This window comes from Oryzias latipes, chromosome 15 (genome assembly GCF_002234675.1).
Source record: "Oryzias latipes chromosome 15, ASM223467v1".
NCBI classification, from domain to species: Eukaryota; Metazoa; Chordata; class Actinopteri; order Beloniformes; family Adrianichthyidae; genus Oryzias; species Oryzias latipes.
The window spans coordinates 27,947,658-28,231,656 of NC_019873.2; the positions used below are offsets into that span (position 1 = coordinate 27,947,658).

General features: G+C 44.1%; 10 protein-coding genes, 3 long non-coding RNA genes and 1 other non-coding gene across 30 annotated transcripts in view; 6 read left to right on the forward strand and 8 right to left on the reverse strand.

The window, feature by feature from the left end:
• Positions 1–9,725: 9,725 nt before the first annotated feature.
• LOC101167896 (opsin-5-like) lies at positions 9,726–17,998 on the forward strand. The gene is made up of 6 exons (XM_023963689.1): positions 9,726–9,997; positions 10,993–11,198; positions 12,481–12,580; positions 14,411–14,515; positions 14,591–14,814; positions 17,436–17,998. The coding sequence occupies exons 1-6, from the start codon at positions 9,859–9,861 to the stop codon at positions 17,883–17,885; spliced, it is 1,224 nt and encodes a 407-aa protein (XP_023819457.1). The 5' UTR covers positions 9,726–9,858; the 3' UTR covers positions 17,886–17,998.
• LOC111948822 lies at positions 10,332–11,080 on the reverse strand. The gene is made up of 2 exons (XR_002874808.1): positions 10,970–11,080; positions 10,332–10,491 (listed from the first exon to the last, which is right to left on the reverse strand). It is a non-coding gene; the product is annotated as an uncharacterized LOC111948822 (long non-coding RNA).
• Positions 17,999–19,582: 1,584 nt separating the features above from the next.
• On the forward strand, positions 19,583–44,034 carry vit (vitrin). 4 transcript variants are annotated; one of them, XM_011484705.3, is made up of 22 exons: positions 19,583–19,953; positions 24,472–24,554; positions 24,695–24,760; positions 28,044–28,200; positions 28,280–28,413; positions 28,497–28,574; positions 30,298–30,480; positions 30,869–30,913; positions 32,762–32,800; positions 32,889–32,939; positions 34,429–34,491; positions 36,134–36,208; positions 37,819–37,884; positions 38,260–38,328; positions 38,639–38,695; positions 38,801–38,848; positions 39,464–39,529; positions 40,304–40,451; positions 40,530–40,633; positions 41,177–41,403; positions 41,956–42,469; positions 43,151–44,034. In XM_011484705.3, the coding sequence occupies exons 2-22, from the start codon at positions 24,521–24,523 to the stop codon at positions 43,327–43,329; spliced, it is 2,403 nt and encodes an 800-aa protein (XP_011483007.1). In that variant the 5' UTR covers positions 19,583–19,953; positions 24,472–24,520; the 3' UTR covers positions 43,330–44,034. The 4 variants fall into 4 exon arrangements, with proteins under 4 accessions (XP_011483007.1, XP_011483009.1, XP_020565409.1 ...); XM_011484707.3 differs by lacking the exon at positions 38,260–38,328; XM_020709750.2 differs by lacking the exon at positions 34,429–34,491.
• A 16,880-nt stretch (positions 44,035–60,914) lies between these two features.
• On the reverse strand, positions 60,915–92,257 carry strn (striatin). Of its 2 annotated transcripts, XM_023963687.1 has the most exons (17): positions 91,900–92,257; positions 79,820–79,923; positions 76,200–76,273; positions 74,587–74,665; positions 73,563–73,721; positions 72,446–72,578; positions 72,220–72,373; positions 71,489–71,599; positions 69,419–69,562; positions 69,217–69,350; positions 67,486–67,661; positions 67,281–67,328; positions 64,800–64,921; positions 64,558–64,725; positions 64,341–64,481; positions 62,396–62,584; positions 60,915–62,318 (listed from the first exon to the last, which is right to left on the reverse strand). In XM_023963687.1, exons 1-17 carry the CDS (start codon positions 92,110–92,112, stop codon positions 62,149–62,151), a joined length of 2,319 nt encoding a protein of 772 aa, XP_023819455.1. In that variant the 5' UTR covers positions 92,113–92,257; the 3' UTR covers positions 60,915–62,148. The 2 variants fall into 2 exon arrangements, with proteins under 2 accessions (XP_023819455.1, XP_023819456.1); XM_023963688.1 differs by lacking the exon at positions 71,489–71,599.
• Positions 92,258–92,962: 705 nt separating this feature from the next.
• On the reverse strand, positions 92,963–114,517 carry heatr5b (HEAT repeat containing 5B). Of its 4 annotated transcripts, none has more exons than XM_023963042.1 (36): positions 114,414–114,517; positions 113,817–113,970; positions 113,181–113,392; positions 112,563–112,671; positions 112,291–112,440; positions 111,893–112,064; positions 110,862–111,019; positions 110,516–110,765; positions 105,992–106,147; positions 105,260–105,510; positions 105,075–105,186; positions 104,848–105,000; positions 104,662–104,761; positions 104,472–104,581; positions 104,231–104,394; positions 103,990–104,165; positions 102,896–103,001; positions 102,626–102,816; positions 102,390–102,549; positions 102,113–102,302; positions 100,882–101,051; positions 100,657–100,804; positions 100,400–100,579; positions 100,073–100,324; positions 99,596–99,777; positions 99,448–99,516; positions 98,507–98,686; positions 98,194–98,437; positions 97,597–97,827; positions 96,795–96,922; positions 96,011–96,155; positions 95,650–95,925; positions 95,326–95,550; positions 95,090–95,241; positions 94,746–94,959; positions 92,963–94,088 (listed from the first exon to the last, which is right to left on the reverse strand). In XM_023963042.1, the coding sequence occupies exons 1-36, from the start codon at positions 114,500–114,502 to the stop codon at positions 93,781–93,783; spliced, it is 6,267 nt and encodes a 2,088-aa protein (XP_023818810.1). In that variant the 5' UTR covers positions 114,503–114,517; the 3' UTR covers positions 92,963–93,780. The 4 variants fall into 4 exon arrangements, with proteins under 4 accessions (XP_023818810.1, XP_023818809.1, XP_023818811.1 ...); XM_023963041.1 differs by having other exon boundaries at positions 110,471–110,765; XM_023963043.1 differs by having other exon boundaries at positions 110,471–110,765; positions 113,817–114,338; positions 114,414–114,516.
• A 122-nt stretch (positions 114,518–114,639) lies between these two features.
• Positions 114,640–120,012, forward strand: gpatch11 (G-patch domain containing 11). Its single transcript, XM_023963047.1, has 8 exons — positions 114,640–114,813; positions 117,589–117,815; positions 117,901–117,942; positions 118,029–118,149; positions 118,219–118,309; positions 118,456–118,563; positions 118,935–119,016; positions 119,188–120,012. The coding sequence occupies exons 1-8, from the start codon at positions 114,764–114,766 to the stop codon at positions 119,241–119,243; spliced, it is 777 nt and encodes a 258-aa protein (XP_023818815.1). The 5' UTR covers positions 114,640–114,763; the 3' UTR covers positions 119,244–120,012.
• Positions 120,013–120,262: 250 nt separating this feature from the next.
• LOC110016550 (interferon-induced, double-stranded RNA-activated protein kinase-like) lies at positions 120,263–134,212 on the forward strand. 2 transcript variants are annotated; one of them, XM_023963120.1, is made up of 19 exons: positions 120,267–120,592; positions 122,255–122,387; positions 122,457–122,596; positions 122,695–122,818; positions 124,029–124,102; positions 124,180–124,329; positions 124,415–124,532; positions 124,621–124,676; positions 125,345–125,423; positions 127,010–127,041; positions 127,121–127,163; positions 127,252–127,328; positions 128,910–129,029; positions 129,110–129,238; positions 129,312–129,519; positions 129,629–129,772; positions 129,853–129,954; positions 133,193–133,255; positions 133,856–134,212. In XM_023963120.1, the coding sequence occupies exons 1-19, from the start codon at positions 120,486–120,488 to the stop codon at positions 133,991–133,993; spliced, it is 2,037 nt and encodes a 678-aa protein (XP_023818888.1). In that variant the 5' UTR covers positions 120,267–120,485; the 3' UTR covers positions 133,994–134,212. The 2 variants fall into 2 exon arrangements, with proteins under 2 accessions (XP_023818887.1, XP_023818888.1); XM_023963119.1 differs by having other exon boundaries at positions 120,263–120,592; positions 122,255–122,596.
• A 1,918-nt stretch (positions 134,213–136,130) lies between these two features.
• LOC100144382 (interferon-induced, double-stranded RNA-activated protein kinase) lies at positions 136,131–143,519 on the forward strand. 3 transcript variants are annotated; one of them, XM_020709755.2, is made up of 18 exons: positions 136,131–136,391; positions 137,203–137,332; positions 137,953–138,071; positions 138,144–138,267; positions 138,345–138,397; positions 138,474–138,596; positions 138,684–138,816; positions 138,914–138,954; positions 139,043–139,133; positions 139,832–139,881; positions 139,966–140,085; positions 140,169–140,288; positions 140,366–140,570; positions 141,036–141,173; positions 141,360–141,458; positions 142,361–142,425; positions 143,012–143,074; positions 143,171–143,287. In XM_020709755.2, exons 1-17 carry the CDS (start codon positions 136,285–136,287, stop codon positions 143,055–143,057), a joined length of 1,764 nt encoding a protein of 587 aa, XP_020565414.1. In that variant the 5' UTR covers positions 136,131–136,284; the 3' UTR covers positions 143,058–143,074; positions 143,171–143,287. The 3 variants fall into 3 exon arrangements, with proteins under 3 accessions (XP_020565414.1, XP_020565415.1, XP_020565413.1); XM_020709756.2 differs by lacking the exons at positions 143,012–143,074; positions 143,171–143,287 and adding an exon at positions 142,566–142,818; XM_020709754.2 differs by lacking the exon at positions 142,361–142,425 and having other exon boundaries at positions 136,134–136,391; positions 143,171–143,519.
• A 62,988-nt stretch (positions 143,520–206,507) lies between these two features.
• LOC110016551 lies at positions 206,508–228,295 on the reverse strand. Of its 2 annotated transcripts, XR_002291881.2 has the most exons (4): positions 227,916–228,295; positions 211,074–211,256; positions 209,233–209,436; positions 206,508–208,621 (listed from the first exon to the last, which is right to left on the reverse strand). It is a non-coding gene; the product is annotated as an uncharacterized LOC110016551 (long non-coding RNA). The 2 variants fall into 2 exon arrangements; XR_002291880.2 differs by having other exon boundaries at positions 206,508–209,436; positions 227,916–228,294.
• On the forward strand, positions 226,832–228,540 carry LOC105355834. The gene is made up of 3 exons (XR_910163.2): positions 226,832–227,602; positions 227,722–227,790; positions 227,869–228,540. It is a non-coding gene; the product is annotated as an uncharacterized LOC105355834 (long non-coding RNA).
• Positions 228,541–232,613: 4,073 nt separating this feature from the next.
• Positions 232,614–235,757, reverse strand: irf2bp2 (interferon regulatory factor 2 binding protein 2). The gene is made up of 2 exons (XM_023963052.1): positions 233,917–235,757; positions 232,614–233,730 (listed from the first exon to the last, which is right to left on the reverse strand). Exons 1-2 carry the CDS (start codon positions 234,710–234,712, stop codon positions 233,015–233,017), a joined length of 1,512 nt encoding a protein of 503 aa, XP_023818820.1. The 5' UTR covers positions 234,713–235,757; the 3' UTR covers positions 232,614–233,014.
• Positions 235,758–258,404: 22,647 nt separating this feature from the next.
• Positions 258,405–260,238, reverse strand: LOC101169311 (mitochondrial import receptor subunit TOM20 homolog). Its single transcript, XM_004077480.4, has 5 exons — positions 260,025–260,238; positions 259,706–259,752; positions 259,162–259,243; positions 258,890–259,032; positions 258,405–258,632 (listed from the first exon to the last, which is right to left on the reverse strand). The coding sequence occupies exons 1-5, from the start codon at positions 260,146–260,148 to the stop codon at positions 258,588–258,590; spliced, it is 441 nt and encodes a 146-aa protein (XP_004077528.1). The 5' UTR covers positions 260,149–260,238; the 3' UTR covers positions 258,405–258,587.
• On the reverse strand, positions 258,710–258,843 carry LOC111948858. Its single transcript, XR_002874856.1, has one exon. It is a non-coding gene; the product is annotated as a small nucleolar RNA SNORA14 (small nucleolar RNA).
• A 492-nt stretch (positions 260,239–260,730) lies between the features above and the next one.
• Positions 260,731–283,999, reverse strand: part of arid4b (AT-rich interaction domain 4B) — a 43,135-nt gene continuing 19,866 nt past the window's right edge. For 2 of the 6 annotated variants that reach the window (XM_011484709.3, XM_020709760.2), the window contains exons 5-23: positions 283,844–283,934; positions 282,586–282,665; positions 282,410–282,501; positions 278,770–278,911; positions 277,882–277,961; positions 275,810–275,886; positions 275,257–275,405; positions 275,112–275,184; positions 274,950–275,044; positions 274,773–274,870; positions 274,095–274,290; positions 273,814–274,016; positions 270,352–270,534; positions 269,495–269,579; positions 269,211–269,412; positions 267,679–269,094; positions 263,437–263,649; positions 262,673–262,819; positions 260,734–262,584 (exon numbers count right to left, since the gene is read on the reverse strand). In XM_011484709.3, the coding sequence (XP_011483011.1) occupies positions 262,430–262,584; positions 262,673–262,819; positions 263,437–263,649; positions 267,679–269,094; positions 269,211–269,412; positions 269,495–269,579; positions 270,352–270,534; positions 273,814–274,016; positions 274,095–274,290; positions 274,773–274,870; positions 274,950–275,044; positions 275,112–275,184; positions 275,257–275,405; positions 275,810–275,886; positions 277,882–277,961; positions 278,770–278,911; positions 282,410–282,501; positions 282,586–282,665; positions 283,844–283,934 (3,777 nt within the window). In that variant the 3' untranslated portion in view covers positions 260,734–262,429. Of the gene's footprint in view, positions 262,585–262,672; positions 262,820–263,436; positions 263,650–267,678; positions 269,095–269,210; positions 269,413–269,494; positions 269,580–270,351; positions 270,535–273,813; positions 274,017–274,094; positions 274,291–274,772; positions 274,871–274,949; positions 275,045–275,111; positions 275,185–275,256; positions 275,406–275,809; positions 275,887–277,881; positions 277,962–278,769; positions 278,912–282,409; positions 282,502–282,585; positions 282,666–283,843; positions 283,935–283,999 lie in introns of all 6 variants that reach the window. The other 4 variants (XM_011484711.3, XM_020709759.1, XM_011484710.3 and 1 more) reach the window with 4 other exon arrangements.

The following is a 283,999-nucleotide window of genomic DNA, read 5'->3' on the forward strand; positions in this document are numbered from 1 at the left end:
CTCCCTTGGGGGGTCCTGGCTCGTACCTGGGGTTGGGGCGGGGGGATGCCCGGAACTCCTGGGTGGTGATGGGGTGCTCGTCTGGGGCTGTGGGTGCCCTTCTCGGGTGGGGCCCTCCGTTGGGCTCTTCCGGCGCGGCTGCTCTCCTGGTTGGGCTGGGGCGCCGCTCTCTTTCCCCGTTGCTTCCCTGCTCTCTGGCTCTGGGGGCCTCGCGGCGGGCCTGCTGGCCCTGGCCTGGGTGGCGGATTTGGTCGCCCGGGGGGCGGTTGTCCCCTGCCTGCTGCTGTGTGGCGTTGGGGGGTTCCGGCTGCCGCTGCTGCTGCGGGGGGGGGTCTGGGTGTCGGGGTGGCTGGGCGCTCCTCCTCCTTCTTTTCACATTCCACCATCCATTTCAGAAGAACATAAACACTCACCTGAGCACAGGTGTTAGCTCACCTTTGCACTAATAGTTTGCATGATTGAATGAATGAAAGATTTCACACTAGTTGGTTTAAAGGCATAGGTATGCGTGTGTGAACACTATCTGTTTTGTGTGTATGTTGACATGTGGACATTTTTGCAGCTAGCAGGTGTGTTGATAACATTTGAGTGTGGGTGGACAGGCCCCGCCCTTTTTGTACTACATTTGAACAGTACCGTAATGATAAACAACCAGTAAACCTGTCTGCTCTATGCTGCTTCATGGTCTTATCCCCCCCCCCCCCCCCCACACTATCACCCCCCCCCCCGCCCTCTAACATCCCTCTCTCTTCTTCCCTTCTTTCCTTTTCCGTCCGGTCCAACACCAAAGATTTTCAAACATGATTGAAATTAATAAAGTTTGGCCTCAATTACAAAAGGGGTTTATTCAGACATACCTTTGGTTTGTCTGAAGATTAATAACCCCTCTTGTTAAAGTAAAATATGTCCAACACAAGAGGCCCTCAGCTCTCATCTGTATGCCCAGCTGTTGGACAGGACAAGTTAAAAAAAAAAAAAAAAAAAGAGTGGCGCCCAGTCATGAAACCCGTTTGGTCTAGAGAAATTATTTTGGGCAACACCTATTGAAGATGAGAGGCAAGAACTTCAGAAAGCTCAGAATAGAAGCTTACAAATGCTTCATTTATTTCCCTGGGATCTGAAACGATTTCACCCGAATCACACTTGATATTGGAAATTAATTTGGAAGTTGCTACAGCCTGAGCTTGATGGGCCAAAAGTTTCCCCGCTTTATCACCAGATTAAAAAAAATTATGTCTGGTCTTCACTAGCTGAGTCATTGCCGCTGTGGTGGTGATCAAATTAAGATTGGTCTGAAGTTTCACTCGTTTTGTATAGAGATTGGGATTTGGGTTAGATGAAGGTTTACTGTCAAAATCTTTATTATTATTTAGTAAGTTGGTAAGTAAGTAAGTTTTGATATGACTCCTCCTTTTTCAGTTTGGAGACAAAGCTTATAAGCTGACCCCTCCTGTAGGCCTTGTGTGTCTCCCAGAGAATGCCTCTAGATATTTCCACAGCGTCATTCAGTTCGAAGAAAAGTGTAATATGAGTTCTTAGGAATTGCTTATAATCCTTTCTTATCAATAAGTTAAAATTGAACCTCTCTATTTCGATCTTTGATCCGATCAAGATATTTTGCACATGTAACCGTGGCTAGTGTTGAATGAAACCATCACTGTGGGCATTATGTAAAGTATATATTCTATTTTATTTTATTATCTACAACATGTGCAATTCACTTAGTGCAATACGAGAGTCTTAAAACCCTTTCAAATACTCTGTCCTTCACTATTCTCAAGATTGTTCTTAAATTTTTTTTCCTTCTTCAACGGGACCGAGGCAGCCCGACCTGTCACAGCCCCCACAGATTGCCTAAGTGGAGACTTGTCAAACCCCCTAGGCCCCATACCTATAGGACACCCCCTCCCATTGACAGCCCCTCCATGAAGGGGCCAGCCCCACCCCCCGACCCTGCAGCCATGGAGGGTTGCCCCCCGTCCCAAGGTCAGAGAAGGGGTGATCCCAGCCCCAGATGCAAATGAGGAACCCATCCGGTTGGCTTTACACAAACCACATAGGAGCTCTCCTGCAGGTCAGGGTACACATCATCTAGGGTGGGACCCAGTGACGCCAATCCGGGTGACACAACTGATCTTTGATGAAGCCAACTATGAATAAAGTTCAGAACCGCTCTTAGTCCGGCTCTTCTCCTAGGATCTGTCTACCATAGGAGACCCCACCAGGGGTATTAGCCCATGACAGCTTAGCTCCTAGGAGAACCTGAGCCCTCAAACCCCTCCACCACGGTAAGGTGGCGGTTCATGGAGGGGGAATGTTTTTAAATTATTTTATTTATTTATTTTTAAAGACTGAAAACTGATTTCTTTACATTTTAAAATTAAACTTCAAAGTTCTTTATTTACAAAAAGTGAATGAACAATTTCTTTCTTTCAGATTCCTGGTTACTGAATTGGGGCTTCCAGATTTGTGAACGTGTGTTTTCTTAATTCTGAGTAATTGGCTGAATTCAGCATTGTTTTGAGAGCTGAGTTTTTTAGCTTTTGCTGCATTGACCTTGACCTTTGAATTACTATTTCTAATTACAATTTTAACCAAATCCTATAATTATAACAAAATCCTACAAATAAAACTAAATCCTACAAATTTAACTAAATCCTATAATTATAACTAAATCCTAAAATTTTAACTAAATTTACATTTGTTCTAACAAATGTAACTAAATCCTACAATTTTTTTTGTTTAACTAACAAGACTAAGAATCGCTCTCAACCACACCTCTGCATGGACAAAATAGATTGCGCATGCAGGTTGCAAAGCGAGACAGTCCTCTTCTGAAGCGACTCTTCTTGCAGGGTTCTTTCCTTATTCCCAGGTGCTCCTTTACACAGACCATAACTACTTCAACAACCGAGTCAGGTGATGTCAAAGCAGCTTTAAGGAACTTTTCTGAGTTGCCAAACTTTTCCTGGAGGTCTGTGATTAGAACTGTCTTTATGTTGTTCAGAGTCTCAGGTACTACAAGGCTTTTGTAGATTTCAGATGCTTTTTTGGGTAGCACCTGGACTGACAGACTTTTAATTAAGGTCTTGATTTCAGCCGCCTCCTTAGAGTTCTTCTTTTTCTCTTTAAGGTGGTTTGATAAAATCATGACCAGGAAGCCTATCAAAACTGCGTCGTTCCAAGTTTCATCTGTAGGTGATGACGCTTTGGCTGATTTAGAAGAGACAGGTTCTCCACTTGATGTATTCATTGTTGTCTTATCTTCATCAGACAAGAGGGATGGTTCATCACCTTCATCATCATCATCACCATCAGATGAGAAGGATGATTCATCACTGTCATCATCATCATCTTCTCCATCAGATGATTCTTCTGAAGACTCTTCCTTGTTAGAGTCCTCTGCTGTCCGTGGCAGCTCATTAAAGAGGTCCTCAATGTCTGTCAGAACTTTTTTGACTTTATCACTTGAAGACAAGTCACTTGTTAGCTCTTCTGTTGTCCACAGCAACACCTCATGCATAAATTCTTTTACGGCGTCTCTGGTGTTGGACTGGAGAACCTTCACTGCCTCTGACTTGGACTCCTCAGTTTGGTCAAGATGATGTTCGTATTTTTTCATCATGTACTCAAACAGAGCCTTGTTCAAATTTTGTGACACCTGTGAGATTCCCTCTTTGCTTGAGACGGTTTCCATGTTCAGAAGATGTGGTTCTGTTTCTTGGATCACGTCAAGCAAGCTGAGCAGGTCATTTAGGATCAATTCCCAGTCCAGCAGTGCACAAGCTTCTCTTTGTTGGGCTTCCACTGTGTGCTCGGATTGTCCAGGTAATGTCCCAGGGGATTTGGATGCCTCAATCAAAAGGAACTTCTGGCATTTGAATTTGAACTCTTCGTTCAGGTATCTCAACATTTGGTCGAAGAGTTTCCTTGCAAATGCAGCAAAGCGTTCCTTTGGATCATCTGATGGTGAGTGTGAGGCAAGAAAGTCTTTGACAAGGCCCATCACTACACTGACACAGGGATGAGCCCTGGTGGAAGTCCTGGACTCTTCCTCCATGTCATTCATTATGGTAGTGGTGATCTCAATTGCCTGATCCACACACGCATCTTCTGAACAGTTGGTCCACTTTCTGAGGATCTTGATCACACCCTCCACAGCCTCACGAAAATCAATTTTATTCTCCTGAGAGCTGTCTGGAAATGAGTAAACTGATTCCTCAGTGAAATCTGAGTCAGTTGAACTCCTGTGTGTCCAGTCCTTTGTGATCCTTACCCTCTGTAAAAAGCTTTGCAGAAGATTGCCAGTGTTTTTCACCATGAGACGAAGACGTTTAAGGTTTGACACACATCCAGAGACATAAAGAGATGCTGTTTGGGACATTTCCAGTGCTTTCTTCAATGCCTTGTTCACCTTTTGTTGAATTTCATGCTCAATCATTTCTGTCAGTTCCTTGGTCTTTCTACAAATTTTCGTTTTTAATCCAAGGACAAGAGCAATGCTTTTGGAGAGGGCATTTCCCAGCACGGTTTTTATGGATGGGAGCTTTTGACGGGGAGAAACTTTCTTCTGGACCATTGGAATCAGAACCTTCAGAACATCAGTTGCTGATGTGTGTATGATTTCTGTAACCAATTCAGCCAGAATGATTAAGGTTTCCCCATCAATGTGTCCCTCCTTCAGCAAAGCCCACTGCACAGAAGAGATCTTGTTTAGGTGTCTCTCCACAACTGGAACAAGGGCATTGACTCCAATAAGCACAGTTTTGCCTTTTATTTGGACCCTTTCTTGAAAGACCCCATCAGCCTCGTCTTGTGAGGGATCAGGAGATTTGGGGGTTTCCAACTCCTGAACCTCGGAGGTTTCAACAGATGCCATTGTTGGGCTCTGTTGTTGGTGTGTTTTCTGTCTTTCCCCAGGTTTACTTGTGGGGCGTTTTTTCTCTGGATTCATTTCCTCTGATCTTCCCCGCTTGCGTTCACTTCAACAGAGTTGAATTTACAGGGGTCTATATGTAAACTTTTGTATCATGTCTTATGATGTCATATGATGTCATACGATGTCTTTTTTAAAGATCACATGAAATGGTTGCATGCACAAACTGCATGATTATGTGACATAATGATGTCATCATGCACAATTGTGTGACATCACCATTTTATGATGTCATAAAAAGTCATCAATATTCACATGTCATGTGACAGTTTCAATTCATCCTTTGTCTGCAAGAGGTTGCATCAGAAGGGGGCGGAGCAGGGAGTTTGTAGCGTTTTTTCTGCGTCACAAATTTGATGTTTGTCTGCAAGAATTTTTTCGTTTGCACCTGATTCACAACCGCTTGAATACAGATATCGTTATAATCTTTTTAATAGCTGTTTTCCATCATCAAAAAAAAAAATCCAAAAACAGGTCAAAAATTGGGTCAGATTATAAGCAGGATCTTTAGAACATCAGTTGCTCTCGTCGATTAAACGCTTCAAGCTGTGTGTCCAGGCCCTCTGCTGCTGCTCTGCCACCGGATTTATAAAAAAGAATCGCACCAACGGAATGTCCTCTCATGATTTCTGCATCAGCTATGGGTCAACCTGACATGCCTCACAGGAAAAGTGTTTAGGTTCTTCTTAAATTGTTCTTGGGGACTTGAGACCTCAGATGGAGTTAAATGCTCCAGTTTTTCTCTGTTTCTCCTCCTTTTGCATCTGTGCGCAGAAAAGCTTGCAGGTCATGCATTCTTCATGCAAACAGGAAATTCTTCCTTTTCCTTGCCTCGTCTTTCCTGCATTCGTGTTATGTTTTGTTTGCATTAACATCTGGAACACACAGCTTCACGTCAGAAATCTCCGATAAAGGTAAAAGGGCTTCACCTGCTGACAAATTTTACTGTGAAAAAAAATGAAAAGAAAACAGATTTTGGAGCAGAAATGGTAAACATTACCGAGTGCCCAAATAAATGTTTGCACCTGGTTCTCCTGAGCCAACGAGTCCAGAGCAGCAACAGATCCCCAGAGCTCCTGGTCTGCGGTTTTTTCAAACGCACACTGAACCTTTCAGCCATTCTTACTTTTGGGGTTATTTTTTTTATTATTATTATTTTTATCACAGGCTTTTTCAGGTAAGTGTTGCCATTTTTCTTTTACTGCAACTTAAAGGCTTTCTATTCCTGTTCTTTGTCATAAATAGCTTCTAATGTCATAAACGCAGCCATCTAGACTGAACTTTGCATCTTTTTAGGCTCTAAAGGAGGCTAAAGATAGCAGATGATCATAAATAACCTGTAGGGTTTTATTTTGAAACCTTTCTAATTGTCTGCATCTTTTTTGCCTAAGGGTTCAAACTCCCTTAAAAATAGGTTTGAGCAAATCAAACCAACACAGATGTTTTTCCTGGACATGTCCCTAAACCTTTAATTTTTATTTTAAGAAAAATAGTTTGCTGAGCATTTCTACTAACGTTTATCTGGTTTTATTTCTTTCATTTGTCTCAGACTGTGAGACCACACTTCTTCTTAGTAAAAAAGGGAAATTGCAGTGGAAATCCTGCAAAGTTCAGCTCATAAAGTGACAGGCTGATCCTGTGTGGAGCGTCCACACAAGCGCTCCCTGTGTGTCTCCATTAGTGACAGGGAGCGGGAACGTGTTTTGGTCTGTTGGCCTGATGTTTGTCCTCTGTGAAGAGAGACTTTGTGACTCCCAGAAACACTCGCAGCCTTGAACACACACTTTTACAATAGTACATGTGTCTGTGAGTTTCCATTTGGAAAGTTCTGAGCTTTTGCACTCACGTCTCTGGTTTGGCGAGAAACACACGAGGAAGCCCGGCGACACAGAAGCTTACTGTGGCCTCGATGCGATGGCTTATCTGAACGCCGACCTGCCAAAGAACACAGGAAGGAGCCGCATGCTAAGCTGGATGACTTCCTTTAGCTTGTTCCACGCGCCAAGACTTTTACCAAACTCGTGCAAAACAGAGATTTCAAAAAGAAGAACACAAATGTCAATAAAGTTTTTTTAAAGTCTCACTCTGATCATCTTTTGATCTATGACAGTGTTTTTCAAGCAGTGTGTGTGGCGTGGGAACTTGTCCTCATTAACTGATCTAAAAACATTTTCCATCTCCAGGGTATCAGCTCTGTGTTCATCCAAACAGGCCCTGATAAAACACGAAGAAGTTAGGAATATGAAAGATCGTAAAGACTTTTTCTTTGTGTTTATTTGATTCTATTTAAATACATTTTAAGAAGAATGAATCAGAAGTGGTTAAAGTTTTCACTTCCTTGTTCTGATTCTGCTCATAAAGTCGCTCAGTTCCAACAAAAATAGCAGCTAAAGCTCGTCTTTAGCGGTGTATCTTTCCACAGAATCCGGTGTCAGACCGTGGAACAAGTGAACAAAACCATGAAGCTCAGAGAAGCTAGTCTGTCTGGCATTTGGCGGCTGAATGCACAACATCTTCCATGATGCATTGGGTTAAAGTGACAGCGTCTCAGTGCACAATGAATCTTCGTTGTTTAACGTCTTAAAACCACAACGAACACACATCAAACAGTTTTTAAGTCTTCTAACTTAACTTTTATTACATCTTTTAGAAAAAACAGCTGCAACTTCCAGCTTTTTCTGTCACGGTTATCACCCAAATGCATGTGAGATTGTGGAGGCCTGTAGATCAATACAGACTATGAGTTTCTCCGTTTTTTTTTTTTTTTTTGGATGCTGGTGTGCCGCAGGATTTTTGTCAATGTTAAAGTGTGCCGTGGCTCAAAAAAGATTGAAAAACACTGATCTATGAAGTGGTCTTTAGTACCTTATTTAAGCAAAATTAGAAAAAAACGTCGTCTTCCAGGACATCGTTTCTGCAGAGCGGCAGGAGTTCTTTAGAAATTCACCCCAGAGTTGTGGGTGGGAACAATGGTGTCCTCCTTGCAAAAACTTTGGACTCCTTTGACCTAATGGGGTTAAATATATTAGTGATAATAGAATGACAATTGTCAGATCAATTCCATAAAAATCTGTCACAAGTCATGAACACTTCAGTCCCACTGCAGCAGCTGCAAACATCAGACACGAATTACGCCGCCATGAAGCATCCGTGAAGCTTGGAGGACAGGCTGCTGGATGTGGACAGTTTGGTCAGAGTTTCTCTTCCTCTTTTTCGAAGAAATAGTTTGATGAGGAGGACTCCGATGTGCTGAGGCATCTGGCTGCAGCCTCCACATCCTGAGTGCCAGCAGAGCGGCCAGACGAGAAAGAACAAGGTGCACACTGTGAGCTAAACGCACAGCATGGCCGATCGGGTTACCGATCCCTCAGCTGCCCAAGCTGCCGTGGAGAACCCGTCTGTGGGGATGAGTGACAGGTCTGATCATTTCAGCAGTAACATCAGGCCGTCATCCGCTGGTTTCCCAGAAGGCGTATGGAAACACACGTCACACCACTTTAACCAAACCTGAGGTGATCTGAAACCCTTACAGAACAGGAATCATGACCTCATCGCGCCCTTTGATGAAAAGACTTGATTAGAGAAAGCGAAACGCGTCAGCGGAGGGTTTACAGCCGCTCATGCAGAGGTTATTGTTGAGGCACAAGGAGGTGGGAGGAAATTGTTGCCAGCCGGTGTGAAGCACAGCACACTCAGAATCACTGTGAGACCCAAAACTGTTGGACAGAGTCAAATAAAACTTCCTTCTAATCTGAGATGTCTTTGATCTGAGCAGGACGACGGCTCAGCTCATCCAAATGATATTAGTTTGGAGACCTAAATCCCCGAAGGGACACCTGCCAAGAATTAAACCAGAAAAGAGGTTTGTTAAGTGAGCCGCTGACATCCAAATTACATCATTTGACAGACTAAAAGGCTGCATTAGAGTTAAAAAGTCTGCTTCAGCTTTGTTTTCCATCATTGATGAGCTCAGACTGTGCTTGAAACCATCAGAGGTTACATTGGTGGTTTTCACCGATATATAAAGAGAGGCAGTTTACTCTGAAAGGCTTAAAGAAAGCATGATAAAGCCCATCTTAAAAAACACTATTTAAGCTTATATCTGTCATTAATTGCTTTTGATCTGTCTTCAAAGTTTTCTCAGTACTCTTTTAATTATCATTATGAGTTTTTTTACTCCTAAAATACAAAGATCTGTGTCGTTTTTTTGTTGTTTCAAGTGTTTCTGCAGAGCGCCAATAGTTCACCTCTAGTTTTGGGCGGGAAAAATGCTGAGAGCTCTCTAGCTTACATCCCGTCACACCCCCAACCTTTAGTGGTGCAACAAAAATGGTGAACAGTATCAGATCTATCCATCCGTCCAGTTCTGATCCAGATTCCAGCTCAGACCAGGAAAACAAAGACGCTCATGGATCTGTTTGCCTGCAGGTGGATGATCAGAATGGGGCGGAGCTGGATGCTTGTGGACCCGCCCAGCATATGTCACATAAATGATCTCTGTCAAAAGGCTTTTTTTTTACTACTCCTGATTCACAATAATTTAAATAAAGAAAAACTCAGAAATATAATTTGTAGCTTAATGTCTTTCCAAATGTCCTCCATCAACAGGAAAAACACCAAAATCAGGATTTTCATCCAAGTGGGTCTTTAAGAAAATCCAAACCGATGACTTGCTGACTGAACATTTTCCTCCCAACTGAGATTTCCACTCGGAATCTCCTTAGATGTTAAGAAATAGACAGGATTACAGCCATTGGAGGAGTGAGCAGTCAAGTCTTAGTGACCGCGTCTAAGCTGGATTTAAATCCAACTGAGCCGTCGTTCCCGCCGGTGGAAGACCTCAGTGTCTCCAGCCGGCAGAAGAGAGCGGAGCTGTGGTGGAGGACGGGGGGAACTCATGCCGACACGTCAGACTTCAGGCCATGGAGATCACGCTGAAGGCTTTTCCTCTGAAGGTGGTGAACATCCCATGGAGGAATAACAACCTCAGCACTCTGCACTCAGAGCCTCCTCTGTCTGAACAAGGAGAGACGGTCATCGGAGTCTACCTGCTGGTGTTAGGTAAGTCCACCCTGTCTGATCAGGACTTCCAGATGAACATTTGAGGCAGTTTTTACTTCTCATCTTCATTTCTGCAGCAGTTTAGAATGAAAAAAGAAATATTTTGAGCCTCATCTCATACTTTAACGCTTTACATTTTAAAAAATTGAAATAAATACTTCTTATGAGGTGTTTTTTTATTTGTATTTGATCAGCTTGAAATTAAAATATTACTGAAGTTGCTTCTAAAACCATAGAAAATGGAGAAATATCTCACATAGAGCTGGTTTTGGCAACTTTAGTGACAGTTCCACAAAACCTGATAATTCACTTGGAGAAGTGCAGACCTCAGAGATGCCAGTGAATATGTATTTATGATGTTAGGATGTGCAGAAACAAACAAATCTTTGGCGGCTCGGCTCTATGCATGGATGAACTCAGACCCCAGTATGGTGTTTGAGGACCGGACCATCCCAAAGCATCGCTCCAGGGTGGAGGAGGGTTGCAGAGCCCGTCTGGAATGCAGAGAAATAAAAATCCGATTTTTCCTCCAAGGCAGAAATAGGATTGCGATTGGCTGAGAGGAAGGTGGACAATCTGACTTGAAGGCGCGGTCGTGAGTGGCGTGCAGAGTGAAGTAAAGCAGCCCTGAGTTCCTGGAAGCGAGGAAGATCTTCCTGATTGAAATTATGCCAAAGCTTTTCTTAATCCACACACTTAAACTGTGACCAGAGAAACCGTTATAAACCCCAACAAAGCTGTTTGACATTAGAGTTCCTGCAAAAAGTTCACAGCTTTTTGTGAAATGGTAGTTTTGCTTCAATTTTCACATCTGCTTAAAAGTTTCCTCCTTTTTTTTGCATCAGATGACTGTCTTTGAAAGTCTTAAAAACTGCGATTCTTTCACTCCGTCCTCCCTGCAGCACATTAAACCGTACATTTCAATGCAAAGTTGAATGGGAGCGTCTGTATTTGTGGCTGAGAAGCTCCAACCTGCTGCGTCTGTGCTTCCGCAGGGTGGCTGTCCTGGTTCGGAAACAGTCTGGTCATCTTCGTCCTCTGCAAGCAGCGGGCTTCCCTTCAGCCAACCGACTTCTTCACCCTAAACCTCGCCGTCTCCGACGCCAGCATCTCCGTGTTTGGTTACTCCAGAGGAATCCTGGAAATATTCAACATCCTGAAGGATGACGGGTATTTGATCACCTGGATCTGGACCTGCCAAGTGAGACGCACACAAAAAGTGTCCTGAAATACACCAGAATTCAAGGAGTTTTTCATGACTGATCTTGTCCAGAAGCAAAACAACAAAAGTATTCATTCATTCCTCTTCTAAACCCGTGTTTATCTCTTTCGGGGTCACGGGGCTGCCGGAACCTATCCCTGCCATTCGTTGGCAAAGGCAGGGCACACCCAGGACAGGTCAATAAGTAATAAATAAGTTTGCACCCATGTGAATGTGAGTGATTATGCTGGTAGCCTTGTGGACTGGAGGTTAAATCTATAATCAGATTACTGTGATGGAGGCATTTAGCTGGGTAAAACTCTTCGAGCGACCCGTCAAGCAGAGACTAAGTCCAAGTTTTCAAAAACGAATAGACTAAATGTGATGCGTTCAGAGACGATCATGTCGTTTTAAGACACAAAAACAGATATTTTTTTTACATCTCTATCTAGTAAATAAAACATTTGTTTTAATGAAATGCCTCAGTGTTTTAGTTTTTTAGGTCTAACCTCTAAGAAAATGGAAATGAGTGCAGATCCTGCAGATCTGAGGGTAAAATTTAAAGGAGCGACTCTGAGAGAAGAGACAACTGCACAGAGCGTGATCAGACATGAACAGTTTCATGCTGGGCCACATCCCTGTATTTTCCATTTCAGAGCATTTTTCATGGTAATCTGACCTGATGTGAGGGGAAACAAAGTGTGGTTTGATGATATAAAGTTCATCAAATTTCAACCTGAACATCAGAAATGCAGCAAATGGAGACTGTCCGATCCTAGAGGAGCTTTCTATACCCGAATATCTCCAAACCACTGCATCCCACTGAATGAAATCTTTTTAGAATCTACAGAGGACATTTGGGGCTTTCCAATGATACCAAATGTGAAGGGGTGGAAGTCTGGGAATTGTAGTTCTTTTGGTGGATTTAAATAAATCTTGACATTTCTCTGGCAGTCAGGAGGGACCTAAAATCTCGCTCTTCCCAGCTGTCAGGCTAGCAATCTGCCAAATGTGTGTGAAGGGTGATGAGTGGCTGTAATAGGATTAGGACTAAATAAGATCAAGAAATAATCAGCAAAGACCTTAAATGAGCCACATCACCTGGAAGTGACCCAGCAGGGCGCCGGGTGTCACGCAGTCGGGGTCAAACTGGAAAAGAGGAGCGTAATTCCCTTCAGGAAGAGACGATGTGAAGCACAGTCATCTCCCTACGTCTGTCCATGTCCGGGTGCAGAGGGAGCCTGAAAACGGGAGCAAATGAGATGAATCTGTCTCTTTCCAGGTGGACGGCTTCCTCACGCTGCTCTTCGGCCTGGTGAGCATCAACACGCTAACAGTTATCAGCGTCACAAGATACATCAAGGGATGCCACCCTCACAAAGGTCAGAGCTCACCCCGGTTCAAGTGAGGACAAACCCCATTCCAGCCGCTTTTATCTAACGGAAAAGCCGTTTTTTTTCAGCCGGTAAAACCTGGTTAGCGAGTGCAGCTGTGAAAATAACCACCACCTGTCTGCAGTGGCTGCATTTATATTTGTCTAACGTGGCATTAAGTTAATTTGAGGTGGGATTTTCCTTTTCCGGATCCAAAGTGTTGCTAAAAAGAGTCTGGTAATGACACGGAAATGAGGTTTAGCAGTTGCTCTGGTTGGACCGCGTTTGTGGTCGTTGGTAAACGCCGGTTTTACGATCCGGTGTTTGGAGGTTTGGCTGCGGTGGATGGAGGACATAGAAAAACATGACTGACAGCTCCGGCGTGGAGGTGTGCAGGTGCAGAGGCAGCGAATGTAAAAAGCTCACCTCATCCAATGTATGCGACTCTTTGACCACATTAAACATTTCTTTCCATTTGTGCTGCGTTTCTGTCACATTTTGTTCAAATCCATCACAAACTCCTGAAGTAACGGCTTTTTGATGTAAGAGGCGACCATTTGGGCGTAAAACCACACCAGAATATTTCCCAAACAATTAGAATCAAGATTATAACTAAAGTTTAAAGTAAACGTTTCGATTTATTTCCTACATTCACATTTGTATTTATTGTGTTCAAAATTTAGGTTTACATTTGCTTTTCTATTTCACATTAACCTTAAAAGTAATATTGGACATTTAGATACAACATTTGCCTTTATTTTTGTCATTTTAATTTAATTTGATGCTTACATTTAGATTTAACTTTAGTATTTAGATGTGGATCCACTCCACTGAAAAGGATCTTTTTGGTGTTTTTAACACGCTCGTGTTGCATTTTTCTGATGATGGAGGACGGATAAAAACAATTTTAAACTCAGAACCGCATTTCAGAGTATTTTTATTCAAATCGTTGTGAATCAGGGACACTTTTAAAATCAATCAGAAGATGATCGGAGTGGAGCTTACTAATAAATTTACATTTGAGATTTAGATTTTGGTGCAGAGGCAGAGATGACCTCTGATCAGAGGGTGGTAGGTTCAATTCCTGCCTTGCCCTGCCTTTCATGTGTCCAAGTGTTGGTTATAGCTTGGCGCCGGTCTCTTAAGGTGTGCGGGGGGAGTGGGGCTGCTAGGGAAAAGCACCACGCACAGTAGGTATTTTCATTTAATTTGCATGTGTGTATGTGTTCATACATTTGTCTGATTTTGGATTGTTTTATCGCCAATTTACTGTTAGGTTAACTGCTAATTTTACTGAATGTTTGGTTTCATATATAATGTTATTTAAATATGTCATTTTATTTTGATCTTTTAGGGTGATCTTAACATCTACTCAGGGACTGCAGATGAAAAATAGCCTTTTGGCGAACTCTGGCATGGTGGCAGGAATGTTTCTTGATATGCACTGTCCCTGTACCAAATACATAAATACATCTAAAAACTGTTTACCATTCCAGTCATGGATGAATACTTTTATTTGAGAGAAAATGTGACGTTTATTTGAGGCGGTAACTTCTCCCATTTGCCGCCTCACATGGAAAGAGCTGCATCTTCCACTTTCTGCAGATCTCAGCACTTATAAAACAACGTGCATTTTGTCCACAAAAGGTCCTTAGAGCTGTAGGTGTTTGGATACCACTAAAGACTTGATTGTTCAACAAATTCTGACCTTTACAGCAAGTGGAGAATTCTGCATTTCTGGAGTCTACTGAGGGTCTTTTTCACAACAGTCAATCCCATCATTTGTGTTTGTCTGAGAACATCGTGTCACGTTTGTCTCCTTGTCGTGTGTTTCTGCAGCCCACTGCATCAGTAGCAGCACCATTGCAGTCTCTCTGATCATCGTTTGGGCCGCGGCGCTGTTCTGGTCTGTTGCCCCGCTGCTGGGATGGGGCAGCTACACAGGTCTGCTCTCTGAAGGTTTTTAGTTTTCGCCCGTCTGAGGCTCAGAGCGACGTCTGCTTCTGCTGTGCCCCATAGATCGAGGTTACGGAACCTGCGAGGTGGACTGGTCCAAAGCCAATTACTCCACATTCTATAAATCCTACATCATCTCCATCCTCATCTTCTGCTTCTTCATCCCCGTTGTCATCATGCTCTTCTCCTATGTTTCCATCATCAACACGGTGAAAAGCACAAACGCCATGTCAGCCGTCGGCTTCCTCTCGGCCCGTCAAAGAAAGATGGAGAGAGATGTGACGAGGGTAGGCCGGCGGAAGAAAGTTTCCTCCTGAGAGAAAAGCTTTTGTTCTTAAGAGTCAAACTCTCAGCCCGCACCACCCGGTGCCTGGGGCGGTCTGGGGCGCTGCGTGGTCCCCTGGGCTTGGGTGTGGGGGTGCGTGGTGGGGGGGTGGGGTGGTGGTCTGGCTTGGCTTGGGGGGGTGGTCCCTTTGCCTGTGCTGGGGGGGGTTGGCGGGGGGCGCTGCTCGGGGGGGGCCCAGCGGCGCTGGATGGGCTTCCCATCTACAGCTGGGGCTGGGATCGGCCCTTCCCTGGCTCTGGGGCGGGACGGGACAACCCTCTTGGGGCCCCCGGTCGCTTCTGGGTGTCATCCGCTTCGGCTGCGGGGTTGGGGGGTCTTGTCGGCCCTGTCCTGTAGGGGGGCATTCTGGGGGAGGGGGGGGGCACTATTGGTACGGGGCAGGGGGGGTTGACGGGTCGGGGTCTCCGCTGAGGCCATCGGCGGTTTCCCCGGCCGGTTGGCTGCCTCGGTCCCGTCAAGGCCTGACCAGAGCTCTTCTAGGGCCGGCGTTTGGGGGTGGGGGCCTGGGCTTGCTCCGGGGGGGGGCGGCGCTTTCTGGCTCCTCTCTCTCTGTGTGTGGGGGGTGGTGCTGGGCCTGGGGTGTCGGCGCCTCCGGGGGTGGGGCCTCTGGGCTGGGTGGGCCTGGCCCCCTTGCTGGGGGGGGGGGGGGGGACAGCCGTTTGACCACCGGGGGACAGTCTATCAGCTGTCCCCAACTTACCCCCTTCCTCATATAACCTCATAATAGGGTGAGGGGGTGGGGGGCTTAGCCTGCGATGAGCCTTGGGGGGGGTTTACTAGGCAGTGGCCCCCCTCCTATGGTTGCCGTATGGAGTGGGCCCCCCCTCTTTCGGTTTTATTTGCACCTTAGACATGTAGGGCCCTTGGTAGGGGGGGGTGCTTGGACATCACTGCCAGCAAGCAGCGGATGTCCTCCTAGCACCCTACCCGCCAATTTTAACCGCACCTTAGACATTTAGGGCCCCTTGGTGGGGAGGATGAGGGGACGTCACTGTGAGTAATCAGGAGATGTCCCCTTAGTGCCCTACCCGCCAATTTTAACTGCACCCCCCTTAGTACACACACCCCTCCCCCCTCAATATATACATCCCAACATAAACACACACACATGCACACACACACCCTCTCAAACACACATACACGCACACACATTTTGCAAGGAAGGTGGGACCTGGGTCCATCTGTCCCCTGCCTCTTCCCTGGTGGGGGGTACGGGCCCCTTTGCAACGGCGGCCGTGTCCCCGGGGTGCCGGCTTCCTGGGCCCGGCGGTGCTCTCTCCGCGCGGTGGGGGGGTTCACATTATATCTGAGCTGGGGGTGTCTGGTCCCTGGGGGGTGGGTTCTGGTCCTTGCTCCTGAGTGCTGGGCCCCGCCAAATTTCCAGCTGTGGCCGAGCCAGGTCGGGCCATATTTACAACACCCCTTGTGGGCCCTCTTTTTTTCCCCGGGGTTCCCCCCTCCTGGGCGGGGGCGGCGGGCCCCCTGCCTCGCTCCTCCCTGGACCAACCGTGGGCCGGGCGGATGGCTTCCTGGAGTGCGGAGCGGGTCTCCCTTGGGGGGTCCTGGCTCGTACCTGGGGTTGGGGCGGGGGGATGCCTGGAACTCCTGGGTGGTGGTGGGGTGCTCGTTTGGGGCTGTGGGCGTCCTTCTCCGGTGGGGCCCTGCGTTGGGTTCTCCCGGCGCGGCGGGGGGGCTGCCCTCCTGGTTGGGCTAGGGCGGCGCTCTCTTTCCCTCCGTGCCTCCCTGGCCTCTGGCTCTGGGGGCCTTGCGGCGGCCCTGCTGGCCCTGGCCTGGGTGGCGGGCTTGGTCGCCCGGGCGGCGGTGGTTCCCTGCCGGTTCCCGTGTGGCGTTGGGGGGATTCCGGGTGCCGCTGCTGCTGCGGTGGGGGTCTGGGTGTGGGGGTGGCTGGGCACTCTCCCTCCTTCTTTTCACGTTCCACCATCCATTTTAGAAGAACATAAACACTCACCTGAGCACTGGTGTTAGCTCACCTTTGCACTAACAGTTTGCATGACTGAATGACTGAAATATTTCACACTAGTTGGTTTTAAGGCATAAGTATGCGTGTGTGAACACTATCTGTTTTGTGTACATGTCGACAGGTGGACATTTTTGCAGCTAGCAGGTGTGTTTATAACATTTGAGTGTGTGTGTGGACGGGCCCCGCCCTTTTTGTACTGCATTTGAACCTTACCATAATGATTAACAACCAGTAAACTTGTTGCTCTATGCTGCTTCATGGTCTTATCCCCCTTCCCCTCCTATTATCACCCCCCTACCCCCCCTCTCTCTAGCGTCCCTCTCTCTTCTTCCCCTCTTTCCTTTTCCGTCCGGTCCAACACCAAAGATTTTCAAACATGATTGAAATTAATAAAGTTTGGCCTCAATTACAAAGGGGTTTATTCAGACATACCTTTGGTTTGTCTGAAGATTAATAACCCCTCTTGTTAAAGCAAAATATGTCCAACACAAGAGGCCCTCAGCTCTCATCTGTCTGCCCAGCTGTTGGACAGGACAAGTTAAAAAAAAAAAAAAAAACTCTTTTTTTTTTTTTCTCTCTAGATCTCCATTGTGATCTGCACTGCTTTCATCATGGCCTGGTCACCATATGCGGTGGTGTCCATGTGGTCAGCCTGGGGCTTCCACGTGCCAAGCATAACCAGCATCATGACCCGGCTCTTTGCCAAGTCTGCCAGCTTTTACAATCCTCTCATATACTTTGGCATGAGCTCCAAGTTCCGTAAGGACATCTCTGTGCTGCTGCCCTGCGCCGCTGAGGGCAGGGAGGTGGTGCATCTGCAACGCTTCCAGAACATCAAACCCAAGGCCGACACGCCTCTCACGGCCGCACCGCATCCGCCGCCGGCCAAGCCCCTCGCCGCAGAGATGAACCAGACCAACGCCGACGGCGACCCGGGGGTCAACAACCCTCCGCATACCCCTCCACAGATCTTTCACATCGACGTGCCGTCTCACATTGAAACGTCAGAGTTCTGGTGTGACAGACTCTGAGGACTGTTTCCAATCCACACGTGAACCTTAAAAGTGAGGTTGAGAGGATTTTTGAATGTTTTGGTCCTGCTGTGTTAAATGTCATAAATAAAGGATTTTCTGTAAAATCTGGACTGTCAGTCACTTTCTTTGTCAATAAACTGAACCAAAACATAAACCATTTACACCAGGAGGACCCAAAGCGTCGATAGGTTGATCATGAAGACAGTGTGGGCAGATTATAGGCCGTCAGAAATGAACCCAAAAATAATATCGTTGAAAAGTATTCATTACTATAATTCCATTCAAAAGGATTAGACTTTCATGGAATATAGTTTCAGAGCCCAATGTTTGATTGATTTCAAGTATCTATTTTATATAAATTGAGGTTCCAGCTCATTAAACCCACAAAAACAGGATTTCAGAAAGTTAGAAAACTCGAGAAATCAGCTTTGCTCCTCAGTCATTTCAAAAATATAAATATATTTACCTGACAGTTGTAGCCCGTCTCCCGAATGCGTCTGAATGTGGTTTTGAAGCTGTTCCTCCACCTCATTCCCGTCTTTCTGGAGGTCTGCAGGTTCTTGAATCTTGTCCTTTTGATGATCTGCTGAAGCCCACGCTCTTCTCTTGTGCTGCTGCATCTTCTCCTTCCATGAGACCTTCTGTTTGGACACAGCCAGCCTCCTTCGCTAGGAACCTTTTCTGCTTCTTCTGGTGGAGTTTTATGGCGGATGGCACACAGCGTTGAGGTTCATTCCCGCTAGGAATGTCTGTGGCTTACCCAGATTACGGAGTGGATCAATGACGGTCTTCTGGACAATTATCAAGTCGGACGTCTTCCCCATATTGAACCAAATTGAACCAATTCAATGACATCTGGAGAACCAGTGCAGGCGATTTGAGTTTAAATGTTTTGTTGGTGAAACTCAGAGAAAAACATTTTTGTCCTGCAAATTTTGGGCAGATTTCTCCACAGTTTTCTGGGATTTTATGAGCTAGAACCCCAATTTCTGTAAAAATAAACAAATAAATACTTGAAATCAATTAAACTGTTGGCCCTGAATCTGTATTATATGAAAGTTTAATTTTTGGAATGGAAATATTGAAATAAATTCACTTTTCCACAATATTCTAAATTTTTGGAAAAGGTCTCTCTCTCTCTCTACAGTATATATATATATATATGGTTATTTGAGAAGCTTGCATGCTGAAAAGTGTGTGCACAGCTGATCCCCCATAGTTGTTTTGTGTATTAAAGCAATTTGATAAACACAAATAAGCAAATAAAAGAATCAGTCTTGTGTTTGGATTTTAGCTGCATCATTCTTCTTCTCCTGAAGCCTTGGCTGGCGTGCATCCACTACATTTGTGAGGTTTTCATTTAAAACACAAAAGCGTCAGAGTCCTGGAGGTTGTTTTTTTTATAGCTCCAAAACACTAATCTCAAGCACAATGGGCTCTTTTCAAGCAGCACTTAAAACCTCCCGGCCCAAACGCAGAGCAGACCCCTTACAGTGGCATTGTGTGCTAATGTTCATAAAGCTGCTCAGCTCAGAGTAATGGAGTCTGACACAGAGCTGTGTGTGCTCTGGGGGCTGCTGGGGCGCAGCAGCTTCCAGAAAACCCCGAGTTTAGTTTGTCTCCAGGATGCGCTGGATTGGTTGATGTGTTGGAGGAGGAGGAGGAGGAGGAGTGGTTGCTCTGGAAAAGGGCTGAGGAGTCACTTCTGTAAGTCCATGAACAGAAGTGCAGCTTTCTTTGATGCGTTACAGAAAATAAATCATTTAACTTAAAAGTGCGAGGAAAATCTGGAAAACAGAGTGTGCGTCCCCTCCGGATGACCCCGCTGATCCCTCTCTGTCTGAGCTAAAACCTTGGAACCTGAAGTGGGACGGGCAAGCTGGGGGAACTGTGGCCCCGTCCCGTCCTCCAGCTTTAATGAGCACTGCGATCAACCAAGACTAAACCTCCAGGTGGAACAGGAGGCTGCGCACGCGCTCCAGACCGCTCCAGAGAAGAGGCGCTGCATGCGCGCGGACGGGGCTACCTTTTAACCAAAGCGCGCGGGATTACTGGACCCTCTCAGGTGAGGGAGCTTTCCTGGTTTTTGGGGGAAGTTTAGGGAAGGAGCCCGGAGGGAGCTCCTAAAGTGAGGAGGGACGTTTTTGCATCTGCGTGGCGCGTGCAAATTAGGAATTTATTTAGTCAAAACAAAAGTTTAATGCTTCAGATTTCTCCTGATTTCATCTTTGACATTCTGGATGACGACGATGCAACACTCCTGCTGCACACCTGAAGTAACTCTAAGACTAAAATCAAAATGTCAGGATTATTTGGATCAAATGATCAATTTACGTTCCAAAGCCTTTATTTTGAAAGGGCCTCACAGTGACAGGGCACGAGAGAGGAGATTTTCCAGCCTTTTAAGTTCTGCCTGACATATCTTTGTGTTCCCTCTCTGGTTTCCTGAATGTTTGGAAGAAAACTGATTAGGCGCAGGTGGTCTCCATTCAAGATTTCCAGCAGCAAGCTGCAGGCTGTGGCTTGCACTGAAGCCAGCGCCAAGAAGTAAAGTATTTCAGGCTGTGCTGCATAAACAAAGTGTCCTGCAGCAGCAGCAGCAGCCCAAAAGGCAGGAGGATTGACCAGTAGTATGGGGCAAGATAACTGTCAAGATGAAAGGTGTGCATACAAAGTTGTGCACAAATTTGACCGTCATCTTACCTCACACAGTAGAGACTTGTTGGATTGTCTCTGTGCTTCACAGTTACCTGCAGCAGCACTCTGACACCTGTGAACGGTGGGTTCAAACACTTCCTGGCAGCGTAAATACAGTCCCACTGCAGACAGCCACCGGGGTTTACCAGCAGGTCACGATTCGGGACAGACTGCAGAACTTGTGGAAGCTGATGCATTTGCAGAGAGACACAATTATTGTGCCGTGGATCAGTAGATGATTGATGTTCACGCTGCAAAAACACGTAGAAATAATCCACAAATTCTTCACATTTAGAAAAGAAAAATCAGAAAAACTGTCTCAGCAAGAATTCTTTAAGACATCTTTTCTCAAACTTTGCTATTTACTATCTTGCAAGAGAGAAAATAAATTTTTTTTTTAAATAGGGGTATTTTTAGGATCCATTTTTGTCCATCCTGCTCACCTTTTTCACCTCCATCCCCTCCGGGTGCTCATTGTGGCTAAAATGGTATAGTTGTCATTTTTTATCACCTTACTTTCTAAACTCTGCAGCTGTGGGATGCTAAACGTCTGATGCCGAACTGTTTAGTAGGGTGAACATTTATGTAACCAATTCAAAAAGGCTAGTAAAAACGGAGAACACCGAAGATATAAATCCGCACTGTGGAGCTGAATTATGCTTTAAACCCTTAAACTGTGTGAGCTGATGTGATTGGCTCCCTGCACACAGTGACCGAGGCTCGGCTACGGGAACTCTTGGGTTTTTCTCTCCACTTTGTTGTAGCTGTTTGCATGTTTTAAGCTTTGTTTGTTTTGAGTCTCCACCCAGTTAAAATTAGACGTTGGATGTGTTCAGTGGGCCTGAGAATACAGGTGATGTGACCTCATCCGGGGCCACGTCGCTCGCTGAACCGCCCCCTGCATCTTCTGAGCTGCTTTTCCTTCTGTGTTTGTCATTTATTACGGTCAAAAGCACATCTGAAAGCATTCTTAGAGTTCTGGCAGACCCGTTTATATCTTGTCCTTTAATCATGTGTTTTTGAAACCTTTCAACTAGTAAAACTTTTCAAACATTTATTTTTTTTTGGATGCAACATGTAACAGATTTGTCAAAATAAGACTTTGGTTGGTATGATTCTGTGTTTCCATTCCAAAATTTGGACTACCACAGGTGTGAGTCAGGTTATCCTTCATACTGTAGATACAAATATCTGTCCTAGCTTGTCCCGCTGTCTATTTTCTTCCCCCCAGGACACATTTATGAGTCTTCTGCCTGTTAACGCACAGCTCTGTGGAAAAAACCATGTCAGATTCTCACTAATGGTGCAGCGGGGGAAAGTCCTCCCACCGCCAAGCCCTCATGATGATTCCTCACATGAGATGCCATGTTTGCGGTCAGTGTAATTCATGCGCGTCGAGGTTATGGGAAATGTTTGCTATGGCCTCAGAGTTCCAGGTAACGTGCTGGAAGTTTTTGTTTACAGAGCCAAAAACCCCACAAATTAGTATTAATTAAGTAAAGAAATAAATCTATAGTACTCAGAGCTCCATATTTTCTTTGGTAAAATGTTACCAGATAATAGGAAATGTAAAGATTTTTTTAATCTTACCATTACTCTTTCTACAGCAGAGTTTTACCAAAGAGTCCCACCAGTTAGGCCTGGTAGGACTCTTTCTTGAGCTTGACAGCATCCCTTACTTCCAGTGTCCACCACCGGGTTCGGGGGTTACCGCCGCGACAGGCACCAGAGACCTTACGACTACATCTCCGAGCTGCAGCTGAGACAATGGAAGTGGAGAACATGGTCCACTCGGACTCAATGTTCCCAACCTCTCTCAGTTCCTGTTTGAAGTTCTCCCGGAATGTGGGAATTAAAGACTTCCCTAACGGAGGGCTCAGCCAGACGTTCCCAGCAGACCCTCACAGTGCGTTTGGGTCTCCCTAGTCTTTCCGGCCTCCTTCCCCACCAGCGAATCCGACTAACCACCAGGTAGTGCCTGGTGGACAGCTCTGCCCTTCTCTTTTTCAGAGTGTCCAAGAAACAAGGCCGAAGGTCGGCTGAAACAAGTACGGTACAAAGTTGATCATTGACCTCCTGGCAAGGGTGACCTGATGCCACGTGTATAGATGGACACCCTTGAGCTCAAACATGGTGTTCGTTATGGACAAACTATGACGATCATAGAAGTCCAACAACAAAACACAATTCAGGTTTAGATCAGAGAGGCCATTCCTACCGATCATGCCTCTCCAGGTGCCACTGCCATTGCCCACGTGAAAATGAAGTCCCCCAGGAGGACAATGGAGTTCCCCCCGTTGGGGCACTTTCAAGTACCCCATCGAGAGACACCAAGAAGGCCGGGTACTCTTAACTGTCCCCCACCCGAGACCTGTCCCCCACACATCCATGAACGTCTTTGTTTTCCTCGTCTGAGCTAGAATCTGGATCAGAACTGTACGGCTGGACAGCTACGATATAGCTGCCATTTTTGTTGCACCGCGAATGTTAAGATGAAGATGTGAGTTTTTCCTTTAAGTTGTCCTGTCCAACAGCTGAGCAGACAGATGAGAGCTGAAAGCCTATTGTGTTGGACAAATTTTACTCTTACAATAGGGGATATGAAACGTTCTTAACGCGAATAAAACCTAGAACACATGTGCATGAAGCACAGTGGTGGTGTGTAATGGTCTGGGATCTTTTTTGCACCTGGAAACCTGGCAGTCATTCAGTCACCATAAACAAAAACTAAAGAAAATGTTCTATTTGTCACCAAACATCTCCAGATCAGATCCCAAGCAAAAACCAGCAAACCTCTGACCAGAAGAAGGATGTTATCAGAAACCATGAGCTAAAACGGCTTCATGGACTGAAAACAGACATAATATCTGAACAAGTTAGTGCTGCTGAAGGCAGTAACTTCTTATTACTTCTACAAGCTATTAAATCAAGTGTACTTAACCTTTTCACACTATATTTTGTCTTTGATAGAGAAAAAATTGGCATTGGGTAATATATCAGGTGTTGTTGAGCTGAAGGGTTTATTACATAGTTTTAAGGCACACCAAAGGCAAAAAGGACTTTTATGTCTGAATACATAAAAGGAGATTTTTCTTTTGGGGTCACCTTAGTTTCTATTTGAAAGAAAAAACAACTGAAATGATCATTCAAGGCCTTTCAAACGCTTTTAAAGACGAACTCTAGCTTTTTTGCAATAAAAAAGCATTTGAAAAAATCTATAAAATCTAAGAGTTATTGCTGAAGTTCTTTTGAAATCTCCTGCATGGAAGTTCGGCTGCTGGCAATTTCATTTTATTCAGGAATGCCTCGTAAAAATGTCAGTTCTGCAGCAGGAGCCGGGGTAGCTTGAGCTTTAGGGCCTTATAGCTGCCCTCAAAGATGGGGGGGGTGTTCTTCGGTCACTGCCATGTGATCGCTTTATAAACGCGTAAACTACAACCGCCAATCTTCACCTACAGTCTGTTTTAAATCTGAATCTGAGGGACAGATGCACGAGGTTTTCCCTTCCCTGAAATAACGGACCCTGCAGCTTGATGTGGCCGCTTCCCTCAAACAAAGAAACCATTCGACTGAAAACAATTCCCCATCCCTTACGCTTTAAATTATCTTTGTCTGTGCTCTCTAATAAGTCGAGCTGGATGGATATTAGTGGGAGGGCTCCTGCATACAGTTTAGTGTGGATGTTTGAGGTGGAGTCTCTGATGGCCTAAAATACAGTCTTTATGTGATCTGCCCATCTTTGATGTGTAACAATAAAAAGGGAAATGTTTAGCTGCTCTTGTTGGCTTTGTGACGGAGTAACTCGGTTCTTTGTGTGGTTCCCGTCTGAAATCTGCATCTGTGGACACCAGAACTTTGACTTCAAAAGGTCTTCTTGTGTCTCTAGGCTGCACAAGGACATCTGGCTGAGCCGTTGAACCAAGGAACCACCAGTCATGTCCAGACTACCCGTCACCGTCATCGTTTTTGGTGAGAAAGCAGCCCGTCTTTATGTGGACCTGTACATTATCTACACTATGTGCGTGCAGTTTCATTAGACGTTCCACATCAGTTTGCTTTCACAGCATCAGTCTGCAGACTATTAAGTGATGTCAGATGTTTCCCCGCAGCGCTCCTGGCGTTCTGTGCATGCAGGGCGAAGCCCAACGGATCAAAGAGCAAGAAACCAAAGCAAGGTGGGCATCGTCAGGCCTGTCATCTGGGTTTCTGTTATCACTGTTTACGCTTCCTTTTCAGTCACTTCCTCAACATCTTGAAGTCCATGAACAAACATAAACATCTAACATCCAGTCATTTTGCGAGCCAGTGAAACAGCGTTTACTTTCTACACTAGAACCAGAGAGTTTTAGGCCACACAAACAGCAGCGATGGCTGCAACACAAAACCACTGATCCTTCACTCCCACAGTCAGCCTGCACAGAAACCCAAGAAAGGGGAAATGTTGGAAAACTAAACAATTAGTTCATAACAAATGGTATTCTCATAACTTTTAAATTCTGGCAAAATTTTGTTTTATTTCTACAATAAAGAATACATATTTTTGGTCTTAAAAAAGCTGATTTTTTTATGGAAACTAATAAATCAGTCAGTATGATTCCTATGTTAAAAAAGATTTTTCTAAAGGACTTTAATACACTCTAATTAACAACAAGTACTAGAACACCAAAGTAAAAGGGTCTATATCATGCAAAATCAACTTTTTAAAGTTTTAAATGTATTGTAATTGTTAATTTCTCATGAAAAACAACCCAAAGTGGTATTTGGATCCATTCAAGCATTTGAGTATTCCTCTAAAAACCTGCCCTCTGAGCACCAGCCCATCCCAATCCACATAAACGAGTGGGTTCCCACACTGTGACCTCACAAAGTGAGAAACAGCCCCTTCCAGTAAGAGTCTGCGCTTCTGATCCCGCCCCAGGCTAAGACACACCCACTTTCTCTTTGGAGCTAGCGGTGATCGGCTAAACGCTTCCCTTTTATACACACAATGTACACATCCATCTTCCTAAAAGTTTGGATGTTGTTTGTTTTCGTGGGAGAAATGACACGCTGCCGAGGCTGGCTTTAGTTTGACGTTATGAAATAGCTGGCGTCTCTCCACAGGGAGAGAAAGGCGTAGCCTCAGAGATCGAGTTGTCTTACTTCCGGGTTGGAAAATGAGCAGCAAAAATAACTACCGTAATTTCCGGACTATAAGCCGCTACTTTTTTCCTGAGCTTACAGCTTATACAGAGACGTGGCTAATTTATGAATTTAATTGGCGGCCGCCATGTACGTACTTTCTGACTCAGTGAATGGTTTGATTTCTTTATCTAACACCATACACAAGTCATTTGTTTTTCAACACACTAAACAGCCAAACAGTATGGACCTCACTTCAGGTCTTAGACACTTCAGTCATGGTTCAACAAAACGAAACACGCATGCCCGGCCGCATCCCAGAATCCTTTGGTGCCATTAGACCCAACGTGCACGTGATCGCCGCTACAATATGATGCAGCTTTCAAGTTAAAAACAATCGTTAAAAGCAGCGTGAAAAAATCCACCATCACCAACGGGTTTGGAAAAGCTGGTCAGCTGCGTGACGGAGAGAACAGCGCATGCTCAGGAGTGAATTTACCCCAGAGTCAAAGTGACTCGGCTGGCTGCACGTAAATATGTGGGAATAACATCAGCCTTTATTTTGTCGGGACACGACTGGAAACACAAATCCACGTGATCGTTTTTACGGTTTCTAAGGACTGACCGGAATTTTGCATTGAAAAACTAACAGCCGCTGTGTGAGCTGGAGAGATGTTCTCCTGCTGCTCGTTCACATAGAGCTGCGGGGCCGATGACAGTCTGATGGCTCCCACACGTAACAACGCATCCGCCCCTCATCAACAAAACGTACAGTATTAAGTCCGATTGCTCTGCACAGAAACGATTTGCTCCTCCCTGGAGCCGGCCTGGCCAGATGTGTCGGAGAAGATAGGAAGGGGAGCGCGCGGGGCGAGCGTAGAGGCGTCCGCGGATCAACAGTGTTTGTTGTGGAAGGAAACTTCTGACGCACGCGCCGTGCTGGTATCGCGCTGAGGCGCTGGTATCGCGCTGAGGCACGCTCTTTTTAGTCACCGCTGCTTTATTTTACTGGTGTTTTTTTAACCAGCCCTGTTACTCCCATAACGCTGCCGCGACATAAGCGGAAGGAGAGCTGTTCCTTTTCACCCCTCCATGCACTGCTGCTACTTGCTCATTCTTAAACACGTACAACAGTGTGGCGAGCCGGGTGTTGGCCCCACCTTTAGCCCCTAAGACTCATGGGAAATGGGGGATCGCGGATGTAAATTTCTCCTCATAACTGAGGGATGTAATGTTGATTATATGGTTACTGTTTGTAATTTCATGTATGATACCTAGATTGTCAATAAGTAAAAAAAACTAAAAATAAAATAAAATAAATAAAAAAACCATAACTGAGGAACTTGTGAACAGAATAGAGCTCCATGCTGTTTGGCAGATGTGGGTATACTCAAATTCATGAGCCTGAGGCAAGGCTGACTCCTCCCACAGTGTGGTAATGAATCACACTTACTCTGGGAGTCAGGATGTGGTTTGTCAGGCGTTGCTTAATACATGCGGCTTTTACTCCGGCGCGGCTTGTGTATGTTTAAAAGTGGTTACACACGTGAAAATGGGTGGGTGCGGCTTGTAATCGGGTGCGCTTTGTAGTCCAGAATTTACGGTAATTTCGGTATTTCATTCTGTGTGTCAAAGGTAACATATTATCGTATATAAGAATATAGTTTATTCTGAAAGAAAAGTATGATATAAACCTTTTAATACATAGTTCTGATAGGGAAGCACAGAAGTGGGAGTGCTATGATATGGGCTTTCATGAACAATAAGAGAGATCGTATTTGAAGATGGTAGTAGAGGTGGGTGGAGCTGTGTGAAGTTTGCATGTTCTCCCCATGTGGGTTTTCTTCGGCTTCTTCCCACTGTCCAAAAACATGCTTCATTGGTAAAGTGGCAACTCTAAATTGTCCATAGGTGTGAATGTGAATGGGTGTTGGATTGTGACTCTGCGACAGACTGGCGACCTGTCCAGGGTGTCCCCTGCCTTTGTCCATAAGTGGCCGGGATAGGCTCCGGCAGCCCCGTGACCCTGAGAGGGAACAAACGGAAGAAGATGAATGATGAATAGTAGAAGTTTTTTTTGCTGAATTTCTGATTTCACTCTCATTAACATTTTAAAAAGATGTAAATTTAAGAATAAAGCACAATAAAACACAAGTTTGCAAATTAAAAACAATTCCCAAACAAAAACGATGGGAAATCTTCCCATCTGACATTTTTAGTTCATTCTTGCTCGTTTTTAACTTTTTCACAACTCAATTTGCAATTTTCCCTTAAGTATTGAAGTGTTGAAGGTCGCTCTCCTGACAGTCTTAACCCTTTTTCTTCTGCTGTCTACAGTTGTTCCAGATGTTGAGTGTGACGTCAGAGCAGGGAAGATCAATCTCCAAGAGTTCATAGTGAAATGTCCTGCACGCTGTAAGGAAACCCGGCAGAAAGTCTACGGGACGGGAATGTTCGCCTCCATCTCCAGCATCTGCAATGCGGCCATCCACAGGTGAGCACCAGAGTTCCAGGTGAAGATCTTCATCCAAACGGTGTGAGATTCATCAGATCAGTAAACATTGCTTCTACAGCGGCGTGATCACAAACTCTGGAGGAAAGGTGATCGTGAAAAAGATGGCCGGGCAAGACGCCTACAAAGGAAGCAACTCCAACGGGGTTCGATCCCTGTCCCTGCCGAAGTGGAGGGAGTCCTTTGTTGTCTCAGGTACTGAAGACGAAGACAAAAGACAAACAAACCCTTGGTTTGTGTCTAACGCTCGTCCAAAAGATCCATCTGTTTTGTTTTAGTGGGGAAGCCGAAGAAAGGAGTCGTCTACCCGTCCACTCTGGACTACGTTCCTTCAAGACCAACCTACGTGAAAACTGGTGAGCAGAAGGATGGTCCATGTCGGTGACGGTTCTCGTTCATCCATCCATCATTTCTCAGCGAAACGTTTCAAGATGGAAATTTTTAGGTCTAGTTGCCACGACTTAACGTCAAGACACGATGGTCAATAAATGCTCGTCATGGCTATTGTTGAATTCCTTCCCTACTCTCAACTTAGTCCACCATATAGTTTGTTTCCCCAATCCAGTGCCCTAGGAATTTCCCAGAAGTCTCTATGAAAGACGAATGTTCAAAGATGCGTTTGGCGAATACAGTATAGACCACAATGCATTGACCACAATGCATTTTATTGTATTTTTTATAAGTCGCCCAAGTTTTCGTCATCAGAACACAGTGGATTCATAAATGCTGCAGTCTTTCTAAAATGTTCTTTGTATTCGATTAAAAACACGGAACGTTCTTAATCTTTAGGAAATCAGTGACGTCATATTTGTCATTAAAAACGTCCCACACTGTAAGGTTCTGTGGTAGTTTAGGGAGCAGCAAGGGAATTTGGACATAGTCGAGATTTTCAGGTTTCAAGTCTATATTTGAGTAGTTTTTTTGACTACATTTCTAACCAAACATATCAGGTTTAGCTTTTGAACACTAACTATTACAGTTTTTTTTTTTAAATAAAAACGTTTCGAGTGTTGCTTTAATTATGATGAGGATGTTTTTAACCAAAATCCCAAAACCTAAATGTCTTAAAAAGCCATATTTCATGTTTATCTGAAGCTTCCATTTCCAAAACCTCCTCTACATGGGCGTGGCTGTTGGCACTGAGCTGAGTAGCTCCGCCCTTGATTCCCCCTTTTCTGCAAGCTAGGTTTTGCATGAGTGAAGAGCTTGACAAAATTGTGTGTGTGTGGGGGGGGAGGGGTACAAAAAACAGTACTGATAGTAACTGATAGTCTCAGAAACGGGAGAAATTGTTGAATTCACTTCAGCAAATTAAATGAAGTGACATTAAGAAAGAATATGCGCACGTCATTTTCCAAATAGGTGCAGCCAGAGCTGAACTATCTTCTTGGCCACACGGACCCAGAGGAGCGCAGGTGTGTCTTGTGTTTGCCTTAAAGCAGGGGTGCCCAAATCCAGGCCTCGAGTGCCGGTGTCCAACATGTTTTCCAACCATCCTGCCATTGAGGCTCCTTATTGGCTAGACACACCTGATCCAGGAAATCAGCTGCAGATAAGACGGAGCTAATGGAGAACTAGCAGGAGGCCAGCCTTCGAGGCCTGGATTTGGGCACCTCCACCTTTAAACTCGTAAGGCCATCTCAAGGGACATCATGAAATTGGAACGTACCATTGTCGTGCATACGGTAAATGTATCTAAGCGTTCACTAGGATGGTATAAATATATGTGCATGATCATATTTACTTTATGGGTTCATCCATTGTCTATGATTTTAACATTTTGTGTGGGTGACCTGCTTGCTCCGTACAAGTTTTACCATTTTTTGCCCGTATTCGCCTGTAAGAGCAGTTGGGGCTGAGGCAGAAGGCTGTAGTTTATCTACTGCTCAGGGAAAAGAGGTTCCTGTGGGCAAATATCTCAGCGTTTGGCTCCGCTGAACCTCCCTCCGTTTGAACGAGGAGTTGGAGTCGGCCGAAGAATGCCAGGAATGCATGACAACACAGAGGTTACTGTAGGCGCTCTTCCTCCCTCTTCATCCTCCTTCTGAATTACCGCCTTCATCACTTATTTGCTCTCAGGTCAAAAGGAGGTTACCACGGTGATGCCCACGACAACCACAGCTGAAAGCACCACAACAACTCCTGCACCAACCACCACCACCACCACCACACCAGCTCCCACCACCACCACCACCACCACCACCCCTCCATCGCCGCCGACCACCAAAGCCCGAGCAGCTGCCCACAAAATCAGGGACACAGGTGAATGCAGAAGCAGAGGTCTGCCGCCAGCAGGCCGCCTTTTAACCTAAACACAACCAGGTTTGTTTAAAAACTACAAAACAAACTTTCCTCTCCGACAAACGGAGGATTAATGAGAGCGGCGAGTCATTACAAGCAGTTACAACTGCAATTATGGGAAATTACAGTCGCTCCCTGACGGAGTTAACGCGCTACACTCGTAGTTTCCTGAGTGATTAAACGGTAGACGAGCCCGTTTTTCATCCCCGATGAGATGAAAACGCAGCTGCAGATCTGAAGGTATGTCTGTAAATGAGGTGGGCGCTCGTCCAAACGACCACCACTCATCTTCTGTTACATTAGCTGCTTCTTTCTATTCTGGCACTCCATTTGTCATTTTTCTGTCTAGGCAGCAGCCACCCTTACCTCGCCCATGTGGCTTCCACCAGCTCAAGTAAGTCAAAGAAAAGGGACCACTGCTGTGCTTTGCTGAGATGATAGTTGAAAAAAGAAAACTATTTTTAAAACGTTTTAATCAGAACACTTAAACTTTTTCGGCATTGTTGGCATTTATTTGCCTAAAAGATTTTTCTGTCTTTTCGCATCTTCCACAAAATAAAATAGGGAAAGCTTTTTTGTGCCACAAGAATAAAATACAGCAGAGTGAAACTGGTTTCAGAACTGTCCATGTTTAGTTGGAATTCGCCTGAAAGCTCACCCCCCCTCCCCAACCAAAGAAAGGATGACATCACAATGGGAGAAACCATCAAAAAAATGAATCTGTTTTGGGGATCCAAAAGACTGTTTCCAAATCCACTAACACAACCAAACACACACATGTTGTGGCAAAGTGTTAGATTTGGGCTATGTCTGAATTCCTAATACTTAACTACTAAAACATTATATAGTAGTGCCCTTTTTTGTATTTTAAATGGCGAATATGACATCATCAGTTTCACAAAGTTAAAATCGAATCCATATGAGCAGGATAAAAATGTTAATGGTCTAATAAAAAAATAAATTTAAAAAATGTTTTTTGCAAAAATTGTTTAAACGCAATGCATTGTGGTCTGGATTCTCAATCTAGAGAGCATCAATGCACACTGATTTCTTGCAGAGACTTCTGGGAAATTTCTACTGCACTGGATTTTGGAAGAGTAGATTCGGACAGCACTGGAAAATGGCGAACGCACTATATAGTGCACTAAGTAGTAAGTAGGGAAGGAATTTGGACACAACCTTGGTGATTTTCTCACAAACGAAAACATTTGTTCAAGCGATCTCCACAAAATTTCACAAACACGACTAGGTTAGGTCTACAACCGCAACCAAAGTTTTGTTAACCCTTTAAAAAAAAAAACCTTTAGTACCTTAAACAACTTCAAACTACTCCAAGAGTTTTCAGTTCATCTACTCGTAGCTCCCCGGGCATCATTGGGAAACTAATTAGGAAAAAATGTTGGAAATACATTTTATAGATTTTGAATAGCATTAACTCGCAAAATTGACGTTCCCCAGTTGCTCGCGTCAATTTCTACCTGAATATGGTGAACATTTAATACATGAATCCCTGGCTCAAACTGAACGAAATAATATAGCATTTGATATGAACATATTAAGATTGTGGGTCTGTTTAACAAAAAAAACCTTTGTTGCCAAGGAAATCCAAAAATGTACTTTTGCTGATTCTTCCAAGAATGATATAGAACTGTTCGTCATCCCCAGGAGACCAAAAAATAAAATGGTTGCTATGGAGATTAGAAGAACAGAAAAGGCAACATTTTGAGAAAAGGATTTGTCTTCATGAATTTTGTGTATGTGTAGCTCTAATCGGTGGGGCAGCAGTCGCTCAGCCACGGGGGCGGGTCAAAATGGGGTGTCGAGGACAGGCAGCGCCTGCCGGCGGCTTTAACAATTTTTTTTCACCATAAATGTGTTTTGATAGTATTTCTTTTGCTAATTTTGGGTAAAAAGACAGTTGGTTTGAAAATTATTCACATTTGACTTTAATTGTGGTTTTTTTTGCCCAAAACAGAGTAAGTTACAGTAAATGTTTTTTGAATTTTAGCTCAGAGTGTTTTTAAATCTTCTGGTGGCACAACTGGAAAAAAACATTCTCTAACGTAACGTAGTTGAGTTTGTGAGCAAATTATTGGGATTTTTCTTTTCATTTGTCCAAAATAGTCTGCGTATGCTCCAGAAAAATGTTTCAAAATCAATGATTCCCCTTTTTCTTGAACTGTTCCCGTTTCGCCTTTCCCATTTGGCCTGAATTTGCCCCACACTTGTGTTATTGGTGTAGGGCAGTCTCCCAGTGGCCAGGGAAAGAGCCCCAGCCAAGGTATGTGTGTGAACCCTGACCTGATGGAGGAAATTTAATGAGTCAAACAGAAGTTCAAGTGTGACCGAATGTTGGCGTGTCTTCAAAGTGTTCAGAGGAACCTCCTACCCCAACAGATTCCCTCAGCGTGCCAGTGCAGGTAAGGTTTTAAAAAAAATCGGCTTAGTCTGGATTTGACTTATCCTCCTGATTACCAGGGAAAAACTATTTTGGCCAGTCAGAATCTTTACAAATGCTCCAAAAACGGTCATCTCCAGAGCCCCACCCCTTCACATTTGGTATCACTGGAAAGATCACAATGACCTCTGTAGATCCCAAAAGGAGTTCATTCAGTAGTCTTCCATGGTTGGGAGATACTGCGGTTTGTAAGTGTCATCTGCAGAGGAAACCTTTGCATTGTGGGTAATCAGGAGGATAACGTGGATCAATCTGACGTTCATTCCTTCCTTTGCTGCTTTTCTGAAGCCTTCTGCCTCTTTGCTCAGAAACTGCCGCTTGCTTAATTCCAATCATGTGTTGTCCATGTCCAAATCTTCCTTCATCATCATCAATGCTGTATAGATTTTCTCTCTGTAACCTCCTCAATATTTCTAATTAAAGAAAAAACCTTCATCCAAAAACAGGAGGAAGTCCACAGCTAAGAGGGAGAACCAATGGATATTCGTTCCCTTTGAAAACTCTCCATCAGTTGTTCATAGCTGAAGGCAAAGTGATTCAGAGAAACGGAGCGCTGACTAGAAGCGTCCATGTTTGCAGAACAGAAACTTCCGGGTTTGATTTGGAGGCTTCTGGAGGCTTCTGCTCTAGAACATCTAGAAAGTAGAGTTTGCGTTGGTTTTAAAGTTCCACTCCGATCGTCTCTTCATCTTTTTTCAAAGTGTTCCCAGCGGTCTGTTAATTCTGAATATGCTGTTGTTTTTTAGCCAAAATCTAAAAGCCTGTGTCATTTTTCTAGGACATAGTTTCTGCAGAGCGGCAGGAGTTAATTAGAAATTTGCCTCCGTTAGCGCAGAGCAGCCCGCCCCCCTTCCCGTCCCCGTTGGGTGACAGCTTGTAGTGGGTCTTTTAAGGAAAAAGAGAAATCTGCATTTTTCTGCAGTGATCCAAACTTCATTCTGCTTCCATCACAACATTCTGCCCACAAGACAAAATCTGTCATTTATCAACACGTTGGAACGAGTTTGCAGATAGATGAATCTCTGCGGTGCTCCTGTCCTCTATAAAGTTACGTATTTCCAAATGCTTAAACGTTTTACTCCTGCTTAGAAAGTCTTCAAAGAAGAAAACGCAAACAAACAAATCTAAAGAGACTAAATATGATGATTTATTTTGAGTGTTTAGCCGTTTCCTCCCTCTTTTTAACGGCCGTTACCGGAGTATAAAAGATCCTTTTCCACATCAAACACCTTTATTTTTAAAGTAAGAACAATAAAAAAGAGGATTTACTTTGCAGTTTCTTCTCACTAAAGGAAAATGTTTGACGTTAGAGTCAGAATTTGAGTAATTCATTAAATTTCAGAACATTTTTGAGATTGTTCCATGGAGGTGATCCTCACGCATGAAAAAAGGCTGGAAAGAGTGTTTTCCTTTGTGAAAGCAGATGAAGACAGGTCTAATCTTTGCTCCAGGTCTGCGCAGACCAGAGGCAGGATCTGCCATCAGGAGGCCGCCTTCCTCTCCAGTCGGACCAGGTCAGCCTCACCTGCAGCCTCACACACAGGAATGCGGGTCAAGGGCAGGACCTGTGACCCTGATGATGATGATGATGCCATTCAGCCTCTCGGGGTCAGCGCTAATCCGCCCCATCCAGCATCTCACATTCCTCTCAGGATAATTGCTGTTTTCTGTCATGATGAGGACGAAGTCGCATTTTCATTTTAGCGGATGAAATGAGGCGAAAGAGTCCAGCATGACGCCTGTTGCTGATATGATGCTGTGGAGGGAAAAAATGGCTTTCCTCAAAGGAAAACGGCTGCATTTGTGGAAAAACGGGGAGTCTTCTCTGCTCTTTCCTACTGCCTGGTTCTCGGCTTTTACGACGCTGGTAAGGGAAGTTCCCAAGCACACGGGTGGTCAGTCAGGTGCATCCTCTGCTGCAACACAAGCAGGTAATGAGGAGCGCGAGCAGCCAGAACGCTGATAACCACGGGGACGGTTTCTCTGTTACGCCTCCCTCTTAGGTAAGTCCCTGATGAGAAGCGCGCTCTGTCAGTACAGTAATGACAGCTTATCACAGGTACCATGTGGTCTGGTTTCGTTCCGTCCTTTCAAAAGTGGCGCACAGAGATGAAAGCGGGCCAAGCGAGCCCCAACAGAGGCGCGTGACCCAGGCCGCGAAGCTGCAGGAACTGGGTCCGGTCTCCAGAAGGAAAAGCTCCTGAAAAGCGGGCGAGGTGTGGCTCGCCTAGGAATGCGTTTCTGTTTTTTCGTCTGTGGAATGCACCACCATGGATCATCTAAGAGCAGACAAGACGTCCTCTGTCTGAATGGCGGCATATTGGGAGGATTTGATTTCTAAAACATCATTTATTTGACAAACTCTTTGCTGCTGGAATGCTGGTCGATGCAGGAAGCAGGTTTTCAGATTAATGAATAACAGTTTTTTGAAAGAAAATCCATTGATTCCTTTAGGCGGTTTGTTCAGGAGGAGGTCAAAGGTCAGAGGTGAAGGTGAGCAGCACCTCTGCGTGTTGATTTGTGACCCATTTGCATTTAAAAGGGCTACAATTGTTCTTTTTTTTACATGAAAAAGGCACACATAGGTAAATGGAGAAATGTAGATTTCATCGGAAACACAACAATGTGAGCGTCTCCGTCAGGAAGCGGTGAACCTTTGGCCAGCAGGGTCTCCCCTCTTACTTTGACAGCAGGCTTAGAAAAATACCCCCATGCTTCAGTGGAGCCCCCTTAAAGAACAAAGGCCGCTCTCCATCAGCGGATGGGAACCTGGAAGCTCCGGCGCTGTGTTTGAATAAGGTTGCCCGTCTGCAGCAGAGAAGAGTGTTTTGTCGTGTGTCACGCAGCTCATCTGTTCACACCTGTCAGTCAAATCTCTGTCATTCTCTTTTCATTTGATTGAAGCTAAACATTTGCCAAAAAGAGGCGTGTTTCCAGCTCGTTTCTGCTTCCAGGGCAGCAAGAAACAGGGGCTACCTGTCCCTGAATCAGGCCTCAGTGGCCCAGGCTGCAGCCGTCTGAATGACTGCTGTATGCTCAGCGTCTGGCTGAACATCTTGTGCGCCCTCCACTAATAATGTGGTCGTTTTAGTGGAGGTCACAAGTATGCGCCGCCTGCTTGTCTTGAACGCAGCTTTCTAATGTTTCCCCGCACAGCTTTTTCCCGAAGGGACTGGCCCCCCTCTTCTTTTCCTCGTCACGATTGGTTTCCTGGAGTCCGGCGACCAGCAGGTATGAGAGATGGCACCGGCCAATGGCGAGTGCCGATATGATCTGGGTTTTCACGTTATTTGGCTGACTAGTGGTTGCTTGGGAAGTGGGAAACAAAGTGACGACTACTCGGTAGCTCAGGATGTCAATGAATGCTGTTTTAAGCCTTTATAGTTTAAATTTGATATCATTTTATAATATCGCCAATTTGAGTAAATTCGAAAAGCTCATTTATATTGTAAACTGCTCCCTTTAGCCCCTCCCACATTCCTCCCCATCTCAGAAATACATACAGGCCTTCTGCAGGCACACTTCTTGTTGTAGTTTGTAAAGTTAACAAAGCAACCAAACTGGGTTTGTCTTAGGTTTGAGGTGTTTATCCCCACAGGGAGCTCTTTTTACACCCAGACCGTTTTTTGAATGAACAGTTTGTTACCATTTTTTCAGCAGACTCCTGGCCGATTGTGACCCGTTAGGCCAAATCTCTAGCTAAACTATTTGGTTTACAAAAGTCTAAACATTCAAATACAAGTTTGTATATTTTCTAATGATGACTCACTCATTGGGTGGCCGGGATACAGATATAGAGTGGCTGACCTTAGTTTGAAAGATCGCAGGTTTGGTTCCCATCTGTGTGTCGATGACACTGAACCCCACATTGCTTCTGGTTTTTGCCGTTGTGGCATTGTAAGCAAGCCGCACTGCCATCAGTGTGTGCACGGGGGAATGTGCATGTAAAGCGCTTTAGGCCTTAAAGCAAAGTAGATGCACGTCTAAATATACACCATTAATCATTTACCATTTTCCTCAACCTTGAATGACTTTGTCTCTCTGGAACTCTCTGGAATCCTGATGTCAGGAAAGCCAAGCTAAGCGGCCCGTTTGGTTTCCGTTAACCTGAGGACATTCATAAGTGCGTCTGTGGAGTTGGTTTTCCCGGCAGAAATGTAGCCTTTTTTTGTAACATTTTACAGAGAATGACTTTTTGTGAAGCTGAATTTGCCTCAGAGCTGTTTAAATCAGGAAGTGCTGAAAGTGGCCAGGAGTCTGCTGAAAAAACGGAGTGGATGTGTTGCATCTGCATTTGTCAAAGTTGGTTGATTGTTAAGGCATATTTAAAGAAAATCTTTAAGCTTGTTTTTGTTATTCTGAACTTAAATGCAGAGGATGCAACAGTGACTTTTTTTAAATTCATGAACTGATTTTTCTTTAATTTTTGTATTTTAATGACACAAAAGTCCTTTTCCGTCACAGTTATTGTTTGTCACTCAGAGTTCACTTTTGTTTCATTTAAACTGATAATTGTTTGTTGGAACAGAAATCTGTTATAATAATTAATGAAACTTTTATTTATTTGTTTATTAAAGTTTTTTAATGTAGTAGTTTGTTAAAAACTATTTCATTACCAAAAAAACAAATGTAATTAACTAACAGCTTCTTTCTTATTATTTTAAACACAACTTTTGTGGTCATTTTTGTGAATTTTTCCAGACTAATCTGGTGGCCTATAGAGAAAATAAATCATTAAATGTATTAACAAAATCCTGTAAATTAAAATATTTAGTAGATTCATCTGTACTGTAAACTTTAAATGTGATTTCACAGCACAATATTCTCTGCTGCATATTCAGATATTAGCTATTCAGTTCCAGACTCAGGATACGCATGGAGTGAGACAGACACACCTGAGATCACAGGTAAGCAAATGCGCCGATTCCCTTCACTGCAGCCAATGAGAACGTCTGCATTCTGCATGTGGAAACACAGCATGTTGGTATAAATGAGAAACCTGGATATCTGCTGGACATTCTGTTGACTCCATGGGGAGGTAGCTGTCCTCCAGGACCGTCTACCTGCCATATGAGAGTCTTCTAGAACCATAGAGGAGGAGCAGACATATGCTGCATGGTAGATAATGTGATGTATGGTGATAATTCTGCCTAAAAAGCTGTTGTTTTCACTGATCTGGGATCGGTTGCTGAGGATTGGTGACCAATCTCAACCATGGAAATGTCTGCTTTTCCACCTGAAGTTCCCTCCCCACTAACAGGTTTCCCAAAATCCTTCTTTAGCTCGGGATCGCAGGCCTGATTTCTCAGAATATGAGCGCTGGTTTTATAGCTTACCGTATGGACCATACGGTAAGTGTTCCTCTATCTCTATTTACTGGGCACTAACACCTTTTCAGGTCATGTGAGTGGGTTGGGTATGTGGAAATAAATATGTCAGTAGTTCCAGATCAGCTGTGTTTACCTGCTTCAGGCGTAGTCCCCGTTCACTCAGAAGGAAAATATTCTGGGCTACACAGCCCTCTGAAAACGCACTAAAAGAGCCATGTCTCGTACAAAACAGTCAACTCAGCGCCGAGGCACAAAAATATCCGGATGGATTGTGTTTTTGTTGCTCGTATTACAGCTGGTTCTCACTGCTTTTTGCTCGATTTGCTTTTAGCTCCCCGATCTACTGACGTAGATGGAAAAATGCCCCTGGACACAGCCCATACTAAAGGTAAGCAGCCGTTACCTTGGTTACCAAGGCGGTATCATGATAAAGCAATGGTGTATGTACAGGTATAAGTGTGTGACACGGCTCGTATGTTTTTTGTTGATGCAGTGGAGGCGGCGGACGCCTGGAAGCCAGAAGCAAACCTTTACGACGCAGGTAAGGATGGAGCCGCCGCTCGCTCTGCTGCTCCGAAACCAGTCGGTAAATCTCTGAGTGTGGGTGCCGTCCAAAACCAAAGGGAGAGTTGGGTTTCTGCTCAGCCTGTAATTGAAGGGAGTTTGGGGAAAAGTCACAGAGTATGGTTTCCTAAAGCACAAAGCCACGGCCAAACATTTGGGATGACTAAAACGTGGACAAACGCAGCAGAAGAACGCCGTTTCTACAACAGGAGAGTTTCTTCTTTTGATTTTTTTGATGCTGGAAAGTGAGAAAACTGTACAAATTTTCCCAAAATGTATTTTTTATATGACTGCATAAAAACCATGAAAAGTTGGAAATACATTCTGTCGTATTGTTTTATGCTTCAATATGCAGCTCATCAGCATCATTTTGAAAACTTTATTTTTTTCACATAAAGCTAATCAAAGAATGCTTTTCTTTTACAATAAGCAAAGCTTTAATTATTATGATTTATTAAAGGGCTCAGAGAATTTAATGGATGTTATAATCTGGTATTTTCAGGTTTCATGGTCGTATGTCTTTCTCCAGTTTTGTTTTTATTGCCTTAATTTCAGGATGTGATGGGGTTTTTTTTTGTGCTTTTCCTCTCAGGTTTTAGCATCAGAGAAAGAGAACCTGTGCCCAGAGCGCCAGAGGTCGTCTCCCAGGGAGATCCAAGTACGTCCCGCTACGTTTGTGTCAGCACATCGGAAAAGTTCATTAAAGTGTCGAAACCACTGATTTGATGGACTGTGAGTCAAAACCTGTGGAGTTCCTGAGAGACGCAGAACTTTTCATACCTAGAAGTCTGTGTTTAACCCTTGTGCTATCCTAGGCACTTTACCATTGGGAGTTGGGTCATCTAGACCCACTAGACAGTGCTCTGAACCTTTTTCTTCAATGATTTGTGATCTTCACTGGTGTCCATGGATTACATGAAATCTTTCCACCTTTATCCACCTTTGTCATGGTAGGGGGAACACGTCAATGGAAGGGGGGGGGTCATCTAAGATAGCACAAGGGTTATATGAAAACCGAATGGATTTGAGATGGATACCCAGAATGCTCGGCTTAAAATAGCTTTAGTGGTTAAAATTTCTAATAAAAGTTTAGAGAAATTGTTTTTTGGGGTAAATTTTCAGCAGGTTACCTTTTTTTGTTTTCAAAATGGTGACAAAAAAGTTAATTTTTCCCTTTAAACCTGACTCTGGCCTGAAGATGGACGTGACTAAACCCTGGATAGAACCAAGCAGATTCATCATTTGCATATAAAGTTCTTTTTGAACATTTAAAGAACTTAAACATCTAAATCTGTCAACAACTTTGTGGAGAAAAACACTTGTGAATCCTCAGACTGGAAGATTTCTATGCAACAGTCTTCTATGAAAAGAGAGAATGATGTAATCATGGCGTGTGAAAGCATGAGCCCAGCAGAAACGTCACTGTGTGCAGATTGTAAGGTGGACCTGGCCTTTCTGATGGATGGTAGCTGGAGCATCGGAAAGCGGCGCTTTAAGATCCAGAAGGACTTCCTGGCAGAGGTGGCACAGGTCATCAACGTGGGCGTCGCTGGACCCATGATGGGCATCATCCAATACGGGTAACACATCCATCCTGATCCTGCTTTTCACCCGTTTGAGGTGGTAAAACTGCAACAAGCTTTGTCTTTGGTCTGAAGAGACGAGCCGGTAACGGAGATCAGCCTGAGGACTTACTCCAGCTCCAGAGAAGTGAAGGCCGCCGTGGAAAAGATCGTCCAGAAGGGAGGCCTCTCCCATGTGGGTGAGCGACCCCCTGCTGCCAGCTCCAGCAGATGCCCAGAAACACAAGTGTGAAAGCGCAAAAGGGTGCAGTTATCGCATTGCTCGCTACCCAGACGCGTTTTCACGAGCAGGGATGGAATTAAATCTAAAATTGCCGCGAGACTAAATTACAGTCCTGCCTCTTGGGAGCCGTGTTTTTCTGCTCTGTGACCAAAAGGTTGTTGCTTTTACCAGCTTGTGGCGTTGGCTTTCAGACACATAAGGGCCGGTTTGCTGGTGCGTCAGCATGCACACACCGCCACAAGCCTCTTTATGACCTGCTAAATTTTGCATCCTGATCCAAATAGCGTTCGGCCTTAACTGCTCTCTAATCATGCAGCTCTGTAAAAAGCTGTGTAGTCTTCCAGAGCCTCTGCTGTCATTGTTCGGACCACCTGCAGCACAGTCCCAGAACCAGGGTTTTGTTGTTTTTATCTAGACAGTTGTGTCCTTCAGATCCCAGTCCTCGCTGTGGATGGACGTAGTTAAACTGGGTTCCTGTCGCCCCCTGGTGTCCCGACAGGAAGGGCTCTCTCCTACATCAACAAGCAGTACTTCAGTGACGCTAACGGAAACCGGGGAGGAGCGCCCAACGTTGCCGTGGTGCTGGTGGACGGTTGGCCCACAGACAAGGTGGAGGAGGCGTCTCGGCTCGCCCGGGAGTCCGGGATCAACATCTTCTTCGTCACCATCGAAGGCCCCGACGAGAGCGAGAGGCAAAACCTGGTCGAGGACAATTTTGTTGACAAGGTGTGTGTTCATGTCATTCAGGTTTGTCGGTGCTTTAGGACCCCCACCAATAAAAACGGGCTTCTTTTTAACATGTTCTTATGGTATTTTTCTGATAATGGAGGACGTATATAATGAAAATTTAGATTAAAATTGCATTTCCGAGTATTCCTTTAATCCAATCGCTGTGAATCAAGAGCAGACAAAAACTGCGGTTGGAAAAGCTTGTAGGTGTGATGTTGAAGCTACTACGGCAAGCCATAAGCTCCCTGCTCTGCTCCATTATGATGCATCCACTTGCAGACAAATAGATCCACGTTTGTCTTTGTTTTTCTCCTCTGAGCTGGAATCTGCCTTATACCTGTACGTCTAGATAGCTCCAATATTGCTCGCCATTTTTGATGCTCCGGTAACGCTAGGTTGGGGTTGTGTAGACAGAACTCCTGCCCATGACCCAGAGGGGAATTTCCATCAAGACCACTGGAAACGCTTTGAGAATAGATGAAAAGCTGATCGGGGTGGGACTTTAACATGTCAATGCAGTGATGTGATGGCGTGTTTTTGACCCAACAGGCTGTGTGTCGCACAAACAACTTCTTCTCCCTGCCCGTGAACAGCTGGTTTGCCCTGAGGAAGGCGGTGCAGCCCCTGGTGAAGCGAGTGTGCGACACAGACCGGCTGGTGTGCAGCAAGACTTGCCTGAACGCCAACGACATCGCTTTTGTCATCGATGGCTCCAGCAGCGTGGGAACGGGCAACTTCCGAACGGTGCTGGAGTTTGTGGCCAACGTCACACGGGAGTTCGAGATCTCGGACACGGACACCCGCGTGGGAGCCGTGCAGTACACCTACGAGCAGAGGCTGGAGTTCGCCTTCGGCCAGTACAACCACAAGGCCGAGCTGCTGAACGCCATCAAACGCATCAACTACTGGAGTGGTGGGACCAGCACCGGCGCTGCCATCACCTACGCTGCGGAAAAACTCTTCAGCAAATCCAAACCTAACAAACGCAAGATCATGATTGTTATTACGGACGGGCGTTCCTACGACGACGTGAGAGCTCCGGCGCTCGCCGTTCATCGCCAAGGTAGGAAATGAGGAATTCATTGGAAGTGGGGAAAGTTCTTTTCATTTTTAAAGTTTTATTAACAAACCAACAAAATAATGTTTATTATTTAAAACTAGTAGTATTGACTTTTTGAGTTTGATTTGGTATTTTGGTCAGGACCAATGACTGTATATAAGAACTGGACCGAGTTAATGTGACATCATCCAGAGAAAATGGTTTACTTTTGGCTCCAAGTGAAGGAAGTCAATTCAGTCACCATTTTGAACCCATAAAACTGGCTCCACGTTGCAACCAGACGACATCAGTCAGTGGTGATTAGCCCAAATCAGTCTGAGTCGACGTTTCTATGGCAACCTATCAATCCAACATTTGGAGCCAGTAGACTCCACCTACTTTTAATGAGGCGTAAAACTTGAACTACAGAAAAAAAAAAGTGAAGATTTTTAAGAGCGTGCTGGAAAAAAAAGGTAGCAGAGCAAGAATTGATTTCATGTAGCCCGTTTTCAAGTGTTGTTGGAGCATGCTCAGTAAGGTCAAAACCTGCTCTGTGCAATTTCAAGTTTCATTGTAGTGAATGGGGATTCACTTTCTTGCATAACAAGCCCCCTAGTGGTTGCTTGGTGAACTGGTCCAAACCACTGTTTCCCAACACGCTTCAATCCGGAAGTCAAAAACCTCTTCTTTCCTCTCCTGATCCAGGCGTCATAGCGTACTCCATCGGCATTGCGTGGGCGGCCCAGGACGAGCTGGAATACATCGCCACCGACCCCGACAAGGAGCACTCCTTCTTCGTAGATGAGTTTGACAACCTTTACAAGTTTGTTCCTAAAATCATCCACAACATCTGCCAGGAGTTTAACTCTCAGCCCAGAAATTGAGGCTAAACGAGACGCTGAATCCTTTCTTTGAATCTATTCAGATGGTGTATCTGAGTTTGCCACATGTTAAAAGAAAAAAGAAAAAAATGGGGGGGGGGGTCTCATTTAGTGAAAGTTTGTCTAAACTTTAACAGTAAATAATTGATTAATTGGTGGTGATGCAGAAAATACCAATAAGGACACAAATTTAAAAGGTTAAAATTTTACATTTGCATTTTTTTTTTTCATTTCTTAGAGCAAAAGAAAATTATTTACCAATAATTAATCGTTTTTCACGAACAAAAACCCAGTCAATATTGCTGCTTCCGGCTCAACAGATGATGCTTTTGCACACAATGGGGGGAGGGGGGCATTATGCAGTTTACAGCTACATACTATGGAGTTCTTCCTAAATACTATGGTGCTAAAGATGGAACAATCTGAGCATGAAAAGCATAAAGAAACCAAAAATTATAATAAAAATGAGGACTTGGATGGCAGATGAGCTCAAGCATCTCAGAAATGACAGCAGTTACTTCAACCACTCTACTCTTAGTGGTTGTTTACAACATTGCAGTCATTTCTCAGTTATGTTGGAAGAGTATTTATAATTTTTTTTCCTTGTATGCCCTGTCTGTACATATGCTCATTAAAAATTTCTCTCTGTTCAGATAAGTGGAAATTTATATATTTTTTGCAGTTTTTAATAAAACAAAGTTAAAGTACCTTGTGCGTTTTTGGATTTTATTTAATAAAACTCTTATTTTCTGATTCATTGAAAGTTGATCGATCTATCTATCTATCTATCTATCTATCTATCTATCTATCTATCTATCCTTATTAAGCAAAAGAACCGGGGCTTGTTGACCTTCTAAAGACTGTTAGGATCATGTATTGTTGCTTAGTTGATGATAGTCTTTGCTAAAGTTAAGGAAGTTGTAATAAGTTAAAAAAAATATTTGTGATTCATGATCAAGGCTATAAAATTACACACAAGTTCCATTAGAATTTGGTCAAATTTGGTTTGTTTCAAGTGGCTTTGATTAATTTTCTTCTGGAGTAGTTTGCTGAAAAACAATTTTTAATGACACTGGTAATGATCTATTATGGTGGTTTATTATTATTTTGGCTTTTTCTTAAATATTTAGTGTTTGCATGTATGTTTGCTAAAGTAGACATGTCGTTCATTTTCTTTGTACATACAGTCTTAAATCAGATTTTAAATGATAAATGGTGGTGATGCAGAAAATACCAATAAGGACACAAATTTAAAAAGGTTGAAATTTTACATTTACATTTTTTTCCCCATTTCTTAGACCAAAAGAAAATGATTTACCAAAAATAAATGGTTTTTCAAGAAAAAGAAAAAAAGCTAAATCAGATTTTAAATGGTCTTAAAATGTCTTAACTGTGACTTCTGTGAACCTGAGGGGATCACGACCCTGTGGGCCCCCCCACCAGCAGGACAGCTCAAAAGGGGGGGTGCTTTGTGGTTTGGGTGCAGGTCAAGGCGCGTGCATCTCATCGACTGTATCACCTGGAAAACCAAAAAAAAAAAAAAAAAACGGTTTACTCCTGGCTCTGATCAATAATTGAAGTAGTCTTTTTTTCTTGCGATATGGACATCATTTAGTAAAACAGTGAGTCTTTGTTTCTTTGTTTCTATGGCAACCGTCCTCACCAATCAGCAGTGAGCTAGTTGAGAAGCCACACCCCTATCTCTTATAATTTTTATGCAGTGTGTCAGCTAGCTCCGCCTACTTTTATTGAGCTATCTGATTGGTCCGTTTATAACTTGGAATATATCCATAGACCTGCATGTTACCTGACGGAGCATCTCTGACGTCATAGACTGTTGTTTTAAAAATAAATTTATATTTTCAGATCTGACTTTGGCCAATATTTCCTTTCGTTTTGCCTGCATACAAAAACATCCACGCAAAACACGCGGAACAGACTGGTCGTTCAAACGTTTTTTATATTGAATCGCACACTTCAGCAGGAGTCAGCCCCAGATTTCCCAATTAAATGTTTCTCCTCCTTAATAATAAGTCAACTCACCACAGCAGGACAGCAACAACCAGACAAAAAGTGCAATTAAAATCACAAGACAATAAGCAAAAATCATGTAAATAAACATGCACAAGTTTGTTAATTAAAATAAAATGTTCCTGTTGCACGGAAGTGTAACCCTCTCTTCGCTCCTACTGCTCCACAGGCGGTGCGGTCCACTGTGGTAGAGGGGAATTTTTCTTTTGCTCAGGTTGGGTGAAGGCTTGGGTCAAATTTTACCTATCAAGGTTAATACTATCCACCCCAAGAATTTCACACGACACGTACAGAAAATGATAACAAATGTATTAATAACAGAATTATACTCAACAGTTTCAAAATAAAAATTGTTCCAAATAAATAAATAAAAACCACTGAGATCTCAGGGAAAATTGCAGTTTGGAGCTCCAAAAAAAAAAGAGAAAAAAACCCCACAAAAATACCCTCAATTGAGTGCACTCAACAGTCCTACCGCCCTCTAATGTCCAGGAATGCAGTTCACGGAGTCGGTTTGGGTGTAAGGGGATGATGGGATGGGACCAACGGTCTCTTCACTCAAGGAGGGAAATTATCCAAGATGGAGGCGTAGAAGGACCGGGAACAGAAGACGGCAGACGAAAGAAAAACTCCTCTGGAATGTCACATAAAAAAAAACCAGCCTGCACAACGTGCAGAAATATTATTCATTTAACTCTCATTCACTAGAAATTTAATTAAAACAGTTCAAAAAGTTTTTTCCTTTTTCCTATTCACAGCATATCAACAACATACAATGTTTTTCCACATTTATTAACTGCATAACCAGGTTATAATAACCAATGTGACTGAATATAAAACTGAAAAAATTCTTATAAAAAGTAATCAAAGTTATCCCGACTGGTTTTAATGTAATCCTGTGCACGCGGCAACTCGGTTTAGCATGCTAACACAGCGGTTTGAATAGCTGCAATAACTCACCAGGATATCCGTTGTACAAGTAAAAAAAAATCTTCAGTGCAGTTTCAACAAGCACAGCTCCAGCTTAAATCAAAAAGCTTTCTGGGTTTTATTTTCTTTAAACTCCAATATCAATATGGCTATTCGCTCCCACGTTCTGTTTGCGTCTCTGTGACTGCACACGGTGTTCCAAAAAAATCAATCCCACACAGATCTAAGTAAGAGTGAGATGATCACTCTGAGCTAAAAATAAAATCTGTACGCAAAACAATGCACTTTTAACAAAGATGGTAGACAGTTAAGATGACCACTCTTAATTAACATTTGTTAACATTAACTTTGTTAGAAAAAAAAACATTTTTTCTTCTTATAAACAAAAACCAACAACAGCAGGCTACCTCCAAGTGCTATAAGAAGAGTGGGGTCACACCACCTGGGTTACACTCTCCCCCTCTAAACTGCATGAGTCCCTGCATGCCAGCCACCTGTACATGGGCTGCCAGATAGTGGAGCGACCACATTTTCGAGACTTGCAAAAAATGAGCTAATGGCGAGGATCAAGGGCTTCCCTAATTCATCATAGGTGAACTTGTGTGGGGGTCGTTTCATCCTTTCAGAGCGCCTAGGCTTACTTGACTCACTCTCAAGACTGACATTTGCATCCTCTTCAAGGTCTTGGCTAGCAGGGCAGGGGGGTTCACCTGAATGAGAGATTTCATTCTCTTCAGGACTTGAGATGTCCCGGTCAACTTCGAATGACTGATCACACTCTGGAATATTCACAATGACATACTCCCTTGACTCAGCTGAAGGCTGCACCGGAGCATTGCTTATGTCTGGTCCTAACCCATTAGCTTCAGTCGGTTGCTCACAAGTCGTCTGATCAGACTGCAATCCTGTTTGTGCAAGTTCTGTCCTGAGTTCAGGAGTCTCTGGATTTAAAGGAACAGAGTTTCTCATTAGAGGGCATTCTATCTCCTGCACGTAAGGACCACGCATCATGAACTGTGAAGGTCTCTGAAAGAAGAACTTTCCTTCCTCCTTGTCACGCTCCTGTCCGGAGTGAGACCGACAGGTCCAAGGCAAGACCAATAAAAGCCACTCCACAAGGTTTTTGTGAATGCTGAAAATGGCTGTTATTTTTATTTTACAGTAGGTAACCAGCAGCAATGTCCATACATGCTCTGAAACCCAAACTCCTCTCTCTCATGAACCAAAATTCACACTTTTATAAGACATGGCCCCTCCCCTGGGCCAGGTGGTTTCAGTTGAGGTTAATTGCTGATTTTTGGTCAGGCCCTACAAAAGCCTACCAAACCCAGAGATCGGGTCCTTTGACCCAGGAAGTGAAACTGAAAAAGGTAAGACACAAGTCAGCAAGACATACAAAAATACATAAACATAATACACCCAAAATAATAAAGGAATAAAAGGAGTTAACAGTGTGTATATCAGTGTGTGTTGCTATCAGGAACTTTCTAAGATGTTTTAAATGGTTGAATGTGTGCACCCACCCAACCAGCATTAGCTTAGTCCCTGAGTATACGATGTGTCTGTATGTTTGAGTTCCTGTGTGGAGTTTCAGTCAGGGGAAACTGCCACATTACCTCCCCCCTCTCCTGGCGCCGCTGTGGTGGCCCACCGAGACAGGTAGTCTGCCATCAGATTTGTTTTGCCAGATTTGTGCCGTATTTTGAAACAGAAAGGTTGCAGGTCAAGGTACCAACGGGTCACCCTGGCATTTCGGTCCTTCATGGTTCCAATCCAGGACAAGGCTTTGTGGTCCGTTTCCAGGTCAAACTCACGCCCCAGGAGATAGTAACGAAGACTTTCCAGGGCCCACTTGATGGCTAGGGCCTCCTTTTCTATGGTGGAAAACCTCACTTCTCTGGGCTCCAGTTTTCGGCTGAGGTACAACACAGGCCTCTCTCCCCCCTGATCACTCTGAGTCAACACAGCTCCAATGCCAACATCGGAAGCGTCTGCTTGGACCGTGAAACGCTTCTGGAAGTCAGGACTACAGAGAACAGGTGAAGAGCACATTGCATTCTTTAATGCAATAAAAGATTGTTCACAGTCAGCAGTCCATTTGACAGTGTTAGGAGCCCCCTTCTTTGTGAGATTGGTTAAGGGGGTGGCGAGAGTGGAGTAGTGAGGGATGAAGTTGGAATACCACCCCACAAGGCCGATGAAAGACCTTACTTGCTTCTTGGTGCGTGGGCGTTGGGCATTACGAATGGCATCGACCTTGTCCACAAGAGGGCGGATGCGACCCCCTCCAAGCTGGAACCCCAGGTACTGGACTTCTCCCTTGGCCCACTCGCACTTTTGAGCATTTAGAGTCAAACCAGCCCCTTCAATCGCACTCAGAACAGCTCTTAAATGCATGAGATGGTCCTCCCAGGACTGGCTGAAGATGACGACGTCATCCAGATAAGCCGCACTGAAGGCTTCAAACCCCCTCAGGACAGCATCCATCAAACGCTGGAATGTTGCTGGGGCACCATGGAGCCCAAATGGCATCACTGTGAAATGGTAGAGTCCTGTTGGGGCACAAAAGGCGGTGTACTGCTTTGACGTCTCATCTAGTGGAATCTGCCAATACCCCTTGCAGAGGTCCAATGTCGTTATATATTTGGCAGTCCCAACACGCTCCACCAGGTCATCTATGCGGGGCATAGGATAGGCATCAAAACAGGAGACAGCATTCACCTTTCGGAAGTCGATGCAGGGCCTCTGAGAGCCATCCTTCTTGGGCACCATCACCATGGGGCTGGACCACTCACTCCTTGATGGCTCGATAACCCCAAGATCCAGCATCCGCTGGATTTCATCTTTCAGGACCCCCACCAATCGTTCTGGGATGCGGTACGGCCTCTGCCGTATTGGAGGAGTCTCAGGTCTTTGGAGACGGATGGTGTGCTTGATGAGTGTTGTTTGACCTGGACCATCCCGAAATAGCCCAGGCATCTCCTGCAGCAGCCTTTGCAAAGCTTGTTGGTGTGCTAAGGTCAGGTGCTCCAGACGAGGTGTTTTTGGCTGTAAGAGTTGGTGCAGATTAGTCTCTGACTCACCATCGTCTTCGTTAGCCTGACGCACCAACAACACCTGAGCTGAATCACGCTCCTTCCACGCCTTTAGCAAGTTGATGTGGTAGACTTGGGATGCTTTTCCCTTGTCTGGGTGAGCCACTTCATAAGTCACTGGTCCAGTCCTCCTCAATACCTCGTAAGGTCCTTGCCATTTGGCTAACAGTTTGTTGCTGCTTGTGGGAAGCAGAATCAGGACCATCTCACCTGGTTTAAACTCTCTTTGTCGAGCCCGTTTGTCATACCAGTACTTCTGGTCTTGCTGAGCCCGCTCCAGATTGACTTGGGCCTCATCCTGGTACTTCTCAAGGCGTTCACGCATCTGGAGGACATAAGACAAGATACCTTCTGGTACTGGTTTCTTGGTAGCCTCCCACTCTTTCCTCAGAAGATCTAGTGGCCCTTGGACAGGCCACCCGTAAAGCAGCTCGAACGGGGAGAAGCCAGTTGATGCTTGAGGCACCTCCCTGTAAGCAAACAAGACAAAAGGCAACCACTTGTCCCAATCACGGCCTGTATCAGCCACAAACTTGCGCAGCATTTGTTTGAGCGTTTGGTTGAATCTCTCAACCAAGCCATCAGTCTGTGGATGGTAGGGGGTTGTCCTTATGCCTTTGATGCCAAGTTCCTTCTGTAGTTGCTTCATGGTGCCAGAGGTGAAGTTGGTAGCCTGGTCCGTGATGATCTCATCTGGCACCCCAACTCGAGAGAAAAGCTGGACAAGGGCACTGATTATTTTCGGTGTCTTTATGCTTCGAAGGGGAAAAGCTTCTGGAAAACGTGTGGCGTAGTCACAGATTACTAAAATGTATTTATAACCAGAGCTACTCTTCTCTAATGGCCCAACCACATCCATGGCTATGCGCCGAAAGGGGGTACCAATTACCGGTAATGGGTGTAACGGTGCCTGTCTGACTTTGATGTGTGAGGTGACCTGACAGTCTGGGCATGTAGAGCAATACTGTTTGACATCTTTGAACATTGTAGGCCAGAAAAACCGGGATCCCAACCTCATGTATGTTTTCTGCTGTCCCAGATGTCCTGCCCATGGTATTGTGTGTGCTAGATGTAGAACGAGAGGCCTACAACTAACTGGAACGACCAACCGTTTACCTGCCTCCCCTGTAGCATACAAAATGTCATTTTCAACCAAAAACCTCAATCCAGATCCTTGTTTTCCCTCCCCATTCTCCACCTGCTTATACAACCAAGACAGAGAAGGATCAGACATTTGCAAAAAACTTATGTCATTCGGAATATCCCAGTTAACACTTACAGGTTCAGGATAAACTTTTACATCAGAATCTGTACCTGTAATTTTGTCAATGCGACGCTGGCGTCGGGATTTCCTGGGGCCTTTGGAACCACCCTCACACAGATCACTGTGAAGATCTGGCAGGGGCTCCAAGCCAGCTTTTGTTTGAGACCTTGTAACCACTGCACATATTTTAGGTTTCATTTGTGTGATCAAATCATGGAGAACCGGCAAATCTCTTCCCAAAACACACTCTACAGACAGTTGGTCAATAACCCCCACCTGTAACAAAAATGCATGGCCGTCAACGGCTATAGTAACCTCTGCTGTAGGATACGATCTCTGATCCCCATGAACACACTTAATGTTAGTCTTGTTTTTATAATCAATGACACCATTTGACAGACAACACTTCTTAACCAGTGACAAAGAACTTCCGCTGTCTAATAAAGCGGACACATATTTACCATTAACTTGAACAGGATACAATGAGGATGAATGTGGGGTACTTTGTCTGCATAAGTCATTACCTGGAACATAGCAGTAACCTGAAAGTTTAGACTTTTTAAGGGGACAGTCTGAGGCCTTGTGACCAGGTTGTTGACAGTAGTAGCAGATGATTTCCCCATGACTGGAACCAGCCTGATGTCCAAACCTATTATTAGTCCCAACAGCACCCCGACTAACAGTAGCCTGCTGCTCCACCCTTGTAGCCCCCACATTCCCAAATGTCCCATGGTTTCTGGACCTCTGACCTTCTAGCCGACTGTCCTCATGTCCCTTACGCAACGGCCGCTGTGAAGTGCTGGTCACGTGGGGTCTTCGGGCGTTGACGTATTGCGTTGCCAGTTTTGCAGCCTCCAAGCCAGAAGTGGGTTCCCGCTCCTTAACCCATGTTCGAACGTCTGGTGGAAACATCCTCAATAGCTGCTCGAGTATGATGACCTCCCCGATGTCCTCCACACTGCACTGGTCTGGCTTAATCCAACGTCGATATAAACCTTTCAGGCGCTGGTAGGTCTCTGTGGGCGTCTCTCCCTGAGGAACAGCTGTACTCCTGAAACGCTGGCGATAAGTCTCAGCAGAAATGTCAAATTTAGCCAAGAGAGCTTGCTTCAGATCTAAATAAGAATCAGAAAGGTCCTCATCCATGGCAGAATAGGCCTCCAATGCCTTCCCAGTCAGTAGAGGAACCAATCTGTAGGCCCACTCAGTCTCCGGCCAAGCCCAGGTCTTCGCTACACGTTCAAACCGGAGTAAATAATTCTCAATGTCCTCACCAGACTGGAACGGTAGCAACTTGGGGTCCTTCCGTAGGGCTGGAACCGTTGGCTGAGACTGCAGAGCTGGTTGCTGCAGTGGTGAAGGCCCACCCAAGGAAAGTCCTGTAGGAGAGGCAGCAACCTCCACATTGGAAAGAGATGGCAGCCCCCTGCCAGCCTCCATAGCTGTCCGCAAACCTTGGAGCTCCCCAAGCAGCATTTCTTCTCTGCTCCTCTGGGCATAAATGAACTCCCGCAGCAGTGTAACCATCTCCTGCTCTGAGGACGCAGCTCCTGGTGGCTGGAAGGTAGGACCCTCATCCCCATCATCAGTTGCCCAGTCTTTACCTTCCACATCAGGTTCAGCTGGCTCTGGCTCCATCAAATGTTTGGCAGCCTTGCTCCTTGTCTTCTGGGTCATGATCCCACTTCTGACACCAAATGTCACGCTCCTGTCCGGAGTGAGACCGACAGGTCCAAGGCAAGACCAATAAAAGCCACTCCACAAGGTTTTTGTGAATGCTGAAAATGGCTGTTATTTTTATTTTACAGTAGGTAACCAGCAGCAATGTCCATACATGCTCTGAAACCCAAACTCCTCTCTCTCATGAACCAAAATTCACACTTTTATAAGACATGGCCCCTCCCCTGGGCCAGGTGGTTTCAGTTGAGGTTAATTGCTGATTTTTGGTCAGGCCCTACAAAAGCCTACCAAACCCAGAGATCGGGTCCTTTGACCCAGGAAGTGAAACTGAAAAAGGTAAGACACAAGTCAGCAAGACATACAAAAATACATAAACATAATACACCCAAAATAATAAAGGAATAAAAGGAGTTAACAGTGTGTATATCAGTGTGTGTTGCTATCAGGAACTTTCTAAGATGTTTTAAATGGTTGAATGTGTGCACCCACCCAACCAGCATTAGCTTAGTCCCTGAGTATACGATGTGTCTGTATGTTTGAGTTCCTGTGTGGAGTTTCAGTCAGGGGAAACTGCCACACTCCTCATCCTCTGAGTAACCATCTGAATCAGCACATTCCACATGCTGGTTCTTGACTGCAATGTTTCTCAAAGTCATCTTCTCGCGTTTGCGTGGAAGGGATTCTGGCTCTGCAGGTTCTTTAACTGGCAGAAACCCACAGGGCAACAACAGGTCTCTATGCAGAGTGCGTCGGGGGCCACTGCCATTCTCTGGCGTAACAACATAAACTGGCCCACCGTCAATCTGCTTCACAACAACATGAATTTCGGATTCCCACTTGTCTGCCAATTTATGTTTCCCTCGAATGCTGACATTCCTTACCAAGACCCTGTCTCCTTCAACTAATTCAACCGCTCTGACTTTAGCATCAAACCTTAGTTTATTCTTCTCGCCAGTCTTTTTAGAATTTTTAGCAGCTAATGTGAAGCTCTCCTGAAGCCGGCAACGCAACTTCTGAACATACTCTGAATGGGTCTTGTGATTCTCTGTTGAAGATTGTACACCCAAGATGAGGTCAATTGGAAGGGTTGGTTGCCTGCCAAACATCAACTCATATGGGGAAAATCCAGTTGTGTCATTCCTTGTACAATTATATGCATGGACAAGGGGTTTGACAAAGTCTCTCCAGTGTTGTTTGTCCTTTTCCTCCAAGGTTCCTAGCATGTTTAACAGGGTCCTGTTAAACCGCTCAACTGGATTTCCCTGGGGATGGTAGGGTGTGGTTCGCACTTTCTTTGCTCCAATCAGGGAACATAACTCCTTGATTGTGTGAGATTCAAAATCACGCCCCTGATCGCTGTGAAGGCGGCTTGGGAAGCCATAATGAACCAAGAAATTCTCCCAAAGTGCCTTAGCAACTGTCTTAGCCTTTTGATCCTTTGTTGGTACTGCAACTGCAAACTTTGTGAAATGGTCAGTGATGACCAAAATGTTCCGAGTGTCATGGCTGTCAGGTTCAAGGGACAGGTAGTCTATGCAAACCATTTCCAATGGGTAGGTTGTTTTGATGTTCATCATTGGGGCAGCTCTCTGCATCTGAGCTTTCCTCCTGAAGCATCTTTCACAAGTGTGGCATTTGCGTTCAATAGAGTCCTTCATTTTTGGCCAATAAAATCTGGCTCTAGCAAGACTTAACACGCGATCAGATCCCAAATGACCAATGTTGTCATGTAAGCCTTCTAAAGCTTTGTCTCGGTATTGCTCAGGCAACACAAGCTGGTAGATCATCTCTCCTCTATCAGAACATCTCCTGTAAAGAATGCCATCTCTGAGCTCAAGTCTGCTCCACTCTCTGAGCAGGAGCTTTACTTCAGGATGCTCAGCATTTACATGTCTGAGACTCGGCTTTTGTTCTAGTTCTATCAGAGAAATTACTGTTCTAATAGATGGGTCATCTCTCTGTGCTTTATGCCAACTTTCTTTCGTCATACCCGGTAGGGTAGTCTGACCCTGATCAACAAACAGATCAGGCAATGAAGAAGCATCAACGGCGAGCGACTCCACCAGGACAGGGAGGCTAGGTGGATTTACAGCGTGATGCTGACACACTGCAGAGATTACATCGGCAGAAATCTCATGTTTCTCCCCCTCTAAGATGCGCCTTTTTAGCTCATTAATCCTCTCCCTCTCTTGCACATAACCTTCATCTTCCTCTGGTGCAGCTTGTGGCCGTCGAGACAGGCCATCTGCATCCCTGTTGGTGCATCCTGCCCTGTACTTGATGTCAAACCGAAAAGTTGACAGGGCTGCCAACCAGCGGTGTCCAGCAGCATCTAGCTTGGCAGAGGTAAGGACGTAGGTAAGTGGGTTATTATCTGTCAGGACTGTAAATTCGGTTCCATACAGGTAATCTTTGAACTTTTCACACACAGCCCACTTTAACGCTAAATATTCTAGCTTGTGAGCAGGATAATTTCTCTCACTTTTCGACAACCCCCTGCTAGCATAAGCTATAACTCTGAGCTTTTCACCTTGCTCTTGATAAAGAGCGGCTCCCAAGCCTGCACAAGAAGCATCTGTGTGTAGGACATATGGGAGCTTGGGATCTGCGAACGCCAGGATGGGAGCCGATGTTAACTTGTCAATCAATGCCCTGAATGCAGACTCACACTCAACTGTCCACTCTGCATAAAAGGGGGCATGAGGCTGCACGGTGTGCTTAGGCCTCTCACGCTTGTATAATTTACCCCTCTTTCTAGCTGAACTATATCCAGCAGTCAGAGCGTTGAGAGGCTTGGCGATTTTGGAATAACCTTCCACAAACCGGCGATAATATCCAGCGAAACCCAGGAAGCGCTTCAACTCCTCCCTATTTGTAGGTCGTGGCCAATCTCTGAGAGCAGAGATTTTCTCTGGATCAGTATGAACTCCCTCAGCATCTACCACATGACCAAGGTATTTCACAGATGTCTTAAAGAACTGACACTTCTCAGGTGACAATTTCAGACCATAATCCTTGAGGCGCTGTAACACCCTCAAAAGTCTGAGCTCGTGCTCTTCTAGGGTCTCAGAAAAGACAATCAGGTCATCCAAAAACACAAGAACCTCACTCAGATGAAGATCTCCAACACATTTTTCCATTAAACGTTGGAAAGTGCTGGGAGCATTAGTCACACCTTGTGGCATGCGATTGAACTCGTAAAATCCCAAGGGACATGTGAATGCAGTTTTATGTTTATCCTCCTCTGCCATTTCTACCTGATAGTAGCCAGACTTCAGGTCCATTACTGAGAACCACTTGGCTCCGCTCAAAGCCGAAAACGCCTCCTCAATATTGGGAAGGGCGTATGCATCTTTTATAGTGCGGGCGTTTAGCTTCCTATAATCAATGCACAATCTAATTTTTCCATTTTTCTTCCTCACCAACACTACTGGTGATGCATAGGGACTTTCTGACTCCCTTATTATCCCAGCATCCAAAAGTTCTCTGAGGTGTTGCTTTACAGCTTCTCTGTCTGAAGGATGTATTGGTCTTGACCGCTCCTTGAAAGGCGTCTGGTCTTGTAACCGAATGTGGTGCTTCACAGCTGCTGTGTGACCAAGGCACAGGTCATCTGCAGCAAAAACATCAGACACAGAGTTCAACTTGTCTGTTATGCGTTGCTTCCACTCTACAGAAAGAGGGGAATCATCAAAGTCAAACGCAACCGTACCAATCCCAGACTGGGAACCGGTGGACACGGACAAAGGTGTGGTAAGGGGCAAAACACTCTGCACAGCGGATATTTTGCCAATGACAATATTGGTAGGTAGAGTGACATCATGGGCTGTTGTATTCCTAAGAATGACAGGAATTTTGTTTGCGCCTCTACAGTTTATATTCATAACTGCACACTCTAAGAACATCCCACCAGGTAGGGAAAATGTTTCAGGTGGCTCGAGAACAAAGAAGGTATGTGGATTTGCTTTTCCTACCCTGACTTCTCCATAGACACAAATTTTGTGTCCCGCTGGAATGACAACAGGCTTCCGCCCATGCAACTTTACTGGGCGAGTTTTAGTTGTATTTCTATGAACAAGGCCAACATGTTGCAGAAGTGCACCAAACCTATCTGACCTCTTCCAGAGTGTAGGCCCCTCATGTTCTATTCCCCGCTGGTATAGCTGAAACAAGACATTAGTGCCAACTAATAACGGTGTCCTGCTATTAAATTGACAATCGGGTACAATGAGGGCGAGAGCATTTAACTGTTCTTCCCTTCCAGTCACACTTTCAGGAAAGGTTAGGGGAACTTCAACATAACCTAAATAAGGCACAGGCTGCCCTCCAGCCCCCTCAACCTCAAGCAGATGAGAGATGGGCTGAATGGGAAGTGATGTCAGGAATGTGGCATGAAATGTTTCGGAAATAGTTGTGACTTGTGAGCCTGTGTCAAGAATGGACTCACATCTTGTGTCTCCAATGAAGACTTCAGAAATGCACCGAGGACCTACAAGCCCAGAAGGTAATATGAAATCCAGTTCATCACTGTGTTCACCGGTTTGGGTGTGAGCTTGCTGTTGTAATTCATGAGTGGTTAGAATGGGACTTGGTTGATTAGTTGCTTCTTCTGCTCCTGGTCGCCCCTCAACAGGAGCATTCACAAGTTTAAAGATGCTTGGTGGCCTTTCTGTTGAGCCCAGAATCTCTCACGTTTGTCACGGAGTTCTTTGTTCTTTTTCTGGACAAGTTCAGGGTTGTGAGTGTTACCACAGTTTGCTGCGATGTGGCCGTCTTCACCACATTTAAAACAGAACCATGGTCTGGGTGCAGTAGGGGCTCGAGGTGCCGAACAAGGGCCCGCAACATGGATAGCCAAGGTTTCGCAATGTTGAGGTGATTCCTTATTAGCAGAACTGCTTGGGGGTACTACAGTTCTTATTTCATTTCTTTCTTTATGTATCAGCATTGCTACTTGTTTTTGAAGTTCTGCAACTTCTTTTTCAAGTTTGGTACTTTCATCCTGCCTCTTGGGAGTTGGAGCAGCAGGCTGCTCTGGAAACACTGCCATGCCCATCACAGAATGAAGATGTGAAGCAGCTTTAGTGCTTCCTAAATGTTTTCTCATTCGGTCCATTTTAGCTGTTCTCCGGTCCTCTTCTGTTCTCAGAAGCAAAAGCAACTCTGGGAATGATGGTGGACTGGCCTTTCGGTACTCAAGCTGGAGGCCCATAATCAGACTCTGGTCCCAGCACCCCCTACAGAACTGGCGGAGTAAGTATTTGTCAGATTCAGCAGCTGAAACCCCCCCTCTAGAAACAGCTTTAGTTAGAAGTGCTTGTAGTCGGTTTAAATAAACAGAGGGTTTTTCACCTGAATTTTGGTTAGACCCCAGGAAGGTTGCAAATAGCTCTTCTCCATCTTCTACAACTCCAAATGCTGATTCAAGCTGTGTGAGATAAGCTACAGGAGTCGCACTTGTTCCAAGTGGTTTGACTATGTCAGCTGCTGGACTAAGCAGGCTCTCTAAAATTCTTCTCACCTTCTGAGAGTCAGACAACAAGGTGTCAGTGAGAAGAAGATCTACCTGGGTACGCCACGCATCATAATCAACCTCACCATTTGGCTTTGGCAGCCGCCCAGAGAAAGTTCGAATTCGGCTTTGACTGTAGCTTGATGGAGCTGGATCGTTACGAATGAAATGCTCCACGATCACTTTTTGAACCTGAAGTGGGTTTACTGTATCTTCATGCAGAGAAGGGGAAAAATTATTCTGTGCTCGACTGGGTGGGGTCTGTGCAGAAACATTTGACAGACCTTGCCCTGGAGGTATGCTGTCATGAGTAAGTACAGGAGTATGATGCTCAGAGGGCTGAAGCTGAGTATCAGGACTTTGTGGAGGGACAGGTTGCTCGGAATGAACAAGTTGCATCTGCTGCAGAAGCACACTCCAAAATCCAGCTTTACTATTTCCAGCAAGGGTGCTCAGCTCACCCAAGCATCTCTGGGCTAATTCTCGACCAAGCTCTTCCTGACACATTCCCCGAATGGTTTTGATATGCCAACTAACAGCAGGATCTTTTGGACTAGGTAAGTCACCAAGATTTGCAGGGTCAAGTTGGGATATTGCTCGATCAGAGGAGTACTGTATAAGAGTTAGCCCTTTTGGATGATCTGGGTCGTCCGGTACTCTCACTACCTTTTCAATGTCACCATTAACTTTGAAAAAATCAACAATATCCTCATCAGTATATGTTTCATGTACGCCTGTCACATAAATGCAACTAGGCCCATGCAGATCAAACTGGTTACAAAGATCCATTTTCAACTAAATGTGAACTATCAAGATTCAAAAATATTTTCTTTACACACTGTTTGGGGTGGAAGTTGATTTAAATTGCCCAAGCCCCACGTTGGGCGCCACTTTTGTAACCCTCTCTTCGCTCCTACTGCTCCACAGGCGGTGCGGTCCACTGTGGTAGAGGGGAATTTTTCTTTTGCTCAGGTTGGGTGAAGGCTTGGGTCAAATTTTACCTATCAAGGTTAATACTATCCACCCCAAGAATTTCACACGACACGTACAGAAAATGATAACAAATGTATTAATAACAGAATTATACTCAACAGTTTCAAAATAAAAATTGTTCCAAATAAATAAATAAAAACCACTGAGATCTCAGGGAAAATTGCAGTTTGGAGCTCCAAAAAAAAAAGAGAAAAAAACCCCACAAAAATACCCTCAATTGAGTGCACTCAACAGTCCTACCGCCCTCTAATGTCCAGGAATGCAGTTCACGGAGTCGGTTTGGGTGTAAGGGGATGATGGGATGGGACCAACGGTCTCTTCACTCAAGGAGGGAAATTATCCAAGATGGAGGCGTAGAAGGACCGGGAACAGAAGACGGCAGACGAAAGAAAAACTCCTCTGGAATGTCACATAAAAAAAAACCAGCCTGCACAACGTGCAGAAATATTATTCATTTAACTCTCATTCACTAGAAATTTAATTAAAACAGTTCAAAAAGTTTTTTCCTTTTTCCTATTCACAGCATATCAACAACATACAATGTTTTTCCACATTTATTAACTGCATAACCAGGTTATAATAACCAATGTGACTGAATATAAAACTGAAAAAATTCTTATAAAAAGTAATCAAAGTTATCCCGACTGGTTTTAATGTAATCCTGTGCACGCGGCAACTCTGTTTAGCATGCTAACACAGCGGTTTGAATAGCTGCAATAACTCACCAGGATATCCGTTGTACAAGTAAAAAAAAATCTTCAGTGCAGTTTCAACAAGCACAGCTCCAGCTTAAATCAAAAAGCTTTCTGGGTTTTATTTTCTTTAAACTCCAATATCAATATGGCTATTCGCTCCCACGTTCTGTTTGCGTCTCTGTGACTGCACACGGTGTTCCAAAAAAATCAATCCCACACAGATCTAAGTAAGAGTGAGATGATCACTCTGAGCTAAAAATAAAATCTGTACGCAAAACAATGCACTTTTAACAAAGATGGTAGACAGTTAAGATGACCACTCTTAATTAACATTTGTTAACATTAACTTTGTTAGAAAAAAAAACATTTTTTCTTCTTATAAACAAAAACCAACAACAGCAGGCTACCTCCAAGTGCTATAAGAAGAGTGGGGTCACACCACCTGGGTTACAGAAGGTTTTCTGCATTTCCTCATAGTTTATTTCCAAAAATCTGGTGGTAACTGTAGCATTTCTGAATCCTGTCCTTACATATTATAGATTTAATTAAAGGAAATATTAGCAAAAATGAAAAACCTTGAGAAATTTGAAATGTTGTAACATTAATTATAAAGAAAAGAGATATACATATGGTTTATTTATTTTGAATATAAAGTAATTTTTTATTACTTACCGGTTAAAATAAAGGGACAAAGGACTCCCAGTGAGCGTTTTAGGACAATTTACAGCCCAACAGCAGACAAACAAACCTAATAGCATAGATGCTAAAGCTAACACGAAGAAACGGGCTAAAACGCAAGTTCTGTTCCCAGAATCCACCGCGAACATCATCTGTCAATCATGAAACCGCGCCCCCTCATTAAGAGAAATTAAACGCTGTAAAAATTAAAAAATATATAAAGAAACTTTTAAAAAAAAGGACTCCACCCAGAGTTGTCATGAATCAAATAACTACTGATGAAATAAAAAGTTGAAGCATTAAAAGGGTTTATTTAAGGGGGGAAGAGGACGAGTTTAACATGGGAGTCATTGGCTGTGTTTACATGGACAGAAGTAATCTGAATACACGCCTGATCAGAATAAAAGTGCGTCATGTGAACACGCCGTTTGAGACAGTCGGTCTGATCAGACTTATTCAGATCAAAATGTCCTTCCGATCGAGATAGGTGATGCTGATCCGATCGTGGTGCACATACAGTGTCTTGTGGTTCACTAATGCGCTGGTTTGATGCCGCGCGTTGAAGGTGGGAGTGTTACGCTCTCACACTGACACAAACACATCCCTCCGTATTGCTGGTACTTCCTGTTTGGAACGCCAGGGAGGGCGGAGTCACTCGATCTAGTGCAAACCCGGTCTTTTGGTGATAAAAAACAAACCTTTGAGCCAAATGAAGATTTTACAGCAGGTTTTATTTAGAACATACTTCCATGTACAAACCAGTGACTGAGAAAATGGCTCATGTGAAGCTGTAGTCTCCATGTGAAACAGTTTGGACGTCCGTCCTCGGCTCACAGCGAGCTGCAGACGGAGGAGGACGTCCAATGGTCAGCCTGTTCTTCCAAAAACAGTCCCACGGTACTGCACTAAATTCTGGCTAAACACCGGACTAATGTAGATATCAGGACATCACATCGTGGTCAAGCGTGTCCAACACAGCTGGGGAGATCTACATACGGTACACAGCATTCAGTTCAAACAACAGCAAACTGGCCAAAATCGGATAAGTTGCTCCTAAAAGTTGACGTCTATTTAAGTCTGAGCTGTGATCCCAGCAAAAAAACGCTCGACTTCTGCGCTCCACAGGTAATCTAGCAGGCAAATATATTTACTGATCTGTTTCTCTACGGCCTCAGAAATGCATCAAACCTCTTTTTCCCCCAACCGCACTTATCAAAAATGAGCACTCAAACTCACGCCGCACAGGAAAGTTTAAGACTGAATATAGCTTTTGTTTATTATAAGCATTTGTAATTTTACATCCAATGTTAAAATCAACACCATCGTGACAACCAGCCCCCCCCCCCCGCCCAAAAGAAGCTTGTTAAAATCCTATTTTTTCCAGACCTTTTTAAAGCAAAGGCACATTTTTAAAAAGGAACACGAAGGCAGACCAGCGAGCAGTCAGTCTGGGAAGCAGAGGAGAAGAAGCGCCCCGCCCCGCCCCGCCCCGCCCCGCCCGGCAGTCTGAAAACACTCGCAGTGAAGGGAGGGGCTGGTCCAACTTTGTCTTTGGGGGTGGGGGGGGGTTAGAATGAAGCCACAGGGGGGAGAAAGCAGGGGCTTCAGAGCTCGTTTCTCCCCTCCTTGCTCACAGTTGCCCTGAGCCGCTCGTCTGTGGTGGTAAAGTCTGGGGGGGGGGGCACGGTGGCCGCTCACACCCAGGCCTGCCTGGATGATGGGTGGGAGACAGAGGGAGCAGTTTTATTTTCTTCCTTCCGCTTGGCCTCCCTGCCAGCTCACAGCCCGTCAGAGGCGACGCAGCCTGCAGGTCCGACAGCGGGCTGTGCGGGGCGGGGCTGGACCCCTGTCCGAGGGCCCTCCCCCCTGCCGTGTCTCCGTTGGTCCCTGATTATGGGAGTCCGAGTCAGTGGGCAGGGCTGCGGACGGACTCGCGGCTCCGCATCATACAAACACCTTGGCGAGAGCGTCCGCCCCCGCGCTGGCGATGTAGCCTTTGGAGGGGTGGAACGCCACGTCGTGGATGGACTCCTCGAACTTCTTCCTGTGAGCCGTGAACTCCTGGATGCAGGTTTTACTCTCCAGGTTCCACAGCCGGATGGAGCAGTCGTGACCTGTGGAGGGAGAGAAGGTCAGGCGCCGTACCTGCGGCTGAACCAAAGGTGCGGTACTTGGGGGGCGGGAAACCTACTGCCTGACATCAGGTAAAGCCCGTTGGGGTCCACAGCTAAGCTGGTGACGGCGTCCAGGTGAGCCACCATGGAGTGGATCAGCTTCCCGCTGTTGTTGTCAAAGAACTTGATGTGTCGGTCCTCCTGCGCCGTGATGGTGATGGGGAGCGTGGGATGGCTTAGGACCTTGTTGATGTGACAGAAAGTTCCTGGTTCACAAAAGATTGAAAAAAGAGGAGGAGTGAGGGACGACTTTTCCCAACATCGGTTAGTAGATGGACATATTTACATTGATCTGGCTCTAAACATTACATATAGTTTAATAGTTTTCTCATCTTCAAAATAAATTCTTAAAGTACACACTGTAAACCTGAAAGACATACATACGTTTGAAAATAACTAAATAATTGTTAGCCGATGGGCTCAAAGCCCCGCCCCCAAGTAAAATTCAGATCAAAAACAAAAATCCTGAATTGAAATTAAATTTAGGACTGAAGCCAAAAAGAGAGAGAAAGATAAATAAAAAACATTTTTCCCATTTGGTAAGAGTTTTAGATTTATATATTTTTTTTTCATTTTTTCTGTCAAATTAATTAATTATCAATTAACAGACTGCAGTGTATCGTGCGCTCAGCTGAGAAGGTGATTGGCTGCAGCCTCCCATCTGTCCAGGACCTATACGTCTCCAGAACCCGGAGGGCGTGCAGGTCGGATAGCAGCCGACCCGTCTCACCCTGGACATGGGCTACTAGAGCCACTCCCTTCAGGCAGGAGGCTAAGGTCCATCAGGACCAGAACCTCACGGCACCAGAACAGTTTCTTTCCCTCTGCAGTCCGACTCATGAACACTTTTTATCTATGTCCAGTTACCAGTCCACTACCTGCACCTTGATCATTGTCATTTTTTTTTTTTGCTTACTGTTGTTCATTTTTTCTAGTGTTTCTAGTGTTTATGCCACATTAGCACAGCAGCAAATTCCTATTCAGTGAAACTGCTCTGTTCACTGAAAATGGCAATAATTGAATCCTTAAATCAAGTTGAGTTTTTTTACACAATGCAAAAAAATTAGCCAGTAAAAACACAAAGACTTTTTTTTAGAAAGTCGTTGGGATGTATATGTTTTGTAATAAGTTTAGCTGAGTGGCAGACATTGGTGGTGATGTTAAACTGATGGTTTCATATATGAAGAAGCCACCAGTGATATAGAATATTACCTTATGAATGTGTAGGAGGGGTTGGAATAAAAACATATTTTTGTTTTCCTTCTCCCTCCATCTTTGAGTTGTGTGTTTGTGTGTGTGTGTGGGTACATCATTAGATGTGTGTGTACATATATGTACCATTACTTTATTTGCTTGTTTGTTACTTTATGCTTTATATGCTCATAATAAATAAAGGCATAAAAAAAACAACAACTCTTTCAAAATTAAATTAAATTTTTACAATCTGGTTTTTCATTCACTTTAAGGTGATCCTGATTTGTCACCATGTAAATTTTTAGTTATATATAAAAATATAGCAAAGAAAAAGTAAACATGTGGCCCTGTTTAATTCTGCAGGTTAAAAAATTACCACTGTATAAAAATACATTTTAATGTAATATTTAGGAGAATTTATTGCACTTAAGCTCAACTCTGGAACACAAAGGTTGACCTATTATTTATAATTTTTACTATTATAAACATACATTTTTCCCATTATAGTTTACAATTATCATTAAATGATATTTATTTCGATAAAAACTGTAAATATATCTATTAAATTATCTTTTCATGTCACCATAAACTGACAAAAATGTTGAGTGTAATGCCACTAGTCAACACTAGATGGGGGTATAAAGTCTTTTCCAGCTGTGGGATTTTGGTTAATTAAAAATGAATGAATATTTGGATTTTTCCACAAACTGAAGGAATTTTAGCGATAAAACACCACCACCTGTTTTTCTAGAAACTGTCCAAACCTACCCGCCTCCAAGTTGGACTCCAGGCTGAGAACCAGCTGGCGGGTCTCCATGTTGAAGATGCCGATCTCCCCGTTTGTGAAGGATGCGACCAGATGAGCGGATTCGCTGCACACCAGGTCCACGGAGGAGGGAATTCCCATATCTAGAGCAGAAATGTACAGTTTTCAGCACGTTTGAACGGAGGTCAAGCGGCTAAAATCTGTGAATCAAGTCAGCACTTTTGTTCTCGTTGAAGACGGCGAGGGCGGGGGAGGTGGTGCTGGCGTCCCACAGCCTCACGGTGCCGTCTGCGGAGCAGGAGAGGAGGCGCTGGTGCACGCCGCTGTAAACCAAGCCCCAGACCGAGTCGGTGTGTCCGCTCAGCTCGCCACGCAGCACAGACGGGTCTGTGGCGGGAAAAAGCCGTCAGTGAGGCCGAACCCGACCGTACCGGGGTCCGTAACGCACAAATGGAAGATACCATAGGAGTCGTAGGGGTCGACGTTGGGGTTGGGGGTGTTCCAGCACTGGATGGTGCCATCAAGCCCTCCGCTGAAGCACTGCTCCCCCGAGCTGCTCATCACCACAGAGACCACCGCCCCCCTTTCAATGACATATGAGAAGTTACCCAGCAGCCCAAAAAAAAACCAAAATAAATACCTTAAAAAATAGAAAAAATAAAAATTTTAAAATGAAAAAACAGGCTCAGGAAACAGCGGAGGACGCTGGACCACTCAGCTTCACTTCCTTTATTTTCCACCAAGAATAGATAAGAGGGACTTTGGAGAACTCCAACGATTTCAACAATCAAATGAAGGTTACAGCTTTAAATGTCAGGTCCACAATCAGCGGAACTAAACCCCCCCCCAACAGTCTCCATCTTTGGGGGAAGATGTAAAGACGCGTTTGATGTCCGAATGCGCTCAGTTACTCTGCTAAAAGGTCATTTTAGGACACAGAGGGCTCCTCTAAATTTATACGATGGACACATTTGGACATACAGTAAACCCTTGTTTTTCGCGGGGGTTACGTTCCAAAAAGACCCCGTGATAGGCAAAATCCGTGAAGTAGAAACCTATATTTTTTAACAAGTATTATACAATTAAAAACTCTATTATACTTTGAAAAGAAAGAACAAACCATTTTACAGGCTCAAGCATTTGTTTCACAAATAAAAGTACTTTAGAAACGTTTTTTCCAACAAATAACTTCTGTACTGTCAAATAATAATTTTAATCATCAACGTGAACAGAAGGCTTCAAATCGCGGAGATTAGCCCCGCCCACCGCGACCCGAGAGTAATTGCATTAAACGGGAGAAATTTTAAAAGGATTATGAAAAAAATACAAAGTACATTCAGACAAATAGTGACTCAAGTGTATTTCACTGCTCTACAGACTGAGCCGCTGCATCCTGACTCCACTCTGCAGTGTTTTCTTCTTTTGAAGCCCGCGGTGCAGCTGTGTTTGTTCGGGAGAAGAACATAGTGATAGGCAGTTGTTGTCGCTCTTTTTCTATGGGTTTTAGAGAAACTCCAAATTGCAAGAGAATTTGAACGTACGTGTTGTAAATTTGGCAAGCTGTTTTACATACGTGTACATATTAAACTGAAACGTTATTGACGCACAGGTAGAGAAAAAGTGGAGTGACTTTTTAGCCAATCAGAATGCAGAACACAATGCAACGATGCAAATCCGTGAAGTAGCGAAACCGTGAAAAGTAAACCGTGTTATAGCAAGGGATCACTGTATGTGTCGGGAAATACAACAACAATCTAGAAGTGTTTTGAAGAAATCCATATTAATCTGACACAGTTCACATACTGTGGATATTTTTAGTGAACATATAAACCAGAGAGATCGTTAACAGCATACGGTGTTATAAGGAGAAGCTCTAACAAAAATTAATAACAGATTATTGTCTTTCCCAGAGGGCGTCTCAGTTTGGCCACTAGGTGGAGCTCATGCTGCAGAATTCCACTTGATTCTAGAAGATTGAGCCAAAAAATGTTCTTTAGACCAAAAATGGTTACTTTGAAAGAAAAAAAGTGTCCTTAAATTCCTGCCTGTGAGTTTATAAAGCTGTTTAGTCAGCAATGTGTGTTTAGGTCAAACAAGCGTTAGCATTAGCCGTCCTATGGGAATTTCCATTATACGTTAGCATCAAGCTAGCTTACTTTGGCTTTACTCCTGTTATGCTGTTAGGTCACTGGAGAAAGAAAGGCATAAAAGATCGATCTCTTCTTTTATGGATCGATTGTTGATCTGCTTCTAAGCTTGGATCAATTCAGACCGAGTTATTGTTTTTTTGTTGTTTTTTCAAAGCAGCCCAGGCCTTTTGTCTCCATACAAATAAGAAAAATATCATACATTTCAGGAGGAGAACGATCAGATTCTCCTTCCCGTCGGTTTGGACTCCACCCAGTGACCCCATCATCAACACGCCACAGGCCCAAGCTGAGCAACAACCAGCTGCTAGCTCTCTCAATGCGTCTGCACAATGACCATTCACTGTATAAGAGAACCGGACTGAGTGGCTCCGCCCCCCCTGACATTCCAAACAGGAAGTACCCGCTGGATCCAAGTAGCCAACGACGTCTATAGGGAAACAAACACCTGTTCCTCAGTCATTCTGGCTCTGATACCTTTTTTTTTTTTAAACGTGATGATGACAATCCTCATTTTTTGTAACCGCAGCTCCGCCCTGTTTGGCTGCAGTTCCTGCTCATCTTACAGCAGATGTTCTAGTCTTTTTGTTTCTCAAACCGCCGTTTTCCACGTTCACACTTTGTACAGTTAATTGATTCTATAATCTAAATACAGCTTAGATAGTTGACCTTTTGGGGGGGGGGGGGGGGGGGGGGGTCTGGAATGACTTAGATGATCTCAAATGTAGTTAATCTGTTGTTTGCTGTTTTTTCTTTGTTACATTCAGAACTTGGATACTAAAATGAGCTTTTTACCTGTGTGCCCTGAAGGTGTAGACGGGTTCCACGTCCAGAGATGTGCTCCTGCAGACAGAGCATTCATTACTATGACAGAAAACAGCAGCACTCACGTGGGCAGAGCTTTCCACGCACGAAGGTGGAAAACACAGATTTTTAAACCAAAGCTCGGCAAACGAAAGCAGAGATGCTCCTTTCAGTCGTTCAAGCAGGAACACATTACTTCTTGGCGGGAGCCGTCTTCTGCAGGTTCCACATCTTGAGCGTGTGGTCCTCCGAAGCCGTGACGAGGACGGGTTCCACGGGGTGGAACGTCAGCGCCCGGATCCCGTCGAAATGACTCCGCAGGGTGAACTTGGGGTTCCACGTCTTCCTCATCGCGTCCTTATTGTTGCCAATCTGAGAAACAAAGCGGAGACGCTCAGCATCCAGGTCAGACAACAAACAGATTTTTCCTTCCACTCTGTGTTTTCAAATGTTTATAACTAAAAAAACAAAAACGAAAAGCAAGAGGACTCTGACACCGTCACCAACAGAAAATGAGAGTTTAACCGCTGTTAATGTATTTTATATTTGCACTTCATGAAGCTGCAGAACAAAAATAAAATCAATTACACAAACAAAACTACTTGTGCGGGTTCATCTAGACCAGTGTTTCAACCTTTTTTGAGCCACGGCACACTTTATCCTTGACAAAAACCTAGCGGCATCCAAAAAAAAAAAGAAAAAAGAAAAAAAAAAGGAAAAACTCAGTCTGTATTGATTTACAGCCCCTCCATGATCTCACATGCATTTTTGTGACAATTGTGGCAGAAAAAGCTGGAAGCTGCAGCTGTTTTTTCTAAAAGATGTAATAAAAGTTAATTTAGAAGATTTAAAAACAGTTTTATATGTGTTCGTTGTGGTTTCAAGACGTTTAACAAAGAAAGGCTCATTGTGCGCTGAGACACTGTCACTTTAACTCAATGCATCATGGGAGATGTAGTGCAAACAGCCGCCAAACGCCAGACAGACTAGCGTCTCTGAGCTTCATGGTTTTGTTCACTTGTTCCACAGTCTGATACCGTCATTCTTATCAAAATGCCTTTAATAGAATCAAATAAACAGAAATAAACATATTCCTAACTACTCAGTGTTTTATCAGGGCCTCAACTCAAAACCTTCGGATCACTTCATCTATGAAATCAGTTCATTTGGGGGGGGTTTAGAGTTATTTTACACCATTCAAATTTGAGAATTTTAACTTATTTTAACTTTATTTATTCATTCCCTTTTTTATTTTGACACCGGCATATACACCATCCTTTCAAAATAAAACACATCCTGTGTGCCAAATAGGATCCTTTTGCTGCAGCAGTTTTGGTTTAAACAAAGGCAAGAGAGTTTGGCGAATCACTGTCATCCTTTTTCTCCTCTTACTATCAAATATAAATGTGATGAGATCAGTGTAGAATACAGCTTTTTTTAATTTATTTTTTAGAGAATCTTTAAGAACTTCTCTAGACTCTGTTGTGCAGCAGAAGAAAAGAACATGTTGAATCTTAAACCACTCTGACAGCAGACTGAACTTTTTACCATCACTTCTCTCAGTGATGTCATAAATGTGTACATAAATGATAAAACAAAGTTAGCAAAAACAAACAAACTAAAACTATAATTTTTTATATTGCCAGGATAGAGTAATAAAGGAGCTGCTTGTGGCTCCAGAGCCTCAGGTTACAGATCTAGAACATTTTAGATCTGTAACAATTTATCTAATAGTGTCAGGGATGAAATTATTTTGAAAAACAATTTAAAATATTATGTGATGAATAAAGAAGAAAAGGTCCAGGTGGACTGTTACTTTCATAGGGGTAAAATGGCTGAAGAGATGCTATTTTCCGTTGTCTGGTTGACCCGCTAAACGCAGACTTGTGAACGATTCGGGCCGGAAAAACCGGAACAGTTCACTCACATCGTATGCCAGACTCTCGACCTCGTTGGCCACGGTGATGCTGGCCAGCTCCCCGAGTCCCAGGTCGCTCTTCATAGCTTCGTCTGCGCCCATAATAAACGTCCCTGAGGTGGGCGGGAAAGCAAGGGTCTCCACTGCGGAGAGGAAACCTGATTATAACCAAAGTTCAAACAGAAAGGGGGCGGCGGTCTTTCTGAGGCACCTTCATCCGGCCGGTTTCCCTCGTGTTCGTTAAAGCGGGGCACGCTGGGTCGGGGCTGCGGGGCGGACGGAGGCTGCATGTGAGGCATGTCCTCGCCGTCCCTCAGGTTGGCCAGCATGTCCTGCAGCTTGGATCGGTTGGGTCCTGTTCACAGGTGGGGTTACACCGGTTAACAGAACCAACACATACTGATGGAGAACGGAGACGAGAGAAAAAGAGTGCAAACAAGCTGAGAGAAAAAAAGATGAAAAGATGGAAGGACTGGGAAGAAAGAAAAATAGATAAAGTTTGAAGAAAAGCAGTGAAACCTACTCAAAAGGTACATTTGCCTTTAAAGCCGCTGGTGTGGAGAATCACTGTAGTCTAAACCTGAATCTGTACGTTTTAACTGCCATCCTTTCAGAAGTGCGTGAGACAAAAACTACGATCCGCTCAGTCTGTCCTTTTGACACACTTTCCTCCGGCTCAGAGCTGTTGCTAAGCAACCAGCAGAGACCTAGGAAAGTTTCCTTGTGATGCTCAACAAACAAAGGTGCAATTGGCAACACAAAACTGTAAATTCCAGCTTATTTTTTTTTTAAATCTAACAACAGTTTTAGCAATAAATAACAGCAGTTAACGGCTGGTATGAACACGGCGCAGAAATGGATTATGAGGAGCTGCAACAGACAAAAATCGCAGGAACAGAAACTCTACATGGTGTCGTCCGAACACCCACAAAAAAAAAAACCACACACTCTTGGGGGGGGGGGGCTGTGTAAACAGCGTAGAAGGAAGGTGAGAAAGTGAGTGTTGATGTCACGAGCAGTCGCTGCAGAAGGAGAGCGGAGACTGGGTGTCAGAAATGTGAAATCTGTGGGCTGCTGAATGAGTCATCCATGCGGGTCACAGGAAAAGCTCTGATTTTGCTATCGAGCGGCAGAACATCAGCGGCTACACGACTTCTCCACGCGAGCCGAGCCGACCGATGAGGACCACGGCGGCAATCACAGAGCTACTGTGGCACGGCGGTCTGATCTTTCACGGTTAGCACGATGACGTGAAGATGAGAATAAGGCGATGAAAGACTGAAATGAGGCATGCACCAGGGTCAACCAAAGGGCAAAAGAAATCCTGAGCACAGATGCAGGTTTTGAAGGCACCGGAGAGGTCTGAAGAATGAGATGTGAAGAGGACAGAGAAGCAGAACGAGGAGCGGCGACAGAAGAAACTCAGAGAAAACAGTGAAGATGCTCCAATTTGGATTTGAGGCTGGTTTCTCAGGAAAGTAAAGCCTTAGTCACACTGGGGGGCTTGACCTGTACGGGTGCTGTGAGGCTTTCGGCTTTCGGGTTTCAGAGTGTTCCCAGTGCTCTTTTGATCAGGATTTTACCGTTTTTAGCCAAAATGAAAAAAGAAAAGAAACCCGTGTCGATATTTAGGACAGAGTTTCAGAGTTGTGGGCGGGAAAGTTGGCGTGGAGCAACCCAAACGAATGCATCTATAGACCCTTCGCCTGAGAATGGAGCAGAGCAGGGAGCTTGTGGCCCGGCGAGCAAATTTTCCGTCAAAAATCTTTTCCAAACAGCTTTTTTTTTCCACAACGATTTGATTAAAGAAATACTCAGAAATGCAAAGTTTTTGTAGAATTTTCTTTATCTTGCAGCTTCCTTGAGGCTCGTACAAGGACCTCAAGGGGCATCATTAAAACGGGACGTACCATTGTCGTGTGTATGTGTGGCAATAATGTAAGTTACACACACTTACAACCTACAGGTGATGCTGTCCTACAGTGTCGTCACGGCACATTCAAGGTGCCAGTACAGTCTCCTTACTAATTGTGCATAAGTGCTGCACACACTGGGTGATACAGAAGTGTTCATGGGATGTCCACACAAACTACACTCTGTCCATTTTCCTCCTGTCTAACGGCCAGACTGCAGCAGGTATTGACGGGTGCCACCCGTACAGGTTTGACCATTTTTCGCCCGCAGGAAGCCCGTCTCCACCCGCAGGTTCAGTTGTGACTAAGGCTTTAGGCTCTGCAGAATGAGAAGAAGCAGGGAGGCAGCAATACCTAGCAGGACTTACTCTTAACCCCCTTTTTCCCCTTGCGATCCTTTTTGTACTGTTCCTTGAGCTGGGTTATCAGGCCCGGGGCCACGTCCCAGGCCTCAGAAATGGAGCCTTGCTCGTTCTTCTCTACACAAGGGGACAAAACCAGACCGACAGGCTGTTGAGAAACTGCCCTGGTCCTTGCAGACAGAGAGCTGCAAACGCTCTGAGACTTTCAGATTCAAATCAATTTCATAAACGAGGAGGGCGGAGCTACGGGCCTCTCCTGACCCTCCTCTGTGTTTTCTTTCTGCTGGCAGAAAGAAGGAGGTGGATTTGAGAGAGGTTTGTGTCATGGTGGGGAATGTCTGACTTCAGCTTTTGAGATAAAATTGTCTTTTGTGGCTAAAGTCAAAGATTAAACCCAGCATGACATCAAGCTGATTGTTTTGACTCCAGCTAAAGACCAGCGAAGCTCAGAGGGGATCTGGGCGATCTGACGACAGACGAGTGGAAACATGTTGGTGTCACAGGCTGGACTTGTGAACATACAGTGGAAGAGAACACAAACTGCGTGTTAAACAGACACATCATGACTTATGAGCACAGAATGACACATGAATGACGGAACCTCACCAGCAGTCAACAAACTATGAGTCAAAACTTCCCAAATTTAAAAGATCAGCGGCCGGAGTTGGAATGAATCCTTTTCTCGCTGAAGGGGTTTGGATTTATCAGTTTGTGTTCGTGGTCAGTCTGTGACTCACCCCAGTCCGTCCCATCGCCGGTGCCTCTGGACTCAGAAGTGTCAATCTCATCGGGTCTGGACAGGAAGTCGAAGACCTTCAGCACGGCGTTGGTGTCGGGGTCCTCACTGGTGTCCATGTTGGTCGATGAGGGAGGAGGCTTTTTCCTCATGATCTAGAGGCAACACAGCCTGTTCTCTAACAGCACTCCCACTGCGTGATGCAAAGATGAAAGTGGCTTCCTCACCGTCCTGGATTCTACGTTGGTAACTCCCTTTCCCTCGCTGTCCTCTTCCTCATCTTCATCGCTCAAATCCTCTGCATTCTCAATAAAATTGAAGACTTCCAGCACGGCGCTGGGGTCAGACAGCTCAGATTTCCTGCAAAGGAGCCACAGATCGTTTCATTTAAACCACCATCATAGACTCGCCATATCGAGCTTTAGATAGATGCTAGTTTTTATTTTTTCTGACGAGGATTCCCAATTTGAAGAACAAAAATATCACTGGGAGGTTCAGCAAATGGCCATTAGAAACTTTTTAAAAACATTTCAACCAGCAGAAAATACAAAAAAGAAAAGCTGTCTTGATTGAACTACGATAAGTTTGTACATTTTTAACCATCTTTTCACGAAAAATGTTGAATCCTGTTGCATAAAAAACACGTGACTGCAGGTATTGGAAACAACGGAGAGCTTCCTTAAACTGAATTACACCTCTGAAACATTAAAGAACGTCCCCTAAATGCAACACTGTATAATCATTTATTGTTGTCATTGGAAACGATGAAAATCGCAATGATGCGTGATACAATGACCGCCGCATGGCGTGGAGTCTCTCTCTGTTTGATGGTTTTTGTTTGTTATTTGTAGAAGAAAAGACTGCTGCAGCCGCTTTAGCCGTTAATAACGTGTTAATCCAGTGTCAGTAAGTGGCGCTGTAACTCCTGACAAAATAAACAGAAGAAGAAGAAAACATTTGTAGTCCTTTGCAGAATTCGAGCTTTAACATTTCTTTTTCATTAATATAAACATTTTAAGAGGCTATTATTGTTTTTTAAATCTGGAGACCGTAAAAGGCTTTAGCAGAAGTAGACGCATTTTCACAGTTTAGATCCAGATTCCAGCTCAGATGAGTCTGCAGGTGGATGATCAGAAATGGGCGGAGCAGGAAGCTTGTGGCCCCGCCCAGTGTATTTTCTACGATCAGCTTCTGCTGCACGACAATTTGGTTAAAGAAATATTTAGAAACGCAATTTTAAGCTAAATTTTCTTTAACTATGCCCTCCGTCATCAGAAATTTGCAACAAGAACATGTTAAAACGCCATTTACATCAGAGTGGGTCTTCAAATGGACTGTACTCACCCCTTGGTGCCTATGCCCTTTGTTGTCGTGTCCGTCCCGTTCACCAAAGGCTCAGTTTCCATCCTGCCTCCTCCATCTCCGGCAAGTCCCAGCAGAGCCCGAACTCTTTGGGATTTTACATCTAAAATGGTGTCTGTGTATCCCACCTCCTGCAGGTACCTGGAAAGAAAGGTCGCATCTCAGAATCACTGGAAAACCTTGAGAAGTTTCCAGATTGGTTCAAGTTCTGCTCAGCTCTAAAGCTGCACGGGCCAGCAACAATTTGGACTCTTTACTCCACACCTACATTTATGAACCACTGACCCAAACCCCTTGAGCACGCTTTTGCAGAAAAGACAACAGTCTGATTTGGGTGTGTTTCTGCTCCTGTCGAGGACTCATTTCACAGCCTGAACACTTCACTTCCTGACAAACCAGTGTTGTGACGGGCCGTGTGCACATCACACTCCTCTGTGCAAACAGAGTGTGAAGGAACCACATGTGCTGGATTCTCAGGCATCACACGAACAAAAACAAGTGTTTAAATCTGAGGCAAAACGAAATGGGAAAAAAAAGGCTTTCCCTTTTTCTTATTTACAGACAGTCTTGAATTTTAAATAATCTAAAGACAAGAAGAAAACTCTTCAAACCAAGAGCTAGAGCCATGAAAAGTGACCCCCACCCTGAGGGGACGGAGAACGCCACAGCACCGCCAGAGAAGGAATAACCCACAGACAGAAACAGATGACTGATTTGACACAGACTTGCAAATACAATGTTGGATTCATTATTTGGCGCGTTGGAGCAGACGATGTGTGAGGCTGAGCGATGATGGCATGTTCATTTACAGACAAAGTCCATGATGGGAAAACGACAGTGTTGACTGCAGCCGCCATGTGGGGGCGCTCTTTCCTGCACTTTGACTCCCCATGTGGCTGAGACCAATGACGACGCAGTTCCAGAGAGATGCTGGTATCCCGTAGCATCATTACAGCCGTTTCAATTGCATCAGAAGGGATGTGGGGATGCGGGCGTGTGCTCTTACTGTCTGAGGAGCTGCCGGCCTTGTTTCCAGGACAGCTGATTGTTGAGCGATCCGGAAGTCTGGTTCTCATTGGCCTCGTCTTTGGGAGAGAAAGACCCAAATAAAAGCTCCACAAAAACAAGTTTGACATCATTTCAACTGCGCAGATGCAGTCAGAACATTCTGGTATCACAGCTCCACATTCTTTCTTTGCTAAAAACACTTATTAAAACTTTCTAAATAAATGCTTTGTCCCCCAAGAGAAACAAATTAGTTTCTTTATTTTACAGACACAATATAGAAAATGTGGAAGAACATTTTAGTTTTAAGATTTTCTGGTCATGATCAACAAAAAACAGGAATTTCTAAAGGCGTTTAGCCATCTATTACCCCATTTTTTTCATCACGTCTGACAACTTCAAATATTTGACCTGCATACTCTGTGACTTAAAAATGTTTTAATTCTCATATTAAATCCGTATAATCAAGATGAAAGAACAGAAGCGTTGTTATAACTGATTTGTGTCCGTCTGTTGGAGGGATTGATCTGAGAACCACAGAAGCCTCCAAGAGTATGGAGTAATATTTATGCCACCATGTTTCAAATAAAATTATTTGCTTTACAAATACTTTTTTTTGCTTTCAAACTTTGTTTTCCTTTTGACCTTAATTGTTTGCCTTCAAATTTATTTTTTGCTTACAAAAGATTATTTTTGCTTTCAAATTTTGTTTTGGTTAAAAAACCTTTTTGTTTTCAGAAATCTTATAATATTTTTTTTTAATAAATAAATATTTTTGCATTTGCAACACATCTTTTTTCACATCTGTTGTGTCTCATCTCCCTTTTTTTACTATCTGTGATTTTGCTCACACAAGTTTCGGTTTAGCGTGACGTGTTTGAAAGCAAGAATAAACAGTTTGAAAGAAAATAAAAAATTGAAAACAAAAAGAAAAGCAAAGATTGAATATTTTCATTTGCAACGTTGTGCCATAAATATTACTCCATACATGACCTATTTCAGATGTTTAAGGATGCAGACAGGTGAGCTGGCAGACCAGCAACACCGCCCACCTCCGCTTTTCTCCCATCTCCACCCCCCCCTTTCATCCAACATCTCCACCTGCTCCATCAACACTTCAAGGGCTAAGAGCAGCCTTCATGAATTTAGATGAGCAGAATTATCAGAACTGCTTCAAATCCAGAGGCCAGTTAAACTGCAATCAGAAAGGAATCAGGTAAAAAAAAAAGGCAAACTACTGCACATAAGCATGGAACCGTGACAGCAGAAGCTATGCTTCACAATTATGTGGAAAGTATACACTTCTAATAGACAAAAACATGCTGTACTGCTTCATTTTTAGCTAAATAAAACCCTTCAGAGGTGAAACTATTCAAGTTTCTTTTGGGGGGACTCAAAAATATCAACCAAAAGTATGTAAAATAATAAAAACGTCAAACTTTTGTCTATGGTTTATACACAACAACGCCTGCTCTTTCACAACTCTGGTAATTACTGCATGGAAGTAAAACAAGATTCAACATGAACACATCTAAATGAGGTACAATCCTGCTACTTAAGGAATGTGAGCTCAAGCCTTTACTGTGAGGAGGTGAGCGAACACCTTAGACTTACCTGAGTCGTAGCTCGGAGGCTTCATGTCACCCTGATTTAACTCGGTCCCGTATTTTAACTTGTGGTACTTGGCTCTAAAACATAGAAAGAAAAGGCCATTTAACGAACAAAAAGTTCGGCAAAAGAACAAAAATGTTTTGCTTTACAGCTTAAATATGTTGCTCTGTGTTACAGCTAAAGTAAAGCAGAATTAGGATCATATCATTTTCATTTTTAATGATTTTCCTGCTCAAAAATGTGAATAAAGCAGCAAATAATCACGTTCAACTCAAAAGAACAAGCATTAAAACGTTTCCTGGAACAGCTTCCACGGATGTTTTGTCATCACAGAGGTATGTGGACAAAAACAGCCTTCAGTCTACATTTAGGCTCGTTTGGCAGGCTGACGCTCAGGAGCAGAAAAGTCACTGAAGCTGTGAATTGGGATCATGGAGCCGTGGGAAGCCAGTTTTAAAGATTTAGATTTAAAACACAATACTAAATCAAAAAGAATGATTTGCACTGATTGGCGTTACACATTTGAAAAAAAACAGGAATATTCCAAGATACTCATGCTGCTTTTGACATCTTCTGTCTTGGATTGTGAAAGATGCACAAGATACGACATTTTTCACTACTTTATTGATCTCAAATCAAAATCCCCAAATTGATTTATGACAGAAAATGTAAGCCTTTAATTCTTGCGTTTTTGCACAGCAAAGAAGAAAGATTTCACGGTAAAACCAAGTCACAAGATGCACAGGGAACGCAGGAAACGCCCCCGTCAAAATGAAATGCACAAAAACTGAGTCCAGCCAACAATCACCAAGCCATTTCTGATATTGCCTTTACACGCCATAGAGATGTGACCGGTTGCTTAGCAACCAGCACAGTGTCAGTAATACTGGGTTATGGCTCGCTCTCTCAAGGCTGGTTTCATTATGAAAAGCAAAAACGATATATATTAGGAATAGCTTCATGCTAACAAAACATGAGGAATCCATGAACAAGAGTCTCAAAAAACCCACTCCGATCAGCAACAGGAGTTCATTAGAAATTCACCTCTGAATTGTGGGCGGGACGTTAAAGAAGAGCAACCCCACCCACCCATTCCCTCCGGTTGCAGAGAGCTTTCTGTTTACATGCTATCTTACAGTCCCTGACATCCCTAATCTAACATCACAAGTGCAATATCGTAGCTATCCAGCCGTGCAGTTTAGATCCCAGCTCAGACGAGGAAAACAAAGACGTCCGTGGATCTATTTGTTTACAGGTGGATGATCAGAATGGGGCGGAGCAGGGAGCTTGTGGCCCCGCCCAGCGTATTTTCTACATTACATATAAAAAAATTTTTTAACAGCCTGTTTTCTTCTGCTCCTGATTCACAGCAATTTGGTTTAAAAAATCCTCAAATGTAATTTTAAGATTGATTTTCTCTATATTTGTCCTCCATCATCAGAAAAACGCAACGAGAACATGTTAAAAACACCAAAAACACAATTTTCCTCGGTATTTAAAGATGTGTTTATACTGTAAAACATTCAAAAAATTATAAATATGCTTTACTGGGGCTTGCATTCACAGAACTGAACAGACTTTTTCTTTGTAAGTACCGTAATTTCCGGACTACAAGCCGCTACTTTTTTCCTGCGCTTACAGCCCTGCGGCTTTTTCAGTGACGCGGCTAATTTATGGATTTAATTGGCGGCCGCCATGTACGTATTTTCAAACTCAGTGAATAGTTTGAATTCTCTATCTAACACCAAGCACGAGGCATTTTTATTCAACACACCTCTTAGCAGCCAAGCAGCATGGCCTTGACTTCAGGTCTTAGACACTTCAGTCATGGTTCAACAAAACGAAACACGCATGCCCGGCCGCATCCCAGAATCCTTTGGGGCCATTAGACCCAACGTGCACGTGATCGCCGCTACAATATGATGAAGCTTTCAAGTTAAAAGCAATCGTTAAAAGCAGCGTAAAAAAGTCCACCGTCACCAACGTGTTTGGAAAAGCCGGTTTGCTGCGTGACGGAGAGAACAGCGCATGGAGTGAATTTACACTCCATTTACGGTTTCTAAGTAAACCGTAAAAGCGGAATTTTGCTTTGAAAAACTCACAGCCTCCGTGTGAGCTGGAGACATCTTCTCCTGCTGATTGAGCTGCGGGGCCGATGGCAGTCTGAAGGCTCCCACACGTAACAACGCACCCGCCCCGCATACACAAAACGTACAGTTTTAAGTCCGATTGCTCTGCACAGAAACGATTTGCTCCATCCACCGGCGCAACGGGGACGAAGCGCTCCTCCTTGAAGCTGCCCTGGCCAGAGGTGTCGGAGTAGATAGGAAGGGGAGACAAGGAGCGCGCGGGGCGGGAGCGGAGCGCAGAGGCGTCCGCGGAGTGCAGAGGCTTCTGAATTCTGACGCACGCGCCGCACTGAGGCGCGCGTATCGCGCTGAGGCGCGCGCTTTTCAGTCGCCGCTGCTTTATTTTACCGTTGTGTTTTCTAACCAGTCCTGTTACTCCCATAACGCTGCTGCGACACAAGCGGAAGGAGAGCTTTTCCCGCTCACCCCTCCATGCACTGCTGCTAATTCTTAAACACGTACAACAGAATGGCGAGCCGGGCGTTGGCCCCGCCTTTAGCCCCTAAGACTCATGGGAAATGTGGAATCGCGGATGTAAATTTCCTCATTATAACTGAGGGATGTAATGTTGATTATATGGTTACTGTTTGTAATTTTATGTTAGATACCTAGATTGTCAATAAGTAAAAAAAAAAAAATGAAATAAAAACACCATAACTGAGGGACTTGTGAACAGAATAGAGGTCCATGCTGTTTGTCAGATGTCGATACACTTAAATACGTGACCCAGAGGCAAAATTGGCACCACCCACAATGTGTTAATGAATTGCACTCACTCTGGGATGCTGGGCGTGATCTGTCAGGATGACAATATTGGCTATCACTTACGCGGCTTGTACTCTGACGCGGCTTGTGTATGTATAAAATCAGTCAAACACGTGAATATGGGTGGGTGCGGCTTGTAATCGGGTGCGCTTTGTAGTGCGCTTTGTAGTCCGGAATTTACGGTAGTCAAAAATGGCTGACTATGTGCGTTTATTAAAACAGTGAGTCGTTTCTGTGACAACAAAAAACAATGATAAATCCTCCTACCGTTAGAACTATTGCTGAGCTGAGACTTTGACTCAGGCTGACTGATGCACTGGATGACTTCAGAGTCACATGGTTTACCAGCATATCTTTGTCTCAGCAGCGTAAGTGAAGTCCAAAGTGTTCCTGCCCCCCCTCTCTATAGAGATCAATCATAGCAAAAGCTGCCTTCATGCCAACAAATGCTCTTGTCCAGAGATGTCTCACCAGCTGGACTAGAGGGAATCTCTGCTGAAATATAACCAAAGTGGCCATGTGAAAGCCTCCTTATGAATAGAATCTGCATTAAAAATAGCAGAGACGCCCGCATATTTAAGGATTGGTCAATGATTGATAAGGGAGGAGTAGAAAACTCCCCTCTTTATGGCGACATGGTAAATCCAGTACTAACCCACTGGAAAAGAACCCTAGATGGTGAAAAGCTCAGGTGTGTTGAGAGTGAAGAATCTGTGAGGAAGAACTGACCTCTCTTGCTTCAGTGCATACTCCAGCATTTTGATCCTCCTCACCAGGTCTTTCTTCAGGTTCTCCTGACCTTTCCTCTCCCCCTGCAGGAATGCGATTTGGGCCTGAAAGCAGAAGGATGTTGCGTTAAAAGAAAGAAGACGTGATCAGATGTTTTTGTGTAAAAATAGAGCCGATGCGGCTTTGGCATTTTGCATCTTAATAAGCCACCAACAAAAGGCCTGACAGCTCCTTCAGGCTGACAGCTACAAAGCATCGACTTCAGTGAAAACTGAAATAGGACAAATCAGAATGTGTGGCATGACGGATAATAAAAAGCCTATCTCTATTATTCTATTTTAATCTACCCCCCACACACCGACCGGCCCCTCTCCCTTCACCCACCGCTGTCTCTCTTCAGCAGCTGTTGACGCACTCGCTCTGAGTCAGCATTACATTATAGCGGCATCGCACACATGCATGCATGCAAACATATGCACGTCCCATAAGGGCGGGGGGGGGGGGGGCGGTGCAGTGCTCCTCACTCAAGCTACAGCAGAGGAGTCGAGGAGCAAATCCCACCAGCAGAGACGGCATTTTGACGTTTTTTACAAGCAGAACAGGTGAAGATGATTAAGGTGATGAAATGACACGTACGGGTAGATGAAGCTGCGGACGCAATGGGCAGGTGGCAGGCATTTTGCATATTCACACTAGAAAAGTAGGTAGGGGCTTCCTCTGCGTTAGCGCATGTCTGTACCTACAGTTTGAAGAGGTTTAGTGAATGTTGAAGCGGTACGTATCTGGCAGAAATTTGCGCTAGGCTTTTTGTTTCACAGCTCTATTCTGATAAAGACTCCAGCTGGGCACCAACTGTAATTATTCATTTCTCCTTCATGATCAACTTTTACACAGTTGGTACGTCCGTGAATATAAAAGGGAACGCCATCCGCACGCCACTACCAAATCAGAGTCCCCGTTTGGTCAAAGTTTGAAGCCAGAGACACGCGTTCTATGTCTTGAATGTATTGAATTCTATGCATTTATGATCCTTTTTAATTGTATGTTTACCTTACAATTACCAGTACAAAGCCCAATGAGACGACTGTTGTTGTGAATTTGGGCTATATAAATAAAATTGAATTGAACTGAATTTGGATTTCCCATCACAGTCCCAAACAAAAAGGAAAAAAGATGTAGTTTTTGTGTCCTGACACAAATGTCGGACGTTTTACTTCCAGAGCTGAACGGAGAAACTCTTGATACGATTATGAAGAAGATACTGTGAAGTGGGATAAATGTGTGGAGAATTAAGTTTTTCATTCAAGCTTTTTCTTGGAAAGTCTGTACAATGACAAACATACTAAAAAAAGCTCACATCATTGCAAAAAGTAGGCTATTTTAAAAACAAAAGGTTTTCCTTCTTCTTACAATGTGGTCAAATATATGTTTTTCTTTGGAGTGGTAAGATCCTCAATTACGGTTTTTAAATTTAAACAATTTTTTGTGATGATTAAGAATATTAGCACATGGTGATTATTTTATTTTATTTTTTAAATCATTTTGCTCTAAAATAAAATAAAAATAGAACTAAGCTGTAATAAAATCCCAAATGCATTTATTATATTGTCTTTGCAGCCATGACTCCACATGTTCACCACAAACCCACTTTTACCGCTACTACATCCACCAAATTTCCATGCAGTTGCGTGTCTGCTTGCATCACATCAATGTTGACTGTCACCTAGAATTTAAGCGCTGCCAAATCTTTAGTGAAATGAAAACTTTTCATTCCCTAAATATGTATGCAGATGTAGGGGGGTTATGACTCCAGGTGGATCAGAAATGGCACCGCGTCCCGACAGCAATGCAAGGCTGCACTTTTTTTAAGAAAGAGGTTCTCCTTACATCAGCCCAGCTGTCTGCACAGGAACTCGAGCTGCCTCAGACCGCTCCAAAGCAGTTAGCATTTAAAGTGCTGGACTGGAGAGCGTCTAGCTGGCACTAATCACACACTAAGAGTCCGCACAGATGCCAGGAACTGAAGATACAAGAAAGATGCATCAGCACAACACCTCCATCACTCAGCTTATTAGATCTATAGTCTGCAGTTCTTCAGTCAGCCTGAAGTATCCTATACTCGAGTCGGGGAACTCAAGCTGGCTTTAAATGTACAGCCTGGCAACATAAACCCATACGCAGTGAGACAAAAGAATACATTTAAGAAAACCTTGACTCAAATGTCGGTTTCCAGGTATGAAGGAAAACACAAGAATAAACTCGAAAGTACATTTGTTAGAGAACAAAGCTAAAAAGCTGGAAAGCAACTCATGGGATCGATGTTACATCTGAAATATCAAGGGGCGAACCTTTGGAGCTGGACCATCACACCAGCTCAAGTTTGTAGAAATTAAACATGAAATAAAATTGGAAGCCGCTCATTTACTTTGCCAGATGATCTGCTCAGAAGCTGCAGTGAACAAGAATGAACATCTAAATCATCTAAAAGGGAAGCTTTCTTTGTTGCAGTAATGATTGGATTTGGGCTAAACCTGCACAAGGAAATCAAAAATGTATCGTCGTCGTGATATCGGCATGTGCTCTATCCCAAAAGACGGCGTCAAGCGTGATCAATGACACCCAGTGCTCCCCTGAAGAAGGCTAAAAAGTCACTGGGTAGTTATTTTCCAGACAGCCCACTCCAAAGGTCCTCTGTGATGCATCTGTCACCAACTGTAGAAGCTGAGCTTCTACTTGCTGTCAACAGTGACAGACAGTGAGGAAGAGCCCTTGTTATGCTGGAAACTCCACCAAACTGCATTTCTACATATAACCAAGTCTGCAAGGAAGTATCTCTGCATCCCTTCAAGTAGGGCCTTTTCAGTACAACAGGAAACGTAGTAACATGTCGGTGAACATGCATGCCGGTTTTCCTTACCAAGAAAGTCCCAGAGTAAAATATTCACTCAGGTAGGATGCAAAGGCAGAGAAATCATTTGGCTTTTCAAAAAGAGCCAAAGCGCATACTACCTACATTAGTTTTGGACAATACTACCAGAAAGGCAGACCATTGTTCTTTGGTTTGTTGCTCGACATAAAAGTTCCTACCGGTCTTCTACTGAGATAATTTGCAGTATAATTTGTGTTGGCTTCTTTTTTATTTATTTATAAAAACCGTTGCAGTAAAATGGAACTGATGTAATTGTTTGTTTTTTGTCTTGCCATTTGTTCATGTATCACAAGCCAAATCATCATTGCAATATCAATCACTAATTTCACAAGTTTTCCTAGTGTCGTGCAGCCCTAATCTCAGCACAGTTGTGACAAAAAAACACAATCAGCCCTGCATACATTTTCAATGCAGACGCCTTCTAGTTCAAGTGTACACGACGCAAACTAAAATATGGACTAGAAATAAAAATTTTTTAAAAAAGTCTTAATATTTAAACTATTTTAAAAAGTTCATTTACTCTCAACAAGAGCAAATGCCACGAAGCAAAGAAAAGAAGAAAACACACAGGTTTGAACCTCCGTCTTTCACTCAGACCAGTAGTGAACAAAATACGACCAATCGATAGAAAATCACAGAACTCTTGGCCGGGAGTGACCGGTCATTTCCTGTAAACCAGAACAGAAAAATTGGGAGATTTGAAACCAACAGAGCTTAAAAGGTCTCAAGGAGGCTTTGTGTCACCAGAACTTTAGCTTCTGTTTCATCTCAGACAAAAACCTGAGAGCGGGTTAGGTCAAGCAATCATTGGAGAAAAGAAAAAGACATTTGGCCGTCTGACAACCAAAGCTGACATCCATAGGAAATGTCTTGACTTCATTTTAAACTCCCGTCTGTTCACTTGCAACAGGACAAATATTTCACCCTAACGTTGTACATTTAAAATCTTTTACTCACATCGTCTTATTTTGTCATGTGTACAATGAAACAGGAGCGCAGGGGTGTTCAGTTCCCTTGAGGCGTGTGCTGTCAGCTTAATAGACGTCATGACAACTGGAACGTACCATTGTCGTGCATGTGGTAAGTGTATCGTGAAGTATTCGTAAGGCTGGTGTATGCGGCAATCATGGATGATGTACGGGTAGCTTACTGACCCCATGTGAATGCCAAACGCATACGCAAGTGCCCGTAAGATGGCTGCAGGATGCCCACACAAACTATGCTCCGTATAATTTTGTCATTTTTAGCAGTCAGGCTGCACGCAAGGAGCGCACACCGGTCACCTGAACAGCACTAACAGGGTCCTTGGTTTCGAGGGGGTTGAAAAAATGAATTTCAAAATATTTCAAATAAACAGACACACTTACAGTTTTGGCACCTACTAATTAATTAATTAAGTGTTTAATCACGTTAGAGGGGACAATCAGGTTAATCATGTGCACTTGGAATTCACCAAGTGACCATTTATTGCACCATTTGCCTTAACACTGGTGTCAAAATGTTTTTATTCCTTTTGGTTTCATTTCAAACCGGTACTTGATCATATTTCATCAATGAAATTAAACTGAAGCCACTTCATGCTCCACATTTGTGACTTCACACTAAAAATGCACAAAAACAGTAATGACGACAAAATTGTAATTGTTTTTATTAATAAAACAGACCGTGGTGAAAAAAAAAAACATTTTGGCCTGAAAAGTTATTGCATAAAGGTAGAAAATGTAAAAAAAACTATGTCCATAACAGTTCAGCTGGTTACAGAACCTGCTGCACCTGAGACTTAACTGTGGGGTAAACGGTGCATCTGCATTAACCGACTCAGCATTCACTCCCTGGTCCACATCAAGTGCTGGCTTTCTGTGGCAGCAGAGATCAAGAAGAGAGCAGCTCTTTGAATGTGCAGCTCGCCATCCCTCCTCTGTCAAACATTAACCCTGAGAAGAATGCAATGAGTCAACTCAGGCCATAAAGAGACACAGGAAGCATTTCATTCCCGGCCGGCCTCACACTGACTGCATTATAGCGCTCCTGGATAAGGGGTTCCTCAGTCCCGTCTGAGCGAGCGGCGTGGAGAAAGGAGCATCCATCGAGCTCGCCGAGCTCCTCCGACAGGAAAATGAGGCAGCGAAAAAACAACCAGCAGACCCGGGATGCTCCAAAGGATGTTGATTAGAGCTCATGTTTTTACATGCAAACAAACACTAAAATGAGAATAAAACACTGATGTTATTCTCTATTTAGGGAAAAAACTTTACTGGTTATCCTCTTTTAGTTCAATGCTATTATGGGATGACATTTTTAAAGCAATAGTAAAAACTAGACCAAGCTAACGCTTTATTTTTCAGAGAGCATTCTCTATGATCTCAGAAAAGTTGCTAAAAAATGTACTGTAAAATGACGTTTTATAACAAAAACTCTCAATTTACACGGACATCTGAATTTTCTCATCAGAGCTTTACTCTCAGCCATTTTTCTGAATTACAGAAGAATTCAAAGTATGCCAGACATATTTCCTTCCAGGCTTGCGATTCATCATTACCACAGCAACTACAACACAATAAGTCTATTTATGTGGACAGAGGAAATGCAGCAGAAACTCTACTATGTCCCCACGGCAAAGACTGAGCTTCATCTACAACCCGGAGCTTCACGAGGAAGAAATGAAAGTGTGAGTTTAAGGTTTAGAATGCTACCAATCCTCCTCCAGTGAGCACTGGGTTTACATCTGTTACCACAAACCAAGGAGATCCATGATGGCTGACCTGATAACCAGCCAAATACATTCCACACATGCCATTACACTAGCAGCAGCAGAAAAATCAACAGAAGCAAGGAGCAAAGCATTCTGCCTAAAATTCTTTACTACTTGAAGAAAAATGTATGTTACTTATCAACAAATCAGCTAAACTGGAAGTTTTTGGCACCGTTTTTTAATGTACTTATATAAAATAAGCTTCAACTTGGTGTTAGTTCAAAAACAGAACTGTTTGGAGAACATGGAGGTAGAACTACCATAGTTTCATTTGGTGCTCCAATTGTCACACTACAATTGTTATAAACACAGTTGAATTTGACCACAAAAAGACTAGTATTTCCCCATTTGAATGCTAATAACGTTCATCTTCCTTGTTCAGGGACCTTTTTCTGGTTGGGGGGGTGACACAATGAGGTGACACAATTTAGATCTTTTTTTCCCCCCTTGTTACCTGGAAGAAATCCCATCCTTCATCTCTACATGTTACTGAGAAAGCCAAAGAAAGCCCCCACACAGCCAAAGTCATCCATCTCTTCCTAAGCTTTCACAACACACGTTTGCTTTCATGAGTTTTCACTTCAGCTTCTTTTTACACTTTATTGTTACCGAGCTTCAGTCAAGTTGACACAGCAGTGTTATCTCAGAAAGGGTGCGAGCACACAGGCACAATTTCAGAAGAACAAGGGGGCTGCTTTCTTCACACGAGGATGAATTCATATTACAGAAGTCTTTGGACGTGCTGGAAAAGTCTCCAGCATCAGCACTTTCTGTAACACATCGGCACAAGCAGGTAAACTGCAGCCTCCAGAGCTGGAAAACGGCGATGAAGCAATAAAGTCAAGAAACAGTCTGTAAATGGTTAGCATCAGACAGAGGCATTAAAGTGTTCTATTACTGAGAGAGAGTGGAAGCACTGCAGCATCTGAAGGTCTCTGAGTGGGTTCCTGTGTGTGTCAACCACAGGATGAAAATGCTGAGCCATTATCTCAACTTACAATACTGCTCTGGTATTTCTAGCCTGTCTGACCAAATGGCTTTAAAGATCCACTCATAAAAGAAGCAGGAAACGTTGTGAGGTTGGGGACTGACAAATTCAGAATTGCAACAACAAATTAAAGCGGCCAGTGGCGTTGTATGGTAAGCTACCCGCTTCTTACCCCCCCCTCACAGGCTGAGAGGCTGCCATATGCGTCTTACTGTCCCCTTCTGCCCCTACCACCCTGCTCAGAGCTGCATGCGACAAATTGATGAAAAAAATACATATATATTTTTAAATAGGGGATTTCTGTTGGCTTTATCTCCATAGCAACCATTTTATTTATTGGTCTTCGGGGGGTGACGAACAGGTCGATGTAATTTTTAGAGGAATCTGCAAAAGTAAACTTTTTGATTTCCTTGGCAACCGAGGTTTTTTTCTTAACATTCCTAAAATGCTCATATTGCATGACATAAAGTTTTGTTCAGCTTGAGCCAACGATTCATGTATTATATTTTAACAATGTTCCAGTAAAAAAATTCACAAGCAACAGGGGAACGCCACTTTTGCGAGATCGCCACGATATAACTTCAAAAACCAATGTTTTGCCCAGGAAGCTTCCTGTTCATGCTTGAGGACATAGCGGAGCTGCTAGCTGTAGGCCCGGTGGCCATCCCATACTAATCCTAAAACTTCCTTTGGATATCGTGTGTTTATGGTTTCTCTAACGTGATGTCATCTTTTTTTTTTTTTTTGGGAAGGGTCATCTAAATATGTCAAAATTCATTTTCACCGGGGGTTAGCCATGTGCAAATTTTGGTGAGTTTTGGGGTATGTGATGGGGCTAAAATTTCCCCTCCGAGCGCAGGAAGAAAGAAGAATTGCGATAACAATCTGGTCCTAACAAAACAGGACAAAGAAAATGGACATTTATTTTAAAAATCAATGTAAAAGAGCCTGTTTTAAAAAAGTTGGAACCACCAATGCTAAAAAAACAAAACAAGAGACGGATTAGCAGATGACATTGAGATAACTCCATGTACTCATGAGTGCACTAATTTACAGTTCAGATAAAGTGTGGTGGAGCAGCAGGCGACTCTGTGGCGGAACCAAGCAGCTGTCCCGCACACCCACCCAACCAGATAAAGGCTGGAAGTGTGAATGGAGAAATGAGGGGGAATAACAAGCCAAGTGGCTCCTCAGCCAATGAGGACGGAGAAAGAAAGCTTGGAAGACAAGTCTCTGCTGAACAAACACGGACCCCCTCGGGGATCCGTTAGAGGAAAAAAACAAATACTTTTAAACCACTTAAGATAATCTGCAATTTTCTCTAAAAGCCGTGTTTGTGTGCGTTTTTAATGTAATCAAGGACACGGAGAAAGCAGCACTTAACGTGTTTCAGGCAGTGCTTTTTTCGTCCTTTCCCTCGCCGCGGAGCACGAAAAGGGCAAAAATAACTGCAGCATGGGGGTGGATATGAACCGAGGACAGGCGGGGGACTCCTACCTCTGAATTTCTGAATGCGCCTGAATGTTTACATGCTCTTTTTCACCCCCCCCGAGCTAAATATCGCCGTAACTCGGCCACTGGCGGGGAAAAGTCAACGGCAATAAGTAATCCAGCAAAAACAGGCTGGTGTCAACAATCCCAGCCTGGGATAAAGCATTCATTTCTAAATACGTTCAGCCTTCACACACACAGAACCACCGTGGCACAACCCAAGTCACCTTCAACCTTCTTCCTGGTGTCAGATTCTGGCTCCTGACAGATACTTCTGGTAAAGAGATACCCATATGGAGCAGGGGTTTCCCCAGAACTAAAGAGCTGATGAGACACACTTGGCCTCCACTGGCTGAAACGTGATCCAACTCCGTCAAAAGGCCTGCGCAGGATCTGCTCTAATCAGCTTTAATCAATTAAATCTCAATCACAAAACGAACTCTGCTTTGTGCTAAAGCAGCCAAACAACACAAAACACTGGAAGATTATCTGAACAAAACTAAAAACAGCCAATTTATCGGTTTTGTTTTTAAATTATTGGTGGGAAAAAACCATTGGACTGATAGAAGCCATCTCTGAAGTCATGAACAGGTAAACCAGATATGCATTATGAATACAAATGTAAATTTGTTTGAGTATTATGCTAACCAACAGATTTTAATGTCACTTATGTATGAACAACCATTAAATACACAAATATTTAACAATAAAAAGGGAAAATCAATAAGAAAGCCTAAATATGTTAAATAAAAACAATTTACAAATGATTGTTTTTATTTAACATCATCTTCACAGTTAAACCAGTTTCACTTAAATTCTTATCAATTTTTATTATTAATTGTTTACATCCAAGACCAGTTTGATTTACTTCAGAAAATCTGCTCGTGCAAAACCAATAATCTGAATCGATAAAACGATAGAAACAAAAATAAATCAAAAGGACATTTGTAATGGTTTTAAGCGTTTTATTCTCACCTGGTAATCTAATTAAATTCAGCATTTGACCTATTTGTCATTGCTTCAATAGATTACAGTATATTCATGGACAGAATGGCTTCATCACCATGATACTGGGAAGTTACCAAAACAAGAGTAATAGTTTATGAGATTTAAAATATGACAGCTTATTAGTTTATTTCATACTTTTAAAATACAAGCAGTCAACCAAGGTCATTTTATATGGATTTTTTTATTTATACCTCATAACAGAATTTTATTTTATCCACCAAATGCTGTAAAAACTCCAGTTTTTAGAAGACTTTGTTCCTTTTATTACCAAGATAACATAAGGTCGGTTGGATGTAATCTACAACTGGGATTAAACGATCAACTACAGCAGACTAATCAGGAGCCACAGTGGCCTGTGCATTACCTAGAAATGGCTCAGCGACAGGAGTAGTTGGGTTGGGCGCGTACAGTTTCTCCAATAAAGCGAGTGGCCTCAAACATGACCTAACAAGCTGGCTGGGCCGCATTCCTACAGGAACTGTGGTTTACTTTCCGCCCAAACAGCAACAGCTCTACCTGTCTGCTCTTATGTTTAAAAGAAATCCACAGATGTGTGTCGATGAAGAGCCAATCTGTGGCCGATTATGAGGGCGTTCATTTGATCATTTCAATTTAAAACCATTTGCTTGAAGGCATCTTCCTCTGCATACCTGTGCCGCCCAATCTTCTCCGAGTAACCAACATGTTCTTTGCAAAACTACTAAAACTATCCTTGAAGGGGATTACAAGTCCATCTTTACATTTAACCCTTATTCTGATGTTAAACTATAAACCACATAATAGTTATTAGAGTCAAAACTGTACGAGTAAATCATGCTCGAGTGGCTGCACTATCACCATGACACAAAAAGCCAAACCACATAAACCTGTCTAATAGGGCTGCATGACATGAGGGAAAACTCGCGATATACGATATCAGTGATCAATATTGCGATGACGATATAACTTGAAATACATGAATAAATATCAAAACAACCAAAAACATATTTTCCTATTTTATTACTGTATTTTTCCCTCGAAGGTGGGATTTGCATTTGACCCATCCCCTGGGGGAGCGGTGAGCTGCAGCCAAGCCACGTTCGGGAGGCAGTAGCGTGTTGTTGATGTTAATGTTATGGTTATTGCCCCCAGTACCATTGATCATTCCCGTCCGGGAATCAAACCCTGGTATCCTGCGTGGTAGCTTCCCACCTTACCAACCGAGCTACCCAGCCGCCCAATTGTAATACCTTGTATGCGATTTATTGTGCAGGCCTACTGTCCAATTATAAGGATGAAACACATACAGGTACTCGACACTTTCCAAGGAGCGACACACAAAAAACCCCTCCGTTCCCCTCCGTGGTTAAGTCGCGGCTGCTTAAGCATCAGAACCCATCATCTTGTCTCTAAACATCAGAGATGCAACGTAATCTACCCCACAGACTGAAACTGAAGGTGTGCAGAGTCCAGGCAACCCCGATGGAGGTGAAGATCACCACCAGTGCAGCAACAATCCAGTGACACCCCCCCCCCTCATTTTTGATCGCTTTCTTAGCTGAAGTGCTGCCTGCAAACATGCTAGAAATTTGGCTCCGAGTCCATGAAGTTGAATGCTGCTCACTCATATCATTTAAAAAAAAAGTATTTTATTTTTTACATTTATCCATGGCTGGTTAGCGCTCTCACAGCAAGGATAGAACACCAATAGGGGACATGCGTGGGTTTTCTACCGGCTTCCTCCCACCGTCCAAAAACATACTTCATGTGTTAATTTGTTACTGTAACTTGTCCTTAGGTGTGAATGTGTGTAATTGTAGCCCTGCGACAGACTGGCGACCCCTGGCAGCTCCGTGACCCCGAAAGGGAACAAACGGATTAGAAGATGAGGAATTTAAAAAAAAAAGTTTATTCATTATTTAACCAGGAAAGCCCATTGCAGATCTCTTTTTCAGATGAGTCTTGGCCTACAAATTATTACACAACCCAAGATATATATATTTGTTACAATTAAAACTGTTTTTAAAAAACAAAAAAGCATGTTGGTGACGCAAACCGAGACAAAGTTGTGTTAGATATAAAGTCACAGACTTTGATTTCCTTTTTTTAAGCCAAAATGAAAAAGACGAATGGAAGCATAATCATAATAAAACATAGAATAATATTTAAATATATTATACAATCCCACAAAAGACGTCATTTAATCAACATTAACCTAATCAAAACAATAATAAATTTAGCAAAAACATTGTATATTTATGGCATTAAATCTGCTTGGAGTGAAAGGTTTAACCTTTAAACCCAACGGGTTTTTAAAACAATACTTATTTTAACACTTAGAGCAGCTAAAAGTACAAAAACACAGCGGATAATTATTTTAATATCAAACAGGGAGACGTAGCCTCTACTAATCGAAAACTGTGACTCCTCCTGGATATATAAGCAAAAACCGTCTCCCTAACTTTATATTTCCTTAAATCGCATAAAAAACGAAAATATAATTATACATATAAATATATGATTTAAAGAATAACGTAGGTGAGGTGCTATGAATTTAGCCGTGGAATGAAGGTAGCAGTGTGTAGCGTGTAGCTACACAATCTGTTGTGCCCTACATAATAATAACTACTTTGCTAGTACATGTAATAGCATTTAGCTGCTAGTTAGTTCCGTCGTGTGAATGTAAAGACAGCACATAAAGACAGAATATGAGCCCCTAAAGGTAGGACACGAGTTAGGGGGGCATGAGTCAGAGTAAAAAGGTCGCAAACACTCGTCGGATTGGCGCTGTAGCTCCTTTAGCAGCAATGCTAAAGCTAGCAGCTAACCAGAACAATCGAAGCCAGAAACTCATCACGACTTCGTCTAAAAATGACCTAAATCCGACAAATATTTAAGTTTGTGTTGTGTTTGCAACATTATGGTTTATTTACCTGCAATTCGGCTCGTTCCACCTCCCATTGAGCTCTTTCTACTTCGAAACGGGCCCATTCGTGCTGCAGGAAGTGCAAGATCCCCGGGATACTGTACTGCGCTCTCGCCGCCTCCCCTGCGTCGCCATCCGGCAGCGGTCCTTTCCCTCCGCCCGGCAGAACAGAGTTGTTATTGTTGTTGAAGAACACGCCGGGCCCTGCCTGTTCATCCATGGCCGGGCTCGGTGAAGCGGTTGGGCTGCAGTCTCGATGACCTGCTGGGCTCGATACCAACAGAAGGCGAAAACCGTGTCGAAAGCGCTGTGTCTCCGCCGTGTGAGGCGAATGAACTCACTTTCTGACAGCTAGCTGTCACGGGGTGACGTCACCGCGGAGCCACACCCACAACGTGTTGGCTGGCATCGTTTGATTCACTCGCAGGGGCGGCCCCAGGAGGGGCCCGGGTCCCCCCAAAAGACTAATACCCCCACCCCACCCCATTTAATAAATCCTGTTCAATTTAAATAAACGTCATTATCTTTAATAAAACTAATCATAAATAAATGCTAATATACACCTCTGTATTTCCTATTCATGTGACCAAAGGATAGCTTTATATTGAGCAGCAACATTTGTTTAATCTGTTCAAAATAAATTAAAACAGAAACAGCCAAAGAAATGACAAATAAAATATAGTTTTTATTATTCTTTGAGCATTATTTTAGTCCACAGACATATTCACTGCACAAATTTTGACCTACTATTGCTAGAATCTTTTTTTTTTGTTGTCCAGGCTTTTAGAGTCAATCAAAAATCTAAATCTTTAAAGATTTTATGGGCATTAAAAAAAAAGTTGCTCTACAGAAAGCTGTTAAATTTAAATTCTAGAATCTTTCACTTTTGCTAAAAATGAACCTTTTTTTTATTATTTTAAGCTGAAGCAATTCATTTAGTCTTCTTAGACGTTAAAATATAATAAAAATGAAGTTATAATAAAGGAAATTGTGTTGTCTCAAATCATCTGAGTCATTAGCTCTGCCTCCTGAGACAGACGCCACTGCAGAGGCGCTAAAAAGATCTCCAGTTGACACCACCAGCCTCACGTTTATTTACAAATGTCCAAATTTACCTTTTATTTTCCTGGCAAAACAAAAAGAAAACAGTAACTCAACATTTAACATCCATCAAATTATTAACAGTCGTCTAAATCTGCTAAGTTACTATCATACTTGATGCTTACATATGGTTAGCAATACAATTTAATCATTTAAATCAGTTACAAGCAAAAAGGAAAATAAAACAATTTAGCAGCTGCATTAAAAGATAAAAATATTTAGGGATACAATGCATTTGCTTCTCTGTTAGTTCTAATAAAAATCTCATTTCTGGCTCAACATGGAGACTACATTTCAATTCCATTTTACAGTCTTGTTGGAGGAATGTCGATTGGAGTTTAAAAAGTTGAGTACCTGTTCAAGAGAGAATTTAAAACCATTTACAAGACTACAAATGAGTAGACCGGAAGGCCACGCAGTGAGTTAAGCAACTCCATCAAAGAAGCAACAACAGATGCAGTAAACCACAACATTGGGACGAACGATGCAGAGAGATGACGGAGGAAACGCCTCTGCAACCATTAGACTCCAAGAACGAAGGCTGAGGGCCTCTGTGAAATGATGATACATTCACCAACTCAAAAAAAAAAACATGTAAGAGTTTTTAAATGAGACATTCAAAGTTATGAAAGACATTTACACCAATGCTTCTCATTTCCTTAAAAGAATATTTCACTAATAAGACGAGAGCTACGATTCATAAATTAATGTTCTTTAATGGACATAAATGTGGCATAATTACTGCATACAACATCCCTCCCAACAGCATAAAATGTTTCTGCGGCGCTCAGAAGAAGCTGGTCTTCAGCTTGATGGTGGGAGCAGCCTGCACGGCCGGCTGAGCTTGCCTGGCTGCAGCTTTGGCTTTGCTGCTGGCCTGGTTGGCCCGTACGGCAGACTCCAAACGCGTCTTAAGCTCAGGCGCCGCACCGATTACTGTCTTAAAGGCCGCTGGATAGAGGGGACCGATCCGCATTAGATTCTGGAGGGCAAAGTCATGGAGACTCCTGGAGACTTGTGGCGCAGAGGAGATGGCGTTTTCATCCAAAAGGTAAGAGATGAGAGTTGGTACCAGAAGGGCGAGAAGCTGCACCCCTACGGGAAACACAAACACAAGTAACTGTGAGACGGCAAAACACAACACAACACTGAGGTTGTGTCTGAATTCACTCACTACTGTCTGAAAAGGGTCGTATATGTGACGTAGGAAACACGACGGGCACGCCGCACGCTCCCTCCTCCGAGTTCTCAGAAAACAGGGAGGGGAAGTGGCGGCGGGTTTGCTGGTGGTTGTGTCTAGCATCAGGTAGAAAACAAACATCTATGTATCAAGCATAACACAACATGACCCTTGTGTGTATATTGTGCAGATTTTTTGTGTACGCTGATTATTCTGCATGGATTTTTTAGTTGGACAGTGATAGTCTGTTGGTTTATGCACTAATGACCAAATAAAACCCCTTGAGCCTTAAGTCACAATGAGAATAAAATAGACAAATATAATAGAATATAACTTTAAATGTGTTTGTGAGTTTATGCAAGGTTATTTTGGGGAAAAAAGTGATGTAACATAATAAAATCAATACTAAAACTGATAAAACGCCCGCGTAGCAATACTAAATTTGGCTCCTAATGCGTTTATGCTTCAAAGTCCAGAAGCAGCTAGCATAACGCTAAATACTTTAATGGATCCCAAGACTTTCTGGAAGTGAACACAAAGCTTCAGAGGTCCATTAGCAGCAAAGCACTTACGATTCTTCTCTTCGCCCATGCTGACCAGATTCTCCAGGACCCTGATGCCCTCCTGCACAGCCTGCAGCTCCGCGGCGGTGCCTGGCCGACTGCGTTCCACCGCCTTTAACTTCTCCACCATGAGCGGAGCCAGGGCGTGGATGTACGGCGTGGAGAGGGCGCGGTTGGCGTGTTGAAACACCGACAGCAGCAGCTGGTAACACCGCGCCTGAACCTGCGACAACAAGAAACCAAACCCGTCAACACTCGGACCTTCACCTATGCCGCTTGAAGCATTGGGAGATCACCCTACACCCCTTTGGGGTGTATTTCCCGCTCCACCCCCGTTTGCACATTCTGCTTACCCAGGGGTCACTAGAATTGAGGGCATTTCGGAAGCGGTCGATGCAGCCCTTCTGCAGGACCACCACTCCAACCAGCTCACTGCTGGCTGACAGCAGGAAGAGAGGGATGGCCGTCAACATGCTGACCTCGTCCATATCCGGTCTGGTTTCATCTAAACATTCACAAACATGTCATTGAATTGGAACACACCCCCATCTTCAGAAACTCTAAGAACTGGGGTCAAATGTGCGTTTACCCGGCTGCGAGTACTCGAGTACTGATGCCAAGCTGCTCCTCACGAGAGCGGTCCACCGCGTCTGGATGCTTTCCACCCTGGCCATAGGGGAGGTCAGGATGACCTTGATGCCCTGCAGGGCAGCAGCTACAGGGGGAGGCACCGAATTGTCCGGAGTTTTGATCGCAGTGTCCCTCAGAACGCCGGTGATCAGGAAGAGCACAGTGGGTAGGATGGTCATGCCTCCTGTAGAGACACAAAAAACAAAGGTACCAGACAGTTCCGGCTGGCTTTGGGCATCAGGCTGAGTGAAGGTGTGCAGTTGGAGTTAGTGTCAGGCCTCACCAGCAGCAGAGCAGAGCAACGGCAGCTCTGCCAGGATGGAAACTGTGTTGGCCACCAGCCGAGCGCTCTCTTCAGGTAACCTCCGAGGCCGCAGAGGCACGTGGCTGGGCGACTCCTTCACCCGGGAATTGAGCTGCGGTAGGTGGCGGACCAGGATGAAGACGAGCAACTCCATGGTGGCATACACCAAGGACTTTCCAGGAACAAGCTCCCCTGTTTCCCCTCCGTCTCCCAGGTTGGCTTGAGAGTCTTTTTCACTTTCTTCTTCTTCTTTTCCTGAACAAAATAAACAAAACAAAAAAAAGTAAGTCTGTGGAACCTAAACCAGTAAAGAACACCACCTAGACGTAGCATTTCAGACCTGTGTTAGCCCGCTGTTGCTGCAGATGATCCTGTGCGGCCCTGACGGTCTCCTGCACAACAGCAGTGACCAGGAGCTGCACAGCAGGAGGATCTCTGGTCAGCAGAAGCCTGTGGAGGACGTTCAGGAGCTCCACCGCCAGCAGCTGGAAACGCACGCCACAGCCAATCATGAAACAGTCGTGTCCCAGCTACACAGACTTTGAACCGAGCTTCCTGACGGGACCTTCAGGTCATAGATCTAAAGAAACACTTTTAGGCTTCACTGCTGCCGAATAAGTGAAAACAATTCGAGATAATCCACATTGAACCTAGATTATTCTGTTTGTTTATAGCTGTGAATAATCAACAATCTTTTAAATTATCATTAAATCAAATTCTACAAAAACCGTCAGCATCAGCATGTGTCTAGCGTTCCCTTGTTTATTGCAGAAGTTACGTTCTAAAAAAATAGATGAAAATAGGAACATAAGGTTGTACAAACCCTCACTACACATTTTCACCCTTTTCTCTCTTGTTTAAACTCTCAAAGTTCAAACCTTGAGAGAAAAAATATCACAGAATAAAAACAAAGATCTGGTCGCTATTGAAGATTTATGTAAATGTGACAAACTAAATGCATTCTGTACAGGAGACGCGACACAGAGGAGATTGATTGACAAGATCTACAGCCAATCAGAAAGCAGCATGCTTTGAGAAACAAAGTGAGAATGTGCACGGTGATACGTGAAATAGCGAGGAGTCGCTGTACTTTGAATATTTATACCCTCCCCTTCAGTTTTTACCTGGTCTTCTGCGATGTGCTTTTTAACGCAGGGAGTTTCCAGCAGCGTGCAGAGAGCGTGCAGGCAGGAAATGACGTGTTCGATCGGCTCCTCTGGTCGAGGGAAGCACAGAAACTCGATGCTGACACCTGAGGGGCCGAACAGAAGCAGATATTTTCAGGAGAATCCCGCGTGATTGACCCAAGACGAACCAAAACGCTTTATTTTACAAATACAGTGCCTTGCTAAAGTATTCGTCCCCTTTGAACGTTTCAACCTTTTGCCAAATTTCAGGCTGCGTGGGAAATCTTTTCGTATCCAACTCCGGCTTTAAACTTCTCCACAACAGGATCTGGGAGCTGCCTGGTGCTCCTTGTTCTTCCTGATGCTCTCTGCGCTCTAAACGGACCTCTGCGACGATCACAGAGCAGGAGCATTTATACGGAGACCTGATGACGTCCAGGTGGATTCTAATGATCATCATTAGTCATTTAGGTCAACATTGGATCATTCAGAGATCCTCACTGAACATCTGGAGAGTTTGCTGCACTGAAAGGAGAGGGGCTGAATCATTTTGCACGCCCAATATTTCAGTTTTTTGTTTGAAATATCCAATAAATGTGTTCCACTTCTGGATTGTGTCCTGCTTGTTGATGATTCTTCACAAAAAACAATCAGTTTTATATCTTTATGTTTGAAGCCTGAAATGTGGCAAAAGGTCGAAAAGTTCAAGGGGGCCGAATACTTTAGCAAGTACGACAAAACCAGACAAAATGCTAAACTCTTTGGGATTCAGAAAACATCCAGCGTTATTTTTTTTTACCTAACATTAGATGCAGTTTGTCTTTGACCAACTCCTCGAAAGTCTTTGTTGTAGAAACCTGAGGAAGGTTGGGGGGCTTGAAGGACGCTGGCGAGGCCTCGTCTTGGTCCTCAGCGGCCGTGAACCCGGTGCTGTTGAGCCAGAGAGCCACGGCGTGCAGGACAGGCGCCCAGGAGCTGCGGTAGTGGTGTCTCGCCGTGTCTATCGTCTCTGGGGTGTAAAATGCTCCACCTAAACACAAACCAGTTCATCATTGGTGCTTTCTACATTTAGGAATTTCTGAGCTCATTTGAGATTTTTGTTCCTTGTTACGACAAAGTTTTAGGGACACCACAAAAAAAAAAAAAAAAAAAAAAGTAAAATCACGAGAATTTAAGTCGAAAATTTACGGGGGCAGGGTTGCTCTGTGCCAACAGTTATCAGAGGTGAATTTTAAACAAACTCCTGCCGCTCTGCAGAAACTTTGTCCTACAAAAAACACCTTTTTCCCCCCATTTTGACTAAAAACAGCACATTTCTAATGAAAAGCCCACTGAGAACGCTTTGAAAATAGATCAGAAGATGAAGGGAGTGGGACTCTAAAGTGTCCATAGGTACCTTCAGGGGGCAGCTGGCTGGAAAACTCTGCCGGCAGCGTCAGCAGAGCGTAGTCTCTCAGCATGGCCAGCCAGAGGCGGCTCAGCGTGGGCAGCTCCGGCTGCACCAATGTGATGAGACTATCGGGAGGAAGCACGTCTGCACCCAGGTCCTCCTCATCCTCCTCCTCCCCTCTTCCTCTCCTGACCACCTTCGCCGGCTTAGAGTCCGCCTCCTTTTTGACCTTCATAGCCACCACGTACACCTGAGCAGAGGAGTCGGCGTGGGTTCAAGGATGGTGAATAAACGGGTGGGGGCGTGTTCAGGCTCCTACCTCCGCCCACGCCTTCAGCACGGCCAGCTTCTCCATGGTGGTGGCGCTCTCGCTGTACAGCTGGCTGGACGAGCCCTTCCCAGCCTGCACTTTGTCCAGCGAGGACACCAGCAGGTTGTGAACTCGCCGCAGGTCGTTCAGGTCACTGACGACACCGCTGCCGATCCACGTGCTGCACACCTGAGGTTTGAGAAGCAGACAAAAGGCCACGTTTGAGCCACCAATGCCATTTAGTCTTGCTTTAAGCCTGTAAAACACTTTGAGTTACTGTTGTATGAAAAGTGCTTCATTAACAAAGTTTGAATTGATAAAACGCACGTAAATGTTTACATTTCAGAGATCAAATCAAGTATTTTTTATGTTTTTGAACATCATTGTTATAAAATTATTCAATTTAAAATAAATGTTTTTTTCTCTTTGCCTCTAATCTTTCAGACAAATAAATATATAAATATATATATTTTTTTTAATGGTGGACTTTATTTGATTTTATCTACATAGCAACCATTTTATGTTTTGGTCACCTGGGGGTGTAGAACAGCTCTATTCCTTTTGGTTAACCACGCCCACATTCCTTTTATGTTCATATTGCCTCGTTTGGCTTCAACCAACGATTGACGTTTAACACTATCTCAAATATATATATATAAAATCCATAAAATATTCAGAAATTTATATCTAACAATATTTTATTTTGGCTCCATTCATTGTTTTGATGGTCTCTCTTGCTGTGATGTCAACCTTTTTTAGGGGCGGAGCTAGCGTCAGGGCATCCAAAATTCTTTTTTTTTTACCGCATACTAGCAGATTTGGTTGAGTTTGTGGCGCGGTGAAATATTTGCTCAAAGGCGCAACAAGAAGGAAGAATTATGAGGAGTCCAGGACGACGAAGGACAGAATTATGATGATGAATGTGTTTATTAAGGTCATCAGAGCCTCACCTGGCAGGCTTTGGCTGTAATGTCAGACGGTGTATCCGGGGAAAATGCAGGTCTGAGAGCAGCTCCAACCTAAAAAAAAAAGGACCAAATGTGGGGTTTTTTCCAATTCCATTTTTCGTTATGTAAACGGAGGCCTCTTTGGACTTGCATTGGCTTGGTACTGTTCCAGGATAACATGTCCGGGGAACTCGGGCTCTGGTACCGCAGCAAACTTCTTGATGATGTCTTCCAGAGCCTGCAGGCCCGCCATCCTCAGCTGGTTGCTGTGGTCAGTGGCCGCCATGAAGGCCATGCGGATCAGGTCCGACAGGTGGAGCACCAGTAGATCTCCTGAAATGACCCCATCTGGATTCAAAACCTCAACTGTGCATTTCGTTTTACACATTAAAGCACATTTCTTTTGCATTTTATCTTCTGTACGTTCTCTTGAAGATTGGGAGGAGTGGAAAAGTTCGACTCAGTGATTGAAAAGAGAAAATACTTCCACTTTACTTTGCTTTACTTTTTCAGATCCATAAATACAGGCTCCTCTGTTTGTCACAGTGGAAAAACTTTCATAAAGATCAGCTGTTTCCCTCTGGGCCCTAACAGCTGGAGTGAGTGGGAAAACCTCAAAATGGGGTACCTTTGGCGTTCTTGCCTTTCCCCGCGCGTGCCGTCGCGAGGTCAAAGTGCGCTTTGTCCGCGTTCTCGCACAACAAGATGATACGACACAGACAGTCGGCGGCGAACACGCGCGTCACCCAGCGAGGCGCCACGGAGGGCTTGCTTTTCTCATCCTCCCCCAGGCCCGTGAACATGGTGTCGTCGTCCATCTCGTCTTTTTTCTCCGAGTCTTCATCCTTTTCCACCTTGACTGGCACAGCTCCCCCTACGTCTGCAGAGGAGAAATGCGCCGTCGTGACGGCGTTCCGGAGAAGAGGAAGGATTTTAAAATGATTCTTAGGATTACCTGTAGTTGCTGCAAGAACATCCTTGCAAAGTTTCAGCCAGTGACTGAGTTTTTCCACAGCCAGCGAAGACAGCATGTGACCAAAGGTGTCATGGATGTCCGAACACAACTTCCTGTCTGTCTCCCGATCCAACATGCCGAACAGAACCCCCTCCAGACCGGTCTCAGTGATGTTCAGCTCTGAAACAGAGAAGCGGGTCAACGAGGTTCCGCTTTCTCTCTGTTGTTCAACAAACTGCTCTTCGTTGGCGGCTCACTGATGGGGGTGCTGTCCTTGTTGTCTCCTGCCCGTCTCGCCAGGCTCATGGCGTACTCGCAGACCTCCGCCGCTTCCCTCTGAGCGAGCTGCCTCAGGCAGGCCACGGCGGCGCGGCGCAGCAGCAGGTGAGAGCTGCACAGGTGCACCTGCGGGGTTCAAGCACAGCCATCAGGACCGGACTTCAGCTGCTGCTTCCCGCCTGAAGAAATCTGTGGAGTCTTACACAGAGGCAGGGCACCAGGCTGGAGAGGTTGACGTGCCGCGGGGCAAACATGTGCAGCTGCTGCAGACACGAGATGGCGGCCGCCTGGACCAGAGAGTCGGAGTGGTCCTGCATGATGGCGCAGCCCACCAGGCAGGACGAGCGAATGGTGGAGATGGTGGCGCTGTTTCCTACCAAACACAATCTTCACTTTTACATTTTGAGGGGTTGGTAGATCAACCATGGCAGTCATTTGACAAAAGAAGAAGGAAACTAAATAAATCTGTAAAGTTGAGTGTTCCACTGTTACCAAAACATTATAACCTACCATGATGAGTTCTATTTTATGGAAGATTCTTCTTATCTTTGTCCAATTCAGGGCAACCTCCGTTGCTGCCGCCATTTTTTCCTGCTTGTCATTTTTCAATTCAGTTTTCCTTACATAGCCCAATATTACAACACAGTTGAATGGAGCTACAACTAGGTTTAAGCTATTGAAAGCATAAAACAACAAAAAGACATAAAAGCAGGAAAAAGATAAGAAGAGTCCAGAAAAAGGTGAAAAACAAGCTGGAGTCAATTTGGCTGCTATAGTCATTCAATGGTGAAAATACTCAGATCTCTTTGATGTTTTTAAATTTAAAGGAAAACCATGTTTTTGGTGTTTTCTAAAGGGACTATATCATGCCAAATCAACCTTTGGTTTTTCAAGTGTATTATAATGTTCAGTCCTCACAAAAAGAAAAGTGGTTTTTTGATCCAAACGAATATTTCTGAAAACCTGCTCTCTGAGCAGGAGCCCCTCCCGATCCACTAAAGCGAGTGGGTTCTGACATTGTGACATCACAAAGTGATGAACAGCCCCTTCCAGGAAGAGTCTGCACTGTCAGCCCCGCCCTCTGGCTAACACACACACAGACTTTCTCCGTGGAGCTAGCTGTGATCGGCTAAACGCTTTCCTTTTATATGAACAATATGCACATCCATCTTTAGAAAAGGTCGGATGTTGTTTGTTTTTGTGGGAGAAATGCAGACATGCTGCCGAGGACGGCTCTGGGTTTAACAGAACCTAAATGACTTAATTTAAAAGATTACTTTAGCTACACTTACTACTAAGACAGTGAAAGTTTTGTCTTATTTTCTGTCTTAATAAAATCTTTTCCTCATTTTTTGTCGTATTATTGTATTATTTTCAGTAAAAACAAAGAAATAGGTGAAAAAAAGAGCAATATTCCAGTACTGGTTTGGTTACCCTGTAATTCTGGCCCCACGGTGGTGATGAGAGCCCCCAGGCAGCGACCCAAACACTGGTGAACCTCAGTGTGGGACGGCGGCACGGTGAGGAGCAGGGTCAGAACCAGCGACAGCGTGGGCTCCACGTAGCCTCGGTACATGGGTCCGCTGGAATCCACAATGAGGGCCAGAGAGTGGAGAGCCCACGTCTGGCAAAGCAGAACCAGATTAGTGTGGGAAAAATGGAAATTCTGGACGGACCCCAGAGTTCACTGACATTCGGGGAATGACGGTACCTGAACCTCGTGAGAGGAGCCGTCCTGGGCCAGAGCTAGCAGGATGCTGACGCTGGTTTTCAGGTGCTGACCTGAACCGATTCCCCCCACATATCGATGCAGACAGCCAAGAGCCAAAGAATGGCCGGTCCGTGACACCACATCACGGGCCGACTTCAGTCTACAGAAGAGAAGCGGATCTTTAGGCCTAAAAATACTTCCTTTGATTAAAAAAAGAGGAAGACTAAAGATCGTACTTATCAAAGCTGGTTTGAGCCATTCTGGCGATGAAGGTGACCTCTCCCACCACCTGAGCCATCCTGCCGAGAGCCTCCCCAGCAGCACAGCGCAGGATGGGATTGGGATTGTCCAACGCGCCCATAACGAGGGCCAAGGCCGACTTCCGCACCTCCTCTGGACCCAGAGTGCTCTTGTTCTCAGCCAAACCCTGCAGCAAAGAAAAAAAAATGCAATCATTTGCGTCTTACCCTGAAAGTTAGTGCCTCCGGAGCGCCGGATGTCTTTACCTTGAGAGCACTGAGCACTGCGGTGAAGATGTTCAGCTGGACCGCCTGCTGCCGGACTCCTTTGGCCTGCTTGACACACTCTGCAAAGTGGTCCAGCATCTGGAGCCTGAAACATCCACGACATCAACTGTTCAATTCAAGACAGCGGTCCCCAAACCCCGGGCCGCGGACCGGTACCGTGGGACCTTTGGTACCGGGTAAAAACAAAAAAAAACACAACCTCCATTATTTTCTACTTTATTTATGATCTGATACTGAACACCGTGAGCGTGGCGAGCACGCAAAAGTGGCGTTCCTCTAGACTTTTTTAATTCTTACCAGAATACTGTAAAAATGAAATGCATGAATCGTTGGCTCAACAAAACTAAATGACGTATGAAGATATTAGGAATGTGAGCGTGGTTAACCAAAAACCTTAAAATCCAGAAATGTACTTCTGCCGATTCTTCTAAAAACTGCACAGACCCAACAAAATAACATAAAAATACAAATTAAGTAAAATAAATAAAGAAAAAATAAAGAAAAAAATCAATAAAATAAAAACAAAAATAAAGAAAAAACGTAAAAATTAATAAATAAATAAAGGAATAATAATATAATATAAATAAATACATTTTAAAAAGAATAAAGTCATAATAGTAATAATAAAAATAATAACAAATTAACAATTTAATAAATTGCCAGTAAAAATAAATAAATAAATAAATAAAGTGACCTGTCCGTCACCCCCAGGTGACCAAAAAATAAAATGGTTGCTATGGAGATAAAACCAACAAAAGATTTTTTGAAAATAGTGTTTTTACTTATGTAGTTGTCACATGCAGCTTTGATTAGAGTGGCAGAAGGGGAGAGTGAGGGTTTGTTTTTCATCTGTCACACTCTAAAAATTGGATGAGCCTGAAGTTGTTGTCTGATACTTCAGCTTCCACTTTTACTGAGGATGAGGATGAACCCCACCTTCATAAGTAAAGGAAAACTGGAAGCTAAAAGACAAAAAATTATTTCAGCCTTGTACAGGCCGGTCCCTGAAACAACATTGGGGACCATCTGACAAACAACCATGAAGAAAAAACAGAAACAACACAACAACTCACCGGTGTTTGAAGGAGACGTGGGGGAACACCACCCCAAAGAGAGCCACCGAAGCGTCGATGACAGACACGCCCAAAGGCAGAGGCCCCGGGATGGCCTCGCCCACAAGGACACGCAGGTAGATGGAGGAAGGATCGTGTTCAAGAGCGCCACTCCCAGACGCACTGTTGGGCTGCAGCTGCAAAGCAACTAAAAACTTAGAACGCAAACTTCAAAACCAAGTCAAAGTTCGTTTTGACGCACTTGATCCTCGATGGACTTGTGGTCCGTTTCCTGCAGCCAGGAGCCCATGAGCACGCTGTCGTCGTAGTGACACAGCGAGCGCAGCAAAGACGTGGTGGTGTTGGCCGAGTTATCGGTCAGCGTGAACTCTGCCACCAGCTCTCTCAGAAGAGCGTTGAAGTTTCCTAAAAAAGGAATAAGTTTGGTGAATTTTCTGCTTTTCGGGGAAAAAAAGGATTTCCGTGGAAACGGGGGATTTTACCTTCATAAGTCTTAGGAGGCAAGAGAGCCAAGATGTCGTATAACCTGAGCCTCACCATGGCTGCACTGGCTTTGAGGTGAGCACCGTGGACCTTCGTGATGGCAGGAACGCTGAGAGAGGAGGAAAGGTCACACATCAGAAACAACCACAACATGAATCTTCTAGAGGGAATTCCACTGAAGAGCCTCACTGGGACAGCATGGTCATGGCACATTCAACGGGGGACATCAGTCTGCGGATGACGTCTTCAGTGAGGAGCTCGGGACAGTGAGCCACGAAGCTGCGCATCGCTGCAGAAGAAAAGCAGCGGTGATGGTTCAGAGCTGGGCGTTCTCCTGCTGGAGGATCACAACAACAGCAGTAACACTTAAATTACCACAAAGGGCTCCAGCTCGGCCCTCCAGGGTGACCTGCCAGGTGAAGGAGTCTCCTCTGGCCTTTTCTGCCTCCAGCTCTTTCTGGGAGCGGGGAAAGACGTTCCTCCACAGCAGCAGCATCTTGGGAAGGTGGTAGCGCACCAGAGAGGAGCCTGGGAAAGCATGTGGAAGATGAGTTTGGAGCTGAGAAGCCGCTGACAGCTAGAAACGGGTCTGATGGGCTCACCCAGAGTCATGAGGGCCCCCAGCAGCAGCCATCCTGCTTGAGTGCGCTGCAGCGACAGCCGGCTGTTCTGGGCGGCCGTGCGGAGGAGGTCTTCAGCTATGCTGACCACCGACTGCAGCGACACCACACAGATCAGCGAGGTCGAAACGGGTCGCACAAAGAAACGAGACCCCCAGAGCACGCACCTTTCCCTTCGAGTGCGGGATTCCCAGAGGACACTGGTGCACCCCTCCCAGCAGAGCCGCCATCGCAAAGCTGTAGCCACTCACGGCCTCAGGCGAGCTTTTCAGGCTGTTGATCCTCTCAGCACAGCGGTCCAGCAACGGCGACAGCTGATAGGGCAGCGCCACGGCGACGCAGCGCAGGCACCTCGCGGCTGCCAAACGTGCCGCCATGCTCGGGTGCAGCAGCACTGACGTCACGGTTTCAAGGAGTCCTGCGGTGGAAGACGATGATGAATGAATTTTGGGCACGGTGAACGACAGAGAAAAGGAGACGACATCACGGCGGGATAAACCGTCCACAAATAATGAATGGGGCTTAAAAGGGAACGTGAAAATCTATAAACAAAACCAAAAAACACGTCAGGGATCTGTTTTTATATTATTATAGGATGGGATTGTGGGTTGGCTCGACCTGAACAACACAAAATAACAAATGATATGGCCATATCAGGAATGTGGGCGTCCTTTTGTCAATCCTTCTAAAAATTACACAGACAACCCAAAAGTAACTTGTTGCTATGGAGATAAAACCAACAGAAAAGCATCCATTTGGAAAAAAGTGTTGTTTTTTTAGAAATTTGTCTCGTGTAGGTCTGTCTAGTGTGGTAGGGGGGAAAAGGGAAGAGTGAGGGGCTCCGTCTGTGGGGGCTAATGTCTATTTTTAATCCAAATGTTCCATTGAGGGGGTCTCACCAACAGAAGGCTCCTGGATGAGCGGGGAGGCCGTGGCGCTCAGACTCTGGACTAAACTGCCCAGCTCTTTCAGGGCGCACACCATGACGTGCTGACTGGCGGACACGTCGGCCGCTCCCGTCTTGTTCTCGCCGTTGATGTCGTTCACTACAGCCTCTGGGGGGGGGGGGGGGGGGGGGGGGGGCACGTAGAGCAGTGGCAGTTTGTAAAAAGACGTCACACCGCACTCAAAACTTCACAATCGGGAAAAAGAAATGTTCAAGAAGTTATCGACTCCCCGGCCAAAACATGACGTGCGCTCTAACCTTTTGTTCCACCTTCCATCTACTTTTATTAAACTCATTGTTTCCCATCAGTTTAAAGCTGCATTCGTCCTTTGGTGGTGATGATGGGACGACTCAGACTGTGTTCGAATCCCTTTTACTGCTCTCTAACCCTTAAAGACTCGATTTTACTGCAGTTTAGACACACGGTCACAAATATGAGGTTGTAAAAACCTAATAAATATGAACATTTTACATTTTTATCTTTACTGTGTTCAGAAAATAATGGAGGATTTATAAAAAATAAAATTAGATACATTTTTTAAAAAGAGTATTTGTACAAATGCAATGCATTGTGGTCTAGTGATGCACCCTGGGTTTTTTTTTGGTTTTTTTTGGAGAGACTTCTGGGAAGTTTCCCCAGAATTTAAACATTTGGCAGACGCCCCCTTATGGTGTGCAGGGAGTAATAAGTGAATTCAGACAAAGCCATCGTTTTGCCGTTTGCCTCCAATTTGCTCATTTACAGTTGGATTCTGATGTTTTCCTGTTGAAGAAGTATTTCAGGTAGAAAAACAATCAGGTTACTTAACAGTTTGTTAGTTTTAATACGTGAATTCAAATTGTGTTTGTCTTTTATATCTTTTTGCCCTTTAAGCAAACCCCAATGAGAAGTGTCTTTTCTTGGCCAGGCAGTGAATAACAACAGAACACAATCAGTCCCACATTTCTATCATTCATGAAAAGTTCTTCAGAATCCTCAAACCTTTGAAAATGTTAGGTCTAGATTTATTTGGACTCAGACTCAGCCTCAGCCTTTTTGAAATATTCCTCCATGTGAAGTTTAGATACAGACTCTAATCTTTAAAGTCCCACTCCGATGACCTTTGGAGCCGTTTTCACGGCGCTTCCAGAGACGCTCATAGATCGATTTGTCTGCAGGTGGATGCATCAGAATGGAGCGGAGCGGGAAGTTTGTGGCCCCACCCAGCTTAAGTCACAAATACGATCTTTTTTCAAACGGCATTTTTTTAATCTGCTCCTGATTCACAACGATTTGAATAAAGAAACGCTGCAAAATTTAAGATTACTTTTCTGTATAAATGTCCTCCATCATCCGGAAAATGCTACAAAAACACATTAAACATCATTTTCATCAAAGTAGGTCTTTAAAAGAATTTTTTTTTTAATTAAAAGATTGGGAACACTGTCAGCCAAAATAAATCTATGCCTTAAAATGTTTGTTTAGCCATTTCTCACCACAAAAATGACATATTATAATAAAAGACATGTTAGAAGTAGGTCAAGCCACCAAATATTTCACCTTTTTATCCCAAAAATCCTCAATTTCTTCCCTAAACATTGCTTAATCTGGATAGGCTCTCCATTCCTGGATGTCTGAACAAACTGACTTCTCTTTCACAGAATGAGTGAACACAAGTGGTCCAGGAAGAGGAGTAGAAAACCTCAGGTAATCCGCCTTTTATCCTTTTCATCCACGTTTATCACAGTTTCAAGTCTTATAATCGTTTTATTCCTCAAATTCTCTATAGCCTACAGATTTTTAGCTTTTATGCTTATCGTCTCACTAAAAGGTTTCAGTCTTATTACAAGTTTTGATTCAAGCAACAAATATTGCGTTTGGTTGCCTGAGGAGACATAAGTGTCCAAATACCTCTGGACCTGAACATCTGTGCAGTTAAAGCTCTGAGGACTTCGCTTAAAGAAATTATTTAATGCTGGAAACAGAAGTTATAGGTAAAAGGATATATTTGACAAAAAATGAATGTAAGAATCTCTTTTCTTTTTAGGGACTGAAATCCTTTGAGCTTTAAAAAATAAAGCAGTCCAGCAAGTTGAAAAAGTACAAGAAACCACTTTGAAGACACTTCTTGAATTTTGGCAGCAAATTTGTTTAAAAAACAAAACAGAAACCAGTTCTTAAAATACAAAGTTTAAGAAGTCTGACCTCCACCACAGTTCCAGAACTCATTACTTTCAATTAGATGCAGTGGTGCTAAAAAGTATTCAGTCAGCCTCCAATTGTGCAAGTTCTCCCATTTAAAAATATGCAAGAGGCCTGTAATTATATCATAGGTAAACCTCAACTATGACAGACAAAATGAAAAAAAAAATCCAGAAAATCACATTGTCTGATTAAAAAATTTTTTTTTGTAAATTATGGTGGAAAATTAGTATTTGGCCGCCAACAAAGAATCAAGATTTCTGTCTCTCACAGATCTGTAACGTCTTCTGTAGAGGATCTTCTGTCCTCCACTGGTTACCTGCATTATTGCCACCTGTTTAAACTGGTTATCTATATACAGACACCTGTCCACAACCTCAAACAGTCACACTCCAAACTCCACTAAAGACCAAAGAGCTGTCTAAGGACACCAGAAACCAAACTCTTGACCTGAACCAGGCTGGGAGACTGAATCTGCAACAGCTTGGTGTGAAGAAATCACCTTTGGGAGCAATTATTAAGAAATGGAAGACATACAAGACCACTGAGAATCTCCCATCTGGGGCTCCCCCCAAGATCTCACCCTGTGGGGTCACAATAATCACAAGAACGGTGAGCAAAGATCCCAGAACCCCACGGGGGACCTAGTGAATGACCTGCAGAGAGCTGGGACCAAAGTAACAAAGGCTACCATCAGGAACACACTACACCACCAGGGACTCAAACCCTGCAGGGCCAGACGTGTCCCCCTGATAAAGCCAGAAGAGGATTGGGAGAATGTCCTTTGGTCAGATGAAACCACAATAGAACTTTTTGGTAAGGACTCTACTGTTTGGAGGAGAAAGAAAACTGAGCTGCATCCAAAGAACACCAGACCTACAGTAAAGCATGGGGGTGGAAGCATCATAGTTTGGGGCCGTTTTTCAGCAAAGGGACCAGGACGACTGATCCGTGTAAAGGAAAGAATGAATGGAGCCATGTATGGGCAGATTTGGAGTGAAAACCTCCCTCCATCAGCATTGAAGATGAACCATGGCTGGGTCTTTCAGCATGACAACCATCCCAAACACACGTTGCCCGGGTAACGAAGGAGGGGCTTCATAAGGAGCATTTCAAGCTCTTGGAGTGGTCTAGCCAGTCTCCAGATGTCAACCCCATAGAAAATCTTTGGAGGGAGTGTAACATCTGTGTTGTCCAGCGACAGCCGTAAAATATCACTGCTCTAGAGGAGATCTGCATGGAGGAATGGACCAAAACATCACTGCTCTAGAGGAGATCTGCATGGAGGAATGGACCAAAATAGTTAGTGAAAACCTTTTGAAGACTTACAGAAAAGGTCTGACTGCTGTCATTGCCAACAAAGGGTATAAAACAAAGTACTGAGTTCACTTTTAGTTTTTGACCAAATACTTATTTTCCACCATAATTTTCAAATAAATTCTTCTAAATCAGACAATGTGATTTTCTGGATTTTTTTCTCCTTTTTTCTCTCATGGTTGAGGTTAACCTATGATGAACATTACAGTGGTAGTTAAGTAAATTAACTAGCAGAACTGGTGGCTGACCGAATACTTTTTTGCCCCACTGTCTAACCACAGGCATTTGTCAAAGTTTCAGTTCAAGAAGTGGCACAGAGTCCTTCATTTAAAAAAACAGCAGAAAGTGCAGAGTAAACAATGAAAGATTGTTTAGAGAAACATCAACATTCAACATCATTTTTCACGCCTTTTTTTAATCAAAACGAAAGACAATAATGTATTTTCCCGTCATTTAAAGGTTGCAAAGCAAATCAGAGTAAGAATCATCCTTTCTGAATGACAGACGGTTTAAAGGTAACTGTCAGGATGCCTAAAAAAGGAAATCCTGTAGGAATGGCGTGTTTATGAGCTCCTCATTTGTGCATCTGATTGTGCATGCAGCTTTTTTTTTTTTAATGTTTGGCAAGCCACAAAATATTCTGAAAATGTTTGCTTCCTAGAGGGGGTTAGGCAAAAAAACGGGGAAAACGCCATGCGGCTTTGCAATAACGCCAGAAACCACGAGCTGGGTGGTTGATGTTACAGACATTATGATGCTGCTCAGAGGGAAATGCAAAGAAGTTCAAGTATAGGAACCAAGATGGGAAGCCAAAGCAAGGAAAGCCAGCGCCACACTCAGGCCACAGCAGGAATCCCCGCACAACACATGCAAGAATTTCAGAGAGCCAATGAGGAGCCAGAGAAGTGATGACGTTGATTGATGAGTACTTACTCTGTAATGCTCTGAACCGTGATATTTCCCCCCCATCCTCCTTACCCACAGCCCTCATCTGCTTGCCGATGGCTTGACAGATTTCTTTCCCGGCTGCGATTTGCGCCTTCTCCCCGAGTAAGCCGCCCAGGGTGGCGCGCAGCATGAAAGACACGCAGCGGCGCGAGTACACCGCCTCCACGTGCGTCTGCGTGGCCCGTGGGTGGGAGACCAGGTCCAGAACGTGGGACAGGAATGTGGCAAAGTTGCGCTCCAGCCACTGGCCCCCCAGCGTAGTCACAAACACGACATAAGCCTGAGGAGGAGGAAGAGGAGGAGGAAGAGGCGGCACTGAGCGCATTTGGATCAACCAACGGCGGGGGGGGGGGGGGTAGCTGTCCGATAGTCTCACCTGGGTCACGCCCACCCGCACCTCCCTGCTTACAGAGCCCCCACCCTTCAGCATTTCCCCTCCGCTTTTCAGGAAACCGGAACCGCCACGCAGAAACCCAGTGGCCATCAGCTCCAGAACTTCCTCCAGCGTGGCCCGCTTCACGTTCTGCCGCATGACTGCAGACAAAGTGTTTTCAGGTCAGGAGCCGCTCAAAGGGAAGAAAAAAACCAGACTGGAAATTTGACCCAAAAAATAAATACATGAAAAAAGGTTTTGACCCTAAAGTAAGAAAGCTAAAAGAAATCTTGAAATGAAAAACAAACAAAAAAAAAACAGAAAAAGTAACAAACTTCAGTTAAAAAGTATGTTTTTAACAGTCGCTGTTTGTTTTTTCCTTTCTCTCCCTCTTCACTTTCAATCCCCAATTTAGTTTCAATTCCATATTCTTTGAGGTTGATTCTAACGTTACGTGGGGGCGGGGCTTAAGCCCATAGGCTACTGCGATTGACATCGGGTAACGAACCGGCTCCAGAATCGGCGTGTGTTGTTCAGAATCTGAATTTCCTTTAATGTCCTTGTCTGCACAAACAAATGATGATGCAGTCTGAGTGTTTAAAAGAATATATGGATTAAAAATAAAAATTCATCTTAAATATAAAATAATCCAAAGATGGTCACCAAAGGATAATAACAGACTGATCTGGTGACCATAGAGTTATGTAATACTGCATTTGTGAATAATAAATAACTTATAATTTATTTATAACCATTTAAACATAATAGTTTATTGAATTGAATAAATATTTTACTTTTGTGAATCAAATACTGTGCGTTAGTAAGGATACCTTTAGAGTTCGTATTTTGTCCGTTTGTTGATATTTGGGCGCCGACTGTGTCAGTTTGATTTACCAAACTTTGGAAGGTCATTATCATCATTAGTGTTGTTCTCTGGTTTTTCATTTACTTTAAGCTGATTCCCCATACATGACACCCAAAAAACATGATTAGAAGCAACAGTTTTCATCTCCAACATCGCCCGAATCCCCTACCGGCAGCCTGTTTTGGCAGCAACGCGGTAGCCATGACGGTCCCGAGCAGTTTGGCCACCGCTACCCGGACGCCGTAGTTGGACCCTTCCAGAGCTTTGAAGCACAGGGTGGCCATGTTCTCCAGCTCCGTGGTCCACATGAAGACCGCCTCATTCTGCAGCTCCAACAGGCACTGGTCAGGAGGGAAACAAAACACAGAGAACAGTCCAGTTCAGTTCTATAATCTGATGTCAATCTATACGCAATAATGTGTCAACGTTTATGTTGTGTCAGTAAGGAGTAGAGGGTTCAGAGATGACAGAAAAACTGCACCTGTGCATTTACTTATCAAAAAGAGCTATGCATGCGTACATTTTGGGTGTAATTTACACATTTTGTGTTGTTCTTTTAGGACCAACCTTTGCAACAGCGCAGCGCACCGCCATAGATCTGTCGGTGAGTAAAGAGCGAGCATTTTTGTAGATGTCTCGGTGACACGAAGCTGCTGCTCCACCTAATCCACTCAGCACCTTCTGCAGACTGAGGAGGATCTCCCCTCTGCCCTGGGACTGAAGGACATGGCAAACAAAAGCACCTCAATGTCGATAAATACTTATAGGATCCATCAGAACAGATTACTAAAGATAATTAAAAAAAGTCTTTAAACCTTAAAAAGGTACAAATGTTTTACCTCGGCGCTCTTTAGTGCTTTCAGAAGATTGTTAATGGTGTCTGGAAAGGAGCTTCCAAGCATCCGGCCCATCTTTTCATAAAACGCTCCCAAACAGGCAACTGCAGCACTGCAAGAGAGGGGAATTCATGCCTCATAGTCTTGAATTTTTATATAAAATCACTATTGAAAAAGTTAAATTATGAAGACTTTTTCTTCCAGATGTTCTGCTTTGAGCTCTTGGTAGCCTCCATCATTTTGTAATCAAGTTAAATCCACATTATTGTGATTTTACTTTCTGAAGCCCTGACGTTTTAAAGAGTCTAACAGTGGTTTAATGGTCATTACAGAGGTGTATTAATGCAATACGTGCCCTACATCTGTATAAGAACATCAAGAAGCAGCGACAAATGGCTGATGGATTAATCCTCAGCTGTGAAGCAGCTTCACCCAAAGTCCATTAATGCCAGCAAGAAATGCATCACATCAGCTCAAACTTAATCCGCCCTTCAACCCATTAAATGCACAGATTAAGGTCCATTAGCACAAATTTGTAAAGCAGTGGTAAAAAAGTAAAGTGATGTGCATTTCCGCACAAACATCAAACAGTGAAAATCGTGTGTAGAGATGAACGCTTACAGTTTTGTTGGCAGGTATGTTGGCGTGTCATCCTTGCTTTTAATGATCTCGTTGCATTTATCCAACGTTTGGAAAACAGTAAAGGTGTCACCAATGCTGTATAAAGTGGCCAGGTTTTTAGCCAGGAGTTTTCTAGTAGGAGGTCCCGGTGCGCTGCTGATCAGTCCTGTTAGCTGCTCCACCAGCTTCTTCTGCTTCTCCTTTACATCGACCTACAATCCAAGGATAAAACAATTACCTAATAGAGATCAGCAGGTTCATTTGTTTTTTAAAGCTTTGGGGGGAAATCCGGTGAATTTATCTGTTCAGGTTTTGTACAAAGTGTCACTCATGGTGCAAATATAATAAACAAATGTAACAAAGTTTGTTTTTCTGAAGTCCTTTAGATCTGACTTTTGTTTTGAAGATATGTGATGTCACTTCCTGTTCCTGTCCACTAATATTGAGCTTCATGAATGTGTTACAGTAAATGGTGATCGGTGACAAAAACATTTTAGGTGTATCTGTGAGTTTCCTGAGAAAAAAAACATGTGTTTTCGGAACTTCCTTTGGAATCTAGGCTTATAATCAAGTCTTGTGCTAACTTATTTATATGTTTAGACTCTTTTATAAGGAAGAAAGGGTTTCATAAATTACCTTATTCGCAGCCACAAGCACTTTATCCAGGAAGCGAAGCCACTCGAAGATGAAAACGGGCCTTTTAGCCTCAGTGATCTGCGCCAAAGCATCTTCATTGAGCAGCAGGCTGTGTGCCAGCTCCATGGCGACGATCTGTCGATCACTTTGCTTTCTGGAATGTTCCAATAAAATGCGGGTTTTGTCGTTAAAAGTCCGCTTTTGTCTTCAGTTCACCACCGGCTTGACAGGTTTTAACAGCATCTTTAGAAGTGAAGAAGATCTAGGACCATAAAAACTCTTATTTGTCGGGTGTTGCAGGTGATTTCCTGAGGATTTTGTGTCGCATCTGGTTAAAAAAACGTAAATGTCAAAGCAGATTTTCGCTAACACTCCGTGTTGACAGAAACCGGCAGAGTCCAGCTGCTGCTGATGGGCGAGGAGGTTAGCAACACCAGCTAACTGGTTCCGCTGAGAACTCGAAGTCCTCTATTGCGTTTTGGGCCTTTAAAGAGTCATTAATTCTTGTTTTAAAAGATTGCCCTGTTGAATAAAGTCACTACATATCAGATAGCATCCTATGTTGGGATTTTAAATATAAAAAAATGCTCTTCCTACCTGTGTTTCGATGGCCCAAGATGAATGACGACGAGTAACAGCGGTGTCGCGTTATCAAAATTCCGACTCGAAACATCACACAAACCCATCCACTGTTTAGAATAAAATCCTACATTTACATTTTTCACATATATGTGTTTCTTACTGTTTTTATAATGCATTTATTATCAGCATGTCTGCGTAAAACTTAAATTCCGCTTGAAGGAACGTTTGAGTACACAACTCATTGCAGCTAACCGGAAAACATTTTACGGCGAACACAACATCACAGCGTCGTTGAATTTACCGCTGAACATAATTTTGAGATATTTATTTTGTTTCAGAGCGTTTGATCCCATAAAACCCATATAATGTCGGACGAAGAGGAAGATTACATGTCTGACGCGTTTCTCAGTAAAATGTAAGCAACCATTTACTTTATTTTTTGATTTAAACGAAATGATATGAACATTGATTGATTGTTACCATATTATCGTCATGAAAATTGTAGTTTAGAAAACCAATTATTGTTACCATTTAAAAGTGGTAACCTTAACTTTAAAGGATTCTATTATTTTTAAGGTAATCCTTTTCGATAAAACAACAGATGTTAACCATGTAACATTTTAAAACCTGTTCTTGTTGGTTGGAGGGCTTAAGTTAATGTAAGGGTTTTTAATAAACACACAACTAAGAGTTTTTGTGTGGAGATTAAGAGAGGGAAACTGTTTTTGTATTTAAAGAGATGCTGTTAAGTTTAAATGAATTCGCGTTCTGGGGGGGAGGGGGGGCCCATTATTGGTACGGGTCGGGGGGGCTAACGGGTCGGGGTCTCCGCTGAGGCAATCAGTGGTTGCCTCGGCCGGTTGGCCTCCTCGGTCCCGTCAAGGCCTGACCAGAGCTCCTCTATTGCCGGCGTCTGGGGGTGGGGGCCTGGGCTTGCTCCGGGGGGGGGGGGTGACGCTTTCTGGCTCCTCCCTCTCTGTGTGGGGTGTCGGCGCCTCCGGGGGTGGGTCCCCTGGGCTGGGTGGCCCTGGCCCCTTTGCTGGGGGGGGGGGGGGGGGGGTGTCTGGGGGACAGCTGTTTGACCACCGGGGGACAGTCTACCAGCTGTCCCAAACTTACCCCCTTCCTCATATAACCTCATATTAGGGTGAGGGGGTGGGGGGTCTAGCCTGCGATGCACCTTGGGGGGGGGGGGCTACTTGGCAGTGGCCCTCCTCCTATGGTTGCCGTATGGAGTGGGCCCCCCCTCTTTCGGTTTTATTTGCACCTTAGACATGTAGGGTCCTTGGTAGGGGGGGTGCTTGGACATCACTGCAAGCAAGCAGCAGATGTCCTCCTGGCACCCTACCTGCCAATTTTAACCGCACCTTAGACATTTAGGGCCCCTTGGTGGGGAGGGTGAGGGGACATCACTGTGAGTAATCAGGAGATGTCCCCTTAGTGCCCTACTCGCCAATTTTAACTGCACCCCCCTTAGTACACACACCCCTCCCCCTTCAATATATACATTCCAACATAAACACACACACATGCACACACACACCCTCTCAAACACACATACACGCACACACATTTTGCAAGGAAGGTGGGACCTGGGTCCATCTGTCCCCTACCCCTTCCCTGGTGGGGGGTGCGGGCCCCTTGGCGATGGCGGCCGTGTCCCTTGGGTGCCGGCTCCCTGGGCCCGGCGGTGCTCTCTCCGCACGGTGGGGGGGTTCATATTACACCTGAGCCGGGGGTGTTCGTGTCCCTGGGGGGTGGGTCCTGGTCCTTGCCCCTGAGCGCTGGGCCCCGCCAAACTTCCAACATGGCCGAGCCTGGTCGGGCCATATTTATAACACCCCTTGTGGGCCGCCCTTTTTTCCCCGGGGTTCCCCCCTCCTGGGCGGGGGCGGCGGGCCCCTGCCTTGCTCCTCCCTGGACCAACCGTGGGCCGGGTGGGTGGCTTCCTGGAGTGCGGAGCGGGTCTCCCTTGGGGGGTCCTGGCTCGTACCTGGGGTCGGGGCGGGGGATGCCCGGAACTCCTGGGTGGTGGTGGGGTGCTCGTCTGGGGCTGTGGGCGTCCTTCTCCGGTGGGGCCCTGCGTTGGGCTCTTCCGGCGCGGCGGGGGGTCTGCTTTCCTGGCTGGGCTGGGGTGGCGCTCTCTTTCCCTCCGCGCCTCCCTGCTCTCTGGCTCTGGGGGCCTCGCGGCGGTCCTGCTGGTCCTGGCCTGGGTGGCGGTCTTGGTCGCCCGGGGGGCGGTTGTTCCCTGCCTGTTCCCGTGTGGCGTTGGGGGAATTCCGGCTGCCGCTGCTGCTGCGGCGGGGGTCTGGGTGTGGGGGTGGCTGGGCGCTCCTCCTCCTTCTTTTCACATTCCACCATCCATTTTAGAAGAACATAAACACTCACCTGAGCACAGGTGTTAGCTCACCTTTGCACTTATAGTTTGCATGATTGAATGAATGAAAGATTTCACACTAGTTGGTTTAAAGGCATAGGTATGCGTTCGTGAACACTATCCGTTTTGAGTACATGTTGACATGTGAACATTTTTTGCAGCTAGCAGGTGTGTTGATAATATTTGAGTGTGTGTGAACAGGCCCCGTCCTTTTTGTACTACATTTGAACTGTACCGAAAAGAAAAAAAAGAAAAAAAAGTTTAAATGAATTCATAACTGCAGGGCTTAAGATGCTGGCAGGGAAAGCGTACATTAACCCAAGAAAACTATATGTATTCTGTTGGCATCTGTCAGCATTGTGTATGTTAAAATTTCATTGTCTTCTACAATATAAATCTTGATCAAGGTTTAAGAGTTTTTATTGTTATTCACCACAAGGCTGAACAAAATTAGTTTTTCTGGTCCTGGGCCAGCCAAGTACAGAGAAATGAATATAAAAACACTACAATTAATTAAAATAAATTCCATTAAAAATAGAATATAAGGCGGGGGGGGGGGTGTAATGTAAAATGGTTGAGATCAAAACATCGGAATCTCTTATTATAACCTAAACATGCATAGTAAACCTCAAAGCTTGTGCAGCGACATGAGAAATGAGTGTCGGAGCACAACCAGCGTAATAATTCTAACTACTTCCTTCTGTACTTTGATATAAAGTGAAGGTTTATTTTGAACAAGTTTTTACTTGTTTATTTTATTTTAATTTTTGCCAATACTATGTAAAAGTAACGTAATGTTCTTTTGCCCAACAGTCAAGACGTGAAACCAGGCGTCAGCATGGTGAGGAGTGTAAAAGAAGCAATGAAAAAAGAGGTCCAACAAAAAGAAAAGAACATCAAAAACCGACAGAGGACTTACAAAGAGCAGGAGAAGGAAAGCCGAGAAGTAGCTTTGCAGAGCTCCTTAAGCAGCGAGAACAAAGGCTTTGCTCTCCTTCAGAAGATGGGCTACAAAGCTGGGCAGGGTCTCGGGAAGGGGGGTAAGTTTCATCTTCACCTAAAAACATATCTTTAATCAGTACTGGTTGTAAGAGAGCACTGGTACTAATCTCTGCTACCCCTCAGGAGCCGGCAGGATTGATCCAATTCCACTAAATATAAAGACAGGTATGCATTATTTACCTATAGTAACAAATAGTGTGATTAAAGCTTTGTTCCAGTGTTTGTTTGCCTTCCTGTGTTTATGCTGTCAGACAGAGAAGGTATCGGAATGGAGGAGGTAAAGAAAAGGAAAGCTGTTGAGGAGCTTGAACACTATCGACGGAAAATACGAGCCAAACAAGAAAACGAGACAAAGTCTCTGGAAGATTTTAGGTAAACTTGGCGGTTAAGCACAAGACCAAAAAGTAAATGTTTCATCTTACTTGATTTTGGTCATTTCAGGTCACGAGTTAGAACAGAACGGGAGGAAAGGAAGATTGAAGGAGACCTGAGAAGAAGTCAGAGAGCATGTGAGCAGCTTGACAGCCAGAAGGTTTGAATAATTTAAGTTTGAACATAAGTGCACATGGCAGAGCCACACTAGCAGAAATCGAATATGCTCTTATTTTGTAAAGCGAAGACAGCAAAGCTCTAAGTGTTTAGTCTTTGGGCTAAAAGTTTTTTGGTTTTTTTTGTTAGAGCATAAAAACCCCAAGAGAAGCCTGGTACTGGCCTGAAGAAAAAGCTGATGAAGAGGAGGATGACCTAGAAGAAGAGGATGAAGAGGAAGAAGCAATCAACCTTACTGTTCGTATCCAGTTTTATATGTTAAAAATAGAACTTTTGTGAAAAAACAGGAACAGGCCTCCCTGTGTGTCATTTTTTTTGTAATTATGTTAAATGAGGCAGTTGCAAACATTGTGAGCAAATATAATGTATGTGTGTCTGTGTGTCTAGGAGTGTGTGTGTGTGTGTCTGTGTGGGTGTGTGTGAAAATTGGTCATTTTTTGGTTTATTACATTTTGGAAAACGTTTTTATATATCGTACTTTGATTCCCATTAAGTGGAAAGGTGTTATGCAAATAAAGTTTGATTTGATTTGGTGACAGGATTATCCTGCATGTGGAATAACCCGATTAAATTTTTATCTGCCTTTTTTACGCCTCCATCTTTTACAGCCCTTTGATAAACTCCAAATTCTAACATCGTATTTAAGAGGAATCCATTTTTACTGCATCTGGTGTGGGACGACCTATAATGGTAAGAGTGTTTAGAAAAAAAAGTTTTTTAATAGTTTCATTATTGTGTTTGATTTTTTGCTGTTTACTCGTAAATATATATATATATATATATATATATATATATATATATATATATATATATATATATATATATATATTTTTTTTTTTTTTTTTTTTTTACATTTTCTAGATGAAGAGGACTTGATCTCCAGCTGTCCAGGAGATTCAGCAGCAGACCACGAATGATAAAGAGAACATCTATATCAAGTCAGAAGTTTCAAAGAAATCATTTAACCTGGAAATATTTTCTGCAAAGATATTGTACTCAAAAAAAAATAAACAATGCATGTAAATAAGGCTTAACATTTTTCAATCAAGAAGGATTTAAAATGAGGTGAGATGAGCGGAAGTAGCACTTCTTTAACCCTCATGAATTGGCTGCTTCATGGCCAAACATTGCCATTATTTGTCTGTTTTGCCTAAAGGAATATCTTCAAATATCAAGAAATGTGATTTTCAGCAATATTCCTCCAGGTTTTAAATCATTTTGAATGTTTTTCTGTGGATGTCAGTTCCTCTCTTGGGGTTTCAGTCAAACAATTTGCATTCTTAGGTTATTTATAAATGGCTATTTGCTGGTTTGTGTTATTTGACTGTTTGTGTCAGTTGAGCTCCTTTTTATCTTTTATGTACTAATAAAACTTATAAACATGATTTATTTTTTTTAAGATTGTGAAGCAGAAGAACCGGACCAGAAAAGTGATCACTTAAAAAAATCTGGATTTCTTTTTGTCCTTAGCCATGTTCAAACATTTTAGGCGTTTCTTTTTCTATAAAACGTGAAAACAATTTAATCTTTCATTTTTAAATATTACATCAAATGTTCGGGTATGTTTCTGTATTTGCTGCAGGTTTTACACAATTATTTGTCATTTAGCCAATAGTTGGACTTCGTGATTAGGGCACTTGGGTGCCTTTTTTTTGGCTTGTAATTTGAAATAAAATAAAAATGCGATTTTTTTGTTCCCCTGCGTTTTATATTCTTTTCATTTCCCACATTTAAATTGAATAATTGCTTCGTGCTTTAAAAAGTATATTTGGCGCTTTTTAAGACAAAGAAATCTGCTGAGGAAGTAGGTCAAATTGTGTCTATTTAACTACATTTCCCATGATTCTTAGCAGCGGGCGAGCTCTGAATGCGTCAGAAGACCTTCGGGTTAAAAGCGTGTTCATTTTCTAAATTAAGTATGACTTATATTAAACTATTGGAGATCGTATTTGTGATTAAATAAACTGGATGGACGAAGAGTAAAAAATGTGCATTGATGACACGAACGTCACGTGCGCTGAAATGTTTATGATGAAATCGAAACTTAGGAAGAGTGAGGAAGTTGTGACGTGGGGGCGGAACAGGTCGTCTGACATGCCGTCCAGTGGGGTTCTCTCCGATCTTTATGGACCGTAGACATGTTTCCTAAATGATTCCTGATGGATTCCATAAATTACGTTGGAAAGCTGAAAGAGTACGCCGACAGAGAGCGCGTGACCGTCAGCTACGAGGACGTCGCATCTGATGGACCGGATCACATTAGAAGGTGCGGCTAAATCGCTGGAATTTAAGACAAATGCATCGCATCTTTTATATGTTGTTGTTGTTGCAATGTGTGTAAAACTATCAATTCTGCTCGTCAATGTGACATTTAATTAAAAAAATGTTATGGGTGAGAATAATGAGAGAGGAACCTGGACAGCTCCAGGTGTTTCCAGCTGCTCCCATTGGAGGTTTTTTATTCGTTCACGTTTCTTGAAGATCTCTAGAGCGTCTTTGACCCTTTAGGGCCGAACAGGCGCAGTTTGGGTTAGAACCCATTTATCCTAAAGATGCAAGCAGCAAGCATGATCATGTGTCAATTCTAAATCTGATACACTTTGAAAAAAGATAAAATTCTATTAGATATATATTTTAAACCGGGTAAAACCCATTGAGATCAAGCTATTTAGTTACAATATGGCAAAACAATGACCTTAGAGTTATTACGATTTACATGTTAAAGCATCCGTGCAGTAAAATCCAATAAATGTAAACAGTCAGACAAAAGGTGACAAAGTTAAAGGCAGTATGAGGATAATACAATTTAGGAGATGCTAGGTGCATTAGGTATCACAAACAGAATTAACATTAAATTAAAAACAATGCTATTGATGTAGGGAGTCTTTGTCTCTGCTACACAGAAAGTATAGAAAATATCTAAATAAAAAAACAGTTCAGACCCTTTCATGTCAGATATGACTTTCAAATTTACTAAATTTGTGTTTATTTTGTTTTACCATTATATGTTGTTCTGTATTTGCTCCTTCTGGCTGCAATTATTATTATTTTTTTTACAATTTACCATCTGCTAAACTGCTTTCTATCATCTTCAATCCTTCAATTAAAAAAGAAAAAGCAGGACAAACTTTAAACCTTTAACTTTATTAAAATCAGGTTTGTGGTCCAAATTCCTTTAGGTTCTTCAGTTTCCTCCTCCTAAAGTGGCTGAATTATGATAGTTTTTTTGGTAACGCTCTGTATCTTATTTATTGCTGTTTTGTTTTTTAATAAATAAGGGTAAAAACATTTTATTTAAGGGTTTTATCTTAATATTTGTGACAGAATTGAACTGCTGTTCATTTTTAAATGTAAGTTTTGTAATTTTAACTCAAGTTTTATTTCACAAATTAGTTTTTTCTTTCAGTAAAACTTTCGGTTAAATGATTTTACGTATTATTATTTGTGGGCACAGATGTTCCCACAACTCAATCTTTATGCAAAAAACTCAGCTAAACATAAAAACTAGTAATGCACACATGTGGTACAGCATCATACACGTTCATTTAGCTGTAACGTTCAGGGGAAAAAAACGTCTTATAAGCGATTTTTACTCAACAACACATTTAAAGTCTTTTTTAAAATAGTAATTATTATTATTTAAATGTTTGCACTTTTCAAAATTCTTAATTTAAAAATGAAAAAGTAAAAAAAACAACATTTTTTTTAATCGTGTTTTCTTAATTCCTTTTCTATTCTGTGTTTTTTTACTGTGTTTTACTGTGAGGACTTTGTGATTTTTATTTTGAACGGTGCGATACAAATAAAGTTTATTATTATTATGTTTTGAAAAGAAAAGATGTGAAATAAGAAGCTTTGGATGCTGTAATGTTGGTCTGGATGGGGCTAATAAGGACCTTGGAATTACTTCACACGTCTTACTTTTCAGGTTTACTATACGGGCCGTTGTGAATGGAGAAGGATACCCTGAAGGAGTTGGGAATAACAAGAAAGAAGCCAAGAAGAATGCCGCCAGAAACGCCTGGATGGCCCTGACAGGACAATCAGCTGATTCCACAAAGGTACGCCGTCGTTTGATTGACCGTTGTTTGCATTTCTCTTTTTGTCATAGTTTTCCTTCTCTTTCACAGACAGAAAATGTAGCGGAAGCGTCTTCGTCTGGATTAAGAAGCGTCAGTTACATCAGCTGGCTCTATGACTTTGGCCAGAAGAAGAAGCTGGCTGTGAGGGCCGTGGAGGCGCTCAGCGTTGGAGGCGCCTTTCCTGCTCCGTAAAGTTCCTCTCTGTTCCTGCAGGGTCACCAGCGCTTCAGCTCTTGTTTCTGGGTGTTTTGAAGGTTTCCGTTTGTGTTGTTGTTGTTGTTCTTAGACGGTGCAGTTTCGTGGTTGGAGATAAGGAGTATCCAGCTGCCGTGGGAAAAACAAAGAAGGAGGCAAAGGAGGAAGCTGCCAAGCTGGTCTATGAGGAGGTGATTGGCGGTGAAAGCATGGATGTGAGTAGTGATGGACAGTCCTTCTCTGATCATCTTTTCTGTTTTTAAAGTGGACTTTTAATGATGAGGATGCCGGTTTTAGCCAAAATCCAAAACCCTGTTTTCTAGGATGTAGTTTCTGCAGGAGTTGATTAGAAATTCACCTCTGAGGTATGGGCTATGGGCGGGACTGTTGGCACAAAGCAACTCCGCCCCCTTCCCATTGTCAGACAGCTTATGGCCCCGCCCAGCATGTTTTCTACGTCATAAATCTTTTTGAAACAGCATTTTTTTGGTCTGCTCTTGATTCACAGCAATGAAAGAAATAAAAAAAGATTTTTTTGTCTATTTGGGTGTGGGTAGCTCGGTTGGTAAGGTAAGAGACAATGGTACTGGGGCAATTACCAAATCAATGGCGAACAATTAAGATCACCCAGGGAAGGCTCTTGGGCAAGGCCCTTAACGCTACCGCCTCCCGAGCACGGTTAGGCTGCAGCTCACCGCTCCCCCAGTGGATGGGTCAAATGCGGAGAAGAATTTCCCCATTGTGGGATAAATAAAGTATCAGTTATTATTATTGTTATTTATGTGTCCTCCATCATGAGAACATTGTCACCAGAACATGTTAAAAACACCATTAGTATCAGGGTGGGTCCTTAACGGTCGATCTTCTGGTTTTCTTAAGCCTTTCAGAATAAACTATATCCATATAAATGATCATATATGACTCTTGACACATCAAAGAACCATTTTTTATGAAACAAGTTATTTTCGCAGCTCAATTTCCTACCAGGAAGTAAGACAACTTGATCTCTGAGGCTCCGCCTTTCTCTCCTCGTGGGTACCGCCCATTTCATGATGTCAACCTAGAGTCGGCCTCAGCAGCGTGTCTGCGTTTTTCCCACATAAACAAAAACAAAAGCGTTCAGCTATCACCACTAGCTCCACGGAAAAAGTGGGCGTATGTGTATTAGCCTAGGGGGCGGGGCTGGCAGCGCAGACTCTTCCTGAAAGGGGCGGGTCCTCACTTTGTGATGTCACAATGTGAGGACCCGCTCGTTTTCTTGGATTGGGAGGGGCTGGTGCTCAGGGAGCAGGTTTTTAGAAGAATATAAATTATAATTATAAAACACTTAAATGCTTAAAAAATGTGATTTGCATGGTATAGTCCCTTTTCAGTGAATCTCTGGGATTCTTGGATAAAAACACTTTTTCTTCTTATCTTGTAAAGACTGGACTTGGAAAGGAAAGTTTCTCGTCTCCTGAGCGAAACGAACCGTTGGACGAAGCTTCTTCCGAATTCTGGTGAGCACAACTGACTATAGAGTCCTATCTGTTTCTGGTTTAAAATGGTTTATTGAGGAATGTCTTTACCATCGCAGTGATCAGATGAAGAGCTTAAGCATAAGGGATGCGGACGGTGGAGTCACGCAAACCAACTTTGTGCAGACCATAAACCTCTTCTGTCAGCAGAAAAAGCTCCAACCGTCATACGTTGAAGTGAGAAGAGCCGGTCCTTCTCACAACCCTACGTGAGTTTCACTGAGCTGCCTTTGTTTGAATCGGCGTGAAGGCTGTACACGAGGATTAAAGCTCCCACTTTTTCTGTAAATGTAGATTTTTCTATAAATTACTGCTCAACAAGCAGGAGTATCCTGTGGCTGAAGGGAGGAGCGTCAAGGAAGCAAGACAGAAGGCCGCTCAGCTGGCCTGGTCCACTATAAAAGAGCAATCAGTATTTCTCATTTTTTGATCTATAATTTCATCTGATTTGTAATTTTTGAGTCATTAGCAGCTTCATTTGAACGTGTTTGTGGTTTTAGGAAACGTCATTGAGCGACAGTGGAAGGGCCACAGCTTCCACACCGACGAGCACAAAGTGAGGCGTAGACAGAACCAAAGGCTGTATTCAGACTGGACACATGTGGTTCGCTTAAAGTGTACCGGAGTTTGTTTCACCCGATAATCCAGAACAAGTTTTCAGCCTGATTACAACCAAGCAGGCCCTGTTCTGGGACCAAGAACCGCTCTCTGACCCATCTTTGGAGGTGGTCTGGGTTTGTTTCCAAACAGACTGAGCTTCGGTACGCTCTGAGAGTACTCAAGTCTGAAAACAATCCGTCCTCGGAGTGGAACAACTGAACCGGAACGGCCATATTAGCCGACATAAACCGATTAACTGTAACCGTAACTCCACAACAGACACAGCAACTCATTGAAATGTGGTCGGATGAATGCAGACTCATTAAAACAACTTTTAACGTCATCCACAGTGGTTCTGACTGTTTTCCCCACAATCTACACGTCAGAACCATTTATCAGCGTACCTTCTTAGCCATCTCCTTGTCACGTGGTTTTGTTTACAAGCTTTGGTTAAAGTAAGGAAAGGCCGCTTGACGGCGTCTGCCTACAGACCAAACACAAGGATCAGGACTCGGTACGGAACAAACTAAGCGGACCGACAAACGGTTTTCCCAGTCTGAATACACCCAAAGATTCACTTCTGCTGTGGAATATTCCTCTAATAATGTGTTCGAATTCCTTTAGGGACTCTGGACAAGTGCATTCCAGCAGTGGAAGTGACTGGATTGAGTTTAAAAGTTCATCACAACCTTCTAAGAGTCGGGTATGGGATCTCCTAACCTTCTAAAAGATCCAGCTGGATGTGTAATCTGTCGGGTCATGCATTTATCAAATGAATTGAATTACTTGTTTTAAGTGGAGCAAACATAACTCATGACACATGTAAGGGGTGGAAAATGTATTTGGTACCTTGCTTATTTCATAGGTTTGCCCATCTAAAAAAAAACTGACAGTCTGTCATCCTGATGGTCAGTTCATTTGAACAGTGAGAGACAGAAAATCACAAAGAAAATCAAGAAATTCACTTTAAAGAATGTATATACACTTATTTGCATTTCAGTGATGGAAATAAGTATTTGGCCCCCTAGTAACCATTCAGAGTTCTGGTTCACACAGACCAGTTAGACTCTCCTAATCACCTGTTTGAAGGAATCACCTGTAGAAAAGTCACCTGTCCACAGAATCAGTCAGACTCCAAACTCTCCAACATGGAAAAGACTAAAGAGCTTTCCCAAGAACACCATCCCCACTGTCAAGCACGGAGGTGCAAGCATTATGGTGTAGGGTGTTTTTCTGCGCTGTGTGGCAAGCTCAGAGTTTCTAAGCAGCAGCCACCAAATCTGAATGATTTAGAAGTCCTTTGTGAAAAAGAGTGGAGCAGAAATCCTCCTGATATGTGCAGAAAGCTGCTCACCAACTACAGGAAACATCTGACCTCTGTGCTGCTAGTAAAGGTTTACTAAGTCTTTCCTGCAAGAGGGTTCAAACACTTATTTCCCTCAATATAAGAAGAGGCCGTGCGCTCATCCATAGTAACGCCTTCAGGCAAATGAAGGCGGATCATTTCAACTCAGTTGAGTTACAAATGACTATGGTTGGAAATGCAGACTTCTTTTATTGTATCTTAGTCCATCGTCCCCCCTGGTCTCGCTAGACAGTTTTTAAATGAATTTTCTGAATTCTTTTCTGCTCTTATCAAATTTGAGAAGGTTTTAACTCTTGGTGATTTTAATTTGCATGTTGATGACCCAGAGACCTACAGAGCTTTAAATGGACAGACCCCAAAACACTTATCAGACTTGCTCTGTCCCTACGCTTCTGGCTGCGCCCTCCGGTCCTCGGATCAAAATCAAAAAAGACTTTTTGGACCAAATATAAAAGCAGAGGTCTTTCCAGACAACAGCCCCCAGACTCTGAAATGCCCCCCCCCCTCTGTCCCTTCCTTTGGCCGATCTGTTGATTCTTTTAAAAGTCGACTCTTCAGTTGGCTTTTATTCAAAAATGCTTTTGCTGACAGGATTCTTTGTTATTTCTATTCTAAGTTTATTTTCTTCTATTTAGTTTTGTTTCACATCATATTTAATAGATTGTTTCTGTGTTTTATTGTTCAGCGCTTTGTGATTTTATCTGGGAAAGGTGCTAAATAAATGAAACTTACTAATAAAATGCAAATAAATTCTTTAAAGTTGATTTTCTTTTTTGATTTTCTTTCTGTTCAAACAAACGGACATTTAGGATGACAGACTGTTGTTTTAAGTGAACAGACCTACAAAATCAGAAAGGGATCAAATACTTCTTTCCTCCATTGTCTTATAATAATCGCTGTTTTTCCTGCTTTACATTAAACAGGGTCGAACTCCTGATTCAAGACCCAAAATCAAGTAAGATGTGTCTTTTTTATTTTAAGCAACAGTTTGTTTCTTGCCATGATTCCTCTAACTGAATGTTATGACTCTAAAGACTTGCAGCAAAATTTGAAGGAGCTCGTTGTCGGAGTAAAGAGGTAAAAAAAAAGGAAGTAATTCTCAAACCAAATGTTTCTTATGTGGTTTTTGGAGAAGTTAAACTTTTTACGATGACTTTTTATTAAGGATGTCATCAATTTTAACGGCATGGATAAAGGAGAAAGTGAGACTGAAGAAGCACAAACTCCTCTGATGAACGGCAGGTAGGAAATCATTTCTGTTTTGGGAAGCTCCCTCAGATTTATCCCCATTTACTTAAATCCATAACATTGTTCCTCATTAGCGGAGATGAGAAACAGCATACATTTGGTTTATACATCTCCTAAAGGAAAACAAAGGTTAAATATTGGATCTCTGTCTGGGTCAACAGGAGCTTGAATTGATTGACAAAAAATGTTTTTCAGTTGCAGATTCTGCAAGTTGGGCCACAAAAAAAGCTGAATTTGGTCTGTAGTGTTCATTATAGAACCATTTCAACTGTGAGAGACAGAATTAAAAATAATTATATGTGTGTGTGTGTGTATATAAATAATATTATATTACAGGAAAATCCCATTGTTTGATTTTTAAAGAATGTATTTGTATAATGGTGAGGAAAAAAAACAAGATTTATGTTCCTCACAGACCTCTTCTTCTTTAAAAAGCTCTTCCGTCCTCCACTCGTTACCTGTATTAATGTCACCTGTATAAAAACACCTGTCCACACATTTAAAGAGTCAGATTACAACCTCTCCACCGAGACCAAAGACACCAAGGACGAGATTGTTTACCTGAACCAGACTACAGATCTACAAAAAGCAAGCAGCAGCAGAGAGGAGGTCCACTGTAGGAATACAGGATCACTGATGATCTCCCTCCACCTAGAGCTCCATGAAGGATCTCACCTGGTGAGGTTGAAACGATACTGAAAACAGTGAGGAAACAGCGGAAATCTACACAGGGCAACTGGCGAGGGTCATGTGGTCAGATGAAACCAAACTTTTGGTAGAAATGCCACCTTTCCGTGTTTAAAGGAGGAAAAATGTTGAGCTGAGCTAAGAACACCATTGTGAAGCATGGGGGTGGAAACATCATGGTTCGGAGCTGCTTTCCTGCAAAGGGGACAGGATGAACGGAACCATGCATGGTGAGATTCTAGGCAAAAACGTTCTTCCATCAGTGAGAACATTGAGAATGAAACATGGATGTTCTACCATGACAACAGTCCCAAAAACATCGCCGTGGCAACAAGGGAGAGGCTACATAAAAAGTATTTCAAGGTTCTAGAGTGTTCCAGCGAGTGTCTGGACCTCAATCCAATAGAGAATCAGTGGAGGGAAATAAAAGTCCAGCAACAGCCCCATACTGGAAGAATGGACCAGAATATCAGCCACAGTGTTTGAAAACCTGCTGGAGAACTACAAGTAACCTTTGACCTCTGTCCATAAAACCAGGGTCGCATTACAAAGTATTGAGGTGAACTTTTGTTATTGACCAAAGACTGGTTTTCTGCACCTTTTATACAAATAAATTATTTAAAAATCAAACAATGAGATTTCCTGAATTATTATTTTTTAATATTCTGTCTCTCACAGGTAAAGTGTTTCTATGACACAGACCTCTGCTGTATATCACATATCTGCACTGGGATGAATACTTTTCTCATTCTACTGTCAAGGTTTAGAAGTAAAAACACAGAAAAAAGGGAACCTGGATGAACGCAGAGAGGCTTGCATGCTACTCCAAGAAAACATTTACTGGGAAATATTTTACATTTTGAAAAGCATTTCTGTGAATGTCATCAGGTTTACGTCCGAGTATGACTGCATCGAAGGCCTGGGTAGAGGAAAGTTCGGTTTTGTCTACAAGGCCAAACGAAAACTGGAGGGGACCGATTGTGCTGTGAAGATTGTGCGCTACAAAAAGTGAGTCTTGCAGGAAGTTGTGTTTCATTTATTGTTAAATTTAGGTAAACAACAAATTCTCGACTGTATCCTTGTATTAGAGAAGCTCTGCGAGAGGTGAAGGTACTGTCCGACCTCAACCACTGCAACATCGTCCGCTACTACATATGTTGGATAGAAGACTCCGCTCCTCAGTGGGACGGCTCAACGGACAGCAGCTCTTCAGCGCAGCAAGTTTAATTCCTTCCTTTTTGTTGGCTACCATTCATTCCCCGGGAGGTTTTTGATGTTTCCTCTCTGCAGGTCGTCCAGCGATTCGCCTGTAAAGTACCTCTACATTCATATGGAGCTGTGTGACACTAAAACGCTGAGGGCGTGGATAGATGAGAAGAACATGCAGGACCCAAAGAAACCCTGTAAAAGACGGGAGGAGGGTCTAGGCGTCGCCCTGCAGATAGTGAACGGAGTGGAGCACATTCACTCCAAGACGCTCATCCACAGGGACCTGAAGGTGAGAGAAGCTGGTCCGACTCCCTAAAGGTCCAGTAGAAAAACCACCAAGCAGAACACTTTTTCACTGGGTTCAAACCCAAATCTTCTTCTTGTTCACCATCCCTCAGCCTGCAAACATCTTGTTTGATCGGAACGGAATGGTGAAGATCGGAGACTTTGGCCTCGTCACAGCCGAGATCGAAGATGACGCTGAGAACCAGAAGGAGAGAAGTGGGTTCAAAGGGACCCCGTCCTACATGGCTCCTGAGCAGGTCAGGTGACCCGTAAAGGTTCCTGTTCCTGGAGATTTTAATGCCTTTTGTTAACACTTTGCTTTCTGATCTTGTGACAGAAAAGACAAACCGTTTATAACAATAAAGTAGATATATTTGCCTTGGGCCTGATCTACTTCGAACTCCTTTGGAACTTCCCAACTTTTCATGAAAGGAATGAGGTGAGTTTTCGTTCCTACATGTGTTAAGCACTAAAGTCAATTTCAGTTGTCATCTTTGAACATTGGTTAACAATCACAGCTAAAGCCCCGCTCCAATCATCGTTTTCATCTGATTTCAAATCGTTCCCAGTGTTTTACTGATGATGATGATGATGATGATGATGATGCAATTTTTAGGCAAAATAAAAAAAAACGATCATTTTCTAGAATATAGCTTCTGCAGAGCGGCTGGAGTTCAGTAGAAAGTCACCAGACCATTGGGGTTCACAACCCCGCCCCCCTTCCGAAGGTCTGAGAGCTCAGTTTAAGTGGTGGCTTACATACGGTGGCCGAGAGGTGCAAGGCACGCTTACATTTAAGATACAGCAACAGCAAATCCCAGTACAAATGAACAAATCATGAAACACAACAGCAAATACTGAAACACAACAGCAAATCACGAAACACAACTGCAAATCACAAAACACAACAGCAAATCACGAAACACAACAGCAAATACTGAAACACAACAGAAAATCACGAAACACAACAGCAAATCACGAAACACAACAGCAAATCACGAAACACAACAGCAAATCATGAAACACAATAGCAAAAACTGAAACCCAACAGCAAACCACGGAACAAATGACAGAGTCCTGAAACACAAAAGCAATTTTGGGTGAAAACTAACAAATCCTGAATTACAAAAACAATCTCGATACAAATGAACAAATCCAGAAACACAACAAGGAAAGCGGAGAAACGGTGTCTAACTGAAACGGAACGTCCTGAATCCTGGAAGTGACGTAATATAAAACTAATTGTGTATTATTTTTTACATTTCCTTATTACTGTCTTTTTTATGTGGACATTTTCAATACATGAGACAGTCCAAAAGCATTTCTTCAATTGTATTACTACAATAAAAATTACAACAACGTTTAACAAGGTAAAGTTTTTGCTCTTCCGGTATTAAGGGCATTCCCTCTCCGTTAAGACCACTCTAGCAAGAATGCTTCAGGACTGTTTCATGTATTTAAAATGTCCACATAAAGAAAACAGTTATAACATTTAAAAAATCATACACAATTGATTTGCTGTTGTGTTTCAGTATTTGCTGTTGTGTTTTGTGATTTGCTGTTTTGTTTAAGTATTTGCTGTTGTGTTTCGTGATTTGCTGTTGTGTTTCAGTATTTGCTGTTGTGTTTCGTGATTTGCTGTTGTGTTTCAGTATTTGCTGTTGTGTTTAAGTATTTGCTGTTTTGTTTCGTGATTTGCTGTTGTGTTTCAGTTCTTGTTGTTGTGTTTCAGTATTTGCTGTTGTGTTTTGTGATTTGCTGTTTTGTTTCATGATTTGCTGTTGTGTTTCGTGATTTGCTGTTGTGTTTCAGTTCTTGCTGTTTTGTTTCAGTTCTTGCTGTTGTGTTTTATGATTTGCTGTTGTGTTTTGTGATTTGCTGTTGTGTTTCATGATTTGCTGTTGTGTTTCAGTATTTGCTGTTGTGTTTCATGATTTGTTCATTTGTACTGGGATTTGCTGTTGCTGTATCTTAAATGTAAGCGTGCCTTGCACCTCTCGGCCACCGTACTTACAGCCCCTCGCACCCCCAACCTTAGAAACATGGGGGCTATCCAGCCGTACAGTTTAGATCCAGATTCCAGAAATCAAAGACGTTCATGGATCTGTTTGTCTGACAGCGAATACATCAGAAAGGGGCGGAGCAGGGAGCTTGTGGCCCCGCCCAGCGTATTTTCTACATCACAAATACAATTTTTTTTTTCAAACAGCTTTTTTATTTCACAGCAATTTGAATAGAGAAATATCAGAAGTGCAATTTTAAGCTTAATTTTCTGTATAGATGTCCTTCATCATGAGAAAACTGCTACAGGAATTCAGAAAACACCATTTTTGTTGGAGTGGGTCTTTAAAGACATTGATCATTTACAGTGTGGGGTTTATTCTCCATTCCAGAATAACAAAAAAATGAAATTAAAATAAAGAGTATGAACACTTTCCCACTAGACATGAACCTTACTTTGTTGTCATCACTTTACACCCGTGAGACGTTTGAGTTGTTGGTTCTTGTCTGAGGCCTGTAAGCGGATATGACCTCAGACGTCCTCTGCCTCAAAATCTATTAACTACACCTTTTAGCTGGCTGTAAAACAATAGATGATCTTGCAATAAAAAATGTGGAAATGTTCAAGTTTAAAGGTGTGAAAGGAAGACATTTCTTCCAAAAATATCACTAAATTATTGGATTGTGACGAAAGGCGGCTTAATCAGTGGGTGAAGTGATAAATAAGGATGAAAAGCTCAGCCAATTCAGTTCAGATATTACATAAATATATCTATTTTAATCATAAAGACACTGACCTTATGAGAAGTTAATAAATATTTGAATATTTTTAAAGACTTTTCCAAAAATACCATCAGAAAAAACAATATTGTTATTACAACAATAATATAATGCAATACATTAAAGATGACATGTTATCCAAATGTAATCCCTACTTTAAAATATTAATCTTAGAATTGTAAAATAATTAGTATTACTTTTAAGTTACTTTCTTTGTAGTATCTGCATTACAGTCTAAATTGTCCCGCACAGTATTTCACATTTAGATAAGGGCCGATATGATGTAAAGGTTACAAATAATATAGTTTATTAATGGTCAGATGAAAGCACAGAAATAACAACTGCAGCTGAATCCATAAAAACATGAGACTGAACAAAGAACCTGAGGCGTTTGGGCCTCAGAGAGAGAAAAAATGATGATCCTGTTTCATGAAAGCAGATTACAACAACAGCACAAAAAAAGACAATTATTGGAAAAATAGAAATGAAATTAAAGTGTTCAGGAAGTCGAAGAGGCAAAAAAAGTAAAATAATTTAGTTTGTTGCATTGTTTTAGCTGCTGTTTGATCATCTTTTTTGTTTGCTTTTATGCACGCTGTTATAAACAAGGTCTGAGAATATTGCCTTGTATTACTTCATTACAGCAAGAAGTACTATGATAATGTAATTTATTACTTTTGCAAGAAGTTACTCCCAACACCAGTAACATACCTGTAGTAGTTCTTACTAATGAGTTCCTATAAACAGCATGTTAGAGGACATTAATCACTGATTTCTGATCTTAAGTGGCACCGAATTACCGTACTCTTATTGCTTTGTCAAAATGCCAAAAACCCACTTTTTTCTGTATCTATCTAACTTAACTTTTCCTTTTTCCTATTTTGTCTTAAATCCAGAATTGGAAGGATATCAGACGGCAACATTTTCCTGAGAAATTTCGGCGTCATTTTTATGAGGAGGTAGGTTTTCTCTAAGGAAGCTGAAGCCTCACATGTCACATGGACCCATACGGGGCGTTGACCTGCATGGGTGCAAAGTTCTTCATGAAAATGGAACATGCAATTGTCATGCGTGTCGTAGGTGCTTCCTGAGGCTAATAGCACTTGTGGCGTATGGGTGATGCTGTCGTACGGTGTCTTTACGCCACACTCTAGTGGTTAGTAAGGTGCGAGGACTGGATCCTTACTGCTGCACGCACAGGTGTGATGTCCACACAAATATATATAGAATATATTACAGGTTTGCCCATTTTTCGCCCGTATCCACCCCTAAGGACAGATGTGACAAAGGCGGTAGATAAGGATAGTTCTGCATGAAGCCTCAAAACGATCCGGACCAAACCCAGCTGTTATGTTTCTGTCGGAAAAAGGTTTTCTGTAATTTTATGCTGTTTTTTTTATTTTGTTCTTGTTCTTAATTTGCCTAAATGTAAAAGTCTTTCTTTTATTGTGAAGCACTTTGGTTCTCTGAAGGAGTGCCATAGAAATAAAGTTTCATTCATTTAAAAAGTTTAGTCAATGTACACATCCATGTAAATTTGTTTTTTGTGTTTTTTTCAGAGCCAAATGATCAAGTCAATGCTGTCTGTTCATCCAAAAGATCGACCAAAAGCCAGCAAACTGAAGGTGGAGTTAGAAAAATGGGAGAAAGACTTCGCACAACTTCAGAGTATGGACCGTGATAGTAGAACTTTGTAATAATTCAAAATTAATATGGTTTATTGGTCCGATACTATTGTCAGGATTATACCGCGAAGCACATGTAATCTACTTTACCATCATGTTAGAATGTGATTACAATTACATTTTTAATGTTTTACGTTTTTTAATCCAATTAAGTGTTAAATTATGTAATTCAGAACTAGTAACACGCTGTACTAAAAAATGGGTTTTATGAAATAAACACATTTTCTAATATCTCTGGGTTTTTTTTTGCTGTAGTGTCGTTAAATTCTGATCTAAATCAGGCTGATAGATATTAATTCTTAACTATTAACTGTACATTAGGTGCTTTAGTACACAGACACTTAGAGAAGGCTTGTTTGTCACAAACGCCAAGAAAGTTTTGATGCATTTGGTGCCTAAATTTTACAAAAATGGATATAAAGAGAGTCAAATGTAAAAATTCACCTCATTCAAATTACAATTTTGCCTCATATAGATAAACATTTCTTTACTGCCTTTATGTTAATAGTTATCACAAATAAAAGCGTCCTTTACTTTTACTTACTTTACTTTTAGATGCTAAATATAAACCTGAATAATAAATCATATTAAAATGGATGTACAAATGTTTAAGTTAAAAGTCCAATGTAAGGTTAAATGCATATATTAAGTCTAAACGTAGGATATATTTACAGTTTTTTAACAGTTGTTTACACTCTAAAATAAAAATCTCCACACAATTTGCAAAACTCTACTCCAAGGAGCAAAACACCAACACAAACACAGATTTGCCCGACACAACACACGATGTCTGCAAAACATTACACACATGGGTTTGTGAAACTAAACAAACTCATTACAATTCCACGGTAGCCAATGACAACACAAATGAACGAATTGGATACTATTTGAAAATGCAGCAGTCAGGTGTGCTGGAACAGGCAACAGGTGAGTTCACCTGTATCCATCGAAAATAGAAGGAGCTAGAAGAAGAGTGAGGATGAGAAGGGAGCTCAAAGAGGAGAAGAAGGAGGTAGAGGAAGAGGTAGAGAAGGACTTAAAGAGTTGATAGAACCTGACCAAAGCCGAGGACCAAATTTGACTCAAGAAATCCATGCAACACTTATTGACCAACCATGGACTGATGGAAGCAGGTCACGCCGTTCTCACTCCCCCTTCCTGAATCCAAGGGAAGAGATTTTTTTTCAGCATGGCGGTGGAAGGTACACGACCTGCTAGGAGGTTCAGTTTGTGCCAAAAATATGGAAAATATGTTTTGGCGTCCACTGTCTACGTCTGCTGAAGGAGTTTATTGAACATTGGATCATGTCTATGTACTACTGAGCATGCAAAGACAAATGCAAAGTTTTAAACATAAAGCATGAACCGATCAACTCTTGAGCAGACATAGACGATGGACCAAAGACGTACACAGTGGATTTACTTACAGCATTTGTTTTGCTCTTTTTCCAGGTTAAACTATATGTATTTCATGCAGTAATTTGTATTTGTCCATAGATTCTGTTGGTGTCGTTGATTTCATTGTTGCTTGATTACTGTGATTATGGTAAGGAATATTTCTTGAACTGAAATAAATTCTTGAAATATTCCGTCTGCAGCATCAGTGTTGTGCCGTGCATAGTATGTTCATAGTTGGCCTATTTGTATACATTCTCCCTTTATCTCAAACTAGTCATAAATTGGTCTGTTTATTTTGTTTTTGGTTCCTTTACATGAACAATGTCTGGTCCAATATGCAGCACATGCTATTTCCTAAATTCGTTTTTTTTTTACAGTTGGGTTGGTTAAATGAAAACTAATGGCCTTTTCACAAATAGGTGTATATGTTTGACTGAAGTGTGTCCTTTTGCAAACAAACTAGTCTAATTGTGATTATATTTTGAGAAATTATGTGTAAACAATTGGAAAAAAACTATAAATGCTGTAAAGTGCAAACATCAACTCCAAATGTAAATGTTTTTCTAAATGTAAACATAGATGTGATACATAAATGTGAATCTTAAATCGAAATAATGAAGTTTACTAGTTGTAATAATCTACTTATTGAAATCTATACCTTTGGTTTATCTTATTTCTATGGATAATTTGCAGATTACTATCAGTAAAGCTTCCGGAAGTTGATGGTCAGTTTTAGTTTCGTTTGATGAATCAGGGAATTCCGAATCGAAACTTAAGAAGCTGAAACTGATCAGAGGTTCGAGCGCGGGCGCGCGCGTGCATGTATGGAAGCGCAGAACGCGGAGGTTCAGCGTCGCAGACGTTTCTTGAATGTTTTGATCGGATCAGCTGATTGATTCGCGGCGATGGAGACTGGAAACTTCGTGTCCGAGTTGCACGAGTTCGCACAGAAAGAGCGGCGCGCGCTGACTTTTGAGGCCGTTAACCAGGAGGGAGAGGATCACAACAAAATGTGAGTTTGAGGTTTATTTATTATGGAGACGTCTGGATCATCGACCAGAAATGTTTACTTCCAGTCAAATATATGATCTTGATTGGTCCACAATTATGTTTGATTTTTTTTTATTATTATTTTTGTAAATACAAGTATTGAGGCCCAAGTTTCCTGATAAAAGTCAGTTACCTTTGAATACTTATATTATAAGTCAGGCACTATACTTAAAGTTTACTTTTATATACTATCTTTATATCGTAAACTTAAAGTGTTCCCAATCTTTTTCAGGCCTGTCTAATGTCGGACAATAATTTCACGAACCGATCTGAACAGGGCCGAAGTTACGCTTCCGGTTTCTGAAAAGTATATTTTTCAAAATAAAATGCTTCCACCTGACATTTACTTTAGGGAGGTAACGATGAATCAATCAATCAATCAATCAATCAATCAATCAATCAATCAATCAATCAATCAATCAATCTGTCTGAAATAAGGATACCATTACAAATACGTCACAAAAAAACATTTCAAATAGAAATAAATCATTAATTGACATTGGAAAATACCATTTGGATTGAGTCATTATGTAGGTAGCGGACAACACTGATCTGTCTATTATTCAGGTCCATTGTGTGGAAACACTTTAAATTTAGCAAAGAACACAACAATTTATTCAATGAAACGCTGCACCACAGCCTGTTGTGAACTTTCTAGTCTTTTTTATTTTATTAATTTTTTAGCCAAAGGGCTATTTTTCTTATCTGCAGTCCCTGGGTAGATTTTATCACCCTAAAAGTTCAAGTCTTATACTTTGAAATCTCCTCCACAGATTCACTCAGAGAGTCGTCCTCGATGGGACACCGTACCCGAACGGTGTCGGGAAAACCAAGAAGGATGCCAAGCAGAGAGCGGCTTATGAAGCCCTGAAATGTTTGTTTAAGGATAAGTACCAGGACTCGGTAAGTTTCCTCTTTACTGAACCCGTGCGTGACATGAAGTCCTCTCAGTTTGGAGAATGAGAAAAAACATCAACTGTTCAGGATGGGACCACTGAAAAGCTCATTTTTATCAGTCAAATAACTCGAGGTTATAGACCCATCTGCACTAAATCCCTTATAACCCACAGAGGAAACAGCTCATTGCTCCACATTTACTCATCTGCAACATTATCTTACAAAAGTACAAAAAAGAGAAAACATTAAACTAGATAATTAGTTGAGAAAAGTCTCCAAACGATGACTGTGTGGCCTCATATGTCATTTAAAACCGTATTTGTAGGGAGTTACTTTTAATTGTTAGACCTCCAGTTTTTGGAAAAAAAGTCTGAAGGCTGTTTTCCAACTCTGAGTCTTTAAATCTCAACTGCAGGACATTTTTTTAAATGCTTCTGCTTGCAAGAATGAATGTCTCCCTTCCTGCAGAGAATGAACTGACCCTGAACTTGGCACCTGATTTCCTCCCTAATTCTCCAAAATGAGAACGTTCTGTCTGCTGTGGTTGTGCCTCAAACCGCTTTTAGAAATGTCCCAACAATTATTAAAACAATTATTCTATGTAAACCTGTTCTGTCTCTTGGCAGACGGAACTGCTGGCCACACCTAAACAGACCAGCATCAACTACATCTGCTGGCTGAACCAGTACGGTCAGAGGAGCAGCCAGGATGTGAAGCCAGAGGAGACTAAAAGAGCTGGAGAATTGTTAGTATGTGAGCTCTTTCCCTTTATCACTGCATCCTAAAATTCACCAAGCACATTTTCTGATGCCTTTAGCTGGTGTGGGTTTTTGATCGGTGACACAAAATACCCAGAGGCCTCTGGTCCAACCAAGAGGGAAGCCAAGGAGAACGCAGCTATGCTGGTGTATGATATTCTGAATGGGAATGAAGCTACGGAGGTGAGAAGTGGAAGAGATTGAAAGTGTCTGTATGGCCTCTTGTGTCCGTCTCTAAACTCTCCCGTCTTGTTCCAAAGGCTGCAGACGGTCAGCAGAGTGAGAAGTTAAACCAAAGTTTGGATGAAAGTTGGTGAGTAAGTCATATGGTGGGTTTTCACTGTGGAGGAAGAGCTGCATGTTTATCACTGGATCTGTTTCCGTCTGAGCTCCGTGGACTCGGAGCTCCCAGACAGAAATTTCATTGGACGTCTCAACGACTTCTGTCAAAAGTACAAACGCCTTCATTCTTACATTCTGGGGAACAAATGCGGTGCTCCTCATGCCCTAAAGTGAGTATGAGCCTCTTGGAAAGCGTCTGCTGTCTAAAACCTCATGACTGTAGCACATTAATATGTATTTTTATGGGTTTTTTTTAGATTTTCATACAAAGTAATGATTGATGGCCAGGAATACCCTACAGGTGAAGGTAACACTGCAAAGGAGGCCAAACAAAACGCCGCCAGAATGGCTTTGTCTGCTCTCCAGGGGCAGTCTGACTGGGACAGTAAGGTGACCGACTCGTCCTCCTTGACGTCGTCAGACGATGCTTCCGTATCTCCACCGTCCTTGATCCTGATGCTTTTTATGCATTTATCCTGCATTTCAGATGTCTGTCAAGTCAAGCGGATCTGAAGATGAGGCAACAACGTAAATAGGAAAACTAATTAGGCAAAGACAACCCAAAAAATGGAGTGTCGCAGTATTTATGGGTGTTTCTATTATTTATAATTTTTAGGTCTTTAAATGAGCCGTCTCCAGAAAAGATGCAAAACACTGAAAGTGACTCAATAATATTTGCTGATTCATCAAATGACTCCAAAGCTCAGGTGTGTTTCTTCATCCTCATATCAACAAAAAGCAGTTGGTGGAATTCTTTACATGGTCTCTAAGTAATATTTGAAAACCAGAAACCTGTTTCACAGTCTGGATCTTTCTGCTGTTCTTGCCCACATGGGCCGCAGAAAGTTTACAATCCATCTTTTGTTGAAGTCTTTCAGTCCAGAGTTTAGAGTCAGCCTTATGCTGTGTTCACACCAGGCTCAGAATCGGGCCCTCAGGGGACCACTTTCAATAGAAAGTTTATGTAAACGCAAATCAGATCAAGCTTTATTTCTAAAGAACTTTTACAACACAGGTCACTCAGAGTGCTTTGCATAAAAATATAATCAATTTAAAAAAAAAAATGACAAGACAAACAAATGTGAAGGTGAGACGCAGCCGTGTCGTACAGATTTTTCTGTGGCGTGGCTGCCAGTACACACCATTACCGGGACATTCATACACATTCACACACCAGTGGAGCAACACTGGAGGCCATGTGAGGGTGAAGAGTTTTGTTTAAGGACACAACCACAGTTGACTGGGGGGTGCGGGGATTGAACCACCGACCTTTCGATGGTTGCCCGACCAGCTCAAGCACCTCAGCCACTGCCACCCTTACTTCATAACATGTGTCTTTGTGAACCAGTCCTATGGAGAATTTGTTGTTTGAACCCTATAAATCTTTTGTTACCCCTCATTTTAGGAGAACGTTGGAACCAAAAAAGTAGGAAATAGAAATGTCTCCAAGTCAAGGTATGAAACTGGAACAGATCTGCTGGCTTGTTCCTCATTGCTCCTTTGACCTCTTTACTAAAACAGTTGGAATCACCTCTGCAGATTTGAACGAGAGTACGATATCTTGGGTCGAATTGGCAAAGGAGGCTTTGGTCGTGTTTACAAAGTACGAAATCGTTTGATAAACAGGGAATACGCAGTAAAAATAGTTTCTGGAACAGAGTAAGTCTAAGCTTTCCACTCGAATATTTCAATGTGCACCAAAAAGAAAATTTTGATGGTTTTTTGTTCAATTCTTTGAGCAGAAAGGCTAAACAAGAGGCTTCGACTCTGGCAAAACTCCAGCATGATAATATAGTTCGTTATTACATTGCCTGGATGGAGGACTCACGATATCTAGACGATGTCAGTCAAACCACCACTGAGTGAGTCTCATCGTCCTGGATGAAAAAGTTCTTGTTTTCTACCGACAAATGAGATAAATCCATTTCCTGCTTTGTAGCTCTTCAAGCATCTTGTGTGAGGAGTTCCTCTATATTCAGATGGAATTGTGCCGCTCTGAAACACTTAAAGACTGGATTAAAGACAAGAACCGTAAGGATCTGCAGGCCTATCAGAGAAGAGGGGAAAGTCTCCCTATAGCTCTACAAATCATCAGTGGAGTGGAATACATTCATAGCAACGGTCTTATTCACAGAGACCTTAAGGTGAGTTCAGTTCAGCTCATAGAGGGATCTGAATGACAGAGATCTTTTCTACTGTCTTATTGTTGTGATACATTATGGAATAACATCTGTCCATCTATGTTCTGAGTTTTTATTGTTCTGGTTACTAACTGATTTTGGCCAGTGCAATGATATGGAACATTAAGGCTGTAAGACCGGAATTTCTATTTTTGGTGTCCAATATTACTTTTTAATGGACATTCTGCAGCCAATCAGAATTGAGTATTTACCTGGACCAAAGTATAAGGGATCACCAGTTGTCCATCATTATCAGGACATTTAACTTGTTTCATTGCTTCTGTTATGTTGTCACAGTGGCTACCAAAACAAAAAATGGTTCTATTCCCGGTTTCTTCTCCAAACGTAAAGTTCAAAGGTCACTTCAGGCTAATCTGTCAGTTTGATCTGATTGGGTTTTAATGGCTGCATTTGCACATAAATCCACAGCCAGCAAATATTATGTTTGGAATGGACAACAAGGTGAAGATCGGAGACTTTGGGTTGGTCACCACGGAGGCGGTTGATGATGAAAAGAGGATGGCGAGATCCAAGACAGGAACCAAAGTATACATGGCTCCTGAGCAAGTGAGATCTTTTTTTTTCCTATTTTCTCTGAAGATGCATATTTACAGACGACTTTATCTCACTGCTGTGTAATTTTAAACCAACACTTTCAAAGGAGATTCCAGCATTCAGACAGTTTTTATCTAAATTCTCTTGAATTTTGTGTTCTGAATAAAAGTTCACCACCTGATCTTTTGGTTGTTACAGACGAGTGGGAACTATGGACAGAAAGTGGATATGTTTGCTTTGGGGCTGATCTTCTTTGAGCTTCTCTGGAAGCTCTGGACCGGCCATGAAAGAGTCCAGGTGAGTCGCCTCAAACATGAACGCCGACAGCTTCTAAACCTGCAGCAAGGAGGACGTTTCTACAAATGCTTTCACAAAAGCCCAGCACATGTTTGTGAATGCAGGATATGCGGTTGACTGATTGTTTTGGACTAAGTGTTAATGTACCACCACTTCTGCTTTATAATGTGGATTAATGGATGCAAAATAGTTTATGAGACAACAGTAATTAGTGTCAAAAACAGAAATGAAGCATCTCGCTACTGATTTCAAAATAAAATCATGGATGGATTACAACATCTTTGAACCTAGAGAAAACCAGTTTGATGTTTATTTGGAAACTACAATGCCAACACCAAGCTCTCTATTAAAATGAATAATGTCCTAATTGAAAGTGTTACAGAAATCAATTTCTTGGGGTTTTAATCTATGACAACCGTAAGTTGGAAGCCTCACATCAGACACATACAAACTAAAGCCTCAAGAACTATTTCAATTATAAATAAATCTAAACATATATTAGAATACAACAGTAGATATTTATTATACTGATCTTTAATATTACCATATTTCACCTACTGTATAGAAATTTGGGGGAATAATTATCAGAGTTCACTACATCCTCTCTTTGTACTTCAGAATTTTACATAAAGCTGGATATCTTTACCACACAAGCTATTTATTTGATCAATCTAGACTTTCAAAACTGTACGACCTTGTGGATTTTTACACCAACAACTTCTATACAGAGCCAGTTGGAAATCGTTACCATTCAATATCCAGAAACAGTTCTTAGAAAATGAAGGAGGAACAGACTGAGGGAATGTAGGAAGTTCAAGATCAAACTGATAAAAACCACAAAGAAACGTTTCTGTGTGTCTATGTGTCAGTGTGTGAAATAATCAAAGCTCTTTTAATTACAGCCAATGAGTTTTACATTGGAATGTGCAATAATGATGACTGAAAGGTTTGAATTACAACCAATAAGGTATTGATTTTTTTCTTTACCTGATCTAAAATGTGTAGCAATAATTACTGGTTTAATGTGATCATGTGTTCTAATAATAATCAGTGATTATTACATATCAGCTACTGTTTACTGAAATCATGAATGAATGTTTTCTGCAGATAATCAATCATTACTAGGCACTGGAATTTGTGGCAGCTGTTGGAGAGGAGGGTAACAAAAAAACAATCTATCTGATCAGAACCTGGATTATAAAAACTATGTAAAACTATAAAAATCTGTGGGGGTGGAATTATATAAGATCGCTTGCTCCCAATCCTTTTCAAGCAATAAATCAAGCTCTACTTGACTTTAGTTAAGGATCACTATATTTAATTGAGCATATATTGTTTGTTTGTTTGTTTTATCCATGCATTTCATCATTTCTGTAATGAGTTTGATAAATCCATGTGATTTATTTATTTTATTTTATTGACTTTAATTAATGATCGAACTAAAAAAATCTAAATAAAACAAATCCCTCCTGTTTATTTATTATTAATGGTAGACATAAAGTGTTATCTAGCTTAAAAATTTAAGCTCTTATTTTTCTTTTGTTTTGCACCAGATTTGGGAAAATGCAAGAAGGAAGAAATTTCCCGCTCAGTTTTTAGAAACTTTTCCTGAGGAGGTGAGTTACAGTATTCCTAAAATAACCCCCAGAGAAAACCATTTGTGTCCTTTGGGGCTTTAGTTTACAATCTTTTTCCACCTTCTTGTTCTGCAGAGTTTAATTATTAAGTCCTTGCTGTGTGAAAAGCCAGACGACAGACTTGAAGCGACGGCAGTAAAGGCTGAGCTGGAAAAGTTTGTGCAAAACTTAGAATCCGCCAAGGAGCTGGAGAAGAATCACACCGTCTGATTCTGCAGAGGCAAACGTTCTTTACTGAACTCACATTAAGGTTATGTCCAAATTCCTTCACTACTTACAAATCAGTACGATTTATAGGACATTTTGCCATGTTGTCGAATCCACGGTACCCTGGAAATTTCCCAGAAGTCTTTGTGAAAAACCAGTGTGCATCGATGCTCACTAGATCGGAGAATATAGACCCCAATAAATTGCATTTGAACGATTTTAAAGTGAAAGAAAATGCATTTGAATATATTTTCATCATCAGAACACGGTGCATTTATAAATAGTCTTCCTAAAATGTTCATACTTATTAGGTCTTTACTTTGGGAAATCTGTAAAGTCATATTTGCCGTTTGAAAAAAAAGTATTGAGCACGGCGTCCAAACTGTTTTTGAACTCCAGGGCGCAGGATAGTCGCGTACTAATCCGTTTCTTAGTAGTTAGGGAATTTGGACGTGGCCTTGAACTTTAAAAAACCTATTTTCTATTTTTGTGACAACTATGGAATCATCCAGGATGAATGAGTATTTTAACAAAGGTGTCATATATTGTGCAATTGCCGATGGAGCGAGTTTAATGCTGCCATTCCCAATCCAGAGGTAAAACATGATTTTTAGAAGCACATTTTACAAAATCCTTAAGACCCACTCGGATCATCTTTTGATCTGTTTTCAAAGCAGTGGTCTTTAATTTATGATTATGCCAGTTTTAGCCAAAATAAAACACAAAAGTCATTTTCTAGGACATACTTTCTGCAGAGCGGCAGAATTATATTACAAATTAACCTTTGTGGGCGGAGCAAGTAAGGGTTAAAGGCTGACGAAGTGTGCGTTATTACTTTTTAACACACGCCGTGGAAGCCTGACCCTTCCGACGCAAATGATTATAGAGCTTTTTATGGAAAAGGATCGACGCATGGACTGAAATTATACCATGGTCACTTACAAAAGCAATACATATTAACCAGTTTTTGGTCTTTAATTCTTGTTTTTGTTTCCGATTTGGATCGCTTTTCTCACAAAAATCGGACTAATTGTTACGTGCGCCGCATCACGTAACAATTAGTTCCACCAGTTCAGAGAGAAAGTTCTCCTCTTACTGCTTGTTTTTGTCCAAATGATGAAGCAAATGTTGTTTTAAAGAAGCCGGCACAGTGATACAAAACATTTAAGCTAGGTGACCGGAACTTCTTTTTTCACCGTGCGGTTATCAGGTTTTAATGCACACCCAGCAGCCAATCAGAATCGAGTATTCAACCGGACCATGGCATAACACTCTTTATCCTCCATCATCAGAAAAATGCCACAAAAAAATGGAAAGGGGTGGGTTTTTTTTTGAAGCGGGTCTTTAGCACTTTTATATGAAATGTTATTTTCATTTTGCTTTGCTTTTACGCATGGTTTTTCCTTTTTGTTGAAGCGGAGTCTGCGCCTTACAATTTATGTTTGAATGCTTCAAAAGGAAGGTGTTTTTCTTTTTAAAAATAAATGTGTGTGGTCTCCTGAGATCATCCCCCTTTCAGCTAAACGTTTAAAGCGGTTTGAAATGGAAGGTTTTTCAGTGCCTTCACAAGGATGACTTTGAAAAAAAATCTGTAATAATGTTAAAAAAAGGATATTTGCTGATGTTTTGATATGCAGAAGTGACTTTTGGTGAGGCAAAGGGCCGCTGCACGGTAGTCTAACCACAGTCCCTGCATGGTTCAAATACTGCCGTATGTGATGTCTATACCTTTACCGTGACATTTCAAAACATTCCAGCAAGTTTTCTCTTTTCAGTTGTTTCTCTGAATGTAATCTCGGTACGGAGTAACTAAAGTGAAACAATAAAGTACTCTAAACTGTTGTATTTCTCTATGTGTATGTATTGGTTTTAAAATCCTTTTACTGGCTGCAGTTATTTTTTACAACAAAATTTTAATTATAACACATCTCTTTATATCTTTTTTTTTCAAGTAATTGACACCTTAAACATTTCTTCTTATTTCTCTAACTCTTGAAATGTTAACTTTTGATAAATCTTTTTGTTTGGGTCGGTCAGAGTTTCTAAAACTATTTTTTTTATTGTGCAACTACAGGTTTGGACTTGTTGAAGTCTTTCAGGAGATTCTGTCCTCATCTCCTTTTGTGCTTTTATATGTCATTGTTGGAGGAATTACCTTTAGTTTTTCTTTTACTTAAGGGTTCAATGATTCTGTCTTTCGTTATTTTTTTTCCATTTTATAACAGATGAATGTCCATGTCTGGACCTGCTGGAAGGTTTTTCCTCCTCCCCCAGGACGGACAGGCGTTGTCCCAGAACTCTTACAGAAGAATTAACGTATCTAACTCTACAACTACATGTTTAAATAGTCCAGCAGACGAGCTTCATCCACCAAACTACTGAAATGTTAAAAGTTTGAATTCAGATTTTAGCTGAAAGTATTTTGAAGCAGTGACGTGCGGTCAGATGAGTCATTTTGATCAAAAAGTACATTAAGTAAATATTATTTTCCGCTGATCCGTGTTGGAGATACATTTTAAGTTGGCTCGACACGTTTTCCACAGTTTCTGAGGTTAAAATCGCCGAATTTTGCGTCTTGCGCGATCAGATTTGGAGCCTGGGGCTCCCGAGCGCTTTGCGTCATGTCTGACTGTTGGACTCAATTTGTATTAAGTCGCTCAGAGTGCTCAGCAAAATCAAAGATGAGAAAAAAGCGAGATTTGACACAACGCATGTGAATACAAGTGTTTTACAAATGCAAAAAAGTTTTTGAAAGGAAATAAAAAAATTTGGAAAGCAAACAAAAAGAAAGAAAGAAAACAAAATAAAAAAGAATTCAAAAGCAAATTTTTAATATTTTCATTTACTTAGAAAGTTTTGTGTGCAACGTAGTGGCAGAAATATCACTTTAACCCTTGTGCTATCTTAGATGACCCCACCCTTACTTTGACGTGTTATTCCTAACATGACAAAGGTGGATAAAGGTGGAAAGATTTCATGTAATCCATGGACACCAGTGAAGATCACAAATCATTGAAGAACAAAGGTTCAGAGCACTGTCTAGTGGGTCTAGATGACCCAACTCCCAATGTTAAAGTGCCTAGGATAGCACAAGGGTTAAACAGTGATGTGCGGTCAGAGCGCGTGGAACAGGCTGGCGGTGTTGCGAGCCTCGCCAGCAGGGGGCAGACGTGAGCTGACAGCTGCTTTGTAGCTACACTCGTGGCGTAGAAACAGAACAGACCCAGGAAGTCTTTCTCAATTGAGAGGAAGACTTTTCCAACAGATCATGGAGCTTTTTGTGGAGAAGGATGGACGCATGGACTCAAAAAGTAAGGTCAAACATGGTTTTCCATTTTTTTTAAAATAACATGGGAGTAAGACATGTAAAAAAATGTGAGTATTTAAAAAACTAAATTTTAGGCCTAAAAGAATTATTTTTATGATAATTTTCACAGACAACATTTGATAACACTGATTAAAAGCACCAGAACTTGAAGCTGGAAAAACACCAGAAATAGTTACTGAGGGTCAAAGTGAAATGTGTGCTGAACACATCTGTATACTTTAATTTGTTTACAGTATATATGAATAATTTATACACAAGAAGAGTGTTCTATCCATATCTAAATAAGAAATAATCTCTATAGGACAAACATGCTCTTGTGTGTATCTTATATGCTGTTAGCTGCTGCTGTGGTGAAATATTCAGGTCTCGTAACTCCAGAGGAGTCGGTGCCTCACCAGCCATCAGCCTCACCGCATGTCCCTGTTTTGAAGTTATGAGCAGAATGGTTTTGAAAGATTATATACATGTTCAATTCAATTCAATTTTATTTGCATAGCCCAAAATCACAACAACAGTCGTCTCGATGGGCTTCGAAGTAAAACATGAACTCAAAAGGATAACAAATATAAAGAGTTCAATAGGAAAATACTAAAATGAACCAACAAACTGACTAAACTATACTGGCATCCCTGCCCTTAGCCCCCCCTTCGCAAATACACAATACATGTACATGACTACATACACATTATGTATTCAAACAATATTTCTAACACCTTTACAGTGAACAGAGTCTTCAGAACAAAAGCTCAATCCTTTGATTCCAGAAGAGCTGCAAGTTTTCCTTTCTGCAGAGCTTGTTTTGTCCACCAGGCGGCGCCGTTGGTCTTCAGACAGTTGCCACAGGTTTTTCTCACACTTTGAGGAATGAACTGACATGTGACTGAGCTTCATGCTTCATCATTAGCAGTGGCGTTGTGGATCCCACACATCACCTGGGTGCGTTTTTAGAGTATTTTCGGAAAGCATCTCCGATGAAGAAGCTCGCTGCTTTTCGTCTGGCGCTCTGCGGCTGTCGTTCTTCCGTGAGCAGGGATGGATTGAGGCCACTTCCTCTGAGAGCAGTGTGGGCACTGAAGCAGAGCTGGCCAGTGGCAGGAAGGAGCGAAGTGGACTGACGAGCCAGACTGTCTGCCCACAGTCCCTGAGGCCCCTGATGACTCTGCAAGCAGCTGCTTTGTTTTGCTGCGTAAAAGTCAGAAGGAGAGTTGAGATGAAACCTGATCTCGTGTTGCCGTCCTCCTTGCTAAACGTAAACACGTATTTTAGCTCTAAAGCCATTTTAACCTCTGCTTTACTCCAGCTAACTGGAGCGTGACGACTCGCCGCAGGGCCCTCTTGGCTTTTACTCTGGACTTTCCACCTCTGGAGAACCGCATCCTGCAACCGTCCACTGAAGGAACGTGGGGTTCTTTAAAGGCCAACAACTTTCAGAACTATACTTTTTATGTAATAATCATTTTATTTTGAAGTTTCTTTGTTTTTTTTACCGTAAAACTTTGAGGAGCACACCTGATCACCTGCTCCCCTTCATGCTCCTTCCATTTTTAAATCCAGATTGTGCTCATTGATGTTGCTACTACTAATATTTATATCCATTGCGGCTTGCAGCTCTGAAACGCCCGCCTGCCGTCCCCTGAGAGCAGCTTGACACAAGTGATGTTACACATCACAAGACGGTTTTCTCTGCTTTGCTGCTGCTGATCGTCTGCTGCACAGAATTCTCTGGGTTCTGTTCTGTATCCCTGCTCTCTGTTCTGTCATTTGCCTGTAAAACAGCTGTAAATTTTTACAATCAGAATAAACATCCTTTTCTTTTTTTGGTCACATTTTTAACAAAGTTCCAGGTCAAAGAATCTTCCCTTTAAGACACGAGGAGCTTTGAGGGTCCAAAAGCAACCGAAAGTTTAGCAAAACAAGGGAATCAACCTGAACTTTCCTTCTGAACCTTCGTGGCGACATTGAACATTGAGGTCAAATCCGTTTGCTTCTTGCCGACAGGTTCAGCAGACGGTGGTGAAAGTCAAAGGAACGATGGCAGACTGGCCTGCTGAATCATTTAAAAAGCCGAGTCTGGGCTGGAGCCGCTCATGGCAGAGAAGCAGGAGGATCCTCTAAAAGCCTCTGCAGTCACTCTTTACTCCCTCAAAGACAGTGACACCTCCTGACAGGCTGCAGGGACAGCCTCGTGGGGCCCGGTGAACGAGGATCTGTGGTGGATTTCAGAGTCTTTCTTTATTCAAATCGCTGTGAATCAGGAGCGGATGAAAAAATGCAGTTGGAAAAAGCTGTGACGGGGCTACAGTCAGCGGGCCACAAGCTCCCTGCTCTGCCCCAATCTGATGCATTTACCTGCAGACAAACGGATCCATGAACGTCTTAATCATGGATTAATGGAGTAATGTTAGATTGAGGGTGTGAGGGACTGTAAGCTAGCGGGATAGACTGTAAACAGAGGGATGATGGGAAGTGTGAGCAGGCTTAAACCATGCCAACGGTCCCGCCCACATCTTAGAGGTTAATTTCTAATGAACTCCTGCTGCCCTGTAGAAACTGTTTTAGAAAACTACACAGGTTTTTTGATTTTGGGTAAAAACGTCATAATAATAATCAAAATACAACTAGGAATGCTTTGAAAATAGATCAAAAGATGATCGGAGTGGGGCTTTTAGCAGTGGTGACACTAGACTGGACTCATGGGTTTGCTGTGAAACTCATCTCTGTCATCTCTGTAGGAGCTAGTACGGGAGAGCTGCCATTTCATTAAAAATCTGTCAGTGGCCAGGCAATAAACATATGAGATTGTAAATGTTATTTTGTAGGTTTTGAAATTCTTTCAATTGAACTCCTCTTTTTGTTGTCTTTGTCTTTTCTTTATGCATCTTTGTCGTCTGCATGACAGAGAACAGTGTGTACAAATTGGGGGCTCGTCCGGGATTTATGCCCGGGATTTGTGTCCGGGATTTAGGTCTTTTCGCATGGTGTAACAGCTGTGTGAGGAGAACCTGATGATCGGTGTAGAATTGAAGGGATGAAGCTTGCAGCGTGTGCCATTTTAAACCCACCATGCGGAGACATACATCAGTTCCTCCCCCGGAATTTCATTAATGGCTTAATAAAGACTTTTGAAATGATTGAAATTTAAAAGTTTTTTTAAAAGTGTGATAATTTTCACAGCTGCACAGCTGTGTGAGTTTGAGAAAACAGGAAGAACCAATAGTTGTCATTTTTATGCCATGCTAACACCGCCTTCAGGAACACGTGTTCAGGCCACCACTTGCAATCAAAATTGCGCGTTTCCGGCAAAACTCTCTCGTTCACCCATTGCAACGCAAGCTTCTAAGTTTCTTTAGATGTGGGATCTGCAAACAAAACGCTCGGCCACTGAACGCGCGTTGAAAGTTAAATCAGTTGAACTCTGACCAGTCAGGAACTCGGACTTGGTAGTGACGTATGGTAGCGTTCTTTGCAAAACGCGGAAATACCAATAGAGCTGTGAAAGAAAACCACACCCCTTCAACATTTTGCACCAAGCCTCTTCCAACTGTGGGTACATGCGGCAGTTTTGGGTAGCGACAGTCCAGTGCGAGCACCGTCGGTTAAAAGCGCGCTCAGCGCGTCCTTGAATGCACATTACATGTCTGGTGTGTATGTAGCATAAAAGCTGTTGACGGTAAATGATCATGATGTGATCATGGATGAGCCTCATCCTACAGAGTAGGAGTCGAGAGGATGTTTGTAGATTGGTGTTTGCTACTCTTTCGGGTGAGTAGCGACCATGCAGGTACCAAGGCGCATGCAGGGGGATGAAAGCCTTGTGAAATCAGGACACGGACAAAAAGCCAGAAACGGAAAGACAGGGCCAAGGCTTGAACGGCGCCATGACAGGCAGACAGCCTTTGGAGCTGTTTTATTCAGCTGCCAGGAGCTTTTTAGGATTCGTTTTATCTACTCTGCCTTCCCGTCCACCCAAATGCCCACCCCCCCTGGATGCTGCTCCAGATGATTTGCGTCCAGTGAAGCTTCTCTTGAGCCAACACGTCTTCTAAAAGCAGACACGCTCTGCCTCCTTCTCTGAAATCCGCCTGTCTGTTTGCCGTTGCAGAGTCTTTTCTTTCCCTCTTTTCCTTTTTGCATTGAAGTGAAATGTTCCTTCGTGTTCTCTAAATAGGAATGTAACGCCTCTTGGTTTGCTCCATCAGCAGCAGAATGATCATTTTTCCTCCTCAATGGAAAAGAAACATTTAAGAAAAATTCACAGTAGTTAATTTTTGTTGTTCTACCGACTGAACTGAATTGACAAATTGACAAACGCCGAGTTGTTTCTCTTGCATGACTAAAAAAAAAGCAGTCAATTCATTACAAAGGTTGGGGATCTGGTGATGCTCTCCTAGACACCTGTATTGATCTCCTCTGGAGAGAGCCCTGCTCTGTCTGGTGCCTCCAAAGAAATCAATACCAGTCAAAATTGGTGAACTCTTAAAATTCAGTTTGTCAGTGGTTGAACAGGCGGACAATTGAACTCCAGCTTTTCTTTTTTTAGAAGATATTCCGTATATATTGTACTGACTTCACGGTTTGCTGTGTTTAACTTGAAATAAACGCATGTTTTTATATGAATCTTTTCAAAAATGATACTATTGACACAACAATGAAAAAGCCCACTGAAGAACTGTTTTGACTTCTTGCTTTCAGGTACCGTTGTACAGTTTTACTCACTTCTGGGTTTATGTTGGAATTATGTCCAAGTTTACCTGCGAGTGTTCAGGAATAGCAAAGCCACAAGTTCATTTACGTTTATTTTTATTTTTATATGGATTCAAAAGTGCTTTTTTTACTGCTCTTCCTCTGTGCTTCTGGTTGGAGTAACTCCACAGTATCATCTGCAAAGAAACTTTCTTTATCTACTTCTTAAGGTTAGGAAAGGACATGAACTTTAGTTTAGAGGTGGAACTTCTGTTGTAGAAGTCAAACTGTAATGGTTTTTAACTGAATCTAGTCATGTTTCCAGCAGTAGTTCCCCTGTTGTGAACTTCTGCTTAGATCATCAATTGTTCACTTCTCTTTTTTCTTTTACAATCAAAACACAGTTTTTGCATTTTGATAAAATGATAAAATACAGAAATGCTCAACCCCTTTTCTGCTTTTTACTTGCTGCAAGAATCGTCTAAGAATTCAATCTAATGTTAAGTGTTTGTATTCAGCCCCAGCCTAAGTGTTTCACAGATCTTCCAGCCAAATACACTGAATATGTAGCAAGAGATGGTGGAGAGGAAAGACTCGTCTGCGTCAAGAAGAAATCTCCAGCAGAATCTTCACTTTCACAAGTGGTTTCAAAGATGTTTAGGTCAAAAAACGGGCAACCCTGTTCAAAATATCAAGGTCGTTATGTTCATGCACTTTTTTCTCTAAGGACAGGACAGGTCCGTGCACGTATCGGGGTGACGCTGTCTCTGGGTGACAGCGCCCCACACACATGTGTGCATGCAACTTCCTTTAGCCTTACGAATACTTCATGATATACTTGCCACGTGCACTACAATGGTACATTCCATTTCCATGTGGTCCCTTGAGGTGGCCAAACGAGCCTTAATGGAGCTGCTCCTTAAGATGCGACCGCTCCTCTCTACGACCCTCCACAGACCCGAACAAACCATAAACCCGCAGAACCCGTACAGGTCAACCCTGTACCGGTGACTAAGGCTTAAACTGTTTGGAAAAAGGTTTAAATACCTTTGCAAGAACTACAAAATGACACTTATGATGATTATGATTCATAACCAATTACAGACTTCAGAAACTAACTAAAGGATTCAGCTCAAACTTTAAAAACACTTTTTTCAACCTAAATTTATAAAGAAAAAGTTGGAGGGATTATGTCTCAGTTTTCCCCAGTATAAAATAAAACAGTCGTCAGCCCAAAATACTGAGTATTTTTTTATTATTATGATTATTTTTATGAACACTCTTCACTAACAGAGTTTATCTTCAATCTTTTTTTCCTATATCTTGGTCTGTAATGATTTTGTAAAGGTGTTATCTCTGAGCACTGGACAGATGCCACCGACCCACCGACCCAAAAGCCTATGAAACTGTTGATATGATGGAGAATATTAGACGTCTTTGTAAAATCCACCATGGTAGAAAACATGGTTAATGAGATTTGTCCTAAGACGCATCTGGCCTCTCAGAAGTCATTTCCAAGGTGTGCTAGAGCCCTTGTAGCTAGCGCTCTGCTCCTGTTGTTCTTCATCAGACCCAAATTAGCAGCATTACACCCTGAGAGCGTCTTCGTAAATGGATTTTGGTGTTGCTCATGGGGGAATCTGCACAGCATGTTGCCATCTGTCTTTGTGCTTCCAGCCTTTGAAATCAACACTCCGTGGTCTGAATGGCCCTCGACGCGCTGTTGTAGACCTGCGTTCGGGCTTCTTTTGCTTTGCAGAGAAAACAAGTCATGCTACGTTTACTCCGGGCTCGGAAACATGCATTCAAGTGACCACTTCCAAAGACAAGCCTCTGTAAACGCCGGGCTTCCACATGCACATCAGACGTTCATCGCGCTGGAAGTTGATATTCCTGAAGCGAAATTGCGACAACACTGAACTGTGACCAGTTTTGGGCTCAGATTTCGGAGTGACGTGTGGGTAGCATTCTTTTCAAACATGGAAGTGCCAACTGTTGTAAACATGATCACAAAGGAGAAATTAATAATTGTGCTTTTTCAGCCTGACCAGAATTCTATGACTCCAAGTCTTTCATATATTGGAATAAAGCTGTGAAAGAATGTTCCCCACCTCCACATTTCACACCCAGCCTGATCCCACTCAGGTATATGTGCTAGTATCGGGAAGCGACAGTTCTGTGTGGACACCATAAGCTAAAAATACATTCTGAAAGACGCATCACATGTCTGGTGTTTACGTATACCGTAAAAACAAACATCGTAAGTTAGCTTTAATGACACCTTGCTCTATTACCATAAGATGTTACCTTTATTAATTCTTGACATTTTTATTGACATTTTTAGGTTTACTTCCATTAATGTACAGCAGCAAAGCATCTCACCTGGTCTATTCTTAATTGGTTCTTTGAGTGTTGACCAAAGCCTAAACCCAATGGACCAGAACAAAAGAACTCTTTTCATCAGAGGCTGTGAATGTATCCGATTTGCAAACACAATATCAAAGCGGGATCTAATCTGGTTTCATAATTATTCCCTCGATGAACAAATGAAAGGGTATTGAAGCGGTGCAGTTTCTCCATTGGGGACATTTCAGCACCTGGCCTCTTTCCTCACGCATCTGCAGGCTGCTGCAAAGACAAAGAGGAGCTGCTGGCGCCAGAAAAGTCAAACGCCAATCTGGCCACCTGCACTGGCCTTCCTGCAGGGATGCACTTGAATTTCTGGTTGACTACCCGTTCATCCGATCATTGTGTGGAAGAGGCTGACTCTGACAAAGGCTGTCCTGTGTTGGGTTTTGATAGTCGTCTGGTAGAACCAAAACAGGAACCATCAAGGTACATTCTCTTTTCACTCCTTCATCTCTTTTAGATACACTCCAAGTGTTATATCTTTACCTGAACATCAGATTCTTCAAACCTTAAATTGACAGGCGGTTTGAAGACATGCACTAGGGGGCAGTGTGGCATCAGGCTCCTTCTCATGCACGCTCATGCATGAAATCGGTGAGAAATGAGAGCTGAACCAACAGTAGATCTGTTTTTGTCCTCTTTGTGAGACAATAGTATTATATTCTTATCCAATCTAACCTCCGCCTGCAGAAAAAGACAACCTCCAGCATCAGATCAAATCAGATTTCTGAAATACACATATGTGTGTTTTTTCCTACACTCACATACATGAAGAATGGAACAGTTTCCTACGAGAAAATCCTTAAATAGCGCTCTTAATGAATGGATGATGGGCTCATTTGAATTGACTGAAGGAATTTTGATCCTGGTGGAAACAAAAGATTGAGTCCAGAGAAAATTGGTGTGCCATCAGCACTCATAATTACAAAGACCTTTCATGTGTAGCCTGTATTTTGAAGCCTAGCTAGAAGCATTCAGACGCTGCATGATGTTACAGGCATTTTCCAGACATTTTTAAATGCACAGCCTTCCAGATCTTCAGATATCTGATGATGGACACCACCTTTCCCCTCATCCCGTCCTGTCCTTCAGCACAAACGATCTGCACTAATGGGAACATGTCTAATAATACCAAAAGAGCCAGACGTAAGGTTCTGAGCTGGACCAGATGAATAAAATACATTACGGTGATTGTATGGATAAAATCACAGCTGATTTGACTTCGTTTGGTAACCATCGTTTGATTCTTTTCCTGCACCAGTATTCACCAACTGAAATTCATCAGCCTTGGATTCTGTTCTGCATCTCTGCTGGATGCCTCCTTAACATACTGCTGTTGTTCCCCGTTGCCATGGTAACCCCGCCTGACTTTCTTCCGCGGGGTCAAGCCGGTGTCACTGTTTCTTATTCCACCGCAGCTCTCCCCTTCGTTAGCAGTCCAAGCACCTCTCCGCTTTGACAGATGAGAACAATTTTCCATCTGGACGCGGTGACAGTGATAAAGGAAACAAAGGTGAGAGATGGAGCTGTCGCCGCCTTCAACCGAACGACGGCGTTATCCAGTGTCATGCATTCAGACGGATCTGCTCACGAAAACGTCTGCGCAATCCTGAAAAAAGGAAGGTTTAGTTTTACCGCAGATGTACAACAATTAAAGATGGAAACCACAGGAAATAAGACATTTAGTACTCTTCTTGAGGCTTTGCAGAATTGCAGCAGATAGACTGTGTTTAATAAATTGCAGATTAGTTCCTTTTGTACTTTTTCTAGACATTGTGTAATTAAAAGCTAGTAATTCAATTAAATGACTGACCTTTTGGTGGATTGTTTACAAGGAATGGGAAAGTTCCAGTCCAGCCCTTTGTTCGATTAGAACAATCAAAGCTGTGGCTGTTGGTTGAAATTTAGTTACAGCCCTTTAGCCTCTTAATGAAAAGGTTTTTAAACAAAAGTTTCTGAAGCTAAGTCACCTGTTGGGCCATTTTTATCACTGGTTTTAGTCTGGAATTTTGAATCAGTTCATACAACTGATTGTGTCCACAAAGCATAAACTGCCTTTAGATGGACCGCAGTATCACCAATGAGTCACATGACCACACCAGATTTTTATCTTGAACATCTGGTTGAGCCAAGGCACAAGTTCACGACTTCGGAATGAAGCTTTTTAGAAAATTAAAGACAGGACAGTTCAGTAGCCACTAGGGGGTTTATTTCATACACAAGTTTGTACCCCAAATTGGTCCAATGGTGCAACATAAGTACACATATCTGCAGATATGTTTCATGATCAGCAAGAAATTTGTATTCGTTGTGATCAGCATTTGTATTTAAAGGAGTTATATTTGTGCTAAATAGGGATGACCACAGAGGTGAACAATCGGGTTCAGGTCAGGTAAAATAAAATAAAAAGCGATCACGGGGTGTTTTCGGATGTCTGGCCCAGTGGACGGAAGGTCACTTATGGGATTCTGCAAAATGAAGGTGAAAATGAAGTATATTGGTCAGAATGAACTCCTCCCACCTCAACAATATTCCTAAAATGGGGCAAAGGTAAGTTTGAAGCTCTACTGAATTGACCCTATGGTTGATTCCATCTGTCAATCAAAAATATGCTCCTAAATGAGCTACAATTCGTGCTGTAATGAAGTCAAAACAGCTGATTCAATCCACCTCCCTTAAAGTTATCATAATTAAAAAATAATAAAATAATTCTGGAAAATTTAGAAACCTATAGGTAGGTTTATTTTAGATGCAACACTGGACAATATAAGAACTGGACTGATTGACTCCTCCCCCCTGGCGTTCCAAAGAGGAAGTACCTGCTGGCTCCAGGACTCTTGTTTAACATGCTCTTGATGGTCCTAATTATTTCACATTTTTATGTAGCTCAAATTATAATCTGACCAATCAGATGCCTCAATAAAAGTAGGTGGAGCCTGCTGGCCAGCATGTCTAATGTTTGATTAACAGATTTGGTATAGCCTGCTTTCAAGTGGTATGGGTGTGGCCGTCCAACAAGCTCAGTCCTGATTGGTGGGAGTGATAGAAACGATGACGACATCAGGCTCCAACATGGTGGCGTACGATCCTGAAAAAATGGCGACCAAATCGACTTCATTTTCTACAGGTGATGTCACCCTCGCTCACTACAGTCAATGGGATTAACCAAAGACATTGAAGGGGCCGTTGTGTTGATGAATTAAAATGATTTGGTTAGTGCTGTAGCAGCCGTTTCATGCTGTACTCTCCCTGAAATAAGCGTTTACATACCAACACAAGGAGGAAAATCTGACATAAAGAAGTGAAGGGCTTTGTTCTGTGATCAAACTGGTCATGTGTTGGTGTGAGTCAGACTTAGATGTTGATTAACTGAGCCAGACAGCGAAAACAGGATAAAACAGTGATGAAGGATGACTGTGTTAGCATGTGGGCAGAGACTCACAGGGACTCTGAGTTCACTGGGAGGGGATCTGAAGTGCAGTCTTTGCAACACGAAGGCGAGCTGCAGCAGGGACCTCCCTCCGTGAGAAACGTCCCCTCATCACTGCTGTGTCCTCTACTTCCTGCCCAAGGGTGGGAGCTAAACTCAAACAAGATGTTCTCCAGCCTCCTTTACTCATTTGTGGTGCAAACCTAGATGAAAAGGCGTGGATCAGTAGGAGCAGCCCTCTCTGGATATTACAATCTAACTTCCTTGAAGGCCAAGGCCATAGATGGCTCCTATTTGCACCTTATTTCATGGTCAGAAAGATAATCGATCCTTACAGAGTCCATCTGGGTCACGAGGAGGTTTTTTTGGTACCGTGTAATGCTTGACTCCAAGTAAGAAAGAAATCAAAGACAGATTTCTTTGATTTTGATTTCATCGTCTAATTTCTTTGAGCTTCGTGGGATCAAGTTTGCAGCTTGCGATGTGTGACATTATCAGGAGTTTCCAAGCTCCAGCTAGTGTGCGGCACAGCTGAGAGTTATTGTTCCACTGTAACCTCCCCGTGTCCTAACGGTCTGCTTTGTGTCCTTCACAGGCGGTAATCAAATACAGCAAAGTGATTGTGGAGCAAGCGACCCGGGGCGGTCCAGCTGCACAGCCATACTTCTTCAGCCCCTCGCGGTGATGTCACCGCTCCCATGTGACAGGGCTCAGTTTCACTGTCAGATCAATTATTCACAGCGTTTAATTGGATCAGCTGAATCCAGATCGCTCCGGGGATCCATTTCCTGTAACAGCAGCTGCAAATAAACCCTGAGCCAGCACACCAGACACTAGGCTCCTGATCAATACACAAGTCCCCCCCCCCCACACCCACACACACACACACACGAGCCAAAGAAAGTCCCTTTAAACATGTGAGCCATAAGTTCAAACTTCTGTTTATTTACTTTACATTAATCTAACTTTAGTCAGGAAACAAATGCCTATGTGCTTCTGGATGAGGCAGCATTCATTCATCAGACGCTCCACGGATCCTCCCTCCAGCTGGTGACCATTGTTAGGGATCTCCTTTGTGTTGGGTGGTGGAGGTTGAGTGGGGAGCCAGAGGTCAGATGAAGATAGTCTAATTACACTGTCATCCTCCAAGGAAATACATTATTTACTATGCTGGTGTCCAGGAATTTAAAATAGAGTTGCTGCTTTAAAGCAACAAAAGCTTGTGTTTCAGACAAAACAAATGTTGGGATAGGCACCGGGGCTTTAAGTCGAGTTAATGTTCAAAGGCGCAGGACTAAATTCAGCCAAACTGTAGTGTCAATCAGAGGCACACAGTTATGGAAAACGCTGCCACAGCATATTAGAAACTATGAAAACTACCCTACCTTCCAAACAGCTCTTAAACAAAACCAGTCCTGCAGATGTTGGTGTTATTGTTGTTTTTCTTGGACTTTTTTAGACTTGCTTTTTATTGTAAATAACATTTGTAAATATTTTTACCACTAATATTGTGCCATTGGATTGTGTTGTAAATGTAACTGTTGAACTTTTTATCCTGCCTTAGGACAACTGATGAAATTTAGCTCCTGTGGCATATTTATGTCAAAGCAGCTGTTGAAACATTGTTTAATATGCACTGTCCTAATTTAAATAAATATAAATAAATAGATAAAAATATAAACACCAAAAATATACACATTTTATAAATGTTTATTCTGGTTCAAGTAATTACATTCCATGGAAGAAATCCCAATGGTAAAACCTGATGCGAAATAACAAGAAATACAGCCTTTTTACTGGTAAGTTGTTAAACATAAAAAATATATAAATAAAGCCACGAGCAGTATTATAAAGCCATTGCGACCCCCCATGACCCCCTTTTACCTGCCCTCCCTGTGGTTGCTTTGGGCCTTTTTTTCAAAATGTCTGTCTTTCTGTTGGTTTTATTGCCATGGCAACCATATTATAATTTGTTCGCTTAGGGGTAATGAACAGGTCTGTGTAATATTTAGAAGAATCGGCAAAAGTAAATTTTTGGATTTCCTTGGCAACGGAGGTTTTTATAACCTAAGCCCACATACCTAATATGTTGATAATTTATCTCATTTCACTTTGTTCAATTATTTGATTTTCTCAATGTTCTGGTAAAAAAATGTATGAGGACCAGGGGATCGTCATGCTAACGCAGTTCAAAACTTTATTTTCCCGACATTTCCCCCCCAGATAGCTTCCCTATGATACTCAAGGAGCAAGGAGGCGACAGATCGAAAGATTAAATTTGTAGAAAAAACGATTGGGGATTTTCGTAGAAAATTCAAGATGGCGGTCTCTTCCTGAGGTCAAAGTTCGACGGAACCTTGGTTTTGGTTGCAGACCTAACCTAGAATGTGAGTGCTTTTTGAGGGTTTCTCCCACTGTTCACTTTGCCCAAAATTCATTTTCACCAGGTACTAGCTGTGCAGTTTTTGATTATGTGGCAAAGGGAAAATTTTACCTTCAATGGTGCAGTAAGAAAGAAGAACTGTGAAAACAACCTGGTGCTTCAGTCCAGGTCGGCTGCAGGTCAGAATTAATCCTGGGATTCAGAATTTTTTTCAGTGGTCTTTTCTGATGCTTTTTCAGCGTTTGTAGAGTGAAAAACAGCCTTGTCGCTGTTTGTGCTCGTTTGAAATGGACAGTTGCTGCTCTCAGATAAATCTTCGTTGCTGTTTGAACTCAAATCTGACTGCTCCAAACAAAACCTCCACTCCATGATCACAATAGTAGCCACGTCTCTGGGGAGCAGATAGAAAAGGTTGAGGAGGACTCGGGATGGTTCCCATCGTGATCAGATTACCCCAGGATGAATACGTCTCTTTCATTCCCTCGTGTTTGCAGTTTTACACCCCCCCATGGGGGCTTCTCATCAGGATCAGCTGTTTGAGGGAAATACCTCGAAAAATGTTACTCTTCTTTGATAAACTATAGTTTGTGTCTTTATGACTTCAGTTCTGAGGATTTGGGAGGTTCTTTAAATTAGCTGCAGTAAAGCAGAGATAAATGTACTATAAATAAAAAAATCAATGTTTTTTTCTCTGCATAGGTTTGAGGAAACATGGAAGGAGCTGATCAATGTTTCCTAGGGTCTAATTCTATTAATCAAAGGGCTGAGAGGATGAGGCTCGGTGTGCACAACAGGACCTCCGTGCAATGACCTTGTGACTAGTGACCTTTTCTGTTTTCTTTCCAACTTAAAGGGGACACACTGTGGAGATCCAGCTAATCGGCTTTGTTCACTGCTCAACTGTAGTTCTAATAGGCCCATTGATCTGGATATGAATTGATCTGATTTTCACCTAGGAGCTGGTTAACGCTTTTGTGTAAAAATTAAAAGGTACATATGACTTTAGACACAACACCTTACAATTAGACTCTTCTCGTTTGACGTTTTGTGTTTTAAAGAGCAGTGTCAGGTTATTGAGTTACTGAAAGGTCAATTTTAATTCAAATTCTGTGTTCGTCTCTCTTCAAGCTGTCTTTGAAATGATGGAGGTCTCTAGATCTTCCAAATAATTCAACGCGTGGGAATATTATGCCAGCGACCTGAAGTACACAAAATAGAAATCAAAGAAGGCAGAATAGTCAGCAGAAAGCTAAAGTTTTAAGAAAGTAAACCGGACAGATCTTTAACAGACACGTATGATTGTGGCTGTCATTGAATACTCTAGCAATACCAGTTTGACGTGTTGAGGATTGTCTAATGTGGACTCTTGCGCTCCTTTTGGCCATTCGTGGGTCATTTTGTCAGCTGATGGGCAGATGAAGCTTCGTGAAGCATTAAAGCCTTTAATCCAATTGTTTCACTCCACCACAAAGCTTCTTGAAGCTTCACCTCCTGTAGTAGAACGTCTACAAAATGCAAAACAGTCGGTATGACTTCGAAGTGTGTGACATTTTACAAAAAAAAAAACTTTGAATTGAATAGTCATTCATTCATCTTCTTTACCGTTTATTCCCTTTCGGGTTCACGGGGTTGCCGGAGCCTATCCCGGCCACTTGGGCGAAGGCAGGGGATGCCCTGGACTGGTCGCCAGTCTGTTGCAGGGTAGAATATCCTCAATCACACATCCATTCACTCTCACACTTATGGACAATTTAGAGTTGCCAATCATCCTATGAAGCATGTTTTTGGACAGTGGGAGGAAGCTGGAGATCCCGGAGAAAACCCATGCATGCACGGGGAGAACATGCAAACTCCACACAGAAAGGTCCCCCATTGATGTTGTGTTTTTCACATCCCCCAGCCGGGACTTGAACCGGGGGCCTTCTTGCTTTGAGGCAAGAGCGCTAACCACTGCGCCACCGTGCAGCCCTGCTGATTTGAATAATCAGCAAAATAAAAAAATTTATAGCCTCGATACAGAACGTCACATCACTAGCTGTTAGTGTTTTTAAAACAGCGAAACTTGCAATTTAGACTCTCAACAGCAGTCGACGACATCAATTTGGAAACAAACATTTTACATCACTGGTAAAGTCTAAAGAGGAAACAGTGGATTTATTCGTGAGGCTGAAGATTCTTGAACGATTTGTTGACTTGATTCTTGGAAAACTTGCACACAAAAAAATCTGTCTTTAAAAAAAGGACATCTTCAAGTTGTTCTCAGGAACTCTGTGTTTTCAGTGTGCAACGCTGTCTTATCAGTGAACCACCACCAAGAAACGGTTTGTACTTATCCGACAATCTTAAAGAACAGCTGATCCTATGGGGAGAGCGCCGGCGAGAGCGCCGGCGAGAGCGCCGGCGAGAGCGCGATGACTTCTTTCCAGCATCCTACACAAACATCACTCGTTGCTCCCCTAAATCCTGTTAAATCGTCTTTACAGCCTCCTTCCAGAAAAAGCACTCAGACTTGGCCTCTCAAATCCCGGGACAATCCCCCCCAACCCCCCCCCACAATGGTTCAAAAATGGATCGATCAGACAAATTAGCTTCCCTGGAATCATCTCTCAGAGCCACACCTTGTTTTCTCGTGTCTGTGCTCCTCCCTCTTTAGAGACGGATGATTGTTTCCCCACGGTAACCAAGCAGCCCACGTCGCTCTGATGTCCACGGCTTCTCCTAAATGCCCCCAACTCTGCGGTAACAGACGTGAACTGACAAGAGAACGGCTCCGACGAGGGAACGGGGCCGTCGTGGCCGACACAGGGTTAAATGCACTCGACTAGCAAAAGGGAACGAGGGCAAAAGAGGGGAGCTCAAATGGAAACAGACATGCGTCTCTGCCTCCAGGGCGACTACGAGGCAAGTCTTTACAGTGAAATGATTCTCCATTCTGATGTTTTCATGAAACATCTCTATTTCTGGACTCGTCCTCCTTTTACCCTCGCTCAGCAAACGCACAAACATCAAAACACTGTCGGCACCTGGGACGTCACTCGGAGCATTATTTGGGAAGGCAGATTCGGTGAACCAAACATGAGATTATGCTCCTGCGGTGCAGGACATGCACAGCCATGCATGTGTTTTACATCCTTTCAAACAAATCTCACCACAACTGAATTTGGATAATCAATCTATTATTGCATAATTCCTCTTTATTTCCTCTCAAAGCTGTGGGGAAGGTGGCGAGGAAAACCTGCTGTCACTGTTATGTCTAATCCTTCCCTCCCATCTTCCACAACTTCTCCCCACCCCGCCCCACTTTGCTGCTCTTCTGGCCCTGTGGCAACGAATATTTTATGTTCTCCTTTCCTTACACAGTGAGATCACCTCTCTCCCACCGCCGCCAAGTCTGCACCCCCCCTCCCGTCAGACAGCAAAATGCTTGCATGTGTAATTTTTGGCCTGGAGCGTTGACAAACGAACAGTAACAGTTGGTATCCATGTGTGCTTCGTCGGCTTGTGCCAACGTGTTCTCCATGTCCGATGTGTTTTTTTTGGTTAGGCGCTCTGGCCGCCGCCTTCCAGCAGGGTCAGAGGTCAGGGTGCATTTTGCCCCCAATATGGAAGCTGCTTTTCCAGCTCTCACACAGAACCTTTGGCTGTGATTTCCACAGACCTCACTCCGGTTGATGCTGCGAATGTACACATTTATGAAAGGAGGCTGCAGCGCATTAATAAAAAGAAAATCCCTATTTTCCGTCTGTGTGTAATCTTCAAAATGCCATCAGACCCGTCTGGCCCAGCCCCAGCTGCTATGGGAGGACGGAGAGGAAGTGATGGAGCTGCTAGGAAGAGGGTGGGGGTGGAAATGGAAGGGAGAGCCACAGAGGAGGCGTATCTGCTGTAAAAATCACGTTATGCAACCTCTGTTCTGCGGCTGGCGTGTTGCATCTGTTTAACATGGAGGAGAAAAACAGCTTTGCAATTAGCTCTTTGTGTCCTGAGGGCCCTTGTCTTCCCCAATCACATCGCACTGTCCTGCTCTCTGGCCTGCATGTTGCCAAGCAGAGGATATGACTCACAAACACACACTCGGAGGCTAGCAGACGCACCGACAGCCCCAATCATGGCGCAGCGATGTTTACCAGAACAGAGAAGTCATGCAAGCTGAACCCGTCTGGATTGATGGATGTTTACTGGGAGGAAAAGCATTAGGACTCCTTTTCCTCAGAGCTTGCTGCCATTTACAGCAACTTGGGGTGCGGTCTCCTTACTTGGGTGCTTCCTCTGTGGCGGCGTGTTTATGAGCCCGGTTCTGCTTCCTAACTCCCGAGATAAGGACCACCCACCGAGGCCCCATCACTCCACATCCGTCAGCAGTCATGATCCCTGGGGAGGCTCCAACTTTCTTATGGTGGAGGAGGGATGTTATTACTCAGCATTTATCAAAGTCTCCAGTTACACAGTCATTATGTAAATTATGAACAAAGGCACATGAAGGGCCTCCTTTTGCTTGTTAACAAACGCCCTCATCCGCTGAGGTTACGCCGTTCATGGAAACAGCAAGGACGTGTTTTTAAAGACCCACCACGTTGGAAAAAGGGTTTTTGGAGGTCTTTTTCATGTTTTTGTGGCATTTTTCTCGTGATGGAAGGACATCATCAAAGAACATTAAGGCTGTATTCATTCTGGACACATTTGGTTCGCTCAAAGTGAGCCAGAGTTCGTTTCCCCCAATAATTCGGAACAAATTTTCAGTCTGAATACAACCAAGTGGACCCTGTTCCGGGACCAGGAACCACTCTCTGACCCGTCTTTCGAGGTTGTCTCGATTGAAATGTGGTTGGATGAATGGAGGCTCATTAAAACTACTTTTATTGTGATACACATTGCTTCCTGACAATCTTTATGTCATAAACACGTATCAGTGTGCCTTCTTAGCCGCCGTCTCCTCCGTTACCGCCTTGCAGCACCGCCCCCACCGGACCAAAGTAAAAAGTGTTGAACCTGACGTTGATACAGACGTTCAGAATTGGTCAAAGTGTGAACAAGGGAACTTTCCCGACAAGGATTGCAAGGCGCAGAATTTCCATTATTCTTTCACTCGTTGCTTACCCCGTCCTCGAATCTCCTGGCCAATGACTGAATAGATCTTTAGTCATGTGGTTTTCTTCACAAGCTTTGGTTTGAAACAGAAATGTTTGGTTGACGGCAGTCTGAATACAGAGCAAACACAAGGTTCAGATTATTGAAATCGTTGTGAGTCAGGAGTAGATGAAAAAATACCGTTTTTGAAAGCTTGTAGTTCTTTCATAAAATGTACAATCAGCAGACCATGGCGTCCTGCACCGCTCCATTCTGATGCATCCACTTGTAGACAAATAATTCAATTCAATTTGACTTCTATAGCCCAATATTACAACAATTGTTGTATCAGTGGGCTTCCTACTTGTATAATTGTATAATAAACACGAAATTATAAAGAACATGAAATACAATTCTATAGGTAATGGCTAAACTAAAATAAACAGACTAAATTAAACTGGACATCCCTGCCCTCAGACCCTCCTTCTCGGTAAGGAAAGACTACCAATAAAACGGATTCCGGGAAAAAACAAAGAAACATCAGGGGTGTCCAAATGAATGATGAATCCTCCCCCAGGACGGACAGGCGATTTACCAGAACTCTTAGAGAAGAATTCGCTTATCTGACTCTACAACTACATGTTTAAACGGTCCAGCAGATGAGCTTTTTCCAGATGGATTTGGGGGGAAGTCCACGGCCAGGTTCAGGTACAGGAGCACGGACGAGCCAACTGGAATCTGGAATCACTCCAGAGGGGCAACACATGAACCACACTGCACCAAACAGAGGCATAGAGAACTAAATGATCAATAAATGATCATGCATAAAGGAGAGGAGGAGCCAATGCACCATACTTTCCCCAGCTTCTAACTTCTTGCAGCCTGCTAACAAATAATTATTACGAGTAGATACATGAACAATTTTGTTTTCCTCATTTGAACTGGAATTACGCTCCAAACCGTACAACTTATATTGCTCATCATTTTTGTTACACGGATAATGTTAGGTTGGGGGGTATGACGGGCTGAGGGTCACTTCTGTGCCAACAGTCTCACAACTCAGAGGGGGAATTTCTAATGAACTCTGAAAACAGCTGATCAGAGTGGAACTTTATGGAACTCGTCAGAGTTCACGTTGAAGCTCTTACTTCAGAGGTTAATCCAAAATGAAACTAGGCTGGTGTGTAATCTGAGCCTAAAAGGTTTGGATGTTCCTTGATAAGGTCAGGCTGCTCTAAATTGATGCAGAAGTACTCCACAGGCCCACAACTAATGGTCTTTCCTCTGCAAGAAGAGGAGGTATGTGAGTGAGTGGGATGCATTATTTAAGGGTAAACACAGTGGAGCCAGGGAGGCCCAGTGGTGGAGGCTAGTATTGATTGTACCAGTCCATAGGAGACGTGCACACCTTTCCTAAGTGTCTGGAGCTTCAGACCGCGCCCCCATTAAACATCTTTTATTGCTATGGCTTTGGAGTCTGGAAACCTAACGCAGCTTACCAGAGAGCCTGTGGCAAACCCACGTCAGGTCTGTCAATTGACCAGGAAGCAAAAATAGGCAACAGAGAGAGAAACACGGGACTGAGATGTCTGAGCTGGACCGAATCCCGAAAAACCTGGTCAGGTTTTGTTGAGAACAGTCCCCGTCTTGTTCCGTGCAGGAAAATACGAAACGTTTGGGGGAGAAAGGGAGAAGAAAAGTAATGAGAAACTTTTTCTAAAAGAGGTCGAATGAGATGTGGCCTCCCCGGTGCCCTCCCTGCACTCCCCTCATCCCTCCTGCACATTCCTCTCCCCTCAGCAGATCTGGCATGCCCCACAGGAGGCGGCGGCAACAGCAGCACAGTAATCTTTTCAAAAGGGTGGATTTGAGCAGCCGCCAGGGCAGACGGCCAAGTATTTCTCATTTGAAGCTGGCCTGGAGATGACCCTCCTGTTGGAGCCCCACTCTCAGGAAAAACAAGAACGCCGGCAACGAGTGAGGGAGCACCCTGGCAACGCCGGGAAGCGAGGAACAGACCAGGCAGAAGAAAAACAGGGAAACCACAGGAACATCTGCACGGATTGGATTTCTGTGCAACAGCAGAAAAATTAAACCTGTCTGCAGGAGCCCAAGGGGCTTAACAAAAACACGGGAGGGCCCGCTTCCATCCGCGTTTTCTCTTGGAATTCTGTCTGCTTCTCTGTTTCCCCTCTGCTGAACAACCCCCCCCCAGTGCTGTCTCACCTCTCCAAAACACTCACATCGCCCTGGCCTCTTGCGTTTTCAATGGCAGCCCGCTCTTGTCTTGGGAGGGGGTTGGCCGGGGTCTGTTGTGCTTGCTCAGTGATGGATGGACATGAGCACTGCGAATCCAACTGCTGCATTCCTGCCTTTACAGTGGGAATTCTGGCATTTTTCTGCAGACTCCAACTGCACCGTGACCCTCATGGAAAACCGCGGTCCCACCACAGAAATGCCTCCCCACTCATTTTATGGGTGTTTCTTGAACAATTCACTAAAACGATTCAAAAATCCGTTCCCAGAAAAAGGCAATGTTTGATGAGGGGGGGGGGGCTTCAAAGCTCTATGGACATCTGACATCAAATTCCACAAGCTGGGTTCAGTTATCGTGTCTGTCTGCAATATTTGCGGCCACATCCAGCCTCCCGCCCGGCCAATCGGACGTCTCCGTGGCCGGCTTCAGCGAGCGAGCAGGAATCACAACAAAGAAAGCCCTTATGTTTTCCCTCTAAATCTCCTTCCTCCCACGACTCCCCCCGTCGCCCTTTCTCCAAAAAGAACCAGTAAAAACTCATCGCACATCTGCCAGATCCGCCAGGGCCTGCCTTTAATTATCCAACCCCCCCCCCCCTGGAATCCCAGGAAGGCTCTGTCCGGCAAAGCGTTTGAAGTCGCCACGCAACATTTGACGGAGCACAGGGCGCCTTTGTGAGGAGGGGTGTAAACTTTCCTGCAAAGTTTGACATGAAGCAAGAAGGGGATGCTGGTGGTGGTGGTGGGTGGGGTGGGGGGTGGGGGGTATACACATGGAAATGGCCTCTAGATTGAAACCAGCTGTTGATGGTGGAGAAACGTTGCTTGTAGTGGGGCCAAATGTGGCAAACCTCTGCCAAGTGACCAAACATTTAACCCGCTGAGGTCTTTTTTTTCTGATGATCTCAAAGGTCAACCACACAGGAAGTGAAGGAAACGCAAATATTTTCAGATATTTGTTCATATTTCAGGTTCCATGTGTAGGAATACGTCCTTAAAGCCCCACTCTGATTCTCTTTTGACCTGCTTTCAAAGCGTTCCCAGTGGTCTTTTCTTGATGACGGTGCCATTTTTAGGCCAAATCAAAAACATGTTTCGTTTTCTTGGACGTAGTTTCTACAGAGCGGCAAGAGTTTGTTAGAAAATCACCTCTGACCTATGGGCGGGACTGTTGGCAACTGTTGTTACACGCTCGACCCGCTAGCGCAACAAAAAATGGTGAGCAATACCGGAGCTATCCAAACTTACAGTTTGGATCCATATTCCAGCTCAGACAAGGAAAACAAAGACGAACACGGATCTATTTCTCTGCAAGTGTACATCACAAATATGATCTTTTTCAAACAGCAAAACTCAGAAGTGAAACTTTAAGTTCAATTTTCTTTCCATATGTCCTCTCTTACCAGAAAAATGCCACAAGAACATATAAGAAACACAATTTTCACCATCGTCTTTAAAGTACCGTTGACACACTTTCTGTAAAGTCCTCACAGTTCAGGTTTGATTACACAAGATCTGTTCTTTTCAGATCCTCTCTGCCACAAAAGGAAGCTGGCCCAGCCCAACCTGAGTCTTCTATTTATAGTCGGTACAGTTTCCGAGCACAATAATGAATGTAAAGTGAAACCGCCGCTGTTTGCTGTGAAAGCTGGTGAAGTCACTCCAGATCTGGTTTGCTTGACGTCTGTCCCCCATTACACTATCAACACACTGATCTAGAAAGGCGACACCCAGAAGGCATGGCTGTCATGAGAAACGCTGGCGGCGCTTCACGCCATGACCTGACCACACCCCTCCCCCAATCACAAAGGAAAACAAGTACAGTGGAGGAGCGGGATTCTTTCCCACGATCACTGGTAGGACGAGGTAAGCTGAGCCAGATTAGTTGCAGTGTAAACAAACGCCGACGTGTTCGCACACAACAAGCCTCGGCCTTTCACGGCTTTGGAGTTAAAAGTGGGAGGCATCATCCCGTCCCCGGAAATCATTTTCAGATCCACAAATGAGCAATTCTGTGGATGTTTGCTCTGCTTTCTTGCTGAAAACTGCCCTACTGAAGGGTAACAGAGGAAGCTAACACCACGTGAGGCAAGAATATCATTCACAAATTGCACCCAAAAAAAAGCAACTGGAATCTGAGCGATCATCATCCACACCCGCTGTTGTCTCCCGCAGGACGGCGGCAACACTGATACACGACTCTTCATCTCGCTTCATTTCAGCAGCAGGGTTGGGTTACCCGCTCCCTTCCGGACCAGAAAAGATCTCATTGTTCTGTTTGACAAGCCGGGCCGATAAACAGGTCCGATTCACCGCTGCTCGGACAGAACACCGGCTTATTTGAGGGGAGCGCATAACACACATGGTGGCACGCTGAATGCATTAACGCGGAGTGCAACATGAGGAGGGGCAAAAAAATACCTCAGATGAAAGGCTTTTAAAGGCTTCGAAACCGGACAATTCTCTTCCAAGGACCACAGAAGCTCAACAGCTTTCTGTCCTCCTTCCCGCTTAAAGGCTTTGCTTCGGAAAAATGTGGCAAACGAAAAACTGCAGTTTGAAATAATTCACCCAATGACCATCAGCTGACTGGCCACAGCTGCTTTTGGCTCCTGGCAGTGGTATCCATGGCAACAGCCTTTCCAAATGTAGCCAGCGCTCGCCCGGCTTCATCACAACAACAAATCCCATTCATGCGTCTCTGGAATGCATCGCCCTGTTTGCTGCTTGGGGGGGGACGACATCTAAGCAAACTGATGATTTCAGGTCTGATGCTCTCCAGCTTTGGACACGATTTTTGCAACAGCGAAACTCCGCAATCTATAGAATTAGTCTTTTTATTTTTTTATTCACACATTTCCTCATTAAGATTTTTTTTTCGGGCATAAAAGGCTTCTTAGCAACAATATAGCTGCAACGAAACATTTTCTCTCATTAAGACGTAATTGCTGTCGTCAAGCAACTGGCACATCATTAGAAAAAAAATGAATACCTTCTCTGCATAGAGCAGCCTCTCAGTGTAAAGTCAGAGAGGAAATAAAGACCTAAGGGAGACAGAAAGTCAAGCTGGTAATGTTAAAGCACCAGCAGCACAATCAGAAAGGAAAAAGTATTAAATAATGACAAAACCCAATAACATTTTAAAAACCCCCACCTTTTTTTACCTCACTGGCTGAGTGGCTGTCTTTGCCACCCTTTGACAAATTAAATAAACAAAACAAAAACAAAAAACTTTTTTCAATAACGGCGGTTTTTCTGTTCTTTCTGTAATTTTTGAAAAAATCGGCAAAAGTACATTTTTGGATTTCCTTGGCAACGGAGGTTTTTCATTAACCGCACCCACGCTCCTAGTATGTGCATATCACGTGTCGTATTTTCTCGTTCATGTGTTCACTTTTCATGATGTTGCGGTTTCTTGCACTGATGGTGATGCTTAAATCTCATTGTACTATGCACAATGACAATAAAGCCATTCTATTCTATTCTATTCTAAAAAATGTGTGAGCAACAGTCACTTTTGTGAGCTCGCCACGCTAACGCTGCTAACAATCTACAAACGTCTGATTCAAACAGTGGCCTCCCAATGATGCCCAAGGAGTCAGGAGGTGAAAGGTCAAAATCAGTAGCAGGAGTTTACATTCGTTGCTGGTACTAAAGGTGTTTTTTTTTTTGTTTTTAATTCTAGATGGCGGGCTCTTCCCGAGGTCATAATTGTTTCAAAGCTTCCTGTGGATGTCTCTGACACGCACACTTTTGGTTCTATTAGTGAGTTTTAAAATATTTTCGGAGCCCCATAAGAGATTTTTTTTTAAAGTTTCTCCCGCTGTGATTTGGGTGGGTGGGGGGGTCTTTCGCTATGGTAAAGATTCATTTCAACCGGGTACTATGTGTGCGCATATTTAAGGGAGAGTTTCTGAGAGTTTGTTTGGATTTTTTTGTGGATTCTGTTTGGGAATTCCGATGGAAACTGTGATCGCAGCGTGGGGGCGTGTGTGTGTGTGTGTTTGTGTGTGGGGGTGAAGTAAACATCTGTCTCTGCTGGATGAAGCGATTGGGACTCGCTGGACTGATTGTCTTTGCTCATGGGGGAGATGGAGGCGGCGGCGGCGGCTCTAAAAGCATCTCTGGAAACGTAACTCTCAATATCGAGTTACTCTAATCAGCTACTTCATGCTATCGATCCTGTTTCCTTCCCTGACCACTGGAGCAGTGAATGGATGCAAAGAAAACAGTGTGGTCTTTGTCTGAAGCCCCCCCCCCACCACCACCACCACCACCACAGACCTCACTTCATCGCCAGTAACCCAAGCTTCAAAGTCACAAGCCCCCCCTCCCAACACTCCATCTCACTCTGAGCAGGTAACGAGACCAGCTGTCACCATGGTTACAAACCACCAGCAAGAGGACAAGAAGATCACAAGGACGGCTCAATCCCCAACACACACACACACACCCCTCTCTGAGCGCCGCCTTTCTGCAGCACGAGGTTTCATGGTTTCACGACCAAATGCTGAATATCAGCGGAAAGGAAGAAGCGCCTGACCGAGGCTCGGAATAGCACGCTTAGCCGCCTGTAGCTCCGAGCGGAGAACCAACCAGCAGTCACTGTGAGTCAGCTGAAGATGCACACGGACCATCTGGCTGCTAAGTCACTGCTGATGCTTTCAGCCAAGAAAGGAAAATATGCAAAGGGCCTCTTAACATAATGCCTCTGCGACTGCTCCACAGATCCCAGACTTTCCAAAGCTCTTCAGGACTTCTCCTTCATCAACAACCCATAGTTTTGGTTTTTCTCAGACTACAGTTCTACAAGACCGACATTAAAAAAAAAAAAACATGCACCCCCCTTAGTACACACACCCCTCCCCCTTCAATATATACATTCAAACATAAACACACACACATGCACACAAACACCCTCTCAAACACCCATACACGCACACACATTTTACAAGGAAGGTGGGACCTGGGTCCATCTGTCCCCTACCCCTTCCCTGGTGGGGGGTGCGGGCCTCTTGGCGATGGCGGCCGTGTCCCTTGGGTGCCGGCTCCCTGGGCCCGGCGGTGCTCTCTCCGCACGGTGGGGGGGTTCATATTACACCTGAGCCGGGGGTGTTCGTGTCCCTGGGGGGTGGGTCCTGGTCCTTGCCCCTGGACGCTGGGCCCCGCCAAACTTCCAACATGGCCGAGCCTGGTCGGGCCATATTTATAACATCCCTTGTGGGCCGCCCTTTTTTCCCCGGGGTTCCCCCCTCCTGGGCGGGGGCGGCGGGCCCCTGCCTTGCTCCTACCTGGACCAACCGTGGGCCGGGTGGGTGGCTGCCTGGAGTGCGGAGCGGGTCTCCCTTGGGGGGTCCTGGCTCGTACCTGGGGTCGGGGCGGGGGGATGCCCGGAACTCCTGGGTGGTGGTGGGGTGCTCGTCTGGGGCTGTGGGCGTCCCTCTCCGGTGGGGCCCTGCGTTGGGCTCTTCCGGCGCGGCGGGGGGCTGCTTTCCTGGCTGGGCTGGGGCGGCGCTCTCTTTCCCTCTGCGCCTCCCTGCTCTCTGGCTCTGGGGGCCTCGCGGCGGTCCTGCTGGCCCTGGCCTGGGTGGCGGTCTTGGTCGCCCGGGGGGCGGTTGTTCCCTGCCTGTTCCCGTGTGGCGTTGGGGGGGCTCCGGCTGCCGCTGCTGCTGCGGCGGGGGTATGGGTGTGGGGGTGGCTGGGCGCTCCTCCTCCTTCTTTTCACATTCCACCATCCATTTTAGAAGAACATAAACACTCACCTGAGCACAGGTGTTAGCTCACCTTTGCACTAATAGTTTGCATGATTGAATGAAAGATTTCACACTAGTTGGTTTAAAGGCATAGGTATGCGTTCGTGAACACTATCTGTTTTGTGTGCATGTTGACATGTGGACATTTTTGCGGCTAGCAGGTGTGTTGATAATATTTGAGTGTGTGTGAACATGCCCCGCCCTTTTTGTACTACATTTGAACCGTACCGTAACGATAAACAACCAGTAAACCTGCCTGCTCTATGCTGCTTCATGGTCTTACCCCCCTTCCCCTCCTATTATCACCCTCCTACCCCCCCCTCTCTCTAACGTCCCTCTCTCTTCTTCCCCTCTTTCCTTTTCCGTCCGGTCCAACACCAAAGATTTTCAAACATGATTGAAATTAATAAAGTTTGGCCTCAATTACAAAAGGGGTTTATTCAGACATACCTTTGGTTTGTCTGAAGATGAATAACCCCTCTTGTTAAAATAAAATATGTCCAACACAAGAGGCCCTCAGCTCTCATCTGTTTGCCTAGCTGTTGGACAGGACAAGTTAAAAAAAAAAAAAAAAAAAAAAAAAAAAAAATTTAACTGGAGCATTTTGGAATTATTTTGGTTCCTAAAGGATGGCAGGACTAATAAATGTTATACAGATATACTATAAATATAGATGTCACATCTAAAATTACCGAATGTTGCAGAAGGGACCAATTTCCCATGGACTCCAATAGTAAAATGTTGGATTCTACACCAAAAATTTTTTAAAGTTTGGTTTCAAAGATCTTCTCGATGCATCATTTCCCATTTTTTAAAATGTTACAGCTCAAATTCCTGCAAAGGGAGTGTGATTTTTTTTTTGATTGACAGATGGGTAGACACATACATGAGTCCAACAGAGAGTCAAATTCATCCCACCCGAGATTCAAAAAAGAGATTATACGATTAAAATTGTAAGAGTAAAACCTAAAAACGATTCACTGGTCGTAATTGAATTCAAATGCAGTTCACTGAGTCGCCACTAGGGGTTTGCAAAGGAAGTCTGTTCCAAACATGTTTGGAAATGGTTTTCACCTATTTAGGTAATCTAATATCTAATATCAATTTTTAACTTCTTTTTTTAATTTTTCCTTGACATGAAAATAGAGCACAAACTGAACCATATTTGTTGTTTCGCCCCCCCCCCCCCAAACTTTGAAGCTTGTTTGTTCATTTCTGTAAAATAAATAAATAAATGTTGACATAGTCGTATCATATCATGAAATTTAGCAAAAATTGAAGCTCAAAATTGACTTTAAATTGACCAGAAAAAAAGAATTTTGTCAATTAATGAAACACAAATTCACAGAAATACAAGAGAAGACAGACACAATAAATGATTAATTGAAAAGTAAAAATAAAATAAAAGTAGAGGACATGCATCTGTATATGTGTATACATCTACATACAAATGTGAAGGATGACATTACAATTACTCTAAATAATGGACATATTTTGTACCTGCATAAAATACATAGAATCCATTAAATGTGAAGTTTGTACTCGCCATCAGATGATTGGATGAGATTAATTATTTTTTTCTTTTTCAGTTATTTCTCAAGAATCCATGGTTAGTTGGATTTTTTGTAAAACCTTTCCTAATATTGCGTCAGTTTCCTTACTTGGAATAACTGGACACACATAATTCACGTAAGCTCTCAAAGGGCGCAAAAAAAACGTTGATTAGCCTCACTGGTGTGCATTATCGTGAGGCTTTTATCTGCTTACAGCATTTAATGCATCAAGAAGTCATTAAGTGTTTACATTCAGCTCATAAATTAAGGGGATTAAAACAAGTGTCACCAACATCTGCAGTAAGCGCCTCGTGTATTAGCCTGCCCCCGTCCTTCATCCCAAACCCTGGCTATGTTAGACTGTTGCTATGGCAACTAGGAACAGTGAGCCAGTTCAGGGAAGAAAAAAAAAATGAAATTACAAATGCTTTCTATTTATACACACTCATCCTTGCTGCACAGCGTGTGACGGGAATACACTTCCACGTGTTATGGTGACCTGCTGGGAAATGTCTGGGATTTTAAAGGTGGAGGTTGGGACTCCAGGGTGGTGTTGGGGGGGGGGTTGCTCAGCATTTTCCATCCACAACTCTTGAAAGTACTTTTTTTTTTTTTAAACTGATTGGGCTTAATTAAATATTAATCAAGTCTAGAAAGCTGCCCTTCAAATAATTTATTCAATCACACAATTAGCTTTGGTTAATTAGCATCGGCGACGTTCTTGCATCAATCCTCAAGCTCTCTTTGAAATGCAAAACCTCTGGAAATGCTTTGTCCTATGCATGAAAGAGAGACGCAGACAGCAGTGTAATAAATTCTCGGGCAGGCGCACTCGCCGGCGTGATCATTACTCTCGCTAATATGGAGCTCGGACATGCCTCTTGAATTTGAGGGATGACTCACTTCCATTCTCAGCCCTTTCTTCTTTCTGTACATGTTCTCATCTGCTCCTGCGGTGGGGTCAGTCTGCACCGATGATGGAACAACAAGCTGACGGCGGGGCCGAGCTGTGCTCACCACATGTTGCAGTGATTCATGGGCTGCTTTGATTGGATTTTGTTGTTTCCAGGGTAACGAGGTGACCCTCTGCGTTGCTCATCACTTCCATCATGTTGCAGGTTGTTGCGACTACTCCTGGCTGCAGTGTGGAGACCGAGGCGTGGTTCAATGTGGGCGGGGTTTGGCGCGTTGCGCTCCACCCATTGTATGCAATTCTTCTTCGTCACCGCAATTGCCGTCTTTCCTTCACATTTTATACGTTTTCACGGGCAATATTGCCACCTTTTGGATTTGGGAGAGTATCCGGAGATGATTAAATTAAGGCTCGCCATGCTCATTCTTTTTTTTAATCCAGGAAAAGTTATTTTGATTTTAGGATGTGTACCTTCCTGCTGTAACCCTCTTGCTATCCTAGGCACTTTAACGTTGGGAGTGGGGTCATCTAGACCCACTAGACAGTGCTCTGAACCTTTTTTCTTCAATGATTTGTGATCTTCACTGGTGTCCATGGATTACATGAAATCTCTCCACCTTTATCCACCTTTGTCATGGTAGGGAGAACACGTCAATGTAAGGGGGGGGGTCATCTAAGATAGCACAAGGGTTAAGAGGTGCTTTTTCAGAAAGAAAAAAAAAACAGCCCACAGAAACAAGAAAGGCAGACTGAACAAAACTGCTCTTATCTCATAGAAATAAATCACTTTTTTTTCAATAAACACCGCTCAGAAGTTCATTGCAGTTCTCGTGGTCAGTCGTAGGCAATTCCAAACACCATCACTATGAACTTAACGTACAATTGTGAATACGACTGTTGCGATGACCGGTCGCTTGGCTCTTTAAAGCAACCGACAAGAGCCGGCGTCTTCCTGAGAACCGTTTTTTGAACTGTCCTTCACTCTTGCTTACTTCGTCTTCTCTTCAAGCTGCTCATCATTGGTCAATAATACCTGAGAGACAGCAGAAACAGATATACCTGCTCAAATATGCACGTTTCGAAAGTAGCACGTAATCTACGCCGGCTTGTGTTGTCCCACAAAACGGCTGTAAAAAGCTGCTCTCTAGCGTGTTCAAACGGGCGTTTTGTTGTCTGTAGAAAACACCCAAATTTTTTTCTTTGCTCCTGATTTCCAACAATTTGAATAAAGAAACATTCAGAAATGCAGTAATTGTCTTTATACATGTCCTCCATCATCACAAAAATACCACAAAAACACGTTAAAAACACCATTTTCATCGTAGTAGGTCTTTAGTTTAAACTCATTGATACATTTTCTCTGGAAAAAATGGGAAAACCTTCATGTTAATGTGGTTCATGAAAATTATTTGTTCCACAATAATCATTTCTTCACCTATTGGTCAACGTGCAAACCTAACAAGTCAGAAATATTGGCTTGAACTCAGTTTGTGTGCAGCACCGTCCAGATAGCTCGTTACTTTACAAGGACGCAGGAAATATGAAGACAAAACATGTTGATTCAATAAAAATATTACAAAAATAAATCACACATACATTTTACAGAACAGGTGGTAAATCTGTTATACCAGACTTCTATTTATGTGTTCAAAACCAGCGCAAAAACAATTTCTCCATCACACTTGATGATAAAAACACAATATTTGTGAACTTAGTACATGCTGGCTGATTATTAGTTCCACAAAAATAAAATAATTCAATTTTTTTCTGCATTAAAAATCTTTTTTTGATTTAGGTTCCTTTCTGAAGGAAAACCATCTGAACCCGAGCAGGTGTTTGCTAATACTTGATGACTCTTATGCTCTCAAACCGTTGAGTTAGATAAGTTGGAATGGATTAATATGTTTGCGGTGCTGTGTTTACATCTCTGTATGCATGTGTGGCAGCGGCAGAGCTCCGCACAGCTGGTGTTTTCAGAGATGAAGAGGAGTCTGTCTCCCTCTTTTATCTGATACACCAGACGACTAGAATATTAATGGACCAGGCGGGAACGCAGGCAAATGCAGATTTGTTCGGAAACCACGAGGACGAGTGTTGCAACGAGGGCTCCAACTGTTTCAGCTGCAGTCATGTTTTGATTTTCACACCTTCGAAGTGCAAATCAAAATAGAACAGCCTCTGAAAAGTGTTGAATGAACACTTTTCCCCCAAAGGTCTCATTTTACCGCCCATCTCTTTATCATATGCCCCCACCTTCGCCATCTCCTGGCGCCTCGCCCTCACCGCTGTATCAGTCATCCACCCTCTCACACTCTGCTCATCCTACTGAACCCCCCCCCCCACACACACACACCCCCCTGCATGGAAACTTCAGGGCAGGAGGGCAACTGTCAAGATAGGCAAGATTAAATGAAGAAGGGTGAAAGAGCAAAACCTTCAGAAAAAGCCATGCGGACACGTCAGACAAACGGTGACACGGAGAGCAGACTGACGTACAGCCGTGCTGACAGGATTTCACTGTCACCTCCCTTCAGACAGCTCTGACTGATCCTCGGGAGCAAACAGCACACAAACGTAAACCTTTCTGCTTTCCCGTTTAAATCCACTCATTATGGTACACCTTAGAAATCCGTACAGCCAGCCTAACGAAACCGCTTCGGGTATTTGCATGTATTGTTTTCCTTCTGACGGATTTTGCTTCTGCTGCACCTGCTTGTTTTCATCTGCATGTTTTTGTACTGGGAAACTGATGGAAGTAATTATGCCAAAAGTTTCTCCAGCAAAGGATGTGTAGTCCCAGGAGTTCACCATGGCAACCGCTTCCACATCCTGCTGCATCCCTGCTTTCCAACAGCTACAAAAAACAAAACTAATCCCAGTGTGTGTTTGTAGATCTTTAGAATATTTACCCAAAGCCCGAAATTATCATTCAAGAAAACATTTTTTTAATGTCATATTAGGCGCATCAGCAATAAATGGTCTATTTTCAAAGTTGTGTCGTTTATAACACAGACCAACTCACAAGGCCCATTAAGCCCATTATTTAATTGGATCCAGAAAGTCGAACCGATGGGTGTCATAGAAAAATGGAACGAACATTAGGGCGGAGCTACTGGATTAAGGTTGTTGCGACAAAAGAAAGCGGCTGTATTTCTCTTCGCTGCTCACAATCTTCTCTTAAACAACTTTAAATGACTTGTAGATACGATGTACCAAAAGTAAAAAAAAGAAGAATCTTCTGGAAGACCTCCATTAATGTTGTTGTCGGCTTCACCCAGCATGCGCCGCCAACTTTGAGTGAAAACTGCTGGATCATCCTAAACTGGACCTGACCAAACCAAACACTGGAAACGACGCTTTAAAGAAGAAAATTTCGCTTTTTGGTGTTTTTCTGATGAAATAGAACATTTATAAAGAAAATTAATTACACTTCTGGGTTTTCTTTATTCATTCAGATCGTCCTGAATCAGCAGCAGACAAAAAAGGCTGTTTGAAAAAGATTCTATATAAGATGAAGAAAAGACGTTGGGCGGGGCCACAAGCTTCGTGCTCCGCCCCATTCTGATCATGCACTGTCAGACAAATAGATCCAGAAAACGTCTTTGTTTTCCTCGTCTGAGCTGGAATCTGGGTCAGAACTGTTCGGGTGGATAGTTCTGATGTTGCTCGCCATTTTTGTTGCCATTTTAGTTGAGGTTTGGCGGGGTGTAAGCTAGCGGTAAAACATTTAAACAGAAAGATATCGGGAAGAAGGGGTGGGCTTTCTCCACGCCCATGGTCCCGCCCACATATCAGATTTCTAACAAACTCCTGCCGCTCTGCAGAAACTATGTCCTAGAAAACAACGTTTTTTTTGTGGTCTAAGAAGTGCAAAATCATAATTAAAAGACGCCTGGGAACGCTTTTACAAAAAAGATCAAAAGATTGTCAGAGTAGGTCTTCCCGGCTTTTATGGTGCAGAAAATGCAGATGATCTTTGTAGCTTCATGCAGTTCTGCATGAAGCTGCAGTCAGTAAAATGCAGCTGTGTGCGTGTGCATATGGGCTTTAGTCATTCCAGTCACTGCATCACTGTGCTGGAGTTGCGCCAATGTCATTTCAAAGACCTAAGCCTTGTAAGATAAGATGGGGGACATCGGACCCTGAACAGCTCAAATGAATGGGATGTCACTTCTGCTTAGGAGCCTTGTCCTCTATGCTGAAGTGTGTGCGTGTGTGTGTGTGTGTGTGTGTGTGTGTGTGTGTGTCGTTTAAACAGAGAGGACAGATCTAATCCCAAAGAAAGGTTTCCACTGTTCCAACCCCACCTGGTGAGATGTAATAAGATTTCCTCTCCGTGCGGGCTGAAGGAGCCAGGACATCTGCTCAATGATAGTTGATTTTTAATCTAGCCTGGATAATTGCGCTCAAATAATGGATGTCATGCAGCCACAGGCGGGAACATGTGGGTTCTCTCTGTATGCTGTTCTTCTCCACCAGCAGATCCAATTGGTGAGCCTGGAGAATGGGTTGTGTCCGCGGCTGCAGATCATCTAAAGGTTACTCTCCTCAGATGAGGTTGAAAGGTTGTTTATTTCGGACGCTGGGCTGAGGATGTTGCCTTGGCAACCTTTCATGGCTTTGGCACTTGTGAGCGCTGGGGCGGAGCTTGGCGTCAGCCTGGGAGGCGCACAGGTGCCCCGGCCCAAGCAGCTGCCTCCTCTGTCAGATAAAGAGCGGTTTGTTGTTTTCACCCTTCTCCCCCCCCCCTCAACAGACACGTCAATCTCCTCTGCCCTTTTCACTTCTGCGTCTCCTCTCTCCTCCCGTAGCCTTTTTTTTTCTCCTTGGCCTTTGATCAGTGATTGGCTTTGCTGCAGAATGACAGAGGCAGGAAGTGCTCTGAGGCACAGAAGGAGCCTCGGGGCCCCGAGGCCGGGGCCAGAGCTGTCCACAGAGCTCTCTGTTTACCAGGGCCTGCGTCATTCCTGGCCCGGCTTGGCCCTGCGTTCACAGAGCCTGGCTTTCAGCCTTGACTCTCATTGCTGTCTTTCTGTCAGGCTGGCCCAGTCACAACAGCCTCCACCCACTGATCTAAAGGGAGGAGGGAGAGCTTCACATCCAAGCTCCGCCTCCATTTGACCCCGGGGACGATGTAATCACGTGTTTATCCGTAAATCGCAAAGATGACCTTCTCCATCTCCTCAGGCGGAATTCTGATCCCTGACCCTTGTCATTCCAGCAGAGGCTTTTCTTCTGCGGCGAAACGCTCCTTCAACAGAAAATCAGCAGCTTTTAACTTACAGAAACCCCAGAAGAACCACGAGGACCTAGTTTTAGCTGCACTTGCTCACATTTAGGACTCCAAATCTAAATAAAGCTCGACAGATTCCTCACAGTTCCTCAAAAATTGTCAAATGTGGACAAATACAGGAGCTAAACCTCCAGCAAAAATATAACCAAAGTAAAAAAACAAAACTGCCAACAATTCAAGGAACATTTTGAGAAAAGTTTGAAATTGGGACTTAAGAAGTTTAGGTCCAGTTAATTAAAAGAAAATAATGTGAAAATTACAGTTAAAGTAGTTTAATGATGAAGGTCATAAATATCTTTTGCTTGCCTTGCTGAGCTGTTCTTACATTTGTATCATCAGCATATAATCTGGTTTTCCTCGGTTCTTTTGCATCTCACATGAACCATGAGATGCAGATCACATTGCATTTATGATGCCTTTCTAAATTCATGCAAACAAGAGCTTGTTACCTTTTATCGAGGTCATTCAATTTTTTATTTCAACATTACAACAAGTTAGCATAATGTCCTCATAAATTTATATCTTTTATCATCCTGATTTTGTAGCGGTTAGACCATAAACTCTTGTTTTTAAATGTTTGTTTGGGACACTGTCTTTTGTTTCTACTTGTGGTAAATAAAGCCACTTCACTCTTACTTTTGGGCATTTGACCTGATTTTGCCAGTGTTTTTCTTTAGGGGGAGGTTCCATTGACACAAAGAAGAAGCTAACTTCCTTTGTTTTGCTCCCCAAGTCTGTGAAATTTAAAGGATCAGCAGAAACATCTAAACCCTTCACGGCTAGCAGGAACTGAATGTGGTGTTTATATAAGGGTAGATGCTAACTTGCTGTCTATGGGACAAAATGGGTAAACCTGGTGGGGCTCGCAGGTGGTTGGGTACGAAATATCAAGGTTGTAGACGTCTGGGTGAATCCATAGAGAGAAAATGTTCATTTATTTTCTGTGAGCATGCTGCCAGTGACATGAAAGCTTAAGGTACCTACACACCGCCACGTCGACTCGGGTTTAGGCGGCCAATTCTAACGAAAAGTCTATGCAAACGCACATAAAACTTATTCAAAACAGATGAGAGCTGAAGGCCTTTTGTGTTGAACAGGTTAAACTGTTACAATAGGGGTTGTGCGTCTTCGGATAGCCACGGTGTTGTATAAACCCCTTTTTGTTTTGTTTTTAATTATTTTTTTGTCGCAAGTTTTTAAGTCCGTTCATTTTTCCCGCGCTAAACGGCGTTGAACTTTTCACTGCTAAATGGCGAAAATGCGGAACTTTGACCAATCGGGCCTTGGATTTGACGTAGCATCCGTTTCAAAACACGGAGGTGCCAACCGTTATGAACATGATGATGAAGGAACAGTTAACCATTGCGATTTGTGCCTGCCCAGAATTTTATGACTCAAAGTCTCTTATAAATTGGAAAAGAACTGTGAAAGAAAAAAAAGCTTGGAGCAAGATTTTTGGGATTTGAACCTCTATGACATTTTACACTAAGATTCTTCTAAAAGCGCCAGTAAAAAGTAAAAAAACATAGGAAGAAGAAGCCCCTCCCCGTTTGCCCAGTGTGAATGCCAGTGTGAATGCCAGTGTGAACACCGCGGGCTGAATGCACGTTCATAAAACCACGTATATTGCGTTTTTGAACATGCAATAAATGGAGTGAATGTAACATTTAATTCAATTCAATTCAATTTTATCTATATAGCCCAAAATCACAACAACCGCCGTCTCAATGGGCTTTGTACCGGTAGCATTATAAAACATCTCACACTAGACTGTCCCTACCTGTTACTACTGCATGTACCTGCAATTGGAAGAGGTTTGGTGCAAGATCTGCTAAATCTATTTCTTTCACGACTCTGTTCAAATATATGATCAATCATGATCAATTATCAAACGGTTGGCTCTTCCATGTTTGGAATCCAAGTCCCTGTTTGGATTCGACCCGATTTAACCTGCAAGGTGCATTCAACGGCCGCGCGTTTTGAACGCAAAAGCCCAAAAACGTGCATATATGCGCGTTTGAATAGACTTTTTTTCATTGGAAGTGGCTGCTGGAACGCTGCCTGCTGTGGGCGGCGTGAACGTAGCTCAGGCTTCAAGCTGTTGCTATAAATCTGAAGGTGTTGCTGAAAGCAGAACAGAAAGTACCTGAGATTCCCAACTAGCAACCCCCCTCCCCCATTCACCATTCACTTGTCCCATTCATTACCCAGCAACCAAACACACTGCATGAGTTTATCGTGGCCCTCTGCCAGGAAAACACCAGTTCCCAGCGATTTCCCAGAAAACAGCAGAACGGCCACTGAGGTCATGATGATGACACGTCCATGTGCGGCTGCAGCAACATCACATCAGCACAAACTGTACTCGCGCGCTCATCGATAACCAGCCGAAGATAAAAGCCTGATTAGGATGAAAGATTTGAGCGTCCCTCAGCACCGGCGTGTACGTTTGATTCCTGCTTCACTCCAACCTTCCTGGCAGCTGCAGCCTCTTGGTATTTTCTTCCTTTCATCTGATCTGACGGGCTAAAGTTCATTTGATCCCTCCAAATATGTTTGGAGCCACTTCAAAACAAACATGAAGCATTCTTGCTCGGGCGCAGTAAAAATCCAAGGCAGCTGTTTTGTGCTTTTAAGGCTTATCTTCCCCATGTAAAGACATTTACGGGCTTCAGGCAAACACAATAGCCAGTTGAGGCCAAGTCTGGATGAAAAACAGCAGCTTTGAGCTCATGGAAATACTTTCCTGTCTCTTGAACTCTTCCAAAGAACACTGTAGTGGACAGAAATGTTGCACTACGTGTGTGCAGTAATTTCCCTCTAAAGGATCACAAACTGCTCAAAGCTTCTGAAGGTATGCGGGTTTGGAGCGCTGACGTTTTTTCCACAGCAGTAAACGGTATTGCAGTTAATTCTGCGCTTTGGCATGGAAGCTGCAGCTGGAAAACAACTCCAGCCGTGCCAGAAGCTGTTGGTTACTGCAGAGAGCTTTTACCCAAAATGGCCATGGAGCGGGCCGCGGCGCCCGTGCTGATCCCACCGGGTCGCGTGGTAACCGACCGAGAACGTGGTGGTGTAGAAATACAGCAGATCTCATGCAGCCCGGAAAGCCTGCTGTGTCGCAGACAGAAAAAAAAAAAAGGAAGATGAGACTTAAGGCTTTATTTGGAGCCAGACACTGACACAGCACACGCATGAACATCCCAAGGTGGAGATTAAAGAGATCACGGCTGCTATTATTATTATTATTATTATTATTATCATTATTATTATTATTATCTGCACTGTTGCATTTTTCCCCACGTTGTATGTGGAGCAGCTGAGATCAGCCTGGCAGGAAAAAAAAAACAGAAAAAAAAACATTTTATGCAAATGATTTATTCTCCCGTGCCACACCGCAGATGTGCAAGCATTGGGAAGAAAGACTCAAACGAACGGTTGTCACGGCAACCTGGCGAAACTGGAAATCAGCGGCAAAGGATGGGTTAACGGTGCAGTCAGAGCTTTCATTTCCTCTTCTGTTCCATCTGAGCAAACAAGGCGGGTGACCTGACAGAGCCCGGGGGGGGGGGGGGGGGGGGGGGGGCGTGACTGGAATATAACCAAAGAGTCACAGGGGGGGGAGAGAAGCAGACCACGTGATGGTGCAAAAGCCTGCAGGCTGCTGTGCTGGAGAAGGCAGGCAGAGACACACACCCCCACCCCCCCAGCCCTACCCACCCCCACCCCCATATTGATGCTGCCGTTTCGCAACAACAGTTCTGGGAAATGGCGGCCGTGTGTGTACTGTAGCTGTTATTTACAGAGAACTGATTCTGCCTGTTAATCACTTTCATCGTCAGCAGTGGCCGGACTGAACCCCCTACTCCCATTGACCCCCCCCCCCCCCCCCCCCCCCACACACACACACGCTTTAAAACAGGATTTCATGAATGAAACCACATGCAGATGAAATACACAAAGCAACAAAAACAAGAAGGGAGAGGTAAGCACGGCGCCGTGGCCATGGAGGGGGGAAGTGATGCTGAGGGATGGAGAAAGAAGAGTGGTGGTGGGGGGGGTCTGGACCAGAAACACTGGAGATATGAGTCATGGCGTGCACTCTCCCTGGGGGCTTGTTGGTGCAGTCTATAAATGGAAATAGCAAAACAGCGGCTTCCCTCGCCCACCCAGGACTGGGTTACGCTTTATTAGAATCTGATGGTTTATGACAGCAGCAGCTTTGTTTAGCCTCACTTTCACTATCCTTTCTTCCCTCGACCTGGCAAACGCCACGGGAAAGTGAACGAGCATATCCAAACTAAGCTACTTAATGCAGAGATGCATCCAGGGGAGGAAAGAGCGTGTGATTTAAAGCAGGTCAAGAGGGTTTTTTTCTTTTTTTTTGCCGCAGTGAATGCAACCCGTATCTGTTAAAATAGGTGGATGAGTGACATGAACTAGTTAAATTGGCTTCTTGGTTTCCCCTTGGCTACCTTGCTGAGGAGCTGGCCCACATCTGCTAGATATCTGGGACGAACCCTGTGCACCCATGGAGGTCGTCTTTTCTCATGTTAGTGCTTGTTATAGTCCAGCGCTCGGTTATAGTTGTCCCCTAAAAGATTATTATATGGAAGACAAGACATCTATGTGTACGGATTCCTTTACATTTTTAGGTTGTCCTGATCTGCTGTGACCATTGAAGACATTTAAAACAGAATGATACTGCAGTCTGGTTCTGTTTGTTCCATTTTGTTTGGAAAGTGGGAACTCCATAACGTCCTATTTGTAAAGTAACGGACGCCAAGTCAGGGTCACCACCCACGCTGTAGGTGTTTGGAGTTACTGCCCAAACAAAATGTGTACTCATTGATAAAGTTGTGCACACTTCGGAATAAAACTTGTTTTTTTGCATCAGAACCAACTCCATAACTGCACTCGGATTGGTTTACATCTAATATTACTTATATTTGACATTGACTCAACAGAAGCATCATCTGAATATTAAACCTTCATTCAGAAAAACACCCGTTGGTTGTACTAGAACTGCTCTTTTTACCCATGGTTTGAACTTCAGTGAGCAGATCTAGTGGGCCAGCTTGTTATTATTGTGATTTTTACTGTTCAATTGCTTTTACTGTTTCTTTTATTGTTTAATGATTTAATTTATTTGGGATTTTATGGTCAGCAGCTCTTGCTTTTAATGGTACAAGTAATAAAATTGATTGACTGATGGCTAAATTTGACTGTCCTGCTCAGTGGTTTGGTATTTCCATACAAGGTTTGGCATTGACCACAGCCTAAAACATGAAATAAAGAATAAATAAGGCTGGACCAACAAGAACTCCTACAGGATTCTGCAGCCAGAACAGGGTCAAGCTTCTTTGCTGGGGGCATAAAATGTGTGGACAAGTGGGCGGGGCAAAGGAAAGGGAGAGCTTTGTGGAGGCCACCCTTACTTTGATTTTTGGTTTATTTTTCTGTATATTTTTATGAATAGAAGCACAAATCTGTTCTTTGCAGAGCTTTCAGAGACAAAATTGACGGCCGTTTGTGGTAGCGGTTCCAGAGATGATCTCAATGAGCTCCTTGATGATGACGGCCTGCCGGTTGTCAGTGAAGGTCAGACTCAGCTTCACTTGCCGTCATCCTGGCGCTTTGCTCCCAAGTAGAAGACTCCTCAGTTCAGCGTGATGTGCTTCCCCGCTGGGCATCTCAGCTTGTTTCACCTCTTTGCCGCGACGGTTTGGTTGGGTATCCTGTTCGTTATGGTGCAGAGTGGATGGTGCCGGTCAGAAGTCACCCCAAACAGCAGATGCTTGGAGGTCTTCCCCTCAGGCGCCTTGATGTCGGCCGTCTCGTACAGCGCCAGAGCTCCGGTGCCGGCCTCAGCTGCCTCAGCTGCCATTTTTAGTTTTAGTTTTTTTACATTCTGAATGTTCTTACTGGACCTCAGCTGAACGGTAATGTCCTTCAAGGTGGCCAAGTTCCTGACCTGCCCAGATTGCGGGAGGAAAACCAATGCGCTGCTCGGGCCGAACATGGCTATAAAGGTCAAACACCCCCAATGTGGAGTTCTGATCAAATGTAGACGGCGGATTTCTTTTCTTATTTCTGAGGTCCTCGTCTTACCTGCACTGTGGTTAAAGCCTATTTCGTCGCTCTTGACATTCATGCTTGTGTGCTCTGGGATTGCTAAACTCCTGCTGGTGGTAATTTTCTGCCCCCCCGCCTTCTGTTTACCTTCCTACCACCTCTGTGCACAATCCTCCCACCTGTTTGCATGAGCGCAGACACACCCTGCCCACAGTTCCTCCCTGGTAGCCTGCAGCTAAAGTGGAGCCCGTCAGATGCAGACAGAGCTGGAGCATGCCTGGTCGCCACACCAGAAGAGGGAGGGTTCTCTGTAGCCGCAGGGCTTTTGCTTGTCTTTCAGCTCTAAAAACTCGCTGCCCGGTCGCTCCTCTTCTTCGTCTTCTTTGAAGGCTTTTATCTGCAGGATTCATCCTCCAGCTTGACTCATCGAGGACATTAGTGGAATACAGACAGGAGGGAGGTTCTTCTGAGGTTTTTATGTGGAACCTGGGTTGCAATGAACAGAAAGGGGGCACATGTGAGGACTCCCTTGCTGAAGAATGCCCCGATGCTTGTTGTTGGGGTGGCAGTTCTGGTCATAATAATGTGTGTTTACCTGGAACTGATGCTGACGTTCCCCTGGTGATGCTTTCCTGTCTCATTAGTTGTTGCTGCTGTGATGTTTTTCGCACAAAGTGAATAAAAAATACACTCATTCCTTTGTGTTTGTGAATCATTTTTCACGTGAATGTTTTTTTTAGACCATATAAACATTTATAAATGCAAAATAAAACACTTTAAATGACTCTTTTGCTTTTATTTATAAAAAATATATGTATTTTTTCTGTTTAAAATTTGCTGAAGTAAAATAAAATGAAGCCATTTCCTGATTGTTGGTGAACTGTGGTGAAACTTTGTCCGAGTGTTTCACAGAAAAAAACATGGAAAAATTCAATAAATAACTCAGCACTGAAGTGGAGTGGAGGCTGTCAGATGGCAAACACACTTGATGCCAAAAGATGTGCAATTTGTTGTTTTTTTCTGTTTGGGTGATGCAACCAGCTGCAACCTGCAAAGAGTGATGGCAATAAGGTGGTGTTTTTTATTTGGTTTCTATTGGTTTTTCCTGCGGCTGGATAAGAGTGATGCTGCTTCAGCACGGTGTAAACGGCCCACAGGGGCTCGTTCCTAAACATAGTCCTCCTCCAGAAGCCGATTTCACCTCGGGGCCTCGGCTCTCCATCCCAGCAGCCCTCTGGCCCACATGGCAACAGGCAGCCTGTTTTTCTCAACAACATAGCAACCCTGCCCTCAGCCAACTCTTGACAGTCAAAACATCGCACCGGCCAAGGTGACAGCGGGTAACGTAAACACTCCAGGTGCAGGATGCTGTGCGTTTATCAGACCGGCTCTTAAACTAACACCGTGTCACGGCGAGGAGATTTGAATAAACGATGGTGGAGGCCGACCACATGTTTGCTTTGTTACGCAGCCTTTTTCTAAAGAGGGCTTTCAAACAAAGTGTGACTCCATAGCCAGACGTTCAGTTCTAATCTGTTAAAAGATCAATAAGCCTGCACACACCAAATATGTCATCATCCTCTGGGGTATCAGAGTTTGAGGATGATCCAGTGTTCTTTTGTCTGATGAAGGTTTTTTTTTTAGTTTATCTCACAACATTGAAATTCCACTCCGATCCTGTTTAGATCTGTTTCCAAAGCGTTCCCGGTGGTCTTTTATTAATGATGATGCCGTTTTTAGCCAAAATCGTAAATCCTGTGTCGTTTTCTAGCACATAGTTTCTGCAAAGTGGCGGGAGTTTATCAGAAATTCGCCTCTTAATAACAGATTCATTCATTAAAGCCAGTGTTCCTACATAAGAACAGTTACAGAAAACGTTTACCTTGCACAGCGATGACTTTTTCAAATATTTATAGCTTTCTAAAGAGTCTATTCCCATCCTTTCCAAGTCCACCTCCGGATTCTGCATTGGATAACTTATTTGGGTTTGATCCAATAAAAAAAGGATTGATAGCAAAAATTCACAACATGCTGCTGCAACCGGACTGTGTCACTATAACTTAGAAAATTTTAAAGATGCCTGGCGGGAGGATTAGGGAGTGAAAATCACAGATAAACGATGGGAAAAAGCCCAAGAAACCACTGTGTGTGTTCGACTTCCAAGTTAAAACTGTCACGAATGTTCCCCTCTGTAGAGTCTTCCTGTGATAGATGCAAACGACCGGCTTCTTTGCTTCTTCAGCGCACATGTTCTGGAACCGTCCTTTAAGATGACGTGACTTTTTTCAAAATTTGTCCAAAATTTAAAAGAAATCCCTCAAACCGGATCCACTCGCTGCTTTGTTTGGAGTGAGGCTGTGGATGTGACAGACACCCAAAGTACTGTGGTGTTGTAATCAAGATGTAGTGTTACGTTTCCAAGGCAACCGCTGTTTCCTCACCGTGTAGTTCAAACTAAGAACATTTCCAAGGCGTCGTCTATTGTGCAGACACACACAGCCACCAGCGCCACCATCTTTACCGAGCGTTAGAGCTGTGTACATTTCCCCGTCACATAATTCGATACGCATCTCCATACATGGTCCACAAATCATTCAGTGGTTTTCCACTAAAACTGTTGATCCTCCCAGTTCTAGATCAATTTTACCAGAGGTGTCAATACCTTTTACATCCAAGACCGGATCTGCAGAAGAATAAATGTATATATGTAAAAATTTAGGTCAAACAATGGAATACATTTGTGATCATTTCTAAAGTTCATGTGCAGACAGAACACTCCAAGTCTGTGTGAGAAACCTATGTGATGTTTTCTCTGTGAAAATTGAGCCGATACATTTGATCTGGAGCTCTAGAGCGTCTTTCTTTCTGCTGGCGCTCTTATGAGGTCAAGTCTCAGCAGAGGAGAGTCAAAAAGTGACGAGAAAATCAGCAGGTTGGGTGTCCTTACACACCTTTCAGCACGCACTGCTGTTTGTCCTCAAGGAGTGTTTGCCTCTGTTGGTGTGCCCTCATACATATCAATTACTTGGGTGGCTGAAAATGAGGTTTCTCTGTCATCTCTGCAACGCTTTCCAAACAAATGCAGAGGGGCTTTCACCTCCGGGCGTCTCAGCCTCTCTGCTTCGACTGAAGCTTCTGAAAAACACGGAAACCCAGAGTTGCACAAGAAGCACATTCTTCTTGCATCAGCAAATGAGGTTAATTCTACACAACAGTTGAGCTGTCAGCAACTCTGCCGAGTGTTTGCGGCGCAAACGAGCTGGGGAAGTAAAAACAAACCATGGGCTGAATTCCTGAAAACTCGGACAATAAAAAAAAAATGGCGTCACCGTCGCTGTGAGTCAGAGACGCAGCGTGCCCTGGATGAACTTCCTGTTTCAGTCTGCCACAGATATAAGGTTTCTCCAACCCCAGCCACAGAGGAAGTGAGTCACTCCTATTCGCCCGCTGTCTGCAGGCTGCAGACTCGTGGAGCTGTAGAGTGACAGGCTTGTGGAAGGGACCAAATTAGCTTCTGAAACTTTAATCTACTGCAGCTCAATTATTTAATATCTGAGCCACCCACTTCAAAAGGAATACCTCAGCTCCCTCCGTCCTGTTTGCCTTGATGGAGCTTTTCAATCCAGCTTCCTGAAAGTCTCACTCGTTTAATATCTGCTCCCTGCGGTTTGAAGGCTGAAATCGGAGATGTACAACACTAATAAACTGAAAACAGCGTTGGCGAATGATCAGTCTGCGTTTAGCACACAGTGGCTCATTTCTGCTTTTGATTTTTATCAAAATATTATTTAAAAAAAATGCAGCTTAAGAACAATATGTCTGCAGACACAAGCGAGTCAAGATTTGAACAAATAAAACCCTATAAAACAATGATAAGCATGTAACTTTACAAATAAACTGCATGTTTTATTTTTGACACAAAATTTACATTTTTTTTGTTTAAGGGGAAAAGGCAGGAGAGTTAATAAACTATGTGACAAAGCTCATCCATTATATTTTTTTGAACTGGGCCTAATTTAGCTGCATGACACATTTCCAGAGCCGCGTTGCTATTGGCTCTCTGGAAAGTGGATCAGAGAAGGGGAAAGTTAATCCCCAAGACCCCTGCAGCCAGAGATGAAAAGAGAGGCTCCGGAGAGGATGCGCCTGCGCGGATTCACATGCAGGCGCATCAGTCCAGGAAGTCGGTCCCGTATTAATTTAGCATTATACATGCACAGCCTGTTGCAGGGGAATGTAGATACGCAGAAAGAACCTTTTAGCGGAGCTGGTTAGGTTGATGTACCAACGAAATGGTGCGTTTTGTGGTAGGAGCTTCAAATTTGCTTGGGCTTCGGAAAACATTAAATCACAAGTGTTGTGTTTTCATATGAAGTATTTGTCCAGAGAAATAGAAAAAAGTTGTGTTTAAATCATTTTGACCTTCATTTTATCTTATTATCTTTGCTGTTTCTGCAAAAGAAGCAATAAAAAAACAATCATTTACCAAATAAATGAATAAATTGACTGGTTTATGGTTTGTCCTAAATTTTCCTTTTTCTGTAAATGTTTGGTGTTACTCTTCTGTGGGAGTGACTAAGGTCATTTAAAATTCTGCAAGCGCATCTCTTAAAAAAGTATTCAAGCTAGTTTATGACCATAAGCTGCTAATATCAACAGAGCAAAAAAAAAGACCATCTTGTTTGTAAATTTGCACTTTTGGTAGCTATCTGGTGATTTACATAGATATATATATGTTATATGTAGATTTAAATATATAGATATAAATTTACAGTAGTTAAGTAAAAAGTGCAGCTTTTTTCGTGGCTAGACGTTTATTTATTAAAACACAACTTATTTTGTGGATGGGAACTTCTTGTTTTATTTTGTTTTTAGCAACTCAGAATGATCGAAATGGTTGCAGAAATCTAGAATTTGCACTTTGCAACATCATGATGACCCCATTTGTCCTCTTTCCATGCTTTAGGTGAGTTAGAATTTTTCTTGTTTGTGGTTTTTTGGTGCAGGCTGAGCCGTATTTTGACACATCTTTAGTTCTTTCCCCTCTCTGTTTTGTCTTTCCTTGCCTTTCCAGTCTCTTGTTTTGGTAAAATAAAGCCTCCCTAACCCCATCGCCTGCTCTCCAGCACTTCTGCCTGTGTTTGGGTGCTAAGCAACAGCTCTGCTTTCTCAGAATAACAACAGTTGAATCAAAGTGAAATGCTGGCTCGTGCTCCTTGTGTGGGTCTCCTTGACCTTGACACGTCCCAGGTCCACAGATCCATCCACAGGGAAAGAATGGGCTGTACTTTCATCAAAACAGAAAAGGCTCTGATGTTCTGGTCTTTGAGTTTCTGTTGAGTCATTTCCTATGTTGCTCTTTCTTTTGATTATAAAAACCACAGAGGTCCACCCCCCTCTTTGTAAGTAAATATATGTCAAATTCAAACCTAGTTCAGTTCTTTTTTATCATTTCCACATTTGATTATTGTGACGCAAAACAGGTCTGTGTGCTAAAGTAGATTTCTTTTTTTAAAATCTCCCTCATGGATGCAAATAATTGGTTAGAAAGCTACGGTAGTTTTTTCTTTTTTTCTTGCTATTTTGTTTGCTTTTGCTGAATCAATTTGAGCAAGCTAACACACATAATTAGACATCACATGATTTGGCTTTGTGGTAAGAATACTATGGCAGGGTGCCTGCCGTGATTGCACCAGATCCCCGCTGTGTCAGAGTGCAGCCGGCGGGGCTCCCGGCACGCCAGGCTCCTCTGAACCGTGCCCTGACATGGAGAAATCGCACAAATGAAACCTCACAGGTCAAACACGCTGATTTGACTCGTGTGTACTCATGCAAGTACGCAACCACACTTTGAAACCACAAGGCTGTAAAGATCAACAAACGTAAACACAAACTCAGGTAAATCTCTAAATGAAATTAGGTCCCTTCCAAGAACAATTACAAGAGTAAGTCAGCATCAGGACTTCAGGCGATAACAACAATTATATTTCCATTGCTGTAACAAAACAGCCATCGTTAGGAAGTCCTGATTTACAAGTTTGAGTTGCAGGTACTAGGACCAATCATCTGTGACGCCACCCTTTGGATTCTGTCAAAATAGAGCCGTTGTTCTATAAATCCTTCCTACCCGTGAAATATCCCTAACAAAACTCACTGGGCATGCTCAGACCGAAATGATGTCATCGTTTCCTGTTTTGGCGGACCACCAATAAATCTGTGCTACCTCTTTGATCTTGTGGTTACTATGCTGTTTTTTTAATTATGTGCTTTATGCATCTAATGCAATGCTACAGCTCTGGACTTTTAGGCTAGCTCACTACTTAACTTCTGGTCCACACCATACCTCTGCGGCCTATTCGTGTTTTCGAAACAAGCATCACGAACGCGGTGCAGAAGAGGAATTACCCTTTGGCGGGGCGGCTCAGTTCCAGCGTGAATTCAGTTTCCACGCAGCTCTCGCAGTGCTCAGTGAATCTGTCCTACCCTCCGGGAAGCTTTCTTACCCTGCTGTCTTTACGACCCAACATCAAAATGGTGCGATCGTGTACAGTAAGGTAGGATTATCTCATAAGGTAGCTATGGATAGCTACATCTATCATTTTGTGCTACTGGTAGGACAATCTCATGAGGTAGGAAGAATCGGAAGTAGGATAGCCAACATTGACTGGAAGTTACTCCGCCCAGCACAACAACTTTACAGCAATTGGACAAATAAAGTTTGAATCTCTGATGGATCCACCCACATGCAAATCCATCCATCCATTTTCACATCCCACTGTATCCCTTTCTGGGTAACGGGGTCCTGTCCCGGCTACTGTTGGGCATAGGAGGGGTACACCCTGGCCAGGTCGGCAGTTGTCGTAGGGCACACAATCACTCACACATGCACACTTAGGGACAGTTAGAGTCAAGCATGTGTTTCGACTGTGAGAGGAAGCTGGAGTACCAGGAGAAAACCCACGCTCACACGGGGAAAACATACAAACTCCATGCAGAAAGGCCCCAGCTGGAAATCGAACCAGGGCCCTCTTGCTGTGAGGTGAGAACGCTAACCAATAAGTCTGGCCAGATTTGAGATAATAAAATAAAAAACAACTGATTTTTAATCCCCAGAGTTAAGATCCTTAAAGTCGCACTGTAAAAACATTTAGTTTTGGTGTAAAAATAAGACTTTTCAACATTACGGTCAACGCAGAATTCCCCAGCTCTGTAACCTGCATCTAGTGGTTGTTGATGGAACTGCAACGTTTTGTTCTTCCTGGTTTGGGTCAAATTGATGGAGGCTTGTGGAAGTCCATATGCTACTATGTAGGTTTAGAACTTCCTGACGATTTTCAAAACTTCTGTGTAAATATGGTGGTGCTGTCAACGTTGGAACTGTTAAAAAAAACTACAAAATAAATCGGGCAAATGCCCCAAAATGTCATTTTTTCATGGAAGAAGTCCATCATCACATAAAAGACATTACTAGTTTACATCAAACCTGAACATCTGAAGAGATCGAAAAATGATGGGATATCTGGTGTGGATGTAAATGAGCTCAATGAGAGTTTGGCTCTTATTTTGGCAGCAATAGATGCTTCTTTTTATGTGTGTTATCATATCTGCAAGACTGCAACTATTGATTTTTTACATTTTGTCTAAAAAAAAATCAAATTTTTTTAACAACTACATGGGTATTTGGAGTTCGTTTTGGCACTGTTCACCTGGCACAGATGTCGTTTGATCCAGACTGTGTTAAATGTACCTACAGAGCCGCCGTCTTATTATTGCATGCTTCTGTTCCTGGTATTTTGAGCGCACGTGTGCAGGTGTGCACGTCTGATTGAAAGCATGGTATGAGGATGAATGCAGATGTGTCGGTGCGGCTGCAGGGATGCAGCATCCTCTCTGCTCTTTTGAAAGCCTTTTGAAGGTGGAATGACTCTATCAAGGGGACAATGTCTACTCCGAGTCCTGCAATGTGACAAAGGTTCACACTGACACGCTTTCCTAAATTAGGCTTTTCATTCACAGGAGGGAAGTGAGCCCTGCTCCTATTCTTCTCCTCTTCTGGACGGTCATTGTGTTGACAGGAAAGGCCACAGAGACATATGACTTGACATGCTCTCCAAAGTAGGTTAAGGGCGCTCTACTTGTAAATGTGAAGATGCAGAAGAGCCATTTTTAAACTGTGCACAAGGAACTACTAGAACAACCTAGAGAGCTAACTGGTAAAGATGACCGTTTGGTGACTTCATACTCAAAGACAACTCCTTCTATGAAAATATTCATCACTTGCCCCTGTATTGCCCAAATAAAGCCAATTCAGTCACAGTTTTTTTGTTATACGGATCCCGCCATGTCGCAGCCAGATGTTATCACTAAGTAGTAGTCATTGGCTATGTCTGAATTCCCTAAACCCTAAATAGTGTGTTCGCCATTCTGTAGTGCTGTCCGAATCTACAATTCCAGAATCCAGTGCCTTTGAAATTTCCCAGAAGTCTCTGCGAAAAACCAGTGTACATCGATGCTCACTAGATCGGCGAATATAGACCACAATGCATTGCGTAGGAAAAATTTTTGCCCACAAAAAATGTGTTTAAATGTATTTTTTAAATAAATCATCAATGTTTTCATCTTCAGAAGACAGTGGACTCATAAGTAATCGATGCAAAACGCTCAAATCAATTCGATTTTAACTTCATGAATTCATTGACGTCACATCCGCGGTTAAAAAAATAAGAAAAGTAGTTAGCATGGTGTCCAAATTGCTTTTAAAATTCAGGGCACTACATAGTTTTTTAGTGGTTATGGGTTAGGGTGGGAACTCGGACATATCCATTATTTCCATGGCATGTATTCGCACCAATCAGGAGTGAGTTTGTCAGAAGGCCACACCCCTGCTACTTGAAAGCAGACCACAAAACATCTGTCAATTAAATGATTTGAACGTCAAACATGGGAGCTAACAGGCTCCTTCTACTTTTATTGAGGCATGATTGGTCAGTTTATAACATGAAAAAATATCTTGACAAAAAAAAGTATCAGATCCAGAATGGTTATTCTGACCAATAGAATGACTAAGTAACAGATGTTTATTTCTCTATAGACGTTTATGGCGGTGTCCAAACTCCCACCCAAACCCCTAACTACTAAAAAACCATATGATGCGGGAATATCAAGTGTGATTGTTCAGACGCAATGCATTATGGTTTATATTCACCAATCTAGTGAGCATTGATGAACACTGGCTTTTCGCAGAGACTTTTGGGAAATTTCTAAGGCACTGGATTTTGGAATTGTAGATTTGGACAGCACTACAGAACGGCAAAGGCGCTATATAGTGCACCTTATAGTGCACCTTATAGTGCACCTTATAGTGCTCTATGTAGGGAAGGAATTCGGACACAGCGTATGTGATTTTGGCTTCTTGGAGCCAATGGGTACTTCCTGTTTGGAACGCCAGGGGGGAGGGGGTCACTCAGTTCAGTTCTCATAGACAGCCAATGGGGAAGACACATAGCAGCTCCAACGCTTCACATTTCCTGCTCCACCCAAGCTTCAGCGTGAGTGAACTGCAGCCGTGAGTGACGTCCCGATCCGAAAACCCACTTTTCATTTTCCACAAACGCAACGTTGCTGCCCTCAGACAAACAGCAGCTGCTTGTGCGAGGGTGTTGCAGCCGTGCGGCGAGCCGGCGCAAACGTGTCTGCAGATGTGTGCAGAGGCTCCGCCGGCTCCCTGAACTCGAAAGTTTCCAGGAAAGCAGCTGTTTGAGTCAGGAAGGGGGATGAGGCCATATTCTATATCAGGGCCGTGAATCACGGCTTTGTATTTTTCCAGTGTTGGTTTGGCTGGCGGCGCAGCTGGCAGACTGGACGAAGAGGAATGTGCTGTGGGCCGAGGTACGGACCAAAAAAAAATGGGACAGGGGGCTGCTGGGCCATTACATGGCCTCAGGAGTGCTCATTTCAACTGAAGTTCTGTCTGGACTGTTGCAGTGCAGCTGCAAGAGAAACAAAGACACAGAGGAAAGCACGGAGGAGGGAGATGGAAAGAAAGCCATAGTTACCGTGGAAGGGAGAACAGAAGGAGGCGTTCTGGAGATAGTTGGTGACTCCTTACAGAAAAAAAAACAATGTATAAAAACACGAGGGCCCAGTTTAGCAGAAGCAGGACCTGTAATTAGGATGGATGACAGACGTTTGCACCATGAAGAAGAAGTAAAAATGGAATTTTCCAGAGCTGCTTGTTTCAAACACTGCCTGTTTGACTGTGTTTTGGTACGGAGCACGTTTGACTGGAAAAAGACCATCATTCAGCAGCAAAGAGCTGAAGCCAGACAGGAACAAGACGAATGAGATCAGAGCCGAGGATCCGCGCAAACCCGAAAGAGGCGGCGGAAATCCTGCTCTGTTGTGGCGCTGTGTTTGCTTGTGCTCAGACAGCTCAGGGAAAAGGAATGTGTGGCCTACATTCCCCCATCAGACCCTGCCTCCTGTTCTCCAAACACTCACTAATACCGTCTGCATGCTTTTCGTCAACTTTCAGAGGGGAAACATTGAAAAAGCGCACGGTTCTGCTCTGAATGGGTGACAGAGATCTGTGCAGCAGGCGGGAAGGGGTTAAGTTCAGAAAACACTGAAGTCCGGCCGTATAGGGGACCAAAGGGGCATGAAGCGTGGGAGCATTCAGATTAAATTAAACGGAAGCTAAAGTGCTGACTCATGGCGTTCAGCACCTTTATTACCTGCTCCGTCACCCAGACCTTATGAGGAAAGCTGTGGGGGGATTCGTGCTGGCGGGCTCATTTACAGGAACCCTTCTGGAGGCAATAACACTGCAGCCACGTGGCTCACCTGCACAGGCCCCTATTAGGAAACCACCCTACCCCCTCCGCCCCACCCTCACATACCTCAGTCCCCCTTTTTCGGCTTAAGTCTGTTTTTTCTGCTAATGAGACATCAAGGGGAAGTCTGGTTTCACTTGTCCTGGCCAGACTGTGGTGCTTCTGGTGTGCGGTTTTCTGCGTCTCCTTTGATCCAGTAATATTTAGGTTAAATGCCATGCATGCATTTGTCTTGCAGACCTACAAAAATACACACTATGAGCTGAAAAAAAAGGAACCTGAAAGTGTCCTGAATCCCGTTCTAATGTTAGGTTTGTGTTTACCGCTCATGTACCTACAGGAACTGTGAGCAGAGAAAAAAGACAAGGTTACATGTTTTTTATTAGATTGAAACAGGAATTAGCTTTTAGTTTCTGCGCTAATGTATGTAGTAATGTCCCAAAATCCACCATCTAGAAGGTTGCTGCGCATTTTAACCACAGACAAAAGAAATATTAAAAAAAATCAAAACTTTTCGATGTACCGTTTGTTTCTACAGGTAGAAACGCACGCTCTTTGACATACTGTAACTTCCGACTGTGTAACCCCTTTAACATTGGGAGTTGGGTCATCTGGACCCACTAGACATTGCTCTGAACCTTTTTTCTTCAATGATTTGTGATCTTCACTGGTGTCCATGGATTACATGAAATCTTTCCACCTTTATCCACCTTTGTCATGGTAGGGAGAACAGGTCAAAGTAAGGGGGGGGTCATCTAAGATAGCACAAGGGTTACACAATCAACGTGTATCAGATGAATGATGGTTTTTGCATAAACACTTCAGTGTTGCATATCAGCCTAATTCTGCTTTTCTCAGCTGCCATTCTTGTATTCTCGTAAACGGTGAATGAGTTATGGTGGTTAAAAGAATGTAAACACTGGATGTAAAGGTTTGGTGTTGAACGGTTAACCTAAGACTTAAAGATGAGTTTGTTTGGAATCTTTTTTCCTACAAGTTGTAATGATTTCCTGTGAAAGGCGCATCTTTTTCACACAACTACTACCTACATTTTGATCATTTTCCACGTGTGTAATTTAAGTCTTTCGTGATACACGCCTGATATCCGTCATTCGTAATTGTTGTGTCATTCGTCGATGTGTGCAGATGTCCGTCAAGGGTTTCCGCCGACGGGTCTTTACGTGAATTCAGTTTCGAGCTGTTCAAACTTTTGGGTCGGTTGAAAATTACGCAGTTTACGAAATTTTAACGTACCGGTACTTCGTACGCAATTATTATGTCAGTCCAGTGCAATTGTGCGTGACCTTTGCAACACCACCTGTCCACTTATGTCTAACAGACTTTTCACGCATGAACCACCAATGTGTAACTTGTATTTCGTGTTTACGGCGCAGATTTCACATTCAAAATATGTAATTAATGCACCAATCACTGATGAGTTACATTTTAACAGCCAGTAATCAAACAAAATTCGTGTTCTACGTAGATTCACTTGTTCATAGCGTAGTTTATTGCCATAGTTTATGTTCACGCATGACCAACTTTCATCCAAGCAATATGCACAAAAAGTACATAGTAGCTGTGCGACACGACCTTTAGATTCAAAGAGCAAAAAAAGAAAAAAGAGGTGCCTTTAAGTTACCTCTTTGTGGTTGTCTTGTTGGAAAGCTGTGGGCACTCACAGTGAGTCACTGATACCAAATAAGTAGACGTAATTTTAGTGGTTACACAATCTGCACGAGGTTCGGCTTTGTCCAGCCCGGAGCTCTCAGTTGCTGCGGAAAAACGCTTATTGCTGCTGATCAGACGGAATGGACTCCGGCACCGTCAGGCTCCGGTTTGTCTCAACGGTCGAGTGCAATCAGAGCACACGGCCAATAAATGGATGCATTCTCTCTGTCCTGGCGCAGCTTCTCCGTCTCCCTCATTACTCTCATTACTCTGCAGCTTGTGGGTTATCTAATGCTCTCCCCGTGGCTTACGGTTTGGCTGGGGATTAGACTCATTTTTTTTCAAGGGCATTTTATAAACAACCCCGTTTGCCTCTTTTCTCCTGGGCTGAGCTGATTTAGCAGCAGAATTTACGACCTCGGAGGCCTTGTGGCCTCACACCCGAAGCAATGTATTATTTAAATTTATTCCCTTTCTCGCACACCGGACAGGCGGGAAAGGTGTTTGAATATCCACAGGATGCATCTGGAGAGTTGCAGCTTGTCTTCAGCGGCACAGTGGGGGGAAGTTGCATCCTTCTGGCAGATCAAGTACAGGCAATGAAACAATAATTCAGTTTGATATTTCAGCGAAGTCATTGATTGCTCGTGGTCGGACGGTGCCAAGGACTTCCGCAAAATCCTCTTTAATGAATTTTCAGTTCTACTTCGATGACTTTTTGTTTCACAGGACTAATTGTTCACTTGGCCTGAACGTCTTGGAAAATGGATTTTCCTCTGAATCGACAGAAACCGGTGTGGCGCTCGCTAAATCATTTGAAAGCCTGTAAATGGCGTTTAGGACCATGCAGAGTACTACGGTGGCCCAGAAGGGTCGCAACAAAACACTTGGGATTTCGCCACACAACACAAATACTACAGTACAATTCGTCACAAAGTTACCTCACAGCACGACACAACACAATAACTGACAACACAATGTGAGGTAATGGTATATCTGCAACTTCTGTTTCAGATATACTTCCGTTTTGAGTTAGTGTTGTGTTGTGAGTTATTGTGTTGTGTTGTGAGTTATTGTGTTGTGTTGTGAGTTAATTATTTTAGTGTTGTGACGAATTGTAGTGTTATTTTGTGTTGTGAAATAAAAGTGTTGTGTTATGAGTTATTGTGTTGTGTTGTGAGTTAAAGTGTTGTTACTTATTGTGTTGTGTTGTGAGTTAATTTATTCAGTGTTGTGACGAATTGTAGTGTGTTATTTTGTGTTATGTTGCAAAATCTAAGGTGTTGTGACCCTTCTGGGCCACCGTACCAGAGCATGCCTTCAACTTCCTGATCGCCTGTACAGTGCAGCTCCTGTCTGTCACAGGAGTGACGTCAGTACTCTTCACCCAACAACACATTTGTGCAGATTTCGCTGCAGCGTTGCACAGAGAACGGTGCTGTCGTGTGCGTTACACGCCGCCTCCTGCATGGAGACTTACTCATCCTGTGGACACGGCTGAGCTGCATCATTCCTCTGTGAATATTTGGCCCGTTTAACTCCTGGCTTTGACTCACTTCAGCCCAATCAGCTCCTATTGTAAACCTTCCCTTGCCGTCCAAACTACCGTATTTTCCTGACTATAATTAGCCTTTTTTTTCATAATTTGGCAAGGGGTGTGACTTATACTCCGCAGCGACTTATATTAGAACTAAATTGAAATAAATACATTGTTAACCCTCCTGTTATGTTCATTTGTGAGGAACAGAGATGATGTTCCTGGGTCAATTTGATGTATGAGGTATGTTAAGTGTTAAGAGTATGTTAAGTGACTCAGAGAATCAGCAAACTTTTTTTACAGTAAGATCTTGAAGGCTAACAACATAATATTCTATTTTCCAATGATTTCATAGATTCAGAAATGCAATAAAAATGACAACTGTTTCTACAAATACAGGATGAAAACAGAGTATTAGTTGGTCAATGATGCTTCATGAAAAGAATAAATAAATAAGTTTGAGAAAGAATTACTGTGAAATTATGAGATAAACAGTCTGCTATGATTGTGTCATATGAGGTTGTGAAAGTTATTAGTTCTTGGTCTCAGATTTTGTCAAATAAATTTCCCGTCAAAATGCGACTTATAGTCCAGTGCGACTTATCTGTGTTTTTTTTACTTTATAATGCATTTTTGGGCTGGTTCGACTTATACTCCGGAGCGACTTATAGTCCGGAAAATACGGTACATTCATGCTGATCTGTCTGAATCTAAATCTCAAGCCCTAAAAAAGGTCATCCAAAAATAAAACACTGAAACAGAAATTAGGAAAAAAATAGTTCAACTAGATACAATTTTTGTCCTTTTAAGGGAGTCACATTCAAAAGCTGATCTAAAATTAGGAATTTAAAGAAACGAGAGGGTTCACATGTTTTTAAAATGCCTGAAAAGGGAAGAAAAACAACAAAAAAGTAAATTAGCTAACATTTCCAGAGGTACAAGTTTTCAGGAAACAAACTTTGTTGTGAACCAAACAAGCCAAAGTAAAAGAAAGCACCTTAAGAGTAAAATAAAAACTCTGTGATGTAATGGTAGATCACTTCTTTGTTGCTCTTTACTTCACTTTTACATTTGTGGGAGTAGAGCAAAATTAAGTTATTGGGGTCTACAAACTGTTTTTTGCTGCCATCAGCCAAAAAACCGTTTATCCTACAGCTGTTTTAGGTTTCCGGTCCTACCAGGGACATCTTATTTCCACCGAAGCTCCGTAAAAGAGAATGAAAAGACCCTTTCCACATCACGTCAGCACCCATAGATGCCATAAAATTCATTTCGGCAGACCTTTGCAGCAGAACGTGGTCGTCAGAAAATTCAAAATCAAATCAAACTTTATTTACAGAAAGCGCTTCTCATACACTGCGCATCTCAGAGCGCTTTACAATTAATAACAGAAAATTGAAATACCAACCTTCCTCTCTGTTAACACATACATCCCATGACCCCACACACAATGAATACTTTTAAAACTAACTTAAGGCTCGGCTCTGCTGTGAGGGAACAGCATGGTGGGATTCCATTCATACCAAGACTCACCTCGGCTACAGGAACATCGCCAGAGTGGGCAGCAACAGGGTCCACTCCACAGCCGTGAGGCTGCAACGTTGAACTCCAGCCGCCCCAGCAAGGGCGACAACTGCGGCAACAACCCCAGACCGAACCGGCAAGTCCTGGCACAAAGGATCCCCACAGGAAACACAGAAGGTTGGGAGCCCGTCTCTGGTCTCATCAGACCCGTTTGTGCACGAGTCTGCAATCAGATGGTAGGATCAAAGCGTGGACAAAACACCATGCTGATTGCTGCACTGTGTAGCAGCTTTGGTGGAGGTAGTGTGATGGTTTGGGAAGGCGTCTAGGTTTGTAATATGTGATATTTTGGTTTCAGTCATCATCTTTGTGAAACGTGTTTTGCTTTTAGCTGTTTGCAAAAAGAAACTTTAGGAAAAAGTACAGGTTCTTTGTCTTATTAACAGATAAATATCAATTTTTGGAACAGCTCACAGTTAAATCAGGGGTTTTTAGTGCAGATGCCATGTTCAACACCGGCGTCTGGCTGTCCCTTATGCTCCTTTTTAGTCTTAACTGTGGGACCGTGTTTGTTAAAGGACGGGATAACGTTTCCAGCCTCACATCCACCCCAGGAAATCTCATGTGGCCGTCTCCAGTTCCTGTCAGTGACACCACGAAAGCAAAAAGAGGCAGGAACAACAAAAGCCTCATTCAAACACAAAACGCCCGACAAGGACAGGTAAGAGCCTGTCCTCGTATTTCCCACATCATTTGAAGTTTCCAATCCCCCGATGGGTGTTCCCTTTTTGGTTTTAACCGATGAAAAACCACCGATGTGATGCAACTTTGTCTTTATTCATGACAGCACTCAGTGGGAGGGTTTCTGCCTCCAAATGCCTCCAGCCTCCTAAATAAATCATCTAAAGTCACCAAAGAGAACACTGTAGAAAAGATTTTTCCTTCCCGAAGGGCGAGTCACCATTCAAAGAAAAAGAAAAAAAGGCCCAGATTCTCCGCTGTGGAGGCATCGGTTTCTCTGGTGTGAAAAGCCAGCCGACAATGGAGCTAATTGATGAGGATTATGCAGCAGAAAAGGAGGAAGCCTAGTGACATGACTCATGGAGGCCATCTGCACAAGCACACTGTGTTTTCACAGCCACATCTCCAAGAGCAGCAGAAAAAAACACAGAAGAAAAAGCCTGTTTGGCCCAAAGCCCCGAGAAACATCCTTCTGCTCTGCCTGGATAATACTTTCACTTGCACCTGTGCTTTAAACGCCCCCAGTGTCTGACTAGCATTTGCTGAGAGAAGGCAAACACCCACTGAGCGCATTATACTGAAGGAAACATGAGTCATAGTGAGCACCAAAACACATCGCTTAAAACGCAGAGGCCTGAGGTCACACACAATCACCCGCTGAAAATCCCTATGACTCGAACAGGGCTGCAGAATTTCCACTTTTCTAAAATAAAATCCAAAAAAAAACAAAGACACACGAGACACGCAAGGAGCTGCTTTCATTCTCACATCAGAAACTGCCGCTCAATGGAAAAACTGTCATCTACCACTGCTGGAAATTCTGATTACTGGCGTCCAACAACCTTTACTGTTAGAAAAATAGATAAATGTGGTAGAAGTCATTATTTGAGTGTGTTGTTGTGTCTCGTTTGGTCGTCTTGTTGCAGGCTGTCCACCTTTGTGGACTGGAGTTTTGGTTCATAGCAGTATGCATGTAGAAAAGAGATTCACCCACAACTTCCAAACTTGCAAATAAAGATGTTCATTGTGACATTTCATAAGGTTTGCCTTTTTGCATATTTGTACTTTGTGTTGGAATCCTCGCCCTTGTTCCTGCAAACCGGTTTGTAAATTGATGAGCAAATGATCACTCCTCACATTTATCCAATCAATAGTGATGCAAAAGCAGGTTTTCCAAGCAATCAAAACAGATAGATGGATGGATGGAGGGAGGGAGGCACGGAGGGACGGACGGACAGACAGATAGATAGATATGCCTTTCTTGTCTATGTCCACAAGAAATCTGGATTTGAAGGCATTATTTTTCCCATAACTACATAAATGAAGGAATGGGGAGAAGCCGTTGGGGCAGGGAAGCATTTCGGATTTGTTCTAAATGTAACTCTATAAGAATGCATTGTGGAGAAAAGAATCTTTGCATTTGTTCTGCACATGTTTGCATATGTTTTGTTGATAGTATCAAAGACATGCTGTGCTAAATTTAACATGTTTAGTACTGTTTGATTACATGAGACTAGTTCTACAAGTCAGCTAAAAGGTTTTTCTTCGTTATTACTTGCTTATTAGCAAATTTTTAAAAAATAACTTTTTTCTGATTGTTTTCTTTTTTTGTTATTTTGTAAAACACAAAACTTTTTTAAGACAGAAACAAAACCGTGACCCGAAAAAAACAAGGTTTGAAACAAAATGTAAGGAAAGTAATTTGTTGCATCCTTACTATGAAACTTTGATGAATTTATATAATCCCAGTTCTCTCTGTAAGGATAAGTAATCATTTTAGTTTTTATAATAAGGCTTTAATATAAATATTGTGTAAATTAAAGCATGACTGCATCTTTGAGATACAAACCTGCAGCTTAATGGGTTGAGAAGCTCAACGAATCACGAGCTTCATTGTCTCCCAAAGAAAGTCGTTTTATATAAAAGCCACTCCGTGTTGCTTATGTACACATTATTGTCGTGTTTTTAAGCTTTTTTGTCATTGTGTTTCATAAGTGTACATTCAGTTTCCACAATGACACATTGTCTGTCTGCGTTTATGTCACTTTGGTCGGACTGTTTGGTTCATGAGAGTGATGCACGTCTGTTTCAGAAAGACCAGGTTTTGCTGCTAAATATGCTAAACACGCCACAGCTGGTTCTCCTCCCAAAAGGGGAAATTACAGTGATCAGTGGGTGAGTTTCTGAATCAGTCAAAGCAAAAATAACCTTTTTTCTTTCACAGTTATCTTACCAGAAGGCCAAAATTGAAACGCCGGAGGAGGATTCAATGTGTCTGAATGCTCACAAAGACGTTTCACCTCCCCAAGCCGGTTCTCTTCTGACTCATGGGGGATTACTCGTCTGAACACTTTGAACTGCTTGCAGGTGCCAAAGCCGTTTTTCCCTTCCAGCAAACTGGGTGCAGACTTCGATAGCTCACACCGACGACAGACACGGATTGCAGTTTGAGGCTGCCTGCTGACTTTCAGACCCCACCTAGCACACGAGGGCCGCTGCCAACCGGAGGTGGGGCTGATTTCAGTTAGGATTGCCAAGAACAGTGCATGAGGATGTTGCACAACAGCGATGAATAACAGTCACAAACCACAAGCTGTTTGCTTCTTGAGCAACAGGATCTTAGAAATGATGGCCGCTCCGACGAAGACAAAAAGAACTCAACAGAGCTTTGGAGAGGGGGGTGACGACTCCGGAGAGGACAACCATCTCAACAGAAGAGATGAGCGCAGAGTTTTTGAAGAAAGCCGCCTCGCTTTGTCAAAGGGACCAATGGCCACAAGTTCTTGAGATGTCACCAAATCAGAAAAGGTCTCAGTCACATCGGGCATTTTGAAAAAGCCCAGAACAGATTGCCAGGACGCTGAGCAAAGTTGAACGGAGCTCCTACCCAACTTATGATGGCGCAGGAAAGTCTGGTGAAGAACGTCTTCACAAATCTAGTCAGATAAGGGAGGCAGAGGAGATGTCACATCAAACTCCACATGGGATTATTCTTCCTTCAACAAAATGGAGCAAAACAACTGTTCCAAGAACATCAGAGACGTTCTCCGTACTGTAGATGAGAATCGGACGTCACTCATGGAAACTGATCCCTCCCAGCCCCAACCAAATCAAGTCACCTTAATCACCATTTGTATTTTCTGTGTGCCATGTTGGAGCCAGAAGTCTTCATTATCTATGCCATCCACTCTGGCCAATCAGGAGTGAGCTTGTTGGATCTGAATGTTGGACGTGGGGGCCAGCAGGCTCTGCCTACCTTTATTGAGGCACCTGATTGGTCAGTGGACAGAGGACTGTCAAGAACATGTTAAAAAAAAAAAGAATGGTTATTCTGACCAATAGAATGGCTGAGTAATAGCTGTCCAGTACTTCCTGTTTGGAAAGCCAGGGGGTAGCGGTCACTCTGTCCAGTTGTCGCAGCCTACCAAGGGTAACCCTGAGGAAGAAGAGGGCAGAGAGACTCACCAGTTTCTGCCCGTCAGGCGGATGGTGCACACGCCAGGACATGCAGACCAGTCGGAAAGATGTATACGTTCATGTAGGTTACATGTGGAGATGTGTGTGCATGTAATCCCATAATCCTTTATTTTTTTACATTTGTAGTTTTCTGTTACTTCTTAACTCTACACAAAAACTAATTTCTACTCAAACAGATGACAACATTTGGCATCATAGTTCGAGTCGACAAACGACTGTGACACGAATGTAAAGTCAAATAGAGGGGGGGTGCATCTGTTTGAAGAAAGGGCATGAAAAGTGCAGCAGATGGCGGTGCACGGATAACGTCTACCCTGCCCTCCGAGGCTGGTGCACAACACTCCTCTATGACACATGAGTCGACATGATGCGTGTGAATCATGTGGCAGAGCCGAGTCGGCGTCAGAGTCACAGAGCGCCTGTCGCAGGTAAACCGCTGCAGCTGGGAGGGACTGATGTGGTTAAAACGTCTTTCGCTTTCTCTATCTGTTTTCATCTTGAGCTGTAGCGTCACGATACCCCCCCTGCCCCCCCTGCCACTGCTGCCGTCGCATGCGCATCACGCATCCCCACATGCACGCGTACGGATCTAGAGGCGTTCCAGGGTGTCATTTTCGTGAGAGCCATCATCAGAGGCTGCTGCCTGGTTTCCATGGAAACAGCCCATTTTGAGGGGATGGCAAATCAGAGGCGGCACGTCTTAGAAATGCTGCAGGTTGCCATGGAGACTGGAGCGACAGCTTACATAAGTATTCACTGTGCGCCTCTGTTGCACCAAGGCACATTCCACCATATAATTAATGCTCAGAGTGTTTCCTCGCCGCTGTCGAAAATTACAACAATGTCATTTGGAGTGGCGGGGAACGGCAGCTCATCGCCCGCCCTGCCGCAGTCAAGGTCAGGCTAATTTCCCCGCCAATTAAGCCCAGCTTGTGCATGAAACAGCTGTCAGCTGCCATCTCCAAGGTGACACGTCAAATAATTGTTTTTTTGTTTTTTTACCTATACCAAAAACGGTTCAGCTTTCTAAAAGCTTCATGGGAGATGCTCCTACTGTGAAATGTAACTGGAGACTGGAGACCATAAACAGCCCAGACAGGAAACCGTTATGAGGTTTATGAGCTCTGAACCTTTCTGTTGATAAATAATGGATCATTGAAGAGGAACGCTGAAGGCAAACAGTGTCTGGACTGGAAGAAGAATGATGTTCGTCTTATCAGAGCTTTACATAGTGCTTGTTTTTGTTCCTGTGTTTTTGTGCCCTATGAACATTTATCTCCGGTCCTCAGGTCTTTACTGAAACAGAAATAACACAGCCTTCAAAATCTGATGTTTATGACACTTAAATACAATTTGCATCATCATTTAGAATGCCATGTACGGGTGAAATGGTTTATTCCAAATGCAGAAAACTTTAAAAAAAAGAAATTCCTCTTGACTGCATGGTACAAGCTGGGTAATTATGTGAGATGACTTTCATTTTCACTTCACCTTTTTTATGAAAACACGCTCTGCTCTGAAAATAACAAGCAGCAATCAACACTCAGGACTCTAAATTTCACCTTTAACCTACTTCCTGTGACTCAGATGTCAGCGTGCACAGAGAAGAACTACACACAACTCTTTTTTTTTCTGCACAGTCATGTGGTGGCAGGTATCATTAAATCTGCAGCAGACTCGCATTTTTGCTGACAGTTAAGGATTTCAGACAAGCTGCGCATGTCGGCTTTGCAGGGAACTGTTGTGCAATCTGGCTGTAACTGAAACCATGTGTGCCGCTTCTCCACGTGGTGCTTTCACGACTGCTGGAAGACAGGATGGTCTGGAGCTGGGTGGGGGTTTGGAACCGCAACATGACAAACGGATTGATAACGCCGTCGCAGCAGCCGGTGACACTTTAGGAGGAGGAGGAGGCTGCTGGCCTCTTGTTTGTTTGAGGCTTAAACTTTGATAGCCGGGCTTCCTCTTTGTGCTCGCCCAGAAGTTAATTACAGAACACATGACCCTTTGACAAGTAGCTAAAGTTGACGGATATGGAAGTAGCTTTTGGTTCCTGGCTCAGACGTTTCCCGAACAATGCAAGGTTCAGATCAAAGCTGGAAGCTGGTGATCAGAACAACTTATGCAACAAAAGTACCAGCGACAGATGGAGGGAGAGGAATGCCGTGTGACTATGGCAACCCGGAGTGTGACAGGGACACACTAAGTGAGAAGAATTGGGCGTGACACTCCTCCGGGGCACCTTGTGCAAAGCGTGACAGTGGTATGAAGGAGTCAACATGCCAAGACCACTCCCACTCCAGCCTCCACGCCACTCCAACCGGAGTGCAGATCACTGCGGCCCTGCTGGGCTTCAGGATGCATGAGGTCCACAGCATCGCAGTGTGTGGAACGCTGTCAACAAATAAATGAACAAAAATAAACACATTTTAGATCCCCTTCCCCTTGTTCGTGTTTTACATGTAGCTGTGAACAAGGAGCTCTCATTTCCATTTCCATTCACAAACCAGTCTCAAATAGGCCACACCCACTGGTTTGGGGTGTGGAGTACTTTTGATTGCTATGGGCAACAAAATGGTTTGTACCATTCAAACCAAAAAGCCCTGCGAGCAGCTTTCACATCATACGGGAGCAAATATGTTTGAGTTTAAAAACCAGTCAAGCTGACACCCCAGACCCGCTTCCAGTCATGATCAGAGTTGGAGAGCGGTGCAGGAAGGCTGAATAATTAATGCTTTGTCTTTTGGGTTTGATCGTTTCCCCAAAGCAAAGAAGAAGCTTCTTGCTTTCATCGCCCGCAGCCAAACATTTAGTTTGCAACGCTCCCCTTTTAGAACTTTTCTCGCATTTTTAAACCGTCATCGGAGATTTAATGGAGGAAAGTCGAACTCGTGCTGGTGATAGGACTCTGGATGAACATCTCCAGCGATGGAAACTGGAGAGAGAAGCAACACAAAAAAGCAGCTCAGTGGTCTCAGCGACAGTGAACGGGTCAGGAATCCCACCGTTTGGAGGTGGAGGAGGTTGAAGAGGGATGTCAGCGCGCTCATCCAGACCCTCTGACAGACGTCCAGCAGCGGCTCTGAGATGAAAAGACTCGTTTGATTCCATGCATCCAAGAACTTTTTAGGATTTGTAGCGTCCTGGGGTCTGTCACTCGTCTCCATCCTGCAGATTATCCACTTCCAGGGTGAAATAAAGTGATTTCACTGCAGCGAGAAAACAAGTCAACACCCATAAAGTTCAGAACGCTTCGTTCCTACATCAATTTCTAAATGTAAACATGTTTTTAAGATAATCCCTTAATTTAACTTCTAAACATTTAGTTTTTTACCTGTTTGCTAAACCTGAGCTACACTGTAAATCTGATTATTGCACATTTTGCATAAAATTTACTTTCTGAGACTAAATCTCTTTAAAACTTTAAAATAAGAGCCTAGTTGGAGACCAAAAACATTTCCACAATGTCAAGTCAAATAAATAAAATTTAAGGCTGTTAACGTAAACATTTTTAACTATTCATGCTTTTTGCCACGATAAATTAATCAGTTCATAACTTTAATAAAATAAGGTGTGGTGTTCTGTATGAAAAACTCAGAAAATATCGAGCGATAGGCGTAACGGACTGTAATATTTAACATAATATTGTTTTAGCAAATATCCTGCAAACATTATGGAGATTTTAGTGAAGTAAAAGTTTTCATAGATACTAAATAATTAAGTCATCTTACTGTGACGAAAAAAATAAGCTAAAAATCACACAAAGACAAGTCAAAAGCGTTTTTATTACTGAGGCTTGTTTTGTCATTTGAGTTCATTTTTATTGCTTGGAAAGTCACATTTATGTAAACTATTAAAGTAATAAACATTATTTTATTTTTATCTAATTTACCTACATTTTCTAAAATCCTAAAAGATTTTTGAAAGTACCTCATTTTGATAATCCAAATGCTAAACAAGTTTTCAGTTCATGTTTTTTGAGCATTTCTGCACATTTTGAAGGAATGTTTACTACAATGTACTGTAAAATTTGCTGCTAACAGAAAATATTTTTTTTAAGTCAACAAAAGATTTCATTGTGTTATTTATCCTAAAGCTGAAGAGTTTCAACGCGTGTGCTTTAACATTTATGTTCATGTTTTCTGCTTTCTCCGTACCATAAACATCATTTCCTTGACAAAAGCGAGACAAAACAAGATCTTCAGAAAACAGCTCCATCCGCTTTCAGCTCTTATCTTGTTTCCAAAAACTGACAACAGTCCAGAGAATTGGTTTCAGAAATCGCCTCCATCTCTGCCGCCATTGCGCCACAGTCACACCAATCACAGTTCGCCTTTTCCTCAGGACTGATGCTGTAGTTAGCCTTCATCGCCTTATCTGCAAACAGCACCACACCTCACTGTCTTCAGCCAGCATCATCTCCCTCTTTACGTGAGGCACAGCACCTGCTGCCCGTCACAGATAGGCCGAGTCCTGCCAGGATGTCCACTTTAAAGGCAACATGCCAGAGATGGACAGTATTTTATGCTTGGGGAGATTCACTTTGACCATAAATAAAAGCTCCAGGATGTCTGTTTTTTTCTTGAAAATAACCTGCAGAACAGTCCTGAATAATCCTTTAAGTCCTCAAACAGTTGGATGTTTGCTTTTCCACTAACACTTTAAATCGTCACACTGACACTGTCCGTCTGACAAGCGCATCCCAGCGTTTATCTGTTTTCCATGCCACAGAAAAACACGAGCCCAGCATCAATTTGTCAGCCTGTCTGGGTGGGTCTTAAAGCGCTGTCATTATCACAGCAGGCGCAAATCCTCCCCCCAGATTGCTTGAGATTGCTCCGCTTACCTAAGGCCACCCAGAGCCAGAAACGTATGACAGACGTTCAAACAGGTCCAGGCCGCTGCCTCCCAGCATCCCTCAGGCTCCGGACCGCCTGTGGTTTGCTGCCAAGGTCAACAAGGTGCTTTTAGGTCAATCAGATCTCGGTCACGCAGCACTTTGGTGCAGATCTGCTCCGATTACACGGGTCTGTAAACACAAAACGCATGGGGACAGACAATGATTATTCTGTCCTGCACTCGTCCTGGACTGAAGGACCAGGTTGTTTTTGCTTTTCTTCCTTTCTTTCTGTGACTTTGAGCAAAAACATGACCCCCGCCACACACGTAAAATGTGCACACACATAGTACCCTGTGAAAATGCATTTTAGGCATAGTGAACACCCCCCCTCCCAAAAAAACAACAAATAAATGAATAAATAAATAAATGATGACATCACAGCGGGATAAACCATCAAGAAAATGAACGGGGCAAAATCTCTTATTGGGCCCACAAAATATTTCAAAATCCACTAACAAAACCAAAACAGGTGTCGGGGACACGTTTTGAAATTATTATGGGATGGCCACAGAAGCTACTGCTTGGTGGCCATATTGTAGCAACGTGTAAAATTTGGGGATTTTCACATTTTTGCACAAAATGGAAAAAAGAAAACTTTTGTTTAAGCGATCTTCACAAGATTTATCACACACGCCAACAGGTTAAGTAAACAGAGTTTTGTTGACCTTTGACCTCAGGAGGAGGTCATCTTTAAAAAGAAAAATCCCCTTCAGTACCTTCTACAGGAATTTTGATCTATTGCCTCCTAACTCCCCGAGCATCTTTGGGAACCTACCTGGTAAAAATTGTTGGAGTTAGAAGTTGTAGATTTTTAATGACATCCCCCTGTTTCTTGCACATTTCTTTAACCAAAATATTGTTAAAATTTAATGTATGAAGAGGTGGCTCAAGCTTTACAAAATGATATGACATGGGATGTAAACATGCCAGGAATGTGGATGTGGTTAACAAAAAATCTCTGTTGTCAAGGAAATCACAACATTTATTTCTGCCAATTCTTCTAAAAATTACATCCACCTGTTCCTCAGGTGACCAAAAAAAAATTTGGTTACTATGGAGATAAAGCCAACAAAAAAGCCACTATTAAAAAAAAAAAGGTTGTTTTTTTTTCTTTCCTGAATCTGTCACGAGGAGCTCTGACCAGGATGGCAGGGGCAGAAGGTGAGGGGCGTGTGGCCGCCGCTCAACCATGGAGGGCGGGTCAAAAGTGGGCAGGAATGGTGGGGGCGGGTGGCGCCAACGGGCCATACAACGGCGCTCACGGGTTGAGTTTTTGTTGATTTAGGATATGCTGCTTTAAGGTGCTGAGCAGAACGGAGTGACTCCAAAGTAAACACAGGAGCAGCTCTGCATAAATACAGCCTGATTGAAAAGAGCAAAACTGTATTTATTTGAGTAACTTCCTCAATTACACAAGCAGATTTGGTGGAGTCAGCTTGGCCTCACATGATGACTGGTCATCTGTTGGAGATGACGCCGTCTATTCAAAACAAAACTGAGTCATCCTGCAGAGGCTCCAAGTCATTCTGCGTGAATTTGTTTTTGTAAAAACAGGTTGTTGTTCTTTAATCCGCGTAAATGAAAAAGGCTGCAGATGAATCACAAACAAAAGGTGATCCGAAAGCTGCTAGAAATGTGGGAATTTGGTAGCAGTTAAATGTCAAATCAGAGTTTCTGAAGAGTGTTTTGGCTCCGTTTCTGAGTCATCCTCAGCTTCAGACACGACGGTTCAGCGCCAGGGTAGGGGGCGAGGCCGCCTTTTTTTATCTCAATGAAACAGCATGTGAGAGTGGAGTGGAAAATAATAACGTGTCAGGCCCTTTAGCTGAAATATTTCTGGTGTTGATGAATAATTGAGCTGCAGTCATGCGATGAGCCCCTTTTCCTGAGTTAAAATTAGACCCTTCTCTGTGTGCACATGCTCTCTTTGAACTACTGCTGTCATGGAGCATCACTCAGCTTCTGCCTTCTAGTACGTCTGCCTCCGTAGATACGAAAAGAGGAGGAGGAGGAGGCTGAAACCCCTCTCAAAACTCTTTCCAAAAAAATATATATGTATGGAATTTTCAGCATCCAGACCTCGTTGTGTCAGAAATTGAGGTTCACAACATGTGAACAAAAAAAAAAAGCCATATATACCTCGGTATGTTGATTTGGTGGGCTAATTTAAGAACGAGAGCACTTTTTCATAGCAGTTACACAGTTCCTCCTCTCCTCTGTCTACCTGTCATAAGATCCCTGAGGCTTTCCTGTCTTTGGCCGGCCTCCGAATACCCACAGCCCATCTCAATCTGTCACTGCTGTCCAGAAACGACACCAAAGAGCCGGAAAGTAGGACACCAAGAGCGCTCAGCTCTCACACACACATGCAGGATGTGAACGGTGAGAGAAAAACTATAAAAAAAGTGGGAAAAGATCCTTTTGACAGAGGTCTAAGAGTCCGTCGCCACAATATCTGCTGTAAGCAGAGACACTGGGACTCCTCACGTCGCATGTTTCTGCAGAATGCTGGTGCTTCAGAAATCAAAGCACATCTCTGAATAATGATGCCTTCAGTTAAACCTGATTCCCCTTCATCCTCCTGATCTTTTAACCAACCCCCGCTCCCCTCCTTTGTGGCTCTCTGCTGTTTCTTATGCGCTGATTCAACATTATTTTGTCATGTTCAGGCTGTCTGTGCTGCTGAGGCCCGCGGCAGCAGCAGCAGCAAAACAAAAGCTTTCCACCTGTCCTGCATTGGAGCGCTGCAGCCGGGATCACAGGAAGCTTAAAGTGGGGGGCTGTTTTTATGTCTAAAAGCGATGCGTGTGTGGAAAGCTGGGATATTTATGCTTCAATAAAGCAGACTCTGTTTTCTGTGTGAGGTGATTCCACAAAAGCTGATAATTGGATTTCATTAAAAGCAACAACACAGCGGTGAACCCTTTGCATCTCAATAGGGGGAAATCTGTTGCTATAATTTACGGTAAAAAAAAGCAAACAGCAGTTTAACAGAAAGTCAGAGATAAAAAAACAAAAAAAACTCTGCATCTCACTGGATTTTTGTGTCTAAACTGCAGGTGAAGCTTCATAACTGCACTAAAACTATTTCAGCCCTGCAAAACATTTGTAAAATTATTTGTCTGCAAGTGGATGCATCAGAATCGGGCAGAACAGGAAGCTTGTGGCCCCGCCCAGAGTATTTTCTCAAACAGCATTTTTTGGTCTGCTCCTCCTCTGAATAAAGAAATCCTCCGAAATGCAATTTTGAGCTTAAGTTTCTTCATATATGTCCTTCATGATCAGTAAAATGCCACAAGAAGATGTTACAAACAGCAAAAACACAATTTTCTTCAGAGTGGGTCTCGTAAAAAATAAGTATCCAACAAAGATATGCAACTTTATGAACTTATGAACAGGATATTTATTCAGAAGAATCAGAACAGCACATCTCAATTTTTCAACTATTTTACAATTTAAAACTCAACTTGGGACATTTTAAACAAAAATCTGCTAAAATAACAATGCCAACAGCAAAAAAAAAAATTTAGCAACCTTGTAGTATCTTAGATGACCCCCCCCCCCTTTAAATTAACGTGTTCTCCCTACCCTGACAAAGGTGGATAAAGGTGGAAAGATTTCATGTAATCCATGGACACCAGTGAAGATCACAAATCATTGAAGAAAAAAGGTTCAGAGCACTGTCTTGTGGGTCTAGATGACCCCACTCCCAATGTTAAAGTGCCTAGGATAGAACAAGGGTTACACATTGCGCTTCTTGTTGTTTGCGTCTTTGCGAATACTGTCTTCGTTTGCACCATCATAAATGAAACGACAGCCTCTAGAGCACACCATTAATGCACCTTCTGAACTATTCCTTATGTTATTTAATTACCCAATTTAAATAACTCTGAGCCTCCTTGAGAAAATGGTGATTTGTTTACAATGTGCAAGGCATGATGGGACTTTAGTGCGAGTGGCTGTGGGAAATTTCCTCTGCTAGATATCTAAATGTTGATGTGCAACAGACGTCTATGAATCAGATGCACATATATAGCTGTAAATCTCTAAACAGCCAGGATGCAGATAGAGATGTGTTCAAGTCCAGTGGGAAATTGAGCTGCAGTCCTAATAATTGACTTTGTGCATCAGCAGCTGAGCTTGTATTTGTATTTAAAAAAAAATGTTTTAAAAATTGAGTTTTTATGCAATGCAACCCGTCTATGGTCATATGATAAAAGACCGTTGCTATGGAAACTGGCTGCTCTCTACCTGCTCATTCCAGAGCACGACAGGTTGAATTTCCTGGTGACCAAAGGAGCAAAAGGTTCTCAAATCTGGGCCAACATTGTCATCTTTGGGTTTCCCACACACTGAAACCTCACTCAAGTCACCTATTCTGAACATGCAGGGATCAGAAACTTACCAATCGTCTCCTTACGTAATTTAACCTCTGCCACTTTACCAATGCATGCTGACTCAGCGCTGCATTCCTTCTGTAAACACCTCATGAAACACAGTCGTTATGTAATCAGGCGAACCACAGATGTTTTACTGCATGTGACGGATTTAAAATCGGGCTTTCATCAGGTTAAATGATGGCGGGAATCTGCTTAGTTACACATTTCTTTTGTTTACATCCACCAAGCAGGTCAAACTCATTTTTCCATCAGATAACATTGTTGTCTACTTTGGTACGTGACATTCCAGAGCCGTCTTATCTTTCCGCTGACTCAGCTGTGGAGATGTGGAGATGTACCCAGCGCGGGATTGGAGGGCGACAGTAAGACGACAATCAGCTGTTTTTCTGACACAACCTGTTTCCAGAGCTCCATGTTTACAGAGTTAAATAAATGAATGAGTGTGTGTTTTATTATGGCCCGCAGCACTCATAGAGTGCAAGGACCATATTGTAACTGGTTTTGTGTTGTAGTCATCTAACTTTGCACTGGTTGGCTCTGATTGAAAAACAGAACTCTGGACGATTCAGGAGTAGGAATATTTCTCTTCAGCTCATGTTAGACGTCTCTGGTTCACGAGTGGCTTGAACAGAACATTTGTGGTCCATATCTAGAGCTATGGTTCTTTATCTTCTGAAGGCTGTAGATGGTCCTGCTGCATCTTTTCCAGTCAAACGTTTTCCTTCCTCTCAATGTTCTGTTGAAAGCAGATCTCTGTGAACCACCAGCTTGTTTAGCGTTGGCCCGTCATCCTTAAGATGACCATCTTCTGAAAATCCGCCAATCAGCAGTCTTCCTCGTGATAACGACTGAAATTCAACCCAGACTTTCCGGCGTTGAATTTTTTACAATAATCACATTTTTCAAGACACTTAATTTGGGGTTTTATATCATCTATGGACAACAATCATCAAAATTAGAAAGAAAAAAAGGTACAAAATATTTAATTCTATGTGTAGTGACTGCATTTGTTTTCAAGTTTTACTTTTCAACAAATATATTGAACTTTTTTATGATATTCTAGATCTCTGAGATGCAACGGTGCAGAAAATGTTTGGAAAAACCCATCACTACTCATGAGAAAACGATTAAATTCACTAAACTTTTCTCATTTCTGCCTAAAATAGCTAAACCTTCAAGTTAAAACGCTGCTTTTTCACACCATTTATGCCATGCTAAATCCGTCCTTTACCGGCTCAAACTACAACTGTGATCCAAATGTGAGCTGACTAGCATGGTAACAAGGTCAACTAAAATAAAGAAAAGCGTTTTTCTTCCTTGTTGAAATCACGTTAACAAGCTCTGCAGAGGGAGGTAAAGATACAAATTTTCCTCTTCCTTCATTATGACGAGCTTAGCGCACTAATCCTGCTTTGATCACACGGCATTTGAATTTTAAATCTCAGGTAAAGACTGAGTGCAGCTTAGTGAGGAGATAACGGTACGCGACAGACAAATTAACGTCCTCTGCTGTCATTGACATCCAGCAGCGCAGTTTTGTTGTTTGGATAAATGCTGCACACGACTACAATTAATCACAGTGTTTGAGGTGATCTGGAGCTTTGCTGGGTCATGTATTGATGGGGGCTGCTTTGACCCGTTTAGCCCGCCTGGTCTTTAGGGAGTCGAGCATCAGGAGCAGCCTAAGGCAAAGGCCTGACACATCTATCAGCAGTATTACATCACTTCCACAGTCAATGGTGCAGTTGGTGTTCATGGGTAAAGCCTGCAGTGGTTACAGGACCGACTGTCAAAATGTTGTTGGGTTTTTGCACCAATTATCAGTTTGCTTCTGTTCTCCTCAGACAATAATGTCCTGATTGCATCACAGAGCTACTGTGACTGTAATCTACTTCTCTGCTGTTATAGAAACAACCATGTCTGTTTGTAAGAATGAAGCCAGATCAGTGGTTTAACCCTTGTGCTATCTTATGGGGTCCAGATGACCTGATCCTTGCATTGACATGTTCTCCCTCCCTACCATGACAAAGGTGGATAAAGGTGGAAAGATTTCATGTAATCCATGGACACCAGTGAAGATCACAAATCATTGAAGAAAAAAGGTTCAGAGCACTGACTAGTGGGTCTAGATGACCCAACTCCCAATGTTAAAGTAACTAGGATAGCACAAGGGTTACATGTATCCATAAATTCTACCCATCCAGATTATACCGGCAAAGATTCAAAAGAGACATTGATGTAACCCGCTCTTTTTTCCCCCCAGAACATCCTGAAGATGCTGTACATTAATTTTGGCCATGTCCTTCTTCAAATAAACTCTGGTCTAAAGTTTGTATTTTCATTTCCGCTCACATAAACTCAGACTTCCGTTTGTGCTTAGAACATGTGCTGTTTGGCCTCACCCATGGTCCATCCCATAAAAAAGAACAATTAAATATAATTAATCTAATTTTATTTTTATGCAAATGGCACATTCATATATCCAAATTTTCAAAACATACCCCTCATTTCTCAATCTTCAAAGGTCAAACAACACATGAACACAATAAAGCATTCGGACAACAAGAAAGCGAGTAAAACACTTGATCTGTGCGTCCGTTTTAATGTCTTAAAACAATGTAATAATAAAATGTAATAATAACCCCCCAGTTTGTTCTTTTCCTATTACTGTATTGTATTTCACTGTTTTGTATTGGATCGTTGTGTTCAATAAAGTTTGTTTGAAAAAAAAAAGTACATAGTCTACACACAATTAAGACGTACGTAAATCTTAAGCAATTGTGGGTGATTTTTGCAAGATGCGTATGCAAATTTGTGGCTTTCCATGACCGTTCCACATGTTTCTTCGTTTTTTCCGGAATCTGTTTTTTTTGGGAGTTTTTCCTTACCGCGAAGGGGGGTCTAAGGGCAGGGATGCCAGTATAGCATAGTCAGTTTGTTAGTTCATTTTAGTATTTTCCTATTGAACTCTTAGTATTCGTGATCCTTTTAAGTTCATGTTTTACTTCGAAGCCCATCGAGACGACTGTTGTTGTGATTTTGGGCTATACAAATAAAATTGAATTGAATTGAATGTTCAATGGACTTTTCACGCACGTACCACCACCGTATAACTTTTCTGTATTGTATACGGCGGACATATCATTTTTCATTATTCACGACGAATCGCTAATGAATTGCATACAAACAGCGCAATAAACATGCAGGGTTCATGTTCTGCAAAGATTCATGTGTTCTTTGTGTGGTTTATTACGTTTACATTTATACGTCTGTGGTTTTAACGTGGTTCATTTGTGATACATCTGTGGAAATTTCATGTAAAGACCACAACTTTAATCACTTTTTCTACATATATAAATGTACGACCAATTTTCATCCCTGCAATATGCATTAAATGTCCCAAATGAGAAAACCCTCAACGACACTTTACAGCAAATACAGGAACTGCATTCAAAATACAGGCCCATTTTTTTGTTTTCAAAGACTTGTCCTGAGAGTAAAAAGGAACAGATTAGACTGAGCTTTGTACGAAATGGTAACAGACTCCCTCTGTGGTCTGCTGGGGGCGGGGAGGCTGTCAGCGGACCTTCGGCGTTCAGCACGGATCACATGAGCTGCAAAGCCAACAAAGACATCTGATGGCTCTTTGTCCTCTCACAGTCATGCAGGACGGATCTCCAGAACCGAGCTGGAGTCGGGTCCCAGCCGAACAAGTCCTAATAGTGACAGAAAACGACGTTCTGCATGATCCCGGCAATAAACTGACCTCGTCATTTAGAGATATCACAAAAACGTTAGGAAATTCATGTGCAAAAAATGTTTAAATGGTTTATTTTTGTCATTTTATCATCTGTGTACTTGTAGTTTCTCACACTTATCCCTTTCTGTGTTTTAATCTTCACTATACTAGAAGTTTACCAGAAAAAACAAGGAATTGCAGGGATTTTCTTAAATTAGGTCAAATAAACGAGCTTTCACTTTGGTCTTTTTGGTCGACACAAGATGAATTTACATTCTAGCATTTATTTGGGTGAAGATACTGGATTTCCCTCATGACCAGTCTTATTGCATAATATTATCTACTATTATGTTAGAGAATTTGTTGTCAAGATCTGGTATATCTACTCAAATACGTTAAATTTGTCTAATACCTTTATTTCAGTCAGACAACTCTTGCAGTAAGAAATATTTATTTGACATTTTTCCCACATTCTTTAAGTTGGCATTCACATATTTTCGTTTGGCATAAGGCTCCGTTCAATTCCATAAAACTTCCATAAAATTTCCATAAAACTTTCGGGTAACAAAACCCCCCTTTACGGAGCCCACAGGTGGAAGCCGGGGAGGAGGGTGGGGCGAAGAATGAGCGCTGAAGGTAAGAAAGAATGAACAACTGCGCACCTGGCTTAAATAGGACGCTGAGCAGGTGAGTTAATTAACTGAACCGCCCTAGGGTATTTACCTGAAAAACACTGCAGCGAGTATCTGCCCGAAATACGATAAATCGTCATTTCATGCATCAATAGAAGCCTTTATTTTGGCTGAAACAATTTCAGAGAAGTTCTTAAGTTTTGTTGTAGATGTACAAATAGCAGCATTGAGATTTTGTTCTTTAAACTAAAACTTTTTTCAGACCAAACTTCAAAACATTCTGTAGAACTTAATTTTTTTTATTTGTATGTTTTTTTTTACTCTTTCGTTAGTCAATATTTGGGTTTCTACTCTGACATTTTTTAGCCGTTCTTCTAGCTTCTGTTCCCCGCTAAAGTCAAAGTTAACTTTGGCGGACTGAAACCCTGAGGACCAGAGAAGACAATCCTCCTGAAACTTAAAGTGTGGGTGACATGGCCTATTTTAATAAGCCAAAATATAGTAAATAGTTTCTATTTCATGTTGCGATTGTTTTTAATATTTTTCGAAAAAGAATAAATAGCGAAAAACGCAATATAAACAACGAGGACGGCCGCCGGCTTCACGCATTCCGCCGAATTCGCGCCGCCCTGTTTGTGACGTAACGAAAGGAAGACAAGGCAGACAACATGGCTAGCACCGATAGCGAAGCACAGAGTGATGCTACCGTCTCTATTAGCGATTTATCATCAGATGAACAGAAAGATGAAGAGGAAAGTTGCGGAGATTATCATGATGATGAGTCACTTTTGCAACCGTATCGATTCGAACCCTTTTGCGAAAGTGAGGAGGATATAGCAGAAAGTAGTAGGTCTAGTGATCATGCCGATCATGACGATAGCCAGCATGAAGATTCGGCTAGACTCCAGTAAGTCTAAAAAATGTATAAAATTAAATTACTCCACTTACCCTAAAATATACTCAAAATGTCCCCTTTTGGCCTAATCTAAACAAAGGTAAACACTGGTTTTCAACCCAATTTACAAAATAAATGTCACAAAATAAAAGTTTCCCAGATGGTACTACTCTTTAGTTAACAAAGTCACTGTATACCATTAACAACTGTGGAACATTAACAGTTTTACCCGTTTGAACCCGTTTGAAACCTTTTCTCGTGCGCGCGCGCGCGCTCACACACACACAGTTCAGTTTACTCACGGTACCGGCACCTCAAAAGCAAAAGAAAAAAAACGTTGCAGGCCTGTTGCTTCTCTTGCAAAACATTGAGTGCGTTGAAATACTCCAGTTGGATCCAAGGACAACAGAAAACACGACTACTTCGCCTCAATGTGATCCATCGTGATGCACACTAGCTTAGCAGCCTCCGCTCCCGACTCCAGCGCCGTCCTCTCCGACCCAGAAAACGGCTCGCTCGCTTCCAGCTCACCCGCCTTTCCTCGACTCAGAAGCCAAGATCCTCCTCCCAACTCTCCGTTCAAAATTCTTCGTTTGTGTCCCGGTTTTTGTCCCTTCGAAAACGCAGACTTCTCTCCTGCAGATCTGGAGGGAAAAATCCTTCGCCGTCCACCTTCTTGAACTTTCCCCTTTTCAGCAGCGTTTCTTGTTTGGGAATTTTATACACAGATACACTTTCAGTAGATGTATTGCTACATCCAGCTGCCACACAACGACTTGGCATGTTGATGATTAACAGATTTAAACACGAGAGAAACGAAGACTACCGGTTTTGTTTACATGCTGTCCGAAGCGGAACTGCGAAAATCAACGCCTTTCATGACGTCACAGGTCATATCGGGTTCACTTCCAGCCTGCGCTCTAGCGGCAGATCCAAATCTCTGATTCCTTCGAAAGATGTCTATTATTCATATGCTTCGGATTTTTTTCGACGCGAACTATTGGTATCAATAGAATCAGCGTTTAAAGGGCTTTTTTATTTGACAAAGTTGTTCAAAGCATGGCATCCACACTTTAAGGTGCCGCTGTAGGTACCATAACCGTTCGGCCTGGAACTTCCGTTCGGGGTCCTTTCGACTGAAGGTAACGTCACACTACGGACATACTACGTAGCGTTGAGATCTGCATTTCACGTTCCCTTTTGTAGCCTAAAGTTATTTCCCTCATAAATTGTGTCTGACAATATGTTTCATAATTTTTATAAAGAGATTTATCAACAATCCACTTGTTATTCCAGTATAAGTTCAGCCGTGGCTGAAAATGTTGTCAGCACGGCTAAATGTTGTTCTTCTGGAAACGTTCTGCCAATAATAAAGCACTGGGCGCATGGATTAAAAAAACTATAAGCGAACATGCATTTAATAATAATCATGACAATAATAAAGGCACATTTGTTTGCAACAGACTTCATAATATCTTCTTCTATGGGAGTATCGTAATTTGTCCAGACCAATCACGATCTGACACGTCTTCGGACCAACGGACAGCCAATCACATGATGTGACGTCAGCATCAGTCCCAGGACCCCGAACGGAAGTTCCAGGCCGAACGGTTATGGTACCTACAGCGGGTCATGTGCAAGAGAACACTGGTGTGGTTCGGCAACAGTCGGATTGCTATTTATTTATTTATGTTTGCACAAGGGTTACGGAGCCAATACTTTCACCTTACTAACAACCAGAGTGTAGCGTAAAGAGGCCGTACAACAGCATCACTCGTACGTCATATGTGCCTGTGACTTCCCTTATTCACTACATGACACACTCACCGCACGCACGATAATGGTACGTTCCATTTTCATGACTTCCCTTGAGGCAGCAGCTTAAAGGGAACTTCAAGACACACCCCCTTAAGATGCAGCCACTGCTCTACGACCCTCCACGGACACGGACAACCAAAAAGTACCTGCGTGGGTCGACCCCCATACGGGGAGGAAGTCATGGTAAGGTTCAGGAAGAAGAATCGGGGGACTAACCGTTTGCCTGTTTCTGCCAACTCCTCCAAACAAACAAACTGTGAGCTACTATCATGGAAGTGTTTATCTCATTAATACTCACATTATTATTGACTGCATATATTATTTCTGGATGAATCAGCAAAAGTTTTGACAAATCCTCTGGTGATGATGCGACAGCCTTTAACGATCTCCTCGTTATTCTTCTGGTGATATTATTACAACAAGATGCAAATTGCAATGTTTGACCAAGCATAAAACCTGAAAGAAAATGATTTATGCAACAGTCGGAGAGTATCTCTCTTAATTAACAGTGTGTCATATTGTGCACAAACGAGTCTCCTTTGATTAAGTGCAGAACCAAAGGATTCTGGGAATCCCTGGCAGGTTTTAGTAAACGGAAACTAAATAAATGAAGTCGTTTTTATAGGTGTGAGGGTGAGAGTTATTAAGTAAATGGCATCTTTCCACGCCAAACGAGACCCGATATCACAGCAGAGTGTGATCCGAATGGAAATGTGAGCGTTATACGTCCGTGCAAAGATCCACATCACCAGCCGTAAAGGAGGGTAAATGGTGGCGCGGCCGGCCTCATTACTGTGTGTTGCTGCTGACGTGCAGCACCGCCTCTGCCAGAGTCGCAGTGATGCACGTGGAGCGAGTGCAAGTTCAAACACGTCGCCGTAAATTCAGCTTAAAGCAGAACATGTGAACAGCTCGGCCTTCGGTTCCTCGGAAAAGTGTCGACAAATGCTCGGAGGTGAAGATGAGAAACATTTTAAGGATGAGTTTGATTTACAGGAGCGAGTGTGTGAGTCGGCTTTGTTCAAAACCTGCAGCTTGATGAGGAAAACAAGAAAACAACTCATTCATCAACACAACTGTACGAATTTACCTATTTTTTTATCAAAAAGGAACAACAGAATGTACAATATTTACAGTTTTAACTGCAGGTTTGAAGTAAACTGTCATCTCAAGCATTTTTATTTGACAGTATTATAAACATTGGAGTTTACTCATTACAACAATATTAACCTTGAACTGATTGCAACCCTTTTCAGCCGTTCTATATGACTCAAATACTTTATTTATACCAACAAGGTTAGGCGGTTAAGCTTTATTTATGTATTTTAGACACAATTATCATTTATGATTGAGTACTTGCTGAAATATATCATAATATTTAGTTTAATCATTTCCTTTTGAGGAATAATAAAATATCTTCTCGCTTGAATATTATTAAAAACTCACCGAGCTGAATATCTTCTCTGTTGACTGTTTAACCCAGATAGTAGTTTGGAGCCTTTTTGAACTTCTCCTTTTCTACTTTTCAATTTACTTTATTCATTTCTAATTAAAAAAAATGCTGGATATTTATATTTTTAGCAAGTTTTTTTGTTTTGTTTTTACAAATATTGTTCATTATATGACAGCAAGGTTCTTCAGTTTCCCTGAAACTGTCCGAAATTTTTAATTTTGAGCACCAAATGCAGTCTTTTTTATGTGTAAAATCCATATAATTGAGATTTTATAACAAAACTCAAATGTGTAGAGATAGAAATAGAAACAAAACAATTTAAATACATAAACGAACAGCTTGGCTAAACTATTAAAATTCATTTTACATTTTGAAAAAATGTGTTTTTAGCTTAAACTTTTTAAAAACCTATACGTTAACTTTTGAATGGAAAAAGGGGGGGGGGGGGGGTCGGCATCATTCCTGTGCCATTGTAAACAGCTGATATGAATTGCAAACTCACTGGAGAATTCAGATTACTGGGGGTTAAAGGATTCCCACAACGCCATGTGGCAATGAGGGCTTGCTTTGCATTCTGGGATGTGCTCTGCTAAAATCCCCCTCTGGGTTCACAGCCTACCCACACCCTCCTCCAACAATCCTTCCACCCAAAAAAAAAAAAAAAAAAAATTGCCTTGGCCCCGAGGGGACAGCACAGCCCAAAATAACAGGACGCATCAGCACTTTCATCTGCATCCCCGAGCAAGCTCAGACACTGCAGCAGCAGCTGTTAGGCCGCTCGCAAGCGCAGATACGGCGCTGAAAAACACAGAGGAGCTATTGCTGGCTCCCCAAACCCCCCCCCCTCAGTGATACCAGCACAGACAGACATGGATAAGAGAGCCAACTAGGTGTGGCTGACAGACAGAGTCGTCCTCTAACCGTCCTTCATCCACAAAGAGAAAGACAAACAAAAAAACCTCTGCGATCATAAAACAGCTGTGGATGGATAGACAGACACTCAGAGGAAACAATCGCGTCACGAGGCAGAAGATTTGATCAAAGAACGCTGCTATCTGTTCCACCGCACAGAGATAAATGTCTTTACACTTAATGGAAAGAGAGCGGTGATATCTGCAAAGAGACAGAGAAGCAGCTTTGATCAAGGTCACAGCTCGAGAGGAGCCGATAGGCCGCAGTGACACAGAAAAGCAGGAACCGTGTCACAAGTCGGGACTTTGCAACGGAGCCTGAGTCACCCTGAGGACCAAATCATAAAAATCACATTTAAATGTGTCACTGAGTAGTTCAATATGTAATGAATCTGTTTTGTGTGTTTGTTTTTTGTATCAGAGGGAAAAAAAGAAGACAAAAAACTTTTGAGCAATCCGACCTGTTGCCGTTCTTGTGGTTCTACTTCACATCAGGAACCTCATTTTCTGCACTGATGCTCTGAACGTTTTAGATAGGAAATGGGGAGAGCGTGGCGATGAGCTTTTCTATGGACCGTGTTGCTATGCGCACTCCCCCTGTTTCCCTGGCAACGGGCGTATTGACATGCTGCAGAGCTGTTGCTGCTGCTTCTGCTGCTGGAGGCTGGCAGGCGGCCAGGAAGCACCCCGCCTGCATGCGGCCTTGCATTCTGCCGCGCACCTTTCAGCTCCTCGCAATTCCCATCTCATTCTGGTATTTTTTTTCTTTCTTTTTTTCCCTCAAACATCAATATGAAGACGAATGATTCGGATGGATGGTCTGGTGAAGGAACTAAGCCTGGAGGAGGGGGGCCTAAAGCCTGTGCCATGCAGTGCTTGCATGTTCCGATGAATAGAAGGAGGCTGGTGTAATTTTACTAGAACATAGTAGTGACTTGGGGTGTTGGGCCCTGTGTCAACAGATGGATAAACCCAGGAAAAGAATGCGCGCCAAGCGTATCAGGGGCATGCTGGGGCATGAAAATGTCAGGTGTCAGCAGCGAGCCACGCAGTTGCTTCTATTTATACAGTCCAGCATGTGCTGAATGTACACATAAGGCCTTGTGGACGAGCATGACGGGGGCGTTCGGGGGTTTATTGCCTGGCAGAGGAGGAGGAGGAGGAGGAGAGCGGGACATGTAAGCAGCTGATTCACCTCTTTATCAGACAGCCGGAGCCGTGGCCCTGTGTGCTCACAGGGGTTGGGCGGGGTAATGTCAACACCGGAGAGGGTTGAAAGGATAAGGGTTAGCATTATCTCATCTGCTCTCACACACCATTCGCTGGTAGATCCAAGGCAAGCGATGACTGGTCGTGGCGGCGCATGTCGCCTCAGATCTTCCAATCTTTTCCTACAACATGAGCCGAGAGAAATCTGTCGGCTTCTGCTCCCAAATTAGTGACCGGTTGGTGACCGAGTCACCCCATCAAAGCTTATCAGCTGGCATTTTGGAACATGGCCTTTTCTAAAGTCCGGGTCGAGCGCGTCCTTGTCCAGACAAAGCCTCTCTAAACCCAGGATTTCGGTTCCACATTGTGCCCCCTTCATTGTTGATTTTTCCACCATGTGCAAGGCTAGGGAAATTGTACCGTTAGGCCCGCTGTTCAAGGCTAGGCCACTCTTGTCATTCATGCCATGCAAGGTGGTTAAGTAGGGCAGGGTGCCGAATTTTCCAGAAGCAGCTGCGTGCTTGTGAAGCTGAAAGAGCGCCAGCCCAAAAGGTTTTCTATCTCTCTGCTTTCTTTCTCAACCAAGCCCCCCCCCCTCCTCCCCCGCCGACGCCGCCGCCTCCCTTCCTTTCTGTCGGCATGCTTGGCTCGGTGCCCGAGCTCAGTCAAACCAGAAATATCCGCTCCCTCCCTTCCCTCAGACACGTCCCCCTGGCTCAGCGGAGAAGCTTCCATCACGCCGGATGACATTGGATCATTTTTCTCGTCCTGCACATTCCAGCCAAAGAGGAGGACAAGGGGAGGGGAGCAGCTGCTGCTCTTGCTCTGTGATTATATCATTACAGAGCAGCAGACATGTATACAGTATATCAAGCACAGCCTGTCATTAGCATACTTTATGTTCTGATGGCTAAATACAACTGTGCTCTGCCTGGGTCCCGGTTTGAGAAAGTACCGCAGATTTGCAATCCTGCAGCGTTCCAAGTTCCCTTTTCTCAGCCTTGAGCTATAAAATCCTTCTTTTCCCTTATTTACTGTCCCATTATTCCTGCAGACACCTGTCGAGACATGCAGGTTATCAGATCCTCTGCAGCCTCAGTCTAAATAAACCGTGCAGTTGTGTAACATGTTGGAGTCACCGGCTCCACGAATAGCACACACCTGTCAAACACAGTCCTGCTTGTTCTCCCTGTGGAGGCTGACCTCCCCGCCTCCTGAACCCCAACGCTCCAACGTCAACAGCTCAGAGGCGTAGGAAGCGGAGACGGAGCCTTTCAAAATGGCAGCCTGAACAAAGGCGGTGAAAGCTTTCCTCTGCCTCTGCGGAGATGGTGCAGTGGAAGCCTTGATTGACAGGAACATTAGCTCTCAGAGGAAACGGCTCCCACCCAGTTATGCAACACAGAGAAGAAACTACAGTGAGTTTGTGGATGTGTGCTTTGTGTGTGGGCGCAAATGTGACGTAAAGATGAAAAAACAAAGGTGTCAGGATATCTGAGTGTTGTTTTTTTAAATACTGACAACTGCATTCCTTCAGCGAGATGAAAGATGCTGCATATTGCAGCGCCAATCCTGCAGGAATCCTGGATTAACACACAACAAAAAGGTACTTTTTGTGTTGCCTTGGACAACAGCTAAAGTTTAACGGCGCAGTTGAATAATTACAAATGTGTCCCTCGAGTAGAGAAAGCAGGAGAAAGGGGCAGCATCCCATAATACATCATCACAGACCTGCTGACACACGCCAGAGTACTCTGTCATTCATCAGCCCGCGAGCTCGTCCTCTCTTCAGGATGCTGAGACGCTTCTGCCGTCACCGCCGCCGCTGTGTCTGAGCGGGAGGCGCTGGTCTTTCTGCATCGTCATGCTCGCCGTCGCTCTGCAGCCGTGAAGGCAGATGGTCCTCTTCCGACGCGGCGTCTTCTGCAATCCAGACTCTCAGCTGATCAGACAAACCTGTCAGGGATGCAGAAACCAGCCTGCTACAGACAGTTCACAAAACCATAAACCGTATTTGTAAACTGGAGCGAGTGAGACATTAACCGAAGATCCAAACAAAGGAAGTCAATTCGGTCGCCATTTTTCCACAATATGGAAGCTGCCATGTTGGAGCCGGACAACGTCAGAAAGCAGTGATTGGTCAGAATCGGTCTGAGTCAATGTTTCTACGGCAACCACTCTTACCAATCAGGAGTTGTTGGAGGGTCCACACCACTTAAAGGCAGGCTCGAGAGAATCTGTCAATCAAATGTCCACCCACTTTTATTAAGGCACTTTGAATGACTTGCATTACAGAATAAAATATTATGAAGAAAAACTCAACATAAGCAAGAGCACATTTGCTCCTTTGACACCGGAGCTTCAGCTCCAGCATTGACTTTCATTCGACGACCGCAACTCTTCAACCGTTTACGCAATTAACCCTTGTGCTATCTTAGATGACCCCCCCCTAAATTGACGTGTTCTCCCTACCATGACAAAGGTGGATAAAGGTGGAGAGATTTCATGTAATCCATGGACACCAGTGAAGATCACAAACCATTGAAGAAAAAAGGTTCAGCGCACTGTCTAGTGGGTCTAGATGACCCAACTCCCAATGTTAAAGTGCCTAGGATAGCACAAGGGTTGCACCGTTACGCAACACTTTACGTCTATAATGTGTTGCATTTCGGAGCATAGCTGTGTCAGAATCAGCTGATTGATCGCGTTAACGGTCAAAGTTTTACAATATACAAAAGAGCGTGTGTGGCCGGCGACATTAAAGGGTTAAAAAAGGTATCGGAGTATGAATGGGTATTTATGACTGAGAAACAGCTATTTATTTCTGAGATTTTGGCTTTTTGTAGCCAGCAGGTTCTTCCCACTTGTGGTCCCACTCAGTCCAGTCCTGATATACAATGTTTGCATAATAACGTGAAGATGGCCAGGCTGTTTTATTCTTTTATTTTTAGGATCTCTGTGTTGATGAAGCAGTTTGGAGCCGTGCGGCATGCTGGGAATCAAAGCTGCTCTTCCTGCTGCCATGTTTACTTATAGCCCGGCTCATACTGACACCTACATCTAACTTAAACATGTCGGAGGCGGACAGCAAGAATCTCAGCACGGCGGCTGGTATGCAGAGGCCCAAAATAAACGTCTGGAGGGAAGATTTCATCCAGAGATACGGCTGACAAAGACTAATTATGTCAATTAAAAGCCTTGGTTGGCCACAATTTAGATTCTACTATTATAAGTAGCACTTTCTAAATAGCAGGAGATGCCGTCCTGACTCATCTGCTGCCTTTTTCATTTGGCAAAGTCGCAGCACGCCATCTTATCAGCTGATCCGGAGCCAAAGCCAGGAGTAGTGTCTCAGCAGAAAAGCAGGATTGTGCTGGACTCGGCTAGAACACCGGAGCGGTCTCGATGGCTCTTGGACCCGTCCCGAGCTTTGTCCTCATCTAAGCATGTTCCCTCCTTCATTTTTCATCCTCTCTCCTTTCATCTTTTCTGCTCGACGCCTCCTCGCCCTCCTCTGCATTCTGCTCCATCTCTTCCTCCACCGCTCCCCTCTCTGCTCCACTTATAAGATTTGGCAGCACTCCAAGATCTGAGAAAAACATTGGAGGCGCAGCTTGGTTCTGATGTCTGGAAAGAGATGGGGGGGTGTGTGTGAGAGTCCTCATTTCCATTTCACAGACTTAATTCACACCAGAAAGCAGGAATACGTGAAGATGGAGAAGTAACCGCCCGTCAGAGGAGGCAGGACTGGATCAGAAGTGGGAGAAACAGTAAGAATGGGCTCTCCAAACACCATGGCGGTGTCTAAAACGGCAAACCTCACAAAAATAATCCCCCAAAAATCCAGATTGTGTTCCAGATACTGTTTGTTTTCCACACTAACATGTTTCATACCACTCCAAGTAAAAACACGTTTGACACTCGGAACTGTAAGCATCTGAAGTTTTGCGGGCCTTTCCTGGTAAACAGACCAGATCCATGCCCCCCCCCTCCAATCTGTTGACCAAGCCAAGAATGAAGGGACATTTTACACATCCTCCGGATTCAGCCTCGCTGCTCCTAATTGCCGGTTGGAGCTCCAGTTTCTCCCTGGATGCCAAGAAGAGAAACCGTCATTACAAGTCTCTCAGGAGCTGGAGCCCAGCACCAAAGGGAAACTTTGATTGATGAAAAGAAAAGCAGGCAGATCTGAGCATGCCCTCAATACAACGTTTGCCGTGACCTTGTTTTTCCTGACAGCTCTAAAATTAACCGAGCAGATCAGTTATACTGGGAGTGGAGAATGTGGACCAGATCCTGCTGTTGGCGTGTCGCTGCCTCTGCTCGCTTTCAGGGGATTACAGCAGCTCCAGCACGCATTTTGATTTATTGTGCTAAACATAGATTCATTAGTGAAACAGCTGGCTGCATTGACTGCTTCACTTTTACTCAGAAACGTTGATTGTTTTTAGAAAATGTACCAAAAATGAAGGATATTCTGCTGTTTTTACCAAACAGGCAGCTCTTTTTTTTTTACTCTTTAATTCCAAATTCAAGCCGAGTAAAACCACAACAGTGAGGCAGACCCTCCGCTTCACCCACCAGTTATTGCTTTTCACTTAGCTTGATTAACATGATCCTGTCAAGCGAATCAATCAGTCTGAGAAGGATTTTACGACCATCGATTGGAGTTTGTGCCGTGTTTGGTCATGAACCTGCGGGGAGAACGCCAATTCATCGGTGCCTCCGGTTTCACTCGGATCGGCCTCACGTGCAGAGCCGTTTTTAGAAAGTCGGTTTGAGGGCCGAGAAACCTGTTCTGCTTCTTGAGCAAGACTCTGTACGTTCCAAGGCCCCGAGGGGTTTTGGATGTCAACACAAAACTGGTTTGTCATTAACCACAAACAGGGTGTGAGTCACTTCACTTCAGGCACAAAACGATGTCGTCTTCGCACCAACTTTAGAAGCATGGGCCTCGTCATCATAGCCGTGTTTTGTTTCGGTAAAGTTCCCTCCTGCTCATGAAGCGACCGGACGAACCAAAGCATCTGCGGATTTCCCCGGTAGCTACGCAACCGCAGAGCTTTGTCAGGACAAATACACTTCCAGTGACACACGATGTATGTATTCAACACAGAGCGGGCTATTTTCCTCAGCACTAAGCAAACAGGTACTGACTGGGCCATAAAGCTTTGTGGACAAAAACAGAAAAGGTCTTTTATGTCCGATTGCGTCATTCTCCAAAGAGGGTTACGAAGGCCCGGCTTTTGTGTCCACGTACAGCCATAAGTGGGTCAGCAAGGTAGGGAATCTGACCGCCGGCAGGTGTGACGGTTTATGGAGAAGGTGGTGCATTGTCATTGGGCTCAGCAAAGTATCACCCTTATCAAAGTGGGCCAGTTCTAAAGTCCAGCTGATAAGGCGACGGTGTACAGCAAAAAAAAAAAAAAAGCAAGATCCTCAAATCGCTCAGAAAAAAACAAACAAATGTTCTTGTTTTGGAAGAGTTTGGAAAGATAGTCTTCGGGATTATGAATGACGGCTTCCCAAAAAAAGGCTGTAAGGTTGATCAACATGTTGATTGGATTTCTGGGCTGCAAGAGTGGTTTGTGGGCCTGATGACTACTTGATGCACGCTCTGGCTGCACGCTGCAGGTTGGTGTGATTAAACATTAGCAACGAGCAGACTACGTCTGACTGATTCATTCATTCATTCATTCACAGAGTGGTGTTTTTGTTTTACTAGATATCCCCTCCTCCATGTCAGGTTTCTCTGACTGCAGCGTCAGCTACACAGCACTCCTTTGTCTGGGGGGAAATCTCAAAAAGCTCCTCTGCCGTTTGCTGCTTTCACTGCCCTGAAGGAGCACTCCAGGCTCGCGGGCGTTTGTGAACGCCACCAATCCGCAACGGATGTATTTGCATTTGAAGAGCCGGGACGGGGAAACTTGGCATGCAGCGGCAGTGTTATTATTGGCTCCGAGAAGGCACTCGGTGCAAAAGAAAAAAAAAAAGCCAGGCACCAAATCAGTTCTTAGCGTTTGACAATATATCAGCGATACGCCAGAGCAGCACAATGCAGCCCATAAATCAGGGAGGTCATTGGTGCAGTGGAGGGAATCTGGAAATAAATGAAAACAGCAATGCACCTGCCGTCAAAAACGCCTCATTTCATCAAGAAATTGGAATTAGCGGTCACAGTTTTGTCACAACAGTCGCGCACTTTCTCATTACTGACTCAACAGATTCCAGCTGACTGACGGAACATGACTTGGCACCTGTTCAATCAGTACAGCCATGCACCAAATGGAGCAGAGCAGGAGCAGCACGTCTACTTTCTTTTGTTTTGGTCGTTGGATTCGGCGGAAAAGCTCCCGAAAAGGCAGCCAGAAGACTCCCTGATCTGCTCGCTCAAGTCGCCCCAGAATGAAGCAAGCTCAGACAATCAAGTTCATACAAGATCAGAAATTGTATTTGGCAATTTTTTTTTTAAACAAGTGCATACAAGTACAGCTAAAAGCATTTTAGTTTTGCCAAGTGCTCGTAGAGTAGCATTAGTCACATTCTACGTTAAACAGGAACGGCCACCAGACCTAGAAGTACATCGAGAATTTCAATAAACATCAACAAAGAGGAACGTAGTTCATTATGATGAGTACATACCTTTATCTTCAAAAATATAGAAACACAATGTTTTCCAAAATCAAAAATTATACAACCATGTTTACGAAGTATACTCTTCCCTTGGTTCCAATATGTACATGTCCGTTAGTCTGTTTGAATGTTATGCAGATGATATTTATATATTTAAAGGTGTTTTTTTTGCCTCCCCGCCCCAAAGACGGACGGGATCAAGGGTCCCTCTCCTTTTTTACTTTGACGTCCCCCGCCAGGATGGTGGCGATCTCCCCCTGCATGAAAGCCCACGGTACGTTTGAGCCGACCAGGGGGCACTTCTCCCCGCTGGGACAGTACACCTCCCCCGTGGCGCCCTGCTGCTTTATGCTCTCCCGGGAGCACGGGAAGCAGAACTTGTGCGATGGCACGGACGGGCACTGGACAAAGTGCGTGTCCTCCAGGCGCTCGTGGCACAGCGTGCAGCACAGAGGGATGCTGCCCGGCACCGAGGAGTCCGGAATGTTCTGGGGGTGCACCTGGTCCATGCCCGGCACGTGGGGGGTGCCCGCCCCCGACGCCTCCCTCTGCGCCAGCCGCCTCTGGGTCATGGAGGACGGCGACATGGGGCTGCTGCTGTTCCTGCGGGTGGTGGAGTGCACCTGGTTGCCGTCCTTGGGGGAGCTGTTCCCGCCTGCGTTGTCCGCGGCCATGATGAGTGCCGCCATGGGGGACTGGCCGTTCTGGGCCGCCTCGGGTGGGGTGGTGCGAGAGTGGGGGGATATCGTGGAGGGGGGGGAGACGAAGCTCGGCGGGGGCACTGGGGGCATCTTGAGTCCTTCGGCAGGGGGAGGCAGCCACTGCTGTCCCTCCCCGTTCAGCTTGGCGGCGGTGCCCTCTCCCTCCGGCTCCGGGGAGGCTTTTCTCTTCATGCGGGGGTGTTTTCCTCTGTCTGCAGGGGGGGAAGGGTTAAAGAAAACTGTTGAGCTGACACCAACATAAACAATTGGGGGGGGGGGGGGGGGCAGTTTCCTGCCTCACCTGAGCACAATGCAGACAACAGGTGGGACAGACCCTGGTGGGGGTATGTGTGTGTGTGTGTGTGTGTGTGGAGGGGGGGGGGGGGGCGGTCACGTACCTGACTTGGTCGCGGAGGCGCTGCTCTCATAGCCCGTCACCCTTTGTTGCATGACCGCATGGTCCTTCTTGAACCGGGGGTCGTAGGCGTGGAGCCCCCCCATAAAGTCCCGCATGGTTTTGTTCTTGGCCCCCCAGTCCTGCTCGGCCCTGCTTTTGTGGCCCTCCAGGATCTCCGGGGTCAAGCTGTCCGGTCTGTGCTTCTCCTTGCCCTCGCGCTCGTGCTCGGTGCTGGACACCGACGCGGGTCTCTTGCCCAGCTCGGCGGGAAGCCCCATCTGGCCCCTGCCGTTCACGGCGTGCACCGGGGGCATGCTCCCGTTCACCAAAGGCACTAGGTTGGGGGGCACGGCGCTGTTCCTGCGCGGGTTGGGGCTCTGCCGGTTCAGCTCCGGCGGCTCGTCGGGTTTAGTAAATCCATTGGGGACCGGGATCCCGTTCACCTGCCGCCCGGACTGGTACTCGGGACCGAGCCGGGGCGGCCGGTCGGAGGAAAGCGGGTATCGGTCCAGCGGCTGCGGCGGCCGGGAGCCGGGGTCTCCCGCCGCGGGGTGGTTGATCGCCTGGATCTCCTTCTTGCCCGGCCCCGGAGAGCGGCCCTCCTGGAAGCCGTGGACCCGCTTGAGGTGGCGGGCCGAGTCGATGACGATCTCGATGCGGTCCGCTCCTTCGTAGTTGACACATCCGCGGCAAACGGGCTCGGAAAAATCCCACAGCATGGCCCACGGCATGCGCGGAAGGTCGCACAAGTAACACGACTGCCGGCGGGAAGACGCAGCGACCGCTGCGGACGACATCGCCAAGCCCTGCGAGAAACAAGCCCCAAACGCCGCGTTCTTCCTGCAAACTCCCGGTAAAAAAGCCAACAAAGCGCACGGTCCGTCGGTCGGGAGGGGGGGCGCGCGCTCAAACGCGGCTCCTCGGGGTTTTTCACAGCAACAAGGGTGAAGTTTCAGGTGGAGGAGTTCATGTCGGTGTGTACTTTACTACGGCGCTCCTCTGTCTACCTCCGCCGACTCTCTACTATGGCTCAATGTGGAGCAGTGACGTCACCACGGAGCTCTAAACGCCTGCTTCCCCTTCAGTTTCTATTGACTTGATTTCTTCGACAGACCCCCCCCGCCCCCCTCCAGCGCCCTGCTGCAGCTTCACCGCTCACTTTTTCTCTGTTTTTATTTTTTGTTTACCATTAAATCACCGGAACCTGCCCAATTTGACAAAATACATGTATTTATATATCCATCCGCCGGTGCGAGCCTAGTGCTCTTCGGGACGGAATGATAATATGAATGATTTTTTTTTGGGGCGAAAAAACCCTTTAACTGCCGCGCTTGGCTCCTGCTTTTGTTCCGAATTCGGATCCGAATCCAGCTGCAGCTCGGCGAAAGACTCTGAATTGCACCGACCGAGCGGACGCTGCTGCACAGCCACCCCGAAGGAAACGCTGCTGCAACAACAACAAGAAGCACCGAGCTCGTAGTTTTGAATGGAGCAGCGCCTCAGCTCGGAGGACTATTTTTAGAAGCAGTAAAAAGTGGATTTTATTAGAATTCAGAGCTCCAGTTATTGTGGAGCTGCAGAGCTGCGCCTCCATCAGTCAGAGAGCAGAAAGCTCCATCACGAGGTGGGGATTTCCAGCCTCTGAACTCTTGAATGGACTCAGCTTACAGCCTTCTCCAATCAGTGAAATCACCCTGGGATGATGAATTCCCTTCAGCTGCACCCAAGACCGTAAGGTTTATTACAACAGAGGAGATGTTGCTGCTTCCACCCAGAAGCCCCTGGGGCAGATTCCTCCTGTTTTTTGGGCTCACCCGGGCCCCTCTGCAGCTCGGTCCTCCGGCTCTGGGTGAGGCAATGTGTCTGAAACCTGCAGACACAAAGCAGGATATGTTTGTGCAAGTCCGTGTGACGTTGGAAAGAGGAAGCGAGATGTTTAGTCACGCACCCTCATCTGCCTCACCCATCTATGGAGGCCATTTGGCTGCGCGCCTGCGGCTGTGACAGAGGCTTTCTTCAGACCCGTTTCCACAAGCTCAACCAGCCAGTTGCTGCCACCGAGCACACCTCTGAAAGTCCCCCCGCCGGAGCTCATATCATATAGTACTGTACTATTTACACATCATGAAATCCCAACAACAACAGGAAGTGCTGTTCATGGTACGGTTGGGAAATGACTTGTGAGGAACAAAGCAAACAGATTCTCCGCTTCAGATTGGTGGGAAACGGTTGCCTAATGCTTTGATCCTCCTTTTCTCTCCACGCCGTTTGTGCAACTAAATGGCTGCAGGGCCAGAGGGCTGTTATGCAAGATGGAGGCGCGCTGGCATTCATTTAAAATCTCACTGACCTGATTCTATAACAGCAGAAATGCTGCAGTGCAAGGGCAGACATAGGCATTGGCACGAGGGGGCCAGTGGCCCCCTAAATGCCACAACCGCCCCCCTTAAACGTGATGGCCACGATTTACTTGAGACATAGAAAAGTCAAAAAACAAACAAAATAAAAGCGTAAGGGTGGACGGACGGATGGACAAACAAACACAGAAAGATACATGTTGCCTCAACAGGGCACAAACCTTCCTGTGCTGGTCCCAAGCCCGGTAAACGCAGAGGGTAGTGTTAGGAACGCGCATCATTCCGTGTTGAAAACTCTCGGGTTCACGCATCGCTGTGCAATTTCCTACGAATGCGCCTTTCAATATAAACAAGTACGAACTTTGACCAATCAGGGACTCCGATTTGGAAGATTTGACGTACGGACGGCGTCCCTTTTCATTCACGAAAGCACAAGCTGTTTAGAATTTGATCATGGAGAAGAAATGAATGATTGCGGTTCGTTCCTGGACAGAATTCTAGAATTCACCAAGTCTTTCAGATATGGGAATAGAGCCGTGAAGGAAAAAGTCTGGAGCGCGAGATTTGCACCGCCTCGACATTTCACACCAAGCTTCTTCCATAAAGGTGTGTGCAAAGGAAGTGTGCATTATCACTTTTTAGCCGTGGCAGCCTGAACTGTCCGACGCGAAGTGCGTTAAAAAGTGATAATGCACACTTCGTCAGCCATTAACCCGCTTATACCATGGTCACTCACAAAAGAAATAAATAGTAACCAGTTTTCAGTCTTTAATTCTTGTTTTTTTCCAATTTGGATCGCTTTTCTCACAAAAAGGGAACTATTTGTCACGTGGTGCGGCCACGTGACTAATAGTCCGTGTTACGCCGCACCACCGCTGCAGTCAAGATTTGGCGATATAAAGCGATATTTATATGCTGATCTTTCCGATGTGTTAAATAAAGAATCAGCTCAGACAGAAAGGTCACCTCTTACCGGTTCTTTTTGTCCAAATGATGTAGCAAAAGGTTGTTTTAAAGAAGCCGGTGCAGCGATACAAAACATTTAAGCTAGCTGACCGGAACTTCTTTTTTCACTGTGCTGTTTTCCTGTGGTATTTCACTTTTTAACGCACACCCAGCAGCCAATCAGAATCGAGAATTCACCCGGACCATGGTATATGCGCTGGTAAACAGTAGAACAAGAAGGAGCCCCTCCCTGCTTTTCCAGTGTGAACATGGCGTATATATAAACGACCTGCCTCATGGCCGCTTCATTCCAGTCCCAGAGCAGAGCGAGCAGCTGCACCGTTTGAACTTTTTCATTTGAAGCTAAATAAAGGCGGTGTGGAGGGTGAAGTCCAGGGGAAAACCCAGCCTGCGACAGCATTGCGCTTTTGCTTCATCGCTCTCTGAGCCTGTTCAGGTTTTAGAATGTACATATTTTATTGACGGAAGCGAAAACATTAGGAATTCTCTGTGAAGCCGTCTGCTAAACAGAGCTCAGCTTTGGACGTTTCCTCCGTCTTCTCGCCGAAATCAATTTAAGATAACCTTTTTTGGAATGACTGAAGTGCGCCTCAGCCTCTTTCTGCCCCCACGGCGAGGGAGGTTAGAACAGGACAGAGAGAAAAGTTCAGCTACTAGGAAAGGGTAAAATCCAATCAGTGGATTCAATTTCCTTAAAAAACAAATAGCGTTTTATTTTGTTTTTAGTCTACAAAATCATACAAACCCCCCTTTAATTGAAATGACTATTTGTGGGAAAATGTTTACAATCTACAACAAAAGTTGGAATAATTCAACATTCATCCACCTTTTTTTATGTTATTTATCAAAAACTGTGCACCGAAGGGGAAAGATGCATTAAGTGTAGGAGGTGCTGCGGCTGCTCCGTCAATGTTTCCTTCATGGTAGAGGTAACCATGGAGATAATCACAGCACCCCGACCATCATATATATCCTTTTTGCCCAGCTATTTTTAGCCTCTCTCTTTTGCAGCGTGAGGATTAGAGCTCTGATTTACATTTAGGGAGCTCAGGAACCATTCGCTCTCGTTTCCTCCGGCAACATTTCCACATTAAAACAAAGAACATGTGACAATTTAAGGGAGTCGGCTCCAACAAAAAGGTACGAAATGGTGGAATTCAAATAAAATGGAGGGTGGAATAATGTGCCAGGCGGCTGGAATCTGGGGGCCGGCGGCTGCAGAGGTGATGTCATTGGGCCAGAGCAAAGAGGCGAGTGAAAAACAAGTCTTGATTCAGATCCTCTTTGCAGGCCAGGGAGGGGAGGAAGGGGGGGATGGAGGGGAGGGGGGGGAGGGGGGGCTGGCAGTCGGCCAAGCCAAGGGCTGCTGGGAAATAGCAGAGGATGCCAAGCAGGCCCCACCGCCAACATTAGAAGCTCACATCTTTGTTCTCAGAAACCTGGTGTGCTGCCAAAGGCCTCATTTCAGCTCCATGGCATGATTACTCTGGATGTAGGCCAACTACTGAGAGCACCCCCCCCCCTCCTCCACCTTCTTAACTCCCTCCCGAGGCTCTGTCTATTTTTTTCCCTGCGCCTTCAAAAGCTTTCAGCCAAGCATGCTGCTGTTGCCATGGCTGCAGAGAATGGAAGATGAAAGCAGGGAGCCGCTTCAGACCCAGATGTGCCACATGTGTTCATTTAGAACAACAATAACAACAGGAAAAAAAAAAAAAAAAAAGGAAGCGTATCCTCTCCATCTGACCGCCTCATCAGATGACTTAGTGAAATGCTTAAAGGAGGGGCGGGGGTGAGGAGGAGGAGGTAAAAAAAACCCAGCAGAAACATGTAAATGAGCAGCATTGTTTTCACTTCCATTTTTAACCGGGGGGGTAGTTTCAGTGGCATGTTGTGCAAACTCAGTTTGGCAACCAGGAACAGAAAGAGGTGAGGTTGGCTTCTGTAATGCTTCGCTTTAGTGAGCCTGCACGTAAAGTTCACTGATGACATCACTTCCCGTCCAGCGGAAACCCCCGAGTATTTTCAGACCCAGCCAGACGTTGATGTAAACAAGCTGCGGTGCAGAGAGCATGCTCCAGTGCAGCAGCTGCGTTATCGCCACTCTCTTAATGACGGGCCCTTACGGGGGGCCCGGAGCCCCGAGTCGCAGCCTTCAAAGTGCTGACTCTGGGACTCTACTAGAGAAAGTGCTCCAGATGCCTTTCTGCTGCACAGCCTCACACATTCATGCTTTCCAGCTGCACCGCCGCCTGTAGCCGCTCCTGCAGCAGCGCTGCAGCACTTTCTGCGGCTCGCTCGTGAATCATTAAAGATGCAGCGACACTCTACGCCTCCCTTTTTTCGCTCACAGAGGAATGAATGCTGGGGTTTTGGAGCATCTGAGGAACAAGAAGAAGCCTTCAGAAGGTTATGTAACTTCATCCCGGGAGCTACAATGAAACTATCTCACCACCATGCTGGAACCCAGTGCAGTCCCACAGACTCGGCTCAAACAGGCGTAGGATGCTGATGATGTCACACTTTCATCTGGTTTGGTTTGCTTTCACACACGGCGCTCTCCAAAGTGGACCAAAGACGGCAGAAACCGTCTGGAATGATCCCACCTTTGACTGTGTGACGTCACTCATAGAAAAGGGTTTACGTCCAAATGATGTCAATTTAGTCAACCTTTTTGGCAATACGGACGCCGCCATGTTGGAACCAGAAATCATCAGTTAGCGGTTATTAGTCCAAGTCGGTCTGAGTCAACGTTTCTATCATTTCTAGTCTCGCCAATCAGGTATCAGTTCATTGGAAGGCCACACCCCTACCACTTCAAATCTGTATAAAAACTGTTGAACGTTTTGAATGTTGATTGAGGCATCTGATTGGTCAGCTTATAACCTGTTATTCTGTAGAAGTTTATGGGATTTTGGTTTCTTGAAACCTTACTTCCTGTTTGGAACGCCACGGGGGAGGAGTCACTCAATCGAGTTCTCTTCAAATGATGCCTCATTTGTGGGCGATATCGGCAAACCAAGAGGATGAAAACCAGCGAGAACAAGAAAACTGGCGAGTCCAGCCAATCCACCGAGTTTAACGTAGCAAAAATGTTGCCGCTCATTCAGTTTCGGCGTTCGCTTCTGAGAGCGCCGTGTGTGAAAGCAAGACAAAAGCATGAGAATCATTGGCATATTTTCAATACTATTATTATTAGTATTGCTAGTAATGACAGCACCATGTTCAGTCCTTACCATTGACTGTATAAGAGAACTAGACTGAGTGACCCCTCCCCTTAATATTCCAAACGTTTGATTGACAGATTTCTTGTAGCCCGCTTTCAAGTGTTAGGGGTGTGGCCTTCCAACAAGCTTGATTGACAAGAATGGTTGCCAGATTGACTCGAACCAATCACTGGCGACTGAACTGACTTCATTTGGTTGGAGCAGGAAGTAAACCCTTTTCTACGGGTGACGCTGCACGGTCCTCTGATACAGTCAGTGGTTCTCACATTAGAGGCAGTTGATTCATAGCAGTGTTTCCATTGGAGGATCAGAGCCGGTTGTTTCCAGTCGCTCTGAAAGTGAAACCGACTGCGTTTGGGGTTTTACAGCATGCAAATACGATTTTGAGTGAAAGGGAAAACAAAGACAGTGACCTCATTGGAAAACTTTGACCCTGTGCTGTTCGGAGGAAAGCTGTGAATCGTTTGGCACTGAGGGTCAAAGCGGCTGCCGTGCATCCATAACAGATGCTGCGGCTACATCTCTGCTCTGCTGACTTGGAAACATTTTGGTTTCAGTGGAGCTTGGCAATCGTGTCAAGTTCCCAGCACAGACTGCGCCGATGCCCTCGTCCTTGATTGTCAATTTTTGTACCAAAAAACTCCCCCACGCACCCTTCCATCAAAGTGCAAGTCCTCGTGGTGTTCCTCATCCGCCTTTGGTTTTGCAGGCCTGGTTCATGGGCTGCTGGGAAAGGCGGGTTGTCACGTGGAAGGCCGGGAGGAGGGCGCCATCTCCGCGTCCCACTTCAAAGCGCCGTCTCTGAAATCAGCTCTCCACGAAGAAAGAAAACCCAGCTCCGATGGGAAGGTCGAGCACGTGTGAACTCATCCTGACTCTCAGGAGGACGACATCCTGTTTTCCCATCTGAAGTTTTTGTTTGAACAGCTGCTCCTAACTTTGCATCTCGACGTATTTCTGTAGGCTTTTTTTTTCTGGATGAACCCACAGCAGCCGCTCATGTTCAAGAGCGTACAGCGTGAACCTCAATGACAAACAGGTTTTGCAACACGGAGGTTGTCAGACATTACAATCATTGTTCCTAACAGGCACATTGTAGATGGTTTAGTCACCACAACAGGCTCAGCTGCAGCAGAAGTGTGGGAAGCAGATTGCTGCAGCCTTGACGCAACCGTGAATTCTCAAGGGACGGAGCGAGGGAAAGCTCCTTGGGAAAGTTCAGCGCCCTTGAAGGATCCAGATAAGGGGATAGCAACCTGTGGGTATTTGTTTTGTGCAGATTTGCAATGACTGCAGCACGGACACAAAGCAACCCGGCCTGGCGGCAGCGGAGGGGGGGCGATTTCGGTTTACATGGAAAGGATTGGTATCAACATTCAGCAGACGTGTAACTGGATCTCGCTCGATGCAAATCATTTGCTCGACAAACAGGGGTAAAGTTCGCCGTGCACAACGTTGCAACACAATGGGAGGGGCGCAGCCAGACGGCCTTGGAGAGGAAACGTTCTCCAACCAACTGGCAGGTCTTGCAGCAACGCCCAGAGTGAACACGCTGAAGGACAATGCCGTCCCCCTTTCCCTGCACTTCTATTTTCACATGACGAATCATCGAAAAAAACAACCTAGGAGAGCGCGGGTCGCTCTTCCTGCCTCGTGACCTCATCACTCCAATCAAAAAAGAGGTTGCCCAACGAGAAAATGAGTAAAGTTCACCCTCAGTGTAACTGGAAATAAAAGATCTCTTGTTCTTTTCACATGATCCCTGCCAAGTTATTCATTCACAGGCTGAAGCGGCTCACGCTGGGCGAACCGGGTGCCGCTGCCGCTGTCTGAACTGGTTCATCCACCCATTCAGCACATCGCCTCTCCGCTCTACGTGCAGGAACATGAACCCGTCACTCCGCACCGAGACAAAGCTGCAGCCAAACTATGCATGCAGGCAGTTAGAGGCCCATTGTTGAGCCGCTCATCCACAGGACCAGTGCCTCACAGGAATGCCGTTGTGACACATGTGCGTTGTTGACACAAGGGTTAAACATTGATCTGCTCTCACACACTTCAGCCGCCAAAAGGCGGGAGTTTTAACTGCTGCCACGCCGGTTTCTGTTTATCTTTCCACTCCTGCTGCCTCAGCCGGCGCCGCAGCCAGCTGCATTGTGGCGCAATGATTCACCGCGCTGCAGCCCAGGGCTGCGTGGTGCGTTTAGGGCTCTGCAGGGGTCACGGGGTGCAGGCGGGTGTGCTGGATGTCATGTGGTGCAGATCTCTGGCTGGGTGCTGGTGCAGAGGGGTTCAGCGGGAGTTCAGCACAGATTCATTATTCATGCTTTTCTGTGCACCAAATTATGCCACAGCAGGGCTTTCTGCCCCCCTTCTCACCTATTTTTGCCCCCCTCAAAAAGAAAAAACCCACAATCCTGTTTTTGTCTCTGTGATTTATGTCGGTGCAGGAAACTGACCGGTACAGTTTTTTTCATGGGGGGGGGGGGGTTAATCTAAGGCTTGTTGGCAATGCTGGGAAAAATCCCTGCTTAACAGTTCGAGGAAAGCCAAGCCACCTGGAAATCTCATGACTTCCTGAATCTAATTCCAGGCCGAGCTATCAGACTGTCTGACTAGCAGCTTTCATTGAGGGGTGTAAACACTGAACGTCAAGCGTGTTTTCCACAGCCAGGCCTGAATTAGGCATTAGTACTCACGTAATGCAGTGAACTCAAGTGGCCCCGCAAAGCCCTGATTATATTTTCTCCCTGTCTAAAGGATTTATAGTCCACTGCAAGCTCCCAGGAGAAAGCTGGACACGGTCGGCTCCTTTAAATGCGGCCTTTCCTCCACTGCGTAATGACAGACGTCAGTGACAGTTTTAATCACCTCCAACTGCAGCCCGAGCCTGCAATCGCTAGGGGAGAATCCAGGACAAAACCCCCTCCGGTGTCACAATGTGCCGTGTTGGCGGACCGTGACCTCATCCACACATTACACTCAACTGCCTCGTGCTGATTTTTTTTATCTTCAGGCCAGCACATTCCATCTGTCAGTTGCCTCGAAAGAATGTCAGATCCACAAAGGCCACAAGATCACCTGCAGGCAGAAACACACACCTGCAGGTCGAGGAGCCTCTCGGAGGGTGGGATGTAGGTCAGCTGACTGGAGCTTTACGTGTCTGCTTACTCAGCAGCACGCACCATCTCGCCTTCAGTCTTGCTTTTTCAAAGGGTGGTAAATAGCTGCGAGGAGGAAGCAAACAGGAAGCAGCGAGTTGTGCAGGGGGCAGAACGAGCTGTGGTGGCAAAACGGAATGAGTGAAGGCTTGATGAGAAAAAAAAAGAAATGAATCCTTTTGTTTGCAGAGTCCCATGTGAGTCAGGCAGGAATGCAGGCTGTGATTCAGTCTCTGCAGCGTCAGCAGAGATGATGATGTGTCAAATATGGCCTGTTTGCATCGCTGACAGTGGGGCAGGAAGCCACAAAGCGATGCTAATCATACAGTAGGAGCTTCACTCTGTGGTGCAACCTTTTGTCTCCTCATGTGTTTACACAGCAGCTGCTTTAGCTCTGACACACAGATTTAGATCGCCATAATTTCACTTCTATTCACTCCTGAATCTGTCGCCGTTTTCTTATGCGGTTGCACAGCTCATAGATCATGTAAGTGAAGCATGAAGGAAGGATGTTGAAAAGATTGTTCCCTTTTTTTTTGTGCAAGTTTTTTCTGACACTTTCCTCAATCCAGCGTCCTGGTTTTGACGGATCGTGCCTTATCTAGTGTTACAGAATTTCTGACGGGGCAAAAGCAGAGGGTGGAAATAATGAGTGACAGAAAAACAGCCCTCCTCCCTTCCCCTCCTGGCAGCCTACTGTCCCCATTGCCTGGCTGTGAAGGTCAGATGGAAAAAAAGAGAGAAAAGCTCCATCGCCACCTCCGACTGCCTGGTTCATACAGGCCCTGGGAGGGATGGGGGGGGGGGTCTGAGCATGCTCAGTCAGGAGGAATGCCGGCAAACACAGTGGGCTCCCCCATCTGCTGATGCAGTGTGCACCTCTTGCCCCAGGCCCTTTTCCATCCAGTCTAGTGAGCAGCTAGATCAATTTTCTGAGGAATGAACACAAAGTCAGCACGCACGCACGCACACGTGCACGCATTCCTTTTGTTCAGCCGCAGCAGCGATGCAGAGGCTCGCGCTGCACTGCAGCAGGGTTTTACTCATGCATGCAAATGCCAGAGAGGCAGAGGCTGAAGGAAATGGGCAGAGATGTTCTGGAAGCAGTTCTGCTGCAGATATCCTTCCTGCAAATACAAGATTGTGACACTTTTGTGTTTTTTGTGTTATTCTGAGCTTTCCTGAATAATGAAAAGACCCCTATTTCATGCAGTCACCACTGACTTCCTTGGTCTAGTTTGAAGAGGGGCAGGTAAGAAACTCTGATGAAAAGCTCCATGGACCAACTCCTCATCTCTCAGTCACACACACCCAGGTCCGGAGGGTCGTAGAGAGGAGCAGCCGCATCACAACAGGAACGCAGGTGTGTATTGTAGTTTCCTTGAGGCTCGTAGGGCCGTCTCAAGGACGTCATGAAAATGGAATGTACCATTGCTGTGCATGTGTTAAGTGTTCCATGAAGTATTCGTTACGCCCACTTTATACTTCATAGAGCTTTACAATCGCTCGAGTCGCAAGGCCATCGGAAGGGACACAACACTGCGAAAGGTGACACAAGCTGTTGACATCATCCGGGACTGGAATCTCACGCCTTTAGTACAATTGTCTTCATATCGCGCCATTTAACCTGTACTTATTTTGAGTTATTAGTGGAGAAAACTTGACACAGAAAGTTGTGTCGGTTTTTAACGGTTAGCCTTTTGTTTGGAGGTGTCCACACCCTGACGGAAAGAGTAGTATCTAATAACTGGCAGTGCGTAGATGTTTGTGCCCGGGTCTTATTTTTGCCATTGAGCTGGCTTCTCAGGACTTGCCTTACTCGTTAGAGGTATTTAGCAGGAGCAGCTTTCCTTGCTGCCTGCTCCAGGTTGCCATTTGCCATTTGCAGAATTCCAATGTCCTCGATGTCTGCTCATGGTCCTTCTGGGAGTGAGATGCTTCCTGTGTGGACGACCTTGCCTCTCACCATCCGGCTGCATTTCTCGAGCCCGAATGACATCCCAATGTCAGTACTGTAGATCCTGGTGGTGTGGATCAGGGAGTCAGTGTCACGCTTGCTCTTAGCATATAGCTTGATGTCATCCATGTAGAGGAGGTGAACCCATTGCTGAGTCGGTATCCATAGCCAGTCTTGTTGATTATTTGGCTGAGGAGGTTCAGACCTATGCAGTGGGGACAGAGCGTCACCTTGGTATATCCCACATTTGATGGAAACCTGTGCAAGTGGCTTGCCATTGGCTTCAAGGGTGGTTTGTATATATATATATATATATATATATATATATATATATATATATATATATATATATATATTCCAAATGACTATGTCAGAGTCCTCTGGGTGTTAGGGACAATCGCACGAAGCTCAAAAAGTACAAATGCCACCTCAGACGTTTGTTATGGCCAGTTACAAGTGAAACTGGACAACCTTAGAATGAACTGAACCACACAATTGCAACAGAAAACAAGAATGCTTTGCAGCATAAACATAAACAGGGCATTAGGCAAATGGAAGTTGCACACACTTGTGATGTACGGGTGATGCTGTGTGGCGTCCTCACGCAACACTCTAGTTGTTATAAAGGTGAAAGTACTGTTCCTGACTGACCGGTACTTGGATGTATCCCTTGTGCTATCCTAGGCACTTTACCATTGGGAGTTGGGTCATCTAGACCCACTAGACAGTGCTCTGAACCTTTTTTCTTCAATGATTTGTGATCTTCACTGGTGTCCATGGATTACATGAAATCTTTCCACCTTTATCCACCTTTGTCATGGTAGGGAGAACACGTCAATGGAAGGGGGGGGGGTCATCTAAGATAGCACAAGAGGTAAGGAAGCCCGTAGGATGTCCACACACTACAATCTGAGTGTCTAATTTCCTCATTTTTAACATTCAGGCTCCACGCAATGGCAATCTACTTACCCTTATGTGTTGCACAAGTGTTCGCTATGACCTGCCGCCTGCAGCATGCCCGTAATAAATGTCAATGAAGATTTTCTCTCTGCGGCTTCACTGAGCGGTCTACGACCCTTTCATGTGGGTCACCAAGTTTGCCCATTTTTTGCTCACTGACAGCTTTTCCACTCTTAAGAGCAGAATTAGCTAAAGCTTCATTAGCAACGCACGTTCAAGCGGCCACTTTCACTGAAAAGTAAACATGCGTTGATATTCCTTATGTTCACGCATAACTACAGTTTTTGGGTTCTACGTACAAAACGTGTGGCCTTTGACTGCATGTCGAACCAGGTCGAACTTTGACCAATCAGAGACTGTGATTGGTTTATCTGGTGAACCCAGACATAGCGAGAGGCCTGACGACGTCTTGTGTTTGTTTTTCAAATAAAGATGGTAATCCATATCCACTAGTGCAAGGATGCTAGCAATAACCATTCCTAACCGCTTCGTGCCCAAATCACAAGATTTGCCCCGCTTCGACATTTCTCACCAAGCTTCTTCTAACTGTAGGTGCCGGACCTTTAAAAGAAGCCCCTCCCTGCTTGTCCAGTGTGAGCACCATGGGCCAAACATGCCTGGTGTACGTAGCATTACTGTGTGACAGCATCCACACACTGGTAAAATGTAGACTCTGAAAGTGTCCTGAAGAGGCAAATGTCCGTCATATCAGATGAACTATTGAAGCATGTCGTGTGCGATCTAATGCGTTCCTCTATTTGCAGAGTCACGCCTGAGCCTTGAGATATGCTAATGAGCTTCTTCCTTCAATAGCTGGTCTGTGCTTCCGAAATCAGTCGACAATGAGGCTCTTGAGGAAGGTTGATGGACTGTCAGCAATCTTCCCCGCTGTCAGAAACTCATTTTTAGATTCATCTCGATTTTGTATTTTCCATTTGGAACATTAAGGTCCACTTCAAGCTGCCGCCTCTCCTCGCCGCTGCGTCTCTCTCAAGGGTTTCTAAATCAGGAACATCGGACTCTCACCCCGCACTCATGAGTCACTCTGATATTCCCTGTGACCTCAATCCACCCTCTGAATAGATTTTTTGAATTTTTCACATCACCTGTGGTGGCGTTAGTGTGCAGACAACAACACGTGTATGAATGCTGCGGTCCTGAGTGCAAAACAGCTGCGATTTACTGCCTGTGATGTTCTGAATGTGTCTGCTTAGAAACCGCCGAGTTCCTGCAGAGCTGCAGCTCCTTGCTCGCCTTCGGCAGGGTATTTTCAGTGTCAGAAATGTGACAAATATACTCTTCAGGCTGTGTTTTGTCCCTCCCCCCACCCTCACAGTGAGTGTATGCTTGTATCTTTCAAGGCCTCATTTCCCAGAAAAGAGCAGAGGATTTATGAGTGCATGAGCCGCCGCGAGCCACATCTCCAGAGAAGGAGTGTTTCCTGCAAACATCAGGGAAGAGGCATGGCTGTGTGTGCGTGGGCGGACAGCTCCCATAGAAACACTGTCCAGTAACGCTCTGGGAGCGTCATCGAGGGGGGAGGCATGCTGCGTGTTAGCGCAGAAGAGGGATCTTTCTGGGAAAAATCCCATGAGGCCTGCAGGCCCTTTGATTGACAGCTAACTCTGCTGATTACCGCCCCCTGAGGGACGGACTCCCGTGAACAGCTGCTGCTCCAAACTCCCCTTGAACTGTTGCTGTGCCCAAAGCGGAGATGTCAGCTCCAGCGTGGCGTCCATTTCCCTCATTTCTGTCGCCCGTGTTTGCAGAAACCCGACACCAGAGTATTGCGCCGTTCTGCTGAACCAAGGCGTCTCCACCCTGCAGGGCCCGGCGTGCGGATGGCGGCACGAAGTGCTGAGGGGCTAAAAAGAGTTTCTGGAGGCGAGCAGATACCGAAACGCCTCTGCAGAGTCCAACTCATCTGAATGCTTATGTGTGTCTGTGGGGGGGGGGTCAAAAGCCAGTCACTGGGAGGGAGGGGGTCTATTTCAGTAGAGAAAGGTCGCAGTGTAAGCTGATAAAGGCAAGAGGCAGAGCTTGGAGCAGCTTCTGGGCCAGCCAGTCAGCTGACGCTTGCAGCTGTGTTTGAAACCTCAATATGAGCCTTGTTCAGACACTCCACCCCCACCTCCAGCCTCATCCCTTCCTCCCTCCCTTTCTTGCTCTTTCGGCACCCCCCATCATCATGCTGTTTCCGTTTTTTCCGCCTGATTTATGAAAGTAGGGCATGTGCCCATAACTGCTGCATCAAGGCACATGGCTGAGCCTCCAGAGGCAGTGAGCTCAGACAACTGCGCCGCGTTGCACAATCGCCACAAGCAAGCGGGATTATATAAACCGCCATGGCTCCATTGTTTTGGTTTTTCCTCTTTGTCTTTTTTTTTTCACCTGTAAATCCTGATTTCCTGTTTCCCCAGGACTGAGTGGGTCAGCTGAGAGCTCAAATGTGGAAAATTCATTAAGCATATTGGGACGGGGCAGCCAGGAAAGCCTTCCAAAGGGCTTGAATGGCTGTTTTGTTTTGTTTTTCTGTTGCTCTGCAGCCATTTCCCTTCACTCCGGCACAGGATTTCTGAGGCTTTATTGTCCGGAAGTAGCAGAGCATGTAAATATTCCAACAAAGAGGACGAGCGCTGCTGCGATTTCGGCGGTGACTCCGAGAGGAGCGTGCTTTATTGGTGTCTGGCCTGAATGAAGATGAGAGGCACTGCCAGGAGCGTCTCCATGGTAACAAACCAGGCTGCTCAACCCGGCAGCATTAAAAAAAAAAAAAAAGAGAGAGAACATAAAAAACAAAAGCGTTTGAGTCAGAAGCCAAATCTGATGTGGCAAAAATAGTAAAATATGTTTGCAAGTTGCAAAAGGCTTGGATGACTTTACCGGGTTATCTCATGAACAGCCTTTGATGAAATGAATGGAACGGATCATTTTTCCATTCATCCATCTTTCCTCCCACATTCTACACCTGCTTTGACCTTTTCAAGGTTGTCGGTAAGCTTACCTGGAAAATGTTGGACTCTTTTACAATTTTGATCACAGCTCAGCGAGAAATTCTCGTCACTCGCTGCTTTTTTCTGACCGATTGAAGACTATTTCTTTGTTTTTTTAAGCCTAAAAGTGTTTGAATCAAGCCCCCAGTTTTAACTATTGAATTTAATTCTTTCAAAAGAGCAATTAGAGTAATAAATAAAGGTGGGTTTTGTGAAATGTGCTGTTTTAAAAAAAATAATTCATTAAAATTTGTGGATGTTTAAAAATGTTGGAAATTTTCATTTTTAAAATAGTTTGCCCTTGAGAGTGCAGTCATTTTGTCTTTTAAAGAATAGAGGGACATTTTAATTTGAGAAGTATTTTTATGCATCGTGCAGAGCAAGAACAGATGTAAAGTGGAAATGTCCTGTTTTTGGAACAAAAATTGTGAAATGTTTGGATAAAAAGATCAAGGTTACTGTTAAAATGTCAAATATTACTCGATACCAGTGAAATAAACTTTGTATTAGTAAATACATATGTATTTGTGGATGTGTATATTGTATATATGTTTACATATTATGTGTATGTTTGTGAATAGTGTCTTGCAAGTTCTGAGTTAAAAAATCATCTGTAAATATATTAATTTCTCTTCAATTTACATTGAAGCGATTCTGACTCGCTTGTGCCACCTAGTGGGCATTATGTGAACTGACCTGTCTCTAGTCACTTCGGTTTTTGAACCAGCTTCAATCTGGAAGTAGAAGTGTTGCAGCTTCTGTACATTTTTTTAAAATGTTTGTATAAATTCTGCTTATTTTACAATTGAAAATTGTCATTGTAATCGCACGGATTTTTAGCGTTTAGGTTTCAGGTTCATGTTTTGCCTTTTCAGAGACTAAACCGCTTTGGGATGCACCCAAAGGCTTCAGCATAGAGTCCAGAAAGCACACAATCTGAATGTAAAAGCTGGATGTAACCCTGAGAGACGCTTTTCTCTCTTTGTTAGCTGCTGCAGAAGTCCTCACATCCTCTACGCGTCCTCCACCCACACCCATCTCCTCCACTCATAACTCAGCTGTTACTTGGCAACGTGGTCCCAGCTGGACCCAGCATCAGCCGCGTTGTCAGGGCAACAGAATGCATGCAGGCAGGCACGATAAACATGTTGGGTTTTTTTTTTCAGACGGCGGCGCTAAATGCACAATGAATCCCAAATGTGAATCCTGCACTGAGACATCCATCAAAGGAGGAGCAAACACATTAATCCAAGCGAGAGAGATGAGCCATTGCAACATCTGCACATCTGTGTTCAAGGTAAAAAAAAAGAAAAAGAAGAAGCAAAAGAGTGTTGTTTTTGTGTTGCTGGTTCCACACTCTGATTGTTTTTAGTTCCCGTAATGGCTCTGTATGTCATGTGGCTGCGAGCGTACAGTATGGGAAACAAACCTCCTCTCCACGCTCTGGGTAACACTGCATCTGTTACCATAGCAACCCCATCCATCATCATGCAAGGGGGGGGGGGGGGAGGGGATCAATTGATTCATTATTGAGTGAGGCGCAGCTCCTTCTCTGCTTCCAGTTCACGTCTACTCACTCTGCCTCCCAGCATCCATTATTGACATCTGCGCCGGCCCGCTCACGGCGCCGGAGAGGAGAAACCTGCCGGGTCTGCTTCATTGAAAAATAAGTCAGCTTCTACCAAAAAAAACAAAAACAACAGCACAAATAAAAAATACATGAGAAAACAAGAGGACAGAAAAAGTAGAGCAGCAGGCTCCTCCTTTAGATCAGTTAGCCAAAAATAAAGCGATACATGAAGTGGAGTGTGTGGAATGTGACAGTAGCTGGTTGAAAACAGGAGCAGGCCGCTCATGGCTGCAGGGGAAGGCGTGCTTTGATTCTCCACCTAAGCACAGCGCCTGCAGGCACCGAGGTGGTTGGCGAACTCTGTTTGAGGAAGGAAAAGAGGAAGACAAATGCGCGTTATAGGAAAATGTGCGCTAAATGGATGATGTCAGCTGCAGCACTTTGACACTTTAATGTCCTCTCGGAGGGAATTACATCATTAGCGCTCTTTCCTGGCCCATCTCAGTGCTGGGAAACCTCCTAATGGATGTCAACAAGCCATCCCTGTGGAAAAAAAAGGAGCAGTGGGGGGGTGGGGGGTGAGAATGGCGGTGGGAGTGCTTTTGAGAGGTCTCACATTGACCGCCTTTCCAACTAATAGCCTTCAGTGCGATTTTCCTGCACCATGTTAGACTCCACTTGTGTGAAAAGTGGACCTATCCGCTCTGCGGCGGTCCCTTCTCATTGACCTTGAACGGCTGGCTGTGCTGGAACGTCTCGCAGGAGTTGTTCTTCATGCATTTGTAATTACAGGAGCACATCGAGTTGGCAGCCGGCGAGTCTCCACCACACATGTGCTCCTTTTAATTTGAAAAGCTGTCAGCGTCGTCACTGCAGCTTCCAGGGACCTGATGCGGCAGCCATTCATGAATTAATTAACCGTCTGAAAAGTCCATTAAATTCAAGTCATGTTCAGAATGTGAGTGAAACTGAACTGGAAAGACTTTATCTTTCCGACGGACTCTCCAAAGCACGGGAATTGATTTTGACCTCCAATGAGAGATAGATGGCGTTCTTTCATTTCATTTCATTTTGAGTTTTAGCTCAAATAAGACAAATTAAGCACATTATGTTGTCTAGGAAGACATTTCTGTAAGATTAAAGATCAAAAACTGCAAGAAAAAGACCTGAAATGGGGAAAGAGCAGAGGCTATTGTTGGTTTTTATAGCTGGAAATCCTCTAAAAAGATTTCAGATGATCTATTCTCCAGACAGATGAGAGCTGAAAGCCTCTTGTGTTGGACACATTTTACTGTTACAGTGATCAAATGATCTATTCTTAAGGCAATTATATGTTTATTAAACTCATTTTCTAGGACACAGTTTCTGCAGAGCACCCAGCGTTCTTTTCTACATCAGAAATGCGATCTTTTCCAAGCAGATTTTCTTTCCCGTCTGCTCCTGACTTACACTATTTTAAATAAAGAAATACTCAGAAATGCAACTTTGATATTAATTTCCTTTATAAATGTCCATCATCAGGATAAAATACCACAAGAACATGTTTAGAAAAAAAAAAGATCTCTGCAGGCTGAAAACTGTAACAAAGCCATTTTTCCCGACAGTACCCCCTCCCGGAGGAACACTTTCCAGTTCTGAAATACAGAAACTTCCTGGACTGGCCTGAAGGAGGGTTGCTGGACTAAACCAGGTCTGAAATCTGGTCAGGTGAGGTCTAGATGAGCAAGGATCCAGAGTCTGTAATCCCAATCCTAACCTCAGTCTGTGGATTAGTCACTTCCTGTCTATCCTCGTGCCCCCCCCCCCCCCCTTCCCCCAGCCTGACAAATGAGCCCATGGTGGAGTGGACAGCACTGTCCCGGGCAGCAGTTTGACCGGTTGCAGGCTCTGCCGTTCACATCCACCGGCAAACCGGACCAGAACAGAACAATCGATCCAGATGCGTCAGGGAAGGTCTTGGTTTCGACGGTGCCGACTGAAAGGACAAATCCGGGGTCCCGGATGACAAAGAAGTCCTGAATCTACGGCTCATTTCACGATGCAGTCGTTCTGCAGAGTGGAGCTGGAAGAACGGCGGTTCTGGTCCGTCTCAGCTCGTGTTCAACCAACGTGAAGGCTGACGGAGAACCATCCAGATTTCACATTCCCCTCCCTGCTTTTAGCTTCCGTGCCAGGCATGACATCTTCAATGCATGAACGGGCTCCTCGCACGCCACGTTCCCGACAAAAGCCGCAGTCTGTCACTCCTGTGAAGTCAGAAAGTTACCTGTTTACGCGCACGGAGAGCACGCTTACATAAACAACAACCCGCGTAAAACGACTCTACACGCCTGTCACCAAAACGGGGGGCATGAATGAATAATGTTGAACAAGTAGGACGGATAAGCAGCCCCCCTCATGTGCTCGCCTCACGTTCAGATTTAGCTTCGTGTGGGGAATTGATGAGACGCAGAGCCAGAAGCTTCAAAGGCCGCGGTTACACGAGCTGCCGGGCGTCAACGCCATTTGGTTGGTCTCTGCTGAGCGGCTAGCAGGTGATGAACAAGGTGGAGCAGCGGCGGAGCTGTCGGCCCAAGAGGAGGCAACCAGACGCAGGAGTTGCAGCCAGGTTGCATCGTGCAGGAAGGCGCGGAGGCAGGAGGGACTTTTATTTTTTTCAAGCAGGGGTTATACTGCAGCAGGCGAGACAGAAACGGAGGTTTGAGTGTCGGAGAAAGGTTTCATCACACTTTAAGCACAGATGAGGAGGAGGAAGAGGAAGAGGAGGAGCCTTTAAAGCTTAAAACGCTCCACATGTGAGCATCACAGCGGCTTTTTTAAATATGCAACACAGAAAGAGAGAAAAGACCCACAAAATACAGCAGAGAGGAAATGAACGTCTAGATTCAGGTCACAAACAAAACAGGAAAAGAGTTTTGTAGGTTAAACTATTCAAGAATGAAGTAATTTATCAATTAGATGATAAAAATATACCATATAAAGGAGCTATTACTACCATTACTCTAAAGATAACGATCACAATGGAACTATAATAATTTACTTCACGATAAAAACAATACCAACAGAAATAATAAAATATAAAAATAATTACTGGACTGAAGTTTGACCATATTATCTCTAGTGCTGAAGGGAATAATAATCAAACTAATAAAGTAAAAATAAAAAAAGCCTGCTTTTATTTATATTGTTAGGAATATTAACAGTTGTAATTATAACAAATATAATAATAATCCTTAAACAACACAAAAAACAAATAATTATTTATGCAATAAAGTAAACTAATCAAAGACCGAAAAACTTTATTTAATTTCTGTGGATGATTCCAGATTAAATAAGAAATTCAAACTTCGTTTAAAGAAAATCTGAAGGGAAAAAAATGATGGGTATCGTTATCGCAAAATCAAGCGTGGCATATCGCAAAAGTTGGTAAAAATTGCAATAAATGGTTAGCTTAAATGTGCTAAATCAATGTTATGGCAGCTTGAAGTATTTAACGAATTATGCGTTTGACCAATCGGATGGACGCCTCCAGGTTGTTGACCAATCAGATGAAGCCCTTCTATGTTAGATGTTGGCCTCCTATGTAGACGAAGGTCATTTGGAGAATAATTTAAGTCCTTATTTAAATAAAACTGTTTTAGTGAAATAAAAATTACGTGTTGCTATTTGTTCATTTATCGCAAGTTATGTCGTCATCGCAATATTGATCATAAATATCTGAATTCCTTCACTACTTAGCTGTAGTCTGTAGTACGACTTCAAAATCCGGTTCCCTTGAAATTTCCCAGAAGTCTCTGCAAAAAAACAGTGAGCATTGATGCTCCCTGGATTAGCAAACATAGACCACAATGCATTGCTTTAAAGGATTTAGGGTTTGAAAAAAAATTGTGTACTTTTTTTTAAAAATATAAATCATCCACGTTTTCATCATCAGAACACATTAAATTAGAAAATCATCTTTGTAAAATATTTACTTCGGAAAATCTGTGATGTCAAATTCGACGTAAAAAAACACAAATTAGTGGAAAATGCGTTAAAATCCAGGGTGCTGGATAAGTCCACAGTACGGAGTGTTTCAGGGGTAAAAAATACAAAAAAATCTAGTTAGCATTTACTCCATATGTAGAAACTGGTTTGGTTAACAACGGTTGAATTGAATTGACTCGATTTCCACACAAAACAAGAAAAATTATTCCAATAAAAATCAATAAATCTGCTTTTTAAGCATATTTTTAGCGTCGTTTGGGTGAATACTCGACTCTGAGTGATACTTTTTACTCGTCAGTGATACTTTTTAAATTTGGGAGAATATAGTATAGGTGGATAATGCCTGACGCGTCATCCGTTAATTTAAAGTAAGCTCTTACTTGTTTTGTTATTTTGTCAAATTAAAAACTGTTTTTATAACCAAACAAACTTGTTTTACAATAAAATAAGAACAAATAAATTGATGTTCAGTCGAGTGGCTTCGTCAAATCTAAGGTCACCTGTCCCCCCTCCAGCCCCCTCTGGAGACACTCCTGCATCCAAGGGTGCCAGGGAGCCAAAACCTGAGCGGATTTGAAGCCGTTTGACCTTTACCCTGTAAAGGTAACGGTCAGCCGCGGCGTGCACGCTCAACCACAGCGCCTCTTCAGTCGGTTTGATTCCGCTGTCGGGTCGTGGGACGGTAGGAGGAAGCAGAAAAAAAGCTGACGAGAAACACGGAAAGCCCCCCCCCCCCCCCCCTTCACACATGAACCGGAAACCCCCCACCCCCACAGCCACACCAGTCATGGCGCCGGATAACGCCGCACCTCCCGCTGCAGTTTCAGGAGGACGGCTTTACCTGGGGATTACAGATTAAGCCTCAGCGAGGGAAATGAAGATGAGGCCCGACGGTTGGTTACATAACGGGCCTTTCATGCTTCCCTCTGTGAGAAATCCCCGTCCCACACGCGTGTTCCCATGAACACGGGCGGCCATGTTTGTTTGTGCCGAGACAGAGAGGCCCTGCAGCAGTAGAGGCCCCGCATGGCTCAGAGCAGTGGCACTGGAGGGTTCCTCTTTTGCCCTCAACCCCCCTCCATCCATGAACACTTCCTGTGCAACAGTATGCCCCCCCCCCTCAATTTAAATACATTATTAACACCCCCCTTAAGCATAGCTCTGAAAGAAGTGGGGCAGAGAGAAATAACACCACTGTATGACCCCCCCCTAGCCTGCTCTGACACTGCACACACATCTCCACCTCTTCCTCCACCCGCCCCCACCTGCTCTCACTCTGCGGGATGAAAAGAGTCCCCCCCCCATTAATCCCCTCTGACGTGCCTCCTGAGAGGCAGGATTTGCTGCAAGTCCATGTGTGTGTGTGTGTGTGGGGGGGGGGGGGGGGGGGGGGGCCTACAGCATGCAAAACAAGCCCGTCTGGCTGTTTTAAAGCCGCCCCCCCCCTTGCTGAGAGGCAGGAAGCAAATCAGGGAGGGGGGGGTGGGGTAGGTTAACCCTTCGCTCACCCTCTTCTTCCTCACCCCTCCTCCCCTTTCAGATAGAGCTATCAGACTCCCAAGATCCGTCGGGGGGGGGGGGGGGGGGGCAGTCTTATCAGACACGTAGTGGTGGGAGGGGATGACATTATTAAAAAGCAGGATGGGGGGGGGGGGGGGGCGGCCGTCCGCACCCTTCAGCTAGAACTCACGTGGAATGTCAACAGTGCCCTCCCCAACCCCCACAGATGGAAAAATGGGTCATTGAGTGGAAGTCACCCCCCCCCTCCCAACATCAACAGTTTTGCTTTATTTTGAAATTTCTCGGGGTTTTTTTTCCCTCTGTGGTGAATTGCTGTGCAGTCTCTGCCCTCCCCATGACAACCTACTGTAGGGCTGCAGACCATGCCCCCCCCCCAGCCGTGACATCAGCCACAACACGCAGACAGAGGCTTTCACCTCCCACCCCCACGCAGGCCGCTAAAACCCGCGAGCCGCACGTTGCATCAGAGTCCTGAAGCTGCCATAGCAACTGCGCACCGACCGGCGGGTTATTTCTGTCTGCTGCTCGCGCGCGCGCGCGGACCCCTCCGCGGGTCAGACGCCTCTTTGTCACCAAGGCTGCGATCAGGCGCTGACATTTTAAACTCTCGGCCGCGTAAAAGGTCACAAATGTTGTGGAAAAAATGTCCCGACAGGATGTCCAGAAAGCGGCCGTCGCAGTGATCACAACCTCAACGCCGTCAGAGGCACGCACGCGCGCGTTTAACCGTCACTCATCTGAAACGGTTCAAAGTCCCAAAGATGAGGATGAAACACAATTCTCTGCGCTGCAGGAGCAGCAACCACTGTTATTACTGTCAACTGGAGCTGTTGGGGCCTCTCCATTCAGATGCCCCCCCTCTCTGTGAGGGGGGGGCATCTGAATGGAGCAACAGCGCCCCCTGCTGCCAAAAGCCTCCTGCCCGTCTGCGTCGGACACAAAGAGCTGACTCACTGCGCCTGGAAGAACCAGGACGGAAAATGACCACGCAAGAATGACTTCCAAAATAAAAGTCTTGCCAGAATCTGAGCGTCCAGAGAGGCTAAAACCGGTTTCTTCCCCACGTTTGACCTCTGGATGTATGCCCCTATATTAACAACCCCCCCACCCCCCCTGCACAGGACTCTGCTGCACATTTCTGCAGAGGACACGACTTCATGGAAAATTGGAACTGCGTCCGCCTTTCAGTTCCTCGCTTGACGTTTCTAGGGCAGCGCTCATTTTTCATTCCTCATGCAGGAAAAGTTTTCCCCCGCTCTGGTTTCCCGGTAATCTCCAGACCCGGCCGCTCTGGAATAACAGCTGCAGACAGGGATAAAAATAATTACGGCTCTGTTTGTCTTCCAAGAGACACACTTCCAGCCAGACCTACTCCCTTCCTCTCATGGGCTGCTCCGCTTTCGCTCACTCGCACGCACAATAAAGCCATTCATGATCATTGTGGGCCGGCGAGCTCGCCTTTCTCCATTCTGGCTGGAAACTGAAATACTTTAGCTCACGTTGGCAGTTCAGCTGTGGTTTGGCAGCACATCACCAAACCCAGAAACAGGATTTTGCTCCTTTCATGTAAATGTGATCCACAAACATCTGTTGTTTTCCCGCTCTAACTTTATCCACAAAGTTATTTCCCAGTTTTCTTAAAACTGAGCAGGTAAAAACACATAAGGGATTTTTTTTGTGTAGCTCTGCTGCCATCTGCTGGTGAAACCACAGTCAGCACAGCAGGTCCTCATGTTTAGTTTCCAAGGGTTTTACATGTTAAAAAACATTTATGATTAAAAAAAAAAACAACATTTTCAGACAAACTTAAAGTCTTCTTTAATGTCGACATTCAAACAAATCAGTACATTCAAAAAATACATGATATCTAGTGGATGAAAAGTTGGGGAAACATAAATCGTGATCCCCTAAATGACCCCAAACTGGGATCAAACAGTAAAATAAAATCTGGAATCATGAGAAGATCATCCGCAAACTCATTCAACATCATCTTCTGATAAAGACTGAGAGCTGACGATTCGCTGAAAAACAAAGAGGAATAAAGAGCAGTTATCTATGCATTCAAAGGATTTAATTTTCATTTTTTTAACGATTTTGTTTTTGTCTTAGAGGTGAAATAGCTAAGAGATACCATCACATAACTCTTAGCTTTGGATAATTCTAAGGTCAATCTTGCACCCTTTCTTGTCCCAGAGGCCAAAACGGCAACTGGGGGGTTTTTAAAGGATGCTCCACCGCTGAAGCACCTGCACCGCTAACGGACAGAGAAGACCCTCACCTGGCTGATGGTGGGCAATTTTGTGAGCAGCATCTGAAAGACGGGAGGAGGCAGAGTCTGCTGGAGAACCTGGAGCAGCTGCTGAGGTTGGCCACATACCGCGATGGCGTTGGTGAGGTGGTCGACGCCTTTCTCAAATTCACCTGAACACAGAGGGAGCAGGATGCGTCTCTGTTATGATTTATGTGACTTACGGCTGCAGCGACAAGTCCTTAAAAAAACCACACGTCTAACCTCCAAGTATGGTTTACTAGTGTGTAACAGTGGCTGACCTTGTGACAGCAGCTCCTCTCCCAGCTCGATCTCCTTTAAAAAGAATTTCTGCACCGCTTCAGCGTCCTTCAAATCTGGAAACTACCATGTAAACAAAGAACATGTAAATATGTTAAATAAATAAACAAACAACTATTTTCGCTTGGCTTCAACATTTATAGGCATTTAACCCCTTTAGGTTAAAAGGTCCGTCCGTAACATAAGTATTACCAAATAAATGTCTTTTCTAACCTTATGTTAAAAGATTAGAAAAGCCATTTGGTAATACTTGTTATGCTACCTTTAAATATTAACATATCAAAAATGTTTCCAAAAAAAAGGTGTCATACTGTAAAATATGTTCATCTTTAACCTTCAAATTATGAAATCATTAGATGAGAATAATAGAATTTGGAAAGTAAAAGTACATACATTATCAGTCATGTTTTTGTTTAGTAGATTTTTAGGGAGTAAGGTTATTAGCATTTATACTGTGTGCAAAACCTTACTTCAATTGACTGTCAGAAGACATATGGCTTAAATGCACTTTCTATTAATGCTTACCTTTGATTCCCCAGAATTTATGTTTGAAGAATTCAGCTTTCTTCTACCTGTGAGGAAAAACGAAAACTAACTTAAAATAAAGGTGTTTTCAGCATCATCATGTGAACGCCAACGAGACCCACGTGGTTACGAATTAGCACGCAAAACTTAGCAAACCAGAAGCGCAAGTTAAAATAACTGACACACAGAAAGTAGCTTTACATTTTGTTACAAACCAACATTACGCAAAACACTCACTACGCAGCATGTTTCTTGCTTTAACCTTAACGTCTGTGGGTTGGTAGGCTAAGCTAACGATGCTAGCTTGAATAAGACTTACGCTCTCGAAGCTTTTGTTTGAACTGAGGGTCACTCCGCCGCTTCCTGTCGAAATAGAAGCAGTAAGCAACGAACACAGCTCCGCACACGCCGGCCACCACCGCGCTTTTCCCCCCACTAATCATTTTTAAACACTGAACAGAGAGGAAGGACTAGCCGGCCAGCAGCTAGCACACAGCTGCGGAAATGCGGAGCGGAAGTACGTCACCTACACAAAGGCGCCAACTTCCGCCGAGATTTTTAAGTATTTTAAGCTTTTTATTTTAAGAATATTTCATTTTTGCACTAAAATATATAGACACAATATATCTTTTTAAATAAATGTTGAATTATTAATAAAGGTTTTAGGCGCTACACTACAGCAAATATAAACAGAAAAAAACGTATTACTATTTTTTTTTAAAATAATTCTTAAGTATGACAAGAGTTTTATTCAGTTAACATCTTTTCAAAAAGACCTAATTGACTTAACTGAATTTTAAAAATATTATAAAACAAGGAAAAATGAATAGTTAAGTGAAGACACATCTTTTCAAAATAAAGGGAAAATTATACTCCTGCACTCGAAAACCTTAGATAAAAATCTACTAAATCTATTTCACAGAAAGTGAATTATTAAGTTTAAAGGTTACATCATAGAACAGAACAGTAGGTTAATGCAGTATAAATTCATTTTTCCCCTTAAATAAAGGTTAAAAGGAACAGACTCATTCACAAACTATGGCATTTATTTTAAATGGAGGCTTCTGCTTTGCTTACATTTTTACAATAAATTACACAATGACCATTATTATCAGATGTGCCTAATAAATACTTATGGAGCAATAATCCAATTGGCTCCATTACTCACTCTTAGCCTATGATGCTGACCATTTTCCACATACTGTTTCATACAGCAATAGCTTCAGGCCACCAAGGGTTGAAAGAGTCCAGCCGCATCTAGAACCACCATTCCTCTCTAAGAAGCTCTATCTAAAAAAAACATAAAAATAAAATAAAAATGAAGAAGCAATCTAAAGGAAATGAGAAATTTAAAAAATAAAAAGGGGAGGGGGATAGAAAAACAAAGAGATGGTGGAGGAAACAAGAGGAAACAAACATGCTGCAACCCTGATTATTTACACTTAAGCTATAGTTAAAACCATAAAACTGTCTGTACAGAAAAGTACATGTTATTAACAGTGCAAGATATTAAATAGCTCGACTCAAAACACTTCTCAATATACAAATGTATAACAAAAGCATACATCTAGGTACAAGTTTGAAACCGAAACGTAACTTTAGGTTAACACACAGCTGGGGGGTTTATGTACAAACACTGGAGAAAGTTTTACACGTACTTCACCTTAGCATAGAAATGCACATTTACAAGATCTCTACCTTAACTATGATCATGTATGGAAATAAAAACAAAACCTTTTTTTTGTGGAGATGAAAATGATGAGGAGCTTTTGGATGATGAGTAGAAGTTGCTTCAGTGGTTTAAAAAGATTTCTTTAAAGGCTCCAAACGTAGCTTTCTTTAGTTGGTCAGCGGTGATTAGGCTAAATTCATACCGGTGACAACATAAAATGATGGAGGGTTTTAAAAGGCTCATGAACCGAAGTGATGTTCTCTCATTGCACATTTCCATCCATCATTCAGTAGTAAATTACAGGTGAAAATCCTCTCGTAGTTCTTACATTTTTACCGTCCGTCGTCCCTTTGCTCACTGCATTCTTCAGTCTTTTTAGAAAAGAGACAAATGGTTCCAGCTGACCCCCTGACCTGACGAGGATCAGGAAAAAGTGCTTCTCTTTTTCTCAAAGTGCCCCCAGGAGAAGTTCAAAAAGGCACTACAGTATCATTCATGCTCATGATGCTATCAGAGCCATCGCCGCCGGACCACGAGTCTGTACTGCTGACGTTGAGCTCACAAAAGCCTTTTTTCACTGTTTTCAATGAGGGTGGGGGAAGAAACATGGCAAAATGATGGTTTGCCCCTTAAAGCCAATGGGGCAGTGGTCCTTAGAAGCCCCTCAACAGCAACACGAGAAGCCCTGTTTGCTTTTAGGGCTGAACATTTTCCTCAAACGGGTTTAGCAAACGGAAAAGATTATTGCTTGCAAAAACAACCCTCGAAATGTTTCCGGGAACGAATGTAAAACCAGTAACTTTTGACAAATTTCATCTCCTTACACAACCGTCAGAAAAGTGCACTTAAGTGCTGATAGCTTGCCATGAAACAGTTGTCAGTAGAAAATAGTGCTTGTTTCTCGTTGTGGTGACTGGTCGGGTTTGGTGCCCCAGCGGTTAGAGTTTACAGGTTGACCCATCCGTCCTGTTGGGACGGAGCGGCGGCGGCGGCGGCGAGCCCAGGATGCTGGTTAAGTGCTCAGTGCGATGGCTCATTGCTGCTCGGTTCTGTCACCTGCACTCCACTGACAACCCAGAGTTCTGAGACGAGGAGGATGAGGATGGAACCGGGGGGTCGGCAAGTGTCAGCATGACGGCCGCTGTTAAGGAGCTAGAGGACGGTGATGAAGAGGAGGAGGAGGAGGAAGAACAAGCAGCCACAGTACCTGCAGAGGAAAAAACAAAGGGATTTTACTGAGCTCTTTGCTCATTTGTTGGAGGCAGATTCATGAAAGCTGGAAGCGATGATCTCACTTTCCCGCTCCTTCTTCTTCATGCGTTTTCGTCTTCTGTCAATGGAGGCCACCTCAGACTTCAGGGACAGGTAGTGGTTCCTGATGTCTTGGAGTTTCTCCTGAAGGAAAGAGATTCTCTCCAGGCTGCTCATCTTCTCCAGATCAGCTGAGCAGAAGGAAAAAAAGAAGGTTTTCAGAAAATCTCTGGTTCGGGAAGACGGAGGAGCAGATCCGCGCTGTTCTGTCCCGTTGAGTATTTTGTTGTTAGTTTGTAATTTGAATTTATGGAGGCCAAGCTGACAGTCAGAAATGATCATGAACTATGACCTTTTGGGATTGGTGCTCAACCATAACTGTGTAATTAAAGATTGAAGGAATATCTGAGGGCAAAGCTTAAAGCTAAACCGTTTACAGATTTTCTTCACTCCTTTGTTTTTTGTAGACATTAAATGTTGACGTCTTTATACATTTATTTATTTTATTGTATGATTTAGTTCGGCTACAGCCGCCGCTGCTGCTTAGAGAACATGAACTCTCTTGTTTATATATATTTATTTTAGAGATATAAATGACATTTTTTTGTTACATTTTATGTCTCAAACCTTTAGATTTATTAGTTTTTCTGTGTTTTTATTCCATTATCACCATCAAACAAAAAAGGAAGAAAAAAAACAGTAAGTAAAAAGAAAAAGAAAATAAATGATTTGTCTTTGAATGATTTTTGCAGTAATGTGACTGAAATAAGAATCGCGATGTGTGTGAGGTCTGTTCCAAGTCTCTTACACATCTGGAAGCTCCACTTGTAGACTCGAGCAGATCTCCCATGGCTGTCTCTGTGCTGGGGGGGCTCTGGGTCCCCCTGCTTGTGGAACTTGTGGCCGGAGGGGGGGGATCGGCCGTGACATTTGGGCGAAGCTTTGGGGTCAGATGTGGTGTGCTTGGAGGGGGCGGGTTTGCCCTCAACAGCAGAATGGTCCTCACTGTCACTGCTGTTTGCTGCAGAGGGTGAGAAGAAGAAGAGAGGAGGACGAGGTGAGGATGAGAGGAGGACGAGGGGAGGATGAGGGGAGAAGAGAGAAAGATGAGAGGAGGACGAGGGGAGGATGAGCGGAGGACGAGGTGAGGATGAGAGGAGGACGAGGGGAGGATGAGAGGAGGATGAGGGGAGGATGAGGGGAGAAGAGAGAAAGATGAGAGGAGGACGAGGGGAGGATGAGAGGACGACGAGGGGAGGATGAGGGAAGAAGAGAGAAAGATGAGAGGAGGACGAGGGGAGGATGAGCGGAGGACGAGGTGAGGATGAGAGGAGGACGAGGGGAGGATGAGAGGAGGATGAGGGGAGGATGAGGGGAGAAGAGAGAAAGATGAGGAGGATGAGGTGAGGATAAGAGGAGGACGAGGGGAGGATGAGAGGAGGACGAGGGGAGGATGAGGGGAGAAGAGAGAAAGATGAGGAGGATGAGGTGAGGATAAGAGGAGGACGAGGGGAGGATGATAGGAGGACGAGGGGAGGATGAGGGGAGAAGAGAGAAAGATGAGAGGAGGACGAGGGGAGGATAAGAGGAGGACGAGGGGAGGATGAGAGGAGGATGAGGGGAGGATGAGGGGAGAAGAGAGAAAGATGAGAGGAGGACGAGGGGAGGATAAGAGGAGGACGAGGGGAGGATGAGAGGAGGATGAGGGGAGGATGAGGGGAGAAGAGAGAAAGATGAGAGGAGGACGAGGGGAGGATGAGGGGAGGACGAGGGGAGGATGAGGGGAGAAGAGAGAAAGATGAGAGGAGGATGAGGTGAGGATGAGAGGAAGATGAGGGGAGGATGAGGGGAGAAGAGAGAAAGATGAGGGAAGAAGAGAGAAAGATGAGAGGAGGACGAGGGGAGGATAAGAGGAGGACGAGGGGAGGATGATAGGAGGACGAGGGGAGGATGAGGGGAGAAGAGAGAAAGATGAGAGGAGGACGAGGTGAGGATGAGAGGAGGACGAGGGGAGGATGAGAGGAGGATGAGGGGAGGATGAGGGGAGAAGAGAGAAAGATGAGAGGAGGACGAGGGGAGGATGAGAGGAGGACGAGGGGAGGATGAGGGAAGAAGAGAGAAAGATGAGAGGAGGATGAGGTGAGGATGAGAGGAAGATGAGGGGAGGATGAGGGGAGAAGAGAGAAAGATGAGGGAAGAAGAGAGAAAGATGAGAGGAGGACGAGGGGAGGATGAGAGGAGGAAGAGGGGAGGATGAGGGGAGAAGAGAGAAAGATGAGAGGAGGACGAGGGGAGGATGAGGTGAGGATGAGGGGAGGATGAGGGGAGAAGAGAGAAAGATGAGGGAAGAAGAGAGAAAGATGAGAGGAGGACGAGGGGAGGATGAGAGGAGGAAGAGGGGAGGATGAGGCGAGGATGAGGGGAGGACGAGGGGAGGATGAGGGGAGAAGAGAGAAAGATGAGAGGAGGACGAGGGGAGGATTAGAGGAGGAAGAGGGGAGGATGAGGGGAGAAGAGAGAAAGATGAGAGGAGGACGAGGGGAGGATGAGGGGAGAAGAGAGAAAGATGAGGAGGATGAGGGGAGGATGAGGGGAGGACGAGGGGAGGATGAGGGGAGAAGAGAGAAAGATGAGAGGAGGGCGAGGTGAGGATGAGGGAAGAAGAGAGAAAGATGAGGAGGATGAGGCGAGGATGAGGGGAGGACGAGGGGAGGATGAGGGGAGAAGAGAGAAAGATGAGGAGAATGAGGTGATGATGAGGTGATGATGAGGGGAGGATGAGGGGAGGATGAGGGGAGGATGAGGGAAGAAGAGAGAAAGATGAGGAGGATGAGGTGATGATGAGGGGAGGATGAGGCGTGGATGAGGCGAGGATGAGAGGAGAATGAGAGGAGGACGAGGGGAGGACGAGGGGAGGACGAGGGGAAGACGAGGGGAGGACGAGGGGAGGACGAGGGGAGGACGAGGGGAAGACGAGGGGAGGACGAGGGGAGGACGAGGGGAGGACAAGGGGAGGACGAGGGGAGGACAAGGGGAGAAGAGAGAAAGATGAGAGGAGGACGAGGGGAGGATGAGGCGAGGATGAGGTGATGATGAGGGGAGGATGAGGGGAGGATGAGGGAAGAAGAGAGAAAGATGAGAGGAGGACGAGGGGAGGATTAGAGGAGGAAGAGGGGAGGATGAGAGGAGGAAGAGGTGAGGATGAGGTGATGATGAGGGGAGGATGAGGGGAGGATGAGGGAAGAAGAGAGAAAGATGAGAGGAGGACGAGGGGAGGATTAGAGGAGGAAGAGGGGAGGATGAGAGGAGGAAGAGGGGAGGATGAGGGGAGAAGAGAGAAAGAGGAGAGGAGGACGAGGGGAGGATTAGAGGAGGAAGAGGGGAGGATGAGAGGAGGAAGAGGGGAGGATGAGGGGAGAAGAGAGAAAGATGAGAGGAGGACGAGGGGAGGATTAGAGGAGGAAGAGGGGAGGATGAGGGAAGAAGAGAGAAAGATGAGAGGAGGACGAGGGGAGGATGAGAGGAGGAAGAGGGGAGGATGAGGGAAGAAGAGAGAAAGATGAGAGGAGGACGAGGGGAGGATTAGAGGAGGAAGAGGGGAGGATGAGAGGAGGAAGAGGGGAGGATGAGGGGAGAAGAGAGAAAGATGAGAGGAGGACGAGGGGAGGATGAGGTGAGGATGAGGGGAGAAGAGAGAAAGATGAGGAGGATGAGGGGAGGATGAGGGGAGGACGAGGGGAGGATGAGGGGAGAAGAGAGAAAGATGAGAGGAGGACGAGGGGAGGATGAGGTGAGGATGAGGGAAGAAGAGAGAAAGATGAAGAGGATGAGGCGAGGACGAGGGGAGGATGAGGTGAGGATGAGGGAAGAAGAGAGAAAGATGAGGAGGATGAGGCGAGGACGAGGGGAGGATGAGGTGAGGATGAGGGAAGAAGAGAGAAAGATGAGGAGAATGAGGTGATGATGAGGTGATGATGAGGGGAGGATGAGGGGAGGATGAGGGAAGAAGAGAGAAAGATGAGGAGGATGAGGTGATGATGAGGGGAGGATGAGGCGTGGATGAGGCGAGGATGAGAGGAGAATGAGAGGAGGACGTGGGGAGGACGAGGGGAGGACGAGGGGAAGACGAGGGGAAGACGAGGGGAAGACGAGGGGAGGACAAGGGGAGGACAAGGGGAGGACGAGGGGAGGATGAGGTGATGATGAGGGGAGGATGAGGGGAGGATGAGGGAAGAAGAGAGAAAGATGAGAGGAGGACCAGGGGAGGATGAGGGAAGAAGAGAGAAAGATGAGGGGAGGACGAGGAGAGGATGAGGGAAGAAGAGAGAAAGATGAGGGGAGGACGAGGGGAGGATGAGGGAAGAAGAGAGAAAGATGAGGAGGATAAGGTGAGGATGAGAGGAGGACGAGGGGAGGATGAGGTGAGGATGAGGTGATGATGAGAGGAGAATGAGAGGAGGACGTGGGGAGGATGAAGGGAGAAGAGAGAAAGATGAGAGGAGGACGTGGGGAGGATGAAGGGAGAAGAGACAAAGATGAGGAGGATGAGGTGATGATGAGGGGAGGATGAGGGGAGGATGAGGCGAGGATGAGAGGAGAATGAGAGGAGAATGAGAGGAGAACGTGGGGAGGACGTGGGGAGGACGAGGGGAGGACGAGGGGAGGACGAGGGGAGGACGAGGGGAGGACGAGGGGAGAAGAGAGAAAGATGAGAGGAGGAGGAGGGGAGGATGAGGTGAGGATGAGGTGATGATGAGGGGAGGACGAGGGGAGGATGAGGGGAGAAGAGAGAAAGATGAGAGGAGGACGAGGGGAGGATGAGGTGAGGATGAGGGGAGAAGAGAGAAAGATGAGGAGGATGAGGCGAGGATGTAGGAAGAATGAGAGGAGTATGAGGGGAAAATGAGGAAAGAATGAGAGGAAGATGACAGAAGGATGAGAAGAAGAGAAGAGGAGGACCATAGACTTATGTAAAGAGGAGGGTCCGGGGGTTTCTAACGTGCGACCGTCACACCAACGTTCTGGTGGAAGCGGCGCTGGCGGGTCGTACCTGCTTTTCGGTTCTTCTTAGGAGGCACTCCGAGACTCTTCCGGTTGGGTTTGTGTTTCTTTGAGGCTCCGCCCGACGGCGGCTCTTTCTGCCTCTTTTGACTGATGGATGCTGCAGAAGGAGGAGGGAACGGACAGCCTGAAACAAGCTGCCGGACTGCGCTTAGATCATTTAATCCCAGATTGCGACAGACTGGAGTACCTTTGGGCTTCTGCTCGCAGTCCTGCTGGCTGCTGCAGCTCCGCTCGGGGCTGTAGCTGCTGCTGTTGCAGGACAGGTTGACGCCGTACACTTTTGAGGGGGAGCCCTCTCCGTCCTCCTGTGGGAGGTCTGGCAGCTCCCCGCCCAGACTCTCCACCTCCACCGTGCTGCTGTCCGTCTCGCTGCGCCCGCCTGCCACCTCCTCCTGGATTGGACCTGGAGGGAGAGCGTCGGGAACCGGCTCTGGAGGTAACGTGGGGGCCGTGGATGTTTGCGGGGAGGAGGGCGGGGCTTGGGCGGAGTCTTCCACAACGCTGCCTCCTCCTGACGGGGACTCGGGCGTCGTTGGCGGCGTGTTGAGCACAGAGTTGCTGCCGCTGCTCGGGAACTCCTGCAGCTTGTCGAGCTCCATCTGCTCTTCTGAAGCTTCCTCCTCAAGGTCGGCGTCCTGTCGAGTCACGCCGGGCTCCTTCAGGCATGCGGGCGGCGGCGGGGAATTGGCAGCCTCAGTGTCCGAGTCAGAGAACAAGTCTTTGAGGGTCTTCTTGGGCCACTGGGCCTGGATGCTGGACCACACGTCCTTCTGTCCTTTGGGTCGGACGGCGGCCCGATCCTCTGCGTTTGCTGACACCTTGGCCCTCTTCTCAGGCGTCTCCCAGAACCCCGCCTGCCGGCCCGCTTTGGTCTTCTCCTTCATGCCGTTGTACTTCTTGGAAGGTGAAGCTTTGGATTTGGGGCGGCTTCGCTCTCCTCCGTCCACCTGGGGTTCTGGCGGCGCCGAACTGTCGTCATCAGAACTGCTGCAGGACAGCCCAGCCCTCTCCCCTCCTGGACTGGCGGCTACGTCGTCCGGTTTCTTTGGGGAGCTCTTCGGTAACCACTCGCCCCCCCTGGTGTTCCTGAGCTTAGCTTTGGGCTGACCCTTTGGGGTCCTCTCGGCAGCACCGTCAGACTTCCTCTTCCTGGTGCTCGATGCCTCCGCTTCCGCCTCCGCCTGGCCTCTCAGCTTCCCAGCGTTCTCCGCGCTCTCCTGACCCTTTCCCGAGACGGAGGATGATTTGTCGGCGGGGGCTTCGTTCTCCCACTGCTCCGAGGGCGGAAGCGGCGGCGGCGGCTCTGCGGGGCTTTTCTTGAGGCTCGGATCGTGCTGCTCCTCGCCGGGCACCTCCCTGTCCTCATCCTCGTGCTCGCTCTCCTCCGTGGAGAGCTCGGAGGCTGAAGCAAACGAGACAGAGCTGTGAGACTCAGCAGGAAGTGGTCAGACAACAAACCACGTTGGTGTAAACAATCCTACATCTGCTTAAGAGCTGCAGGCTTACGAGTGTTGCTACCTTGCAGGCCATTGAGGATAGAGGTAATTTCTATAGACTTGACGGGAGACTGCGGAGTCCCTTTGTCCTCACCATCGTCCATCTTGGAAAAGACATCCTGGCTGAGGCCACATTTGGAGCGAAGGACATGGCTGGACGGGGGGCCGAGGACTTCTCGGTGACTGAGCCTCTCTAGCCTGTCTCGCTCCCGCTCCGCTTTGTTCTGCCGGGATTCAAACAACGGTCAGCCAACGGCGTCACGACTCCAGAACCACAAAAAAACCTCCACCCGTCGGAAGCCGTACCTTTATCTTTTTGCGGTGCTTTATTTTTGGTACGTTCTTATTGGCCGGGCGCAGGATCTTGTCCGCTTTGATCCATTCGTCGTATCTAGAACGGAGTACAAAGACAGGACGGGGGTCATCACGGGGGGTCATGGAGGAGGAGCCGAGGAGCTTCCTCTCACAGCACCGCCACCCAGACACCTCCACCTTCTGAAGCAACACAACAAGCCACCACAGCAAAGAGGAGCAACCCCCATGGAGTTATGGAGAGGAGACACACCGAGCACCACACAAATCAGAGGCAGCCCCCCCCCACGCCACCAAAGGAGCTACTGGGTTGTATGAGTGGAGATGAAACGTCACACACGACAGACACAGAGAACATCCCACTGTCTGTGGCACCACGACACGGAGACGATGACATGCCGACTGCACCAGTTGACCACCCTAACACTCCCCTTAACGCTGCGTGAACCCTGACCCGCAGGGGGGGGGAGAGGGGGGAGAGGGTTGAGAGGTAGAGGTGAGTGGAGCGGCAATTTGGTCGGCCGTTGGAAAAGTTCACACAAAGGTTGATCGGCCCGATTGGTCAGCCCGTCTGTCGGATCGACAGACAGCAGGGAGACGGACAGACAGGGGGGGTTAAAGTGAGGAAAGCCGTGGAGTCGTCCGCATCACGCCGACGCTCGGTTTCGGCCACTAGACGGCCCAGCGTTCTCCCGTGATCAGAGTACTGAGCACGGCGCAGGATGAGATGGAGCAGAATCAACAGTAAAGGATGAGTCTGCACCCGAGGAGCAGCCACTTCATTGGTTTGTTTTCCTTCAGGGTGAAAACAGGTGATTTGTTTTTGCTTTTGTTCCCAGGTCCTGTCTTACCTGACGTTCCAGCCACAGTAGTGCACCAGGTAGAGCACCTCTCCCCCCTCCACGTCTGCCTCTTTCACAGTGGCCTCGTACGTCTTCAGACTGCGGCCTCGCCCATACCTCACCTGCACCTTCATCCCCGGGGGGTAACACTCAAACTCCTCCCCTTCCTCCCCCTCCTGACTGCTGTCATCCCTGCAAGAAAAAAAGTTCAGCGCTTGCTGGCCCTAGGCTGCACACCACAAAGCCCGACCCCGCACCGAGCCCGGATTCTAGCTTCGCCTGCCCCGCTACCACGCTGCACCACCGCCTACAAAGAACCTCCCACGTTTGTCGCCACTCTATCTGTGGCAAACTGAAGAGTAAACAACAGAAATCCAGTAAAACAGTTCATGGCGTGATTCATCAGATTAAACATTCTCTCAGGGCAGATCCTGGATTTGCTACGGTTAGTCCCTCTAACCCCACACAGCAAACGCAGGAGTTGCAGTCATGCACACGCCGTGAGAATCAAAGCAGCCTCAGGAAGGAGCTGGAGGTGTGGAAGCTGGAGGGGTTTCTGGAGGAGCAGGTTAGGACAGCAAGGAAACGTGAAGCAGGTCCACAAAACAGGAAGCACGGGCCCTAGAGCGGCTGGAAGACCCTTCAGAGGCTCCTGCAGCCTCAACGTTGGAGCTTCTCTGGGTTTTTGAAACTCCTTCCACAGAAAACGATCAACACTGTAGCGGAGGACATAAGTATTATTTATCCCTTCTTGATTTTGTAGGTTTTTTCCCGCTTTAAAAGAAACTGACAGTCTGTCATCCTGATGGTGGGTTCATTTGAACAGTTAGAAAAATCATGAATCTCACTTTAATATTAATTTATTTGCATTTCAGTGATGGAAATAAGTGTTTGGCCCCCTAGTAACCATTCAGAGTTCTGGTTCACACAGACCAGTTAGACTCTCCTAATCACCTGTTTGAACTAATCACCTGTAGAAAAGCCACCTGTCCACAGAATCAGTCAGACTCCAAACTCTCCAACATGGAAAAGACTAAAGAGCTTTCAGTGGATTCAAGGGAGAAGATTGTAGACCTGAACCAGACCGGACTGGACTACAGAACCATCAGCAAGAAGCTGGGGGTTTAGGGTAACTGTTGGTGCAATTGGGGCAAAATACAACAACATGACCCTCAATCCACCTGTAGGTCTGGGGCTCCAACCCAGATCTGACCTGGTGGGGTTTCCATGATCAAGAGAACCGAGAGAAATCAGCCCAAAACAACATGGCAGGAGTTGGTTGAAGATCTCACAGCAGCTGGAACCACAGTCAGCAAGAAAACCAATGGGAATACTTTACACAGCAACGGTTTCACATCTTGGAGAGCTTGCAAAATCCTCCAGCTTAAGAAGGCACATGTGCAGCAGACCCACCTGAAGTTTGATACCAACTCCTTCATGATTTAGAGATTGGGAGAAGGAGCTGTGGTCAGATCAGACCAACATGGAACTCTTTGGCATCAACTCAGCCCGTCATGTTTGGAGGAAGAGAAATGCTGCCTATGACCCCAAGAACACCATCCCCACTGTCAAGCACGGAGGTACGAGCATTATGGGTTGGGGGTGTTTTTCTGCACTGTGTTGATTTGGGGGGGGGGGGGGGGGGCATGTACCGTCAAACCCTGAGCAAGAACCTCCTTTCCTAAAGCAGGAGTCTTTAAATGGAAGCTGGATGGGCCTTCCAACAGGAGAATGACCCAAAACAACCAAGGAACGACTGGAGAAGAAGCAGATCAAGGTCTTGGAGCGGTCCATCCAGTCTCTGGACCTCAGTCCTACAGAAAACCTGTAGAGAGCTGAAGCTCAGAGTTTCTAAGCGACAGCCGCCAAATCTGAATGATTTAGAAGTCATTTGTGAAGAAAAGTGGAGCAGAAATCCTCCTGATATGTGCAGAAAGCTGCTCACCAACTACAGGAAACATCTGACCTCTGTGCTGCTAGTAAAGGTTTACTACAAAGTACTGAGTCTATCTGGTGAAGGGATTCAAATATGTTATTCCCTCAATAAAATGCAAATGAAGTGGATTTTCTATCTGTTCAAATGAATCGACCATCACGATGACAGACTGTAAATTTCTTTTTAATTGGGGAAAACCTACAAAAAAAGAAAAATCAGAAATGGATCAAATACCTTTTTCCTCCACTGTAGCTTCAAAAACAGTTTCAACTGGAAGAACTTAAGGTTTTCTCCTAATAAATGGATAAATATCCTGTTGCACATTAAAAGCCAAAGAACAACAATCTAGACATCTAATCTCTGTAAATGTTTCCTGTTTAACGGATGACATTTAGACAGTAATTCATGGCTGGACTGAACACTTCCCTGCCATAAAATACATGAATTATTTTCCACATTGAATCCGGCAATTAGCCACATCTTACAATAAGTATGCGTTCTCCTCACACACCTCAGCTCAGCGTACAGGTTGTAAACACTAAACACACGTGACAGGGTTCAATCTGTGGGTGTCTGCAGAGTAAACGAATGCAAGGCTGAACGCTGCAGCACAGCCTGACAAAGCCCAACAAACACAGAGCCCAGGCCGTACCCGACAGGAACAAAAAAACCGACCGTTCAGAGCAAAACCCAGAGTTACTGCAAACAACCGCCAGGAAGAGAACAACCAAGTCCGCATCGCACCCCAAACATCATCGCTGCAAAGCTGCAGCTCAGCCAAACACGCAGGTAAGGCGCTCGAACCAACGACGGAAGCAGTGTTCAGCAGCTAAAGGGTTAATGCCTCGGTGCAAACACTCACACACATGGAAGACACAAAAAAGGCGTCACATCAAAAGCTCAAAACAGAGAGGCAGAAGGTAGAGGAAAGACAAGAGGGGGCGGGAAGACTGAAGCTCCATTCACGCAGCCTGTTTGCTGTTGTGGAAAGGTGCGGCGTCTCTGCTACGCCTCCCTGAGAGGGAGGGAGGGAGGGACAGAGGAGGAGCAGGTGGAGCCGTCGGTCAGGTGACTCACTCTCGGTGTGTGATGGAAAGCTGATGTGTGTCTGTGTGATGCAGAAGAACAAAACCGCTGCGGCGAACTGGCGTGTTTTAATGTTTCTGCTGACATAGCAAGGACGCTGAGAAAGTTCGGAGGCTCCGCCCCCCGGCCCAAAAGACCCAGACAGAGAGAGACAGAGGGGTGACAGGCCAGGTGAAACGACCACGAGAGACAAATATAGCAAAGAGAAGGGGGAAGTAAGAGCTTAGTTAGAGGGGAGCTGCGCTCTGTTTGGTTAGCAGGTACTGGTGGATTGTGGGTATTAGTGTAAATCAAATCACAAGGATCTTTTCCCCTAATCTGCTAATGGTGTTGTTGCTCTCTAGGCCTGTAGATAAGTTGAGTTTCGCCTCCCTGCAGGAATCCTGCGTCTGGTTCGTCCCATGAGCGCAGAGTTGGGAACGTTGGGAAAATGTTGCCGGAAGACTCACCCGGAGTTGTCCTTGCTCTCCTGCTCCTCGTCGTGCTCCTGCTTTACGTTCTCCGGCCCGAGGCGAGACGTGGAGGAGCCCTCCTCTGCGTCCCTCCTCAGGGGGCCGTCGTCTTCATCCTCCTCCTCGCTTCTGCTGCTTTTCGCCTCCGCTTTCAACGGTTCGCTCCCCTGGTTAGCTTGAATCGACTCCGGTTTCTCGTCCTGCGCAGAATGACGTCTGGATCAACCACCCGGTCAGACGTTTCAGGGAAAGACCTTAGCAATAGTTGGGAAAAACACCTTGCAGAGGAGGGACCGAGCGCTGCCGGAGTCCCCGTCTATTTGGGCTTTCTGTTCCTCTGCAGTGGAGGATGAAGGTGCTGCTCCTGCAGCCTCCGCAGGCTTCACCTCCCCTTTAGAAACCTGCTTGACAGGCAGGTCCATCCGAAAGGTGATGGCAGAGGAGGTGCAGTATTCCTCAAACCCGTACAAATACCTGCAAGACAGCAAAGGTTCACAGTTGAAAAAGAAACCTGTGCAAAGAAGACGCGTAAAACAAAGGACATAAACAAGACATTCAGTGAAAGCTGCACGCCAATGCTGCAAAAACAGGCGCCTCAGGAAAAAGTGAAAGATTCTTACCCCAGTGGCAGATTGTCTTTCAATGAGCAAAATAATTCACCAATAGGGTAGTAAAAATGGTCTTATCAAGAATTCATAGAATAAGAAAAACGTTCTAGTCACTAAGACACGATTTCTCAAACTCAAAGATTATTTTGCGATTGAGAAAGACATTTTTTCTTAAAACATGCGTCTTTAAATAACTTGCTAATATTTCAAAAATCAACAAATTGAGCCAAACCAAAAGCACAGAGTAATCTCCGGAAGGATCTGAACATTTTGACATCAGAGCGTCTGGAATTTAAGGTTTGAAAACCCAAGAGAACCCAGACAAAGGCTGTATTTTAAAAAACGTACTTGCGATAAGCACATTTGACGTTGTAGCCTGCAGCCGAGTTGAGTACAGGGATTCCCAGGTCCTGGTAGACCTGCTTCCAAACGGAGCCGCTCTCGATCTAGGAGGCACGGACAAACACGGACCGTCAGCTACGGTGAAAAATGTGACAAAGCCTGGTGAGCAGAAGCAGCGCTCACATTGTCGAAGCCCCCCAGTTTGTGGACCAGCCGGTAAAGCTTGAAGAGGTTGAGGTTTCTGTAGCCGAGGACGGGCCGCTTGTTGATGGGAGTTCCTGCAGAGGAGACACGGTTCAGAGCAGGTGACCAACGAGGAGCAAAGAACATCTTCTCCCGACTCACCCCTGTCCTCCATGAACTTGTAAAGCTGCTGCAGAAAGTTTTCCCGCTCCTCTGGGAAAGGCTCCACCTCCTCCTGCAGACAGGAGCAGCACTCTGTCACTTTAACCATGCAGGTAGAGGAGGATCTGAATCGTTTTGTGCCTACCTCCTCCTCTTCATTGTTAGCATCTTCCTCCTGCTCCTCTGCCTCCTCCTCGTCGTCCTCCTCGCTGCTGGAGCTGTCTTCTTTCACCTCCGTCTTCCAGGCGCTGGGAACTGCCGTCTTCTCCTGGAACTCCAGAGCTGCGTCCAGAGCTGGCAGACGGCAACATCATGAGTTATTAGGCAGCGAACACAGGCGGCGCCACTCATTACGGCCTGAGACCAACATAAGGAAGAGCGAGGCGACCAAACACCAACATCAGGGCGGGAGAACTGTTTTTGTTTACACATTCCTCACAAAAAAAACTGTGAAAATAGAGCAGTAACAGGGCCATTTACAGTCTGGACATCCATCAGAACCTGCGGCGGTGCAGAACAGCAGAAGCATCGAGGCACAACGCCACAGGTGCTTTCGAGGATCATCTAAGCAGATGCTGCAACACTGACAACATCTAAGAATGGGAGTCAACCTCCTGTGAAAGCACAGGCTGCCTCCTGACTGCAGCTGGAACCTGGAAGAACCGCGAACGGACCGTCCTGGCTTTTCCTAAACTCACCCGGTTTGAGTCCCGCGTCTGCTTTAGGTGGAGAACGGCTGTTGATCTCATGGACGTCCTTCCGGAGCACAAGGTTACTGCGAAAAGCAGGTTAAAATGTGAACAGCGTGACGTCACATCCGCTCAGGTGGAGTCTACAATACGTGAGCAATACGTGTTAACCCTAAAAAGAACCCGGTCACGGCCTGCAGCCGCCATTGTGGACACGTTCTGACAGCGTCTGGGCTCCATGCTGGAGATGATGCACGAGTCTGGATTTTAAAAGGCCCCCAGATTGTTTAATGTGAACAGCTTTCCACAAACGTGGAAATCATTAAGGTCTGTTGATTGCTGAAGCTAAGGGATTCAGTTCAGTCAAGGAAAGGCAGCGGTTCTAAACTTCATATGAGGACAAAGAGGTCAGTACACTTATGGTAACTAAAATCATTGGCCACAGAAACAAATGAAACTGAACAAAAATGCACACAAAAAAGAATTCAGTTGAAAGAATAACTGTTGATTCAGGCCTGGACCAAGAATCCGTCTTTTAAATGGGAAAATGTGCTTTGTTCAGGTGTATTTATAATCTGATTCTGAAGGGCATTTTATTTTGAAAAACGACGATTTATCCGACTCATTGCTGACGCAAGTCGCTCATGTCGGATTTCCAACGGCTACTTTGTTAAACCGGCTGCACCGAATGCTAGATTGAAACTCCCAAGCCAGAAAAATTAGCAAAAAACAAACAAACAAAAAACTTAGTTTCTTTGGCAGAAAAGACCCAGAGAGGAAACAGAAGAAAAAAACAGTCTTCAACAGCAAAATAGAAGAAAGTTGCATTTAACGGAAAAAAATGGCTCCTAAACAAAATCCAGTCATCAAGAATAAAATTGAAAGATATTTTACAGAGAATGAAGAGAAACTTTACCTTTAAAAGTGAAAGGAAACAAAGAAAACCTGAAGCAAACTTCAGCCTCGGACGGGCCGCTCCGTACAAACGTTAAACCCTTCCTGCCTCACAAAGGTCGAGGACCGCGGATTTATAGACCTATGCAGGTATTTTGGGATTTCTGTAGGACGCTTTCATTCCACGACTTCAAGCGCTTTTTAGTCCTTTCCTATATTATCACTCATCAGGTGTTCTCTTCACCTAACTATGGGCCAACATCCAAGTGATAAGAGCTCCTTCTCTGCAGCAGCTGAAGATGCTGGTAATGGTTACAATCTATCCATTTATAGAGGATCGCAGCACCGTCATTAATTTAAACCCTTAAAACCTTACTGCCTCCAACATGTTTGCAAATTCTATGAAGAATTTCCTGCATGAAATAAGCCAAAGAACTTCCTTTAGGAATAACAATTCAATGAAGCAGAAAACCTACAATAAACACTGAAGTTTTTAGGGCAAAACTGTTTTTTGTTGCTGTTTTGTCCCAAAAACAAAAAAAAAAAACCTTTTTCTTGACTTATCTAATTGAATGACTCCTAGTTGTCATTCACCATCATGGCAGAAGGAAAATAAATGTTTGACGGATGCTGTCAGTTTTTATGTCTGAAAAAACGGACAAGCAGTTCATCCTCAGACATTACATCAAACCTACTAAAAAAAAATTGAATTGTTTTAGATTTGACCTTAATGATAAGATGACCTACTTTTTACAGAGACACACCAAGTGAAAACATTCTAGTAGCAACATCAGATTTATTCAAGTTCTTTGATTACAAACACAAACGGCTCAATTTTATAGCAATCGATGAGTCAGAAACGAGATCCGCCGACGATGGAAATCGCAGCAGAAACACAGAGCGACGAAAAATGAACGTGTGAAGCTAAGAGGTTATCGTTTATAATATTTGGACCGGCCATCAAAAAACAGTCTGTCAGAGACTGGAACTGGTTAAGCTACGTTAAAGTCCTACTCCAGTCATCTATTTGGTCCATTTTCAAACAGTTTTTAAAACCTGAGTGGCTGCTTAGGACATAGCTTCTGCAGAGCAGCAGGAGTTCATTAGAAATTCACCTCTGAGGTGACAGAGGTGAATTCTAATGAAGTCCTTCATCAGAGTGAGTATGTTTGGAGCTCATCACTTACAATTTTCCATCCTTGAAAGACCGGATGAGGATGGTGTCCTTCTTCACAGCGACGTCTTCATGGCAGTCCGGGGAGATGACCTTAGAAAAAACAGAACAGTCAAATCGTCAGAAAAAAAACAACTCATTTTTAAAAAGAAACATTTTTTTAAAAAGGTTTCATTTTGTAGTTCCTACAAACTCCTAGCGGCGCATTACAGATGCATCTGTGGTCAAACAACAAAACAAGAGCCACCAAATTTGCAGCCATAAAACCCAAACAGGCGGCAGATGTGAGCAGAGCTGCTGCTCTGTGGCGTCTAACCCAGAGGAGGCGGCTCTGCAGTCATGGAGATCCGATTTCCAGCAGGGCTCTGCCCGCCTGCTCTCTGCAGCACAGGCTCCCTGTTGAAGGGCGAATGCTGCGAGGCGTAGCTGAGCCTCCACATCCAGACTCGCTCCTTCCGCGCTTGAACAAGGCAGCGTCGGAGTCTCATCGCTGGAACGGAATCATCTGTTGACGGAGGCATCAGTCGGCGCGTTACTCCACCCCTCTGCCGTCCCCCGACAGAGAACAATGACGGGCTGGGTAGTTATGAGGACGGCCACAAGGAGGCAGCATGGAGCTCGGCCAAAACCAGCTAAAGGCAGGGGGTGTGGCCTGAACCCCCCAGTTCTACTTGTAAGAATTGCATTAACAAATGAGAACTTTTAGCATTTTCCTGAGTCAGCAGCAGAGTGGTGAAGCAGACTGACAGGCTTCACAGGTATGAACATTCTCCACATTCTCCAAACATCTCCCGCTGTTTGAATCAGATCACATGACCTTACAGAGGCTTTGAAAAGCAGACGTTGTGATGGAACGCCACGAAAAAGGAAAAAATAAAAAATAAATAATGTGTCCACTGACCAAAGCAGGGTACCACGATGGTTTCTTTTTGTCGCTGCCGGTGACCCCCTCCACCATGACAACCTTGCCGAACAGATCTTCGTTCTGCCGCTGGTCGTTCTCCTCTTCCTCACTGGAGGAGGAAGACGACTCTTCCTCCTGACTGTGAAGGGAAGGGAGGGTTTTTTCATCCGCTTTAACCATTTGAACTTTCAGAACATTTGGTCAATGATCGTGTTTGTCAACAGCAAAGAGCAGGAAATAACTGCACGGTGTGAAATGCCAACATTTCCTCCTCTTCAGCTCCCAGATGCATCGTATTGTCAACCCCATGTCTGTCGTCTCTCATCAAACGGGGTTGATGTTTCACAATAAATCAATGATTTGAATGCAAAAGTACAATAAAGGCCTGATTTGTTTGTTTTTAAATCAATCTTTTTTCAGTTTGGGAAGACGGAGCTGGACAGTTTGTGCTCTAATCACGGCGATAAAGGCTGCGCTGATGAGCGCTCTCATTAGGATCAGTGTACAAATGAAGAGGCTTAGCTCAAGACGCTAAACCTGCCGCCGTGACTGATCTGGAAACAGATCCCACGTCCTCTTCTGACGCCTCAGTAAGCCTGTTCTCTGCACAGCTCCATGTAAACCAACACTGATTCTGGCTCGCCTGCAGTAAATCCATCTGGATACGACGACGACAACAACAACGGCGAAACTGTGAATCCATGTTGTGAACAAAGCTCTTTGTGTGGGGTCAAATCAGGATCAGGTTTAAGGTGAACAAAAAAAGAAAGTTAATTTGAGAGGTAAACATTGTAAACCTGAAAGAAATGTTAGAAATGTGACAAAAAGTATATGTTTGAGGATGAAGAACCTTTAAAACACGTATAATAAGCGTCAACGCCGTAAAACCAAAAACCTGTAAATAGAGAACTGAAAACAAAGAGACAGAAAAATAAAAACAAAAATTTAAAAATAAAAAAACAGCAGCTGTTACTAATAAACAAGTTTTATTGCATTTGGTAACAGTTTTTGATTTATAGCTCTTTTTTTATTCAAACTTACCTCACTTAAACCCTTATAGCTCAAAAAGTTGTTTTGCATGAAAGTCCTTTTAATAAATGAAATGTGATTATCTGTAACAGCTGCTGTTTTGCATCTTCAACTTTTGTTTTTTCATTTCTCTCCCTCTTTGCTTTCAGTCTTAAATCTACAGTTTCAATTAAGACTTCATGTTCTTTGGGTTTGGGGGCGGGGCATAGAGCCCATTGGCTACTGGGACATGATTGACATCAGGTGAAAAAGGTTATGGTGATGCGTCAAACTTCTGGAGCTTGTTGATGTCTTTTTCCGTCCCAAAACACAGCCCGTTGTTGGGACCGCCTGTGTTTTCCCTGCACCGATGTGGCGCTCGGTAATGATTGCATAACCTCTGTGACCGAACGTCAATGGTAGCCTCAAAGGCCCGCCCCCCCTGAAAAATGAGTGTCAACTCCGAAAAACAAACAGTCTAAACTGAAACTGTAAATTTTGGACTGAAATCAAAAATGGAGAGAAAAATGAAACAAAAAAAATTAATACAAAACAGCAGCTGTTAAAAAAAAAATTGGTAACTATGGAGCCCGCGACCTGACATGGGTAAAAAAATAAATAAATAAATCGTTCCCACTGAATATTTTGTTCCCACGAAATAATAATTCACATAATAAGTCATTCGTAAAAACAGATGGCTTGCTGTTTCCACACATTTATCCTGTTGTATTTGAATGCACCTCAGTTACAGCGATACATTGATTGGTCGAGATGCATGATGGGATATGTGTGATGCATGATGGGATATGTATTAGGCATGTAGCCTTCGGATGTAAAGAGACTGCTAACCAGTATGATAATAAAGACAAGTTACCTCAGCACGCCCTGAATATTATTATTCCTTTTCGACAATAAAATACAACCCCCTACACCACAGCGGCTGTCCGTCTGCCGGCATGACAAGCAAACGAGCTCCGCGGGCGAGGAAACGGTCGCTCCGCGGGCGAGGAAATGCGCGGTCCGCAGCCACCCGGAGCTCGTTTGCTTGTCATGTCGGCAGACGGACAGCCGCTGCGGTATGGGGAAGCAGCAAGCTCAATCATCCTAAATCTTATATATTTTTATTTTCATCGGGACAATCAATAGATCCCCAGTTTGATTCTTCTTTTTATTTTTCTCCTCTTGAATTACTCATTCAATGATATGACTAATTAATGCTCTTATTTAGCGGCCGCCAGGTGCGCTCCGTCAGTCTCAGAGGGGAGACTGCCTGCATAGTTCTATGTCCAGCAACAAGCGCGATTGCTTTGACACACACTCAAGCAGCCAAACAGCATGGACCTCACTTCAGTTGATAGACACTTAAGTCATGGTGCACTAAAAGAAACACCCATGCTCAGCCGCATCCCACAATCTTTTGGTGCCATTAGACTCAACGTGCACGTAAACAAATTATTATTTCGTGTCTACAAAACAATATTTCGTGGGAACGTTTTGTTTATTTTTTTTACCCATGTCAGGTCCACGGGCTCCGTAGTAACAGTTTGGGGTTTATAGTTTTTTTTTTTTAAGTTTTCAGAATTTCTTGAAGTTTGAAAATTTATTTGTCAAATTTAATTTTTTTCTTCTGATTTTCAAGATGTCTTTCAAGTTTAGAATGTGTACTTTTATGTTCACAACAAATGTTTTTCTAGTCTTTTTTTTAAATTCACTTTAAGCGTATCCTGATTTGACCTCACAACTGTGACTGTTACAGTTTTTATCTGCATGCATCAAACTGGGAAGTCTGGTTTTGTGACACTGAAATCTGAAACCACAACTTTCAGCGGCCTCTAATGCTCACATGTGAAAACAAAACCCTGATCACCAGTTCTTCTCTTTTAAATAAAATGCGACACATCTGCAGGTTTGCAGAAACTATGGAAAGGAGCCGATAGCAGGAAAAAAAAACAATAGAAAATGATTCCATCAGGAAACAAAAAAGGTTTGTTTTCATGCCGCTTCACGTTTTCCAAAAGGGTTTCCTGAACCTTAACAGATGTTCACTCGTGCGTCTCAATGTAAACTGTATGATTGAAGTGCATCATTAACGAGTTCAGACATAACTACTGACCATATGGAAACAAGTTTAGGATAGCAATGTGCCTCGGGGACCATTCTGAGTCCATATTGCATCAATGTTTAGAGAAATATTGACTTTTCTGCGAGTGCAATTAAAGAGGGAGGTTAGAAAATAAGATTATGGGGACCAAGACTGTTTTGTTTTCTTTTTTTTTGGCAATAGAGCAGACACAATTCTACCAAATAAACCCTTTTCCCTGCAGAAAACTGTGCTGTCTCCCAGGAGCACACACATCAGTGCATGAAATCCTTACTGGAGGGGGGCTAAGCAGGACCACAATGTGCTCTCACATACCGACACACATCGGATGATTGAACTGCCTGAGGAGGAGGGGAGACTCTTCTTTTCCAGCCTCAAGTGCAGGAATGAAGATGAGACTTCCCTCCTTATTTGAAATGCTTGTTATTGATGAGAGCATCCCCCCCCCCCCCCCCCCAGCAGGGGCGCCCCACATCCTTACACCGGGTTTTAAATGACCCCTTGAACGCGGCGGAGGACGGCACTCACACTGGGTTGGACCGGCGGCCGCGGTTGCCTTTCTTGCCGATGACGGGGGTGCCGAAATGCTCGGGGTTGGTGAGGGGGAGTCTGTCCAGGGTCTGCACGGGAGACAAAGACTTTAAGTGCCGTTGTTTGAAAAAAAAGAAAAACAAAGCTCTTAAATCAAACATGCTATACAGCACCTCGCTCTCTGCAAAGTGGCGTGCTCCTTTCAGGCAGAGAGAGGAACGCCTCAGGGTCTTCTCATCGCCATCGTCAAACACTGCAGACGAGACACAGAAGTTATTAGGCTGAAGAATCACTGGTGCTAATGAGTCCTGTGTAAATATGACCCAATCTCATGGCTGTTTTTAGGAGTTTCTATCAGTTTTCTTGTCAATAAATGTCACAACTCTTAATTAAACTTAAACGGCGAGTTGAAGTTCCTGTCTGTGATGTTTGGAGGGTAAAGAAACCCCCCTCCTTGGTGATCTCAGGTGACAAACGGCAGTTAAAACACTTCAGATCTCAACAGCTTTAGAGGCAGCACATATTGATTTTCCCACAATGCAGCCTTGTACTTATAAAGATTTTCAATCAAAAAAAACAAGACAATCCTGAGAAAAATGTTAAAACGTCACAAAAATGAAAGACAACACATTTTGAGAAATGATTTTGCTGATTGATTGAGGACTTTTCAAACACAACACTCCATAAACGCTGATCTAACTTCATGTGAAGTAGGAACTGCAGAGAGAAATGACACTAAGAATTAGCGTGAAAATAAAGACAGTAGAATGGTGTTAACCCCAGGTCAAACTGCATCCAGGAGGACAATAAAACCGAAAATAACGTTCATTTTCTCAGAATGAAGGAGGATATTGCAGGAAGACCGTTCTCCAACAAGCTAAAGGCCGTTTTGCACATTTCAATGTATGTTGCGTTTGTCTTCCGTGGTACATGTCAGACATGCAGTACAGACCAAAAGTTCAGACACACCTTCTCATTCAAAGAGTTTTCTTTACTTTCATGACTATGAAAATTGTAGATTCACACTGAAGGCATCAAAACTGTGAATTAACACACGTGGAATTATATACATAACAACAAAGTGTGAAACAACTGAAAATATGTCATATTGTAGGTTCTTCATAGTAGCCCCCTTTTGCTTTGATTACTGCTTTAGAGACTCTTGGTATTCTCTTGATGAGCATCAACAGGTACACCTGAACTGGTCTTTTCCAATATTTATGTAATTCTCAAAACTTTTGGCCATGACTGTAATTTTCTGAGGTTAAATGAAAACTATAGCTTGAAAATCTAAAACTAAAGCCAGTCAAAGATGGAAACAGCCTTTTAAAGACATTATTTTCTTTAAAATGGACTGAAAATAGGAAGTTAAAGGCATTTATGTGCAGGTGCTTGACAGAGGTCAGGTCAAGCGCTTTGCTGTGGACTTACCAACAGTGTAAATACTTGCATCAGTCAGCTTGTTGATTGTGGCTTCCTGGTAAACTCCGTTCTGATTCTTCACCTCCACAACAGCACCCACCTGTGAGACGGATCAGCAGCTGTTACCCGGCTCGTCCATAGATGATTACTATTACTTCACCTAAC

Excerpts from the sequence above, each read along its gene's own strand:
- vit (XM_011484705.3), top strand. The coding sequence starts at position 24,521 with ATGTCCAGACTACCCGTCACCGTCATCGTTTTTG. Across the intron at positions 37,885-38,259 it reads AGACACACCTGAGATCACAG|CTCGGGATCGCAGGCCTGAT; the intron begins GTAAGCAAATGC and ends ATCCTTCTTTAG. Across the intron at positions 41,404-41,955 it reads AGGACAATTTTGTTGACAAG|GCTGTGTGTCGCACAAACAA; the intron begins GTGTGTGTTCAT and ends TTGACCCAACAG.
- LOC101169311 (XM_004077480.4), bottom strand. The coding sequence starts at position 260,148 with ATGATTAGTGGGGGGAAAAGCGCGGTGGTGGCCGGCGTGTGCGGAGCT. Across the intron at positions 259,244-259,705 it reads TAAATTCTGGGGAATCAAAG|TTTCCAGATTTGAAGGACGC; the intron begins GTAAGCATTAAT and ends TTTACATGGTAG. Across the intron at positions 259,033-259,161 it reads AGAGGAGCTGCTGTCACAAG|GTGAATTTGAGAAAGGCGTC; the intron begins GTCAGCCACTGT and ends CTCTGTGTTCAG.
- LOC100144382 (XM_020709754.2), top strand. The coding sequence starts at position 136,285 with ATGGAGACTGGAAACTTCGTGTCCGAGTTGCACGAGTTCGCACAGAAA. Across the intron at positions 137,333-137,952 it reads AGGATAAGTACCAGGACTCG|ACGGAACTGCTGGCCACACC; the intron begins GTAAGTTTCCTC and ends GTCTCTTGGCAG. Across the intron at positions 138,955-139,042 it reads TCTGAAGATGAGGCAACAAC|GTCTTTAAATGAGCCGTCTC; the intron begins GTAAATAGGAAA and ends TATAATTTTTAG.
- gpatch11 (XM_023963047.1), top strand. The coding sequence starts at position 114,764 with ATGTCGGACGAAGAGGAAGATTACATGTCTGACGCGTTTCTCAGTAAA. Across the intron at positions 118,310-118,455 it reads AGCAGCTTGACAGCCAGAAG|AGCATAAAAACCCCAAGAGA; the intron begins GTTTGAATAATT and ends TTTTTTTGTTAG. Across the intron at positions 119,017-119,187 it reads GTGTGGGACGACCTATAATG|ATGAAGAGGACTTGATCTCC; the intron begins GTAAGAGTGTTT and ends TACATTTTCTAG.
- LOC110016550 (XM_023963119.1), top strand. The coding sequence starts at position 120,486 with ATGGATTCCATAAATTACGTTGGAAAGCTGAAAGAGTACGCCGACAGA. Across the intron at positions 129,030-129,109 it reads AAGATTGTGCGCTACAAAAA|AGAAGCTCTGCGAGAGGTGA; the intron begins GTGAGTCTTGCA and ends TCCTTGTATTAG. Across the intron at positions 129,520-129,628 it reads TCATCCACAGGGACCTGAAG|CCTGCAAACATCTTGTTTGA; the intron begins GTGAGAGAAGCT and ends ACCATCCCTCAG.
- heatr5b (XM_023963041.1), bottom strand. The coding sequence starts at position 114,502 with ATGGGTTTGTGTGATGTTTCGAGTCGGAATTTTGATAACGCGACACCG. Across the intron at positions 113,971-114,413 it reads CTTGGGCCATCGAAACACAG|AAAGCAAAGTGATCGACAGA; the intron begins GTAGGAAGAGCA and ends GGAACATTCCAG. Across the intron at positions 95,551-95,649 it reads GTTGCTCTGCTCTGCTGCTG|GAGGCATGACCATCCTACCC; the intron begins GTGAGGCCTGAC and ends GTGTCTCTACAG.
- strn (XM_023963687.1), bottom strand. The coding sequence starts at position 92,112 with ATGGATGAACAGGCAGGGCCCGGCGTGTTCTTCAACAACAATAACAAC. Across the intron at positions 69,563-71,488 it reads GGGGAAAAAGGGGGTTAAGA|GACCCAACCGATCCAAGCTG; the intron begins GTAAGTCCTGCT and ends ACCTGTGAACAG. Across the intron at positions 62,319-62,395 it reads GCTTTACCTGATGTCAGGCA|GTCACGACTGCTCCATCCGG; the intron begins GTAGGTTTCCCG and ends CTCCCTCCACAG.
- LOC101167896 (XM_023963689.1), top strand. The coding sequence starts at position 9,859 with ATGGAGATCACGCTGAAGGCTTTTCCTCTGAAGGTGGTGAACATCCCA. Across the intron at positions 11,199-12,480 it reads CCTGGATCTGGACCTGCCAA|GTGGACGGCTTCCTCACGCT; the intron begins GTGAGACGCACA and ends GTCTCTTTCCAG. Across the intron at positions 12,581-14,410 it reads GGGATGCCACCCTCACAAAG|CCCACTGCATCAGTAGCAGC; the intron begins GTCAGAGCTCAC and ends GTGTTTCTGCAG.
- irf2bp2 (XM_023963052.1), bottom strand. The coding sequence starts at position 234,712 with ATGTCGTCCGCAGCGGTCGCTGCGTCTTCCCGCCGGCAGTCGTGTTAC. Across the intron at positions 233,731-233,916 it reads CGCCTCCGCGACCAAGTCAG|ACAGAGGAAAACACCCCCGC; the intron begins GTACGTGACCGC and ends CCCCCCCTGCAG.